Below are 288,358 nucleotides of genomic sequence, written 5' to 3' on the forward strand. Positions count from 1 at the left end.
GCACTTCAGCTCCATTTTGCATGTTAGTATTGAAGCTCTGGAGGTGCAGCCTGTGAACTTCCCAAGCCCTCTGGTGCATTGTCTGGTGTCTACCTTGATGGTGGGACAGGGCACTCATGGTACTTTTTCTGCTTCTCCATTGGAAGCAGTGCGCCAGGTGAACATTAGGAACTGAGTGCCTTGTCACAGTAAAAGAAAAATGCTGTAGGTGGGCAATCCAAAAAAATGCCTTGCAAGGCAGACTTACAAGAAAGTAGAAATCTTACCATCCTCCACCAGCTGCGGGCAGGGCTCTCCCACCTCTGGGGGAACATGTGTGCCTGGGAGCTGGGATGGCGGTCACCCAGCACACCAGGAGAGCCCTTCTAATGATCTGGACTACTTTGTGGTCTTTTTCTTTTAAAAAACTGCAGCAGAAGTGTTGCCTGTCACCATTTGGAGAAGAGTAAGTTTCTTTACCTTATCAACACCTTTCAATTCAACTAAAATGTATAGGGTGCCAGGAGGACCTGCCCCAGCCTTGTTCCCCTGACTTCTCACATTCGCAGATGAGAGCAGGGGAGAAAAGAAGCTGCATTCATTTATAGCAGCCCCTCTCTGCAAGATGAACAATGTTCTTTTTATTCTGCACATTGATTCAGGTCCTAAGGTCTTTTGGTGACAGTACTTATGGGCAGTGCAGAAAAATCCCAATCATTAATACAGGATTATATGAATAAAAATGAGATTTTCACAGACCCAAGAACATTTCTCTGCATTATCGCATCCCCCAAAGTCTTTGGCGTTCAGCCCCCAGAAGGACTGCTCCCATGCAGAACCTGCCTCGGAGACATGGAGGAACCTGGTCCTCTCCAGTTAATTTCATTGCTACAGAGTGGCTTTTCCCTTTAAGGATTTTCTTAACACTTTACAAACTATTCCTCATCCGCTAGATACATTCACTTGCTAATACTTCTACTACTTAATCAGTTACTCCTTTCAATGACCTGCCACTGTTACGACTCTGACCCTGAGGTCAGCCCTAATCTAAACCAGGGACTGCATGTTGGTTAAGAACTTAGGTGGCAGCCAGATCTCAGCTCCATCACTTAGGAGCTTAGTGGACTCACTTAGCCTCTCTGTGCCTCACTTTCCTCATCCGTAAAAAGGAATAGTAATGGTGATACCTATTTCATAGGGCTATGATGAGGATTACATTAATCCTGGGGTCTACAAGCCAGTGGATGGAGTTCTGGATGCCTGTGAACTTGAATGGGGAAACGAGTTACATCTAGGCTCATTAGTTTTTCAAATTTATGTTAACATTAAACAGGTCACTGGGTCTTATTATTTAATGTGTTAGAAGAAAATAGAAAATTGATCGCTATGTAATTTTGTATTGTTTTGGTGACTGTCTCAGTATTTTTTGTTTCTCTTGTGTCCTATCCCTAATAGGCTTGCCAGAGGGAACAGTGGCCAAAAAAAAAAAAAAAAAGTAAAGAATCCTTGAGTTAAAACAGGTGCCAAGTACTTACAATCATTCCTGGCACATAATAATCATAACATATGTGTTCACTATTATTATTATTATTATTATCTCATTTAATTCTTACATAACCTAGGAGGTAAATATGGCTACCAACATCCCACTGGAATGTATGCCAATGAGGGCAGGGATGGTTTTTCTGTTTTGTTCATTGTATATCCCTGGAGCCTAAAATGTGCATGGCACATAGACATTCAATAAATATCTCTTTAATGAGTGTCCAGATCCCAGTTTTGCAAATGAGGACACCAGGGCAGGGAGAGATGAAATAACATGTCCCCAGACAACCAGCACCTATGTCATCAGGCCTCACCGATGTGGCTCCAGGGCTGAGGCTGGACTTCCTCACCTGTTGCCTCCTGGTCATTTCATCATTCTTATAGCAGCATTCCTTCCCCAGCTTAGGACTTGTATTTGGGGAAAACAATGTCTAGTTTTGGCCAGGACTTTTTTTTTTTTTTAATTCAAATATAGTTGATTTACAATGTTGTGTTAGTTTCTGGTGTACAGCATAATTCTTCAGTTTTATATATACATATATATATGTATAAAACTATATACATATATATATATTCTTTTTCATATTCTTTTCCATTATAGGCTATTACATTTGAATATAGTTCTATGTACTATATAGTAGGACCTTTTTGTTTATCTACTTTATATATAGTAGTTTGTATCTGCAAACCCCAAACTTCTAATTTATCCCTCCCCTCCTTTGCCCTCTGGTAACCATAAGTTTGTTTTCTATGTCTGTGAATCTGTTTCTGTTTGGTAATCTGTTTCTGTTTGGTAAATAAATTCATTTGTGTCCTTTTTTAGATTCCACATATAAGTGATAGCATGATATTTGTCTTTCTCTGTCTGACTTACTTTACTTAGTACTATCATCTCTAGGTCCATCCACATTACTGCAAATGGCATTACTTCATTCTTTTTTATGTCTGAGTAATATTCCATTGTGTATATATATACCATTACTTTTTTACCCAATCATCTGTCAATGGACATTTAGCTGCTTCTATGTCTTGTTTATTGGAAGTAGAGTTGCTATGAACATTGGGGTGCATGTGTCTTTTTAAACTAGAGCTTTCTCTGGATATATGCCCAGGAGTGGGATTGCTGGGTCATATTGGCCAGGACTTCTTAATGGAGAGATATAAAGGCTGGAGGAGACTTTCAGATAATATGCAGAATTAGATAACCCAAATTTCACCTGGTTTTATCAATAAAATGCCAAAAATAAAGTCACATTAACGTCTGAGTATTCATAGCTTTTCCCATTTTACGTCTGGTAAAGGGTATTTTGTCTTTCTCAGTTTAGTTCCCAGGCTTTTACAGTACAGGGTTTGGGTTTAAAGAAAATGGAGAAGTGACAGCAGGGATGTACTCCAGCAGGGATGGAGTCTTACCCATGGAAGAGGACAATGAGTAGGAATTGGAGGAAAGAGACAGTGGCAAGGAGAGATGAGATCCACTATCACGGGGTGTCAGGGAGAGCTGAGTGGGACAGAGAGAGGTTTGGGGACTGGCCACCATGTGTGTGGAGAATGGGTGTTAAGAGACAGGATTTTTCAAAGTTTTCTTGTGCAAAACTTCTTGACTTCCTCTCTCTCTCTACTCCTGAGTGATAAGAATTTCTTTTAAACAAATAGTTAAAGTGTTAACTTCTAAGCCTCTGAACTAACGGTTAGCTTAATACCACTTCTTTAGGGATTACAAGACCTTTCCAATCTTACATATCTTATAATATCTCATCTGCTCAGTCACCACAAGGTCTCCACTGGCCCCTTCTCTCCTATCCCGTTTCCCCTTGCCAAGGTCGGTGCTGCTGTGCTCTCCCGAGTCCTGGAGTGCAGGGATCCTGACACAAGGCAGAAGACTGGTTCTTTCCCTGGCTCTGTGATTCATTTTGTCACGTGGCCCAGAAGTGGCACAAAATGCATCCAGTGTTTCTCTAAATTTCTCAGAAAAGCAGGGTTGTTTTTTTTTTTTAATCCTCTATGAGTATCTGCACAGCTAAACACACATATGTCGACAAACACAAGTGGTGGCCAGCAGTTTAAATAAATTCTTTAAAATCAGTTCTACAAAGAAAAGCTCATCTGGAGGGTTTAGAGTGACAGTTAAGGTTTTCGACTTCGACATGAGATGGACAGGTTTAATTCCCAGCTCTGTCAATTATTAATCCTATAAATTTGGGCAATTAACATAATCACACTAGCCTCAGTTTTCTTATCTGTAAAATAGAGATAATAATGTTCATCCTGTGGTGTTTATTGTGAGGACTGAATGACAGAATCTAGGTAAGATTCTTAACAGGTGACCACTATTACTGTTATTTAACGTGGGACAATTAGATGCATAGAGCAATAACATGAAAAGATCTTTCTCATTTGGCATCTATTTTTAATTAACCAGGAAAAGGTTAATTACAGATACCAAAAAGCCTGCCCCAAAGATATATCCTGGTCTCTCTCTTTCGCAGCCTAGAAAACTGCTACCTATTTGAAATGTCAGCTTTTCTTTCTGGTTTCTACCAGCATCATTAAGGTTTTAAACCTTCCAGATCCAAGTTTGGGCTAGGCTTCCTGGATCAGAGTGTTTCAAAATGGATGCTGGGCCCTGAGGGGGCCCCGGGGCAGGGTCTTCCTCCTCGGGTCTTAGCTCAGGGACCCATCTGTGCAAAGGAAAGGGGATGGTTACAGGGAGGAAGATGAACCACATGTGTGTCCATTCCCAGGGCTTTCCTTTGCAACAAAGCACCGTAACACACACACACACACACACACACACACACACACACACACAAATACATCAGAAACTGAACATGTGAAATTAGATGATTTGAAATAGAAATTAAATAATTATTTTAAATTAGTGGGAAAAAATACTCTATATCAGCAATTGTGAAACAGAGATTCGGCACCCACCCTGAATAATTGAGAGCACATCAGGCAAAATGAGTGTGAAAAGATTATGCAAAAACTTCAACGCGACCAGCTCCCACTCTCCGTGAGTAACTGGGAATTTCCATAGTTTAATTTTTTTCAAGGAGGCTTATTGGAAGGGTCCCCTTTCTCACTAGTATTGTGAAAAATAGAATAAGAAATAATACCAATGATTTTAGGAAGCGTGGCTGTAGCTCAGTGGTAGAGTGCATGTAGATGCATGAGGTCCTGGATTCAAACCTCAGCTCTTCCATTAAAAATAAATAAATAAATCTAATGATCCCCCCCCCACCAAATATAAATAAATTTTTTAAAAAAGAAATAATTTCAATGATTTTACTTTGAAATAGTCTTTTTTCCCCTACCAGATTAATTTTCTTAAAATACTATTTTCCTTACCAGCTAAAACGCTTTAGCAAATCCTATTGGCTTTAGGATCTGATCCAAATATCTCAGCCTGGCAATCTAGGTCATTCTACTGTTGTCCAACCCTTCCCTGCAGAAATCTTTCATTCCGGCTGGGATCCTCATTTTTCTCCAAGTAAATATAGCTTATTGCTTCCTCAAACATTTAAACCATATGGTACTCCAAAAAGAAGACCCTCCTCCAAGGTATTTCTCTCCCTCAGTTCATTTCTTTTCCTTCAGTTTGTGTTGACCTCTCACACTTCTCTACTCCAGTGACACTAAGTGACTCCTTTACTTAGCGATGTCCCACATGTGACTGGACGATGTAAACAAAGGACCTTCAACAGAGAGAGCAATGTCCCCTCCTGAGGCAATGAAGGGCACTCAGAGATGAATTTGGATGGAGAAAATGTGTTTTTTTGTGAATGGCATTTTCAATTTTCAATATTCAAATCCCTCCTCTGGATTAATGTCCTTCATTAACTGCACGGTAGCCACATGTCACTCAGGATTCAGCTACCTTAAGATGCACACCTTCAATCTGAGGAAATAAATAAAGCAAGCAAATCTTTTTTCAAGGAAGAAAAATGGATTTCTACAGCTTCATCATGTTCCATGTAGAAATTGGCTCTTTTGTTAACAAATAGAAGTCATAACCTGCCTCTTGCCACACAATTTGTGAAGAGAAAACACACATTGTCTCTGGATGGTGTTTATTTGGATTTGGCTTCACAGAAGCATGACAGGTAAAAAACTGTTGTGTGTCCCCACACACAGAGATGGAGGACTTGTCTGATGAGCCGTGTGATATTTTTAAGTAGGGAAGGAGGACCCGGCATTGAAGGAGCCCTGGTGGTCTGTGAGGTCCTGGGAACAGTGCTTTGATGTGTTTTCTCGCTTCATGGTTGTCACACTTCTGCACCGCAAGTGCTACTGTCCCCATTGTTATGGTTAAAGGTGCTGCAATTATAGGATCAGCCAAAGAATAAAGTCCTTATTCTTTATTTCAGTCCAAGGTAAACAAAATAATGATTACCCATGACAGCTGGAATGCCCACTCTGTTGGGGGAATTATATATAGGGAGTCTTTGAAAGTGAGCTCAAGCTTGCCAAGGCTCTAGAAAGAAGACACTTGCTCATAACAGAAAAAGGCACCCAGAGTGATAGCATATGGTTGTGCAGCTTGGGTAGGACACAGGTGATCATGGTCACATTGTAGGTGTCACACATTTGTAATTTTATTACGACAAACTCCTGGCAGGTGTCAGTGAAGTGTCTTGTTCTACCCAAAGCTGCATACTATGGCAAATTTCCAGCAAATGGAAATGAAGCATCTTGAGGAAGGGTGTCTTTTTCTAATTTCTGCCAAGGCACCAACCGCATGGACCAACAGAGGCGCAGGGAAGGCAGCCCTTTGGTCGCTGACTATCCCATGCATCTCTTAGCCGGTCTCCACTGCACTGCTCTCTCTGCCTCTGCACAGTTTCCATCACCATGAGCCCCTGTCAACTTTCCTTTAATATAGTTTTTAAGAAAGTAAAAGAAATTGTATTTAAAAGTCAGGAGAGTTGGCATGAGTACCTGGGGGCTAAGCCAATGTGTTTTCAGAAATTGGTTTTTATAAATATTAATTTCATAAAATCTTATAATCAACACAGGAGCTTTTCTTGCATGTGTAAATGGCAAATGCAAATGATAAGGATGTTGCTCCTATGTTTTGGAACATCTGAGCTTGAAGTTTCAGGATATTGATTTCATCAGCTAAGCCTCTTCTCTTACAGCATCACACTCAATATTTCCAGAAAGAGGCCTGTCTGGCTCAGTTTCCACTTTTATGAACATGGTCGCCTAGACACAGGCATGGGGACAGCAGCCATGATCCTGCCCCCAAACCCTGGGCAGAGCGAACAGATCCAGGCTTTGACTCTGTCCCCAGCCCATGCAATGGGCTTTTTTCTTTGGGGGTTTTGAAATGTGGGACCGAGAGACACAGTGCCTGAAGGGTGACAGAACTCAGTCACACTGAAGGCAGTGTCTTAGTCGAAAGATGCTGACTTGACTTTTTCTTCTCAACTTTGGGTCCACATCTTCCACTGAGCTCCTGAGCGACTTCTGTATCCTTCATACACACATATACACACATGCACATACAGATGTATAATCTCCTAAAAATAAACTTTTTTCCTTCCATGTAGTGGTGTGTATCTGTTAATCCCATACTCCCAATTTATCCCTCCCCCTTCCCTTCCCCTTTGATAACCATATATTTGCTTTCTATGTCTGTAAATCTGTTTCTGTTTTGTAAAGAAGTTCATTTGTATCATTTTTTAGATTCCACACGTAAGTGATAGCATATAATGTCTGTCTTTCTCTGTCTGACTTACTTCACTGAGTATGATATTTTCTAAGTCTATCCACATTGATGCAAATGGTATTATTTCATTCTTTTTTATGGCTGAGTAGTATTCCATTGATCGTGTGTGCGTGCGTGTGTGTGTGTGTGTGTGTACCGCATCTTCTTTATCTAGTCATCTGTCAGTGGACACTTAGGTTGCTTCCATGTCTTGGCTATTGTAAATAGTGCTGCTATGAACATTGGGGTGCATGTATCTTTTCAAGTTCAATAGAGTTTTCTCCAGAGATATGCCCAGGACTGGGATGGCTGGATCATATGGTAACTCTAGTATTTTAAGGAATCTCTATAGTGTTTTTTCATAGTAGCTACACCAAATTACATTCCCGCTAACAGTGTAGGAGGGTTCCCTTTTGCATCTTTTGTAGTTAGTTTTCATCTTTTCCAGATATATTCTCAGGAAAAAATAAACTTTATTTTAAAAATAATTTTGCCTTAAAATTTTTTTTCTTCCAATTTTATTGAGATACAATTGACTTAGAGCACTGTATCCTTTTTCAGGGGATATTAGGCTTTATTTATTTATTTTTAAATTTTTTATTGAAATGTAGTTGATTTACAATGTTAGTTTCAGGTGTACAGCAAAGTGATTCAGTTATACATATATGTACATATATATTTTTTCTTTTAAGATTCTTTTCCATTATATGTTATTATAAGATATTGAATATAGTTTCCTGTGCTATACAGTAGGACCTTGCTGTTTATCTATTTTATATACAGTAACGTGTATCTCTTAATTAATTAATCAATTATTTTAAATAGAGGTACTGGGGATTGAACTCTGGACCTTGTGCTTGCTAGGCACACGCTCTATCACTGAGCTCTACCCTCCCTACCAAACTTCATTTTTTTAAGTTTTAGCTTTATAGAAAAAGTGCAAAGATAAGTACAGAGAGTTCTCATATACCCTGCTCTTAATCTTCCCTACTGTGAACACAGTACATTTATTACACTTAATGAACCACAATTGATACGTTGTGATTCACCAAAGTCCACACTTTATTCAGATTTCCTTACTTTTTACATAGTGTCCTTTTTCTCTTCCAGGGTCCCACCTAAGCTGCCATATCACACTTACTTGTTATGTCTCCTCAGCCTCCTCTTGGCTGAGACTTGTCTTGTTTTTGATGACCTTAACAGTTTTGAGGAGTACTGGTCAACTATTTTGGAGAATGCTCCTCTGTTAGGCTGTGTCTGATGTTTTCCTCATGATGAGACTGGGGGTTCTGGGAAGGAAGACCACACACACTGTCAACATGACTCTCATCACTGTTGATGTTGGCCTTGGTCATCTGGCTGAGGTAACGTTCGTTGGGTCTCTTCACTCCCTCCCCTTTCCTCACTGTCATCTTTGGGAGGAAGTCACAGCGCACAGCCCACTTAAGAAGTGGGGAGTTATGCTTTGCCTCCTTGAGGGTGGAGCTTCGGCATAAATGACTTGGGATTCTGCTGCATAGGAGATTTGTCTCTTCTCCCTATGTCGTGTATTTTAAATTTACATTTTCTTGACACAGTTCCCGTAGCTTTCCACTGACACCAACCAAAAGCCCTTACAAACCATCCAGTTCAGGAGATGCGAATGCAAATAACTGCAGAGGCCAGATGGGTAGCAGAGAGGATGGTGAGCTAAGCGGGCTGGATGTGGCACGTCGCTGATTGCAAAGCTATGGCAGCTGGAAAGGGGGCACCACTCTCCGCTCCTGGTGATTGCTGCCACATGGAAATGGGTCAGCCTTGGCACAGCTTACTTTTTAAAAAAAAACAGAAAATGGTAAACTGATCTCTCATGTGAAATCTCCTGGTTTTGAAATGTTGGCAACAAATTCAAATTTCTGCAAACTTTGTGCTTACTCCAAATCACTTCTCGGGTAGATTAGTAACTACACATAGTATTAGTAAGGAAACAGCCTCAGAAAGGTAAACAAGATGTCCAAGTTCACACCATGCGTTTAGTCTCTAAACTGGGACTGACACTTAGGGCTCTAATATTGCTGTATATAACTCTCCTTTGGAGATTCTTCAACAGTTTGTTAAATTTCTCAGAATCATCTGGACTTTGTGCTAGATTTACAGCCTTTAGTGAAATACATAGAAGTTGGATCTCTGCAATACCACTCTTTCATCAAGCCTGCTCCAATGCAGTGGTGCCATTAATCCTATTTATGTACCATTTGCCATATTTTCCTCTGTGCCTTGCTAGATTCCATCTGTTACACCAGAGATGAACAAGGGCTCGGCCAAATGCCATATTGGCAATAATGTATGAATGCCAACGCACAACTCAGAATTCTGTGATTGTCAAAGGCCGTGAATTTTGCCTTAAACATGTTTGTATTCTTTTTCCCTCATCCATTACCCACCAAAATACCTGGCACATAGTAGGTGCTCAGTAAATGTTTGTTGAATGAATGACAGTCTTGAATGACTTAAGTAAGATGAAGTATCAATTCATACTAATATTGATGGCGCACAGGACAAATCTAATAGTGTGGAAATGAAAGTTTTTGGCATGTTTATAGGAACTAGCCATTCTAAACAGCACAGACGCTCTTAGCTTAAAGACGTTATTATTCAGTTGTTTACAGAGGATAATTAGAATCTTAAAATATGAGTATCATCAATCACTCTTCTCCGCAGGGACTTGAAACATTTTAGTCAATTCTTCAGCTATGTCATGTATATCTTGCGGTCTTTATTATTTTTTAGTGTGTCCCTATATATTCATTTGGTTACATGATTTCTTTTTTTAATCTTAGAATTTAAAGTCACATATCAGAGACTTATCTATTAAGTTCCTTTGTTGCCTGCTCATTTACTAGGGAGAGAGAATGTTTGGATGAAGGTATAATCATGGGAAAAAGATGTGAGTTAAGAAAATAGGCAATGAAGAAAGAGCCCTGTCTCCTAAAGCATCATCTTTGCTGGCAGTACGCCAGCGTCCCGGAACACCCTCTGTGTGTGCACAGCCTCGTGTGGTTTCTTCTGCTGCCACTTTCATGGTTTTTTATTTATGGCATTTCCTTACATGTTTCTCCATCCTCTACAGACTAGAAGGAGTTACTCAGTTTTCAAGTGGTTGGATGAGGAAGCTTCTGCTTTCCAGGTCAGCACTAATTAAGGAATGATGGTGGATTGTGGTTTCTGGGGGACCACAAGTAGAGCAAGAGTGATTCTGCTTGTGCCTTTCCCTCGTGAGTTCAACCAAGTGCATCCAAAGATGACTGAGGTTAATTACATGTGAGTTCTGAGTAACTCATTTCACTCTCGGTGTATTTTTTCTCAGCTTTGCTATCAATGCCTTTTTCCTCAATGTAAAATGCTTATTCCAACTGTAACTATTACAAAGTGAAGGTGTTCTTTGTTCCTGGGGGCCATTCTTGTGCAATGACAGTGGCCAAACAGCGATGACTCATTTTGGGTACTGTGATCATTATTCTCCCTTTATAATTATGGTAGAAAGACTTTTCTGTCTTTTTAAAAAATGCTAAATGAAATTAAAAATTTATTATCTTATCCTAACTTCAAATGCCACAGATATGAAGAGTGTTTTAAAACTACTCCAAACTCCTTCAAATTAACGGCTTTCCAGACTTGGGCAAGTGGGAGAAAGGAGGCGTATTTGGTTTAGTGTGAGAAACTTAAAATGTGTGTGTGTGTGTGTGTGTGTGTATCTGTGACAATTAGGGAGGCACCTATTATGGGTGCATCTGAGATCACACCAGGCTGAGCCTCCTCAGGGGAGCACACCAGCATTTAAGTAATTATCAGTCTCTTTGACGTGTCTCATCATCCCAGAGGTCCCTGACTGTCCTCCTGTGACACAAACGGTAACACACCATGCTGAAGCCCACAGCCAGGTGTGCAGAGAGCTGTGCATGGGGTCATTGGTAATCAAGGTTCAGATACCCACATATGATGCTATCATTCCTTACCCCTCTTCCTAAGAGTTATCAGATGGCTCTCAGTTTACACCTACAAGTCCGCGAGGAGAAAGTCAGTCGCCAAGTGCATCAGAAACCAATCTCAGAGAGTTGCCAAATAGGCTTAAATAAATAGAACATATCGCAGTCACTGCTACGATTTTAGATGGATGCTTCTTGCTCACAATTGGTGGATTAAACTCTCCCATCTTAGAATGAGTTTCAAATTAATTCATTTAGCAAATGTTCCCTGGGCGCTGACTATGTGCCAGACTTGGTGGTGCCACCGGGGAAACTCTGGTGTATAAGTCAAAGTCCCCCTCATCATGGGGACAGTTTCTTTCATTTATAAGCAACATCAGGCTGGTGTTCTTAGCTCAGAGAAGACGTAGTCCCCCAAACTTGTACTCAGAATCTTGACCAAGGGCCTGTCGGATTAGTGAGGGATGAAGCCGAGTTTCTTAACCTCCTCCCAAACATGCATGCAGGTGCTCTTCCCCCACTGACAGGAGCACTGCTGCAATGAGTCAAGTGTGCATATTTGGGGAGAGAATAGTGGGAAGAATCTAACCGGTAACTCAGGGCTTCTTTTTTTTTTTTTTTTTTTAAACTGAAGTATAGTTAATTTACAGTGTTGTGTCAGCTTCTGGTGTACAGCATAGTGATGCAGTTATATATATATATATATATATATATTCCTTTTCATATTCTTTTCATTACAGGTTATTAGAAGACATTGGATATAGTTCCCTGGCATACACAGTAGGACCTTGCTGTTTATCTATTTTGGATGTAGTAGTTTGTATCTGCTAATCCCAACTCCTCCCCCTCTTTCCCCTTGGTAACCATAAATTTGTTTTCTATGTCTGTGAGTCTGTTTCTGTTTTGTAAAGAAGTTCATTTGTATCATTTTTTAGATTCCACATATAAGTTATATCATATGATATTTGTCTTTCTCTGTCTGACTGACTTCATTTAGTATAATCATCTCTAGGTCCATCCTTGTTGCTACAAATGGCATTCCATTATTTTTTATGGCCAAGTAACATTTCCCTCTGTGTGTGTGTGTGTGTGTGTGTGTGTGTGTGTGTGTGTGTGTGTGTGTGTGTGTGTGTGTGTGTGTCTGGGGTGACTTGACTCTGACTCATGGACATCGCAGCCTAGAAAGCTGTTTTCTGGAGAATAGAGCACAGGTAGGTTTGAAGACAGCGAAAACTTCGGCTGAGTTCCTCATGGCTTTATAGTTTCTGGCTCCGGACCTTTCTGAAGACTGGCTTACTTTTTGCTTATATCTGGATTCTATGAGACACCCTCTATCTTAATAATTCATTTTTGAACTCTATTATTAGGGTATACAGATTACTTTTCAGTGGCTTCGCAGCACTGTGTCAGGCATTTCAAAGCCCGCATTTTTTCTTTATTAGTTGCTGTATCTTTTGATGCACTGTCAGCTGGATGTACTGAGATGCTATGACATTTCCCAGCACTGCCTCTGATTGGGCCTCCATGGCGGGGGCTGGCTCTCATCCCTTACGGATGTCTGCTAAGTGTAAGTTCAACTGATAAAGGAAACACGCCAACAAGCACTGGGAAAGGCTGAAACTGGGGACAGATTGCTACTCTGAGGGCTTCAGCTCTGCCCTAATTCTGGTCAAATAGGATTAACACTCTTAACCCCTTACTGTCCAAAAAAGAAAGTCAGAGTGAAAAGTGTACATCCACTATTTCTAACGACTTCTTTTTTTTGACTTTTTTTTTTAATTGAAGTACAGTCACTTTACAAGGTTGTATCATTTTCTGGTGTACAGCACAATGCTTCAGTCATACATGAATAAACATATATTAATTTTCATATTCTTTTTCACCGTAAGTCACTAACAGATACCAAATATAATTCCCTGTGCTATACAGTATAAACTTGTTTATCTATTTTATATAGACCAGTCAGTATCTGCAAACTCCTAATTTATCCCTTCCCACCCTTTTCCCCCCTGGTAACCATAAGTTTGTTTTCTATGTCCGTGAGTATGTTTCTGTTTTTTAAATAAGTTCATTCGTCATTCCACATGTGAGTGATATCATACGGTATTTTTCTTTCTATTTCTGGCTTACTTCACTTAGAATGACATTCTCCAGGGCCATCCATGTTGCTGCAAATGGCATTATTTTATTCTTTTTTATGGCTGAGTAGTATTCCATTGTATAAATATACCACAACTTCTTTATCCAGTCATCTGTTGATGGACGTTTAGGTTGTATCCATGTCTTGGCTACTGTAAATAGTGCTGCTATGAACATTGGGGTACAGGTGTCTTTTTGAATTAAGGTTCCCTTTGGATATATGCCCAGGAGTGGGATTGCTGGGTCATATGGTAAGTCTATTTTTAGTCTTTTGAGAAATCTCCATGCTGTTTTCCACCATGGCTGTACCAAACTGCATCCCCACCACCAGTGTAGGAGGGTTCCCTTTTCTCCACACCCTCTGCAGCATTCTAATGACTTTTGTTGAAGAAATGAAGCAGGTGATGCTGTGAAACTGTAAGCAGCCTAGTCTCATATTTGGTCAGCTCTCATGCCTTCGGGACGTTGTTACTGATTGGATTTTTATTTCCATCTCCTGGGCCGATCTGTGTTAGGCAAGCCAAAGTTGGTTTTTCATGCAGGGGTCTGTAAGGGTTTGCATTAGGTTCCTTTCTTTCTGCCTGCTGCCCAGTGTCCCACTGCTGTCATTCCTGAGTCTAGAATCTTGTCCCCTTTCACAGGGATGACTCCTGATTCGGTGATTCCTCATTCTTTCAGGACAACTTCCTTGGCCCCTTTGGGATTGTATTCCCATAGCATCCTTGATTTCCCTGCCACCTGTGCAGGACTAGTTTGCCTATGGGTCCACCAGGGTCTGTGCCCTACACCCAGCCTGTCCTTGGCAAATAGTATGTCCTTCATAGATCTATGCTGATAGACTGGCTTAGTGAGTGAATGCCCATCAAAAAAAATTAATGATTTGATTCCAACATTAGTAACTTAATAGAAAGAAGGCTCCTTTGCCCCTTTCTGGAAGAACACGGCCTGCCTGCATCAGACCCCAGCTGGGGAAGTAGAGAGAAGGCCTGCCTTTCAATGAAGCTTGAAGTATTGACCAGAATATAAGGAATCCACCCAATAGAATGTGCAGCTCTACCCACTGCCTGCCAGGCCCTGCAGCCCTCCCTGCCTGCCTGCCACCACTCTGCTTCTGCACCAGCCTAGTCACACTTGTTTTCTGTCTGTTCCTCCAACATATCATTTGCCTTCCTCCTTCAGGGCCTTCGCCCTGCTGTTTCCTCCAGCAGGAATGCCACCGACTTGGAGTTCTGCAGAGCTGGCGTTTCTCACTTAGGTGGCAACTCAAATCTGAGCATTTCTCATTGGGCATTTCTCCTTGGAGTATTTCTCTCTCCCTTCCCAAATGTGAGTGGCTCTCCCATCCCTCAGATGACTGTTTTCCTTTTTGCCCTTATGCCTTTCTGTAAGTTTATCTGTTCACTGGTTCATGATCTGTCTTTGACTGATAAACAGCTTCCAATCTGTCTCGTTCAAGACTATACTTTCTAGAGTGCCTGGTTCTTGGGAGGAACTAGCATTTGATTATTAATAATGATTACATGGTTGATGAGTAAGTGGATAAAAGAATAATCTTTGATACAAATTATTTAATCCCAAAGAAAGTTAGTGATGGAGTCTCAGGCATTACTGTGGAATAAACTTTTGGAGTGTTTTCTTCCCGATTTGTTCATACTAGGCAATGCTAAGCCCTTCCCCTCCCCCCTCTCCTCAACCCCTCCCTTCTTCCCCTTCCTCCTCCCTATCCCCTCTCCTCCTTCTTCTTTTCATATTTTAAACATAATTAGATCTCAGTACTGAGTTACTTGCTCAGAATACTCTGAACATATACTTTCAGACTACCATTTAGAATTCCATTTATTACAAGGGTTCCGAAAAAAAAACTTTGTTAGGTAATGAGGTTACTCTGTCCTTCAAAGAGCTTTACCTTAAAGATTTGAAAAAAATTTTTTTAAAAGATGTGTTGCCTTCTTCATGTCAGGTTTCTTGTCATTATGTCTCTCGAAGTTCACGTTTGCCTTAACATCCCATCCCTTCCTTACATTTGATTTTTGTTGAATTCTGTTTCTTCCCAAAACTATAAATCTCACGGAGTTGTTGGGTGAAGTGCTTTATTTCAAGCAGCCTATTTCAGAACCTCCAGGGAATGACAAAAAGGACAAATAAGAGTAAAGCACCTAGAGAGAGTTGAGCAAGTGTGGTCCTCAGGTGAGACGTGCTTCAGCCCCTTTCTAAACTGGCTGATGTGGTCTGAGAGCCCCAAGACTCTAATTTTGGGTGGTTGGTCATTATCCCTACTCCCTCCACCTCTCTCAGCTGTCACTCTTTAAAGTCTAAATCTCATCTCCAAGTGCCGTCACACTCCTTTCTTAAAATTCCCTCCATTAGCTGAGTTTTCCAATTTACTTTCCAAAGTTCCTTCTGTAGTCTACTCTTTTGTACTTTGGCTTCTAACTCTCGTTATGAATCTGTTTACAGGGTAGGTCATTGTGCAGTATGTGTTGGATAAATAATAGTTATATGGAAAGAGTATTAAGGTTCATCAAGACAGCTCAGGCATATTTATATACTTCTTTTAGACAACAGAAAGGGGCTGATACCAGAATGTACTTTTTTGATGGCCCTCCCTCAGATGTTGCATTTATTACTGTATTTTCTTCTTTTTTGGACGGATTAGTCCCTGAATACCCTCAAGGTTTGCCTTTACTATTCTCTGCACCTTATTCATTTCCTATTAAAATTTTTTTTCTAATTATGAAAGTAATAGACGTTCAATATGGAACACAGAAAGGTAATCAAAATACAGCATAATCTCTCCGGAGGTGAAAACATTTTACACCTTTTCTTTGCATTTCCAATTTCCCTCTGAATCTTATGCAGCATTTAAAAAAATACACAATAGACGGCTCTAAATCCAAACGAAGATCAGCTGTTATTCACCAAGTTCACAAGGAAATCAAAGACTCTCGGTGGAATAAGGAAGCTCGCCTCTAGCAAAGGAACCTGGGTATCTGGGGTGCCTTTAGGGAGGCGGCTTGTCTATGAAGCACAGCGGGTTCTGCAGCCACCTGGGAACCGAGTGGGTGGAGGCGGAGCTTCGATGATTGAGGGTTGGGGGAGAGGAGCTACAGGGCGGTCACCAATCAGGGTTCTGCTTTGTTTTCTCGTAACGACCAATGAGGGAGCGCTTCTGGGGAGGCTGTCTTCAAATCGGAGACGCCTACCTCTACCGCAGCCAATCAGCAGGCGGCTCTTACACAGCGTCCGCCTCACCCTCGCCCCGCAGGCGATGTGGCCCCGCCCCCGACCCGCCCCCCCGGCCGCGGCCCCGCCCCGCCTGAGGGAGGGGGCTGAGTTCGCGACTCGCGGCTCTGGAGGTGGGGGCCGGGTTGCAGCCGGGCTTGTGCGTTCTGCGTCCGCCGCGGCGGTGCAGATCCCGCTGGCTTCTAATTGTCCTTCGCGGCGGCCGCGGTCGCAGCCTCCTTGCCTCCGGGCCCGGGCTGCCGGCGCTGGAGCGAGCGCGCCTCCCGCGGGCCACGGCTGCCCCGAGAAGGTAAAGGGGCTCCGGGGCTGCAGCGCCGGTCCGAGCCCCAGGCGCGGTGTGGGCGGTGGGGCCGACTCCCTAGCTCTCCCGCCGCCGGGGGCCGGGCCGATCCGGGCCGCGTCTGCCGAAGCCTCCCGCCCGCCTCGAGGCACCTCCTCCCGGGAGCCCGCGGCGGCCTCAGGCGGGACCCCCAGGGACGCGGCGGGACTCCGGGTGCGGCGGCTGCCGGGCCCAGCGGAGGGCAGGAGGAGTGCAGGTGGAGGAAAGACGCGGAGTTGAGTCAGAGTCGAGCTCCCAAGGGAAAAGGATCTACTGATACGGAGCGATTAGCTGAGCGGCTTTTTTTTTTTTTTTTTTTTTTTTTTTTAAGACAGCTATCCGGACTTGGGTAGATGTTGATTACACATTTTCCAGAGACAGGCGCTTTGCAGTGCGTTTACACATGAGCATGATTTACTTATTATTTATTACAATTCAAAGCAGTCTTTAACATGAACTTATTTGGAGCTTTTTCTCAAGTGACAAGTTGACCGAGCAATGTGACTCACCTTTGTCTGGGCTCAAGTGGGGCCAGTGCGGTGGGGTGGGGGGCGGAATCTGGGTGAGGAATGCAGGTGCCAGTGTGAAAGGATTGTGGGGGTGGGACCTTGTTTCTGTCACTCTGTCATGGGCGGGTGTAGGATTGTGATTCTTTTTTCCTTTTCTAATTTTTTAAACATTAGCGTTCGAATAAAAAAAGCCGTTCTAAAAGCAATCGCTGAGCTTTAGGCTTTAGGGATGCACCTGCTTCCCACGCAGTTTGCAGGCAATTAACTGCATGATGTGATTTACCTGTAGAGAAGCACCTTGGATTGCTGTTACCTTTTCTTTGGCGTGCTTAATAACCTTTTTTCGTTCACCATTTGTTCACAAGTGAAACAGGTCACTAGTTTTATCAGTAATGGCTTAGTAAGGGCGCTGGGAGAAGCTTTCTCCCTTTCAGGTGCGCTGCATTAGGTCTTTTAATTGTGAAGCTCAATCTTTAGTCTCCTCCTCTCCAGAAGCCGGTAGTGTACCTCACGTCCGTTTTATAGGTACATAAACTGAAAGCCCTGGGGATGAAAGGAATTCTGCCCAGGTCACTGGACTCCTACTAATATACCTGCAATCCCGGATCGAGTAAGGTTCCCACCGTCAGGCGAGCTTCTGCATCCTGATTTGATTCACATGTTTACGAGTCAGCGGTGGAGATGGTTATTTCTAAGTAAAGAAATAGTCTCTCAGGCTTTGTTTGTTTTTCTCCTAGGCTGCTAAAATTGCTTGAATTTCGCCAGAAAGGTAGTTTTTCACATAGACAAGAACATCTTGTGGTGTTATGTGAAAAACGTCTATTTTAAGTTTTGGGAGGCTTTTCACATGAGAAAACCTTATCTCTGCGTCTCTGGCTGAGCATTGGACTTGAGTAGTTTTCTGAATTGAACTGAACTAATTAACATTCATAAAGCAGAGACAAATGAGGTGTAATACATTTGGGTTATGATTTTGTTTCAGGAAACTTTTACTGTAAATTTCGATGTTGAACATGTAAGAATCGTCTCTTCTTTGATTAGGATAACTCAAAGGAGTTTGGGAGTTAATGGGGAGAAGGTTTAGATGGATAGTTTGGAGGGAACCCCAGAGAGTTGTTATGTTAAATGTGTTAGTCATCAGGAACATGGAAATATCTTATGAATTACTGAATGGAACTGTCTGATGGTGAAGTAAGCCCTTGTCTTCATGGCAGATGCTCTGTTGCATGGAACGTGTACGTTTGACATAACTTGTTTGTTATGTAAGGCATCCCTTACACAAACCCTGTGTGTCCAGCTCTGATTCTGTTTAGTCATTTGTTTTTGCATTAATGCCTTTACTTAATTTCTACTCTCATTATCAAATTAAAATTTCTATCACCCAAGCAGAACATATCATAAACCTTTATCGTCTGCTAATTTGTACAGAAAATGAGACCTCTTCTGAAGAACATCTCTTAGACTGTGGATAGTTGGAAAGAGATTTAGGTTGTTTTTATTTATCTATAGTCTTACCTAGGGCAGTTAGCCACCCCCCTCCACCCCGCTCCCCACTGTGGTTTTCAGGGTTTCTACCCTTCAAAAAAATTTAATTACGACCTTACACAGCTTCCACTAGATGGTGCACTGGGTGCTGTTTACTGGAGATTTCAATCAGATTTAAAAAAGAAATTATAAGCATTTCACTGACAAGAATACAAATGTGCTACAGCCGTCATTGAAATTCAGACAGAACTGCAATGAGTAGTTTAAGTCAGTTTGATTAAATGAGATTATTTGGGAGGACACGGCAGTGAGGGAAGTTATTAGTCATTGTAGAAATAACTTCTACTGAAAAGCGCTCTGGTTCTCTCTGGTCAGGATCCTAGAACAGAGTGAATTTATTGGTCCTTATTTATGTACACTTGAACTGGTTTTTTTTAAGTGATTTGTGTTTTGTTTAAATCTTATATGAACTCTGATGAGCTGTTTGAACCTGGTTTTAAGCTTTGACTTCTTAGGTGACTGATTCTTCAAAAGAATGCGTAGAATAAAATGGGTATACACAGCATGATGGTTTTGATACGTACTATGAACAAGTACTTAAGTTATAAAATTTTTTTTCCCAAGCATGTAAAACAGTTTTTTTTTTTTTAAAGCACACTTAATAAATCTTTCTATTCTTTTAGGAGAGCATGATTATCAACTTGCTTCACTTAGGGAAAGAGAGGGAAGCTTTCTCTCTTGGATGGCAGGAGCTTGTTGGTTACTGGTTAAATTGTTTGTCACCAATTGTTAGAAAAGGGAGGTGAGAAAAAAATCACCGCTGCTTTGATAAAAAGCCATGCCTGTTTTAGGTATAGAAGTGGCAGTGTCAGTGGAGAATACAGACTTGTTAGGATGATTGCATTTTGTGAGATGTTTTGCAGAAACCACTGGACTTTTCAAAGGCAGGATGAAAACTGGTGTGGGAAGGTCGTTAGTTGGTTGGGGTTGGGTGTGTATTTCAGTTCCCCTGAGCTTTGTGTGGGCAGGAGAGCTTTGGTAATTTTTCTTGGAACCACCTCTGGTTCTCAGGGGATTTGATGGTGATTTTGGATGGGGTAAAAAGAAGGTGCCATTCCTTCGAGGAAGGTGCTTCCTGGCAGGGCTGCCAGCCATCAGGTGAGTGTGGGCATGGGCACGGACAAGTGGGTGGCTGTAAGCAGCCAGGCAGGTTAAAAAGCTGCCTGAGCCAGGGCTTCCCAGGGCGCTCTGCACCTTGGCCGGCATTCATCAAGTCAGTATTTTGAGTCAGGTTTATAGCTATCCCGTGGTTCAGGCTTGGGCCAGTTAATGCTGGTCTTCAGATTTATGTTTTTCACTTTTAAAATAAGTAGAATTCTGAACTTTGTGCAATTAATGACTTGAGTGTGCAAGCGAGTATCTTGAAAAAGTTGTTTGGCTTATGCTAGGTGCTTGAATATACTTACTTCTGATACTGTCTTCCAATCCCTTTGCAAGAAGGCTTCATTAGAAACAGGAAACCTCAAATACACGTGGACCCACATTGTTCAGATTGGTCACCTGATTTGGGGGACAGAAGAAGGCGTCTGGTCTAAATACTGCTCTGCAAAGAGAAGGGCCTGGTAGGATGCTGTAAAGGACTGGTCGAGCTAAGGGGAGGGGTAATTCTGGCACTTTTTGTTGTAGTGTTTACGGTAAAAGCCTCTGATTAGCTTTGCTCCTAATTAAAAACTTGCTCTTTGCGAAACAGTACTTCTATATTCATACTTGCACCAGTATGACTCTTGAGAATTGAATATTTCTGATGGTTGTAACTTCTTACTTTCTGGCAATGGCAAGTTTGTGGAAGTGATGATGTAAAAATCTGGAGTTGAGCCAAGGATGAAAAGGATCATGGAGCTATGGACCGAGATTTAGCAAGCTGCTACAGCTGATATTCAAAATACTTTTTTTCCCTCTTCCTAATATGGCTTGTGATTTAACTTGCGAAGATCCTGTTTGGACCTCTGTGCTCTTTTCATGCTTGAAATTTAGCTCAGTTCCCAGTAAAGCCCATCAGAGCTGACTTTTCTTAGATGGCCTAATCAGGGTTCAGAGTAGGTATTTTGTCAGGTGTAGGGGGAGAAGATGCTGTGGGCAATGAGGAAATGAATTAACGTCATTTTGATCTGTTTAGAGTCTTTTGAAATAGGGTTAATATTTTGCATTTTGGAATTTTCAAAATGGTAATCATTTTCACCTTTAATGTACATAAAGTTGAGTATGACAACTTCAGACTTGTTCTCAAGCGTCAGCATGCCTTGGAATCACCTGGGGGGCTTAGAATTCAGCCAGCTGGTTCATTCCTGCAGTTTCTGATTCATCAGGCCTGGGGATGGGCCCTGAGAATACACATTGCTAATCCAGTGATGATTGGTGATGCTTGCTGTCTAGGGACCACACTTTGAAAACCACTGCTGAGATTCTGGAGGGAGTATAAACGTAGTGGTTAAGAACCCAGGCTTTGAAGTTTGAAAGACCTGGATTTGAATCCCTTTTCTGCCACTTACTATTTCTTTGACATCAGGCAAGTTTCTTGCCTCTGAATTTTCATTTCTAAAGTGGAAATAATGTATTATGTTTGGAGTGTTACATAACCTGAAATGTGTGTAAAACCTCGTAGAACAGATCCTGGAGAACTGCAAGCATGCCATAAACGTTGGCTTTTCATCATAAAACTCAATTAGTGAATGAAAGAAATAGAATCCTGAATCTTGTAAAGTTGAGGTATGTTCCTTAAGGACAGAAACTTTCAGATTTCTCCTCACTGTGCTGTGGGAAAGGTACATGAGTCCTCAATTTCTCTTTAATGAATGAAGGAAAAGTTTGTGGATCCTAGTAATTTTCTAGAAACCTTTTCTCAAGACATAGGATATTCACATGGGTGGTGCCTCCCCCCAAACAAATTGAACTTTTTGGTCAAAATATACTAGATTCTACCTAATAATCATTGTGGTCCACACTTCATGGAACAGGAGTTTTAAAGGTTGTTTGTGGGAGTTCTGTAACGAGAAGGACCTGAAGGCATCTTTAGAACATCTTCAGTCTCACATGGTAAATGGTGACTGGATTTGATGCCCCTGCATGCAGTTGTCAGAGCTCTGTTTCCCCATCTTGCTGAATGCCTGGTTCCCTGTCTTTCTTTCTCTGAGAGCCCACGTCTCTCTGGGGCCCTCTGGAAAATCTCATCCTCCCTTCCCATCACTTCCTCTCACGATCACCCATTTGTTGACTCTTTATTTTTTCCTTCACCAGAATGTGAACTTTGAGGGCAGGGACCTGATCTTCGCGACTGTGTCCCCATTCTGGGGTGCAGTATCCGGTCCACAGGGACTTACTACATACCGGTCCAATGAAGGGATGTGGGCGGTACAGACTCCTTCCTACCCGCCTGCCCCCAAGTCAGGTGTGCAGATGTGAGTTAGTGGTTCTGTCATCATTGGTCCATGCAAAGCCTCTCATTTTATTACGTTTTCCCCCCTTCTTCCTCAAGGACACTCTCTTGTAATTTCAGTAAGTTTCGCCAGATTGTTATCTGGGATGCTGTTCTTGTTTACACTCTGCTCAGCTGTTGCTCCCGTGGTCTTGCCGGTACTTGATAATTTCTGACCTTATAATTTTTTCCAATCTGATGCAACAGATGGAGCAATGTGAGCACAAAGTGATCGTTACTGTTCTTCCTGGCAGTTCTGACTACTGCTGCAGTCTAGTAGCCTATCGTATGCTTACTAGCTGTGTGGGTTTCCCTTTTTGTGAACTGGCATTTACGTCGTGTTTGCCTCTTGTTCAGTTAGATTGCTTTATCTTCCTCCCTTTCTGCCATAATTCATAGGAGTTTTTTTTTTTGAATATTCTAGATGTTAATCTTTTGATAGCTTTTAAATGGTGTGTATTTTTCTTAGTGTTTTTTACCTGTCGAGTATTTTCTTTGAAATCCTTTCTTGAACAGAATCTTAAATTTGGTTATAATTAGATTCATCCATTTATTCTACCTTCCAGGTCTTGTTTAGGAAATAGTTTTCCATTTTTAGTTTAGGTGGGTTTCTACAGTTGGTCTGTTCTAATTTTTCTTCCACTGGTTTTTGTTTTTATTTTCACCGCAACAACTTGGTTACATGTTTTGGTCTCTGGAAGTATGAATCCCACCTGTGCTTCTTCCAAAATATTTAAGCTGGTGGTTTGCAGTCCTGGCTTTACATTAGAATTAACTACGTAGCTTAAAAAAAAAAAAAAAAAAAAGACACAGCCCCGCTCACCCCAGATCAACTGAACAGTAATCTCTAGGGAGTGGAGCCCAGCGTTTGTACTTTTTCAGACGGCCCGTGGTGGTACTGACACATAGCCAGTGTTCAAATCCTGTATCAAAGATATTTATGTTTTTTCAGTGCAGTTTAAAAATTTTTCTCCATCATGGTTTTATGTCTGCTCTGTTAGGTTAGTAACTAGGTATTTTCAGCTTTTGTTTCTATTGTGAATGACATTTTTTTTTCCCAATCTCTATTTTTTTCCTTGAGGAGGGAATACTATTGATATATACGTGTCTGTATGTGTCTGTATGTATTGATATCAATCAGCTAATCTTTAATTTTTTGAGGGGGAGCAGTTGCGCTGAACTCTTACTGTGTTTTAATGGCTAGTTTTTCTTTTGGGTGTTCTACTTAGTTCGTCTTTAAGTAATGGCTTTTTTTTTTTTTTTTTTTTTCCTTTTTAGTTCTTATTATCTTGTTCTTTGTGTTTGGTTGACTTACTGCATTTGTGTGGACTTGTGGTGGAAAATAAGTAGAGATAGTGGCTTCTTGATCACTTTAATATCCTAAAGGGAATTCATCCTTACTTTTACCTTTAATGGGAGATTTCATTTTTTAAAAATTGTTTTTTAAATTGTTGTGACTTCGTTGCTGTGGTTTTAAAAGCTTGAGAAGTAAGCACAGAATTCTCTTCTTGATTTTGGTAAGGAAAACTGTCGTGGATGGTATATAATTCTGAAACCTGGAAAGTTGCAGGTGTTTATTGAGTTTTTTAATTAAATATTTGAATTATTTTCGTCAGGCTTTTTCAAAGTAAGTTGTATATGACGGCTACTTTGTTTAGTTGAAAACCATTGTGGGTTTGGAAAAACAAAGTGGAAATGGTTACACATCTTAACCTGTGAATTTTAAAAAATGTATTCAAGTATAGCATAGACCTAGAAATATGCATGTAACATACATATATCTAGAAATATATAATGCATATGTCCTAGGCGTGCAGCTCACTGACTTTTCCCAAAGCAAACACACTTTTGTAACCAGCACTCAGGTGAAGAAACAGAACGTTCGAAGGACCCCAGAAGCCACCGTCCTGCTCATTTCCATGATCCTGACTTGTGACAGTGTGGAGCAGTAATGCGGGTGGTCTGGCGCCGGGCTCCCAGCTAGGTGATATCAGAGTCACATCTGAGACAGAGCTCCTTTTGAAGAAGCTCAGCCTTGACCTGGATTTCCGATCCTCCCAGCTGCAGTTTTCAAACTTGGGGTTGCAGTACCACTTCATACTCTTAAAATTATTAAAGACGTTTTATTTTTGTGGGTTATGCCTATGAATGTTCACTGTGTTAGAAATTTAAACGGGATATTTTATTTATTGATTCATTAAAAAAATAGTAACCTCGTATGTTTAGTTACTTATTTTTATTGATTCTAGTTGATTTACAATGTGTTAGTTTCTGGTGTCTTGCATAGTGATTCAGTTATACATGCCTATATTCCTTTTCATAGTCTTTTTATTATAGGCTGTTACAGGTATTGAATATAGCTCCCCCACTGTATGTTAACATAAATAACACTTCATGAAAAATAACTGTTAAAATATTTTAGTGAGAAGTGTAGCTTTTTTTTTTTTTTTTTTACATCTTTGCACCTCTCGATGATGTCTGGCTTAGTAGAAGAAGACTAGATCTTCGGATCTGTTTCTGTATTCAGTCTGTTGTGATTTGTTGTTTGGTTGAAATACACTGAATGAAATATACTGAAGGTAATCCTGCCTCAGACAGATGTGCAGTTGGAAAAGAGAGGAGGATCTTAATGATCTTTCTAGAAAATCATGGATATTCTTTGATACTACACTAAAACTCCATGAGTGATAGTTTCTTGGTTTGATTGTGGAGCAGAAGCAGAACCTGTATCAGTGAAGTTTTCTCACTCTTCATTTAACCCTATTTTTTTGTCTTGTACTTGGAATCTTTTTATCCAAGCAGCATTTAGAAAGTGTTCGCTCATAGAATTACATAAACCTACCACCAGTGAGCCCATCAGAAGACTCTGTAAGTACTGATAACTTTCATGAAAGCTCCTGGTGACAGGTAGAATTTTTCAAAAACTGAATTTTTGCTCAAAAACTTGAATTTTTTATCCTTGGCAACAGATAGGTGTTTTCCTTGAAGCATTCGGTCACCTTTGTTCAGTTTGGAGAAAATGTTGACCAAATGCCCAACTTTTAATACTTGTTTTTTCAGTTACTTATATAAGAATAATTTCAGGAATGAAAGAGCTGCTGGTTAAGCTTAAACAGCAAACAATGGGCACAATTTCTTTTCCTTGAGACAATCATCGTTCTTCAGTATGTAGCTCAAGTTCTTCTGTATTACTTCCTATTTTGTCACACAGACTATTAAAAAGACATGTATTCGAGGGTGAGGATGTCACCTTATTAATTTCCACCATTTCCTCAAGGACATTCTTAGGTGAAACAGGCATTTTTTCCTCCAAGTTCCTGTTGACCTGTGCAATTCGTGCCGCTGTCTTGCTTCATGCTAAGGTGCCCCCAGTTTTACACACCCTGGCTTGCGTATCATCAGTGCAAATGTCGGTGCAGTGGAATTCACAACCTCTGCATTGTTACACAGGTAGTTTTGATGTCATGGTTATCCTGAAAGGTTCTTGAGGGTTTCCTGGACCCTGAGAGCAAAGAGCTGGCCCCTCTCATCTTCTGTCAGGGCGGTTGAGGATCAGCCCCTCATACTGTCTTCCTGAGGTTGCTGACCAGATCCAGCTTCTTCGCTTACTGACTCCTAAAATGATATTCTTAGGAGCAGGGACCCGCTACTTCTTGGCTCAGCTGTGCTATAATTTTCCCAGTGAAAGAAAGTTCAGTAACACTAGGAAAGAAAATATTTCTGAGATCAGCAACTCCAGACCTGTACGAAGCTGTATTTTGCTGTCTTAACACAGTAGACACACCCATAAACATGCTAATACTTGGTTGATTTCCCTCATCTTGTAAGATGGAGATAATCGCAAACAGACCTGGAGGAAATGACCTGTGCTTGTATCAGATACTTGCTTGGTAACATCATCATAATGAAGCAGAATTATAACAGGTAGTAACCTGTTGCAATGCTTTTAACTTAATGTGTGTTTTAACATGTTCTTCTGTTCTTTTGTTTCCTGTAAATGATCTTGATTTGATTCAGTTTCTTTCTTTCTTTGGACAAAATTGCTTCACAGGTGGTGGCATGTACTTGGAGCTGGATTCAGGCAGTGTTGATGACCTCTCTGTGATGTTTGTGGCCATTGATAATCACTTCCTAGGCCCATTATTTTATTATTTTATTAGCCATTATTTTATTAGAGGTTTGCAAAATGGTGATATTTAAATTCTACCTAGAATATTTTAATAAAGAGAAGTTACAGTATTTGAGATATAGTTAGTATAGAAAAGGCAGCTTACATGTTCGATTTATTTAAAAAAAAGTTTTCAACATTATGAGATTATAGGACAAGTCTGTTCCAGATGAATAAATTAAATTGGTCCATCGTTTTTCTTTGAAACACCAATCTAAATTGCACTAGTTTTTAGAAACAAGTAAATCCAAAGGAAACTATTAATAGAAAAGTCCTTTTGGTATATTCTTACAGTAGCTGAACTCATTTGAAATTAAAATTTAATTGTAGACACATCTTGATGCTGTTAATGGAAGTGGAATTTTGTTGAGTTATACCAAGATTTTTCTTGCCTCTAGAATAACAGGTTTATTGCGTGTAATGATCCTTTTATGAATCTTACATTGTGCTCTGAGAGAGATTTGAAAGTGCACAAGGCATCCTTGCCTCGACGGTGCTGGTAGTGGAATAGAATAGGTGAAAAGTTGACCTTTAATATACATTTGTCACTGGCATTCTGTGGGTGGAATGAGAAACGAAAGACATTTATTGCAATATTTCCCCCTCTTTAAAATTTATAATGTTGAGCGTTGGATGATAGAAAATTATCTTTGGAAGGAAAGGAAAGCAGGAGGTGAAACTGATTATCAGCGGAACAAGTCAAATGGAACTAGATTATCTACTGGAAATGGGGTGAAGCAAATGGAGAGGGAAATGGCTTCTGTCTTAAACTGCAGACTTTCACCCTGATACCTGCCAGTGCTGATGGTGACTTGAAACAGGTCCTGCTGCTTCAGGTCAGGCTGGTTTTCAGCTGCTCCTCCCTTCCTGCATTCCTTCTTATAATTTGAGTGATTGCTGAATGCACAATCCTTAGTCCCTAGATGCAAAAGGTTATGTAAATACTTGTGTATGTTTGTGAAACCCCTCTTGGGAATTGGTTAACATCAGTTGATCAGCACAGGGAATCTTCACACGCAAGTTCTTCCTGTACCCTTCCTCTGCTGTAGTTCAGATCGGTGTCCTCAGTCAGGTGTTTTATTTCCTTATTCGTGCAAGTAAGTACTTTAAACACCAAGATTTTGTTACCTTGTTTTCAGTTCAGTGTCTTACCCTTCATTAATGATAACTAAAGTAATTTTTGAAATGGCTTCTTCTCTCAGGGTTTCTGATCGCCTGGTGGCTCTATAATTGGGTAATTAAGTTTACTCTTTCTGTATACGGAACCCAATATATCCCTAAGGGACAGACTGTGACTGTTATGGCAAGACTGCTGATCAAAATACATTTTTCTATCTGAGAATTATGGACTTTGTAAAAGCTTGGAAAGCTTGAACAGACAGGGACAGGCTTGGAGTTTATAGGAAATAGCTGCTGTTCGCTGATTTCTTGCTGTAAGCCAGGCACTGTGCCAAGCTAGTGCTCCTTAGATATTTATGCTTAATTCTTACAGCAGCTCTTGGAGAATTGTCATTTTCATTTTACAGCTTGTCTTGGAGAAATTACATAATTGGCCCTGAGTCATGTGTTTGGAAAGTGGTAAAGTTAGGGTTCAAACCCAGGTTGTCTGTTCTGAACATTAGAGACCAATGTGTGAGGCTATCATATGACCTGAATCATATGATTGGAAGTTTTCCCGTTTATACCCCTTCAATCTTCCTTTGGCTCCTTATCTTAATCCGGACAAGCACAAAGCTCACTGACTTTGGCCAGTGCTCTAAAAGTTGCCACCAGAGCACACCCTCTGGATGGAGGTTTACCTAGGAGAAGTCGGAGGGCTCTTCAAAGAATAGCCCACCACGAGCATAAAATTGTTCTTAAGTTTGTGTTTGATCTAACAGATTAAAAATCACTTTCTGTAGTGTAAAAATGACCCTCCAGAAAGATGTGTCATTTTTATGCAAGCATAAAGTTGTTCTGAAGTTCTGTGTTTGACCTAATAGATTAAAAATCACTTTCCATTGTGTAAAAAAACTGACCCTCCAGAAAGATGGGTTATTTTATGCCCACCCTTGCTTGGCCTTCTACAGTGTACCCCAGTTTGAGAAACAAGTCTTTAGGACTTCGAGTGATGTCCTGGTCAAATATGGGGTTTAGATAATTCACCCTGTTGGTGTGGTGGGGCCCAGGTGGGAAGGAGGTCCCTGACACCGTGCACGTGGATGGTGGGAAGGGGTTAAACTGAGGAGGAGGGAGTTGGGGGGCAGGGATGATTTAGTGCAGATTTGGGCAGAATGGTGGGGTAGATGTGATGCTTGCATTGGGGAGCTTAGTTTTCCTCCTTCTCAGACAGTTAAGTTTCTTCTTGGTTTTTGCCACTGGCTTTTCTTCTTGCTCCTGTCCCTCAACTGGGGGAGCGGCTTCAGTCCTTGACCCATATTCAAGCCCCCGCCCCCACAGCATGCCTTTGCTCATCATCTTGGTCTCTGCTACCTTTTCTGGGTGAGCGACTTCTAAACTGCCGGCAGTTCAAGCACGTGCCCGGCCAGCGAGCCCAGCTGAACCCTCGTTTCCTGGAGCCAGTTTGCAGCTCTGCTGTGACATCCCTGGATGTTTGAACATCTCAGAGTTCATGCTGATTTCAGCTGCTTTTCCCTCTAAAACCAGCTGTAACATTTTTTGGTGGTCCACAAATGGGCAGGAAGAAAACATTTGCACATCCACTGTGGATTAGACTCAGGTCCCTATTTAATTAGCCCCGGGGACTCAACTCACCGGCAGGTGGGCGGCCACACTGGCGGCAGCTGAGGCAGCAGGACATGGAATTCCTTTCTTTGGCCCCGTGGTTCCCAGAGAGGCTTGCCGTTGCCTGCGAGAGTGTCAGGGACTGCACCGTGTTTCCAGTAGCTCTGACAGCCACGACTGTGTACCTCCTTCTAAGGTAAACGGCAGGCTTGCCTAGTTTTTCAACTAAACTTAGCTTCCTCAAGGCCAGAAGCCTCATTGTTAGGAGGCCGGATTGATGTTCTTCTGAGCCATGACTCCACCTCCAGTCTCCTGGAAAGTCTGTTTCTCCCAACTCGCTTCCTCATTAAATCACTGGAAACCTTTAGGCTGCACATCTGATTGGTTAAAGATGTAGACTGTGAAACAATGTTTTTTTTTTCTTTTTTAAAACCACTTTATTGAGGTATGATTGATACACAAAAAGTTGAATGTATTTAATGTATACAGTCTAATGAGTTTCTAGAGACGTACACATCTGGGAACCGTCACTACCCTCAAGGCTGTAAACCCTTTTCACCACCTCCAAAAGTTTCCTCCTGGCCTCCTCATTGTTATTAGCAGTATTTATTTTTACTTCGTAGTAAGATCTACCCTCTGAGCAGATGTTTAAGTGCACAGCATGGTCCTGTTAACTGTAGGCCCCCTGCAGGGCGGTGGCTCTCTGGGACTGACTCATCTCGCCTAGCAAAAGATTTGTACCCTCTAGTACCTCCCTGTACCCCCCTCCTCTCAGCGCCTGGCAACCACCGTTCCACTCTTTGCCTCTGTGAGTTTGGCGACTTCAGATGCATCCTGTAAGTAGTGCCATGCAATAGTTGTCCGTCTGTGTCTGGCTTATTTCACGTACCACAGTATCCCCCGGGTTCATCCATGTCATCACTGATGACAAGTTGTCATGTTCAGGCTAAATAATACTCTTAACATTTTGGGATTCAGATTCCAGCTCTGCTCGTGGCTGGTCATAGGAATGAAGGCAAATTATTTAATCTCTCTAAGCCTCAAATTTCTTAGCTGAAATAGGCTGCCAGTAGTGCCTGCCTCAGGTGAGGGTCGTGAGAAACAGATCAGAAAATGCTATAAAGCACTTGGTATGGTGTCTGGCACCAATCAAGGGTCAGTCAACAGCAGTTGCTATTCATTATTTTTTTTTTAATTCTTATTTTTTATTGAAATGTATTTGATGTACACCGGAGGTCTGCACATGATAAAAGCTGGAAGCCCGAGGGGACTGTTAAGAAACTGAGAACTTACTAAGAGGTACATTGTAAAACTCATTTTAAAAATACATTTTATGGCAATTACTGAAATAAAACTGATTTTAAAAATTTTATGGCAATTACTGAAAAGCATTAGGAACAGCATATACATTATTGTGCCATTTAAAATACTGGCAACATCTGTTTACTTACTTTGCTGTTTTTATAAAACCAGATATTGACACAGTATGCCCTCCGAACCACTTATTACTGACACATACTGTGTTTTTTTAATCGAAGTACAATCGATTTACCATGTTGTTAGTTTCATGTGTACAGCAAAGTGATTCAGTTATACATATACATACATAGGTATATTGTTTTGGTTTCTTTCCCATTAGAGCTGATTGCAAGAAATTGAAGATAGTTCCCTGTGCTCTACAGTAGGGCCTTGTTGTTTTATCTGTTTTATATATAGTTGTGTGTATCTATTAATCCCAAGCTCCTGTCTCCTATTCATAATTAACACTGTTGTTAGAGACTCTGAAAAGCCGAGTTTTCCCATCTCTGCCATCTAGGCAGTGACCACATGCTGTCATTCCTTCCTTCCCCGTGTCTCATGGAGCCGTTCCTGTCTGTATCTCAGCTGTGACCACGTAGATCGGATACACCCTGTCTCTTGTCTGGGTGGCCGTGATCAGCTCTTAGCCGATGGTCACGTCCCATCTCCTTGAGTGTGTCAATGCAGGAGTGATCTTCCTTTTTAGAAACAACCACTGATTCATTGGCTCTCACACTGAGTCACATTACTCCACGTGACTTTCAGAGCTGAGTGGATTTAGGTCCATATGTGGTTTTTTCCTGTTATTCTTTCTTACATACCCTCTAGTCAGACATAGGAATGTGTTCTGAGACATGCGTTTTCCTTCTTGTCTGAACTGACGTCCTGGATTCATGGGACAATCTCACCGGACAGTTTTGACCTTGTTATGTGGGGGCCCTCTGTGTCCCCCATCTGCTCTGGGCTTCCGCGGTCATAGATGATCAGGGCCTCGGTCATCACACCCCCTCTGGGCTGGGCCCTGGCCTGCCTTTAGAGGTCTGGGGTCTAAGAAATGTCGTTACTCTGTTGCTGTTACTAGAGTCAAGAGTACCAGAAATCACGCCCAGCTCCTTCACACCTAAGCCCTGCTCACAGGAGTCTGGCTCCCGGAGACCTGAACTGCAAACACCTGTGCTGCTCTTCCTGAAACTCTCAAGTGTCGAGTGGGTGCACGCTGATGTTTCCTTCTTACGCATTTATTTTTGTCCTCTTCGTTTTGTTGCTAAAATGTATCTCTTGGTTTAAAAAAAAAAGGGAGGGAATACAAGATGAGCAAGCTTTTGTCTCCCTCGTTCCCTTGAATTCCCGCTGTCCTGTTGGCCTGCCTGTCGTGTTCTGGGCCCAGAGGGGGAGCACGGAGCTCCCTGGGCTTCTGTCCCCATCAAATGGCCCGACCTCACTTCCCCTGTTCTCCTTACCTTGGCTGCCTGGCTGCTTTTACGTAGTAATGATTCTGCGAGGCCGTTTAGCTACAGTTGAGATGTGAATTTCCCTGGGTTTGATGGTGGGGACACTTTAGGAAGTTGAGAGGAGGGAGGGGGAAGAGAGGTGTCTGAGGCTGGTCATTTCAGCTCCCTGCTGCCCATCTGGTATAAGTGATTGTTGAGTGAACGCAGGGCTTTCTTTCTGAACTTGCTGCACATATCTGTAGTGAGCAGAGGAGGAGCCAAAAAGGTTAGTTCACTGATTCACCTCTTGGAGCAGAGGAGCTTCAGTGCTGGGAAGGTGTTCATGGGCCGGCGGCTGGCCTTCAAGGAGGGACTTGGGGAGGGGATGGGGATGATGACTGGGAGGTGGGAGGTTAGACTATGGACTTACTCAGAGTAGTCTTTAGTGGGTTCTTTCTTCTGGCATCTTCCTCTTGGCCTCCCTACAAGACACGGAGACTGGTTGTCGCCACTGAGGACAAGCCCATAGTTAAGACCCACTCTGTAGATGAATTTCAGGAGATCAGACCAGAGTTCCAACCTGCCCATTAGGCCCTTCTATTTCAAGAAATATGTGCAAAATAGAAATGAGCTGCTTGGTGAAGAAGTGAACTTCCCCCCACGCCTCCCCCCTCCCCCCTCCCCCAGAGTTACTCAGGCGAGATCTGTCAGATGTGTTCCGTGTGATGTTTTCATCAGGTGAGAGATTTGGATTTTTTTAAATAATTTGGGTAAAATTTCAGAAATATTGAATGGCAAAGAGAACACATAAACACCATATGATTTTCACCCCCGACGAACAGATGTTAACATTTTGGCATATTTATTTCAGGTTTTTTTAAATAAAAGAAAGGAAGCATTGTAGATAAACTTGAAGCATAATTTGTTCCCCTTCCCATTTCTATTGCCTTTTCTTCCCTGCAAGCAATTGCTAATAGGAATTTGTGTGTATCCTTCCCTTTTTTGTTGTTTTGTTCCTAAATGTGCTTTTACATATGGACGTTTCTGTAATTTTAAGGGCATATGTGGTGTTAAAATGATCATCAACATAAATGATACGCTGTGTGTTTTGTTTCTGTCACTTTTTTTTTTTTTTAAAAAGTGTGTTAATATCTAGCTGTGGAGGTACAGAGGTCAGATGACATTTTCAATTCTAATTTTTTGTCTCGTCTGCAGATTTTTATTTTTATTTTTCGATACCCGGTTGCTAATGGTTCTAGGTTCCCTGACATTTAATAGAAATCCTTATTTGTTTGTCATGGCTTAATAACTTGATTAGAATTTTAAAAAATTGCTACCATTAGGAAATTGAAAGCCTAATGCGTGGCTGAAATTCCCATGTGGGCTTTTTAGCAGGACAGTCTCAATATTTTATGTTCCACAAAGATGCTGCGAAGATACTGCAGTGGGTGTGGACTCATTGGCAGGGGGTGAGTAGGTGGCAGGGAGGTTCTGGCTTGAGCTGACTTAATGCAGAAGTCCTGTTTCTTAGCGCGGCTTAGGGAAGGTGGTACTGTGTGGAAAGTACTGTGTTATTAAGTCTCCCCCCCCCTTTTTTGGTAACAGTTTTTTTTTTTTTTTACATTAAAACATCTCCTTTGGTTTAAAAAATACACAAATACAATGTTAGTACTTACAATACTATTTTTTTTTTTTTGGCAGGGTGGGAGGGAAGAGGTAATTAGGTATTGATTTATTTTTTTAATGGAGGTACTGGGGACTGAACCCAGGACCCCGTGCGTGCTAAGCACACATTCTACCACTGAGCTACACCCTCCCTCCCCTAAGCAAGCTTTAATATCACTGCTCTCACTCTCTGGCTGGTGGGCGGTTCACTGGGATATCTCATGTGGACCTCATGCAGAGATCTAGAGTGGAAAAACAGGTCCACTTTTAAATTTGCCCAATTCCTGTTTATGGTGTCACTCTCACTTTTCATGTCTAAGACCAGGAACTGTAGAGTCGTCTTTGAACTGCAACATCCTTTTATTTTTCATTTTTTGGACCTGCTCTTCTTCCTCTTAACACTGCACTAGTCTCCTGCATTCTCATTGCTCTGCTGTGCTTCTAGCCTAAGGATGCTCGCCTCTGACCCAGGTTCCTGTAGCTCCTGCCTTGCTGAATACACAGCCTTTGGTTTCCCCTGTACCCTGTTACTGGATTTAAGAGCATTACTTGAATTACACTATTTTCAAAGAGGACTTCTTCCCCGTGGACCCTTAAAGGCTCTGAAGTTGCTGTTATCAAACCCCAGTTCTGCGACTTCCCAACTATATAACCTTGGACGTGCTGTAAATATTTCCAAGACTCAAGTTTCCTCATGTGTGAACTCAGGCAGTAATACTGGTATTACTGTCACAGGCCTTAAATCAGAGAATACACTCACTGTCCTGCAGCTGGCACGGTGAAATGTGGGGGCTGTTCCCCTAATCGTATCGAGTCTTTATCCCTTTACCCGGATTTCACTGTTTTTCATATTGTGCTGCTCTCTGTATTCAGCTTTAACCTTTTCAAACTATAAACCTGTTTAATCAGATCAGTCTCTTTAATCTTTTCTCCCTTTCCTTTCAAATCAAACGTTTGCATGCGTGTAGACAGGTGCTCCTGCAAATACATACACCCACGTGATTGGGTACTTCATGGTTTTTCATTTGTAGTGTTTTTGTTTATATTCTACCCATCTGTTAATAATCTAACTCAAAGACCCTCTTTTAAATTTTTTTTCCTGCAGCACTTGACTTACAGCAATATGTTATTTTGTTTATCTTTATGTAATGCCACCTTGAAGAAGCTATTTCCTTATCTCAGTTGTAAGTCCCTTCTGGGCTGGGCCCTGATTTTGAGCAACTCTTGTAGCCTAAGCAATGCTGAGTGTTTAATAATGTCTTCATAAAGCTTGCTGCTTTGTAGTGTCGATGCTTGGGGTAAAAATTACATGACAGTCATATTGGTTAGAAATACTTAACACATGAATGGGTATTGATATTTGTGGACTTGCTGTGTGCTGGGTACTTTGGAGTATGGTGGTGCGTAAGATGGACAAGATCTCTGCCCTTGTTGGAAAGGGAAGACTGCCATTAAAAAGTGCTTGGAGTAAAGCGTGCTCAGTGGGTTGAGGGAGCACAGGGTCACATCTGGAGGAGGGCGAGCTGAACTGGTCCAGGGGTCATCCTGAGGAAGTGGTGTTTAGACAGAGCCTGAATGTGGCGGACAGGCTGGGGAGTGGAAGTTACCCACCGGGGTTCTTGGCCTCCTAATCCATAGAAATTGACAAGATGAGAAATTCAGGCAAGGCTTTACAGGACTCCTGCTGCAGCGCTAGGGAACAAAAACAAGTAACAGGTTCCCTTGCTCACTCCCTGAGTGAGGGGCCGGCTGGTCCATTACATGGGTTGAGGGTAGGGGCAGGTCGAGGGGTTGGGCTGGAGGGTGGCGTCGGTAGTCTGCCCACCCCCTCGGTGGTGCTGTGTGCAGGGATCATGCGCAGTAAGCCCCCTGCTTCTGCTTGGTACCCTGCTTTGGCTCCCGACACCTCAGAAGTGGCAGTTGGGTTTTTGGTCTTTTTGTATCTTATTGCTCTTACCTCGCCTCAGCTGCCTATGCACACAGTGTTCTAGTCTATTAAATGGCCATTAGAAAGTTGGCCAATTTTCTGACACTGTTATCTTATTTGTTTCCAAGGTGTTAATGTTCTGTGAAATAGTTGTGATTGTTGAAGAATTTGGGGCAGAGTTCAGGGAGCCTTAGTGACTAAAGATAGTACTTTCTCAATGTTCTGAGATCTGTATCTGTTTGTAGCTTTTTTTTTTTTTTTGCAGGGGGTAGATAATTAGGTCTATTTATTTGGTTTTTCAGTGGAGGTGCTGGGGATTGAACCCAGGACCTTTTGCATGCTTAGCACGCACTCTACCACTTGAACTATACCCTCTCCCCTCCACGTATGTAGATAGCTTTGATTATTTGTACAGAGATGGGAATAAAAACCAGGTTTCACAAATGCAGAACTTTAAACTGAGGCAAAGAATAGTTGTACTCCTGTGGAGAGGAATTTCTTTCATTGCGTTTGCATTTTGTCAGAGCCTCTTGATGCCGTCTGTCTTAGACAGAATGAAATTTGCTTTCATAGTCTCTTAATGCAGATCCCTTAAGCATTAAGGTAGGTGTGGGTGAATGAACTGGAATGTGAGGGTGGATGAGTCTGTGTATTTCATTGTGCTTAGTACCCTGATGTACTGTGCTGAGCAGTTGCTTACAGATGTTTCCAGCTACCTTGTAACTGTACCAATAAAGAGGTCCCCTAAATAAATAAATAATAAATAAATACATTAATAATAACAAATAGAAGTCACCTAAGAAATCTTGAGAAAATACATTGATGTGAAAGCTTTTAATCTTTCTTAGGCTATGATCTTTCTCTAGATAGAATTCTTTTGTAATTTTACCAGATAGTATGGAAAAGACTTCCTGGCTAATTAACTTTTTAAATTGTAATTAGAAAAAAATTTTTAATCTATTTTTATTGAAGTACAGTCAGTTTACCATGTTGTGTCAGTTTCTGGTGGGCAGCACAATACTTCAGTCACATAGGAACATACATACCTTTGTTCTCATATTCTTCTTCACCATAGGTTATGAGATACTGAATATGGTTCCCTGTGCTGTAGAGTAGAAACTTGTTGTTTATCATTCCTGGTTAATTTAGGTCACCTTGATTTACCAGTCTTTTTTTAGACTACTTCAGATAACTTTTAAACTGTTTATATGGGGTAGTTTTGTTCACGGTATAAAATGACATTTTGGATGGTTTCACTTGGTTGATGATAAAATCGTTACTTTCCACAGGAGATGGTAGTAGATAGTGAGATTTAATAAGTCATGTATTAAATGCATGAAACGACTCAAACATCTGCAGGCATCAGCATCCATGTGTACTTTAAAAACTTTTCAGTTCTCTTAAAAAAAAACTCTATCTTTTTTTTAGAATAGGTATTTATAATTTATTCCAGATAAACAAATAATTTGTAGTACAAATATTTCCTATACAATATTTTTATTTTACCCTAGTGTACCTAGGCAACGACTCTTTGCATGTTTTTAAAAGTAAAAGTGAATATAACATTAAAATCCAAGCCAATCTTTCTGAAGATCCAGTTAATGGAAAGATGAACTTTAGTTGAGGGGTCACTGAGCTATATTTGATGATGGTTTATCAACACTTACTGCTGGAAGTACATTATTTTCTAGATGTCTTCAGCCTTTTAGATGGTTGCAAATAACAAATCCATAAAACATCATCTTTCTTCATTATTTGAGTATCTATCAATACCTTACATTATCTCAGTTCATAATTTTATGTGTATATAAACATGTATATAGATTTACATACATGCATATTTAATATATGTATGGATAGAAATCAAACTTCCAGAAGTAAAATTCACAGAGAAAAATGCCCATGTAAGTGTATATAGCTTGATGAATTTTCGACAGATTGGACTCATGTGTGTAAATAGGTGTATTTGAGTCTATCTTAAGTATATTTTACAAGTAATTATGCTCGGACTGTGTATCCAGAAGAAGTGTTGCTCTAAGCCATGAATCTGGAGGTGCATTGTAGCTGGTTATTCCTGTCTCAGGTGTTTTTCTGACTTAACTCCTCAAGGTCAAGCCGCACGGGCTGGCTAGGATCTTGACTAGGATCTTGACCGTCTGTTGAGTTTCGGAGGCGAGTCTTCACCTGGCCTCCCCTGGAGCTGACATGAGCTGGCTGTTATTCACATGCGCCTTGTTGTTTCTCCTGAGCTTTATGGGAGAATCTCAGCCATGCCCTTAGATGGCCCCTCAGGCGGATGGATTTGTATGTGTCTCGCAAAAGTCTTGCTAAAGTCTCATTTGAAAGAAGCAATATTTAGGGAGGAGTCTTAAAGGATATATACATCATACATTATACTAGCTATTTTATTTTTTATTTACTTTATTTTAAAATTTTATTTATTTTTATTTTACTTACTTTATTATTATTATTGAGTGTGCTTTTCTTTTTTAATGGAGGTACTGCGGGTAGAACCCAGGACCTCATGAATGCTAAGCATGGGCTCTACCCTTCCCCGCTATATTAGCTATTTTAAAACGTACTCCTGGATGAAGCTGGATTAGCAAGGAACAGCATTGTCATATCATGTTTTACTGACATACCCAGTTTTACTTAATTGTTAGTAGGTGTGATGTTAGCAAGTGTTGCTGTCAGGAGGTCCCCTGGAGATGTTACACATTCTCTGGCTCCATCGCCTATTAGCTTTCCTTCTCAGATAAATCAGATGGGTTTCAGAGTCTGACTGTTGTCTGTCCTTGAGTGAAATAGTCCTCAGGTTTCTCTGTTCCTTCCAAAAAGACAGGCTGCACATCTGCAAAGAGGGAAAGGCACTTGGCAGATCTTGCTTAAATCCCTTTTGCTTAGAACCCGTATTTGTGAGCTCTTTTGTGTCTTTCAATTATGCACATGAAAATTTTTAAAATGAGACTTTTTTTTTAGGGTACTTTCAGATTCACAGTGAAATTGAGAAGATACAGAGATTTCCCATATATGCTCCCTGCCCAGATGCATACATCATAGCCTCCCCCATTATCAACATCCCCACCAGAGCAACACATTTGTTACAGTCGATGAACCTACATTGATGCATCAAAATCACCCAAATAGATTACATTACTGTTCACTCTGGGTATCGTGTATTCTGTGAGTTTGAACAAAAGTATCCATGATGATGAGTATTAAGAGTATCCTACAGAGTATATTCATTGCCTGAAAAATCCTCTGTACTCTTCCTGTTCATCCCCATCTGTGTCTCAACCCCTAGCAACCACTGATCTTTTTACTGTCGCTATGTTTTGTCTTTTCAAGAATGTCATAGTGGGAATCATATAGTATGTAGCCTCAGATTGGCTCCTTTCATTTAGTAAAATGCATTTAAGTTTCCTCCCTGTGTTTTCATGGCTTGATAGCTCACTTCTTTTTTAGTGCTGAATAATAGTCCATTATCTGGATAGACCAGAGTTCATTAATCTGCTCATCTATTGAAGGATATCTTGGTTACTTCCAGGTTTTGGCAGTTATGCGTAAAGCTGCTATAAACGCGTGTGCGGGTTTTTGCATGAACGTAAATTTTCACTTCCTTTGGATAGATACCAAGGAGTGTAATTGTTGGATTGTATTTGCAAGAAACTGCCAAACTGTCTTCCAAAGAGGCTGTCCCGTTTTGTACTCCCTCTAGCAGTGAATGAGAGTTCCTGTTGCTCCACATCCTTGCCAGCTTTTGGTGTTGTCAGTGTTCTGCTTTGGGCCATTCTAGTAAGTATGTAGTGGTATCTCATTTCCCTGATGACCTGGGATGTGGACATTTGATGTGTCTCCTCATTCTCTTGACACTGTCTTTTGTAGAAGAGAACTTTTTAATTTTGATGAAGTTCAGCCTATCCATTAGTTCTTTCTTGGATTTTGCCTTGGGGATTGCATCTGAAAGTCACTGCCACCCTCAAGATGAGCTAGATTTTCTTCCAGGTTATCTTTTAGGAGTTCTGTAGTTTTGCATTTTGCATTTAGGTCTGTGATCCATTTTGTGAAATATTTTGATTGATCTAATTCTTTAAAAGATGAAAGCACCCTAGTTGCAGTTCATGACAAGGTAGACAGTTCTGCCTTTAATGGATCTGGGTCTGCTGACCAGAATCTTTGGCCGCCTGGTGTACTACAACGTCCAAAAAGCAGACAGCTGCAGGCAGGCCCACAAAGAGATCCTCCGGGTCGCTTAATGTCATTGGAGGAAAAGTAATGCGTACTTATTTCAAAGAGCTTTCAGTTTTTTTGAAACGGTTCTTTCCTTCTCAAAAACAGCAGGCCAAGCGGTCCAGCTGGTGGTATTTGATAACTCCAAACCACCAGCTTCCTCAAAGACAGTTATAACTTGTGGTCATTTTTACACATCTTTTACAATAAATGTCTTCATTTCCTACTGAACATTTAAGGAGATAGGATGGGGGATATTCATAGTAAGTGGGGGCTCCATTAACATAATTGTAAAGTAGGCACCCCCGCCCCACCCCAACCCTAGAAGGAAGATGTAGGTTGCTACCATTTGTCTGTTTTCCTTCCCTCCCTTCCTTTCCTTTCTTACTAGAAAATGGCTTTGAAACATCATTTGAAGCCTCTGAACCGCCTGGGTATTGTGATTGCAGCCATGCAGGTGAATTTGGCATTTGAGGAGAGCAACAGACTTTGTGCTGAAAAGTGCAGGCCGTGATTCTCTTAGCTGAGATTTGCCTTCACTTCATCCTTACGTAGGATGGGGTCTGCACGTCCCTCAAAGGCAAGCTTGGACACCTCTTTATCCTCGAAGCATTTCACCCTGTTAACTGGCTTCTCCCACCCTCGAGTCGTGGAACGGAGAAGCTGTGGGGGACCTTGGGGGTCTTGGATTCATCTACTTAGCCCGGCAGATGGCGAAACCGGAGGCCTGGAGGGGTGTGGTTCTGGCTGTGGCCGGATCTGGATCACTGCTACTAGGAGAACGGGCAGGACTAGGACTGGAGCTGGATTCCCTGACTCCAGCCCAGGTCTCCCTCCATCCCAGTGTGGGAGCCCCCTGCCACCTTACTAAACAAAGGATGATGCCCCATCAAGCCACCAGCCACTGCGGCTGCCCCAGTGGTGCACCTGGGGGATCCAGGATGGAGAAAGCCGGATACCGGCCCTGGAAAGTGAAGGTGTGATTTCAGTGTGCCCAGACTCTTACATGTTCTCATACATAGAAAAGCGCTAAGTTCATTAACTTGATGTGTTTTTCTTTAATTAACAGTCATCTTTTGACGTTCTGGCTACCTGTTTTTTTTTCCCGCCCAAAAAAGTCCTGTGTATCCGGGCTCCTCCCTTACCTCTTAGAACAGTTCCCCAGAGCTGTCTGAGAGGCTGCCTCCCTGTCTTTAGTCCTCAGCAAGACTGTCAAATAAAACAATTCTCAACTTTCAGGTCATGCCTTTTTCTTCCATTTGACACTAGTATCTTGTCCTTTTTGAACACTCCAATCTTACACACAGAAAATTAATCAAAGTTCGAAGAAAAGTGATCTGATTTTATGTAATTTGAAGCACTACTTGCTGATTTCCTGTTTAAAATATTCCAACATTGAAGACATTGATTTTACATGGTGGTTAATCAAGAGTGGTGATGGACTGACGTCTTTGCCAAGTGATGGTGGTTCTGTGGTGTGGTTTACGAGGTGCCGTAGGCTCTTACTCCTGCCTGCATTTCTTTCCTCGTTTTATCAGAATTTCTCTCTGGCTCCTAATGTTCCAGCCCACCTTTTCCTTGGAACATCCTGGGTTCTTTCCTTCCTGGAACCTAAGCTCCTGCTGGAGCCGCGCTGGGATGCGCTCACCTGTCATCCCCATCCTCCCGTGATTCGGGTGCATTAAATTTCACCTTCTGAGAGGAACGCTCCTCCCCTTTGCCCATTGTGAAATGTCTCCGTCCCACACTCTTTCTTCTCTCAGATTATGTAACTGACTTTTCTTCCTAGTGCTTATCCCACTTGGTAGTTAATTTATTGGTTTTTTTTTTTTTTTGATGACTTGTATGTGTTTTATCCTTTTTGCTTGCTAGATGAGCAGCTCCGTGAAGACAAGGGCCGTGTCTGACTTGTTCCCCACCATATACCCAGCACCCAAAGGCAGGGCCTGCCTCACAGGGAATCTTCGAATATCTGTTGACTCACTGAGTGGATCCAACCTATGCAGAGCTAGACAAAGATTTCGTGCAAAGAGCCAAATAGTAATTAAGGTTTGCATGCTTTGTGACCTTTGTTGTAGTTTACTCAGCTCTACCGTTTTTAGTGGCCTTAGACGCTGCAAGTGAATGCAGCTGTGTATCAGTAAAACTTTATTAGAAACAGATGGTGGCCAGCTTGCTGTGGTTGGCTGGCTTCTGAATGGGTACACATAGCAGGACAGACAGCATGTTGTGATTCGGTTTTTTTTTTAGGATGCCTTCTGACTTAGGTTCTATGCAGTGGGCACTCTAAACAGATGGAACCCTGGAGCTGAGTGTTGACCAGAGTTAGCTGAAACCAGAATCATTTCTTGAACACTTACTACATGCCAGACACCCTAGAAACCAGGACTCCAAGCCAGTGATGGACAAAAGGCCCGGCCTCCTGAGGCAGACAAATAAACCAACAATGAACACTGAGTCCTCAGTGCTGTTAGAGGTACACACGTGGGGTCTCAAGATCAAGGTTTTAAGTGATTGCAAAATGAAGTAGACAAGGAAACCAACATCTGTTGAGGACTTTCTATGTGCTGAGAGCTAGCCACAGACTACCTTTCTTATTTCTTTATTGCAAAATTCCAGAGAAGGTGTTAGGAGGGCGTGAGGCCCAGGGAATCTGGGGCTGGGGGCGGGGACACTGAGATTGGCATGGTTTGGGTATGGTGAATGGATCGCCTTTGGAGTCAGACTCGAACTCAGATCCTGCCTCACCTCTTTTTCATGACTTGGGCCGGCTGTTGAACCTCTAAAACTCAGGGTTATTGTGACAATCAGATGAGAGAGTCCTGCAAATCACTTAACAGGAAAGTACTTGACGCTTGTGTGTTTTCAAGCAATGTTGTGCTTGTGTTGGTGTGTTAAAAATACCTTTGAAACATAGGTCTGAATAATTTAAAAACCACTTCTCTCCCTCCTCCTACGCTTTCTCTGCTCATTACCTACCTTTCATTACAAAAATAAGAAGCACAATTTGTGTGAAGGTTTATTAATTGCCTTGATAAAGCTAAGAAAGCTGTGCTGTCTGTTTCTTAGTGGTTGAACAGTAGAACAGACACATTAATGCACTGAGAAATTATAGAGGTTTTACACTGGGAAACAGCCCATAAGGGAAAGATTCAAAATGGGACGAATTCTTTTAGGTATAAAGGCGTTTTGACAGGAGCTGAGCTCGTAGTTCTGTCCCTTTCAGCTCTCCTTGTTTGGTCGCTTACCCAGTGCTATTTTTTGAGTCTCTAATCTCTTGGCTCAGGTCTACCTGGCTTTAAAAACACTACCAGCAGGGAACTCTCTCTCATCCTCTTCACGCCTGGCCTCCCGATGGGATATATGTGTTGAATTCTGCTGTTCATGGCGAGTGAAAACTACTAGTGTTCTTCCTTTCTGACAGCTTAATATTTGCAGATTCTCTACTGGATTCTGCCCTCAGCCTGCCTTCCCCAAACCTCCACTTTAATAAAACTGGTACAGGAGATGGCTTCTAAGCAAAATTCTTACATTTCTGAATGTTGCTAGCATATGGAGATGAAGGTTATGCCTCCTTCTGTAAACTCCCTCCCCCTTGGCATCTCCGCCGGTGCCAGTGAATTCATCTGTAAGACACAGTTCCGAGCACACACGTGCGTTCCTTCCTGCTCCCTCTCCCACCCGTAAACTCCTTAGGCTGCCGTTCAGCATCCTTTTCTAATCTCATCTCCATTTGCATCCTAACACTTACCTTATATTTTATCCCAACTGTAATAAACAGTTTGCTTAACGTGTCTCAGGCTTCCCACTCCCATATGTTTGTTCAAGCTGTTGGGAGGCTGTGTGGATGAGTTGCTGGAGCTCGGCAGACTGTGTCCTTTTCTTTAACCGTTAGAAATTATGTTCTGTTTCTAAAAAACTCCAAGGCCAAGATGGGTGTTTGTCACAGTTATCTTTGCTCTGATTTGGTGATCCAGGCAGACACTAGGAAGTTGGAATTTAAAGCTGAGCCCTGTCACCTGCTGTCGGGTCTGTCCTAAGGCTCTGGTGGTTTCAGGGCTGAGGAACAGGTGTCCTACATGTTCTTATTTTAATTATTGTCACCAACCAGACCAGGATCTGGTGCTCCCCTATGTCAGCTGCTGCTGTTAGTCCCAATCCTTGTGAGGATGGGCTGCCTCTGGTTCCTGCAGCCCTGTCTTCACTCAACCCTCCTTTTCTGGGGATGTAGATTCTGCCTCTGGAGTTGAGTCTGGGGCGCCATAGACCTGCCTTCCTCGATGGTGAGCCCCCTCCCTTCCTGCTGCTTTAGAACGTCTGCGTGGTTGGAGACCATTACCCAGTACAGGGAGAAAACCACTCCCCTATCGTCTGCCTCCACTCCTCGCAGTAACTCACCGCAACACTGCTTCACTTCTGACATCAAGTGGGTGGGGTTTGCGCACAGCAGGCTGTTCTGTGACACCAGCTAGGTGTCCATCCTGCATTTTAACTTGGTTCCGACACTGTCTACCTGAAGGTCACATCAGATCAGTCCCCTTCAGGTGCCATTTGCCAGTCCGGGTTGTCACTTGTGCTTCTGATCCACCAGCAGTGAACTGGAGGTTCCCACCACCCCCTCCTCGGGTTCGATTAATTTGCTAGGGCAGCTCACAGAATTCAGAGAAACATTTTACTTACTAGATGACCTGTTTATTATAAAAGGAGATAGAACCCTGAACATCCAGATGGAAGAGATGCGTAGGGCAAGGTGTGTGGGTGGAGCTTTCCTGCCCTCTTTTGGTGCCTCACTCTCCCTGCACCCACTCGTGTGTACCAGCCTGGACTCTGTCCTTTTGGGTTTTAATGGAGGCTTCATTACATAGGCATGCTTGATTAATTTCATTGGCCATTGTTTTTTGTTTTTTTTTTATTGAAGTATAATCAGTTAGTGTGTCAATTTCTGGTGTACAGTCATTGGCCATTGTTGACTGGACTCAATCTCCAGCCCTCCTCTCCTCCCTGGAGGTCAGGGGTGGGACAGAAAGTTCCAACCCTCTAAACACTGTTGGTTCCCCTGGTAACCAGCCCCCATCCTTAGGAACTTTCTAAAACTCACCTCTTTTCACATAAACTCAGGTATGGTTGAAAGGAGTGTGTTACCAGTAACAAAAGACACTTCTATTGCTCTAATCATGGAAATTTCAAGGGTTTTAGGAGTTCTGTGCCAGAAAAGGGAGGACGATCAAATACATATTTAAGTCACAGTATCACATACCTTCTGTTGAGAATTCTAGCACCCACCATCCCCGGAGTCAAGACAGTTTCCTACATTTGTGAGATGTTTTGCCTTGCTTTTGTTAAAGAAAAAATATTATTTGGACTGTTAAACTATTTATTACACTCATGAAAGTAAGGCTAACTTTATTCAAGGGAGGCCGCTGTGGTGATTGTAGACACCACTGCAATGGGGTCTCGGAGTAGGGGAGAGAGATTGGACTCAACTCCACATCCAGCCTGGACAAGTAGGAATTTGTAGCCAAGGATTGGGGTGGAGGTCCTTGTATAGAGATTTACTAAATGGAAATATGAGGGATAAGGGGGGGGATTTTGTCTAAACCAAACTAACAGCATTTTGAAGGCAGCCCAGGCTGATCTGACATCACCTGAGATGGTGGAGGATGAGGGAACCCTATGAGATACTGAGGCTGATCAGACACTGAGGGTGGGAGGTTCTGGTGAGACTGGCTTAGAAGGATTCTTGCTCAAATTGGGCAGTGCAGAGGGAAACACGGAAGTCCAGAAGTCAGGCCTCATTGAGAAAGAGTTCAGGGAATCCTAGGTAGAGTTCAGTCAATGAGAAAATCTTCAGGGGGGCAAGGTATAGCTCAAGTGGTAGAGCGCGTGCTTAGCATGCACAAGGTCCTGGGTTCAATTCCCCCATTTAAAAAAAAAAAAACCTAATTACCTAACCACCCTGCCGCCTCCCCACCCCCCAAAAAGAAAAGAAAATCTTTGTTACTGTCTCAGCTGCAGCTCCTAGAAGCCTGAGCTGGACCAGACTTCTCATGTCCACCCTCCGCTCCGCTCCTGTCCTGTCTGCAGGTGGGCCAGGCTCCAGGATCCCTCCCCTTCTCTCCTGGCTGCCCGGGTCCTGCTTCACAGCCAAGTCCTGAGGAGGGGAACACTCCAGTGCTGACGTTAAGCGTTTCTGTATGTGTCTCTCGGGCCAGTCTAATTTTTCATCGCAATAAACATTGATGGAAAAATACAGCTTTGTAGTCGTTTTAAGATCCTGCTGACAGTGGTGAACCAGGTAGGAGGGGTGTGCTGTAACCCCCCCCCCCCCATTATTTGATATGAACCCTCGCTGTTTCCTCAGTGTTAATTTGGAGAGCCAGGCAAGCACAGCCTCAGGACCTGCGACTCCCCTCCCCCACCCCATCACGGCACATTCCTGTTGACTTGACTCCAAGAGCCGCTGCTGCCAGCTGGTGGTGGCCTTTTCAGTGTATTTAGATATAAAGCGATATGAATACACTGCCACCGAAGAATTTCATTTTTCCTTGACCATATTTTATAATTGCATCTGACTTAGATGTGATCGGGGACTTAGACCTGCGGACCAGCAGCAGATGGAAGGCATCTCTTCTCCGATTGAGTTTGTGGCCCGGAGTTAGACTTCTCGAGCTTCTAGACCTGGGTACTAGAGTCTTCCGGCTCCTCCGTCTGCCCAGAATAGGTGCAGCTTTCTGTGTATCCTGTGAACGTTTCTGAGATCACAGGTGTTTTCATCTGATTCAAACATATCTGGCTGTGCAATGCCAGAGGCCACTGTACCAGAGTATATGTGTAACTGAAACAGTGACATAAAACACGGATGACAGTTGATAAAGGTGCCTGGCGCAGGACCTGGCACAGTGGCTGATGCGTTGTGTCTATTTTTGAGCTATGCTGTTTTACTCAGAGTTACTAGCTCAGTCAAAAATTATAAATGGAGAGAGAGAGAGAGAGAGAGAGAGAGAGATAAACTAGTCTGTCTCTGAGTCTGGTAACTTACTCAACCAGGTGGAGGGTGTTCTGTGTCGCCATCCTTGGAGTGCTCCTGACCACCCTCCGCACTCGGGGCCCCTGGTGGAGAAAGCTGTGCTGTTCAGGAGAAATATATTTGAACATACGAGGAAGAATGGAGGTGTTGACCTTGAACAAGTACTGTGGCTTTTCACTGGTGGTCCTGGTGTTACAGAACAAAATTCAAAATAAATTTTTTATTCGCAAGGAGATTCTATTTTTTAATTTCTTATGAAAGTATAATTGACTTACAATGTTTCAGGTGTACAGCAAAGTGATTCAGTTATACACATATATATTCTTTTTCAGATTCTTTTGTTATAGATTATTATAGGATATTGAATATAGTTCCCTGTGCTATCCAGTAGGGCTTTGTCATTGATCTATTTTATATATTCAACTGAGTAAATTTTAAAGCTCTCATTGACTTCATTCCACGATGCATGGATCAGGCATCGCATCCAGCTGAGAGGAAGGAGCTCTGAGAGCTGCATAGGGAGAGAGACTTCTGTTGACCAAAGTGAGTGGGGGGCAGGGAAGTTATTGAGGGCATTTGCTGGTTGGTTAAAGCAGGGTGACTTTTTTGAATGGAGCAGAGGGAAGGTTTGGAGCTGGGTCAGGTGACCAGTGCTCGGCAGGCAGGTGCTGACTGGTTGGCCCAGGCCTTCCTTTCCTGGGAGAGCTGAGCATAGAAACTTACGGTTTGGTTTGCTGACGTGGGACTTAGCATGAGTGACTCCATCCTGGGCCGAATCTGGTTACTTCCGTGCTAGTACGACCATTTTTAGGACCTAATGGTAGGGACAGGGATTTGTGTTACTGAAGTCCTTGTGGAAGTACAGTGGCTGCTCATGACCTGGCCTTTGACTTGTTCCAATATGGAAAGCACTGCCTGGTGGGGTGCAGAGCCACTGCGCTGACGGGCAGGTGCATTGGTGATAAGCACGTAGCGTCCCAACCCCAGTGAGTGACCTGTAGGAGCTTATATAAATTGTAGTTCAGTGTAACAGCTTTAATTAATTCCTTATTTTCTCACCTGTGTGTAAGATCCACTTTTGCTAACGAGCACACATCATCCTGACTGCTAAAATGGTCAAGTTTTGATTGGGAAATAGTGAGAAAGGAGGTAAGAACAATTTTTCTTTCTCAGTTGAAAGAGGAAAGACAATTGAACTGGGGATCCATCTGGCTTTGTGATTTGCTGAATTGACTTAAGATGAATTTGCTTTGGTAAGGAAGTAGGCTACTCACGGAATAATTTTACAGTATAATTTTTTAGGCAACTCTAGGTTCAAAAATTATTTAAATTCTTTCTTTAACAAGAATTGGGCATGAAATAAGTCTCAACACTGAGTTAAAATTTATCATACAGGAAAGTGTTTTCCTTTTAAGAGCATCAGAAGAAAGACACTATTTGGTTAAAACAGTTAAGTATGGTATCTGGTATTTTCACACTTTCTGTACCTGGAGAGGAGGCTGAAGGAAAGGACCATCTGTAGTTGTCTGTAGGTCTGAGGACGACTTACACAACTGCTTCAGATCATTAATAACTACATAGAGACAATATATTCACTGATAGCTAGGAAGACTAGAATAGAATGGGTTTCCAACCAGAAATAATTGAGCACTTTTTAGGTTAAATCGTGTATTAACAAGTACAAAAAGGAACTGCCACTGATACAATCACATAATAAAGCCATAAACGTTTACTGTATTTACCAGTAAAGAACTTGTAAATAGTTGCTAATTTTTTTTTTAAATTCATGTTTTCTAAGTTTTCTAAGGGATATATTAGGAATATTCTTTTAAAAAATTTTTTTTGGAGTATTGTTGGCTTACAATGCTGTCTCAGTTTCTGGTGTGAGGTATAATGTTTAAGTCATACATATACATGCATGTGTTTCTTTTCATATTCTTTTCCATTGTAGGTTACTACAAGGTATTGAGTAAAGTTCCCTCTGCTGTATAGTAGAAACTTGTTGTTCATCTAGTTTATATAGGATAGTATCTGCCAAACTTGAACTCCTAATTTAGCCCTTCCTGCCCCTTCTCCTTCCCACTCCTGGTAACTATAAATTTGTTTTCTATGTCTGTGAGTTTGTTTCTGTTTTGTAAGTTCATTTGTGTCATTTTTTTTAGATTCCACATGTAAGTAACAGCATACGGTATTTGTTTTTCTCTTTCTGGCTTACTTAGTATGACAATCTCCAGGTCCATCTGTGTTTTAGCAGTGTTCTAACGAACAGTTTTTGTTTTATGCATATGCCTTTATTTTCATGTATGTTAGAAAACATAACTAGCTCATCAAATTCATTTCACTGCTGTTTCTTTTAAGAGGGTCCCAAGTAGGTATTTAAGTTAAAGAGCTGATTGAAGAAAAATGTTATCGGTAGCTTTTTACGTCAAGTAAAAGCTGTGAGGGTGCCATATGAATGAGCGAAGTTCGGGACTGCTGATGTGAATTATTGCCGCGTAGCTGTTGCTACATGATATTGCTACATGTTGCTGTTTCTGTTTAACTTTGAGTTGATGTATTTTAAGGAGTAATGATAAACTGGGGAGTGGGGTGGGTGTCACATGAGCAATTTCCTCTGCAAGGTTGAGCCCCAAGCCTTTCCAGTGAGTAGCAGTTTTGTTAGGACGTTACTCCCAGGCTCATAATTTCTTCCTCTTAGCAGCTGTTCAATGTAGCAGTCACTCGGTATTTCCAGTGCTTCTGTTCCACTTTTCTGCTTTACGTGGAACTCTCTCTCCCAGTACAGCGTGCTCTTCGAGCAGGGATTATACCATCTTTACCTGTGATGATCCAGTGCCTGGTAGTTGCTCATTGAATGTCCTCTGGATACATGGAGCTATTACTTAGTAAAACTAATAGAGTAAAACCTCTATTTAATTAGTCTGAAGTTGAAACGACACCACCACCCCTCCCCCAACTTACCAGACAGTTGTGTGTGTAGACAAGCTGCAGACTTTTGGTACTAATAGCTCAAAAAATGCTCCCCCCTCCTTTGTTTGTTTGGTTTACTTTTCCATCTTCTTGGTGGTATCACCTTGGTCCTGCTTGGAAAGACAGCACACTCGGGAGAGAGTAGAGGGAACGCAGAGTCCCAGACCCAGGTCTGTCCCCATCCTGTTGTGTGTATGGAACTGGACAGGAAGGTATGAAGTGTAACATGCCTCAGAGGGTCGTGGATCAAATGAAATCATGGCTCTGTAAATACTGCCAAGATCTGCAGTGGGGCTGGGTGGCGGCTTGGGGAGATGTTTTTATCTACCTGCTTTGAGTGTCAGCACATGACTGTAAATACCTAAACTAGAAACTTGTGTATGCACCCCAACATAACCTGTCTGCCCTTTTCTCATGGAAAAACAAAAGCAAAGCCCCCATAGACAAACAAGCTTGCTTCCTTGTTTATGGGCATCTTTATAAGCTACCTCAGATCATTTTGGGGGGAGTCAGAGTATGACTTCATCAATCACTTTTTTTTTAACCGTTTATAAATTTTTTTTTTTTCTGAAGAACATTGATCGTTCCAGAACACAGTACTGGCGATTCGAAACAAAAATAAACATAATTGTTTTTGTCTTTGAAAGATATTTTTGTTAGGATTTGACAGTAGTGTGTTACTTTGTGACACTGAAAGTGTTCCAGGAACTTACTTGGTCCTGGGATAAGGTAATTCTGGTGTTACCATTTATTTTATTTTTTTAACACCTTTTTTTGTGGTATAATTCCTGTACAATAAACTACACATATTTCAGATGTACAATTTGATGAACTTTGATAGATAGATCTGATGTACCATTTACTGACCATCATACATGACTTAGTGTTTACTGACTGTCACATGTCAGGTACTGTGAAAGGCATTTAATGATCCCAGTTAACATCATGAGAAAGACATTGTTTCTGTTTGGGGAGAAAAGGAGGCTTGTGAGTGGCAGAGCTTGGATTTGAATCTAGGTGTGACGGAATGAAAAGCCCTGGCTGTGTGTCTGATTCATTGGGGAGCTTTACCAGTGTTGGTGAAATTCTCCTTCATGGTGTACATTTTCTTCAATATAAACTAACTGTGATTAATAATGTTCATGTCTGATGATTCCAAAATCTGGTTTACCAGGTGTTGTGACTTTGTTTCTGCTTTCTGTCTTTTTCTGTTGGCTCTGTCTCTTGATATGTCTGGTAATTTTTGATTGAATATTGGACACTATGTGTAGAAAATTGTAGTGGTGTGGTCTCTTTGGGGTCCCAACTGAAAGCTGGTGGGGTTTAGCAGTGCTTTTCTACCCTTGCGGGGCCCCAAACTCCAGTTTGTATTTTTCCAGGCGCAGCTAGATTCTCTCTCTGCTCAGTTTCTCTGCCTCTCTGTGGCTGTGTTCTGTTGTCTTCTCTACTCTGTGGTTTGGTTTGCTGATGAATCAGTGAGTACTTTGGGAAGAAAAGCAGCTCAGGCTGCTGGACTCACTTCTTTGTGCTTTTCTTCTCTCTGGTATCTTGGCCCCTCAATCCTATCTGCCTTGCTAGCCCTGAATTCCAGTTTTGGCCTTCTCACCCCTGCCAAACTGACCAAGGCTCCTTTAACTCCTCTTTTTAACAATTGTCTTCTCTTGATCTTCTTAACCTCTCCATCTCCAGTGCTTATAATTTAGGAAATGTGTTGGGGGGAGAGCAGTGTTGGATGCATTCTCAAAGTGTTTCCTTTTTTCTTCAGGATCTTGGCCATTCAAGTTCCACTTTGGGAGGTGGTGTTTTTGGGTTTTGTTTTGTTTTGTTTTTTTAGGATTTCAAACAGATTTAAACAGAATTTACCCATGTTTCTAGTTCTTTTTTTCATCATCATCTGAAACTAGGAGTTGTTTAATAGAGCATGGGTTTTGTTAATTTCCATAATGGCTGCATTTCTTTGTGCTTGGCTTTTGAAGTCGACAATTAGCCAAGATCTAATTTTGATGGAATTTTATGACTTTTTTTTAAAAGAGATGTTTATTTCTAAAAAACAAATAATTGAACCTAATTAAGTTTTCATTAAAGGGACCATTAGTTTTACAGCTTTATAAAAATGATTTTCTCAAAGTCTTTACATGTGAATGTAATTTTATGATTTACACTTCCAGAATTTTAAGTTAAATGAAAATGAACTTTTAATTTCCTCCTATTTTTCTCACTGCAAGACTATTTTAAACATTCTTAGATTGAAGGTTACCTGAAATACTTTGAAAAACTGCTTTTCTGAAACAGTAAATACCAAGAACCCTCTTAAGTACTTCATATTTTAAACAATTTAATTAAGATATTTATTTTCTCATTATAATGTAAAGCTTTTGAATGAAAGCTTGGAAGTAATAAATTAACAAGATAAATATAGAAACCTAAAATTAACAATTTGGCATGAATTAGGCTATGTAATAAAAGACGATGTCACATTTGAACTTGCATACATTGATAATTCTTCTCTTTCTCAACCTAAACTACCTCATTTGTGTGGAATGTTATTACATGAAGCAGTGGTACTATAAATAGACTATTCTGGTACCTTAAAACAAAATGTTCATCTTACGCTGGATAGATTGGTAATTTTTTCAGACCTGGAAAGGCAAAATAAACAATTGGTTTTTGAGTTCAGTATAACCCTTAGACTGAATCATGAAGCTAGTTACACAATTGGTTACCAAATCTCCAATACAATATTATTGTAGAATTCAGAATTGCTTTATTTGCCGGGCTCTCAAGGAGACTTTGAACACTGTCAGAAGCTAGTGAAGAAAAGAAAATTTAAAACATTTAACTTCTAATATTTTTAGTAGACCTACTGATGACAAGATTACATGGAGACAACATTTATCCAGAAGATTATTAAATCACAAGAAGCTTCATTTCAAGATGGATCAACACAAGGTATTAACTAAGACTTCAGTCACAGCGCTCTGTAGAACCCTTGGAGGCGCGCACTTGGAAGGACATTACCTGCCCTCCACTGCCGGCACGCTGCTGAGTTTTGAAATACTCTTAATCAATGAATGAGTCAAAGCAAATAGGGTGAACCAATAAACAAACTGGCGAATGTTTTTATTAAAGTTGGTTTGAAAAAAACCTAATCAAAAGTGGAACTACTCAAAAGTATAAAGTTGGCTTGAAAACACTTTGATTTGAATTATATTGTTTTATGCACAGAGAAGCTTTTATGTAAAAGCTTGCCGTACATCTGAATTCTTTATTAAGTGATGTTATAAAAACTAGTGAATCTAGCCCTGATGAAGTTTAATGCTGGCCCTGTGTCTCCTCCCACTCACCTTTTTTTTGACTTTATGCAAAGAAACGGCATCAGTATACCATATTCTGCTGTTTCATATTTCAGGTGTTAGTAGACCAAAAGAAGGGTTTTGACAAGAGTTTGAGTATGAGAGAAAATTATTTATTTATTTATTTATTTGTTGAGTGAATGGTTCTCACTTTGGGTTTGTAGGAAGATAGTTGTTAAGTTGAAAGATGGCTTAGATAAAAATGCATAATTAACCATCTTAATGAACTTAGTAAAAAAAAAAAATTGGGAGAACGGTGTGGATGTGTATTACTTTTTATTGACAATTCAAAGTAAAAATTCAGCTTAGGAAAAATAAGATTAAATTAATGGTGACCCTAATCATGTTCAGTGAATACAAAATTTTTTTTCCTGTTGGAAGGAAAAAAAATTGTTGGAAAAAATGGACTTCATTTTTCAGAGCAGTTTGAGAGCAGAATTGAGTGGAAGGTACGGAAGTTTCCCGTTTCCCACAGGTGCCTGGCTTCCAGGTGCATGGCCTCCTCCTCTTTCGGCACCCTCCACCAGAGGGGTACGTCTGTCACTATTGATAAACCTACATTCACACACATCATCACCCAGGGTCTATAGTCTATATTAGGGTTCACTCTTGTCCTTTATATGAATTTGGGCAAATGTATAATGACAAGGATCCAGTATTTCAGTATCATATGGCGTAGTTTCACTGCCCTTGAAAATCCTCTGGGCTCTGTTTATCCCTTCTCCTCCCATAACCCCTGAAAACCACTGATCTTTTTACTGTCTCCATAGTTTTTGCCTTTTAATTTTAAAACATTAAAAGTGATCTGATATGGCAAAGTGTGATTCGATTGAGTCTATTTGCAGGATAACAAAATGCATTTATTAATGAATAGGAAATGTGAAGTCCTACTGATTTTTGAATGATAGTAAAAATGGTTTTAAATGTATTGCCTGGTGTGAACCAAGTTTATTATTGATGGGGGGGTCCATTAGAAATTTGAAGAGATCATCTGTCTTGATCAGTATATAATCATTTAAAACTTTTTATTTAATTTACTTTTCAATTGAAATATAGTTGATTTACAATATTAGTTTCAGGTGTACAGCATAGTGATTCAGTATTTTTATAGATTATACTCAGTTTAAAAGTTATTGCAAGATAATGGCTGTATTTCCCTGTGCTACACAATCAATCTTTGTTGCTTATCTATTTTATACATAGTAGTTTGTATCTCTTAATCCCCTCCCCCTATCTTGCCCCTCCCCCTATCTTGCCCCTCCCCCTTCCCTTTCTCCTCTGGTAACCACTGATTTGTTTTCTAGATCTGTGAGTCTGTTTTACTTATACATTTATTTGTATTATTATTATTTAGATTCCAAGTGTAAGTAAGAATAAGTGCTTATTTCATAAGCATCATATTCAAGTCCATCCGTGTTTCTGCAAATGACAGTGTTTCATTCTTTTTTCTGGCTGAGTACACTGTAGTCATTACAAAAACAGAACCCAATGTGAAAAAGTTTGCTCATCGAAACAAGCTTATGTTTCTTATGAAAAAATTCAAGCTGATTTTCTTTGGGAGTTTTATATAAGTTCTGTATTTAATATCTTTCTTGATTCTTCGTGTTTCGGTTTCCTGATCATAACGATAGGGTGTAAGGGAAATAAAGTTGATTTGTTTCACTAAGCGCAGACTTCCCTTCCAGGCAATGGAAAAATACTATTTCCAGTCTGTGCCGTAGCATGAGATGCCCAGCTGTATTTGCTGCTTTGTAACACCAGGAGTTGACCCCCAGTGGATTCTTTTGGTTTTTTATCTCCTCTAGGTGGTCTTGGTGAGGAATGAATTCGATCTAGGGAACCTAGAACCTTCCAAGGGATTGGGGAACTTTGTGGAATGCATACAGTTTCTTGAAAGTCATCTTTATCCTTTCCGTTGGCCAGGGTAACATAGCTCAGAGAGTTTCCGGTCATCACTTTGGCCAGGTGTGGTTGCCCAGGTAACCTTAGGTCACATGGGCACTTGCTCATTTGTTCACTCAGCATGCATTTAATGAGCATCTCTGTGCCAGGCATTGCAGAAGATAATTTATATTCATCTTTGTTCTTAAGGAATTTACAGTTTCACGGAGGGGAGAGACTAACACGGTTACATAAATGTGTTAAGTACAATGATAGATAAAATAGGCCTTGCGACCCAGGATGGAATTGTGAGTGGTGGTCGCCCTTTGAGTTTTAAATATTACCATAGTGTATGTGATATTTGTTTTTAATTGTGTAAGAACTGAATAAGTATTTTTGAAGTTAAAAAAATACAAAAAACATAGTCTAAAAATTTATTCCCATTTTATATCCCACACTCCCTCCTGGTTCCACTGTGCATTCATTTTTTTAAACCATTGCATGATTGATGGACATTTTAGGGTTTTTGTTTTTGTTTTTGTTGTCATCAGTAATGCTTAGGAAGTTTCCTTGTACATATATATTTGCCCACACGTGTGAATTATGTCTGTAGCAAACATTCCTAGGAGTGGAATCCTGGCTAAAGAAGATTTCTCTGGTGTATTTGTAACTGGAATCAGAACTTGTAACTGGAATTAGAATTAGCAGGCTTTTCTTTTAAAGATAGCTGAAAACTCCGGAGGATGTGGGCGGTTTAGGTGGCAGAACTAGTCTGGAAGACAGCAGTCGCCATGGTTTCGCAGAGCATCTGCAGCCATGTGTCACACCGAAGGCGTTTTGGGGTACCCGCGCTGGTCCCTGAGTCAGCTTCTGCCCCCTCTTCCCTAAGGCGCTCACCTCCTCCTCCTGCCCTCGTGGTCCCCCGCCCACTCCTCCATATCCCAGCCCTCCTGTTCACAGTCCTTGTGCTCTGTGGACTTCATCGTAAGGCACAGTTCTGGTCGCCAGGGTCTTCTAGGATCGCCAAAGAATTGTGTTCTCAGAGTGACGTTTCTCTAGTCCTAAAAGGTGAAATTCCTGCTCTGGAATGTCATTTATCGCCTCCCCCACTCCTCCCTCATGCTTCTTCTGCAAACTTTTTCTGGTAGAGCTAACGACTCCATGGAAATACTTCTAGTTGTTGAAGCCACAGATAAGAGAGCCCCTTTGTATTTCTCTGGATTCAGGATGCTCTGTGATCATAATTTTGTGAGCTGGTCAAAATAGACCAGGAAAAAGTATTTCAATAATTAACTTGTAGAATTAAATAAATGAGTTCCTATCTCTTTTCTATATGTTTTTTTTTCCAAAGCACCTTTGCAGTGCATTCAAATGAGCACCAAAATTTGCAAACCAAAGGGGGAAGTGCTAAAAATGCAGTTCTCTCCAGTTTCCATTTTAAAGCAAGTTCATGATGTTAGTTGATTGCAGATTCCCACCGGCTGCAATTCCCAGTCTCCCACCATTAGTCAGTCGTTTTCAAATCCGTGATACAGAGCGATACTATGGGGGGGGGAGCAGGCTCAGGAGTGTTTCCCTTAATTCTGTACAGGTTTCCTTGCATAAAGTCAGAGATGCTCCCTGAAGTGCTCATTAAGCTGTTTGTGTGTTGAGACAGTCCCCCTTGGTCCACAGCCAGGACCCCACTGTTGATGAGCAAGTTTCACCCTGTTTTCCCTCAGCCATTTCTGTGCTTGTGGTTTTGAGACCGAGTGAGAGTATTAGGCAGCAGAATTACTCAGTGAAGTGTCATCTGCCCCACTTTTCATTTTGAGATAAATCTTTTTTTATGGTTCTTTGCATAATACTTATTATCTCCACTCGGGATAACTCGGGTAGGTTTTAAGTTACTAGTCTTTGTTTTTGTTTACTATTTCAGGGAATCGAGGAATCCTTGCTATGTAAAAAGATAAGATCAGGTATTAACTTGGGATGATTCAGTACTGATTTGTTAGTTGTATTTGCCATAGCCTTACGAAATTAGTGCTTACAAACGAAAGCCCAATGGTCTTAGGTCATACCTCCCTCGCTGAAACATCTGTTAGAGCAATGGTGTTGCTTCCCACTTGGGAACCTTTTATTTTATTGGCCTGTTCCTTCCCTCTTTCCTGTCAATAGCAATTTACTCTTCAGGGATTAGAGCAAGAAACAGCCCTTGAGCCACAAGACAAGCAAGAAACACAGCCCTTCAACCACAGGACACGTTTAGCAGGATTTTCAGAATTTGTGCAGCTCTGATTTTTCTGTTAGAAATCTTGGCTCCATTGTGAAGTTAATGTCTGTAGAAATGTCCTCAAGTGGTTGAAAGGAGAGTGAAAATAATCTCTCTGAGATGTTATCACATTTTCTTACTCCAAAGAGATTTTAATGCATTTGAAGGCAATTCACATAGGAGTGAGCATAGCAAAATTACCTCTTTTTGGTAACAGGGAGATGATGTCTTGAACAGTCAAGTGGACAGGATTGCTTTGTTAACTGTTGCAAAAATTAAGGAAGAATGGTTTTTAATGGTGTGAACAAAAATACTGCAACCATATCAGTAAACAAAGAATGCTGAAACCAAGTCTTCAGCGGCTGCCGCCACCCCCCAGTGGGGACAGGCCTGCAGCCAGCGTCTGCAGCCACTCACAGTGGTGCCCTCTGAGGGGACTCAGAATAAGAAAGGACAGGATACTGGCCCTAGAGAGCTAGGTGCTTGTCAGAGGAATGAATTCAATGAGCCCAAATGTTTGCTTCCTCCCATACATAGAAAAGCACTAAATTCTTTAACTTGAGATGCCTGGTTTTCTTTAGATAACAAGCAATCTTTTATTGTTCCAGCTACCTGGTCTCTGTTGTAAAGCTCCTATATATCCCAGCTCCTCCCCTGCCTCTTCGGAGCAGTCCCTCAGAGCGATCTGAGAGGCTGCTATCCCGGCTCAAGTCCTCCCGCCAAATAAAATGTAACTCTCAACTTTTAGGCTGTGCATTTATTTCAGTCGACAATGGTCAGTCTTAATATAGGCTTAGCAAGTGGTAAGGAAAAGTACTAATAACTAAAAAAAATATATAAATATATATAAAAAATATGTCTACTGATATATATGTGTGTGTGTGTGTGTGTGTGTGTGTGTGTGTGTGTGTGTGTGTGTGTATGTGTGTGTATGTATATTGGTGGGGGGAGGTAATTAGGTTTGTTTATTTGTGTTTAGAAGAGGTACTGGGGTTGAACCCAGGGCCTCGTGTGTGCTTAACTTGTGTTCTACCAATTGAGCTCTACCCAGCCCCCCAGAAATGTTTATTTCTACCTGATGACATTACAGGGTTCCTTGATGGTGAGATAGTGGTAGTGCAGATGTGTTACTCTTCCGCTTTATGATTACTCCATCCCTGGAGTCAGGCTGCAGAGAAGCGAGAGTCTTGGTCTTTTCATGTGTCTTTTACGTTTATCTGGCTGACCCCCTGAGCTGTCCCAGCAGCCTTTGAAACTGTAAAGTCCTATTCTTAGTCTCCCCTGTTCCTGTTGAGCTGCAGTCTGCTTGGCATTTCTGTATATTCTGTCCTCATCAGCTTATCTTTTACCCCAAATCAAACATCATTTTGCTCTCTCAAGAAATGCAAATTGAGAAGAGGCTTTTTTTAGGAAACACCGAAGAAACATGCAGCTGTGAGTCCAGCTGGAGTTCCTGCCAGACAGGTATGTCAGAAATGGAAACTTATTCTCAGGAAATGATTCATTTTTTAATGTGACCTAAATAAGTTCAAATTTCTAACAGTCCTAGCACCTATTGAGTTTCCAACTTGGAATAATCTTTATCTGATTCTCTTTTACTGCTTTTGTTTGAGATTAGAGACATTTTTCTGCATTTTTACCCATTGAAGAAAACAGGGTAGCAGATTATTTTGCAAATGGAGGCCCTTGATGGGAAGGGGCACGCATGAGAAGTGATGCTTGCTTCCTGGTGTTATGAACCAGGCTTGAGTAATACCTGATTTTTAATACCTCACTGAAAGCTTAATAAATTCCTTGGTACTCCAGTGGCTCCATTCTCCTCCAGTCCCGTCTCTCCCTCCTTTCAGTAAGAATGAGATCTGACCGTGATCCACTTTCTGCAGGAGGATACTTGCATCAGAACACACTTGAGGGTAACTTGCCCTTGTTTATTTGAGTCCCTGAAGTTACGAGTAAAACCACAGAAGAAAATCTAGCTCAGATTGCAAATTTTAGAAGTGAAATTGATTTTCAGATAATGAAATCTAAGTATGTTTATACTTAGGTATTCCCTGGTAACAGCCCAGTATACTGCTATGCAGATCATCAGAGTGTGCTAACTATTCATTTGGTAACTGTGAGCAATCTATGTTAACTCACAAAAGGTAGACATTCATTTTGAAAGTGCTGGAAAATTTGAGATCTCTTGTCCCTTTTTTTTTTTTGGTGTGTGTGTGTATATATATATATATTTTTTTTTAATTGAAATATAGTCAGTTTACAATGTCAACTTCTGGTGTACAACACAATGCTTTAGTCATACACATATTCATTTTCATTTTCTTCTTCAACATAAGTTACTACAAGATATTGAATATAGTTCCCTGTGCTATACAGTATAATCTTGTTGTTTATTTTAAATATATTAGTCAGTATCTGCAAATCTCAAATTCCTAATTTATCCCTTCCAACCCCCGTCCCCCTGGTAACCATAAGTTTGTTTTCTATGTCTGAGAGTCAGTTTCTGTAAGTAAGTTAGATTCCACATGTAAATGATATCATATGGTATTTTTCTTTCTCTTTCTGGCTTACTTCACTTTGAATAACAATCTTCAGGTACATCCATGTTGCTGCAAATGGCATTATTTTATCCTTTTTATGGCTGAGTAGTATTCTGTTGTATAAATACACCACAGCTTCTTTATCCAGTCATCTGACGATGGACATATAGGTTGTTATTGTCCTGTCTTAAAATGTGGTCCCTGTTCGTTGTCAGTATCTGTGGAGCTGCAAAGCCAAAACTAAAAATGGATTAGGAACTAGCATAGGAAACTATAGACCCAAAGACCGAACGTGAAGCGGACTGCCTTAGTTTGAATAAGGAAGTGAGGAGTGGAGGCTGCGTGAGTTGGTGCACGTGTACTGCCGTCAGGATACCTGGGCATTGGAGTCACTTCCCTGCTGATGCTGTGAGTGAAGCAGGAACTCTGCACTGTCGTTAGAAACATGAACATTTCCCTCATTCTGTTTCAGTGCAAATTGATCCATTGTTGCATGCTTGTTAATTTCTCCGGGTGAACTACTAACAAGTTGCTGGGTTAGAGTGTGTAAACATAGTTAGGATTTTGCTGTTTTATCATGTGGTTTCTTTGTTAAATGAGGAAAAAAGACGCTTGTCCAGATACATCAGTATTGGATGTTTATTTTCATTTTCAAATTCCTCATTTATTAGAAACAGAATTTTTAGAGCTCGCAGCAAGTCCAAGTTGTGAATGTTGCTTTTGTTAATATGGCCACAATTTTCCTTTTTAAAAATGAAATTACGGCACCCTCTGCTGATTTTGAAAGGAATTGCTGAAGAGTAGTAGGTTTGAATAAGAATGAATTCAGACCTTCTTATCCCTCACATGGTGGTCCATTTTGTATCGCACATCATTAGCTCTTGTGATAACAGATACACAGTTACACCCCTATTTAAAGCAGGCAGAGGGACCAGAGTGGGAAATGCACAGAGGCATGAAATAACATGGTGTTTCAGGATCATTCTATAGAAAATTGGAAAAGAGGATGTCCATGTGATTTTTGCAATGAAAGAAGGGCATTGTATCATTTTCAGGGAATTTAAACTTTATTACAAACGTGCCATCGAGTCATCAGATAGCTTTATTTAGAGTAGCAGTGCGATCATTTAAGTATCTTAGAAAGTCGATGCTGGCAGCTGCATCCCTGGGCAGGAGGGTTGGAGGTGAGGACAGAGCAGTTCGAGGATCAGCGCGTTTGCCCAGGGGCTGAGTAGGGTCCGAGAGAGACACAGAACTTCGCGGAACTGGGTTACATAGTTTTTTTTGTTTTTTTTTTTTTTGTCTTTGTTTTGTTTTGAAAAACTTCAAACACAAAGTAGAAAGAACGGTACTCTGATATGTCCACCTTCGCTCCAACAATCGATAACATAATGCACTGTCTCTCTCTCCTGAAACATTTTAGAGTAAGTTGCAAATATCATTACTCTACATCCTTCAGTTCATCAGGAAGCATCTCTCCAAAATGAGGACATGAAGAAGAGTCATTCAGGGAGATAAAATCTGAGAAGTGTAGGATTTAGGGGTAAAGATAACATTCTGTTCATCCAGGAAGAGGCACCACAAAAGCTTGGTTTACTATTAATTATTTGTGGCTCTCTGGTATTTTCCACCTCTCCTTTGAAGACTTTGGGAGATGGATATATGGTAAACGCTATTAATTTTTTTTTAATTGAAGTATAGTCAATTTACAATGTGTCAATTTCTGGTGTACAGCATAATAGTTCAGTCATACACATGTATATTTGTTTTCATATTCTTTTTCATTATAGGTTACTACAATATATTCAGTATAGTTCCCTGTGCTGTACAGTATAAAATTGTTTATCTATTTTGTTAGTCTATTAGTGAGTGTCTGCAGATCTCGAACTCCCAATTTATCCCTCCCCACCCTCTTCTCTCCCGGTCCCCATAACCATAAGTTTGTTTACCGTGTCTGTGAGTCTGTTTCTGTTTTGTTAACAAGTTCATTTGTCTTTTTTTTTTTTTTAGATTCCACATATAAGTGATATCATATGGTATTTTTCTTTCTCTTTCTGGCTTCACTTAGAAGCTTCTAAAAAAGTTTTCTAAGGTCTTTTTTTTTTTAATTTAATCAGCAAAATTTCAAACACATTCAGTAGTTGAAGAGGACAGTGTCCTTGGCCGACGCCATGGGCCAGGCCAGGCAAGTCCTTGGGAGGAGAGAAAGCTGGCCAGCCTTCCCCCACCAGCGGGGAGAAGGGCCAGGCCCTTGAAAGATGCCCAAGGCCCAGGTCAGTAGAAGTTTGAGGAAGCAGGTGTGCACCTAGTGCAGGTGCCATCCAACCCATGCGTGAGGGAGAGAGAGTACCCCCGGGAGCCCCCTGGTGGTCTTCTTGGCACAGTGGGGGTGTGGGGAGAGCGGGAAGCGGGAAGTGCCAAAGGGCACCAGCTGACCTTGTAATATGTTTGATTAGGAGGGACTTTGCCTTCTCTGGTTGAGTAAATTTCGTGATCAATGAGATGAGCAAGTCTTCCTCCTTTGGGCAGGAGAACTGGGAAGGGGGCGGGCAGAGGCATATAATGTCTTGAAGAATATCATCACAGCAGGAATTGGTAGGGGGTCCATTGTTGACTCATTCATTCAACAAATACTAGGGAGCCACCTAGGATTATATACAGCAAGCAGCATTCTGAGACACTAGGAATTTGGCAGGGAGCAACACGGGCAGAAGCCCCTGCCTCTTGTAGCTGATGTTCTAGTAGGAAAGACAGACAATAAGGTAAATGAAATACACGTAGTATACTAGATTGTGATAAGCACTGAGAAGAAACATTAAGTGAGGGTGGGGGTATGTGTGGAGATTCTAGGACAACCCGATTGAGAAATGGGCAGAGGACCTGAATAGGCATTTTTCCAAAGAAGACATACAGGTAGTCAACAGGCACATGAAAAGATGCTCAGCATCACTGATCACTAGGGAAATACAGACGAAAACCTCAGTGAGCTGTCACCTCCCACCTGTCGGGGGGCTGTGGTCCAAAAGACAAGAAGTAACGAGCATTGGCGAGGGTGTGGAGAAAAGGGATCCCTCGTGCTGTTGGTGGGAATGTAAATTGGCGCAGCCACTGTGGTAAGCAGTATGCAGGTTCGTCAAACAATTAAAAATAGAACTACTGCATGATTCTACTCCCTGGCATTTATCTGAAGAAAATGAAAATACGAATTCAAAAAGATACACACACCCCTGTGTTCATAGCAGTATTATTTACAGTAGCCAAGATACGGAAGCCACCAAAGTGTCCCATTAGCAGATGACTGGATAAAGATGTGATATGTCTATATCTGTATGAAATAGTACTCAGCTATAAAAAAGAATGAAGCTGTCATTTGCAACAGCATGAATGGACCTGGCAGGTATATTTAGTGAAGTAAGTTAGACTGAGAAAGACACATACTTTGTTCTCACTTTTTTTGTGGAGTCTAAAAAATAAAAGGAATGAATGAATGTCACAAACAGAATCACAGATAAAGAGAACTAGTGGTTATCGGTGGGGAGAGGTATGGGAGGAGGGGCACCCTGGGGGAGGGAATTAAAAGATACAAACTATTAAGTATAAGATAAGGTACAAGGATGTAATGGACAGCACAGGGAAGAAAACCAGTGTTTTATAATAACTTTATACAGAGTACAGTCTTTAAGAATGTCAAACCACTGTGTTGTACACCTGAAATGAATATAATATTGTACACCAACTATACTTCAATGAGAAAAATAAGATGAAAAAAAAGAAACATTAAGTGAGGGTGGGCGTGTGGAGATGGTAGAAAGGGAGGCCAAGGGAGTCCACTGAGATGCCCTTTGGGGAAAGGCCCGTGACACTCGAACCACATTAGCTGTGTCCATGTGCGCAGAGTTTGTGTTGCAGGCTGTTTCTTCACTGGGCCTGTCTCCCCTCAAGAACACTTAAATAGGAAGCACCTTAGAGCTGGCTTCGACATGGTCTTTACATTTTTACTTCTGTCCCTGCATGTGCTGGTTTTTTCATCAGGTTTCTCCTGTAATCCTAAGATATCTTGCCGTAAATGAATGATGCATGAGTTTCTCCTTATCGCACCGTGTCTTCTAGAGAGGGTTCGGATAAGACAGCACGTCTCCAGGTCCCCCAGGAGCCTTTGCAGAGTCCTGTGGAGTGTTCTGTGTAAACGTTTCCCATGGTTTTTGAACAATGACTGCCATGTCACTTAGCAACTTAATTTTTGTTCCATCTTCACATGGAACATTGAAATTGTGAGCTTTTTCCCTTTTCTGTTCATTCGTTTCACTCTGGAAATGAAAATCATCCTTTTCAGAGTGATGATAGGCACGTTAAAAATTTATGAAGTGTCGTTAGTAGATTCCAGCCACTAATATTAATGGTTTAGATATTGACGTAGTTGAAGAAAATAACATTAAAGGGTGTATGAATAGTGGAATACGCAAAGTTACCCTTGGGTATAACTGACTCCAAGTGTGGGATTCTCTACTATTTAGTACCTGAATGGCCAGTACAGAACAAACACCCTTTTTATTAATATAGGATTTGCTATTTTCCTATACAATATAACATTAGGGTTTTGAATTACTCTTAAGGGGACTGTTCCCTGTGGTTTCAGCTGTGGGTGTCATTAAAGTAGATGAGTATGGCTATCAATTGTAAATCTCAAAACTCCCAAATTTATTCCTTCCCACCCCCTTTCCCTAGTAACCATAAGATTGTTTACTATGTCTGCGAGTCTGTTTCTAATGTTAGCCATTATATATAAAAATAGATTTTAAAAACTTTCTGCTGTATAGCACAGGGAATTGTGTTCAATATCTTGAAATAAACTTTAATGAGAAAATATGAAAATGAATGTATGTATGTATATGCATGACTGGGACATTGTGCTGTACACAGAAATTGACACATTGTAACTGACTGTACTTCAATTAAAAACAATAGTTAAGAAAATTAGATGAGTGTGATAGAAGATAAGAACTTGAACAAAGTCTCACATGCTAGAAAGTAAGAATTTCCTTTAAGAAATATAAAGACAGATCACCCTGGAGGAAGATCCAAAATTGTATTATAAACGATCAGTGCTTTTGAATTACTTTCCTATTGCTCTCTGAGATGGCTTTAAAAAATACATATGTAAATGTGCATTCACCATTGTGTATTACATTGAGTTTTAACTTTTATTCCTGTCCTTAGAAAAATACAATTAATAGTGGGGCGGGTATAGCTCCTGGGTTCATTCTGCAGTCCTTCCTCCAAATATAAATAAATAAATAAACCCAGTTACCTCCCTCTCATAAATCTAAAGAAAAAAAAAAAAGAAAATACAATTAATATCGGTATTATGACATAATTAATATTTTACAGATAAGAACTGATTTTTGGAAAGCTTGTTTTTTTTATGAGGGGGAGGTAATTAAGTTTCTTCATTGATTTCCATGTGGAGGAGGTACTGGGGATTGAACCCTGGACCTTCTGGGAGCTGAGCATGCGGTCTACCACTAGAGCTATACCTTTACCCCCTTGGAAAGCTTATTTTTTGATAGCTATGTTGTAGGGCCTGAGAAACTGACAAAAGTAGACAATTTGCATGATATCTGTGAAGTTAGTAAACCTGTGAAGTCATGTTTATAAGTGTCCAGAATCATTTCAGATGTTTTTAGCCAGCAACATTTTAAGGAACTATTGTTTTGAACCACACAGTGTTAATTAGTACCAGGAAATAACAATGTAAATACATGATTTGTTACTGAAAAGTAACTGATGTTTGCAGTTGATGAGTTTATCAGGATGGGCTAGGTGGTGCTTCAGTCACAAACAACTCCAACAACAGCTGTTCACTGATAGCTCATGGGATCTGTACGCCACGTGTGGGTGGGGAGCTCTGACCCATGTCATCCCCCCATCAGGCACTCGAGTTGATGGAGGTGCTATTATCTGGAACATTGGTCAGCTTGAGAAAGGGGAGGTGCCGAACCTCACAGTGGCTCTTAAATGCATCTTCCTGGAGGTAACAAGCCTTCTGCTTTCACTTTACTGATCAAGGCTAGCTCTAGGACCTCATCTGAGGCCAAGGAGGCAGGGGAGTATGATTCTCTCCCCATGTACCTGGAAGGGGAGAAGTCACAGAAATACTGTTGAGTAGCACCATTGTCTAACCACAATTAGAAAAAAAATTCAAAATGAATGAGTGTTCACGATGTTACATGCTTTGGTATAGCAATTGGGTTGTTACTCATAGCTGGTAGTGATGGTTAAAACCATTGATTATAGAACAGATTTATAACATAACCCCCGGTGTTAGTCTCTCCCCTCTGATGGAGTGTGTCTGAGTTTCAGACTTGAGTTCCGAGACTGCTCTACAGACCCCACCATAAAGGCTGGCTTTTGTTGACAACTCTTGCTTAAATCAGTTTGCTTGTTGCTGGAATTAAGCTTTTTCGTCTCTGATGATGATCTCTAGATTATTGGGCAACGATTCTGGCTACTATTAGTTTGTAGTAATTTCATTTCTTCCTTAGTCTGTCTTCGATTGTTGCACTTTTTTTTTTTTTTTGGTAAATTGTGGTAAACAGAACATAACATAGAATTTATCATAGTAACCATTTTGAAGTATTGAGTTCAGTAGTGTTCAGTGTATTCACGCTGTTGTGTCACAGATCTCCAGAACTTTTTTATGTTGCAGAATTGAAACTCTACCCATTAAACAACTCATTTCTCCCGCCCCCCAGCCCCTGGCAACCACCATTCTATTTTCTATTTCTGTGAGTTTATACTTTAGATGCCTTATATAAGTGGAATTACACAGTAGTTTTCTTTCTATGACTGGCTTATTTCGCTTAGTGTAATGGCCTCACGTGTCATCCATGTTGCAGCATGTGACAGGATTTCCTGCATTTTTAAGGTGAGTGATATTCCATTGGGTGTGTATCACATTTTGTTCATCTGTGGATGGACATTTGATTTGCTTCGACTTCTTGGCTATTGTGAATGATGCTGCAGTGGTTGTGGATTTGCAGATATCTCTTCAGATCCTGCTTTCAGTTCTTTTGGTTATATACCCAGGAGTAGAATTGCTGGGTCGTATAGGAAGTCTATTTCTAATTTTTTGAAGAACTTCCATACTGTTCCCCATAGTAGCTGCACCATTGTATATTCCCACCAATGGTGCACAGGGTTTTAGTTTCTTCACATTCATAAATAACATTTGTTATTTTATTTTTAAAAAAAATAATAGCCATCATAATGATTGTTAAATGATACCACATTCTGATTTTGATTTTTCTCTAATTATTAATCATGTTGAGCATCTTTTCATATGCTTGTTGGCTTATGCTTGTTGGAGAAACGTCTAAGTCCTTTGCTCGTTTTTTATTCTTTTTTTTTGGTTGTTGAGTTGTGGGAGCTCTTTATATATTATGGATGTTAACCTCTTATCAGATATATGATTTGCAAATATTTTCTCCCATTTCTGTAGGTTCTTTTTACTCTGTGGATTATTTCCTTTGATTCATAGAAGTTTTTAAGTGTGATGTCATCCCATTGGTCTGTTTACTTTTGTTGCCTGTGCTTTTGGTGTCATATCCAGGAAACTGTTATCGAATTATATGTGTTCAATGACCTAAAACACAATACAAATAGATTCCTAAATGAAACCAGGAACACAATGCATGAACAAAGTAAGAATATCGGCAAAAGATAGAAACTTTAAAAAAGAAAAGAAAGAAAACATTTGGAGCTGAAAAATACAGCTATATTGAAATTATTGAGTTATGGTTAATACTCTGGTGACATGTTGCTATTAAGAAAGGTTCAGTAGCGTCTGAGCTACATTCTTGAGCTTCTGACATAATCTATTATTTGCTATAACCCTATAAAACATAGAAGGAACAGTGTCCTTGGCCACCTTGCAAGGTGTGACTGTAGGTTTTGGAAATACCTGAATTTCGTAGGGTTTGGGTTTTGTAGATGTGGGTCTAAGTGTTCAGAAATCAGTGGACCGAGGGCTGAGAATGTTGTGCTCTGAACCTACCTGGGTTTTGGGGTCTGTGAGAGCAAGCATGAAATCAGGTAACTGAAGAGCAAGCCAGACGATGTGGGTTTGAAATGGGCAGGTTTCTTATTTGTGAAGAAAGAAGAGAAAATACAACAAGGATCCCAAGGAAGAGTTGAGGGAATGGAGGGGCTAATAATTGAGCACCGCGTATGTTCCCAGTGCTTCAGGTAGGTTTCATCGAATCATCACAAGAGGTAAATGAATCATAGAAATGATTTCCATTTGACCCCTGAGAGAAGTGAATGGGAGGGATTAAGTCCCAGAATTAAGAGGCAGCATTGTGTAGTGTGGCAACAGTGTGGGCGTTGGGTTCAAACTTGCTGACGCTAGAATCCCTTCACACCATGGGCTTAGGGCAAGTTGCTGAAAATTCAGTTTCCTCGCCTCTAAGATGATGATAATAGTGCTTATGTTACAGGATTATTGGGAGAATTAAATGAGACAGTGCATGTTTGAGTTTTTAACCTCACGTCTGTGAAATTGTGAGCGCTCAGTGTTATCTGTCACTCACGTTTAAAAAAAATCCTTAGTTTTTATTGAAGTGTAATTGATTGACAATGTTAGTTTCAGATGTACAGCAAAGCAGTTCAGTGATGCATATACATACATACTTATACATATTTTCAGATTCTTTTCTATTACAGTTCATTGCAAGAAATTGAATATAGTTTCCCGTGCTATACAGTAGGTCCTTGTTTATCTATTTGATATATAATCATGTGTTATCTGTTAATCCCAATCACATTTATATATGTGTTTGTGTATGTGTGTATATACGCACAGACACATAAATGTATATGGGTATATTTTATTTGGTTTCCCAAGATCTTATACTTTGTAAGTTGTGCATGAAATAAGTGGTGGAATCAGGAGACGGGACTGTCTCCCACCAGAGCCTGTTTTCTTTTCATCACAGGGCCTTTAAGAGTTTTGTAGGTTAGAGGAAGTGAGAAATAGAGAGTGATGACAATGAGGTTGAAAAGTATTCAGAGAAGCTGCCGTCTGCTGATGGGTTAGGTGTTTTGCTTAGGTCATTGCGTTCAGTCTCATGTCATCCAGTAGACTGGCCAAGATCGTGGAGTCAGGAGGGTGGGGCTGGGCTCTGATCCGTGGTCTGTCTCGTGTCAAAATCTGTGTTCTCTTCATCAGAAGTAGAGTGATGAGGTCACTCTGACCTGTAAGGGCAAGAGAACTCTTGGAAGGCTGAAATCGGTCACATATGAAAGTACTTCTGAGTGGGGGCCACTGTGCAGTTTTTAGGAACATAAGATGATTTGGGTTCCATCTTTATGGAAATTCTAGTGGGGGACAGAAGCCCAAAAAAAATATAAAATTACGTTGATGTACCTTAAATTATCAAAAATGATCAGTTTCTTCAATAGGATTTAAAGGGATGCAGGTGCAGTGCTGGGGTGGAGAATTCGTCAAGAAAGATGTACTGAGGAAGCTGGCATCCACCCCTGCCCCCAGCAATTAGAGGAGAGAGTTCAGTGCAATGGAGATGTGGTCCGTCGCTGGTGAATGGTGTAATCGTGAAGACTGTGCAAGACTTTTTAGTAGTGGGTGGTAGAAAATAAATACCACGAGAAAAGGTGATCATCAGAAGAAATGTTTCCCCCAACGGGGAGGCGCCCAGCACTAGGAAGGCTGCTGGTTGTCCCTTGAGGACAGTCAGAGTGACCTCAGGGTCATGATGCACTGATGGCTGCAGGTGGCTTGGGGAGCCTGGAGTGAGGCCACTGCCTGTGAAGGCCAGTTCGTTACACCTGTATTTCCAGACAGGGGACAATTGAGGGAATGGGTGTGGCAGTGTGTGTGCACCTTCCCCCGCAAGCCCGGTGGCCTGTGGTCCGATGGCCTGTGGTTCGTGTCCCTGGTTGGCGCCCCTCCAGGGCAGGTGGTCCCGGGCTCCTGAAGACTTTCCTAGCAGCCTTGGAGCCTTGGCTCCCACCCTGGGGCGTCCAGAAGCAGCATTCCTCTCATTTCCTCTTTTCAGCCTCCAGAGGTTTATAGGATTCTTTCTCTGCCGGGAGTCTTCTTTTCTGTTGCGTTCGTAGTTTCCTTTCCACTTGTGATCCGTAAGTTCTGTATTGCATCATAATTGAGCCCCAGTGAGTTTGTCAACTGTGAGATGTTTTCATTTTTTGTGATTGTCCCCTCCCCGCTTTTTTTGTCTAGGACTTTCTGTGATTGGTTGTATAAAGCGTATTTTCTCACAGGTGGCATCCGCACTCATTGCCAGTTGTAAGCATGTTTTTCATTGTCAATGTATACAAAGTCTAAGATCCTTGGAATAGACAAAATTGAAATGTGACCTCGTGTGTGGTTAGGAATTGCACAGTTTAAAATTCCATTGCTAGATTTTGCCTCTACTTCTGCATAATACAAAACTAGAAAAATAATTTAAACTCTTTGAATATTTGATAAATAACCGATAAAAATGTTGCCGGAAAGCATGCTGCTCTTAGACCCTTAAGTCAGGGTGTGATGATACAGGATGGTGGTCGGCAAATCTGACCCTCTACTTTTCTGGAAATAAAATATAATGGGGACAGGGCCACACCCACTCATTTGCATATTGTCAAATGATGAGACCACATGGGCCACAAAGCTTAAAATGTTTACTTTGCCTTTTTCAGAAAAAATTTTGCCTGCCCTTGGCATAATGTAGCATTTCTCAACCTTTGGGGTCTCTGGACCTTTTTACAGTCTTAGGAAAAGTTCTACTTACGTGGGTTATGTTCATACTTACTGTATTGGAAATTAAAACTGAGAAATTTAAAAAAAATTTCAATTTTAAAAAGAACAATATTAAACTTGTTATAGGTTAACATAACATTTTTATGAAAAATAACCCTCCTCCCCCAAAAAAACCCATGAGTGATTTGGGACTAGCTGGCCTAATGGAAGACAGTCACAGCCTCTTCCCTGGGTAGACTGTGGACTTGTGGCTCTGTCTTTTGGTTGAAGGATATGAAGAGAAACCAGTCTTACACAGATCTGTAGTTGGAAAAGGGAAGAGTATTTTAATAACCTGTTCAGTTGTAAATTTTTTCTTCATTGCTACAGTTGAGCCTCAAACAATGTGGGGCTTAGGGGCGCCAACCATCCATGCAGTTGAAAATCTGCTTATAACTTACCGTCGGCGTTCTGCATCCGTGGAGTCTACCAGCCACAGATCACGTGGTACTGTTCAAAAAAAATCTGTGTAAGTGGACCTGCACAGATTAAACCTGTTTTTTGTTTGTTTGTTTATTTTTTTAAGGGGGAGGTAGTAATTGGGTTTATTGATTTATTTCTATTTGGAGGAGGTGCTGGGACTGAACCTGGGACCTCGTGCAGGTCAGGCAGACACACTACCACTTGAGCTATACCCTCCCCACTAAGCCTGTGTTTTTCAAGGGTAAGCTGTTCATCACAACGCTGCACGTGGTAGTTTTTTAAAAAATTTTTTTGGGGGTAATTAGGTTTTTAAAATTATGATGATTATGATTATTTTCTTAGTGGAAGTACTGGGGATTGAACCCTGGACCTTGTGCATGCTAAGCGCGCACTCTACCACTGAGCTATGCCCCCCCTTGAGTGACTGATTCACACGTGACTTTCTAATACAAATGCATTGATAATTTTAAAAATATTGGTTCGTTATCCAGAGGTTGACACAATATTAACAAAAATCACATTTGCTTATGTCACCACTGATCTTCTCAGAAGAGCCTTTGGGTGTTGGGAAGCTGATGGAACTGTGCAGGGTGGGAACAGAGTCCCAGAATGCGGGCATTTAAATTAACACGGTACCTTGCAAAGCCAGGGCAGCCTCTGGTGGATGCAAGTTTTACAAAATTCTGTTTTTTGCTTGAATTTTTATGTTTTATCATTAGCAACACCTCCAGAGTCAGTTATAAAGCTTATGACTTCATTAAGGGCATTCTAGAGTCAACATTTTTCTTCTCTTCCTTTTTTTTTTAAGTGAGAGAGTTTGGCAGTGAGGAATACTGTAACTAGGACGGGTAGTTTCTGTTTGGTACTGTTGTCCTGATTTGTGCTAAGGTACCAGTGGTTTTGTCCATCAGTGCTTGTCATCATTGGTGCAAATGTCCACACGGTGCAAAAGGCAAATAACATCTCGATATTTGTATGAAAATAGTTCAACATCATGAACGCCTTTGAAAGGATCTTGGAGACCCCTGGGGTCTGCAGACAACGCTTTGAGAACTGATGGTATAAAAGGTTTAAATACCATTTTCTGTGAGCAGATTGATGCCACCTACCTGCATTGCTTCTTTTATTTTCTAACAATTACGATTTATGAAGGTTTGCATAATGGTAACAGATACCACTTTGATGCTTGCATTGGCTAATAGAGCTCATGAATATTTCAGATAGAAGTTTTTTTGATTAGTTTTTTTAATCTGTCTCATTAGATTTGTTAAAAAAAAGTTTACTTTTGTGTTATTGCTGTTAGGTTTTGAAAGTACTTGAGAGTATTTATAACTCATGAAGAATCTACAGTTGGATTAGTGGGCCCAGTTCTTGTGTCTTGAAACAATGGGATGTTAATACAATTATTTATTTATGATGATGGTTAGTTAAAAGTTTTCCTGTTCTTGGATACTCCTCCAAATAGAGAGGACACGCATTGGGGAAATTAGGTCCAGTACTTGATTTTCTTCTTTGTCTGCATTAACTTTGTGTGTGAAGTATTGTAATTTATAATAAGAAATATATATTTGGTGTTCTGTGTAACCCTTTCTCTTTCTAAAACCCTTGGAATTTTTCCTAAGTGATAAGAGAGATTGATAAAGGTGGCTTCCATTATTCCTAACTACTCTGAGCCATACCTTTGTTTACCTTAATGAGGTGAGTGTTGGAAAGCCCTTAAGGATGGGGGTCTGGTTGCCGGGGGTGAGTGGAGGGTTGGAATTTTCAGTCCCACCCTGACCTCCTGGGAGGGACGAGGGCCTGGAGATTGAGTTCAGTTGCCAGTGGCCACTGATTTCATCAGTCATGCCTGTGTTATGAAGCCTCCATAACAAACCTCAAAGCATAGAGTTTAGAGAGCTTCCAGATTGGGAACACATGGATGTTGCCTCTGGCGAGGACGTGGTTGCTCTCTTCCCCTTCCTCACTCTGCATCGCTTCCATCTGGCGAGTCCTCATTATATCACTTTACAATTAACCAGTAATCTAATAAGTAAATGTTTTCCTGAGTTCTGTGAGCCACTCTGGCAAATTAATCGAACCTGAGGGAATTGTGGGAGCCGCCAAGTTATAGTCACTCCATCAGAGAAGCCCTGGTGACAGCCTGGATTTACAGTTGACATCAGAAGTCGGGGCAGTGTTGTAGGACTGAGCTCTTAACCTGTGGGCTCTGATGCTCCCCCCATGAGATAGGGTGAGAATTGAGTTAAATTGTAGGACTCTGAGCAGGTGTCACAGAATTGGTTGATTGGTGGAAAACCACATTTGGGGTCAGAAGTGAAGTAGTGTTGTAGTGAAGTATGGAGACTGGAGGAGACACACAGGAGGAATGTGTGTGTGTGTGTGTGTGTGTGTGTGTGTGTGTGTGTGTGTGTGTGTGTGTGCGCGCGCGCGCGCCCATTAATAAAAGTTTTTGCAGATGACTGTTTCACTGGGTGCAATTGAGGCATTTTTGCTTTATGGGAAGCTCAAAAATACTTTCTGCCACCAATACCCTCACTTCCGTGGTTGGCCACTAGGTGTCACGAGCGTCCTGGGAGCCCTGAGGGTTACCCAGGGTGTGTGGAAACTGAACATTGTAAGCTCGAGACCTTCACGTATTTCACTGTTTCCACATGATCGACGCCAGAAGAACCTGATACAGTGTGATATATAGAAGCAAGGTACAACTGGAATAATGAAATTTCAAAAATAAGCCCTTTTAGAGGACGGTTGTAATAATTCTGTTGGGTATTGTAAATGCTTCAGGTGCCCTTGATACTGCAGTTACGTTCCCGGCATTTGGGTCGCTCTCTTTTTTTTTTATGGAAAGATGGATTGAACTTCAATTTAAGAATATTCGGTAATCCCTCTCAGGACATACTGTAACAGCTGGTATTTTTGTGTTGTAGTAAATCGATTCCATACAACAGTCAGTAATAATCATGGCTGGGTTCTGACAAATTCCAAAGCATTTTCAATAAATTTAGCCAAAGAAAATAACATGATTACGACAGAAATTTAGCTCAGTTTGAAAGTTGAACCCAGCAACTCTGCTTTCGTTCCATAGAATATTAAGCACTTTTCTGGTTGGGATTTTATCAAATCACTTTATTATTATTATTTTTTTATTAATAGACTTGCATATGTTCAGAGAAGGAAATTACTTTGCAGCCTATATTTCTTAAATAATATAACTTTGGAAAAATGTAACCCTGAGTGTTTATTGTGAAATAAAAGATGAGAAATGCTACAGTAAAGTCTTCTGTATACGGCATATGTGGAAAGCTACAGACATCAACTCAGAGAGATATGCTGATTTAGAAGGTTGTTTTCGTATTAATAGGGTGTTCGTTATAAGCATAAATCGGCTGTTACGCGGGGTACATGGTTTATGAAAGTGAAACATTGTAAGTTCCTTAAGGCATGAAAAAAATTGTAGTTTGCATGGTATAGATTAGATAGTGTGTTTTCCTGTCATTAGATGATCAGTACCATACAAATGATGACTTACGGCATAAAAAGCTTACACACATGTAAAAAAAAACCTGCCTCCCTACTTATGTATATACATTTTGCCCTAATGGTAAAAATATGTGCATACACTTTACAGATTATGACCGTTTGTCTCTTTTTTCTCAGGAAAACAAAAGTTTACTGAGTGAATGCATTTTAAAAATCACATGTGGTCTGTTTTTTACTTTCTTTGTGTTTGAATGGAGGAACACTTTTATGTAGTTGAATATGAATCCCGATTGTTAGGATAACATACGGAAAACAAAGTAGAGTTGCCGATTAAAATTATTAGGAAAAACAGCTTCAGAGATGGGCATTCATGAAGCCTTGCTGTGTCTTTTTTGGTCTAATTTTTAGCTTAGTGATTTATATTTTCATTTGGTATTTAAAATAACTGCCCTCATATTTTTAAAGTAACACAGAGTGGATCTCTGTACGGATTTGTGTGCAGTTTCAAGTACCTCAACCTTTGTAATGTGAAGCAAAATTCAAGACATTGCACCGGATAGTCTGGTCCAAGATAGTCTATTTGATGGTGAATATTTTTATACTAACGTTTGCTTTGACAATTAAAAAGCTAATTTAGAATGCTTTAGTAGAATTTTATAGTTGGGGCTTTTTCACGTGGAACTTGCAGGGTCATTTTCTTTATTCTGAAATACGAATCAGCAATTTAAAGGCCTTCAGAACTTAAGTGAGCCAGTTTTCGAGTGTTTACAGGTTCTGTTTCTCTTGTTAATAGATGTTAAAATACGCTTTTAAATTACTGAACCTGCTTTACAGAGAACTGGGGAAAATGCATTTAAAAAGTGAACTGAAACACACTGTGTGGTTCTTCTGATTTCTGAAAAACGTAAATGCAGTGTATTTTCTGTTATTAGGCCGCAGTGGCCCAAATTTAAACCACATGGTCTCCTAGGTGTCAGGCCAATGTAAATTTTGATCTTGCTACTTTGATGTTTTCATTTTACAATCTCATTACCAGAATTAAAAAAAAAAAAAAAAAACCCAGTCGTAATAGCCAGCATTCATTGTTTGCAGAATGTGTTTTGTATCCCCTCGCAAACTGGATTCTCGGACAATTCTTATCTCCATTTGCATGAAAGGAAATGAATACCTGATCAGATTAAATAACTTATCCCAAATCACAGAGCTTGCAGGATTAGAGATGAAGCCAAACTCGAGGGCCCTTGCTTTTAGTTACTGTACAAGAGTGCGTTTACTGCTTATTGGGGGATAAATGTTAGTTAAAATAGTTACTGAAAAAAACTGATATCTTCCAAGATAACAGCAAAGCTTAGTTTTTCCTAAAACAATTTACTTTCATATTTTCGCTGGAATTGTTAGGCTCAGTTGAGTTTATCAACAGTTCTGTAAATCTATAATGTCTTCCTTTAATTCTAATATTCTTGTTAGGTTGTTTGCAATTTTCAGTTAGAGAGCTTGGCAGTTGTCATATCAGGATGATCTACTTAAAAAATGACAATTAGTTGTAAGTTGTTGCTAAATGACAATCTCTGCTCTACAGTTAGAAATAGGAATTTTAGAATGACACCGGCTTACAACAGCTCCCTTTTGTTCTCCATCTATTGCAGTCAGCGGTTCTCAAACCAACTGGAAAAATCTTCCAGGAAGCCTTGATCCAGGCACAAAGAACTTTCACGTTTTTAATTAGAAATCTCACATCAAAATCTCAGACTTCCCCACTTAGAAGAAATTCTGAAGAATCGTGATCTCCTCTAATGTGCTGGGATCAGAACTTTGACTTCATTACAGAATGTTGTTGCAAGTCAGCAGCCTTCCCTCTTCTCCTTTTGAAAGTATTCCTTTTCTTTGTAGACACGGCCTGCTCGGTGCGGAACCCGCGGCAGGGACGGCGTGGCTGCAGGCCGCGGAGTGGGGCCCCCGGCCGCGTCTGAGCGGAGCGTGTCTGCAGAGCCCGGCCGCAGCCGGCAGCCTGCATCATGCCAGCGCTGGCCACCGGCTCGGGGAGTGACACAGGTACGTGGGCCCGCCAGGGCGGCTTCCCTCCCATCCTTGCTTAAATCACATCCTTGCTTGTTCACAGTGAAATCCAGCATTGCTCTCAGCGAGCGCAGGCAGGTCGGCTGGTTTTCCTGTAACCAACACGAAGGGCATCCCATCAGCCTTCCAAGGTGAAAGTTACCGAAGGGCGTTGCCGGACCGCAGCTTTCTCCAGGTCGTGATGGCTTGTGCTGATGCTCTCGGACCGGCTTGGGGGCTTTTTTTTTTTTTTAATTTTTTAATTTTTTGCTTTTTGAGGAGGGTAATTACATTTATTTATTTATTTATTTGTTTGTTTATTTTAATGGAGGTACTGGGGATTGAACCCAGGACCTTGTGCATGCTAAGCATGCGCTCCACCACGGAGCTATATACCCCCCCCCCCATCTTGAGTTTTGGAATAATGCCATGTATTTCCTTTTATTTAAAAAAAAATTAAGCATATTAAAGATACAGAAAAGTGTGGGAAATACTGTGATACATTACACTTCACTCTGATTTAGTAATAGCTATGAAGTTTTTTTGCCATGCTTGCGTCAGACTTCTCATTTCCCCCCTTTTCTTCTCCATTTTTCCATTTTCTTTCTTCCCATCCAGAGGGAAGAACTATTCTGAAGTTGATACATGGCATTAAAGGATTCTTTGAAAACAGATGAACATCCTTCACCTTGTTATCAGCTGTAACGCTTAGTGATACTCAGAGTAAAGATTTCCAAGAAAGGGAACAGACTCTCAGGTGGATGTAGGTGTGAGATCCCTTCCTCCTGAGCTGATGGGGGTGCTCAGTGCCCCTTTGAAGCCTTATTCTGGGCTTCTCCAGAATCAGCACTTTTACAACGTGTAGATTCATGGACCCTTTCTCCCCTAGAATTTTTAAAATAGAAGGTGAGTGGGGTTGGAGCTGTACCTTCCATTTTTAAGAGTGCTCCCAAGAGGTGGTGGCATAGAATGTCACTAAAAGGAATGTTCTGTGTTGCACTGACCATACTGAATTTATTCCGTTTAATACTGTTCTGTAACCAGCTGAGACAGCTCTTTTCTTTAACTGGACGCTCACTGACGCCATAATTTTAAAAAAGCTGAATCACAGGTTTGCTTTTCCTTGTTATGTTGCGCTGCACGTCTAGTTCTTTGCTATTTCGAGTGTGGTCATACTTATGTTTTAGCAGGTTCTATCTTGTCTGTATCCGTCAAGAGTGATGTTTTTCTACCGTGATTTACACCGAGGGTTAGTTTTTCTTAGGAAGTGATTTTGATTTTTAAATTACATAAAAATCTTTTTTTTCCCCTCAAGATGTTAACTTGGAAGCCAGCTCCTCTGGAAAAAAAAAAGATTTTTTTTTCTTTTCAGTTTTTATATAGTCCCATGTTGTGTTCGACTATATAAAATGAATGGTTTGACTTTCCACAGTGGTTTAGGAAATTAATAGATACAATTTATTTGAACCGTAAATTTCCTACAGTTATGTAATGAGTAAGTGTTATGCCTTGCTGTTCACCAAAAAAAAAAAAATGCCTCAGTTTAGTTGAATGCAGAATAGTGTTGATTACATCTAACATGGGAAATGATTAAAATGGAGCACTGATAGTTTATGAGGCAGTTTAGATATCTCTGTTTTTGGTTTTTAGGGGGCTAGGTAATTAGGTTTATTTATTTACTTATTTATTTTAATGGAGGTACCGGGGATAGAACCCAGGACCTCATGCCTGCTAAGCACACACTCTACCACTGAGCTATCCTATCCCCAGTTTAGGTGTCAATTATGAAAGATGGCATTGGCTGTTTAGGATTAAGAAAGGACTTTTACACACAGAGTGAGCCCATGTGGTGCAAATCTAGAATGCCTGTGTGACTTACACCTGGCTTCGTGGGAGTTTTTCACCAGTGTGTCCCAGTGAGGTTTAGGTCAGGCAGAGGAGAGGTGACTGTTACAAGTCACTGCATTTGGGGAGCCCCAGAGTGTGGTGTAACACTCGAATGCTAATGGTTTCCTTGTGTTCCTTGTCGACCAGATGTAGTTGACCGGTCAGGGGTCATTTTTACCATCAGCGGCGTTGCTTAGCTGTGGCGTTGCCATTGCTCTGTTATCAGGTCCCCAGGGGAACAGCGTTAGCATAAGCGAAGGGCAGAGCTCATGGGGCAGGAGAAAGACACCCGGCCAGCGGTGGCCCCCATGCACGCAGTGCTCACGTGGGGAAGCACTTCCTATGTGCCTTTCGACCCCTTCCTCTCCCTCTCTCTGCTTATGTCACTTGAGAGCAAAAAATGTATAAACTACACAAGTAATGCATAAAAACATTCTTGTCATCAAAGAGACAGAGATAGGAAGGGAGGGTATAGCTCAGGGCTAGAGCATGTGCTTAGCATGCATGAGGTCCTGGGTTCCATTCCCCAGTACCACTGTTAAAAAAATAATAAAATAAAAAAAGAATAAAAATAAATAAACCTGATTACCTCCCCCACCCAAAGATACATAGATAAAGGAAGGAAACTCATTGCCCATTCTTCCCCTCCCCTCAGTCTCCTTTTCTTTCTCAATTTGATGAGGATCCTGCAAGAATTTTCTGTATGTTAAACACTTGGGTGCATATATCCATAAATGTGTATGTACATAAATATGTTTTATGTCTTTTTTCTTTATTTTTTAATCATAGATTCTGCCATACTCTCTGGATTATTCTATAACTTTCTTTCTTCACCAAGTGATACATCTTTCTTGGGGGGGAGGTAATTAGATTGATTGATTGATTGATTTTAATGAGGGTACTGGGGATTGAACCCAGGACCTTGTGCGTGGTAAGCACGCACTCTACCACTGAGCTCTACCCTCTCCCTCCAAGTAAGATGTCTTGAAGAGGTATTTCTATGATGTGTGTATCTCTGTCTCTGCATACATCTGTATATAATGATATAAATATATCCTCCTCATTATTTTAAACTAATACTTGGTCTTCCTTTGTGTCACAGTTCAGTGAATCAGACTCCTGCTAAGGAAAATTGTAGTTTTGCTCCTTTTGTAGGATTTTGAGATAAAAGATGTACTCATTTAATTGATGTTGTCAAGTTATCCTCCAGAGTGGTTAAACCACTTACTAATCCATGGACAGTGTGTTAAAAATCTTTAACCCTACATTCTTGCCAATATTCAGTATTCTATATCTTGATAATTTTTACCAATTGGATGGGGAAAACACGGTATCTTCAGTGTTAAGTGTGCTTTACTGACATAGAACATTTATTTCTGTTGATTTAATGGCCAGTTATTCCTCTGATTTGTCTGCTCGTACCCTTCCCCCATTATTTTATTGGTTTATTATTTTCTTATTTTTCATAGTATTTCTTTATTTGTATTTTGTATATCAACTCTTTGGGTCATTTTAGGTTGAACGCCATTCCTTCAGGTCAGTCATTTGTCCTTTCTTTTCTTACTTAAATGGTATCATTTTCAAAATAGAAGTTGAAGACTTTTATTTAGACTAATCAAAATTTTCTTTTCTTTTCCCTTCTGCCTAAGAAGGCCCGTCCCTACCTAAGGCAGGATCATGAAGATACTCTTTAAGATTTCTTTTAATAATTAAAAAATTTGTTCTTACACATTTGGTTTTTTAGTCCAACTAGTTTGTACGTGGAATGAGAGAGTAACCTAATCAAGTCTCATTTCTCACGTGAACAGCCAGTGGCCCCAGAGTCACTTGCTTGATAGCCCATCCTTTTGACATCGATCTGTAATAGCCTCTCTGTTGTACATCAACATTACACCCGTTCTGGGTTTTCTTTCTTCGTTTCTATACTCTGGTGATCTTATTAAAAAAATTTTTTTTCAGTGGAACTTTTAATTTTTTTAGAGCGATTTTAGATTTAGAGATTCTGAAGACAATACGGAGAGTTCCAATATACCTTATTCCTTGTTTCCCTGATTGTTAACATTTTACCTTGGTTTGGTACATTCATTTCAAGTAGGAAATCAATATTGATACATTATTATTATTAACTTAATTCTGCACTTCATTCAGATTTTCTTAGTTTCCCCTTAGTACCCTTTTTTGGGGTCCAGGACCTCACATTATGTTGAGTTGTCATTGTCTCATTAGGCTCCTCTTGGCTGTGAGGTTTTCTCAGCCTTTCCTTGTTTTTGATGAGATGTCTAGACAGTCTTCAGGAGTCCTGGTCAGGTCTGTGTGGTAGAATTTCCCCTCTGTTGGATGTAAAGTGTCACTGTCATATTTAATACTAAGGATACGTACTATCAACTTGGTTCACGACTGTGGGTGCTGACTAATGGGCTGAGTGGTGTTGGTCACGTCCCCCACGGTAAAGGCACTCTCTGCCCACCCTTCCCCACCGTCCTCTCTGGGCGGACATCCCTGTGTGCAGCCTGCGCTCAAAGAGTGGTGTCTTAGGCTCTTGCTCCTTGAGAGTTAAATATCCACATATGTTATTTGGAATACTTTGTCTCTTCTCTCCTGTTAATTTGTTCAATCATTGTTTCATGTCAGTGTGGATTGGTGGATATTTATTTATACTTTGGGATATAATCCAATACTACTTAATTTATTTTGTTGCCCAAATTGTTCCAGCTTTGAGCACCAGGAGCTTTTTCAGTTGGTTTCTTTTATGTATCCCTGTCAATGTGGGCTTGTGTTTTTTTTTTTTGATAGAGGTGCCGAGGATTGAACCCATGACCTTGTACGTGCTAGGCAGGCACTCTCCACTGAGCTGTACCCTCCCCCTGAGGGCATATCTTGCAGTGAGCTCTTCTAGAATCAGCCATTTCTCTTAAGGAGCCTCTATTCTTTTTACTGGGAAATGGGAATAGAAACCAAGATCTGGATGACAGGTTTGCACATGGCTGTCAGAATGTTGTTCCTTTTAAGCCCTGTCACTTGACAGAGCAAAGAAACACATGCATGTGTACTAACCTATGTATGTACGCACGTATATGAACATTTCTGTGTGCAACCATCTGTAACTATATTAAACTAAATACAAATTCTTACTGATGTCTCCAGCTCTGATCCGTTAGGAAATCGATCACTTAGCCTCTTTCCCTTGTCTGTAAATTCCCACTCCAACAGTTAGAAACCTGGCTCTCACCGCCCACCACCATCCATTCGCTTAACTGTTCAGTTCCAGTGCCCGTGTGTAGCAGTATCCGAATTGTTACCAATCCCTCCTTGGGAAATAGTTTTATCAACGAGCCAGTTGATCTGGATTTTTTTTCTGTGATAGTTACCATTCTGTTTTGAATCTTACGGCATCATTGTTTCCCTGCATAGTACCTATATTAGTTTTAATTTGATAAATTCATGAGGTCTGATTTTTACAAACATCGTATAATGTCAAATATAATATATATACAGAAATGCATGTAAAACTTTTATAATACAGTTTTAAAAGTAATTAGAATGCCAGCCTCCATGTGACCACCACCTGGGTAAAGAAATTGAATCCCCAGAAAGCAATCCGTGTTCTTCCTCCCGGCCACCACCTCCTCAACCTCCGTAGAGATGGACAGCAAAGGAGAAGACTTCTGTCTCGCACTGTACATAAAACAGATGTTTTAAAGCATCCCTAGGTACTTGGGTTTAACTTTGCCTGTCGTCGAACTTTATAAATGGAATTACACCATATGAGTTTTTTTCTAGGTTGGTGGTGACTATTTAGAATGAGAAAAAAATAACAAATTACAAATTTTTGAAAGTGGATACATAAGATAAATATTATAGGAAAAGCATCATATTTTAATTAACTGCCCGACACACCTCTACAGTGGTTTTTCTTCTTTATTGTTTGGCTATCTCCTTTTTGATTGCCTTTCCCTATGACAATGATTTTGTAATATTTAGGAGAAGAGAAGAGAAAGACTGTCCAGTCTGTAAGGGAGAAACACAAGATGTTGTGTAGACAATACTTCTCACGCAAAATAGCTCTGCCACTGGTTGTGTGGGGTGTCTTTCCCCACACCAAGTGGCTCTCGGCGACACCAGCTAGGTGTCCTGCGGTTGAATTCTGACACACGTTGGAGTGATTTAGCGCACACCCCACAGGTTAAGGGCTCAGTCCCATAAGACACTCCCCCTGCCCCACTTCAGATACAAGTTAAATCACAGGTCCTCAGGTTACTCACAACTTTGGTCTATCTCCACTACAAAACCAGAGGTTCCCACAGTCTTCTACTTGGATGCACGCGTTGGCTAGAACAGCCCACAGAACTAAGGAAACATTTAACTTCTGTTTACCGGGTTATATATAATAAAGGAACCTGGTGAAGGTTACGGATGAAGAGGTACATAGGACGAGGTCTGGAGGGTCCAGAGATGAAGAGGTTCTGTCCCTGTGGAGCTGGGGTCCATCACCCTCCTGGCCTACAGATGTGTTTACCAACCTGGAAGCTCGCTGAACCCCAGGCTCCTGGGATCTCGATGGTGGCTTCATCACACAGGCGCGACCCATCGTTAACTCTGCATTCAGCCCCTTTCCCCCTCCTGGACGCGGGAGAGGTCCTGTGGCCACACATCTCCTGCTCACCATGGTGGACGTGTAGGCATGGTTCACGGTAGCTTTAATTTGCATTTCTTGGCTTATGGTGTCAGACTTTCACGTTGGCCATTTAGATTTTGTCCTGTGGGAAGGACCGATTGAAGTCTCTGGCACATTTTTCGATTGCAGTGTCTTCTACGTAGCACGTTTTAATATTTTCTAAATTCGGTCCTTGGCCAGTTGTGTTAGTTCCTTGTGTTACAAGCGCCTTCTTGTTCTGTGGGTGTCTTCTCACCCTGTGCCGCCTTCGTGTTCTGTGTGCAGGGGTTACAAGCGTCAGTGGAGTTGAGCACCATGTTCCTGTTTATGGTTAGTGATTTCTGTATTTTATTCATGAAGTATTTCCGTAACCTGTGGTCAGGAAGTTACCCCTTCTTCCTTTTGCATTTTGACTCTGATACTTTAAATAGGTTTTGTGTAAGGTGTGAAGTAGGGCTCCAAATTCATTTCCTTCTCCCCGTGTCCCGCCATCCCCCCAAGACTGCCCTCTCTGGGGTCTTGACTACAAGGTTGACTGTGAGTGACCAGACGCAGCATCCTTATTTTCAGTTCTGGATCACAACAGGCATTACTTCAGCAGTTTTTCTTTCTCATATTTGCTCTAGGTTTTTTTGGTTGGTTGTTTGTTTTATATATGCCCTTTATTAGATTAAGGCAGATTCCTTTTATTCTTTCTTAGTTTACAGAAGACTTTTTTTAAGATTGGGAATCAATTGACTTTATTTTTTAAATTTTTGCTTACTTTTTAAAATTTATGTATTTGTTTTACAATATAGCTTTTAAATTGAAGTATAGTTGTTGTACAATATTATGTTAACAACTATACAGTACAGTGATTCACAATTTTTAAAGGTTATACTCCATTTATAGTTATTATAAAATGTTGGCCGTATTCCCCGTGTGGAACAGGACATCCTTGTAGCTTATTTTATACCTGGTAGCCTGTGCCTCTTCATCCTCCCCCTCCATCTTGTCCCTCCCCCTCCCTCTCCCCAGTGGCCACCACTAGTTCCTTCTCCACATCTGTGAGTCTGTTTCTCTTCCATTATATTTACAGAAGTCTTTTTAAAAATGACTAGCCACCGAACTTTGTCAAGTGCTTTTTATTTACTCATGGTAACGATCCCATGATTTGTTTCCTGTATGTCTCAATATAGTAAATCTCACTGATAATTTTTTTCTTTTTTTTTTTTAAATTGAAGTGCATCAGTTACGATGTGTCAACTTCTGGTGTCCAGCACAGTGTCCCCATCATGTGTGTATGTATATGTACTCGTTTTCATGTTCTTCTTCATTAAAGGTTATTACAAGATACTGAACATAGTTCCCTGTGCTCTACAGAAGAAACTTTTTTAAAAACTATTTTTATATATAATGGCTAACATTTGCAAATCTCAAACTCCCAAATTTATCCTTCCCACCCCCTTTCCCTGGTAACCGTAAGACTGTTTACTTTGTCTGCGAGACTGCTTCTGTTTTGTAGATGAGTTCATATAAATCTCACAGACTTTTGAATGTTAAACCATCTTGCATTTTAGAGATAAAACCCATTTGGTCATAATTTATCATCTTTTTTCATATCATCTGCTGGATTTGGTTTGCTCACATTTTGTCTACAGTTTTAGTATCTGTGTTTACGAGTGAGTTGAGCCTGGAATGTTACTTTCTCATCGACTCATCAGATCTTCAGTTACGTAGTGTGGTGGGATGGGTATTCTGCTCTGTTCTAGTCTATTCTTTTTGACTGGTTAGGATCTTTTTATTATTTTAGACTTTCCCTCTAATTATTTTGAAGTTAGACCTTCTCTTTCTTTTTTTTAGTGGCTACTTTAGAAATCGCACGAACCCTTCTTTGTAAAGTCCCCTCTTAATTGGTGCCTTTGTTGCCTCCCTGGACAACCCAGAGAGCTTAAAACCCTTATATGCTATTGTGTCATGTATTTTATTCTCTATTAAAAAAAAAAAACAAACCTGCCAAACCTTGAAGACGTCATCATTACAGCTTTATGGCATCTTACAACTTGGCATTTTCATCCAAGATGAATTTTCATTTGCTTAACATAAAAATCTTTAGAATTCCCACCTTTGAAGGCCTGCTGCTATCAAACCCTCTTTGTTACCAGGTCTGACATGCTTTTGCTCACCTTCACTTTGAAAGGTATTCTTCCTGAGCGTAGCATTGTTGGCTGGCGTTATTTTCCAGCTCACTGAGAACCGGAGATGAAGAAGTGATAGCTTTCAAGTTGCTGTTTAGAGATGAGCTGTTTTCTAGTAATCTGTCTTCTCTCTCTGGCTGTTTCTAAGATTTTCTTTTTGCTTTGGATATCTACAGTTCTACTCTTATGCGTCTAGGTAGAATTTCTTTTTCTGTGTCTTTCTTAGAATTCTTCTGGCTTTTTAAATGTGTATATTCACGTATTTCATGGATTTTGGAAAAATTTCAATTGTCATCGTAAAATATTACCTACACTTCATTCTCTCTCTCATTTCTCTTTCTAGCATGTCAGGTAAATATGTGTAAGACTGTCTCTGGGTCCCATATTTCTCATGTCACTCTTGGACTTACATCTTTTGGTCCTTCTTTTCTGAGTTAACTCTCACCTGTCTTCCATTTGTACTAATTCCTCCTGGAGCTGTATCTGATCCTCGTTATAGCCCTGCGTTAAGTTTTACAGTTTGGAATATATATATGTTTATCCATTAATGTGTTGATGGACACTTGGGATGTTTCCATCTCTTGCCTGTTGTGAGTGGTGCCTCAGTGTACATTACTGTACGAGTATCTGTTTGTATCTCAGACTTCAGTTCTTTAAGGTATGGGCCTAGGAGGAGACTTTCCTGGTCATGCTCTGTGCTTATATATTTGAGGAACCACCAGACTCTTTCCCACAGTCTGCAGCATTTTATATTTTATACTTATACCGGCAGTGTGTGAGAGTTCCATTTCTTTACATCCTTATCCTCATCCTTTCTTACATCCTTATCCATACTATGTATTTTTTTGAAATGATAGCTGTTCTAATAGGTGTGAAGTGACATCTCATTGGGGTTTTTGTTTGCATTTTCCTAATGACTAATGATGTCGAGCATCTTTTCGTGTGCTTGTCGGCCATTTGTACAGCTGAGCCTTGAACAACACAGGCCAGCTTTTCCACACGTTGCTTATGCTTTTGTGCACTACATCCACACTCTTATTCATTTTGTAACTGAAAGTTATTTTGCTCAACCCCTGCCCTCACTTCTGGAAGTTACCTGTCTGTCCTCTGCGTCTATGAGCTACTGGTGGTTGTTTTTTTCACATTTCCACGTATAAGTGGTGTCTGACTTACTTCAGTTTGTATAATACCCTCAAGTTCCATCCATATTGTCACAAATAGCAAGATTTCATTCTTTTGTTAATGGCTGAGTAACATGCCTGCGTGTGTGTGTGTGTGTATTTGCACGTGTGTGTGTGTGTATGGATCGCATATTCTCCATCTGTTCATCTGTCCATAGACATTTAGGTTGTTTCCATATCGTGGCTGTTGTAAATAATGCTGTAGTGAACATTGGGGTGCATGTATCTTTTTGAGTTAGTGTTTTTGTTTTGTTGGAATAAATGCCCAGACGTGGAAATGCTGGGTTGTGTGGTAGTTCTATTTGTAATTTTTTTGAGGAACCTCTGTGCTGTTTTCCACAGTGCCTGCCCCAGTTTACATGCCCACCGACAGTGCACGAGGGCTCCCTTTCTCCCATCCTCACCAGCACTTGTTATTTCTCATCTTTTTGGTAACAACCATCCTAACAGGTGTGAGGTGATTTCTCATTGTGGTTTTGATTTGTATTTCCCTGATAATTAGTGACATTGAACATCTTTTCATGTGCCTGTTGGTCCTCTGTATGTCTTTGGAAAAATGTCTATTCAGATAATCTTCCCTTTTTTTAAACCCTTAGGAGATACATGATTAGCAAATATTTTTATTTTGTAAGTTGCCTTTTGATTTTGTTGCTTATTTCCTTTGCTGTGTAGAAGTTTTTCAGTCTGATACAGTCCTGCTTGTTTATTTTTGCTTTTGTTGCCTTTGCTTCTGGTGTCAAATCCAAAGCATCATTGCCAAGACTGGTGTCAAAGGAGCTTCCTGCCAGTGTTTTCTTATAAGAATTTTATGGTTTCAATACATTCAAACATTCAAATCTTTAATCCATTTTGAGTTAATTTTTGTATATGGTGTAGGACCATGACCCAGTTTCATTTTTTTTTTTTTTTGCATATAACTGTCCAGTTTTTCCAGCATCAGTTGCTGAAGGGATTCTCCTTTCCCCATTGTATGCTCTTAGGATCCTTGTCATACGTTAATTGACCATCTGTGCATGTTTCTGTAATCTCTACTTTCTCCAGTTGACCTGTGTGTCTGTTCTTACACCCTTACAATACTGTTTTGCCTACTAAAGCTTTGTAATACAGTTTAAAACCAGGGAGCATTATGCCTCTAGCTTTTTCTCAGATTTGCTTGCTGTTTGCGGTTCCGTACAGATTTTAGGACTTGTTGTCCTGTTTCTGTGAAAAATGCCATTGGAATTTTCATAAGGATTGCCCTGAATCTGTGGATTGCTTTGGGTAGTATGTCTATTTTAACTGTATTAATTTTTCCAATCCATGAGTGTGAAGCATCTTTCTGTTAATTTGTGTTTTTCAGTTCCTTTCATCAGTGTCACAATTTTCAGTGAATGGGTCTTTGATTTCATTGGTTAAATTTATTTCTAGATATTTTATTCCTTTTGATGCAGTTGTAAATGGGATTATTTTCTTAATTTATCCGATACTTTAGTGTATGGAGACACAGTAGATTGCTGTACATGACTTTGTATCCTGCAACTTAATTTGTTAGTTCTGCCATTGATTTGATTGAGTCCTTAGGGTCTTCTGTATGTAACATCATGCCGTCTGCGAAGAGCAACAGTGTTACTTATTCCTTTTTCTTTCTTTTTTTTTTTTTTAATTCCTTTTATTTATTTTTCTTGTCTTACTGTCATACTGGCTACTACCTTTTCCAGTGAGATTCATACTTTGATATACTTTTGTGTTATTAAGGAGCATCATTTCTTTTCAGCTGAAGGAAGTCCCTATAACATTTCTTTTAAGGCCCATTTAGGGGTAATGAACTACTTTCCCTTTGGCTTGTCTGGAAAACTCTCTCTTCTTCAATTCTGAATAGTAACTTTGCCTAGTAGAATATTCATGGTTTTGAATATTTTGAATATTCATATTCAAAGTTTTCTTCTTTTAGCACTTTAAATATATCATGCCACTCCCTCTGGCCTGCAAAGTTTCTGCTGAAAAAAATCTGCTTGCAGTCTTTCAGGGATTCGCTTTCACGTAAGAAGTTGTTTTTCTCTTGCTGCTTTTAAGATTCTCTCATCTCTAACTTCTGACATTTTAACTGTAATGAGTCTTGGTGTGGTTGTCTTTTGGGTTCATCTTTTTTGAAATTCTCTGGGCTTCCTGGATCTGGGTGTTGTTTCCTTCCCCAAGTTAGAGAAGTTTTCAGTCATTATTTCTTCAAATAAATTTCCTGCCATTTTTCTCTCTCTTCTTCTGGGACTCCTGTAATGTGAATGTTAGTCTGTTTGATGACGTCCTATAAGTCCCTTAAGCTATCTTCACTTCTTTTTCTTCTTTCATGATTTTCTTCTTCTCTGAGTTCCTCTTCTCTGCCTTTCAGTTCACCGATCCTGTTTTCTGATTCGTGTAGTCTGCTGTTGAACCCTCTGTGTAGTTTTTAGTTCAGTTATTTTATTCTTCAGCTCTGTTACTTCTCCTTGGAACTTTTTATATTGTCTGTTTGTTGTAGTTCTCACTGTGTTCATTCTTCTCCTGAGTTAAGTGAGCATCTTTATAAGACAAATTTCCTCTTTATGAGACAAATTACATATCTGTTTCATTAAGTTTTTTTTTCCCCAAGGTTTTATCTTATTCTTTCATTTGGGACACATTCTTCTGTATCTTCATTTGCTTAACTCTGTGTTGGTTTCTGTGTATTAGACGAAAGAGTCACCTTTCCGAGTCTTGGAGAGTTATGAGGAGATGAACCCTAGTTTTCAACCCTGCCCAAGCTGTTGTCTCTCAAACCTTTGTGATTTTCCAGTCATCCTGTTTTATTTTTACTAGCTCCCAGTAGTTGAGGGTGTGCTAAGACAGTCATTGTCCCAAAGGGGAGGATCTCAGTCAGCACCTAGATTCAGACTAATTGGACTTCAGACCCTCAAGCAGCAGCTTTTAAAGACTGCAAATACAGATTCATCCTGTGGGATTGCAAATATAAGCCCTACTGTCCACAGAGCCCGATGATCCGAAGATGTCCTTTGGGTGACTGTCAGAAAAATCAGGGCCCCAGATGAACGTGTAAGCTCCTTTCCAGGAGTTACTGGTGAACTGTGGTGAGGCAGGGGGAGGACACATAGATGGCATCCTCCGACCAACACCTCTGTTGCCCTTGGATGTGTGACAAAGCTGAAGCCAAACCTGAAGAATGCATCCTGCTGGAATTTTCTGTGTTGGCATAGTATTGCTGACAACATTTGATAGTAACACTGCTTAACTTTTCCAGCAGGATAATAAAAAAAAAGCACTTCAACAAAAATACCTGGAGTGTTCAGTTCCTGCAGGTTTTAAGTTTGGCTTTCACACTGTCCCCTTTGAAGGGCAGTGCAGTGCCAGGCACGTTAGGGTCTTCTTCCTTGGTTGGTAACTGTTAGACCTCTTTCAGAAGCTCATTCATCAGCGTCATTTCTAGTGGTTGGAGCACTTTTCCACTTTCGCCTTTGTCAGCCCTGTGAAATCCAGGTGACCTGCAGTGATGTTGATGGCATCCAAGATAAAAACCAGGGACGTCAGTGTAGCAGGTGTGTTTGATAGGAAAAGGTGTTGCGTGAGAGCCAGTATAGTGTGTTGTCAGTTGATTAGTGAATATCTTTATGTTTACTTGGTTTTATAATCTTGTACACTTGGTGCTCAGATTATAAATACACAGGAGATTGGGAGCCTTTATGTTGGTGTTACTGTTTTCTATCGCTGTATTACGCTTCTGTGAGCGAGTTTTTAAGTCAGTTGAACATGTGACTTGATATAATTGTTGTGTGAAGCACTAACTTTCCAGACACAAATGACAGTAAGTGGGGTCTGTGGAGATTGATGAGGAGGGTTTTGACCAGCATAACCTCTGCAGCACAGTGATGGTGTAACAGTGATGGTGCTGGATTTCTGCAAACATCATTACCTTGTTGCAAATTTGAACATGAGTGGACAAGATTTTACTGAACTTTTCCCCCCTTGGACAGTGCTAAATACCCAGTGGAAACAATGTGCCTGTGGACCACAAGAGGGACCATTGGACCCTGCAATGATCAGCAGGCAGCACCGTAAGAAACGAGAATTAATCTGCTCTTTCATTATGTTGTGCACCTAAAACTAATATGTTACATCTGTTGTATGTCAATTATATCTCAATAATAATAATAAAAAGACTCTGCTCTCCTGCACTGTGTCCTCAGATTGAAGCCCAGTTCCAAATTTGGAAAACATCCTTCCTTGCTCCCCAATACTCTTGATTGGTAGAACATGCTGTGCTAAGTGATATTTAAATTAAAAAGGGTATTTTTTGGTGTTCTTCCTATGTAAGAAATGAGAATAGTTATATCAAGAGTCTGTTTCCATAGCCCAAATTCCCATATATGTTTGTGCATATACAGTGCTGACTAAAATTAGCCAAATTAGTAAGCTTTATTTTGCAATAGTCTTCACTGTCACAAAAGAAATTTTGGCTTATTAAAAAAAATTCTTAACACAATCTTTGAGTTGAATTCTAAAAGGGGGTTCTTGGCAGTTTGAGTGACCTTGGTAAATTTCAAATCCTTGTTGCTGTGGAATTGTTCGTTAGAAAATACTCTTTTCTCTTTGGTATTGGAACTTGGTTTAGTGGGTTTATATTGCTTTTGGAACTTGGCATTCAAAAGATGTGACTCTTTTTTCCTTTTAGAAGAGAACTTGAGGGATACATGGTGAGCAGTTGCAGTAAAAATGGAGACCAGACTGTTACTGAATTGGTCGACTGGACCAGTGCCGGGGTTCTAGCCTGGGCCAGGCCCCTTCCTTGTCTTGGCCAGGAAGGTTCTTCTTCCAGTTGGATTCGCACAACCAGTAATGAAACCCATACTGGGACTGGAACAGTACAAGCTTTATTCAATGGCCAAAGAACGGAGAAACAGGAACCTAGTTTGCAAATCAACTTCTCAACCCAATTTGGGTGGAGACACCAAATGTATAGGAAGGTCCTGGTAAAAGGGAGGAATTGGAAAGAGTGAAAGGAATATTCACGAGTTACCTTAAAATAGGGGTGTGGTTTGGACCCCAAACTGAGGCAGCTCTCCTTCTCAGTCCTTGTGTGGGCTTTTTTGGTGGTTGTCATGTCAGTCATCAACTGTCATGGCACCTGTGTTACACATGGCGGCTAATGTGTTACAGTGAGCGTACTGTGAGGCTCAAGGTCCACTGGACGTCAAGTCCTCCGTCATCTTGGGCCTATTTGGCTCTAACCTGTTTTTTTCTCTGGCCGTTTGCTCCTGAAACTTAGATAAGAGCTATTGGTTTCCATCTGAGGGAAGGGTAGGGGTATGATTCTGGAGCAACAGCCTTGGTAACAAAACCAAGAAGATGGTTTCATGCCATTAAGATGTAATCGAACAGCTATTATAAAGCTATTGAAATCAATAAAATTTAAGAAATCCTTGATTTGCCAGCACTCAAATTAACTGTTAAACTTCTCCTTCTGATGTAGTGCTATTGTACCTCCGAAAATTTTAAATATTCTTTAAGAAGCTCACGTGAACATGGGACAGAGCAACTAAAGTCTTGTCTGTTTTGTTTTGCTGCTTCTTGACAAGTGAGGACCATGAAAAAAAATCACTCTCACCCAAGGGCCAGGTCCAGCTGGTACCAGGGTAGAGTCTCGCCTGTGTTTGTGGGTTCCTTCCACAGGCTTTGGGATTGTTGTTTTCTTATGTCTGGTGTCTTCCCCCACTGGTGGAGGAAGCTTGGACTAGAGGCTTATGCAGGGCTCCTGGCAGGAGGAGCCGGTGCCTGCCCACTACGGGGTGAAGCTTGGTCCTGGACCTCTGGTGGGTAGGGCTGTGTCCAGAGGCCTTTGTGACCTAGGAAGGCTAATGGGCGGGGCTGTGCTCCCACCCAGTCTGTTTGGCCTGAGGCTTCCCTACAGGCTGTTGGGTGGGGCTCGGTCTTGGTGCTAATGATCCAATCAAGGTGCCAGCCTCTAGGAAAGCTCAGGTAGATGAAGATTGCCGGAATGTCTGCCACCAGCTTTTATGTCCCCTGGGTGAGCCACAGCCATCCCCTACCTCCCCAGGAGACCCTCCAAAACCAGCAGGCAGATCTGGCCCAGGTCCCCGTGAAATAAATCACTGCCTCTGCCCTAGGACCTAGTGCACATGAGATTCTGTTTGTGCTTCCCAGGAGAGTGAAGTCTCTGTTTGCCCCAGTCCTGTGTGTCTTCTAGAGTTAAGCCCCGCTGGCCTTCAAAACCAGATGTCCTGGGGTCTCCTCCTCTTCCCAATGCTGGCACCTTGGGCTGGGGACCCTTAGAGCTCTCACTCCTGTGGGAGGACCTCTGTGACATATCATTTCCTTCAGCTTGCTGGTCATCCACCCAGGGGTATGGGCCCCAATTACATGGCGAGCACGCTCCTGCCGTCCTGCTGTGGTTCTCTCTTTATGTCTCCAGTTGGAGAAGAACTTTCTTGCTAGATTCCAGTCTCCCCCCCCCCCATGGTTGTTTAGCAGTCAGTTGTGGTTTTTTTGTAGTCACGAGGAGAAGCGAGCTCATGATCCTACTGCTCCGCTATCTTGACTGGGAAAAAAAAATCATTCATAAATATTGTGAGAGGGCTTTTTTTGATAGCAGGTATTTCTTAGACTGAGTTTTTAGGACACGATTTGAAGGTAAAGATGTTATTCAGGATTGACTTCATCATATAAGGATTTAGGTTAGTATTTGGTTTCTTTTTTTTTTTTTCCTGAAACGGTAAAGCAGGTATTTAGCACTTTTAGGGGAACAGCTTCTCACTGCTTACCTGATCTGAAATGCTACCTTTGTCTTACGCTCAGCTCTTCACCTTGCACTACTAGGTCTCTTTCTGGATATTCTGTTAAATTTCAGCAGATTCAACGGGTGATTCTTCTGGAGTTGAGGGCGGGGTTTACCCCCTGATGATTATGATTTCTGTTACAAACAAAATTTCAAGCATTTGAAAGAAGCTTTGTGTAGGGTTGGAAAGGCAGGAAGCATTTAGTTTGGTGGTTATCAGTTTTGAACAGCCGATTTGTTATTTTTATTAAAATGAAATGTAAGTACACCATAGGTTACTCCATTTATTACTAAAACGCATGCATGGAAGTACCATTGTCATCATTCATTGGAAACTGGCTCACCTCCCGTATCTTTTCCCTGTTGAAACGAGGGTTTTGAAAATGTTTTTGATACCGTGAGTTTTCTGAGGAGTGGGGCTCCTGCGCTGTTTTGTAGCAAATTGTTCTTGGGGATTCCGTGCAGGATGTTTCAGGAGAATCCTTGAAAAGAAAGCCATTGAAGATGATTCTGTCTCTTGAACTCTGCTAGGGGCTTTTCTCTCACTTCATTGCTTATGCATTCAACTCACAAGCCTCCGAGAGGAAATGGTCCAGAAGATGATAGCGGCCACCATGTGGCTGCTGGGGGTGGTCCAGGTGCGACGTGTTTTTGAATTCATTCCACTGTAAAACAGGGCGGTGTAAGTTAGGTTCTAAGCGCTCATTTTTTAAAATCTCTTATTGCAGTAGTCCTGTGAGGAACACCTGTCTGTCTTTCTACATCATTCCGTACAACCAGTGAGCCACCTTCTGCTTCCTTGGTTTCTCTCGCAATTAATTAACCTTCCTGATGAAGGTTGGTACCTGGTGGTCTGTCCATTATTTACCATTTAATACGCTGAGTGGTAGCCACCGTTGTGTGATTAGAGTTAAGATTTAGGTTGCCACTCTGCAGTGTAAGTTAAAATCCAGATAGACTGTGTGGCTTGGTCTAGCTGCATGTTATACTAACTTTTAAATGTAAATACTGAAATAAACGGAGATAAATCCAATTGTACCGTTAACTATGATAAAACAAATACAATGCTTTAACTTTTATAGCCAACTATTCCAGGCTAGGGGGCCCTGGAACTGGTTTGATGCAGTGTCAATGGAATCCTTTGTTCTAGAAGACAACCATAAGCCATAATTTGTAAGAGTTTTACATGTAATTTTGGCTTGGCCATAGCTTTATCTTCAGGATGGACACTGCTAAGAATCAGAGCATTGTCGTATTGACTGGTGGTGTGGAAGGATGCCTGGTTGCAAGACTGCAGATTGCCATTGTGAAGTTACCTATACACTGGAACCCACAGAAGCTTAGAGATGGCGTCTAAAAATGAAAGTTACCTACAGGCGTATACACTTACCTCTGTTAACTCGCCTGGATTTTATAGACTGTAAGGTACGGGATAACTCTTTTTACTTGCACTTCACAGACACCATTTTTACAAATTAATGGTTTGTGGCAACCTTGCACTGTCAGATGATGGTTAGCGTTTTTTTAGCAATGATTTTTTTTTTTAAATTAAGATACGTACATTGCTTTTTTAGACATAATGCTGTCTCACACTTAATAGGCCACAGTATAGTGTAAACACCATTTTTATATGCAGCGAGAAACCGAAGAATTTGTGTGACTCACTTTATTGCGAGCTTTGCTGTATTATGGTGGTCTGGAACTGAAACCCCAGTATCTCCCAGGTCTGCTTGTAATGGTGTAAGACGTTACTAAGCGAATTGCCGTACTGTAATTATTTAAATTGTTTTGCATATTTAAAAACTTAGCTTGCCAAATGCTTTAGTAAGTTATTTGGAGTTGAAGGGGGAGTATAAAACATAGAATGCCTCTGTTGGGGTTATATTAAAGTATTTTAGTGGTATAGGTACTTTTGGAAATAAAACATACTTTAAATGAGAAAAATTGAGTCCTGTTATGAATGGCACCGAATAGTGCTGATTATTTTACCTTTGACAAAGTGGAAAATTTAAAGCTTGGTGTATCCCATTTTATTAATATAATAAAATTTTATAGTGTTGTTCTGGGCGCCGATATATGTTCTTTAGTGTTTATTAGCCCTTGGTTATAGTAAAACGTTTTAGTCCTATGCCTGGCTATACTGTACAGAATGCAAATATCAAAACAAAGGGAAAAAACCAAATAGACACTTTTGTCCTTCTCAAGTCTTTTTCTATATGATTTCTAAATACTTTGGTTACTTGTGGTACCTAATGTGACTGGACACGGGGAACATCTTTTTTATCATTTAACGTAGGTTTATAGCTTCCCCAGACTTGTTCTAATAATGAAGCTATGAGGGAAATGACAAGAATGGTGATATTAAATTTCTCTAGACTAACAGTAAATTTTTCCATTCTGATGTCAGGAATGTTGAGCATCTGGAATCTGCAAGAGGAGCGAACCATTCGCTGCGGGAAGACCTTCATCAAATTCTGGGCCTTTTATTCTCTTAGGAACTACTACTGTCTTGTACAGAATATTATATTTTTTACAGAAGCTGTTTTCTGGAACTGGAAAAACGTCTTCACTTCTTGATGCTTCTCTGTTTTTGAGATGTTACTGTTTTGAGAATTAACGTCACATTTTAGCATTAATTTAATTTCCCTTGATTTAATAATAATTGTTTCTATTTGTTCAAGCACAGTAAAAAAAAAAAAGTAATAGGAAATAAATTGTCCTGAACAAAGCTTTCTTTATGGTTTATATAGGTAGAGCTATGATTTATACTTTGTCATCTTTTTCCTTGAATTTTCAGAGTATCTACAGTATCTACAATATACATAGCGACACCTTATACCTAGACTATGGTGTAGATGTAATTATACAGACATGCGGTGGAGGGGGAGGGAAGGAATGTGTGAAATTCACTGTTAGTTAAACCAATTCTCAAATCAGGGGTTAAGATTCTAATGTCCTGGATCATACTGGGTATTTATAGTAAGTTTAAGTTGGTATAAGTTTGTCATTCTTTTAATTTTTTTTTAAAACATTCTAGTGTGTGTGTGTGTGTGTGTGTGTGTGTGTGTGTTTTAAGAGAGCAAAACCTTCTTCTCTGGTAGTAAATTTTCACTCTGTGTCAGACTCTCCTGGGTCTTGATATGGTATCATTCTTGTGTTTGGATATAGCGTTGCTGGTGCCGGATTTGATTATGGTGGTGGTAGGCATCACCCCTCAAGACGGGCCAGAATCTTTGATGCGAATGCTTCATATTGGGTCTTACTGGTGTCTTAATGTTCTGTGAATACCTACTCTGGGTTCAGTAGTTTATTTACTTAAGTGAGATCTTTTTCTTCCTCTCAGTTCAGTGATATTTAGTCAGTCAGTACGTTTCCGCCTTGCCTGATGCTCCGTCCTCAGCTCAGACCGAACATGGAACCAATGAAGCTGAGTATCTTCCTTCCACATGCAATTTGGTTGCTCAGGTATCCAAATAGTCCTAGTGTCATACTGATCCTTGAATCTGGAGACTTAATCGTCTACCACTAAATCACAATTCTTCCTATGGTACCCCCGCCCCCACCCTTCCCACCGCCCAGCATCCCCTTCCTTTCCACCAGTCTCAGGTGGCCCATGGGGACCTCGTCTTCAGTCCGTGGGAGTCCCCTCCCTACCGATGTGAATGAAGGCGGTCATCATGGCTCCTCTGAATGGTTGTCTGCTTGCTTTGATCAGGCCCTCCAGGAACTTGAAGTTGCGTTGGGCATAGTTATTTTCATTTTGTCTTCAAGTCTGCACGGCAGGTAGGATTCATCTTTCATCTCATGAGTGAGGGAAATCACAGCCCCATCCTTTGCCTATTTCTCTTTAGACTCTCTGAACCACAGCACTTGGGTAGGTTAGAGGCTTCTGTGTTTTGTTTTGCCCTTGGGTTTCTTCTGATGGAGTCCAGGCCGTGTGTCTACACTACAATCTTCTTGTTGAAAAGATACTTCTCCTTTGTTTGACAAGTGTGACAAGTCTGGTCATTTTCCTCTGTTAGAAGGCATCATGACCTTTTCTCATCTGTGCAGGAAATGAATATATTGCCCGATTTCTTTCTTTCTTTTATTTTCTTAGTCCTTTATTCCTACTCCCCTCCACTGCCCCATTTTCATGATTCAGAAGAAAATTTTTGACGATCAGTTTTGTGAAGTGGTCTGTACCAAGTGGTAAGGTCTCTTTGTGACTCCTGGGGGTAGGTTCTTGAAGGATGCCATTTTTCTAACTTCCGAGAATGTTGTGTCCTGTGCAAAGGATATCCTTGCTAAGTTTCAAATCTCAGAATCTTTTGTGTTTTGATAAAACTCTGTAACTTTGACATGGAAGATGCATGTCTCTCAGAAATGTTCAAAACACTTAAAGTGTAAACAGGGATCTGTAAGCAGAAATTCTGAATGTTTTTCTTACAGATATATTAATTATATCAAGAACTCTTGGGGAAATTGCTGGGAGACCGATGTTAAAAAGTTTAAAAGCAACATCTCTTTTGTGGTGGTGGTTTCATTGGTATATACATCTATCAAAATTCATCAGATTGTACATTTGAAATATGTGCAGTTTACTGTACAGGAACCAGACCACAATAAAGCTGTTAAAAAAACCTCAGCTGCCATATATAGTTGTAATATATGTATTTTGAAATTTATTTTCATGCAATGTTCTTTATATGCATAATTTGACCAAAATATGTTATTCTACATTATAATTTCTTCATATGATATTAAATTATAAACACTGACCCACCATTAATAGAATATTGAATAGAATATTCCATTGAATAAATATTCTATACTTTAATCAATCTGGTTTTGGACATTTAGATAATTTTCACATTTATCTTCCTGTATTACTGTTACCTGTTTGCCTGATCTTTAAGAGACGTCATGCCTTTTACATATTAAAAGTTTTCTTAATGATTATGAAAATAAGCTTACGGAAGACTCTGCTAGCCAAAAAAAAAAAAAAAAAAAAAGCAGTATCTCTTTAAAAAAAACAAAATGCAAAAAATGACTCCGTCCTGAGATGAGTCACACTTGCTGGCTGGTTCTGCCACCATCTCTGCACATGGCCTTTCCTGAGGCCTAGATCTGCCGAAAGATAACGGTGCTTATTATGACAAAGTTGATCTGTATCTAATGAGCCCTTTCCATGGTTGCTTCAAGAGGCAGGGTTCCAGAGATCCAGAATGAGTGATCAGGTGAGCATGGGATGTCTGCTCTATTCCGAGTCACTTGTTTTCATCTAGCACGGAGTGGCTGATCGCTGTCAGTGTGTCTCCTTTTTATGTCTACACTGGCAGTCTGGGAGAAGTGAGAAGAAGGTAGAATTACCTCAGTAATGGGATTACTCTTATTTTTCTGTAATTGCTTGAAGCATTTGAGGATGAATTGCAGTTATTCAGCACGTTTGGTGTGAATGGCATATGATTGGCTTCCGGGAACCTCACTTTGGATTTTGAATTTACGACAGTGCATTGACATATAGGTTACAGAGGTCAGTATTGTGCGGACTTTCAATGAATCTATGACACAGAGAGCACCAAAATTAAGATTATTGCTGTTTCTTGCAAGTGTTTGTTGCATTATGTTTATCTTGAAGGTTTTTAAGCTGTTTTAGAGCCGAGACCATTTTGTCCCTTTTCTTCCCCACTTGTCTTACTGTGGAGACGTCTGGACTGACCCGAGTCAGGGGCGAGTCATCGCTTTCATCATTTGTCTTCTCTCTAGTCCGCCCTTGACCCGATATGTGAGGTCCACCCTTGCCTGTCTTTCTTGCCTTTTTCCAGCAACATAAACTTACCTTTAGTATTCTGTCTCCTTGGTGCTTGGGTGTACTTTTATGTTTTAGCATTTAATTTGGAATTTATTTTTATTTTAGAAAATGCTATGTAAAGTTGTATAGCTGTGTGAAGCAGCATTCTGAGCTTTACAAATCCATTTAATCGTCATTACAATCCTGTAAGCTTAGAACTATGATGCCTATTTTATGGATTAAAAACTGGATGCACCAAAATGTTAACTCACTAGCAGTTACTGAGTTGGTATCTCTATCGACGTCATTTGGCTGCATCTGCCCCAGGACCTTTGCGTGTGCATTGTTTTTCCTACGTGACTTTTCTACTCCCCGCTTCATCACCCCCCAGTTATCACCTATACTTTGACCCTCTCAGCACAATCGTACTTCACCAGGGAAGCTTTCCCTGAAATTGCTGACGTCCACTGTTAGTCTTTCATGGTCCGCGACCCCCTCCCTCGCAGTGCTTTTCACAGTTACAGCTTTACATTTATTTTCACCAGGTCTAATACCCGTCTCCTGCACTACACCGGGGGGTGACTTTCTTTGCTAACCCCCCTCCCCCCATCTCATTCCCAGCCTTAACAGTCTGGCACATGGTTAAGTAGTCAGTATTTGTGCAGTGAGGTCAGGAAAGGATCCGGAGGAATTCTGAAATGCCGAGGGACTCGGGGCAGTTTCCCTCTTTCTCCACACACTTGAGATGTTGTCAAGTGTGTTGTGTTAAACCAGTTTGTGAAACTTTGAGGTCAGACTGTTAACATGTTTGCTTTGTCTTCCAAATAATCTCAGGGGCCCTGAGGGAGGGGCCTGTGACAGCAGTAGCAGTCCCCAGGACGTTAATGATCTGGCGGATTGGGGTAAGAGTGCATGGAAACGGCTACACTTTCAGGGGCTAGCAAGTGGCGGTCCACTCTGGCAGGAACAGAACTGGGGGGAGGTTGTGAGCTGTAGTGCTGGAGAAAGGTTGCTGTCCAATGACTACCAGAAGTGAAATTTTTTAAATTATAAAAGTAACGTCTGTCTGTAAAAAGTCAAGCAATGCTGAAACACACGGAGCAGAAATGAAAGTGATTTTTTCCTGTTCCTTCTGGTTTCTCTTCCTAAACGCTGGAGACAGCGGGGTCTGGGCCCTGCAGATGGCCCTCCAGGTGGCCTAGAAGTGGAATGAATGAATGAGTGAATGAGTGAATTACTGGATCAAAGGAAATGCAGGCTTTAAATTTTCATATTGCCAGTGAAATACCCGTTGATGATGACCCTGCTCTGTCCATTTTTCCATCCTCCAGGATGACTCTTCCCAGCCTTTGCGAATGCATACCCTTGACGTGCTGTTCTCACCCCTGACAGATGACCGTGTTTCAGAGTTACTGAGAATACAGCCGTGATTGTAAAGGAATTACCCCAGATTCCCTCTGTCAACTGCGTTTCCCTGCCCTCCCCCTTCCTTGTTGGAACCACAGGTGACCTGTCCGCACTGGGATCTGAAGCCATCCCTGCACTTGTGTGTTGGGGAAGTCCTGGGACCAGTCCCCCATGGGGACCGAGGGACGACTGTAGCTTTTTTCTCCTAAAGGGAAAGGACAGGTATGTTTCCCCTTCAGCGTAGCCAGCCTAACCAGTTTAGAGATCTTAAAAGCATCTTGGCGTCTTGCTGCAGTCAGCCCCTATTACCATGAACACCTTCCTTAGCCCCTAAAATTTTTACTTGCTGTGTGCTTTGTGTGGTTTTTCCACTTTCAGACATGATTACTACTTTTTTTAATGTTGGAAAACATGACTCTCTGTTTCTATCCTCTTTTATAAATACCAAACATTTGTGAGGTGGGGGGAGGGTACAGCTCAGTGGTAGAGCGTGTGCTTAGCAAGCATGAGGCCCTGGGTTCAACCCCCAGTACCTTCATTTAAAAAAACAAAATCTAATTACCACACCTAATTAAAAAAAAAATTGGTGAGGAGGCTGAAGTTGAAAGTGCCCGCTGAATAGGCAAGAGTGGTCTTCATTAGTTGAGATTAGAATTTTGGCTTAATCGTCGCCTGGGCTGTTGGGTCCCGGCTCAGCACACTCTTCAGATGGCCTTCCTGGTCCTGGCTGGTTTCATGTCCCCAGCGCTCCACCCTCCTGCACCTTGAGAAGCAGGGTCCCACCACTGGCTTTCTGCCCACGTGCGTCCTGGAGGAGTGGGTCCTGCTTGTCTGGTGACAGTGGACAAGCTCGTGCCCAGAGCGCCAGCCTTCCAGTGGGCTGGGACCACACCTCCTCCAACGAGCTCTGGTCCTAGTCTTGGGGTAGGGGGTCCCTCTCCAAGGCTGTTTTCTTCTGGGTCCTCTCCTTCAGCCCGAGAGATTTTTCTTTACTGCTTTGTAGAATATCCTGTCATAGTGAGTAACTATTCACATTGAACTTTCCTTGTTCAAATTACTGCACAGCTCTAGTCTCCGAATTGGACTATGACTAATGCAAACACATAAAGTGAAAATTTGAGTTGGAGTGCTTACTACTGTTCTCTTCTGCATGGCGGAAATTGAGTGCATTGGAAAGTCTGTGGGTTTACGTGATGATTGCTGATTTTCATCTTGGATGTTCTCCGGTCTAGAAAGCATCCTTCTAGGTCGCATTCCCCTTCCTTCAGATCCTGGCTCGTGTCCTGCCAGCTTCACTGTAGCCTTCTCTGACCTCTATTGATTGCTCTCTTCTTAAAATCTGCTATAGTAATTATTGTATATATTAATCAAGTGAACCTTGACATAGTTTTGCTCTTAATGGCTTTTCTCTCACTATGTAAAATAGACTAATTTTAAAATGCTGCTTTTTTTCTGCTGGAACCTTTTTAGGAAATAATTTTATTGCAGCCCGTCCTGTGCATCCTCAACAGTGTCTTGTATCTCTTGTGTCATATGTGCCCAAATACATGGTGAATTTTTTCCCTCTGTAAATTATTCTTTCAGAGAAGAGAGAGCTGGCTTATACTCAAGTCCTTCCCAAATCTCTTACAGAACACTTTCTCTGTTACTCACATGCACAAAAATGTATTAAATAGAGAAGCCATAATTATTCTTACAGAACCTAAATTCGTAATTTTGGGCATTATTGAGAGCTCACTTGACAGAATTATTTTAAAAAGAGGAGACAAAGAAACTTAAACCAGGTTTAATTATTCCTTGGAGAAGCATTAAAAACCTCACATTTGCGATTGATGAAGAATTTTTAAAGAGTGGGTAAGTGGTTTGGTTGATCAAAAACATACAACTACAGCAAATGAAAAAGCTGGTCAGCTTTACCCAGATTCTCAGTGAAGGCGTCTCTCCCATATTCAGAAATGTGCTGTATCTCAACTTACCCAGAACTGAAAATGATCTGTTCTCACTCTGCAAATGACACTAGCGGTGAGGAGGAATTTCACTATGAAGAATTTAAATAGAACGGTTGCATGAAATTTTCCAGTTGGGCAAAAACCAAGTATCTAAATTAATGTGTTTTTACTTAATAGGTAATTCAAAGTAAGTATTTCTAACCAAATTACAATTTGAATATTAGAGGCGGTCACAAGCATCTTATCAACATCCCTGAAAATTAATAGCGTCTGAATATTTCATCAGCGGCTGAAACGATTTTGCTTGGAAGAGAAAATGTTTTGGATCCTGACTTGGGCAAATAGGAGATCATTATACTGAGGATTGCTTGATGTTTGGCCATATGTGAGAAGTATGTTGTGTCATCCAAGATTGTAAGATCTCGGGAGAAGAGGTAGTGGAATATTCTGTGCTTAGCTTTGTCCCCAGTGACTGACGTCGTGCTCTGAATATGAGAGCTCATAAACGTTGATTCTGAGGAATGTAGCCTTCCCGGACCTAGATCAGGTGTGATTCCTTGCTGAAGGCTTGCCCAGTGTCCTCTTCTTTCCCTGGAGGGACTGACGTCAGGAATGACACCTTGTTTTTGCCCCAGCAGTCTCCCCTGTCCTGCACTCACTTTGCTAACAGACCTGTCTTTGCTGGGTCATCTGCACTGTGGACTCTTGCAGATGGGGATCATGTCTGATTGGTCCTAGACCATTAGAGCCATAGACAACGTTGGTTCATAAGTACCCTAGATGTTTATTGGAATGAGCTTGAATGACCACAGAGGAGGTAACTTTCCTGGCTCTGTTCTTTTTCAGGGACCAGATAGATTTAGGTAACATTTTTTGTTTTTATATGTGAATTTTTTTTTTATTGCAGTACAGTCAGTTTACAGTGTTGTGTCAATTTCTGCACAAAGCCTCAGTCATACATGAATATACATATATTCATTTTCATACTCTTTCCCACTGTAAGCTACTACAAGATATTGAATATAGTTCCCTGTGCTCTACAGTATGAACTTGCTTATCTATTCTGTATATACCAGTCAGTATCTGCAAATCTCAAACTCCCAATTTATCCCTTTCTACCCCTTTCCCCCCTGATAACTGTAAGTTTGTTTTCCATGTCTGTGAGTCTGTTTCTGTTTTATATATAAGTTCATTTGTCATCTTTTTTAGATTCCACATATGAGTGATATCATACGGTATTTTTCTTTCTCTGTCTGGCTTAACTCACTTCGAATGACAGTCTCCAGGTCCATCCATGTTTCTGAAGATGGCATTTTATCATTTTTTATGGCTGAGTAGTATTCCATTGCATAAATTACCACAGCTTCTTTATAGATTTAGGTAACATTTTTAAAGATGCACCTTGCTCTCTCCACTCTCCTTACTTGCTCTCTTGAGTCTCAAGGACCAAAGCCATTTAGATTTCATAGTATTCTTCATGATTGGAACCCCAGGAACTGAATATAGGAATGTTTTAATGCACATGTTAAGCACAGACTCAGTTTCAGACGTGGACTGAAGCGGTTTCTAGGGCCTGGATAATTGATTTGAGTGTAAGTGTTGTCTGTGTTACCTACATTGAGACTCTGTACAGCTCTGATGTAGTGGCTCTTTTAACCATCTTTTAAGTTTCTGACTGACCCTGTTGCCTTTCTTCTGTGGTTCCCACATGTGGGAGGTGAAGAGAAGTGACTGCTGTCACTGGTGTACGCAGCTAGGGTGGCATGCAAATTAGGATTGCATAAAGCTAGAAAAAACCCAGAAAACTCAGGTTTATGAGTGTTGGCTAACAGAGAAATGATCACTACTTATGAATTAAACCTAATTTCTGCTCAGTTTTAAACTGAGACTGCTCTAAAAGAAGAAAGTCTATTAAAAAAAAAAAGAATTAAACCTAGTATTGTTTATTCCCATGAAAAGCTAAGCTGTGCTTGGGTAAAGTGAACACTCTGCGTATATAAAAGGCTGGAGTGGTTTCATTTCTGAATGTGGTTATGTGTCCAGTTGGCAGGTGCCACTGAGCTGTCGTGTTCACTTTGAACCACGTGATGGTGCAGTCGTTGGAAGAGATATATTAAGGAAGGAAGAATATCTTTTTTTTTTTTTTTAATTTTATCAAATGCCTGCCCTGAGCCAGCTGCAGTACTGAGTGCTGTCATGTTCCATGTTCCACTGAATTCTTACAGCAACTCTTATTTACCAGAATTTCTTCCTTTGTCTCAGCTTTATTTTGAGATAATTGTAGAGTCACATGTTGTAAGAAATAGTACAGAGAGATCCTGTGTCCCTTTGCCCAGTTTCCCCTGTGGTGACATCTTGTGTAACTGTAGTAACGTGTGTGTCACAGCTAGGAAGTCATGGTCCATCCCATCTGTTGACCTTTTTCAAATTTCATCAGTTTTTATATGTGCTTGTGTGTGTGTGTTTAGTTCTATGTACTTGTATCCCTTGTGTAGGTTACCATCTTTTTCAACATGTGAGGAAAATCGGGCTCAGATAAGTTACGTGGAATGCTTACAGTGTAGACCTGGGATCTGAACCTTGGACTGCTTGAATCAGACTTCTGCTTTTTTAGTAATAATACGGATGAACAATAGTAGTAATCAATAATACAATGGCTGAAACTCAAGTTACATGTGAAACATTGAGTACTTACCACATCCCAAGACTGTTCAGGAGTATTAACTCGTCTAATTCCCCCAACAACGTACCACATAAATTACATTGCAGCATCATTCAGCTCTAATCATATTCCCAAGGAATAGGGAATTGCTTTTTTTTTTTTTTTTTTTTACTACTTTTGAAATCAGTAATAAAACAGTGAAATCCTACCTTTTTACGTAATTTCACATTTTGAACCTCTGACCTTTACCGCTGATCTTGGCGGCTGAGATTACTTTATATGAGTGTGTGTATGTATGCATGTATTGATATAAACTGAGACCTGTGTTATGATACATTGAGTTAGATTGAGATAAGTTAGAAATATTTTCACTGAATTGTAAATAAGAGCTAGTTTAGGCAGAATGCCAGATTGTTAGGGGAATAAATATAACCCACCAAGGATACTTAAGAATGTAATTCGGAGAAAATTTTTGTTTTTCTAGAATATGTAGATCTTTCTGGCCAAGTGCAGCCCCGGGAATGTTTGAGTTTAATTGAATCTCTCAGATTACATACCTAACTTTCCAAGTGGCACCAATGCATTTGGTTGCGATGATCCAGGATATCGTAATGCTCTAGGAAAGTGGTAGACACACTGATCAGAAGTCTGTAACTTACGAGCCTTTGCTGGTTCAGTATTTTGTAAAGCTGCCCCTGCAATGAACAGCAGCGTTTATTCAGACCAGGAGTAACAACAGGCCCGTGTGTTGTAAGTCCCAGGAGGTCTTGGTGTTTTTGTAGACAGCAGGCAGAAATAAAAGGAATTTTGTCCTTTTTACCTCATGTAATCCCACTGGAAAAGGAAACATGTGCTCTGAGCTGATACCGACCTCTGCCAGGTCACCTCCCTGAAGAGTCCCGGGCAAGCACTGTTGCAACATTTCTTGGACAGGAGTCTGACGGCCCCCGAACGAGATGGATGGTTTGTGCCGTCTGCTCCCGGGAACACGGTGCTACTGTCTGCTCCGAGGGACTTTCTAGTAGTAAACGCGTTACCTGCATCTGTCGCCTTGACTCTTTCCAAGAGTGTCACGTACCCCAAGTGAGAGTGACATTTAAACTGAATTCTGCATAGTTTGTTGTTGTTTATAAACAAAACAGAAATGGGTGGCTCCAGATAATGCTGCACCGAGGATGGTTTATTCTGGCTTGTTTGCGAGAACTTGATTTTGGACATTGGATAACCCAAACGTTTTTAAAGCTATATATTATTAGGAACTGTTTGCAAACCGTAAAACCTTTTTAATGGACCATGCTATCAATTTTCTGCTCTTCTTAAGAAGTTTTTCCTATTCATGACTCACTTCACTCTTTGGCTAACATTGAGGGAAATGTAATAACAATTAAGGAAAGGAATGTATGCGTTTTCTTCTTTTTATTTTTTATTTGAAAGCTTGTACACATTTCCTGTCTCAGGTCATGTACACTTGGAGGACTGTAGAATGTTGACCATTACAAAAAGTTTAAAAAACAAGCCTGTCAATGCATCTGTCTTTGGAATTTAAAAATCCAAAAGCTTCCTTGGCTACTTTGTAGAGAAGTGTTTTGCTTGATGGCCCAGAATACAGATCCAGTGGAAAAAAAAAAAAAAAAAAAAGACACGTTCCAGCTGTCATTTACACACACCTTAAGTGAAATTAATGAGATCACGCTAAGATTATGCTTTGTGTTTTATTTTCATTTTATAGGTCTGTATGAGCTGTTGGCGGCTCTGCCAGCCCAGCTGCAGCCACATGTGGATAGCCAGGAAGACCTGACCTTCCTCTGGGATATGTTTGGTGCAAAAAGCCTGCATTCACTAGTGAAGGTAAACCACGCTGATGTCAGAGTCTCTTTGCAGAAAGGCATATGGAAAAATATTTTGAGCGCCATCTAGTAAACCCGAGATCAAATTGTTGCTCTCCGAAAACAAAACAGCCTTGTTCCATTTCACTGACGGGCGTGGAAGTTGTTAAAAAAAGACCCTACCGAAAATACGGGGATGATTTCCCTTGATGGTGGGGAGCTGGCTGTGCATACTGATGGGGCACGCATGTGCCCTGGTTTAGAAAAAGACTATGAAATAGTAGCAGGAAGGTTTAGATTCCTGATGGTCAATGTTCACGAGCTGGCGTTTAACTTAAATAAACAAATGTTCGCAGGAAAAAATGAGAAGGAGTAGGTTTTCTGAGGTTAAGGACAGCAACAGTTCGGTAGCCACGTTATTTAAAATAATTTCCTTTAACAAAGTCAACTGAAATCCGAGCACGCTTTTTCTTTCCTTGGCACAGCACCACTGAAATGGTATTTTGTGTCTAGATACACTGACGCTATAAATGCGAATGAAAAACAGTTTTTGGAGACTGTTTCAGTGAAGTGTCATGCCATGGAAATGATCAGCCACCAGAAATCAGATCTTGCCACACATCAACCCTGGGAGTGATCCGAACTCTTAAAATAGTCAAACGAGAACAAGAAACTTCACTGGAAAATATGCTGCTCTCACTTCTGGAAATACGAATTGCGTTTTTTCTTGTTTAACTGAAGCTGACAGAAATTGAGGCTTTCACTTGAGTCTGTGGGAGATAGAAACTTACGATGTCTTAGAAGGATCTGGACCAATGCTTCATTCAGCTGAGTTTGTTACGGTTGTCTCTTGTGATCAGAGGCTTCTTGATGATGGATAGTATTTAGAAATGAGCAACTTCGGAGGTACAGTTGCTCCACCGGATAGGAGAATTCCTAATGCATTTTTTTCCTTGTTGCCATTTTGCCTGAGATTTGCATGCCTCAAGTAATGGCGATTCTCAAGGAGTGAAGGTGTTGATCGGTGGCATTTTCGTAGCAATACAGCCAAAGATGACAGCGTTTATTGGTTTATTTAGTTTTTCTGTAATTGCCGAGACACCTTTGTGTTCTGAATAATTTTAGGTAGTTTAGTCTCTCTCTCTCAGGATGTGTTATAAATTGTCTTGGGATGTTAACTGATGAAGTTTATGTCTTACTGAGGCAGTCATGAAAATATTCCTGTATTGAATGTTTGGGATTAGATAGCTATGGATTTGTTTAGATTGATTTGATCCCTTGATAGAAGAAATCAAATACACTTCAACTGGCGTCATCACTCCTTAACTGTTAAGTAAACATGGTACCCAAACAATGGATGCATGTGTGTTTTTATTTAGAAGGTGGCTACTATCTCGGTTTCCTTTCCTATAAAATGGAAATTACAGCTCCTGTTCACAAGGTTGCTGTGAGCTTCAAATAAAATAGTGAGGATGTTCTTTGATACTCACGTAAGTTAGGCAAATATAAGTAGGCATTACTACATAATAAGAAAAAAGGTTAATTATCATAGCATGTGAAGGACAAAAAAGTATGGTCAGAGATGGTTATTTTTATTAAAGAATAAAACTAGTGTGTGAAAAAATTCTTAGCTACCCTAGCTGTTTTCAACATTGGTTGTTATTCAAAGTATGTGTCAATACATAGGAAACAAATTTATGGTTATCAAAGGGGAAAGGAGGGGAGGGGTAAATTGGAGTTGGGATCAGCAGATATAGACTTCTCTATATAAAAGAGATTAACAACAAGGTCCTGCTGTAGAGCACAGGGCACAACATTCAATAGCTTGGAATAACCTGTAATGAAAAAGAATATATGTATGTGTAACTGAATCACTATGCTGTACGCCAGAAACTAACACAACACTGTAAATCAGCTGTACTTCAATTAAAAACCAAAGACAAAGTATTTGTCAATAATAAGTGGTTAGGAGAGCATACCGTTATTGACACTCGGTTTTATAAAAACAGTGAAGCAAATAAAGAGATGTTGCCAGTGTTTTAAACAGCACAATAATGTGTGTGCTGTTTCAAATGTTTGTCAGTAGTTGCCATAAAATATATTTTTTAAATCAGTTTTATTTCAGTAATTGCCATAAAACGTATTTTTGAAATTATTTTTATGATGTACCTCTTAGTACGTTCTCAGTTTCTTAACAGTCCCTCCCCCCCCCCCCCCCCGGCTCCCAGCCTCTATCACGCGCAGACCTCCGGTGTGTCCTCTGACTGACCCGTTCTGCTCGTTTTCAAGTAGGAAAACCGAGCATCCCTCCAGGAGGCGGGTCTCAGGGGATCGCAGTTGCAACAGCTGGAGCAGCCCGCTTCACTGTCTTCCAAGTGCCTCTCCTGGAGGCTGGAGGGGAGGAGGCTCCGGCTTCTGTACATAAATCTTGGGAGAGCAAGAGGAATTTGTTTGCGAAGACCTGTTTTAGAGTGAATCAGAATGTGTTTCGATGTTACGCTCTTTGGCCAACAGTTGACGCTGTTGGTCTGTGGTTTTAGAACTGGGTGAACGCAAAACTTGGTTTTATTCCAGCACAGAGTTTTCACAGTGGTCACCTTCTTTTAGGTGAAAAAGGAAGTGGTGGTTAAATCACCACACAGTTGTACAGACAACAGGCTGCAATGATGGAAAAGACACTCAGAAGAGGCAGTCTGGGTCTGTGACAGGCACGGCACGCCACCTGAGGGCTTTGAGCCCCACTCTGGCGGAAGGACTGGAGGTTATGAGCTTGTCGTTGGAAAGGAACTAAGATGATCCCATAGGGTATTAGCTACGGATTTTTTTTTTTTAAGAAAAATTTCTAAATAGGAAAGTTGAATAATAAAACCTGTAAGCACGAGGTCTTAGAGTATCAGAAGAAAGACGGTGCTGCTCAGAGATCTGGGAAATATCACATGTAAGATGGGAAATACAACACATGACGTGTAGCAAGACAAGAATATGTTTTCACATGATCTAACAAATGGGATGCAGCCACACTTGGACCCATGTTTTGCAAAAATATACAGAATATAGTTTGTGTCTGAACATCATTTCTCGGTTTATCTCCTATCCTTGTGTTTTCTCCTATTGAGTTTCGTTTATTTAAATTTTATTCAGTTGTGTGTATTTTTGTAATCTGGTTAAATTCATTTCAGAACAAGGTGTAGCCTAAAGACTTGCTTAACTCTTTTATTTATTTTCAAGGAGATTGGTAGTTCTCTTTCCTCAAGAGAAATTTTTGCTTTTATTTCACAACTGTGCTGGATTTCGAGGATAGGAATATCAGATTTTTTAGTGCCTTTGAAATAGTTGCCTGTGTTTTTTTCTGCCCTTTGAAATAGTTGTATCTGTATATGGGGTCGGGGGGCAGGAGAAAAAAAGGTAGTAATCTGAGTTTTAGCCTTGCTGGGATTCTGAAGTATCTCAACAAAACACAAACTGATTATTTTCAAGAAAATTCTCCCATTATGATTGAATTACTGTATTTCTGTGATTTCAGTATTAAAGGAGTCATGATGAAACTCAGCTGGATCCTTAAGACATTTAGTTACGTAGTTTTGACTTTGGATGCTTGACTGCTTTATTCATACGGTCTTTGTTGAGTTCTTGCTATGTGCCAGACACCGTGTAGGACACCAGGGCTCACCTTTCCAGCAGAGCAGGCACAGTCCCTTGTCTCACAGTCTCCAGTCTCCCAGAGGGGTTGTAGATGAGGGGGTGGGCAGGTACAGTAGTCCATGACTGGTCACTTTTTATGAGAGGCACAAGGTGGCTCCCCAGCGCTGGCCTCAGAGAAGGGGCTCACGGGGGATTTGGTCTTTTAAGCTGAAATGTGCATGTTGACTCAAAGTTGCTCAGGTAAGAATTTATGGAGGAGGTGGGGGAGGTCAGGCCGAAGGAATAACACACACCAACACCTGGAGGCAAGTGTGAACCTTGTGTCTTCAGGATGGAGGCTGACAGATGCTCTTGGCTGAGTCAGTAAGTGAGGAGGTGTGGGCAGTGAGGCAAAGTGTGGCGAGAAAGATCAGCAGAGGCCAATTCTTGGATGGTTTTGAGTCTATCCTGACCATGGGAGCCACGGCATTGAAAGTTTTAGAGAAGATTTGCTTTTTAGAAGTAAATTAGCTTAACATGGAGCTCGGCCAGGACGTGCGATTTCCAAGTCAGAGATGACGGTGGCACGCTGCAGAGAGGGAGGCTGACGTCCAGCCTGTCCTCACTAGCACATGTGGTTTGTTAAAATATTGAAACTCCTCCCCATAAATCATTGTCAAATAACTGTTGGCCTCAGTTCCTGGACACCCGCCTCTTCCCCACTCACCCCCTAATCCAACCACTAAATGGTTTAGGCCAGACCAGTAGGGGTCAGCAGGGGGCTTCAGGAGACCCATATAAGCCCTAAGGTACCAGTCTTCCTTACATGTTTTGACTGTCTCCTCAGTATAAAGGTGATTTTAGTTTTCTCTATGTTCACTTGATATTTGGGGGATAAACAAATAAAGCTGCCTCTTACATAGCTGGATACTGAAGTGAAGATCTTGAACTGAAGATAATTAAGTTCTAGATTGCAGATAATGGATTTGGGAGTAGGGTTGCCAGATAAAATACAGGCTATTCAGTTTAATTTAAATTTAAGATAACAATGAATAATTTTTTTTTTTTAGCAGGAATATGAACCGAACAGGATTTGTATTTTGATTTGTGAAATCTGGCAACTCTCTTTGAAAGTCATAAATATTTAGATGGTAACTTTTTTTTTTGATAACAGCTTTATTGGGATGTAATTCACCTACCATACAATTTACCCTTGTGAAGTATGCATGCAGTGGTTTTTAGTATATTTACAGGACTGTGCAACCATCACCACAGGCAACTGTGGAGTGTTTTCATCATCTTAGAAAACCTGTGCTATGAAGCTACCATCCCCCAGCCTCTGCATGCTCCCTGCCCTCCCCACCCAAGCCCTGACCAACCCCTAATCTGCTCTCTGCCTCCATATATTTGCCCATTCTGGACATTTTGTATAAATAGAATCCTATAATATGTGGGTTTTTTGGGGTGACTGGCTTCTGTAACTTAGTTTAATGTTTTCAGGGTTCATCCACATCATAGCACATATCAGTACTTTGTTCCTTTTTTACAGCTGAATAGTATTCCATTGTGTGTCTCTATTGCATTTTGATTATCTGTTCATCTTTCCTTGGATATTTGGGTTGTTTGCATCTAGTGGCTGTTACAAACCATGCTGCTAAGAACGTTCCTGTGTAAGTTTCTTTGTGGATATGCTTTCAGTTCTTGGCGTAGATACCGAGGAGGGGAGTTGCTGAGTCAAATGGTAACTCCATGTTTAACTTTTTGGAGAACTGCCAGACAGTTTTCCCAAGTGGCGGCACCATTTTACATTCCCGCCAGCAGCCTATGAGTGTTCTGACTTCTGGACATCCTCACCAACGCTTGTTTTTGTCTGCCTGTTTGACCCTTCCCACTGGGTGTGAGGTGGTTGTGATTGTGGCCGTCCCACCCACAGTGCGTGAGACTTCCTGTTCCAGCCCAGCACCCCCGCCAGCATTTGGTGTGGTTAGGTTTTTGGATGATAGCCATCCTAATAGAGACGTGATGGTATCTCATTACTATCTTAATTTGCTGTTCTCTTACGTGGTGTGACGCTAAGCGTCTTTCTATATACTTATTTGTCATCCGCATATTTTCTCTGTTGAGGTGTCTAGTCAGATCTTTTGCCTATTTCTAACTGAGTTTTTCCCCTTATTGTTGAGTGTTTTAAAAAAATATGTATTTTTATTGGAATATAGTCAGTTTACAATGTGTCAGTTTCTGGTGTACAGCACAGTGCATCAGTCATATAGGAACATACATATATTCATTTTCATATTCTTTTTCACCATAAGTTACTACAAGATACTGAATATAGTTCCCTGTGCTGTACAGGATGAACTTGTTTATCTATTTTGTATATATTAGTATCTGAAAATCTCGAACTCCCAATTTATCCCTCCCCATCCTATTCCCCCTGGTAACCATAAGTTTGTTTTCTGTATCTGTTTCTTATTGTTGAGTTTTAACAGTTCTTTGTCTTTCTCTTCCTGACATACACCTTCAATGCTATAATTTCCCTCTGATCACTACTTGTGAAGCATCCCACAAATTTTGATCACTTATATTATCATTTAGTTTAAAGACTTTTAAAATTTTCTCTTGAGACTTAATTGACCCACGTGTAATTTAGAATTGTTGCTTAATTCCCAAATATATGGAGATTTTCCTGCTGTCTTTCTGTTACTGATTTCTGTTTTAACTCCATCTGATCTGAGAGCAAATGCTGTATGATTTCCACTCTTTTAAATTTGTTCAAACGTGTTACAGCTCAGGATGTGCTCTGTCTAGTTCTGTGTGAGACTAAAAGAATGCGTGTACTTCTATCATTAGATGAAGTCTTAGATCCAGTTGGTTGATGGTACTGGTTGGTGCAGCTATATCCTTACTGATTTTCTGGCTGCTGGTTCTATCAGTTACCAATAGAAGAGTGTTTAAGTTTCTGAGTATAATAGTGGTTTTGTTCATTTCTCCTTGTAGTTTTATCAGTTTTGCATCATGTATTTTGACACTCTGTTGTTAGGCTCTTAACACATTAAAGATTGTTTTCTTGGAGAATTGGCCCCTTTTTCATCATGGCATGCCCTCCTTGATCGCTGGTAATTTTCCTATTTGCTCCTCTGCTTTGTCTGAAATTGGTGTCCACTTTCTCCATTAGAGCCATTAACCTATTAGTCCTACGTACTTTAAATCCCCTATTTCACAGTTCCAAACTCTGTGTCAGAGCTGAGTCTGGTTCTGATGTTTGCTTTATCTCTCCAGCTTTCTCTTGGTTGGTGTTAGCATGGTTTATCTTTCTCCATTCCTTTACTTTTAACCAATCTGTGTCTTTCTATTTAAAGTGAGTTTCTTGTAGACAGTAGATTCTTCCTTTTTTATCTACTGTCATGATCTTTGTCTTTTAGTGGATAGATTTAGACCATTCACAATTAGTGATTGTTGATATAGTTGGGTTAATATTTACCATTACCACTAATTTTTATTCATTACACTTGTACTTTTTATGTTTTTATCACCCTCTTCTCTTCCTTTTCGGCTTTTAGTTGAACGTTTTATTTGATTCCATTTATTCTTTTCTAACATATCAAAGTTTTTCAGTGCTTGCCCTAGAGTTTGCTACATACATTTACAACTAATCTAGGTCTGTTTTGAAATAACATTATACGATTTCACAGGTAGTTGGAGGTACTTTATAACAGAATGTTCTTAACTCCTTTTTCCCCATCCCTTATAACATTGCTGTCATTCATTTCACTTATCCATATACTATAATCACCCAAAACATTGCTGCTATTATTACTTTGAACAAAGAGTTATCAGATCAATTAAGAATAAGAAAAATAAAAATTTTGTCCTACCTTTATTTATTCCTTGTCTCTTGCTCTTCATTTCTTGTGTTTCTGAATGCCTGACCTATGTCACTTTCCTTGACTCTTGAACTCCTTTTAACACTTGTTGCAAGGTACTGGATGCAAATTTCTTAAATTTGTTTGTTTTACTTTTTTTGTTTGTTTTTGTTTTTTGGGGGGTAATTAGGTTTGTTTATTTATGTATTTATGTATCTATCTATCTATCTATCTATCTATCTATCTATTAATGGAGGTACTGGGGATTGAACCCAGGACCTCATGCATGCTAAGCCTGTACTCTAACCACAGAGCTATCCCCCCCTCCTTTACTTTCAAAGTACAGTTTCATTGGATACAGAATGCTATGATGGTATTTTTTTTTCTTTCAACACTTTAAATATTTCACTCCATTTTCTTCTTGCTTGCATCATTTCTGATGAGGTGTGTGATATAATGTCCTTGTCTTCTATAGATAAGGTGCTGTTGTCACTTGGACTACCTTCAAGATACTGCCTATTTTGGGATGTTGCAGTTTGAATGTGGTATACCAAGATGTAGATTTGGGGGCATTTATTCTGTTTGGTGTTTTCTGAGCTTCCTGGATCTATGGTTTGGTGTTCTGTCATTAGTTTTGAAGAATTCTCACCCTTTATATCCTTGAATATTTCTTCTTTCTCTCTTTGTTCTCCTTCTGGAGTTCCAATTTTGTGTATCTTACATCTTGAATTGTCCCATAGTTCTTGGATATTCTGTTCCTTTTTTTCCTTTCTTTCTTTTAAATTTATTCTGTTTCTCTTTGCATTTCAGTTTGGGGAACTTCCATGAACATATTTTCAACCTCACTGATTCTTTCCTTGGCTGTGTTCGATCTCCTGATTAGCAGATCAAAAGCATTCTTCATTTCTGTTACAGTGTTCTTCTTTTCTAGCATTTCACTTTGATTCTCTCTCAGAGTTTCCATCTCTCTGCTTACGTTATCCATCTGTTCTTGCATGTTGTCCACTTTTTCCATTAGAGCCATTAACCTATTAATCACACGTATTTTAAATTCCCTATTTCATAGTTCCAAAATCTGTGTCAGAGCTGAGTCTGGTTCTGATGCTTGCTTTATCTCTTCAGACCATGTTTTATTGCCTTTTATCATGCTTTGTGATTTTCTGTTGAAAGTTGGACATGATGTATTGGGTAATAGGTACTGAGGTAATTAGGCTTTTCATGTGAGTTTTTATGTTGACCTGGCTAGGAGCTGGGCTGTGTTTAATGTTTGCTGTAAGTATCAGTGCCAGAAACTACAGTTTCCTTAATGTCTCCGCTCTCCCTTGTCCCCTTTGTCTTTCTTTAAGAGTTCTGAGAGTCTGTGTCTTGGTGGCTCTCTGTTACAATCCACTGTTATTTTGCCGGAGCCCTGTTGATGGGGGTGTGTTGCTGGGGAGAGGAATTATTCTGTAATCTTTTGATTAAATGTCAGTTCCTGGGCTCTGATGACCTTCAGAAGCATTTCTTAGCCTTAATTTTTTTTTTCTTTCTCTCCATTTTGAGCCAGGAAAGCTAGAGTAGGCTGGAGTCATCTTACTGCCCTTTCAACAGGTCAAGTAAAGCTCTGGTAGATAAAGCAGCCTCCCTTAAGTGGGGAGGGATGTCTTTGTTATGGAGAAATCTTTTGGCCTGTGTATTTCAAAATGCATATTTTCCTTCTTCCCCTGCTTGAAACACCCTCCTGTCTTCACCAGGAGAACGAGGTGAGGCTCCTGGGAGAAATGGAAGGGCCTCCTTCAAGACTGGGTTGGGTCCCCAGAGTTTTTAACCCTCAAACTCATCCACATTTGCCCACTATCAGTTTGTCAAAATTACCACTTCAGGGTTCCTCCAAGCTTCTGGCTCCAGCAGATTCTGCTCCTGCTAAGCTGATCTCGGCTGTGATGCCCTGTGTCTCCATCTCTCCTGATTTCAGGGTGGCGATTTGTCCTGTGACTTCCACTCTCTATACATGTCTGAGCTGAAACCCAGTCTCCCTTTGCCCACTATTTGATTTGGCTGTCATTTTTTTCCTGATTTGTAAGAATTCTCTATGTACTTTGGATAATAGCTCCTTACCAAGTTACATTTGTGATTGGAAATATTCAGTTTCTCTTCTTAAAGGTGTCCTGAAGTTTTGTTTTTAATGAGACACATGACGTCGTGGGCAGGTTAGCTGACGATTAGGAAGCAAGGTGTGAGGGGGGACTTAGCAGGCGTTTATTTCCAATCTCCATATTAATATGCATTCATGAAGTTTTTAATGCTCACGAATTTAGGCAGAATTTAAAAAGTGAAAATCTTAATCCTGAGTCGGAAAAGTGAGCCTTGAGTGGGATGCTCAGAAAGCAACCTGTGAATGAGAATATACTTTAAAAATGTTATATTTCCAACCTGGAAACTTCAGGAAATGAAAAAACAGTTCAAAGGTAAGCTTGATCTTAATCTTTCAATAATTCCAGTTTTCTTAATCATTAGCACCCTGAGACTTGCTTGGAAAGTAGTTATTTCCTGGATAATCGATGCAGTCAAGCCATAAAGAGAGGGAGAGATAATTTTATTGAGCTGTGACTTTATAATCACACAGGCACTCCAGATTCTTCTTTCAATCTAGAAGCAACGAAAAGCATCATTTTGGGGGAAAAGGTGATATTTACACAGTAGTAAATCAGATTCAAGGCTGCAAGGCTATTTTACAAGACACTTGCTGGTCCAGGGCTCTTTAGAAACAAATTGTGCTGTTTGGGGAGCAGAGAGGTGGTGTTAGGTTCAGAGAGGAGACCCACTGGGGAGGTTCTGTTACCTGCGTCTGCAGTACCATTTGCCTTGGGTGGGAGGAAAAGGAAAAGACAGCCAGACACTGTGAATGATGCATGGCCACCTGGTCTGACAGAGTGAGCTGGATGTCAGCAGCTGGTAACGCTCCTTGGCCAATCAAAAGTAATTGTTCGCCAGCTCCGTTGGAGGAGCCAGACGAACTTATTTCTTAACGTTACATTTTACATTTTTTTCAGGCACGGAAACATGTAAAGTCTGCCGAAGATACGAATTCCTGAGACCCTGAGTAAATCGTTGCCTTTGTAATTCACACTCTCAAAACAGAGGCCATATGTAGCCCTTCTTAGAGATCTGCTTGGGACTGGGGATGGGGGAGTAGGAGCCGGGATTGTGGGACCTTGAGGGGGCCGTGTCCCATCGCTGGGGTCTGTGTTTAATATAACGGAACAGTGTCTTTTGAACGTTACTGTGAGATTTAGATATTTACTTGAATATTAGCTTCAGAAAAGCCATCTTAAATCTGCATTCATTCATAATGTACTAACAGAGATAGAACATTTACTCTACCAGAATGGTTCATTTACTCTACCAAAATGGACGTGGTGAGGACCCTACCTGACAGGAAACACCTGAATTAAGAACAATTCGTTTATTAGAGTGGGTGGAGTCAGGAAGTCAAATTACCCTCTCACTTCTCTTGTGGAGGTGATTTCCTGTTACTCTCCAGCTCCAGAGAATAGGAATTCCAGTAGGAAACACCAGCTTCTCTCGATCTGATACCTGACAGTGCGGTTGCTGGGCCACAGAGATGTGCATGTCCCTGGTAGTTAGGTTTTTCAAAATTCTTCTACAGGTGATGGGACATGTCCAGTTGGGGATGGTGGGCTTAGTGCTTTGTGTGTTTGCAGTTGTAGGTCCCTGGACCTTCTCTCTTTAGCACCCCAGCTTCTGGACTGTGCTATCTGGGGGTCCCTTAAGGCTAAGGCAGACATTAGTTCCCATCCCATTGCCGGGATGGTGTTGGACCATGAGCGTGGTCCTGACGTTTTGAACTGGCTCTCTAAGTACACTGACCACAGAGAGCTGTGGACCCAGAGAGAGAAAGGGAGTGGCCTGTTGCCCAGGGACTTGATGGACTGTGACGTGGCAGGGTCATGTAGAGGCTGGGCCCGCACATCTCTGGGTTGTGTCAAGACGTGTATGGGAACGTACGTTCTGCTCACAGAAGGCTCAAGGTTGTCGTGGAATTTTACATAATAGATTTTAACATGCTTCGGTGGGCTAGCTTGGAGGCCTTGCTGCCATTTAAAATAGTTTTTCTAGAGTGTGTGTCCCCAAATCTAAAAAGATGAGAATCACATAAACCTTTGGTGTAAACTCCATGATTTGGGGGGAGGGACTGCATAACAGCCCCTGCAGTTCAGTCTGGCACATTAGGCACTTGGCTGGTAGTCATGAAATGAATGAGTGATTTCCATAAAGGGAGGGAGGAGGTAGAGGTACTTCTAGAGGGAGGAATCTTGTAACCTCTGGGGCAACTTTGATAATTCAGATCACGTCGGGACCTTTTGCTGCTTCCCTTTCTTTTCCCTTTTCTCTCACTCTTGTGATCATGTCATTCTCATTGTGTCTGTCTAGTCCCCTGGTGGGTAGCTCGCTAATGATGGATAGTTGGGCGTGTTGAGGCATGTTCTCTGTGTCCTGGTCCCCATGCCCACCCTTCTTGCGAGCACACACCTGCAGGGGTGGTTCAGAGCTGGGAGTGTGGAGCCTCATTGCTGGGACTCAGATTTGGCTGTGCCAAGAATATTGTGCCAACAGTAAGATGAAGATAAGACTCATATTATTTTAGTTCACAGTGCTCCTTTTCCTTACATATTAAATGGAAGCAATAGGAGTACCTACCTTGTATGCTTCTTATGGGAGTGAATGAATTAACATACGGAACATGCTTTGCATGGTCTGGCACACAAAAAAGTCATTGTTACCATTATCACCTGCCACCTCCATTTCTTTCTCTTTGTTAGCTGTGTTCAGTGCTTCATCCTAGGGTTTGCGCTATTCTTTTTATTATCCCTTTGGCTATATTTCTGGGGTTTTTTTCAGGATGATTTCTTGCCTTAAACTTTTATTCTTGCATTTTTATTTCCTTGCTCTCACTCTGTAAAATTGCAATGGAAATTAATACCGTCTATGATTTGAAATTCTTGAAAACATTCTTGAGTTAGCTAAATGTGTTTTCTAACGTTGCCTTCACTTTAAAAACTCTGTGGAGTGTTTGAGGCATTAAAAAGATGGAACACCCATGTATTCACCACACAACTTGAGAGAGAAGATACTGCAGATTTAGTTGAAGCCTGAGTATCCCTTCTCATTTACATTGCTTCCCCTCTTCTGCCCCAGGGAGTCACGTTACCTTGAATTTCTATCCGTAAAAAATAGGAGATAGATATTTCATAAGTTTGAAAACTTTTTATAATTAGAATCATACTTAACACATTCAGCTTTCTGGCTTTTTTTTTCCTTAACATTTTTGACATAATTTGAGGTGTATTTATGGTGATACAAACAGCTCTGATTCAGTCATTTCTGTTGCTCTGTGGTGCTGTAGGACTTGATTGCAAGTTATTTATTCTCCTGTGATGGCTGCTTATGTTGAGCGTGTCCTGAAGGTATGAGATTCCTTCATCTGGAAACCTCCGTTGTCTACATGTCACTATGAGAAACGAAGCAGTGAACAGCTTTCGAGCAGGTGCCTTTGTGTGCGTGCGGGATGTTGCTCTGGCTGTTACACCTGACGTGAGGTTGCTGGGCCGCAGACACGTGCCTCTCGCTTTCGACCAGATCACCAGGTTCCTCTTCTAAGATTGCTCCCTGTTACACTCCGAAGGCGAGTCCCAGTTGCTTTACATCTTTGTCAACACTTGGAATTAATTTTTGCCAGCAGGGGCCATTTGAAAGACTATCTCCTTGTTTTAGTTTCTGTTTGAATATTAGAGGTTGAAGTGTTCCAGTTTCCCTTCGAATGCCTTTTTATGTCCTTGGCCTGTTTTCTCTCTTGTGTTGATCTGTAGGGATTACTTCACATATTCTGGTACTGGATCTTTACTTCAATGCATTGTAAGTATCTTTTGGTCTGTGCTCCATCTGCTTTTTCTGATGGTCTGTTGTGTTGAAGCCTGGATGTACACTGGTTCTTTGTCTCAGATGCAGAAGACGGAAGCATCTTGGACAGACCCACTCTCCAGTACAAAATCCTCAGCTCGTGGACCTTAAGCGAGCATGTATCAGAGTGTGGGGCGTAGGTGGCCCCTGCTCAAGTCTGAGGTCTGATTTGTTTTTTAAGCTGGCTCTAGGGGGGTCATCTGGGGCTGTTTGCTCTGATCCCGTATTCCCATTTGGTTGTAACCGTCTATATAACGTGTTTTTGGCCCCCACTATAAGTATGGGTATGATTGTTCATTGAAGCCAGTCCTTTCTGGGCAGGAGCTGTGTATAACTTATCCCCGCGCAGTCCACTCTTCCTGCCAGTGATTCAGGTGTTCCGAGGGGAGGGAGGGTTGCTGCTGTGAGAGACTGGACACTTCCCTTCCCTTCTCTTCCAGGCTCTGTCTTGCCTAGTTTGTTTTCCATTTATTTCACAAATACTTGAGTGTGTGCTGGGGGCAGAGTAATAGGTGCTCACATCCTGTCGGATTTGTTGAAATATCATGGTCCCTTATAAATAGTGGATAACGTAGCTTGTCTTTTAATCACTTTCAGTTCACTCATGTTGTTGCAGAAGTTGTGTCACCTTTGTTACAGATGGATGACAGTAAAGAAAGATCTTTCATCCACCTGTTTTAAAATGAAAGTTCCTACTAATGCTTTTTAAAACGTCATTAAGGACGGTAGGAACGAGGGCTGCTCTTTGGTGGTCATGCCTCGGACACTTGTGCAGTTGACTTTTATGCTTCTTTCCATTTTCACATCAAATACTTATAAAATCTTTAACATTTTCAAATAAAGTGCTTTGAAGAGTTTCAAAATGTTATTCATAATGCTTTATTGTAACGAAAAATAAGTATCTGTATGTATGTGCATGGCTGGGACATTGTGCTGTATGCCAGAAATCGACACTTTGTAACTGTATTTCAATTAAAAAAAATTGCTTTATTGTAATTTTATAAACCAAGACTGGAATGCAAATTGATTATAAAAAATCCTGAAAGTGGAATCGTAGGCTTTTGTGTATATAAAAGGAAATTAATAAAGTGATTTCACTCCGAATCATAAAAGCATATAATGTTTTATCCATCCGTCCATCCATCCACCCTCCCGTCTATGGTGGTACTGCTCACAGGCACATGTAAGGTGACGTCAGTTGGGCCGCTTGATGTCGGTCGTAGCCACATGACTTGTTGAGTCAATAAAACGTGAGTGGAAGTGAAGTGTGTCCCCACAAGGCAGAAGCCCTGAAGAGCCTGCAGTTTTGCCTCATGTTCCCGCCCCAGGCCCTGCCTCCCAGCCACTGGTAACTGGTGATGTCCAGATGTTGGACCCTGTCTCCACCTGGGTCCCCGCACGTGGAGACGTGAATAGAGTGCAGAAGCCACGAACTGTGAGTGAGAAAATAAACCATCACGGTTAGGAGCCACCCAGATGGGGGGGGGGGGGTGGCGCATTACCAGAGTTTAACCTCCTTAATCCCAACAATACCTTCACGATGTTCTCTTTCAGTTCTGTTTTTCAAAAATAGCTTAGGGATGGAGAAGCTAAGACAGTACAGTTACCGACGTTCCGTGCAGTCAGTTCTTTTTAAGTGGGTGCTGCTGATCTGATGGTTGCACTGTGAAAAGTTAGTGCTTTTTTTCTTGTCAAAACTCAGCAATATTTGCTCTCAGTAGGCCTGTACCTCCCTCCAGCTGCTGGGGCAAGGCCTGAGGAAAGCTGACATGGACTGTAAGGTCTCACTGTTTCATGTGATTGTTTTTTTCCCCAGTGCAGTAGAAGAGCAGGAGGGTGTGCCAGCCTGGATCACACCCTCTGTAATTTCAGCTTCTTTCTCATCATGACAACTATTTATTACTCTCATATTCCCTTATTTTCTTACTAAACATCATGAGGTTATTTTGGCCTAACAAGCAAGGGCTTTCGAGATCACAGTAGAAAACATACATACCTTCTGATAAAGAGCCTTCCTAATTTAAAAAAGAAAAAGTGGCATTTAACACATCAAACCCTGTATTTCTTGTGCAGCCAGGGTTTCAGTTGTAACTTCATTTTCTTTTGCACCTGGGGAGTAGAGCAGCTCTAATGGCTTTTTTCCTCGTTTTAACTTCTGTGGTTCTGTTAAAAGCTAAATTAAATTGTGTTAACTGGCAACTTAAAAAATATGTACTATTTCTAAATTTTGTTTATTTAAGTTGGTATGTTTTACATTATGTAGATGATGAAGATGTGGTCTTTATTACTTGGCAGAGTTGATATGCATCTTTTGTGTCTAATTTGAGTCCGGCTTTGGTCGTTCACTCTTCAGTGCCTGGTACGTTTTATTAGATAATCGCATCGCGTTGGTTTTTCCTCTTAGGTCCTTCCAGTAGGTGGCGCTCCTTCCTCTAGGAAATCTGAGATTTAGTTCAAGGAACTTGTCAGTTATGTCACTGACGGGTTAAAATAAAAAGAAGCAAATGCAGGCCAAAGCAGTATGCAGATCTTGGGAGATTTCCTTACATCCATGTAAAGAGCCGAGGAACTTTGTAGCAGGGGTATTTTTGATTAATATCGTGTACTTCCAAGGAGTCAGTGATTTTAGTGTGTGGCTCATTCACATAAAAGGCACTGAAGTGCCCACTGTACCTTGTGTTAGGTGATGGGGTTCGATGGCAAAAAATAGACATGGTGGTCTCAGCTGCTGGACTCTTGAAATCAATACTCAATCAGTTAAATAAGCCTATAATTATAACCAAGAAACAGACGGGGTTTTGGTTTTTAGAGCATATAATGGGGGTAGTGGGAGCGTTTGCTCACATTTTGGGAAAGTTTAAGCAGTGACTATTGAACTAGGGAAATGAGATATGAGGATTGCTTAAGAATTCACTGGGTAAGAGTGTTTTGGGGGCTGGAATTTCACAGGAAGGGTTATGATGTCGTGGGTTCTCTGTCTGCACCCCAGTCTTTGTAGTGAGTGGTTGTATCCTAGGGGCCTTTTCTGTTTGGAGACTTGTGTTTCTCAGCCCCTACGTCTTCGGTAATTTCCTTCCCTCATCTCCTTTCTTTTCCAGCTGTCTGGGAGTTATTTTAGGTGTGTATTGGTCTTTCTGGATTGTAGTCTATTTTTTTTCTTCTGCTCTTGCTTTCTGAGAGATATCCTCAACTCTTACTTTCTGTTTTTCTACTTAGTTTTTAAAGAATGTGCTATCAAAATTGTAATTCCAGTAAGTTTGTGTTTGTGTGTGTGTGTGTGTGTGTGTGTTCCTGTTCCTTTTTCATAACATCCTGGTCTTATTCTGTGGATACACTGTAGAATCCAAGAATAATTAAAACAAACCAAACCAAAAAAAAACCCCAAAAGACCTGATGTATTGATTCCTTACTATATGCCATGTGCTTTTCAGTGTTCTAAATACCTTGTTCAGTTCTTCCCATCACCCTGAGAGATATATATGAATCTTTATCCCCATTACGAAGAGTAGAAGAACAAGGCACTGCTTTGACTAAGGTCACACAACCAGTTAAGTGGTGGAGCTGGCCTGTAACCCAGGTTGGTTCTGTGAACTTAACATCAAGCTCTTCTGAAGATCTGAATAGACATTTCTCCAAAGGAGACATACAAATGCCCAACAGGCACATGAAGAGATGTTCAGCATCACTAATTATCAGCGAGAAATGCAAATCAAAATCGCACTCAGGTACCATCTTACACCAGTCAGAATGGCCATCATCAAAATATCTACAAATTATAAATGCTGGAGAGGGTGTAGGGAAAAGGGAACCCTCCTACACTGTTGGTAGTAATGTAATTTGGTGCAACCATTATGGAAAACAGTATAGAGGTTCCCTAAAAAACTAAAAGTAAACTTAAAATATGATCCAGCAATCTCAGTCTTGGACACATATTTGGAGAAAACTCTAGTTCTAATAGATACACGCACCCCAGGGTTGACAGCCACACTATTTACAGTAGCCAGGACATGGAAGCAACATAAATGTCTATCAAAAGACAAATGGATAAAGAAGATGTGGTATATTTTATACAATGGAATACTACTCAGCCATAAGAAAGAATAAAATAAAGCCATTTGCAGCAACATGGATGGACTTAGAGATTATCATACCAAGTGAAGTGATAGCATACGGTATCACTTATATATGGAATCTATAAAAAGATACAAATGAACTTAATTACTAAACAGAAACAGACTCACAGACATAAAAAACAAACATGATTACCAAAGGGGAAAGGTAGGGAGGCATAAATTAGGAGTCTGGGGTTAACAGATACACACTACTGTATATGAAATAGACAAGCAACAGAAATTCACTGTGTAGCACAAGGAACTATATTCAGTATCTTGTAATAACCTGTAATAGAAAAGAATTCTAGAAAAGAATATATAAATATATCTATGAATCTATACACCTGAAACTAGCACAGCATTGTAAATCAACTGTAGTTCAATGATACAACCAACCAAACAAACCAAGCTACTCTGCTGGTTGATGGGTACTCAGCAGGATGGTTTGGGTTTTATTTTCAATTCTTTGTGTTTCGTTCTCAGTCCTCATTTACTGTGGGACTGTCTTTCTCCTGGCCTGCTTGGTGTTGATCCTGTTGAAGGCTTCTGCCAGATGTCTGAATTGCTGGTTACCTGCCCATGTTCGATAGTGAGGTGTTAAGACGCTGATCCTCGTGCCGAGCAGGACCTGGCGACTGGTGGACTCTTCTCTTTACAACAGTGGTTTTCAAATTGGGAGGGGAGTTGAGGGGAACTGGGAAGAAGAGGGAGGCAGTTTTGCAATATTTGAAGACATGCTTGATTGTCACGATTTGAAGGGAGGGGAGTGGGTTACAGGCCAGGAATACTGCTAATGTCCTGCAGTGCCCAGGACAGCCTCCCACAGCAGAGAATTGTCCAGCCTAAAATATTAGTAGTGTCAAGATGGAGAAACCCAGCCTAGGAGTGAAGGGCTGAAAACTTAGCTGCAGGAATTCGTTTCAGGAGGTTGTAGATTCCAGGATATAGAGACTGTCTGGCTTTTCCATCATGGAAAGCTGAGGTCTGCTGCCTGGGACTTAGGTGGCTGGCTGCATGGCCTTGGGGGTGGGTGAAGGAAGACACCTCCCTCCTGCCCCACCCCAGGATCTGGGTGCTCTGCACCCCTCAGGCTTGGCGTCTCTGAGCGCTGAGCATCCCACTGTTCTCTGGGCCAAATGGGTCCTTTCCTGCACAGTCTCCGACTTTGTTCTGATTCTCTGCTGTGGCTTCCCCTTTCTAGAATTTCATTTTCCAGTCTTCTGATTGCCACATAGCCACTATTTTTAATTTTAAAATCATCCTAGTGCATCTGTTGTTAATCACTCAACTTGTTAGCCATAAATTTTAAAGGCATTATTGTAATCCATCAGCTGCTTATACCAAAATTTATCTCATCATTTTCTTAGAGTTAGAATTTTTCCTTATCATTTCTTAGGTTACAGTTTATATTGGGGCCATAGGATAAATGCCTGAGTCTTTCCTTTAACTTACTAATTTTCAGAATATGGTTTCGGTACCCTTGCATTTTCCGAAGTTAGTCTGTAATTTCTGTTTTGTTTTGTTTTGTTTTTAAGTGTGTCTTATTATGAACTCAGGGATTTTTATGTATTTGGTGGGTGTCAGTCTGTTGTTGTCATTCTCTGTGAAGCTCTGATCACCCTGTCTTTGGCCCGTGGGAGCCCCTTCAAGTTGGCTCATGTGGACTTGGATCGCTTCCTTGTTTTTTGGCCTGACAAGGTGTCTCAGGCTTACTTTGCACATTTCCTGCCCCTGTGTATTTTAAGGCAGATTCCCAGAAATGAGGCTGTCTCTTTTTCAGCTACTATCTCTTGGTTCCTAACAGTGAGCAACACGCACTCGTTTACTCTGCTTTTCCCAACTTCTGAGTTGATGTACGTACTATCTTTTTACTGCCAATTAATGCCTGTTGGGTGATCAGTGACCTAATTTTATTTTCCACATACGCTCTCCCTTTCTGTTTTTTGGTCCCTGTTTCCAGATCTGTTTTTTACCTTTCGCCTCACCAGTTGGCCTTAGTTAAACAGATTGTTTGGTAACCATTAACCTTTATCCAGAAGCTTCTATAATTGTTTCAGAAATTCATTCTCCAGTAGCTTTCTCCTGGGTGGGGCTCATGGGAACAATTTTCCTAAAAGTTCTAAAAGTTTTTCTTGTGGTCATTGTCTTAATATTTGAGGGTCAGTTTGTCTGAAATTGGAATCCTGGGTTTCAGTTTTCTTCTTTGAATATCTTAAGTATGTTACCCCTTCAACTCCTGGCACAAAGTTTTCTTGCCTAAGTCCGATGCCAATAGAACTTTTTTCCTTTGTATGTGTTTTTGTCTTGATGATTAAAAGATATTTTTCTTTTATTTTCAGATCCTTAAAGAATCTTTCTCACTGTTGACAGTACTGTGTTGGTTTCCCCAGGTATTTAGTGAGCCCTTTTCATCATGTGTTCACATACTTTTTTTCATGGGAGTCTTTTTTAATTCCCCTAAAATGCCCATTCACAACCATCTCTCCTTCCTGAGGGTAAATCACTATTCTGACTTTAACCTTCACAGATCATTTTGCCTCTTCTTGGAAGTTTTAATGGAACTTCACAGTGTGTAAATGCATGTCTGTATCTGTCTTCTTTTACTCAGATGATGTTTATATGTGGTTCACTTATGTTGGAATGAGATGAGTTCATTTATTTTTGTTGCTGAAGGCTATTGCATTCAGTAAGTATATCATTGTTTATCTGTTCAGCTGTTGATGGACATTTGGACTGTTTTTGGTTTTTGACCATTGTGGCCAATGCTTCTGCCATAAACGTGGCTGTCCAGGTCTTTGGTTTACACATGCATGTTTCTGTTGGATACGTACTAAGGAATGGACCTGTTGGGACATGGGGTTTTCATTGAACAATTTATATACGTGTTTCTGTAATGTCTGTACTTAATAATGGCGGTAATAGGTAATAGGGTCTTGTTCAAAGTATCTGTTCCTGTTTATAATCCCACCACACTGTGGCATTGGCCACTGTTCTGCCTCCATCCTTACTGGGCCTCGGTGTAGTAAGGGGTTTTGTTTTGTTTTGTTTTAACCTCACTTTGGTGGGTTGTAGTGGTATTTCAGTGGGTTTTAAATCTGGATTCCAGGATGACTAACAAGATTGAGCACATTTTCATAGGTTTGTTGACCATTTGGCCAACTAATGAAGTGCTTGTTCAGGTCTTCTGCCCATTTTCTTTGAGACTGTCTTTTTCTTAACTGATTTGCAGGAATTCCTTATAGGCCCTTAGAGTTTTTCCTAGGTATTTAAAATACAGTGTCATTGTTCGCTGTTGGTACATAGACATATACTGATGCAGTATAGCACCAGCAGCAGTGTGCTACGCTCACTTAGAAATGTGATTAGTTTACTGTAGATTTTTTGAAAATAATGGCAGTTTTATTTTTTCCATTGTAATCCTTATACTGTCATCCACCTGTTCATCATTTATCTATTTATACAGTCATGTCTTATTGTTCAGTCTAGGACCTCTAGTGCATTGTTAAATGGGCATTACAAGAATGAGTCTTCTTATCTCTTTCCCCATGAATTCCTTTTTTCCATCTTTTTTCTTTACTATTTGATTTAAATTTTATTTCTTCTTTCAGTCATTTATTTCCCTTAACGGTAACTTCCCTTGTCTCTTGTGCTGCTTCTGGTTTAGTCTGCACCACTGATCAAGCGTTTCCCACGTGTGCTGGTTCTCTTCATCTGGTCCTGTTTCCTCATCACTTTTCTGAGCCTTTTCTAATTCTGATCATGCTATTTTTTAAAAGCGCCCAATGTTTTCTTGATTTCCATTTGCTCAGTTTAACATATTAAGCTACAGTTTGCATCTGTTTTCTGGTCCAGTTTTTCTGGTGTATCTTCTTTGTTTTTTCCGTATGTTATTCTTTTTGTTGTGCTAATCTCTCTCTCCCCGTTTGAGTGAAGTGAGTCTCCTTGTACCTTAAGGAGGATGGAAGGAAGTTGGCTGTGTAAGGATTGGTGATGTTCGAGGGTAACTTTTCTAGATTTGTGCCTCCTCTTGCTTCCTTGTCTACTATTGTGATATATATATATATATATATATATATATATATATATATATATATATAAATTTTAATTTTAATTTCAATTTCAATTTTAATTTTAATTTTTTCCTTAAGGTGCTCTCAGTGCAGGGACCATTTTATGATTTTGTGAAATTTGCCCTCTCCAGTCCCCTCCTGCACTGACTCTGAGCCCTCTCTCTCCTGTGCCTCCAGTGTTCCTGACCTGTTCACATTGGTTCTACCTCCAACAGTTTCTCTGTCCGATGGTCCTCTCTTTTTGGAAAGGAGCTTCTGCCACCATCTTGCCTCCCTCCCCTTGGCTTATATTTTTTTTAAAAAAATTATTCAAAGCCATTGTTTCCACTAAACCAAACCTAATGATAAACAGACAGTCCATAATGTGGAAAGTCATAATGCTTATAGGATTATTATTTTTTAAATTTTATTTTATTGAGTTATAGTCAGTTTACAATGTTGTATCAATTTCCAGTGTAGAGCACAATTTTCAGTTATACATGAACATACATATATTCATTGTCGCATTCTTTTTCACCATGAGCTACTACAAGATCTTGTATGTGTTTCCCTGTGCTATACAGTTTAATCTTACTTATCTATTCTGTATATACTTGTCAGTATCTACAAATTTTGAACTCCTAGTCTGTTCCTTCCCACCCCCCTCCCCCCCGGCAACCACAAGTTTGTATTCTACATCTGTGAGTCTGTTTCTGTTTTGTATTTATGTTCATTTGTCCTTTTTTTTCTTTTCATAATGCTTATAGGATTATTGAAAACATTAAAGAACATTAATCCACATGAAATACCTTGAGCAGTATCAGGCAGTAATAAGCACTCAATGTTGGGGGCGTGATTACAATTATTAGTAATGATTAGAAAATGCCATGTTCATAATTCAACAAAATAAGTAACTTTGAATACAGAGTCAAAGTTGGTAGTGATTAAAAGAAAAATGTAGGAATAAGACAAATTTATTGCTAGTCTGACTCATTTTTTTGGCAAATGTGTGTAGTTAGATATACAAGGAGCAGTCAGTGTAATTGGTATAATTTCTATAACTCAGAAAGCCCTTTTGGGGGGGATATTGCATTCCTTAATATTTTATTAGATTTATTTTTCTTCTTTGGAACTTGATGAAAAGCATTATTTCATCTCAGCTGGAAAAGCAATTTTCTGCCACCTCTCACTGGCAAATATTTATTCTACCCACATTATCTGAGTTGGTATCGTATCTTGATACCTGAACAGTAGCTGCTTTGGCAGAAGCAGAAATAAAATACAAGTATGTCTAGGGCAGAGCAGGAGTCTAGAATGAAATAAGGTTTGTGCATGTGCTATACAGAGCTTTTTAATCTTCCTCTATAAATCAGAAGTGGGGGAGGACTGAATCATGTCTAGCTTTTTTTTTTTTTTTTAAAGCTTTCTCATACAGTTCCAACAGTATCTATTTCTAAATCACAAATTTTACCTGGTGATATATTTATTTCTACTATATAAAAAAAATTATCCATGGTGTGTTGAGGTCCTAACTTCCATTTTGGTAAAATATGCTCTTGAAATTCATTAGGACAGTTTGATTTGGTATCTTGCAACTTCATGAAACTGTACGGCCAAGGTCTGTGACATCATCCTCTCTGTAGGCCAATGAAAGTACATTGCATCATCTGAGTGCTGGCAGTCTGTGAAATGTGCAAAGATGTTAGCACACGCTCTCCTGTGCTGCTGGGATAGTGATGACTGCTGCCTTGGCAAAATTACCGAGCGTGTCCAGGGAAGGACTGTAAGGATCTAGGGGATAGTGGAGCCACTGGGATGGAAAGACGTTTGGTTCTTGAATAACTGCATGAGACAGAGAGGCGAGCCACTCATCCCTCTTTCCTCTTTCTCACGAGACCCAGTCTGGAACAGGACATCAGCAAAACGTAAGATGAGCCAGAAAGGAAAGGCATTATAAAACTAGAGACAGTCTGCTATATAGAAAGACTGAACAGAGCGAGAGAAATTCAGTGCAGGCATGGGGTATCGTAATCGAGATTTACATAGAACATGTGCAGGCATCACCAGTGGTTTGTCTGTCTGAGGATTCCATAAAATTCTTGCTTCACCTGCCAAGTTTAAAATACGGTATACTTAATAGGTTTGGTCCCAGACGTGCTCTTTTAACAACATACCTGTTAAAAAGCTTTATTATATGTGGAGAGAAGACCAGCTAAGTTTTGGTTGCTCTTTCCATTGAGGGGACATACTTTTACTTTAAAAGAGCTCTGGCCTCATTTGAAGTGCCCTTGACTCCACAGTTTGGCCTCCTTCACTTACTGCCACCGAGCCTAATCAGAATTTTTTTTTTCTTCAGCTCTTAAAAAAAAAAAAAAAAAAAACCAAAACGTAAGGAAAATAGACTTTTCCAACAGCATGGGATTCTGAGGGTATGAATAAAAATAACCAAGTAAGAGGTAGCGTATCCAGAACGTCCCCTACTTTCCTGCTCTGGTTTTCATTAACTTCGTTAATTTTTATTTTCTTTTGCTCACATCTGTTTATTTTCTTTTTGGGGAGAAAATTGGTTAAAAAGCAATTTAAAACAACTATGATTAATTGTAGTTAGTTGCTTGTCGATTCAGCCAACCGGTACACTATAAACTTCAAGAAAGTAGTATTTGTCCTAAATCCCTTCAGTATCTCCTTGATGTGTCACCTTACTTGACATCCAGTAGACTTTTTTTTTTGTATATAATGTGGCATTCTCAGAATTTTTGTTAACAATTTATCTTGTGCAACCATGCTGGAATGCTGACGTTGTTTCAATCAGCTCGGAGTGATCAGGCTTTATTACATAACAGTTATGTAATGATGTCAGAGAACACCTTTCTAAGCCTGTTACCTGAATTAGAAACTAAAAGGGAGGAAGCAAAGATAGGAACAATGCTGTCGCAAAGAGGAGCTGCAGTGAGAGAGTATTGGGAATTAACAGGCACAACTAAGTGGAAAATGGAACTTCTAAAAATGTAATTGTTGAAATAAAAACCTCAGTAGATTTAGTGGCTTATATTCAGCGTATATAGAGATGAAGAGAATTACTAAGCTTTAAAATATATCTAAAGAAACAGGAGCTAGAAAGGCTACAAATTTTCCAGGACTGAAGGAAAGCCAGGACTTCACAGATTCAGGAAGCATAGTGTATCCCCCCAAATACATACGTTTCAAAAATTAATAAAAAATACATCTGTATCTCCATGTTGAGGTGCATGGTTATGAAACCACAGAGCAGCACTAAAGGGAAAGAGAAGATCATAAAAGGATCAGGAGAGAAAGGACGAAGAATGACAATTTGACCATTAGTGGACTTCTTGAAAAAAAAAAAAAATAAGCCAGAAGGTAGGAAAAATCTTCAATAAGTGCTAGAAGTACTATCAGTCTAGACAGATCTAGAAAATTATTTTCAAGAACTAAAGTGAAATAAAAGTGGTACACAGTTGACCCTTGAAAATTGCATTTGAACTGCCCGGGGCCACTTATACCCAGATACTTTCAGTAGTGGATACTCCAGTACTACACGGTCTGTGGTTGGTTGGATCCAAGGATGCTGACGAACCATGGATACTGAGGGCTCAGTGTAAGTTATATGTGGATTAGCCTCTTCGTTGTTCAAGAGTCAGCTGTATAAGGGAAACAGAAAGGGCTGGTCAACGTAAGGCTGAGGAAACTTCTAAAGGATGAATTGAGGGAGGAAGGGAATCCTGAATGGAGATAGATGACCTGAGATGCTGGAAGGATTGATGATCAAAGAAAAATATTATCAGTCTAACCAACCTGAACCAAACCAGTTGTCAGTCTAAACCAACATTGTTGATGATAACTTCTAAAATGTCAGATTTGGCCGTTTAAAATAAAAGTAGAGCTGGGATATCATGCGTGAGCACCGCATTTGGACACAATAGCGTTTGAGTTGGGAGGGAAAGGGTGTGTTCTAAAGTCCACGTAGTGCTTTTTGGTGGAGGTTAAGATGGTGTTTCACTTACTCACATTAAATGTGCATGGAAAAATGAAAGGTGACCCTTTAAAAGCATAATAGAGATGGTAAGTTTCAAACCAGTAGGAGAGGGGGGAAAAAGAAGAAAAAAGAAAAAAAAGAACAACAAAAAAATGAGGCGGTCGGTACAAAAGTAAAAGCAAGATAAAAGAAAAAGTAGTACAAGTAGAAACACAGTGAGATGTAAAAATAAAGTCCAAACATATCAGTTGTCACAGTACATATAAAAGTGACTAAGCTTTTAAGTTAATAAAAGCTCAGAGATAGACTGTTTAAAAATATAATTTAATTATATGCTATGTATAAGAAACATGCCTGAAATATAAGATCATGAAAAGCGTTAATTTGAAAAGATAGAAACTGATTTCTAGAGCAAACATTAAACCAAAAGAAAGTGAAGAGGCTTTGAAATAAATACCATTATAGCATTAGAGATGGAAAAGGTCATTGTAAAATAAACTGAAAACCATTTGCTTCTGAATTTGCATATATGCAACAACATAGCCTCAAAATAAATAAGCGAAATTTTATTAAGGAGAGCTGATTCAACTTCTTCATCACAGTAGGATTTCAACACATGGAACACATATAAAAATTGATCATGTAGAAGTCCTTAAAGCAAGACTCAACAAATGTCAAATACTAGGTTTCCTAAAGACTATTCTCTGGCCCTTCGCCAGAGTCTTTTTAGGAAAAAAAATCACGATAAGTAATTCAGACAGAGGTGATTTCGAGGAGGGAATGGTTACAGACATGTTAGAAGGTTGAAAGAATTAAAAGGGCGAACTCAAATTTATTACTGTAGAAGTTGGCTTCTCAGGGCAACAGCACGCAAGGGAGTCTGGGAAATGTAGTCCACTGGCTCCAGTACCCCCGCCAAAGACCTCAGAAAAAATAGATAAATAACGAACACCAGCTCTGGTGCATTTAAGGTGGCAGTTAGTTAACAACAAGAAAAACAAACTCCCATATATTTAAAACTTAAAAATGCGTAGAATGAGGTTCTATAACTCATAGGCCACACAAGAAATCATACTGAGAGTTAAAAAGGACTTAGAACTGAATGCTGATGTTTATATATCAAGACTTGGGGATTCCCAAAAGGTGGACTGTTTTTAAGGAGTCACTCATAAAATGCCTGAAATGCATTTGTTAGAAGAGAAGAAAGATAAAAAATAGTGAATGAAGCAGTCAGCTTAAGAAATTTTAATACAAACTTGCAGTTTCCAAGGGGGCAGGGAGTGGGAAGGGACAGACTGGGATTTCAAAATGTAGAATAGATTATACTGTATAGCACAGGGAAATACATACAAGATCTTATGGTAGCTCATAGCCAAAAAAAAAAAAACCCAACAATAAATATATCTATGTTCATGTATAACTGAAAAATTGTGTTCTACACTGGAATTTGACACAACATTGTAAACTGACTAACTCAATAAAAAAAGTTTAAAAAAAAAAAGCTAAAGAAATTTTAAAAGAACAACAGAACACTCACTCACTCCCCTCAAGTAGAAGGGAGGACATAGTGAGGATAAGCGTGGTAAGGAGTGAAATGGAAAATAAAGATGACCGGTCGGGGCAAAAGTTGCTGTTGTTTTAAGGACTAATGAAATAGACAGTCTTATAGCCAGATGGAGGGAAAAGGGAAAAAGGTACAAATAAAAACGAATGAAAGGAGGAATACCACAGATCCAGCAGAGATTAAAACAGTAGAGAATAAGGGGGGAGGGGATAATTCAGTGGTAGAGTGTGTGCTTAGCGTGCCCGAGGTCCTGGGTTCAATCCCCAGTACCTCCTCTAAAAATAAATAAACCTAATTGCTTCCCCTGACTTCCACCAAAATAAAATAAATAATACAATAACAAATAAATAAAATACTTTAAAAACAGTAGAGAATATTATGAATAATGTTAGAGAAATTAATTTGAGAACTTAGGTGAAACGTAAGAATTTCTAGGAATGTAATGTAAGAATTGTTAGGAAAAATCAGGAAGTTCAAAATTAAAGAGGCCACCAGGCTCGGAAGGCTTGACTGATGGATTCTACCGAAGTGTCAAGGAACAGGTCATTCCAGTCTTCGCCATATTCTTCCAGAAAATAGAGTAAAGAGAGGATGCCTCTCTCTTTCCATGGGACTTGATACAACCTTTATAGGACCAGGCAGTACCACTACAATGAGGGAAAGTTACAGGTCAACCTCAGCTCATGAGACAGAAGTAAGAATGTTAGTAAAAGGAAACCAGTAGTTAATGTAAAAGATAATATACTATGACCGAATTGGATATATTTGAAAAATTTATAAATGTAATTATTACATACAATTATTTTGATTGATGGGGAAAAGGCGAAATTGGTAACAGTTTTAACCTTCATTTATGAACTAAAGAAAGATCTGTTGGCTCCCTGTACCCGTGGGCTTCACACCCACGGTTCAGCCAGTTGCAGTGGCACGGAAAGATCTGAGTGAGGAAATGACAACTAATTTATGACCGCTGGGTGTTTCCGCTGCGAGTGAAGTCTGCTTCCTGGCTGGCACTCATTTCCACCCGGTCACGTTGGAGTGGACTCTGCACGTTCCCTACCAGACACCAGCTCATCTCAAAATGTTGCATTTTCCTTGTCAGCTTTGACAGAACTTGGGATGGTGGGCAAAAGGTCTTTAAATCCCCACAGGGAGATGGTCGCTGACTCTGGTAGCTAGCTCTGAATGGTCTTTGCAGTAATTCTGATGATTACTCTTTTCCCCGAGAACCCTTCCATCTGGCTGTTCAACTTTTTTTTCTGTGTGAGGATTTCATCCTTTATTCTCCCCAAAGAACTTTCTCCTTTAGGAACAGGGTAACTAGAGTAATGGTTGCTTTAAGACAGGTCCTTTTTAGCACAAGTTAAATGGACGGATCCACATTTTTCATCACAAACCACATCCTGCCTGGAAATCGCACTGATCTTTCACTCTGTCCATCACTTGATGCTTGCTGTGGTCAAACTTACCTTCTGCCTTTCCCGTGTCCACTCAGGCTCTCTTAACCCCATGGTCACTGCCTTCGTCGAGGTCCTTTTCTTTTACTTCGTTTTGGAAGAAATGGTAAGGGGATGTCGTGTAGTTCAGTGTCCCTCAGAAATGCATCTTCTCCACTTGAGCAGAGGTAGTAATTCTGCCTTGATTTTATCTTTAGGCATCCGTCGTATCTTACACGTGTGTGATGTGATGTATCAAGGGGAAACTAACGTGTCCTCTCCCTGGGAATGTCAGAGGAGGGTCTGAGGGAGAATCAGGACATACACTGGCAAGTATGGGGTATTTTCTATTTTCTAGAGACACCATGAAGCTCTTTTAATGGTTATTTTAATTTTTGCAATAACCCTATGTAGTTGGTACTATTATTATCCTATTCGGAATATGAAGAAACTGAGGTTTAGAAAGTTACTTAGTTCCTTTGGACTACTTTAACAGAATATGTAGATTGGGGGGCTTATAAACAACAGAAATGTATTTCTTATTGTTCTGGAGGCTGGGGAGTCCAAGGTCAAGGTGCCAGCAGATCTGAGGTCTGGCGAGGGCCTGATTCATAGACATTGCTCTTTTGTTGCATGTCCTCATGGAGTGGAAAGGAGGTGAGGGGTTCTGGGGTCTCTTTTATAAGAGCACCATTCTCATTCAGGAGGTCTCTGCCCTTGTGACCTAATCTCCTCCCAGAGGACCCACCCCCTAATAACATCACATGGGGAATCAGTTTCAGTATACGAATTTGGGGAGAAACATAAACATTCCATCCAAAGATCAAGTAAATTGTCTAACCAGCATGTAAGGGGCAGAACTGGAGATTTAAACCTAGATATATTTGAACTCAAGGCTCTTAATAAATTAAATTGACACTTTATTTTTAACAGCTGAAAATGTTATACAGTCTTCATTTTTTTTTTCTTTGCCCTTGTCCTTTTTCCCCATGTGAGTAGCAATAAAATCCCTAAAACATAATGAACCTATATGCTTATCTTTGGGGGCAGCAAGAAAAACAGCAGCTGGGAATTTGGGGTGGAATCTGCAGATGGGGAACCCGCGGGTGGGGAGCCCGAGGATGGAGAAGGCCAGCTGTACTCCCAGTACCACCCCGTCTTACATAAGGGGTTTGCACATCTGAGGATGCTGGTGTCCGCGGGGGCTCCTGGAACCAATCCCTTGCAGATACTGTGGGGGAGTGTCTGTCCCACTTCACAGCAGACTGGGGATGGAGGTAGTTGTGGTGGCTGCTGGGAGGTGATGGAGTCCATTGAGCTGCTGCATGGAAGGAAGGAAAGGCCAAGGAACCTTAAAAGTAACCTGTGTGGAGCAGTGACAAGCCCCTTGGAATTTCTTAACTGGTTTCCTGTTTCCATCCCCCTCCCCCGATTTCTACAAGGGAAACGGAAGGAAGCACAGATCAGGTACTGTCTCTCCTCTCTAACAGCATTTTGTTGTTGTTGTTGTTTTTTGTCTGTTTGTTTTTTTTGATAAGGTCTAAACCTCTTGGCATGAGTCATCCATCTGTATTTGGGACCCTAAAATAATAGTTTTTAACCTTCTTGGGATCCTAGACCCCTTTGAGTTTTTGGTGGAAGTTTTGGATTTAATATTTTCCTAGAAAAATACATGCAAACAATTTGCATATAGCTTCCAGGAGGCTGTGATCTGCGGAGGACCACCCATCCCCCAGCGTGCACCCTAGGTATGCAGTTTGCCACTTTTTAAGACCACTTACTCCATCTTTTGTTCCTAAAAGACTGTCTTTTAAGTCTGTAATTATAGTGCTTGCTCGTTTAAATGTAAACTACAAACAAGCCCATGACAGCGTTGATTGCTGCTTGCGTACTGAAACTTGTCCAAGTTCATGATCTCACACCACCCCATTTGCCATTTGTAATAATATCCACCAACCCCTGATAAATATTTAGCAGTTTCCAGTTCTTCAATTATTACTGAAAAACAGGTTTTTAAAAGGGCACATCTGTTCACTGTGCTGTGACAGGAGAAATCAAAGTGGTATGTACAAACATTGGACCATTTATATACTTCCTGAATGGATAATTCAAGTTCAGTTTTTGTTGAATCGCTGAAACATTCCAAAGGAACATTTAATGCCCTGGCTACTGTCTGTAGAATATTGTTCTGGGAACTCAAGGAATCTGATCTACGGAGAAGGTTCTGGGAAGTGATTTCAAATAAAATCACTATGTAGTTAACCAAAATCAAAAGGTTGATGGTTTGTTGCTTTTTATAATTTAAGCCTAAAAACCGTCTTTGGTGTTTGTAACCATTTTATACCATGTCCCTTATGAGTGTTATTCATCTTTGCAGCAGTGTTATAGATGCTCTGGCTTGAATTGCAGGCAGAGTACCAGGAGGTCCTAGGGGTTTCCTATGGGAAGGCATTTTTGTTTTTGTTTTTGCCCTTTTCTGGCTGTGCCCCTTGAGTAAAGTCACAGCCTCAAAATTCTGTTTGTTAACTGTGCTTTAAGCAAAAGTATGCTCATAAACTCTACCTCATACAGAGGAGGGTCTAAAGACAAAAGCATTTGAAGGATCTCCTTTAACCCCGCAAAAGTAATTTTCATTCAAAAGTTTGTGCAACTTAGATGAACTATTATTTGCATCTTAAAACAAAACAAAACAAAACAAAACAAAACATTGAGATCATGTAGAAACCAGGATGGATCTTGCAAGTCAAATGACCATAACAGCTCATGATAGCTTAAGTATAAAGGTACCTAGAATCTCCTCCTGGAAGTAAAAAGTGATTTTTTTTCCTTTTGTAATAGTTTTGCACAAGGAAACTGGGTGCTATCTTGTTAGATGCCAGAATTAATTAACATTACATAAACAACCCAGCCTTCTAGTTCCTACAGTAAGTACTTAGAAATTCTGGAGGAGTAATTGCGAACATTCTTTAATTGCATTACTAGCTTGTAAGAAAGTAAGGGAAATCCACTTTTTCTTGAAACAAAGAGGAAACTGAATGCTCTACAGGTAATTGCTTGAGTTTAGGTTGCGGCTGTGTTGGAGAGATTGGCCAGCAGTGGGGGAGGGGTCACTCTCCTGACATTTGGGCGTGGCCAACGTGGGGAATGGGTACTGAGACGCTCATAGAATGGCTGCTTTTCTAGGGTTAGTTACTCTGTTAGTGAATGAGAAGCTGAGAAAAATTCCAGGTACCTCTCTTGGGAGATGGTCAAGAATCTGGCCTAGCTTTTCCCGGGATTAGGTAGGAGCAGACGCAAGTCTAGTTGAAGAATTTGTAACCATGCACCAGTTGGCCCGTGACTTGGGGTTGGAGGGTTTTTTTTCTCTACAAAACCCAAGAGTCCTGAACTGTGAAATTAGCAAAGGGGCCAGCGATAGTCCAAGGTCACCCATCGGAAGCAAATAAAAAATATTTCTGAAAAGATCTACTTTTCACCCAGGAATTCCCTCATATAATGCCCCACTGAAGACTCACTAACAACCCCAAATTACAGAACATTTGAGAAAACAGTTTATCTTCAGCCTCCTGTCAGCAGGCGTCACAGATAGCAAGATTAACAGCTAAGCACTCTATATAATAAAAGTCTTACAGCCTATAAAATAAGTGCATTTAAACTGATATATAGCCATAAAAGAAGGCCTCAATTATAAAACACTAGGTGCTGGGAAAAGAGAACAGAAAGATGTCAGAAGAGATGTCAGAACTACAGGATTAAAAAGTATAGTCATTTAAAAAAAACAAAAATAAAACCCCAAAAACTTGGTGGGTGGGTTCCTCAGGGATGAGACACAGCCTAAGACAGCCAAGTGAATTAGGAGATAGATTTCAGGAAAATGCCCAGAATGCAGAGAGTTAAGGAGGTTAAGCCGCCATGCCAGTTTGGTTTTTTGTGAAGTGTGGGATCTAGAAAGCTTTGCGGGAGAATAAAGGGCCAAGAAGTTTTGCCTTATTAAATGTCAGGAGTGTATAGATAAAAATACAGGAATGGTATAGGTTTAGAGAGACAAACCAAGGAACAGAAGAGAGAGCCCAGATACAGACCCTCGTATGTGGGAGTTTGGTAAGTAGCCAGTCATATTACCCATCAGTGTGGAAGGATCAGATCTTTTTGGAAAAAGATAAACGTCAAGAGCTCCTTGTAGGTTGTGAGTAAAGACTTCAGTGTACCAAGTAAAACTGTCAAACTTGAAAGAAGTCACAGGGGAAGCTCTTTATTACATTAGGAAAGGGGATGTTCCCTTAAGAAATGAAATGCATATCCATGAAGAAAAAGCTTGATCTATTTGGCTGCATTAAAATGGCTTTGGTTTGCCAAGGGCCGCTGTCTTATTTAAGGCCAGTTGAACAGTTGACTATTAGTCCCAAATCTCTTAATAGTTCAGGGACCATAGAGGGTTATTTCTCACTCAGTCACCGTTAAGAGGGATTTGCGAGACTGAGACTGATGCATTCCTTTCGTCCCTAAGGTATTTGGGGGACTCAGATTCCTTCCGTCTGGTGACTTTGCTGTCTCTCAAGGTCCTGGTCATAGTCCACATCCAGCTGGAGGAAAGGAGGAGTATGGAGGAAGCAAGACTGGTTTCTTCAAGGCCTCTGCCTAGAAGTGACACTTAGAACTTACACTTAGGTCTCCCGTTTGTCAACCAATCATGGGTGTTAATCTCACTGCAGGGTGAGGGGAGAAGGTGGATGTCTTAAGAAAGTAGCCCTGGACTTGGCCTCCACTTTCTAGCTCCAGTTGAGTTCCTGTGAAGGGAGAGAATTGATACTGGAGAGCACTTGCCTCTTCCTTGGGAACTGTTAAAAAGACAAATCACAGATAGGAGACAATACACATTAAAACCTTAGGGACATTTTCCATTTCATATCCATTTCATTAGCAAGGGGACGGGGACACAGGAAACACTGAAACACTTTTAGGCATCCACCCCAGTGAAGGAAGGAGTCATGTGGAAGGATATTTAATAGCAAAAAAGTGGAAACAACCAGAGTATTCCTCAATTTAAAAATGGATAAACTACTGTTCATTAATATGATGGAATATTATATAGCTGTCAAAATGAGTGAACTGGATGTACATGTATCAACCCAGATATCTCAATATAGTAATGAATGAAAAATCCAGTTGTAAAGGAAACAGTGCCATTTATGTACATTTAAAACAGTAATAGCATGTATTGTCTTTTTAGTTAGAATTGATTTACAGTTTCAAGGGTACAGCAGAGTGCTTCAGTTACATATATATCTATTCTTTTTCAGATTGTTTTCCATTATAAGTTATTATAAGACATTAGATATATAGTTCCCTACAGTAGGCCCTTATTGTTCATCTATTTTATATATAGTAGTATGTATCTGTTAATCCCAAATTCCCAGTTTACCCCTCCCCCTTTCCCCTTTGGAAACCATAAGTTTGTTTTCCATGTCTGTGGGTCTATTTCTGTTTCATAAATAAGTTCATTTGTATCACTTTTTTAGGTTCCACGTATAAGTGATATCAAATATTTGTCTTTCTCTGTCTGACTTACTTCATTTAGAATGATAATCACTAGGTCTATCCACGTTGCTGCAAATGGTATTACTTCATTCTTTTTTATGGCTGAGTAATATTCTGTTTTGTGTGTGTGTCTATATAGACACACACATAATGCATCTTCTTTATCTGTCCATCTGTCAGTAGACATTTAGGTTGTTTTCCTTGCTATTGTGAATAGAATAGCATGTATTGTTTATAGATGTATATATGTTTAAAAACATGTATGGGAGTGCATCCAGCACTTTCAGCATAACGTTTCCCTGCCAGGAGAGGGAGGAGAAGGGGATGGGAGGATGGGTCTTTAGTCGTTTAATGTCATTCAATAACCTTGATTGTGTTTTTCAGTTTATTCATCATTGGGAGATTTAAAACATGACTGTGCTGAGACTAGCCAAGCTTTATTTATACTTTTGTTATTGAAGCTTTATTTAAAGCAGTTTCTGCTGTACATGTACTAAAATTAGATTATTGGCACCAGATTCCCTGGCAAAAATTGGACATTTATTTTCAAGATGTGACTTATAGATGAAGGTACTTACAGCTTTCTGATAAGACTTGGTTACTTACAGAAACGATTTTTATTTGAACTGACTTCTTCTGATTATAAATGTAGTAGAAATCAATCAGTATAAATATAGAAAAAGCAAACCCTTATGGAAACTATTGAATAGAGCAAGTGTATATGTTTTGAATTGTCCTTTTTTTCTTTTCTTTTTTTTTTTTTTTAACTGGGGATTGAACCAAGGACCTTATGCATGCTGAGCATGCGTTCTACCCTCCCTACCAGTCCTTTTTTCTTAATAGTGTATTTTAAACATTGTAGTACATGCCATTCTATTTTAGGGTCTTAATTTTGAATAACTGCATATTTTTGTATCATTTGAAATTAATGTAACCAGAGCCTTTGCTTCTCTCCAGACTTTTTTACCCTAAATCTTTTCTCTCCTCAGCTCTTGTTGATCAAGGGAGAAAAATGAAGTCCACTTTTATTACTTAAATCTGCAGAGGAAACGGTTTAGTTAAAGTAAATGAAATTTCGCAGATTTGGCTCTGCACGGTATTTAGTAAGAGATGTTAATTTGCCTTATTGATAATTAAGCCATGTCTGGTTATATATTCATTTACTGGCTTCCACAGTGTTACAACTCAAGGAAATTTGCCAAACTGTATCAGAGTGAACTTTTCTGTAGTATAAGGGGAAACGACAGACTGGATAATATAAAGCGACGCCCTGTTATCCAGTGTGGAAGCCACTAGCCGCATGTGGGTATTTACCTTTAAATTAATTAAAATAAAAATCTGATTCCTCAGGTACACTAGCCCCAGTCCAAGTACTCAAAAGCCACATGTGGCTAGTGACAAACCACACTGGACAAGCAGAGGACATTTGCAACATCACAGAAAGTTCTGTTGGACAACCTTGGGGTAAAGTCTGTACATGTTACCTGTTTATTATATTAGAATTTAAAAATCAGTTTGGTTTTAATTTTTTGTTCCTAGTATTATAAATCCTAGTACAAAGCAGAATTTCAATATTTTTGGTAACAGTGAACAGTTCAGAATTATTTAGAGTAAGTTTTACTTTGCTATTGACTTAATTTTTAAAATTATGTACTGAAGTGACACACAGCTGGACAGAGGATTTGCCAGCATTTGGAAATTCTCGAAAAACATTTCAATTTTTCTTGATACAATACAAAGTCCAGGGATGGGCAAGGGAGAGGTGGGCTCTTATATTACTTGGGTGAAGATCTAGAGAAGATGATGTCAAAAGAGGAAGCTACCTGTTTCTAAAAGCCACTCAGAAGAAGCAGATCAAATGGAGAAAAAATGTATTGATTTGGGGCATGTAATTTGAGGTTATTATTACAGTAGTTTGATATCTCTGGAAAAATCAGAAGCCGTAGGAAAGGAAAAATAAGAGGGAGGGGGTGGACAGGACCTGCCAACCATCCTGCAGTCATTGGAAACAGCCATCAGGATTTGTCGCCGAACTAGCCAGCCGCCTTGCCGTCACCTTCATTCATCAGTGAGTGAGGTCAGTGGGGAGAGCGCAGGAGATGTTGGTCTGAGAGGCAGGAGAGCAATGTGATGAAGAGCCCTGACGCGGAGCCAGATGGCCTGAGTTTTAAATCCCAGCTCTGCCATTGACTATTTGTAGGAGCATAGCGAGGTATTCAACTCCTGTGCATCCGTTTACCTAAAAAAAAAAGGAATGACAGCGCTATATCTCCCTTTCAGTGTTCTTGTGGCGGGTTACAGAACTAAAATAATAAACGCATTGCAGACTGCAGTAGCAGTGCTGATGACTGTCACGCAGGTAGTGCAGGCACGTGGTAAGTGCCTTGTGATGCCTACGCAACCTTGGTGTTTATTATTGCAAGAAAGCAGACCTTTAAACAGGTCGTTGCAATAAAATGAGATGAGTTTCCTGAGAGGGTAATTTCAGTTTTCTATGATAGTATATGTTCCGGTGACCTAATTCTTGATAATTGTTTAAGCAGAATTGATTTAGCTTTTAGGGTGCTTGGTTTTATTTTAACTTATACTTGAATAGTGTTTCTCAAGTCCACTGTTCCTTATTCCATAGCATGTATTCTTTAACATTTGTTTATTACCTGACTATGATAAATGTTGAAAGCTTCCAAGATATTACGTAAAGATGCTGCCCTAATCATTCTGGTAAGATCATAAGTGTCAAAATTCTTTCCCTGATGCTCTGCATTATGGACCAGGTTGCCAGAAAGGTAATAGAATCCTCTCTTAGCAATGACATCTGGCTAATCAAAGTAAAATCGATCTTCCAGGCTTTTTACAAGAGAGTTTGATCCGCTTTGAGTATAATTTAAAGAATGTATTACTTGAAACCTATTAAAAACAGGAAATCGTGAGGTACACCTGTTTTTCATATATAGGGGGGTCAGTTCCCTCAACTGTAAATAAGAAGAGGATAAAGTACATTTTCAAGCATAAAATTTTCAGGGCACCTGTATAAAGGCTGAAATAGATGAAACTTAGGCACCGACAGTCAACGAATTTGTCAAAGCACCTTTCATCTCCTAATTGTAATTCTAGGTTTTTTAAAGGGACTCAGTTTGTCTTGTGATGCCTTGAAATTTATCTTTCGCCTTTGTGTTTCTTGGGCATTGGTGATGGGAAATGAAGGACGAAATCATCTTGTGTTAATAGCATTTCACTGTTTCACAGTATGTACAATATTGAAGCTCAGTAGTTATGAGAAATGCCTCTAGTTAGGAGAAATCCCTTTGTTCTGGAGAAATCTGAATTTAGGGGGAAAGCTGACAATTTGAAGAAAGAAGAAAGGAATAATAAGTGAAGGGACCAGCGCCTGGTAAGGTGTTCCTGGAGTGCTGGCACTCAGGTCCGCACAGCACCTGTTTCTTTGCTCTTGGCCGTTATTACAAACCAAACGGTCAGAATGTGACTGCCAGTTTCTTGCTTTGCTTTAATCATCATTTATGTTTTTAGCAGGAATATAACCTACAACCACTGCTTGAAGTATTGAAGCAATTATGTTTTAGAAATTAAAGATTTTATAAAGCTAGTATTTATTTGGCGGTGGTGGGGCGGGGGACAAAGTTTGAATTTTTACGTGGGTTCAGTGTAATGATGACTTCTCTCCCATTGGACTTCACATTACAAACGCCAAACCACAGCAATAGATGAATTAGCACACCTGTTTGTCATCTGTCAATTTATAGAAGTAGGTAATGTTTGTTTAGAATGTTCAGGACATCAATTTCTCTGAAAATGATTGCAGGGTTTAAATGTCTCGGATTGTTCGCCAGTGGGTGAACTTAGATGCATTTGCTTTTTCTCCCAGATTCATGAGAAGCTTCACTACTACGAGAAGCAGAACCCCATGCCCATCCTCCACGGCGCGGCAGCCTTGGCTGATGACGTAAGTGTGCCTTTCTGAGCTCATTGGGTCTCTTCCCCCACCAGCCCGGCTGAGGCAGAGCCCCTCCCAGTGCAGACGGATGCATGTGATCCTAGGAGTGAAAACCAAGAGAAGGTGGAAATATTTCCCAAAGCCCTGTCATCGCTGAGTTTACACTGAGACTCTGCCGATTTTCATTCACTCTCCTGTCCTAGAAGTTGTGCATGGAGATACCCTGTTGTCCTGCCTTGGTGACTACATGATAGAAATTTTAGGCTGTGTCTCTATGGGTAGAGAAACGCTGTCAGTGGTTAATGTTTGGAGAAAGTCACAGACAAGAGAAATGCTTTGGAGAAATAGAGACAAATGATTGGACTCTGTCACTGACAGTACTAAAAATGACAGACCCTAGTGTAAGAACGAGACATATGAAGTACATAGAAAGACAGGATTGTTTTTAAAATGGATTATAATGCACAGTATAAAGCCTGATTTATGGATATTAGACCTTTCTAAATTACCTTCATAACCAAAGACTCAATCTGAGCAGCGGTTGGCATTGATGGAGTAGTTAATTTCCTGTAGCTGTAATTTTATTTTAAATCTGGGGGAGGGAACTAACTTGCTGTTTCTTACTGTTAACTTACGGACTCGGATGAACTGAGCCCACACCTGGATAAACTATAAAGGACACAAAGCTAGACAAGAAATGCATGCAGTGTGAAGGCTGCTTTTAGTGATACCCTGTAGCCTGTCTGTTGCTTACTCATTTTTTACGTGATTATGATAAAACAAACTAAAGTTGTTTCGTTATTAGGGCTGTAAGTGTAATGAAAAAAAATTGACCATCTTCAGAGGCCGATTTTCTGTGATAATACCGTGTGTTCCAATTCAGAAAGCAAAACATGCATAATAAATCTCTGAGTTGTATGTTAATCTCTTTAGTCCTCAAACATGTTTTCTTCCATTTGTAGCGACAGAGATTACGTATTACAAGGATGTTGTAATATACATGGTTTATGAAGAAACGTGCCTTTGCCTTGCACAGCCAAGACATTTGACACCCGAGAAAGCCTTACAAACCAGTTTTAAAACATTTACTGTTGAGGGTTTGGGGAAATACTTATTTTTAGACCAGTGTAATTGAGGCCCGATCATGTTATGACAGTATTGCATTTTTATAGACTTTATGTAAATATAAGCTTAACATTTTGTAATTCTTCAGAGCAATAGAGTCGGATGTTTTATTCAAGAGTGCAGAGAGCCCTTTGTGTCTTTTTGTAAATTAGAAATTCTGTTAAAAAAAAAAAGTTATCTTGTAAAAGAAAAAACACTTTTTGAAGTGTAATCAGGAAATATATCTATTTTATCTGATTTTATTTTGTGTGTGTAATTTACATTATACCCCTCGTTTAGAGAAAAGTCCTTTGCAGAGATAAGAACAATTTTTTTTAGCTTGTTAGAAACAATAGGGACAAATGGAAATTTTTGTGCAAGTTTTTAAGAAGGGTTTTTAAATGACAATATAGGTAGGTATTTTGAATTGTGTGCTGCATTTTTCATAATCCTGAATTTTTTCTATTTGAATCTTGCTTTTCTTACAAAAATGATATGATCCTTCCTATAACCTAAAAATCGAATAGACATTTTGATGGGGAGACCTCTTAATAAAGAACATGAGGCAGGTTCAAAGTTCTGCTTTTTTCTTTGGCCAGAACCAGCAAATGGCAGTTTATGATCACGAAGGTAGAGGGCAGTCAGCATTTTTGGTACCAGCATATCGTTGTCAACCTGTTATAAGTCACTTTATGATTAACCTGGTTTATACTTAACAGACTGTGTAGGTAAACATAATAAAAGTTTCAGATCATTTGCTCTTTTAGTGGCATTCTCATTTCTTTTCTACCCTAGCTCTAAACAGCACGCTACTGTGGGTTTTTGGAAGCCCTGTGGACTTCACCACCTCATTGAGAAGTTCTTTTTTCTGTTTTTTTTTTCCTTCTTTTTTCTTTTTTCCAGCGTCAAAGCTCGATCCAGTCCTTTTTACAAGTGGTCCTTTGTCTACATGCAAAAGACCATTTTGTAGATGAAGTGCCAGGATTTGCCCTCCTTGTAATAAATCAGACCATGATCTGGCTGTAGCAGGGTTTCTTGAGTTGTACTCAGCTGAGAGCCTGGGCTGAGATCAGGGCTGCTAAGAGCCTCAGAAGACCAGCAGTGATGGATTGTCTGTTTTCTTCCATGCTGACTTCTCCTTAATCACTGGAAAGTAGCGAGGGAGAGTCTCAGTCATCACACGTGGAGCGCCTCTGCGCTCTCACTAACCGTTCTGTGTGTCCATGTGCTTTCCTTGCAGCTGGCGGAGGAACTTCAGAACAAGCCATTAAACGGTGAGATCAGAGAGCTGTTGCGACTCCTGTCAAAGCCCAATGTGAAGGTGAGGATGTGCGACACCTGTAATAAATAGCTCCAGAAAGGGCCACCTTCTGGGACTTGAGATGAATTTTGTGTCGAGCATCAGTTTTCAAGGAAATGTATTTTCAAGGAGGGCACAGTATTTTAATTCCCTAAATCCCATTAAGGAAAAAGAGTTGAGCTTTTTGATGATAATATTGGGAGAATCTATAAAAATACTTAAATTGGGAAGCTCAATATTGAAGTTGGCCAATACGATGGAGCTTCAAGGTCATTTTTCTCTTAAATGAAGTTAAGAATACAGGATACAGAACCTATTAGTGATTTTGTGTAGGTTCGTTTTACTCGGCTGGTTAATGGTGCACCAGTATATTTGACAACAGTATCTATTTTTTCTGTAGGATCCTTTCAGCATTCTCCTTCCTCTCCCCCACCAATTTGTGTTTAAATACATTTCCCATTTTACAGAGCAAAATAGTTTTCCTGTGTAAATATCAGTAAAATATTGGTAGAGCCATTTCAATTCTCCCTGCTGTTTCCCTCCCAAGTCTGTCCCTTCTTTTTCCTCCAAATGTGAGTAGTCAATAGGAAATGTTCCTGTTAATCCTGAGGTCATTAATGCTCCAGATCCTATAACCTATATATTTTAGATTTGATACTACTGTAGTTGTGTGTAAAAAACTATTCCAGGAGTCAGCATTACACTGGGGTTAGTAGTTATGTAATGAAAATGATCAGTAATCTTATGATGATTTCTGTTAAGCACATGTAGACAGTTGAATGAATGTGTCCACCTAGATGTGAAAACTGTTTCTACATCCTTAAAAAATCTCCTTTGGAACTTTGCTCAATGAAGTCTTAAATTACTCAAAAAAAAAAAAAAGTATTAAGCAAAAGATGAAGGGAAAACATGTACTGACTATGATGCCTGTGAGTAAATATGAAATACATGAGTGGACTGCTGTAAAGGGTAAATGAACTGTGATTAGTAACACGAGAGGAATTGACTGGTGCAGGGGGGAGGGAGTGAATTTTAGTTCTAGAAGAATAAGGATGAGATGAGGGCAGAACGGTTGCTTGGTACTAAAGACAGAGTGCGAGGGGAGGGAAGGGCTCCGAGAAGGAGGTTCATGAATGCTCTGCAGAGTTCTCCCTCTGGTCTTAAACTGCACCTGGACGTTAATATTAATCCGAGCATGGTGACGGTAGCTAGGAGGCGCTTGGTCAGCCCCTTTTTGGGGATGTTGTCTCAGTGTGAATGTTAGAAATTAAAGAGGAATGTTTCTGACCCCCCCCCCCAAAGCAAAACAAAATGTGATTTTGGTATTCTGTTCAAGAGTGTTTGAATAGCTAATAATGAAGTGATTATACTAGATAGAAACTGGCCGTTAGCGCGAGAGGGAGGTGTGATCTCGGTCGCTTATGACATAGTGGAAGACGTAGCTATAGGCATCTCTGCCCCAGGCTCCCGGCGCAGCACTCCTAAAGCCCCAGGTAATTTCCTAAGTGATGGCAACACCAGGAGCACCTGCTGGACCAGCGTTTGTCGTTAACACCGTCCCCGACGCAGGTCTCCTAAAGCCTTTGTACGTTTTTAAGTGATAAGAGCTTCCAGAGCATCTTTTGTTCTAATCAGTTGATTGCAGGTGGGCTCCTGATTGGGGGCAGGACACCAGGAAGACCAAACCAGGATGAGAAGCTTGGAATTTTCAGCCTCACCCCCTATCTTCCAGCGAGGGGAGAGGGGCTGGAGATGGAGTTAAGGAGATGAGTTAAGGATCGCTGATGCCTATATGAGGAAGCCTCCAGAAAATCCCAGTAGCGTGGTGTTCAGAGAACTTCCAGGCGGCAGACACGTCCATGGGCCTGGAGGGTGATGTACACCAAGTCCATGTGGACAGAAGCTCCTGCCCCCAGGCCTCACCTGACGTATCTCTTCCTCCAGCTCTTCATTTGGTTCCTGTATCATACCCTTTAATAAACGGAAATGTAAGGACATGTTCCCCTGAGTTCTGTGAGCTGCTCGAGCAAATGTATTTAAGCCAAGGAGGGGGTTGTTGGAACTTCCGATCTGAAGCTTGTTGGTCAGAAGCGCAGGTGACAGCCTGGCCCTGTGGCTGCTGTCTGCAGTGCGTCCGGGTGGCGGGAGGGGCAGTCTTGTAGGACTGAGCCCTTAACCTGTGGGATCTGATGCTGTCTCCAGGGAGACAACATCAGAATTGCGTGGAACGGTAGGACACCCACGTGGTGTCCCAGAGGATCGCTTGGTGTGGAGAAAGACCCCACACGTTTGGCGACCAGAATTTTGTTCTGTGTGAGCAATAAAGGAGACTCATGGGAAAGAAACACAGTCGGGAAGGGAAAAACTCCTACACGGAAGGAGGGAAAATATGGGTTTCATTCCCTTTATGGTGGTATGAAACTTTCTAATTGAATACTTAAACTTTCTTACAGCAGAAATACTTTAGATGAATAATTTTGTCAACTTTTCATATTTGTGTAAGCAGTCAGCACGGGAGGTGTGTATTCGGGGAATAATGTGTAGAAAGCGGGTAAGACTGCAGACACATGGTGCTGCCATGGACAGTGGCAATTTCTAGTTCTCCAGTCTTGGGGAGAAAATATCATTCTTCCCTGTTTGATCTAACATTTAACATTGCTTTCCTTGAAATCGTTTTTATGAACCAGCATCCCTTTGAGCCTCACTTTTGCAGGTAATTACTTTTAAGAAGTGCAGTCCCCAAATAAGATTTAAGCTGTTTCAGAATATGATCCGCCACTTTTTTTTGTCCTGGGAGTAAATGAAAATATTTCCTTCCTTCCTTCCTTCCTTCCTTCTTTTCTCAGAAGCAAAGTACAGTAGAACGTAGCATGTATACATGAATTGTTAGTTGAACTGACAGTTAAAATATGAAAAGTGTTCTGAGGTGTTAACTACAGTATTGTCTTTGAACTTTACTGGCTAAGGAAACTAATTATTTACTGTTTAAAGTTTGCTGTTCCACTTCCAATATTTAATTCACAGTACTGAAAGGTAACCTGAGGTGTACCTCCAGAGTAATAATGACTTTGTTTTTAAACACACAGCTATCCACAACCAAGTGCATAGCCAACTATGAAAAGATAATGCACACTTTCTATAGATCTGCCAACTCGTTTTGAAAAGTGTTAAAACTTGTAGTTTGTAAATGTTACCAGAGTTGGATCTTCATTCATTCTTTTTTTTGTATGTGTATATTTTTTATTGAAGTACAGTCAGTTTACAGTGTGTCAATTTCTGGTGTACAGCACAGTGCTTCAGTCATACATGAACATACATATATTCATTTTCATATTCTTTTTCACTGTAAGTTACTACAAGATATAGAATATAGTTCCCTGTGCCCTACAGTATGAACTTGTTTATCTATCTTGTATATATTAGTATCTACAAATCTCAAACTCCCAGTTTATCCCTTCGCACCTCTATGCTGGTCCCTCCAGATAGAGCTTGTGGATGACACACGAGGATTAATGGAGGTGATGGGGGAAATAAGGGGTAAGAAGAGGGAACACCCAGCAGTCGTGTGGAGCACGTGGTGGGGCCAGCTCTCAGGTCGGGTGGGAGGGGGCGGTTGAGGAAGACTTCCCAGAGGAAGTGGTCTGTTCAGGGTGACACCTGAGGCTGAGTCTGAGGTTAACCCGAGCGAGCAGAGGAGTGAGGCAGGAGTGGGATGTGCAAAAATAAAGGTTTCAGGTAAGGGGAAGAGTCTGGGAAGTCCCACAAAGAAGATAACTTGTCAAGTTTGAAGATGTAAACTGAGCTTTGTATGGCTGGGCGATAGTTTATGAAAGAGGAGGAGGGGGCAAGAGTTTAGACCTAGACAGTAGGGCCTTTGGGTAGGGGCTGGACGTCCTGGTTTGCCCAGGACAGTCTGGCTTTTGCCTGTAGTTCCAGCATTATAAATAGCCTCCTTTTTAATTTTAGTTGTTTCCTTATTTAGGTGATAAATTATATGGCCACTCTAATTGTGAGCATATTAAAAAGTTTGAATTTCATCCGAAGAGCAGTAGAAAGTCATTGGAAGGATTTAAATAAGCAAATGACACCATCACTCTGCATGCTGTATACAGAACCGTTTCTTAGGGTTGAGGGTGGTGGCAGGGTGGGAGGGATGGGACACTGAATGGAGGAAGGTCACTCGGGAGCCCGTAGAAATAATTCAGGTGAAACATGATTGTGGTCCTCGTGAAGGACGGGAGGGGTGGATGGAAGGAAGGGATGGGTGGAACTCGATGTATGTTCAATATGAGGTGTTGCAACAACTGGTTCATTATTTGGAGAAAAATAAGACAGACCCCTACTGGAATGAATTCCAGCCAGAAGATTTAAGTGTAAAAAATTGAATCATAATCGTAGGATAGAGACAAAGGATTTACAACCTCAGGGACAGATGGACAGACACACAGAGACGGAGGAAAAACTGGACAAAAATTCATACATGAGGTTGGAAGGAATAACTTATCTTTATAAATGATTTATGATACTAGCTTTCGTAAGATGTGTGATAGTTTACTACTTTGACTTTGATTTTATCTTTTACAAAGTAACTTGATGAAAACTTAAAAATAAACAAAGTTTTGGATAACGCATGATTGTAATTTGAATTCAAACTGTAGGGAAAGTGGAAGTCCCTGTCCTTGTTGCTTTATTAGTGAAGATGAGCATCGTTTCATTTGCTTAATGACTTTTTAGTCTGTGATTTGTATGTTCATATACCTTTAAAGATAGCTACTCTTAATTGGCTGCATTATGAATGTGGAAATACTGCATACACTTTTTTTTCCCCTATTATAAACAGGGGTAATAGAATGCACTTCTTACTGTATTGTATTGTACCCTTTTGATTGGTCAGTTGCCATACACACACAAAAAAATTATTACTCTGTAATGTCTACAAAACCCAGTCTTACTGTCCAAGTCTTAAAGTCCAGAAAAAATAGTAAAGTATAACAGAAACCACATGGTGAGAAAGGGGAACGGTAGTGTCACAAAAGGTGTACGTAGATATAATAGATTATAAAACTTGCTGCGGTGGTGGAATGGGCAAAAGCAATAATACTGGTGGTATTTCAGGGCACTGATGGAGGGATGTTGATTTCTATAGAGGCGTTGTTTCAGGGAAAGCAAAGAAGGTCCCTAATACATAAAAACCACTTCCAGGCGTCACATTGCCACATGAAAGGCGCATCAGCCTCTCTGAGTTGTCGTTCAGGGGCTCATTTTTGATAAAAGTGAAGTGACATCTCTAGAACATGGTATTATAATTTAGGAAGTCAATGAAAATTTGGTAGATTTTTTAAAAGGCCATAAAATAAAAAGATTTGTTGTAATTTTTCTGCTTTCCGAAACATTCACTTACGAGAAATTACTCATTGCCTGGGCATGCAGCAGGGATGAGACTTCATTAAAGCATGCTAAAGGGAAAAGTTAAGCTTCCTTCTGGAGGAATAAATCAATGTTACTCATCCTTATGGGTTAGGCACTTAATTCTATGGCCCTGACAGATATTTAGAACATGGAATTAACTCCAGGGGGTCCAAGACAGCGAGAGCTTGTGAGCCTGATGAGTTACAAAGCTCAGTGTTCAATTTCCTGCAGATTCTTCTAAGCGACAGGTAAACCCATCAGTTGTGATTGGTGGTTATGGCATATGGAAACACAATTTTCATTTAGGTATTGCGTTTTGAAAGGAAAATCTGTAGTGTGAAAAATAAAGTCACCAGGGTTAAAATAGGAAAATGGAATACAAGGTTACTTCTAGTTGTCTAAAATAACAATGTTGCTAACCAAAAATATTTATAAAACAAAGCCATTAACAATGATGAACTTGGTATCTGTATCCTAAAAGTATGTTTTTGGAATCCAGACATAGAAATGAATACAAAGCTAAGGAAGAAAAAAAATATACAGCTGATGTCTTAATATTGCCTAAAACTATAATAATCACTTTATTTTAAAATATGCTCATTGGCAATCCCTGTTATTGTTACTGTGTGCAAGCTGGTTACCACTGATGCCCAGATAATGCACATTTCTGGTGCTCTTCCTCCTCTTTATATTTGTGTTCCCCTCTGCAGTCCTCCCTCCTGAGACTTCTTGTAACATTTTTGGTAATGCAAGTCTGCTGGTGATGAACTCCTTCAGCTTTTATGTGTCTTTAAAAAGGCTGAAGTAGCCCTTTTTTCCCTAAAAGATATTTTTGCTGGGTATAGAATTTTACGTTGCCTGTAGTTTTCTTTAGGTATTTTAAAGATTGTGGCTCCATTGTCTTGTGGCTCACATTGTTTCTGATGGGAAGTGTGTTGTCATTTCCATCTCTTTGTTTTGTTCTGTCTTGTATATAATGTGTTTTTTTCCTTTGGCTGATTTTAAGATTCTCTCTTTCTCAGTGGTTTTAAGCAACTTGGTGTCATTTGTTTGTTTCTTATGCCTGGGTACATTGAGATTTGTGAACATACAGGGCTTTTTTTTTTTTTTTTCATGAAATTTGGAATATTTCCTGCTATATTCAGAATTTTTTGAGCACATCTCCTGTCTTTGGAGAGGCCAATTAGCTGTATCTGTTAGACCACTGAAGTTGTCCCACAGCTTAGTAATGTTCTGTTCATAATTTTCACTGTATTTTCTCTGTGTTTTGTTTTAGATAGTTTATTGCTCTGTCTACATGTTAACCTCATTCAGTGTACTTTTTTCATTTTATCCGTTGTAACTTTTGTCTCTGGAAACTTGACTTGAATCTTTTTTGTATATTGAAAATCCTTTTAGCTTTTTGAACATTTGGAATACAGTTAATAGTAAATTACTTTGTCTGTGATTATCTAATTTCAAGATTTGGTTCTATATAATTCTGTCATCTGGGTAATTTTTCAGAGTTTACTTTCATGGCTTTACCTTTTTCTTCATTATGAGCAGTAGTTTCTACTTTCTTTCCATGCCTGGTAATTTTTGATTGACTGCCATTCATTGTCAGTTTTATTTTCATGTTGGATATTTTTGCATTTTTCTAGATAATATTCTTGAGTTCATGTCACACAATTAAATTACTTGGAAACACTTTGACCCTTCAGAGGCTTGCTTTTAAGCCTTGTCAGGTGAGATCTTAGCAGCATTTAATCTTGGACTAATTATTTCCCACTATTAAGACAGTACCCCTCTGTTAACTCTCCTTAATGCCCTGTGAATTTCCAGGTATTTCCTTTTAATTTGTAGGAACAGGAGCTGTTCCTGTCCTTTGTAAGCATTGGGGCTTGTTCCCTGTAATGCAGGGTTTCTCAGCCTTGGAACTGTTTACATGTGAAGACTGGATACTTGTGTGAGGGTGGGGCGGTGGGGCAGGGACTGATCTGTAGCTATCAGGTGTTTAGGAGCATCTCTGGCCTCTGTGTGCTAGATGTCAGTAGCATCCCTTGAACTGTGACAGACCAAGCATGGGTCTAGACAGCCAGCGGGCCTCAGTTAGGAACCACTGCTCTCATCCTTCCTGGCAGTTTTCTGCATGCATGCCTTGGCTGAGGACTCAGAGAGCCCTGTGTCTGTGCAGCTCTCTCCATTCTCGTCCCTTCCCTGAGAACTTCCGCCCCTTGACCTTCCTGGATTCCCAGCTCTGGTGTCTCAACTCAGGGAGACCACTGGATTCTGCCTGGGTTCCCTCTCCCTCTGACACACAGGAAACACCCTCTCGCAGTAAGCGGGGCCACTTGGAGGGCTCCTGTGTGTTTCCTGCCTCTCAGTGATCAGTATCCATTGGCTGACGTCTGGTGTCCTTAAAAACCATTGTTTCTTTTCTTTTCTTTTTTTTTTTTTTTAAGTTTTTTCCAGTGGGTTCCTGTTCATGTCACCTTGGTTCTCATCCTTATTCTTGGCTCATACTTTTGCTGGGTACACAAGTCTGGGCTGGCTGCTATTTTTCCTAAGCACTTGTAAGGTGTTTTACCTGTCTTCCAGTTTCATGGCTGCTGATTGGCCGGTTCTCAGTTTTCTTTCTTTCTTTTCTGAGGATCTTTGTTTCTCTCTCTGGTATTTTTAAGAACTTCTTTCTGCCTCTGGCGTTCTGTGGACACACTGTGATGTGTCCAAGCATGGGTTTATTTTGGGTACATTGGGCTTCCAGAATCTCCAGACTCTAATCAGTGTAAAAAATTTGCAGCTATTATCTCTTCAGATGTTTTATCATCCTGATGCTGTTCATTCTTTCCCTTTGAAACTTCTATTGGATACCAAACAAACAAACAAACAAACAAAGCAACGCAGCTGTAAAGGAAAAAACATTACTGGGCTCATTAATTGAGATACTTTTTTGATTAAAAGACACTAATAAGAAAGTGAAAGGTAGGCTACCAAATGGGGAGTATATTTGTGGTCCCTGTAACCAGCAAAGGCTGGGCTCCAGTGTATTGTAAAGCATTCTTACAAATCAAGAACAAGACAGGTGGCATAGAAAAATGTGCAAGAATCTTGAACAGGCGTTTCACAAAAGAAGGTATCATGCGTTAAAAGAAATGAAATGTCAGCCACAAGAAGCTATCACTACACACTCAGAATGGCCAGATTTAAACTGATAATGTGAACTGCTGGGGGTCATGTGACACACCTGGCACTCACATCCGCAGCTGTTGAGGATGGAAGTTGGGCAGCCACTTAGAAAATGTTTTTGTCTCTGCCTCCCTGGGTTGAATGACCCAGACTTCCACTCTTCAGTATCCTGAGCCCAAATTATATGTATATGTGCAACAGCAAAGATCTATAGCAGCACTGTTTATGGTCGCCAAGAGCTTGGGAAAACACCGTAAATGTCCCTCAAAGGCATAGCGGGTCAAGAACCTATGAAATTTGTGCATGTCGGAGGGCCACACGACAGTGAGAATAAGTGACGGCTGCTGCCAGTAGCAGCACGGGCGACTCACTAGCTCAAAACCAGGGAAAACGTGGACGTGCACTTACAATTCTGTGTACGCAATACTTAACTAGAGGCCAAAGCACCACCCCCAGGGGCCATGACGCCCGGGAAGGGCATGCGTAGGGGCTTCTGGAGTGCAGTTGACGGTGTACTTCTTGTTGGGGTGATGTTTACCTGGGCATATTCTTTTCTTATTTGAAGTGTAGTCAGTTTACAATGTGTTAATTTCTGGTGTACAGCATCGAGATTCATTTATACACATATATTCCTTTTCATATCCTTTTTCATTATAGGCCATCAAAAGGTATTGAATATAGTTAGTTCCCTGTGCTATACAGCAAGACCTTGTTGTTTATTTATTTTATATATAGTAGTTAGTACCTGCAAATCCCAAACTCCCAATGGCATATTCATTTTTGAAGATTCATCGTGCTGTGTGCTTACAAATTGTGTACTTTTCCATATGTATGTTATAGTCAATTAAAAAAAGCTTAATTACAAAATCAGCATCATTTCTTTGCCGTGTTAGAGCTTCCATTTCAGTAGATAGCAGATACTAAATATATGCACATAACAATGTAAATATGGTTAAGAATCGTGAGCATGTATGAAGGCAAAGAAGATGGGGCTGTGAGATCGAGTAACCAAGGGGTTTGCTTTTCTATGGGGTGTTTTGGCCAGGCTTCTAGGAGAAAGCGTTGTTTCACCTCATTGAAGAGGAGAGTGGGTGTAAGATGACATTGGAGACGAGCACAAGACTAGGACGTGCTCAGGAGTTTGATCTTCATCCTGAAACAGTGGGGAGCTGTGGAATTTTGGGAGGCCAGTTATGTCATTTGCTCTAAGTTTCAAAATACTCACTCTGGTTACACTGTGAATCATGGGTTTGAAAATAAGCCAAAGGTGAATGCAGTTGGGCCATTTAGAGGCTCCAGGTAAACATGCTCCAGGTTAAAAATGATGGCATCAATGGTCCAGACCAGTGGTCTGCCAACTTTTTATGTAAAAAATGCCTGATGCTTCTACTCAGTTTTGCTGTGGGGCGTGACAACGGCCATAAGCAATGCAGAGTGGACGAGCGAGGCTGTGTTCCTGTAAGGCTCCATTTACAAAAGCAGGTGGCACAGCTGGCCGACCTCTGCTCTGGACTGGAGGGACGATAACAAATGGTCACGTCCGTCTTGGAAGGAGGTTTAACAGGATAGGGATTGGATATGGGGAGCGCAAATGAGAGGACGGATTTCAAGGAGGATTTCTAGGCTTCTGCCCTGCGTAACTTACGGACCGTGCTGTTGCTGATTCAGAAACAAGTTCGTCAAGAGTCCAGACCCAGTCGCCCCCGAGAGCAGTGGCATGTCAGGGTTCCAGTGTTTTTCTCACCTTTGCTCTCTAACGACCATATGTTTTGTGGAGTTCTAGCACCATAACAATCATCACTTAAAAAAAATTTTTTTACTTTATTCTTTCATAAGCATATTAATCACAAAACAGCAGAGGAATGAAAGCTTGTCGGTTGTATAGATCAATTCCTTTGGTGTTTTCTGCTAACGGAAGTAAAGAAAAAATACCTCATTTTCTCAGACTCCTGGCTGCTTAACAATGTATCTGTAGCCTCCTTTTCTCCCTCCTTTCAGAAGTCACAGCCACCTCACTAAATCTCCCGCAACGACCACCTTTATCAGGGTGAACCAGAGGACACGCAGGGTAGAAGCGGTCTCGGGCCCGTTCTTGCTGCGCGCTGGTATCCACACTGTTCCACACACACCCCCGCTTGTGAGAGGCACCTCTTCACGTAGTTGCCTTGTTACTGCCACTGCGTCAGAATTGCAGCATCACTTAGATTTCCCTTATGGTTGGACGTGCTCGGGGTTTTCTCTGTGATGACTTTTTTACCTTTGACTTTGATAGGCTTTGCTCTCTGTCCACGATACTGTGGCTCAGAAGAGTTACGATCCTGTGTTGCCTCCAATGCCTGATGACATTGATGATGAGGAAGACTCAGTAAAAATCATCCGTCTGGTCAAGAACAGAGAACCGCTGGTGAGTTTGGGTCTACATTTTATGCTCAGATGTGAGTAGATATCAAAAGAAAGCCAGAACTGATGGGCACACACCATTTATTCCTCTCTTTATTTTAAATAAATTTTATACTTCCTCTCTGTCCTCCAGCTTTGAAATAAATGGAGCACTCACATCTGGAGAGTATGATTTAGAAAAATTAAAATGGAGCCAAATAAAATGGCAGGCATTCTCTTGGTTATAAATAGTAATAATCTGTAAAACGGAGCTTGGTGACATTTATAAAAGAAAGCATAACATGCACCAGTTACAGCTGATTTAAGATTAAAAAGTGCAACTAAAAATGATTGCTTATGGCTTCTCTCGAAAGCTGTTGGATTTTAAAGTGATAAATTAATCAAGGGTCTGATACTTCAAAATGTAGGTGTAACCATTTATGTTAGCACCAGGGTTTACGCAGTGCTGAGTCATGTCAGAGGTCTGTGGTCGGCAGGATAATGCCTCCCACTTGTCCCCCGTGATGTCATGTCCTAACCTTCAGAACCTGTGAATGTGTTACCTTAAGCAGCAAATAGAACTTTTCACGATGAGTGAAGGATCTGGAGATGGGGAGTCTCCTGGATTAGCAGGTGGGACCAAGGTAATCACAAATGTTCTTATTAAAGTGAGAGAGGCCGGGGACGGTATAGCTCAAGTGGTAGACCGCGTGCTTAGCATGCACAAGGTCCTGAGTTCAATTCCCAGTGCCACCATTAAAAATAAATAAACCTAATTACCCCTCCCCTCAGAAAAAAAGCGAAACTAAAAACAACTTTAAAAAAATACATAGAGTGAAAGAGGGAGGCAGGAGAGTCAGAGTCACAGAAGGAGATGTGAGGATGAAAGCAAGGGTTGGAGTGATGTGGCTGAGAGCCAAGGAACGCCAGAAGTTTCTAGAAACTAGTAAAGGAAAGGACCGATTCCTCCCTCAGATCCTCCAGGAAGAATGCAGCCCTGCTGACACCTGGATTTTGGCCCATAACACCCGCCTTGGCCTTCCCACCTCCAGAACTGCCTTGCGTTAAGCCACTCAATTTGTTCGGCATTTGTTAACAGCAGCAATGGGGAAGGAGTACAGGGTGTAGCCACGTGTTTATGAAACTACATTCCGGAGAAAAATAAACAAACTTCCTGATCTAGCACTTGACTTTAAATGAGTTGTGGCTCGTTTATTGTAATAAACCCATTGTTGTGTTCTTAGAGCAGACAGCAGTTGATAACGTAATGGTTGCTGGGCGCTATGTTAAGGTACTTTATATCCTAATGATGTGTGATCTTCATATTTGGCATCATTGTTCTCTTTTTACAGACTAAGAAACTGATACTCAGTGAAGTGAAGCAACTTACCCAAAGTATCACAGCGATCGAGAGATAGAACTAGGGTCTAAACTTGACTCTTCATCTTCAAATAATAGTTTTTTCTTCTACACCACATTCTGTCTTGATACTTCTGGGTAGTCTTCATCATCTTGTTTTGTTTTAACACAACTTTGGTATATTGGTAAACACACTGGACACTCTTACCCAGAAAAATACACAGATGAGTGTGCATATTTGCATATTATAGAAGGAGATTCATTGAGCCCCTGAAGCTTATCCGTGGCCATCCCAGGGCTCCCTGTGTTCCTGTTTAAGACTTTAATTTAGATTATGCATTCATGCTTTTCATCTGTGTTTATAACTCTTTACTGGTAACTTAAATATCCCCTGATCGTTATTGTGGATGTGATATGCTTAGTAAGGATACATGGTACTCAGGTTGGCTGTAGAAAGAGCTATCTTGGGACTTATCACCGTAAAGTGACTAATTCTTGGTGGAGTCCAGTAAGAAATACATTTCTGTTTTGACAAATTCAGTCTCTTAGATAATTGAAAGACTGACCATCTCAAGGAATTCAGGAATTCATTACTAACAATTCCTTTGATCCATCATAGTTTTCCCAAAGGCAGTTGTTTTTGGTATCTTGGTTTAGTGAGCTAACATTTAAACAGTCCTCAGTGACTTTTAAATCCAAGGCTTCTTCTGATCAAGTAACATCTTCACATGTTTAGCAGAGAAATCAGACGTGTTCTGTATTGAGATTTTTCCAAAGTGTTAACTGGGCCTGCTGTAAAGTAGTTTCAGTTTATTAAATTCAGTGAAGTATGTACAATAATTTCAAGCTATGTCAGTTTGTGACTGAATATATTACATCCTTTAGCTTATCATAAACATGTAACAACTGAAATAATTAGACCTGGCTTTAAGGTGGCAATTCTTTGTCTATTAGCTCTCTTTTGTTGCAGTTTATATAATACATTCAATTTATAGTTTAAAATGAGAAACTGTGTTAGGATAATGGCAAACGCCACATATGTCAGACTTGATAAGACCAGGCAAATCTTTAGACGTAGAGGGCAAGAGGAGACAGGGGGTAGAAGATGCCATGGGAGGTTTTCATTTAGGGGCGGGAGGTACTGGCTGCTCAGCTAGCAGGAATAGAAGGAAATGTGTGGGAATAAAAAGGACAGATTTCTCTATGGTTATATTGAGCCTCTGGGACTAGGAAGAGAGATGAGAAATTTAGGAACGGGAACCAGGTAAATTTAAAACTTGGTTGAATTGTCAGGTTGCTTTAAAAAGGAATATTTCACTTAAGCATGAAGATGTTTTCCAGGTTTGTAATTGTATATTCAGGGGATGTTCCAAGCATTTCTCAGAATTGTTCAGTTTCTTCTTAGTGTATTGCGGTGTAACTTGACAACTTTGTTATATGTACTTAATAGCATTTCTCTCTCCATTTCCCATTAAATTTGGGGTGTTTAAAAATTTTAGTTCCATTTCTCTTTATCCATAATCCCCATTCTGTTTATTGGCCTATTTTCACACGAGTTAAAATTGTTTTCTCTGCTTCTCAGTTATTTAAAAGTAAATTAGTAAAAGTTTTTTTTTCCCTAAACATATGCAATTAACTTTTTTGAACTAGAAAGAGTTTTTATATTTAGGTTTCTATATTAAATGTGATTTAAAATCATTTTGAATGACTTTAAGTTACTTTGTTTAAAAAATGCACTACTCAGACAGAAGACCTAAACAAGGAATTCTCCAAGGAAGACATACAAATGATCAATAGGCACATGAAAAAATGCTCAATATGATTAATTATCAGAGAAATACAGATCAAAACTACAGTGAGGTATCACCTCACACCAGTCAGAATGGCCATCATTCAAAAGTCCACAAATGACAAATGCTGGAGAGGCTGTGGAGAAAAGGGAACCCTCCTACACTGCTGGTGGGGATGCAGACTGGTGCAGTCACTGTGGAAAACAGTATGGAGATTCCTCAAAAGACTAGGAATAGACTTACCGTATGACCCAGGAATCCCGCTCCTGGGCATATATCCAGAAGGAACCCTACTTCAAAAAGACACCTGCACCCCAGTGTTCACAGCAGCAGTATTTACAATAGCCAAGACATGGAAACAGCCTAAATGTCTATCAACAGATGACTGGATAAAGAAGATGTGGTATATTTATACAATGGAATACTACTCAGCCATAAAAACCGACAACATAATGCCATTTGCAGCAACATGGATGCTCCTGGAGAACGTCATTCTAAGTGAAGTAAGCCAGAAAGAGAAAGAAAAATACCATATGAGATTGCTCATGTGGAATCTAAAAACAAAGCATAAATACAAAACAGAAATAGACTCACATAGAATACAAACTTGTGGTTGCCAAGGGGGCGGAGAGTGGGAAGAGATAAGACTGGGATTTCAAAATTGTAGAATAGATAAACAAGATTATACTGTATAGCACAGGGAAATATATACAAGATCTTATGGTAGCTCACAGAGAAAAACATGACAGTGAATATACGTATGTTCATGTATAACTGAAAAAGTGTGCTCTACACTGGAATTTGACACAACATTGTAGAATGATTATAAATCAATAAAAAAAGTTAAAAAATAAAAATAATTTTGTGACATTTGAAAAAAAATGCACTACCCAGAGAAGTAGAAAATATTTATTTTCAGCATACGTGTCATTTTACATCTGTCAATCATCCTTTGTCGTTTAGGGGAAGTTGGTGGAAAAGCCACAGCTGTCAAAGGCAGGTAAAAAGCAAAGGCCAAGTGAAAATTAAGAGTCTAAGAATCAGAAATAGCCAAGATGAGGGAAGCCCAGCTGAGATAAAATTCTAGCAATTAGACACTCAGGAGATGTTTGGCAGATGATTCTGGAGGAAAGGCCGTAAGATTTAGCAACCAACGGGTTAGGTTATCAGTGTTTTCTAAGAGTGTAATTTTGCTGTGAGAGTGAAGTATACCGTGCTGAAGTCAACCCCAGCTGGTGTTGGGTGACCTCAGTGGGAGGGTTTCTGGCGTCACTTACTTCTCTGTGTCCTTATAGGAGAGAGTCACTTAACGTCTCAGCCTCAAGCTCCTTATCAGAGAATCAGGAGATAAGCCCCTTAGAGGGTGTTGTGAATATCAGCTGACATGCGGTGTATTGGAAATGCTTTGTAAATGCCGTGGGAGCCTTGTGTAAACATCACGGGGGATGGTAAGATAGACACTAGGTGATGGGTGTTTAGGGAAAGAATGGTTTCCTGGGGGAAGAGGCCCTGAACACAGATTGCGGAGGTATTTGGGAATGGAAAGAAAAAAGGGTGATAGTTTGGGGGGGGGGCGGATAGAAGAATTGAGAGAAGTGGAGAACACTGGTCAGGAGACAGTTAACAGTCATTCCGTCTCTCTTGTGAGCTTGGAGCAGTTTGTATGTGTTTTATCCAGAAGATTAATTTTTAGGCAAGCTTAATAAAATGAAATTCTGTTAGTGAGTGAGAGGATTATGGTCTTAATCCTCAGTGTTTCTTGCATAGGTTGGCCTCCTGCTTCTTTGAGAACAGTGGTCCTCCTACTTTGGCATTCCTGGAGCACCTGGGGTGCTCACTTAAGACGCAGACATCTGGGCCCCTATGCCGAAGAGCCTGCCTCACAGGCCCAGGTGGGGCTGAGGATCTAGAGGTTAGAGACGTCTCCGGGGGTCTCGGTGCCAGTGTTTGGTAGACCGTCCTTGAAAACACTTAATTCAAAAGTTCAACCTGAAACCAGCTGCACTCCCACTCTTACGATATTGGCTGTGTTGCGGGGGAGACAGTTTTTATTCACGGAGACACGATAGCCCAGTCTTAGCAGATCTCTTTTATAAACCGTTTTACAGAAGTAACAAGAAAGGGCTAACCAGAATTTTAACTTCTCTGTCTTCCCTGAGGTTCTCTGTACTCTCTTTTTTGTCAAAACCACATAAAATAAATGTAAAATAATTGTATAAGGAAATAGGTTAAAAACATGAGATCCGATTTCAGTTCACACCGCATTTTTAGACTGTGCCGTCGGGATGTCGACTTGTGTGCAATATCACACGTGATTCTCCTGTTTTATTGGGTTGTGATCTTAGTTTCATGCAAGTGGAACACAGCAGGAATTGTGATTCTGAGGGTTTGGGAAGCAATCTGGAAACAAAAAGTCTTCAGGAATGAAGGGATCAAAAAGAAGACTGAGTCAAGGGGCTAGCGTCATGTAGAAAGTGGGAGGCTGTTTCTCAGGTCCATCGTTTACCCTCCCAGGGTAGGTGGAATCAGCAGATGGCGTGCATTTCTATCTCAGGGTCCGTATCTTACTATAAGTCTGTAGCAAATCCCGTAAGTGTTGGAGTGGTTTTCTTCATCTACACATTCTGGAGGTGACGTCTTCCAGCCCGTGGCTTTAAACCCATTTGTGCGCCTGTGACTCCCAGGTCAGTTTCTCTTCTGGACCTTTCTTCTGATCTTTAAATTTGTATGTCCGCCTGTCTACCCAGCATCTCCGTTTGGATGTCTCAAAGACATCTCGGTCTTCACACGTCCAAAAGTAAACTGATCTTTGTCTTGGATCTCTTCCACCCCTCGGGACCCCCCCCCCCCATTGATTGATAACCCGTCTTTCCAGTTACTCTGCCCAAAGCCGTAGAGTCTCTCTTGGAACCCCCTCTTTCTTTCACATCCCATCTCCAGTCCGTTGGGAAGTCCCTTCAGCTCTACTAGTGCTACCCTTGGACCACTTGTCATCAGTCCTCTTCCTGCCAGTCAGAGCCAAGCCTCCATCGTCCCTGCCGTGGGTTGCTGGAAAACCTCCTGCTGCTTGCCTTGCTTCAGCCCCTGAGTTCCTTCACTCTTTTCTGGTTAGCAGGTAGAGGGGTGCTTCTAGATTAGGTCATTCCCCCTGCTCAGGTTCTCCCAGTTTCTTTGAGAGTGAAATCCAGAGACCCCACAGTGACCTACAAAGCTCTGGCTCCCCGTTCCTTCCGACCTCACCTCCTGCTGCTGCTCCTCGTTTACATGACCCCAGACACAGCAGCTCCTTTGTTCTTCCTTGATGGGTCCGTTCATGGCCCTACCCCAGCACCTTTGCACTGGCTGTTTCTTCTGTCCTGTCCCTTCGGCTCACCCCTTCATCTCCTTCCAGCCTTCCTTTACTCGGATGCCATCTTCTCACTGACACGTGTCTTCACACACTGTCTCTCCTCTCCCTGCCCTGACTCTCATCCTGATCTTTCTTCCTGCCCTGCCTCCTCCAAGTCCCCATAGCATTTAGCACCTTCTAACTTCCTGTATAATAGAGCTCATTGTTTTATGTTCTGTTTATCGTCTGTCTGTGGGAGTGTAAGCTCCAGGAGCAGACAGAAATATTTGCGTTTTTTTTCCCACCAGTGCTATTATTACAAGCCCTTAGAACAGAACCTGGCATGTAGTAGATTCTCAGTAAACATTTGTCAACTTCGTTGAATCACAGACTAAGTCAAAGGGACGAGCATGAAGCACAGCAGACTGGATGGTTCCATCCTGAGAAACAGTACAGTCCACAGTGGCACCAGATTTGTTCCAATGACCTAATTCTATGTTACCCCCCCCCCAATTTTGTGGCTAAAACAATAATATACTATGATCTCTCCCAGTTTTGGAGGTTGACAGGCTCTGTTGGGTGGGTGGTTCTTCCTCAGTCCCCCGTTTGTGGGCAGACGGTGGCTGAGAGGAGGCATCTGAGGGTTTCCTCATCGCCCTGACTGATGCCTGGGCTGCGGGTGCTGGAAAGTCAGGGGCTGGCCAGGCATCTCTTTTAACAATCATGTCTCCACGTGACTGGCTTGGGCTTCCTCGCAGCATGGCAGTAGACTCATGATTTCTTACGTGGTGGCTGCTCCCTCAAGAGCAGGTGTTTAAGGGGCACAGGAGGCAACTTAGATGCCTCAGAACCATTTTCACCACCTGATGTGGCAAGATGATGGGCAAGAACTGATGATCTCCGTCATGGAGACAAGCTGCTGCAGAAGTAATTCATTTATACACTTGTGAATAAGAGGTTACAGAAGGATATTAGGGTAGGCAGCGCTGAATGATAATTAAGGTTAAGAACAGCAATTCTGGCAGGGTGCAGGTCCTGCGGCCCCTCCCGCCCACTCCTGCTGCGCCCGCGGCGCCCTCTGCCCTGCGCGGCCGAGGGGGGCTCCGGCTGGGGGGCTCCGAGGGGGCCGCCGGGGCTGCGTGACCGGTTTGTTAACAAACGCTGCCGGGCCCTGGCAGCGGCCGCTACGGGAGGGCAGCCGGGAGGGGAGCCGAGGCGGCACGGGTTCCCGGGTGGGGGCCTGGGACCTGCGCGAGGAGCTGGGCGAGTCTGGGGCGCGCCGTTCGGCAGGGGGGACCTGGAGATCCGGTCGCTGCTTCTCCCTCAGCATAGTTCCCGCAGCTCGGCCTCCGTGGGGCCCAGGATGGGGGCTTCGGGCGTTTTCGGTCCCCGGTGACCCTGGGTCTCCGCTGAAGACACTGGGTCTGGGGGCGGGCCCTGGGCTGAGGTGACCGCAGCTGAGTTCCTGCCAGGCTGCTTCCTGGAGCCTCCCCAGTGCCCTTGCCAAGGGGGTAGGCGCGAGTTCTCTCCTGCCCGACGGATGTAGGGGCCTCTCCAGCGAGTACCTCTCAGGAACTGGCCTGAAGGGCAGCCCCGATCTCTCACTGCTTCACTGCTTCACTCTTTCAAGTTCACCCTCCTTGGCTGCTGACCTCCTCTGTGTGTCTTTACCCAAGTCGTGGCTTTTCCCACGTTGGCGGATGGGGGAAACCACCTGTTCTTTTGGACCCAGTCCAGGAGACTGCCACCTCTGACTTCACTCTCAGCTTACAAGAGCTTATAAACCAAGTGAGCTGCTGAGAACCAGCCCTCGACCTCTGCCTGAGGGTCCTTCCGCTGAAGACATCACCAGTGTATAGAGCCTGCCGTACACCCACCGCTTACCAAACCAAGGCCTTTACCTGTGTCTCCCAGTGTTTCCTGTGCGACCCATCCTGTGGGAGTGCCTCATGGGCCACCCCGGAGTTCAGCCCACGTTCAGCAGTGCCAAGGGTGAAGAGGACAAGATCCAAGACTTTCCAGGCATATCTGCCCTCATGCCATTGGACCTACAGCTGCATTCACTGCAGAGCCCACTTGGCCAATCATGATGAACTCACTTCCAAGTCGTTCCAAGGATGTCAAGGACGAGCATACCTCTTGAACTCAGTAGTTAACGTGGGCTGTGGGCCTGCGGAAGAGCATGTGTTGCTAACAGGACTGCACGCCATCGCAGACATCTACTATGAAAACTGCAAAACCACTCTGGGCTGGAAATAGGAACATGCCTTTGAAAGCAGCCAGAAATATAAAGAAGGCAAATACATCATTGACCTAGCACACATGGTCAAGGACAATGGCTGGGACTGATCAGAGAGCATCTCCCCAATGCAGTGTCCGCATGAACGCCATCCAGCCGAACAATCTACCCAAGCGTGAGAGAGCGACTGAACACTTGGTTCCATCCATTTAGGGTTCTTGCCATCTGGGGCATTCTGTCACCCTGATGCCATCTTTCTGGTGACCAGCCTCTAAATCGCTCTCTGTCTCTTTGCTTTGTATCTGTTTGTGAGTTGATCTTGGCTTCTCTCTCTGTTTGAATGTTGGCTGAAAACGAAACAACAAAAGGAACAGATATCTGTCCGCATGGTGGCAGCCCACTTCGAGAAGGGCCCTGAGGCCCAGGAAGAGCTGCCTTATGGCCTCTTGTCAGGAGAACAATGGCACAGCACGGGGGTGTGAGGACGAGGGGAACCGCGAGGGTCCCAGGGTGGGGAGGGGATGGGAAGGTAGAGGTAGGAACAAAATTGTGCTGCTCCTGGAGACCTGGTAACTCAGGTTTGAAATAGTCAGCTTGTCTAAATGGACAAAGAGAAAAAAAACAACTCATGGCTGCATTCTCTCTGATCAGAAGCTTCTGTTCCTGACACCAAATGTGCAGGTTAGCGAATGAGCACAAGAAGTAACCCTCATTCCGGCTGGTGGGGCAGGCGCCTGGTTCTCTTGGGCCGAGCCGGGGAGTGTCCAGGCAGCAGTGAGAGACTCGGCAAAAGCCCAGGTGGTTCTGAGGACCCTGATGCCTCACTGCTCCTCTGGGTAGTTTTTGCCTCTTCAGCCGCTGTACAGGGGAGGGGACTGCCATTTGCAATGGGTACAAGTTCCAAACATCCCAAAGGCTTTGACCAGCAACCAAGTAAAATCAGTAACTGAGGAGAACAGGGAACAAAGCAGGGCGAGGTGCCGCTTGGGAGTTCCTGCAGAAGTGGCTCAGATACTGGGCCACAGAAAATCTAAGTAGAACCAGTTAGCAATTCTGACTGACCTTTTTTCTGAACCTTAATAAGAGAAGAGCACTGTGGCAAGGGAGTGGGGTTGGGTAGGGCATTGCCGGGAATAGTTTAGGTTTGAACCATTACAAGTTAGGTGCATCTTTCTTCTTTGGTTTGCAATGGCTTCACTGACATCAGCAATTCTTTGTACATAGAGTTTGGGGGTGTTTTTCTCCAGTTCTGTCGTGGTAGATTGTGGAAAGCAAAGTCCCAAGTCTTTGAGCTTAGTGATAACCTGGCTGGAAGATTCTTCATGCTCCTACCCGTCCTCCTTGTTCTTGTGTGGGGAGAAGTCTGTCAGTATGTTCCAGCAATGAGGATGGCTTAGATTTGATGTCAAGCATCCAGTATTACCGCCCACCCCCACCTTCCCAATCCAAAGTTGTATCAGGGAAGTGGAGAACAAATCCCTGTAAGGCTCATGAGAGAGAGAGACAGAGACAGAGACAGAGACAGAGACAGAGACAGAGACAGAGACAGAGACAGAGACAGGAGTTCGTTACATTTAATCAACACTGTGAAGTCTGTTCTACAGCAGTTTAGCCAGTACGCCTTGAATGACCGAAAACCCATTGAACTGAGTTAATTTCATCACTTAGGCCGAAAATATTATTATTGCTAAGATGTGTGTAGGTTATGTTAGGTAATTCTCAGCATTTCATTCCCCAAGTAGGCTGAGCCCGTAAGGAAAGTTCACCTGAAAAGTCACAAAGGCGTGAGTTCGCGGAGACAAGAATCTGTAAAATTCTTACCAAGATTAAAGCAGCAACCCAGGACATTGTCAGAGTTGCACCACATTTCCAGAGGCAGTGAGTCTCTTGCGGAAATGCCCTTTTTTGTGTCTCTGTGCTGAATACCGAAGGAGGGCCCCGAGGTGGGGGTGGTCCTGCCCTGCAAGCAGGGTGCCCCAGGTTTAGCAGTAGCCTCCCTCTTTAGACAGAAAGGATTCTTTAAAAATCTGATTTTGTTCCCGAAGTCTTCTTGCCCACATCTTTTGGAGCTTTAGTAGCCCTGGGAGATTAAGCTGTTCTCCCCACGTTATTAAGAAACAGAATGAGGTTCAGAAGAAGTCCTTCATTTCTGATCCCAGAGAAACAGTTCCTCTGGCTCCCAGGCCCAAGATGTCAATTAAAAAAAAAACAAAAGAAACAGCAATTCTGATCATTTTAGACAAGTCTTTACTGCACATTTGTTGTCTGATCTCAGACAAGTTATACACTTGGGATTCAATTTCTTATCTATAAAGTAGGGGTAAGTAACTGTCAATTACATTACTGGACCCTCCTGCCATTAGGCATACTTGGGTGTGAAAGTTCGAGACACCCTGTCAAAGACAGCGAAAGTTGATCTAATCACACTAACCAGTCGTATTACGAATGGTACATTTCCAGTCATCTTGGCTACAAGTTACTTGGTTAAAGGCAGAAAAATACCAGCAACTGGTGAGTCTAAGGTTTATGACCACGCAGAAGGACTCACTCAAGTCTTTGGCCTTGAATAGCATGCGTAGGTGATGAAAAATGCCACAAAACCATCTTACCACTTAATTATCTTTTTTTTCTTGGCTGTTACTAGTGTGTATCTGATAGCTGTCATGTATAAAACAAAATGTCATACATAAAACACTTACTACAAATGGATTCCTAATTTTGTTTCCATACCTCTATTTTAATGCTGTAAATGTGTTTATTGACAAACATGAGAGAAATTCCACCACCTTCTTGGAGGTGAATTCTGCTATCAGCTGATTTGTGTCTCTTTAAGCATCTGATGGAACATGGAATGGCTTTTCTAAACCACTGCCAGTTTCTTGGAAGGAAAGTCATGAGAAGGTGTTCAAAGTCACCATTTGTGCCTGATGTTCTGACAAAGGGCGTTCACTTAATTTGCTTCTGAGCACCCATCAGTGAAGAATTTCTGGATTCTTTTCGAAATTGTTTGATAATCTCATGCCAACATGTTCTATTTGTACTGAATGCAATCCTAGTGCATCAGACCCTTGGAGTGGCAGGTCTTCCTTTTTCCTCCACTTTCTTTCTTTTCATTGCTGAGTTCCTTTACAATAATGTAAGGGAAGGATCACTGAAGTTAAAGTCAGGTGATCTGGGCTTTGGTTTTCTAGTTTATACGATCTGCTTTCTATTCACTTAACCTTCTCTAGATAGTCTGCCTCCTTCCTGGGGCATTTTAAAGATAAAATGAAATGAGGAAGTGCTGTCAAAGGGTCACATGAAGCTGTATTCAAATCCACAGTGTTACCATGGACAGGAGAAAAGATACTGGTATACTTTCCATATTATCCGAGAGATGAAAGGTATGAGAAATCTTTGCCTTGTGCTGACAACCTTAGATAAGGTCAAAAATCATGTACCTAGTAACACGTGGTTGTGATGTCTCTGCCTCCTTTCATTTTTTGTAGCTCTTTTTACTTTTTCCAGATGATTGTCCTAATTTCTGCTCTCTTTCTTAGTATCCAGTACACACAGTTACCCACAAATACTATTTTTTTTCTTTCCTTCAAAGGGAGCTACCATTAAGAAAGATGAACAGACTGGGGCCATCATCGTGGCCAGAATCATGAGAGGAGGAGCTGCAGACAGAAGTGGTAAGAGTTTAAATAAATAGTTAAGTGGTACAGATGAGTCATGTTGTGTGTTACGTGGAACGTTGCCAATATATAAAAGGATGATGGTCTTTCAAAATAATATTTTATTTATTTATTTCTATTATTGTATTTTTTTTTGGTGAGGGGGAGGTAACTAGGTTTATTTATTGCCAATACATAAGAGGATAATTATCTTTTAAAAACGTTTTATTTATTTTTATTTATTATTATTATTATTTTTGATGGGGTTGGGGAAGGTAATTAGGTTTATTTATTCTAAGTGGAGGCACTGGGGATTGAACCCAGGACCTTGTGCGTGCTAAAGCACGTGCTCTACCACTTGAGCTGTACCCTCCCCCCAATGACGGCCTTTAACATAACACAGCAAAACAAGTATATTTTTCTCTGTGTTAAAAGATGAGGACCTGTTTAAATAAACGATCTCATTTTGCTTGATGGTCTTTGCTTACGTGGGCTTCCAGGTTCGCATTAAGACTTGGTTCAGTGTTCCTAATTTGAGGAGTAAAAGCATGCAGCCTTTTAAAAAAGTATTTATCAGAAGAAAGTAATGTGCATTTCTGGACAAAGACCGAAAGGCTGCTGCTGTTCCACGGCCAGCGTTGTGATGTCTTTGATTCATGGTCCTGCAGAGGCACAGCGTCTGAAACCGGAGGAGCGGGAAGGTCTCCTTTCCATCCTCAGATGCACTAAGGGAGCCAGACGGAGCCTCAAGCATAGACACAGTTGCAAACACAGTTTCTTTTGTAGGTAACGTGGCTCATTTTCCGAATGTGCTATTTCTCAGGTCTTATTCACGTGGGCGATGAACTTAGGGAAGTGAATGGGATACCCGTTGAGGATAAAAAACCTGAGGAAATCATTCAGATTTTGGTAAGCTGAAAATTTATTTTAAAATGGCAGTGAAAATGAAATTGAATCGCTGTATTTCAGACTGGATTATGAACACAGGGTTTGGATTTAGGAGTCCAGGGTTTGGATTCCAGCTCCATTAATTAATCCCTGTAGGTCCTTGGAAAATACCTTAATCTTTTTATTGCTGCTGTGTTTTCATTTACAAAATGAGAGTAAGAAGTGGTACATCTCTCACTGGAGTGTTTTGGGGATTAAATGAGCTAACGTAGGCAAGCAGTTTGACAGGGCTCATGTCAAATAAGGCACTTGGCATCTCCTCTGCTGTTGGTGATGCATTTATCTCTAGAGACCATGCTCTCTGGGTATATAAAATAGTGAAACTAATTTAAATGTCTTATGAAATATAAAATGGAATGAAATTATTATAGACCTTGACAGGATTAATCCTCAAGTCCATTTGTAACAATAAAATAAAAGGAGACTATCCCTGTTACCTATGAAAACATATTACTAACCTATAGAGAGTGCGGTATCTCAAAACAGACCCCAGTATATACAAAAATTCGGTATATGATTAAGATGGCATTTTAAATAAATGTGAAACAAGGAGATCATTTCACAAATGGTGTTGGATTAATTGATTATTTAGTTAGAAGAAATAGTCCTTATTTTACAACTCACACAAAAATAATCCCCTGAACTGAGTTTTTAAAAAATCATAAAAATAAAGATTTTTTTTTTTAAATGTTGGTGTGAAATTCAAATAGGAAGATAAAACTGATCCAGCTACTAGAATTGAAAACTTTTTCTGCAGAAAAAGATGCTTACATAAAATTTGAAAGACAAATGAGATTGTAGGCAAAGTAATTTATATGATAGAAGGCTAATAATTTAATGTATAGAGAATTGAGGAAAATTATTAAGAAAAAATATTTACAGAAAAATTGGGAAAGCATATGCACAGGCAATTACAAAAGAAAACATGGTGTCTGAAAAATACTGGATTGGTGGTCATTTAAAAGTTTGGTAGTGCCTGGAGTTAGCCAGATTATAAGGAAATAGATAACATTTATGTGCTTTCGTTAGTAGAATAAACTAATAGGACCTTTTGACATGGCTGTTTGAAACTATCCGTTTTTCAATCTGCATCCCCTTAATCAAGAAATTCAACTGTTGCAAATTAACCCTAAGGAAATAATTGGGCCATGTGAATAAGAAGGATATGTTTTTAAATATTGGAGATATTTAGTTTATTTAAATCAAGTGTAGTTTATCTAAATCAAGTCTCTCTTGATTTATAAAAATTAGTTTATCTAAATTTAGTTTAACTAAATCAAAGTTGCATTGATGGAATAATCGTTAACTACCCGTGAGAGATTACTGAAGCCATTCACAGTGGCTGATAGACCTAAATGACTTAATAATAGTAATCCTACTAATTGCTTACGTTGTTTGAGTCCTTAATGATACTGTTCTCAGGGCTTTCCATATAGCAGCGTGCGCGCGCGCGCACACACACACACACACACACACACACACACACACACAAGAACGGGAAGGGATTACAAAGATTTTTGCTTTCTTTCTACATAGGTAATTCAGTATCATAGGAATTCTTGGTAAGATTTGGGACTTACTTTTATGATAAGCAATAACAGTGATATTTTGAAATCACTCCTTGATAAAATTCTGATAGTTATAACATGAAACCCTCATTAAAATTTTATTTATTTAAAAATTTTTTTGGTTTTTTGGGGGGGCAGGTAACTAGGTTTATTTATCTTTTAATAGAGGTACTGGGGAGTGAACCCAGGACCTCGTGCATGCTAAGCATGTGCTCTACCACTGAGCTATACCCTCCCCTCAAAACCCCCATTTTATGGCATCTCTGTGCCCTACTCGACCTGCTTTCTGATGCCTGCAAGAACTGATACTATGCAACTTTTCCCATCTTGGTTTTTAGTGACTTCATGGTGATGAATTGAAATTGGCTATGGTGGAAGTATTCAGACCATGGAAATTGGAAAACAGTACCAATCAGGGCCTTTTTTTTTTTTTTTTGCCAAACTGAGTCCTCGTTTACAGCACACACTGCTAGTGAGCCTTGGAGAGCTCCCCCAACTCTCCCAGCCTTTCCTTCCTTCCCTGCATCCTTCCCTCCCTCCCTCCCTGTCTCCCCGCCTGTCTCCCCATCTTCCTCTCTTCCTCTCTTCCTCTCCATCCCTCATTCCTCCTACATATGTACCAGATACTTAGTGCTTTCAAGGAGCTCACAATGTAGTTCGGGAAGTGGGGGGTAACAGACATTCAGAAATAATTGAATAAATAATTATATAGATAGGATTATGACAGATGCTAAAAAGAGAATTATGTAAGAGTGTGTTAAAGGAACAACTACTTAAACTTTTTTTTTAATAGAAGTATAATTGATTTACAATATCCTGTTAAGTTTCAGGTGTACAGCAGAGCGATTCAGTTATACATACATATATCGGTTCTTTTCCAGATTCTTTTGCATAATAGGTTATTACAAAATACTGAATGTCGCTCCCTGTGCTCTACACTAGGTCCCTGCTAGGAAGAATACTCAATCTGAGATAGCAGAGAACTGTGGGTGTCTTTGCTTGTTTTAATTAAATTAGAACAGACAGTCTTTTCATTTTATAGTTAATCTACTGCATTTGGCATTTTACTCACTAACTGGAATAGAATAGAGATGAGTGTTCTTCGTTATTTTTTCTGATGAGCCTTGCAGCTAATTGACTCATATATTTATAACCTTGTTACTGACAGTTGCAGGTGTTTTGTCCCTAAAAACATAGTTGCTGATCCTTAAACGTAACAGTGTGAACCTTGCACATGATCTGTTCTTGCCATTTCATACTGTGTTTCTATTTTGAAGAAACTCAACAGGGATGGTAGTACGTTCATCGGCATTTTTAAAGTGCGCAGGAGGTAAGAGCGGGTTTAGTGGTTAATGTTTTTCAACTTTTTTGACAAACTTTAGCGCTTTCTCACGTTACAGGAATTTCTACAAAAATAGTTTCCTCAGTTTGGTCTATCTAAGAGCAGAAACCCCAAGCTTGTAAATTTTCAGAATCATTTCATTTTCGACCTATTTTACCTTCTTTCTCGTTGGCTCTAGAAATTTTCTTCTGTTTTTTTTCCCTCTGATACCAGGCTCAGTCTCAGGGAGCAATTACCTTTAAGATTATACCCAGCATCAAAGAGGAAACACCATCTAAGGAAGGCAAGGTAGGTCATCGTTCCTTAAAAACCTTTTTTTTCTTTTTTTTTTGCCGAGAGAACTCATGTTTTTCCATTTAATGCATATCCTCTTTGTCACAACAAGTTTACTTGAATATTCAACTTAAAAATTTGTTCTTAAATCAGAATTAGGAGACTGTTGGCCATTTCACATCTGTTTATTTCTTTTCTTTGTATTGATTCATCTTCGACGGACCTGGCTTACAGATGTTTATCAAAGCCCTCTTTGACTATGACCCTAACGAGGATAAAGCGATTCCATGTAAGGAAGCCGGGCTTGCATTCAAAAAGGGAGATATTCTTCAGATTATGAGCCAAGATGACGCAACGTGGTGGCAAGCGAAGCGTGAAGGGGATGCCAATCCCAGAGCAGGCTTGATTCCCTCGAAGCATTTCCAGGAAAGGTGAGCGACGGCACAGAATCATGGCCTTTCTTCTGCTGACGTTTTGTTCTCTGCAAAATATCATTCCAGCGGAGCTGAGATAAAACAAGCACTAAACCCTTGCCCGAGAATCCTTTATCCCTCAGGCTTGGATTTCTGTTTTGTCTAACTAAGGATGAATAATGACCAAAAATAATATGACAGTACCAGGTCATAGTCGGTTTTTGTTATGAAGCAGATGGAAAATAGCACATTAATATCTGAAACTCTATTGATGCGAAGGATGGGAAAAAAAGAAGGAGTGATTTCAGAGTGGGGAGGATATAAAAATTGGAAAGTAGAGGATTTATTTCTTACTTTGAGTAGATGGCGTTGTGTTCATTTTTTCTTCCAAAGTTCCATTTTTTTTTTCCTTAAGACTGGTAATATTTTGGTGTGATATTCACCGTGGATCTGGACTGGAAATTGATAGCATATTGCCCTTCTCTCCCCAGGAGATTGGCTCTAAGACGGCCAGAAGTGTTAGTCCAGCCCCTGAACGTTTCCAACAGGAAATCATGTGAGTTTGTTCATAAGAATGCAGGGTGACCAAATCTTGCTGTTTATTTTTGCCTGCGAGAGCGGGTGTTTGGGGTGGTACGAGAGGTCCTATTACCTTGTGATGACTTTTAGATCATCGCTTCATGAGAACGAACAAATAAATTTATGGTGGGAATGTCAAGTGTACCTCTGGAAGAAAGGTGTGTTTGGGGCTGTTGATACTATACCCAGGCCTCACTCTTAAAGAAGAAATCCCGATCGCTACTACTGTCTTTGATTTCTGAATTTAGGTATTTTATAATATAACCTACAATGCAACTCTAAAGCCAAGACGTTTGGGTAAGAGATTTCTTGGTAAAGATCAGGGGGAAACACCTGTCACTTTCTTGGGCACAAAAGTATTTGTGCCAAAAAAAGAGTTGTTCTTGTTCTGCTTTGTTCCTTGCTTATCCAGGTGTTGTAGTAACTTTGACCATCCACCTGTCTGTTGGGAGTTATGACCAGGCTAGACTGAGAGAAAAATAAGAGGAAGGAGGATGTAGGATTAATGGGGAAGATGGTGCGGTTTTTCCTTCAGCCGACCCTCCTCTCAGCTTCTCTTTACTTCTCACCTCCCACTACTTTCAAGTCCCCATCCCATAAAATTCCTACTTCATCTTCTCTGGTTCACGGTTCTAGGTATTTTAAGAGTTTTTTTTTTTTAAAGCCCTTTCTTTTCAGCATGGAAATTGTGCATTCAAAGGTGAAATGAGCAAATAAATGGTCCTGGAGTTTTACGCCAACATCTGTTTTTAGTATCATTGCATTTTTCACATCTCCTGTTATTTCTGTGACTTTGTAGAAGTGAATATAGCCCAGGAATTACGTTATAAGGGAGCCAGACTGCAGTTGAGTATAAATCCCACACTCAAGGCGATACGTCACATGGAACACTGATGCAAACACCGGCTTGTTCTTCGCTCTGTTAAGTCTGGGAAGAAGGACAAAACACTTGTCACAGAAGGCCACATGTCTTGTGACATCAGAAAGCTTCCAGTTGAACAGACTGTTGGATTATGTTTAAGTGCGGTGAATTTTCACTGGCAACTCATCCAGCCAAAAGTTTTGAGGCATCTACCTGAGTTCCACCTTGAGGAATTTTAAAATTTAGGGCCTGCACATTTCTTATATATTTGGTGCACATGGGATAAAATGTAACTTGAAAATGAAGTAGGTGCGATTTTATTTGAATCTGAATCCATACTCAGATTTGCTTGAGTCTTAGGCAACTTGGAAATGTACTGTTGTTTATAATTTTGAATTTTCATTGATTTAAAATTTTGGATAGATGTATGTGTGGTTTTGTTTGTTTGTTTTGTAAAGAACTATATAAAGTAGAGAGATTGTGTTTTTAATAGCTGTCCCGAATACTGGTTTCAGTATAAATTTGTGTCAGTGTGAGAGAGAGAGAGTGTGTGTGTGTGTGTGTGTGTGTGTGTGTGTGTGTAGAAGCATTAATTGTAATGAAGGCCTTTTGTCTTTTACTTTACATACTTTCTTTTATATTTTAATACTTCAGTAACTGAACCTTAGAAATATTTATTCCAGGATTTGTCTTTATGAAATGTGCTTCTCTGGATGTTTTATTTATTTATTTATTTATTTATTTATTTATTTATTTATTTATTTATTTATTTATTTACTTCTTCTGTCTCTTGAATATCATTTAGAGATGTTTACTGATCCTCCTTTCACTCTCTCCCTTTTCTTTTAACCTAGATTTTGATTCACTGAGAGACGCATTATTTGTTCTCATGTGTTGAGGTTCTTTATTTTTAAATAAAAATAAATCTGGTCACTAGTATCCAAATTAAATCACGAGTGTATAGTAAAGACAGCCTTGTTCAGATAGTATATTTCTGTGAAAACTAAATAGGAAGCCAGTGCCTTCATTCTCAGAGAATTGAAATTCCATTTGAAATTTCTCTGAGTGTTGTCTCGTAAACCCCTGAACTCACAAGTTATGCAGAAATCATCACCCTGGTTCTGAACGTTTTTAAAAGCATTTAAAAGCACTTTGTTTTGTAACCTGTGTATTTGAAAGTGATTTTTTATGTAACTAAATCTTGTAAAGGCCGTCTGACTCAATACTTCCTGGACTTCAACCTTTGGTACTTAGATTTTTGGATAGGACATTTGTGTTATCATGCCATTTGCTCAATAATACTATGAAGAAAAGCAGAAAGTTGATATAAAATCTTTTATTTTTTTATTTTATTTTATTAAATAAAATCTCTTATGTAGATTTTAGAATCTATTAACCTATTTAATTACATTGAATACTTTATAGAATAGGTTTTAAGAAAAGTTTCTGATTTAATATAAAATTTCCAAAAGAAGAATAATTCTGTCACGTTGGTGTTTATCAATTTATGAAAAATACTCAATGTTGGTAAAAGCTTCCTGCAGTTAAGTTTTGCAGGCGCACTTAAAACCTCGGGAGATACTGGTTAAGCACGGAGTTTAGAATGATGACTTTAAAGCGGCGCCGCCGCGTGTCCGGTTAGGTGGTTGCCTTGGACAGCTTTGCATTGCCGGGATTTCACTCTGTTTGATTCACAGTGTATCATCATAACCGAAGTCTGCACAGAGGAGGAGTTCAGGGGAGACAGCTCTGGCACAATAGGGGTTCAATCAGTGTCAACGTTAGAAGTCAGAAAGCATTGGCAGGAAGGGTACGGCTCAGCGAGGGAGGAGGGGATAGCTCAGTGGTAGAGCGTGTGCTTAGCATGCATGGGGTCCTGGGTTCAACCCCCGGTCCCTCCATTTAAACAAACAAACAAACAAACAAACCAGCCAACCAGCCAACCTACCTAATTAGCCCCCTCCCTCCACCAAAATTTAAAAAAAAAGAAAAAGGATTGAAGAATCCCAACTCTTTACTTTGCCTTTATGCTTGTGCGAGAACTCTGGGTCCTGGCTCCATGGTGAATAAAATCAGAAGCCACGATAATGCCAACTTCTTCAGGCTTCACCACTAGCGTCCTTCCGCAGAACTCTTTGAGTGTGGCTGGTACTCATCCCTGATGCTTGGTGTTCCCCTTTCCTGCAGAGTCGGGGCACGTTGAATACATCCAGAGAACAGGCTCCTCAGACAAAATAATCTGCCTCTTACATATTCCTAAGAACTAAACCATGAACTCTTAGAACTAAAACGCTCCTAAGTCTTGGAAGCTTGACCAGCAACTCATCTTCTCCTCATCCTGTTCCTCTTCCTCCTATTCTTTGGAAGAATAGCTTATTCAACAGAGAAATCTGTAGTAGAATTTTGTCTTCCCTCCCTCCTTCATCGCATGATAGGTTCTCACGTGATGGATTAATGCTAGTGGTACAGACAGAAGAGCAGACCTGGAAGTCTCATAGGGTTTCTTAGATATGACCAACTTTTCAGTTGCTACCAGGAAGACACAGGGTGTGTGTTCTGGGAATGAGTGAGGGCACCTTAGGCCTCAAGTGGCCCGCAGGGGCAGGTTCATGGCGGACACTTGGCAGCTTGCAATTCTGGTATCGATATACTTTAAAGTGCTCTATGCTTTTCTGCCAGAAGCTTATTTTTATAGTTCAGTCCATGAAGCCATTTGATATCACTTAACCTTTAAAGAGAAACAGGAATTTCTTTGATTATTTGAAATATTGTTTGTTCCCTTTCTATTGAAACGTAAGTATATATGAGTTAGGAATTGGCTCCCTAATAGCATAAGCATTAACTTCAGTAGGGTATAATTTATATTTAAATCGAGTCTGTGTGGTATTCATGAAAGGCTCTTATTCATGTAGTGTATTTTACAGCAGAATATTCAATTATGATGTTTATTTATGGTACGTAGTTTCCTTTTTTAGTTATCAAAGTATAAATACCTGAACATTTCTAATACTGCTGATTGAATAATATTAATGAACATATTTTCTTTTACAAAATAGCTCTTACAGAATTCTAGTAATAAAAAAACCCATAATGTATAATTTATTGACCTTTTAAAGATTAGAAGGTAAAGACACAGCATATTTTTGAATTTGTTTTTAACCAATTTTGATTGTTATCATGTGGACAAAAAAGAAAATATTTAACTGCAGCCAGGGGGTATCCATTCAAACAGGGTGTCACCAAGTTCATTCAAAGGCAAGTATTTTGTGGATTCAAGTTCACAGTCCACCAACAACAGAATTTAAACCTTGAGGAAAGGGGCGGATTCGTTCTACATGGTACCAATATTCTGGAAGGCCAGATATTTGAGAATAATATATATAGTTACTCTGCAGGTGACTGGAATTCTACTTTCCAAGTTGAGAAAGCCTTTCCTCCTGGCATCTTAAATAATGTTTATCTACTGTGTTCACATAAATTTAATTCAGAAATTAATGAATTGATTGCTTATGTTCTTAAATTAATTTTGTCTATTTAAAACCTTGTCGGGTATTTTCTTAACATTGGCGGGATGGTGTGTAACAGAAACATACAGGGTTTTTAAAATACCGTCAGTGTTTTTCCTCATACTTACCGGTGCTCTTTGGGAGATGCCGAAGGTCGGAGTCGGTGTAGAAAGAGGGGTAGATCAATTAGGTTGTAAACTGCACATCTGATGACTCACAACAGGAGCTGGTTGAGGTGGAGGCTTTTCTTACTATGGTTGCTTATTTTTGATCCCCAGTCAACTGTGTTCTCCTCACGAGATAATACGATCAAGGTGTGTGCTTTTAGCTTTTCCACATGAGAGATTCTCAGCCACACCATCTTTTGCCTGTCGCCCTGGGGACCCAGTGCCATGCAAGTGAGAAAGTGTTGATTCGCCGTTAGGGGTCTGGTCTGTGGTCATGGATCATTGCTGTCTTTTGGGGGAGATGTCAGTGGGGGTGAAGGGGGCTAAGAAAACTCTTTCCCGAGTGGGGATCTGACTTTGCCCCTGAGGAGATCACACCAGTGTAGACACAGTTTCTCCACTTGCCAGGAGCCTCAGACGTGTCCCATCAGGGTGACTTTCAGCAACATGGGACGGGTCCTCCTGCCCTGCTGTGCCGAGCTCATCAAATGCTTTTTACAAGAGCTTTCACATTCCGTTCTCTGAGGACAGCAGATCTCTCTGTCTGTGGCCTTGGCCTCTCCTCTGGGCTTTTTATAATTGTCGCATCCTGCACGTCCATCAGTGCTTGAAGGCGGAGAGTGGACTCTTGTTCTGGTGGAGAGAGGAGGTGGTCCTCCCCCAGCTCTCCTGTCAGAGAAATGCCCCTGGGAGATCGAACTTTTGGGGCCAGGCAAGAGGCTGGAGCAGCAGAAGGTGGAAGGAAGTGGACAGGAAGCTTGGAAGAGACATGTTCGTTCCCATGATTTTTCCCCTGACTCGAGTTTTCTAGCTTGAACATCCAGGTATTCAAAAGGGATTTTGGAGGGGAGGGTATAGCTCAGTGGTAGAGTGCATGCTTAGCATGCATGAGGTCATGAGTTCGAGTCCCACTACCTCCGTTAGATAAAAAATAATAAATTAATAAACCTAATTATCTCCCCCCCCAAAATAAACAAAAAAATGAAAAGAAATAAAACCCTAAAAGGGATTTGGGGTATGATAGCATAGCACAGTAGTTCAGAATTCGGAGTCTGGAGCCAGACCGCATGGGTCCAAATCCCAGCTCTCACACACACAGTGCTCCGTTTCTCTGTACCTCTGATTTCCCATCTGGAAAATGGGGGTAATACTCTTGGCCTCATGGAATTGTTGGAGAATTACGTACATTTATGCATTTTAATGTGCATGAAATGGTGCCTTACCAAAGTCAGTATCATGCAGCCTGTCACACTTTATTTATTTTTCCTCCTCGTTCAAACTTGCTAAGTCCAAGGAAACCTGTTCTCTTCCTTTGCCTCCTGGATGTCTGTCACCCACGGTACCTGCTCTCGGACGCTAACATGGATGCTGTGTCGTGCTAAAAATTCCATTCTCTTCCTACTTAAGAATTGCATGGAGGAAATATTCTTTTGAGAATTTATGCAGCATATTCAGGACCTTGCATTAGAATGTGAAATATACATGTACTGTATGTAATTTAAGTTATAGATTTTATTTTTATTGTGGATTGGCTTTGGTGTTTTAATGTGTGTGTGTGAGAGGGACATGGCTTTTATCATCTGACTTATGTGTCACGGAGTCTTTAATCAAGAGTGCAGTACTCAATCTATCCTATTGTTTCTATCAGAAAATACACTGTCTGTTGAACAGTCCACTTCATGGCAGAAACGTCAGAGATGGCAGGTTGATCAGTCTTACATACTTGCTTGTATTATTTCTACCCAGATGCTTGGCTTGGCTATCCCATGTCACATTGTTGATGGTTTGTTTTCTAATAATTTGTTATTTTGATACACATGGCATTTCAGATCTACTAAGAAATGAGGATAAATAGACCTACAACTTAAATGACTCCTCCTATGAGCCTGAATAATCATGATTTGCTTGTCATTTTGGCTAATACTGTCCAAATTAGAACTAGCGCAGTTTGATAGACCCCTAGGTATTTGAAAATTAAAAATAGGGTGCTGTACACACTTCATCTTAAGTGTATTCTTGGACTGCCATTCTGTAGTTGGAAGAGATAGGTGAGCAGAGAACTATCCCAGCGGGTCCTGTTCACTCTATCAGATTGTGGAGCAAAGTGTCCTCTGTCGTGACTTGTGGATACATTGCACTTCGGGTAAACTTCCAGCTCTTTTTCCTCCCTTAATGGAAGGCGAGTTGCCTAGGTCAAACCTAACTCTTAAATTGCTGTCCTATTAGTAACTTAAGAATTATTTCAGATTTATTTTTTAAAATACTTTTCATCAAGTAATAGGCACAGATTAGAAATAAAGGGTCATATGTATAATAAGTTGGTAATTGTTAGAATATTCTTAAATTTACAGGATATGTAGACATTTTAAGGGCAAAATTTGTTTCTAAAATACTTTCTTCCTTTCACTGTCTTCATCATGAAATATCTTCAATTTTAAACAGAGTATAAACAGAAGTGTTCTATGAAAATAAATGGTTATATTTAAGTTCCGTTTATTGAAGATATTATTTTGAAAAAATACTGATTTTTTTTCCCTCTTTGGATATCTAATAAGTCATATAAAGATTTTGTATTTTTACTGAAGTGTGTATGTTGTTTTTAGACTGTAACTACAGTGTAGTCTAAAATGTAGTTCTTCATAAATTCTGTTTATTCTTTGACTAATTATTTTGAAATATTTAAAATACATTTTTTTTTTCCTTTGGCTTTTCTAAGGTGAGGAAACAGTTGAGTGTGGTAGGTAGAATTTTTTTTTTTTTTTTTTTGGTCCCTCGGATGCAACATCTTCCTAGTTTAATTGCATTTTCTGTACATTTAATCATTTCCTCTTTTTTTTTTTCTGCTTCTCAGAGGAAATTAAAGGTACATGTATAAAAGTTACCTTACGTAGTTTAGTAATTTTATTTAGTGCACATACCTAGAGGGTTAAATTGAACATAGCAAGCAGTTTGTAAAAGATTATCATACATTCAAACTTCCATCTTGACATTACAGTGTCTCCCAGTCACAGTTGGGCTTTGTTTAAGAAAGAAATGTACATTTTTTTGCTTCATACAGCAGAAATACAGAAAGTAATCTGATATAGTCCATCATTTTTATCTGTCAGTCTTGAATAAAAGTGAATGAAACAAACAATGCGATTCAGATACACTGACAGACTTGTTTTAACATGAGGATGTGAGTTTTCTCAACTACTTGATTTCTGCACTGTTCATTTTAAATACATATATACATAAAAACTAGAAACCTAAAATAACAAGGACTACACCATTTAAATTAAAATTCTAAGATATGCATAACCCAGTGTTTCAAATTCCCAAAAATAATTAATAGCACATTGTTTAAAAAATGATTGTAGCTGTTTATTTTTTTTAAAAAAAGAATAAAAATTAAAATATTATGCCTTTATTCCTTCCCCACACAGACTCTTATTAGCAAAAGAAAGGCTGTAGCTTAACTTTAACCTTTCTGTCTAATCCAGTGAGCCAAAATCAGTGCTACGTTTTACATATTATCAAAGAGCCTGATTTACAAAAATAAACTCACTTTGGGGATCGAGTGGTGTCATTTTCTTCACTGCCAGAGTGTAAACGTATCAGGCAGGTCCGTTACCATTTTCTTGGAACGGCCTCAAGGCACTTCTGAAGAAGCTTGAAAAACACAATTGCATGATGTCTCAAAATGTGACTTTCAACTTAAACATAAAACGCTGCGTTTTATGTTTAAGTGTGGCGTTGTGAGGGCCGTTCTGTTGCTGTGCTTCGTAATTGTTTGAAGTGATTTATTTTTTGCATCTGTGGCTGGGCTTCTAACCGTTCTGCTCTGTTTCTTGGCTTTTGTTCTGTGTGCTTTTACACTCCATCCAGAAGATGCTGAATGTGGTGGTATCAGCAGAGGAACCGATCTAGGTGAGCAATTGATCATGGAAGAGGACGTCTTTCTTTGTTGCTTTCTTCAAAGCTGTTAGAATGTTTTATCTAAAACTAGCCTATTTGCCTTAGCATGCTCTGGTATGGGGGGGGTAGCATGAACCTTTATATTAAACTGGCTCAGTCGGTTGGACACAAAAGAATTCACAGTGTGCTTTGGTTTATTATTCAGGAAGCTTGCCAGATGCTCTGTTTTTGTAAACCGCCATATATTTTTTGATAGAGGATGAAAAAGCCTCTGTTTGTGCTAATAAGTAAGTTTACTCAGTTAACTGTGTCTGGACTTTAATGAACTATCTGGTGAGCTGTGGATCATTCAAAGCTTCTAAATAACTTTCTTCTTACTAACTTTTTGGTTCTGTTTTCTAATGATTTATGAGTCCCATAGCGGCCCCCACGTAACCACTGACTGACCAGCCCCCGGTACAACTAAGCCTTATGATTAACTTGCTCATCTGTCCTGGAAGAAAAACTTCCCACTTTGGAGCTGCCAAGGGATGTGATAAACAAAAGCCAGGATATCCAGAGATTTTTGTTTGTTCTGTTTTGTTTTTGTTTTTGTTTTGGGGGGGCAATTAGGTGTTTATTTATTTAAATGGAGGTGCTGGGGATTGAACCCAGGACCTCATGCATGCTAAGCATGCACTCTACCACTGAGCTCTCTCCCCTTTCCCCGCTCTGCCATGAGCACTGACAAATTCTCCGCTTGTAGTAGTGAGTGGCGGTGGTGTAGAAACTCAATTTGAGAGAGAAATGCTTCAGCCTCCTTATTTTCAGATAAATATTCATGTCTAAGGTGATGTAATCTCTTGGTTATTGAAGAAATGTGCCAGATACTGTATTTGGCACTTAATGTGTCTTCTCTCCAACACGGTGAGACGAGTGGTGTTTTATCCACTTTGTAAGAAGGAGACCGAGGCACAGAAAGCTTACGGGCTTTACATGTACAGACAGTCCATCGTGCATCCTGGCTTCAAATGTACATCTTTGCAGGTATAACACCCACTGTGTCCTTCACGGTACGCTGCCCTCTAGTTTTTCATTCTACAAAACAAACAAACAAACAGATAAACCCTTGCAGAAACAGAGGATATTCTCATTTCTAGGCTAGAAAATCTATAATTTACAGGGAGAATTGGATGATCAGGGCGAGGTTAAAATTGCACTAATGCTTTACTCGTTTCAGAACACTGCAGTGTGCCAGATACTCTGTGTATCCATTGATACCTTCCCATACAATCTTGGAAATTTTAGTGGCTTCAAACAGTGAGCATTTCTCATTCTCCTGCTTCTCCGGTCAGCTGGGCGGCTCCAGTCCGTGCTGGCCTGTGAATCACCGCTGCCCCGTTGTCTGGTGGGGGCCTGGTCGGTCTGGGGGCAGGAGTGCTCAGCTGGGGGAAGTTGTTTGCATTTCATGTAGCTTCCACTCCTTCGTAAGCTAGCCCACGTAGTGGTCTCACAGTTCCAGAGGCCAGCAGAGAACACGATCTCCAGTTTTTTTAAGTGCTTTTGAGCTCACATCACACCTGCTCCTGGCCCGTGGGCCAAAGACAGTCTCATGGCCAAGCCAGAGTCGCTGTGGGAGGAGGCTGTCTGGGAGTTTGGAGACCTGGAGAGGTGAAGAGATGGGCACCCGTAACTGCCAGCTTTTCCCTCTCTCCAAAGTAGAAGGATGGGTACCCATTCTCCCTGATTTAAGGGCTTATACTTGATCTGTTAGATGGTAAGTGTAGATCCATCTAGTGAGTACCTGTAGCATAAAGCATTTTGTGATGTGTGTCACATAAAATGTTGTAATTCAGAGGGAGTGATGGTCATCTCAGTCCAAGGAGGCAAGGGACTTCATCCCACAAGGGATGACATTAGAGCTGGGTACCATGGGTTGGGTGGAATTACAGTTAGCACCGGAGGATGAGGGTAGAGGCAATAGCTTGGAGGGAGGTGACTGTTGCAGAGCACAAGGCATATTTAAGTTTGATGACTTGTAGGTGACAGGCATGGAAATTTATCGTGGCCCTTGATAATATGTGACCTTCAGTGACAGGCTAAGTAATTTACACATTTGATAAATGTTCTGCCTGACGTTTGCACTCACATTATTCTTTGTATAAACTTTTTATGCAAAGAACAAAATACTGGTTTTAATCTACATCTCTCTTAGAGAATGTGGAGTTTTATAAAATCAATGTATAATCAGTAGATATTAATGGAAGCACAAAGGCAAAGGTGATGAGCACAATGGGTTTCTTTCAAGACCTCTAAGATGATGAGATCTGATAAAATGCCACTGATCTAGCAACTTGGAGTCACTGATGACACCCGAGAAACGACTTTCCCGGAAGCCGAAGTCCTGCAGGTACGAGTGGACAGTGAGGGAGACGAGTTGTGCTCAAGGGGATTTTTATAGGTGAGGGTATTATGAAGATCGTTTACTGCCGGTGAAGGATTGAGACTCTGAGATGGGAAGTAATTCATTGAACAAAGCCCCAAAGCAGGTGAGGCTGGATGGAATTAAGACTGGGGGAGCTTTAGGTAAAGGAATTTGGCATTAGTGGGTGAAGTTAAGCATGCAGATCTCCCCATTTTCTCTGACCCAGTAAAAAAAAAAAAGGGTTTTTTTTTTTTTGAAAAGGCAGAGGACTTTGTCCTTCCAGGAAACCGTTCGGCACCACCCAATTACGGATGAAAATACCATTTTGCCATCCAGGTAAAATGGGAGTATCACGTATCATGTAATAATTCGTCACAAACTGGGGGCTCACAGTCTTCAGGCTGTGGTTAGACAAAAAGACCTATTTTTGTCAGACCCACAAAGAGGAGAAATTTTCATATAAAAATTCCTGGCTCCTTTGACAAAACAAAAGATTTGACCAAACAGGGCCTTTGTTTCTCAATGTTCATAGTTTACTGGAGTCTCTTTTTGTTTTGTAAATAAGTTCATTTGTATCCTTTTTTTTTTTTTTAGATTCTACATATAAGTGAGCAGATACAAACTACTATATATGAAATAGATAAATGGCAAGGTCCTAATATATAGCACAAGAAACTATATTTAATATCTTGTAATAACTTAAAATGAAAAAGAATGTATGTATTTATGTAAATAACTGAATCACTATGCTGTATATCAGAAAATAACACAACATTGTAATCAACTACTTCAGTTTAAAAAAAGAAAAGAATTAGCTGGAACTGAGTTACGCACGTGACCCCTTAAATGGAAGCCAAGCTCTCCAGTTCAGCATGGTCCCCACCGCTCCTCTGGCCTCGCCAGTGCTGAGACCGTGTCTCTGTTGGCACTCTCTTAACAATTGTGTTGGTGTTTGTGTTATAATAGTAAAGTATTGCCCTGTATCCACGTTTCCAAATGTGAGGAAGTAAAAGTAACCAAAGAGCATTTAAGGAAAAATGGGACAACCTAGTTCTTGGAGGAGTGACTAACTGTGCAAAATGTGTCAGTGTTGACAGAATGCAGTTTGAGATTTACCTGCCCATCTACTTCTAACGGCTTTGGGATTTTGCAAGCCCTGCTTATAGGGTAGAGCTATCAACTCCTTTCCATTCCTGGGCTTGAAATGAGTTTCCCTTTCTGAACCTCACTGTGGCAAAGCGGAAAACGTGGCCAACAGATCTTAATATATATGCAGCCAAAAACAGAAGCCTCTTTCCGTGTCCTTCCTGCAAAGACAACTGTGTTGGCTCTGGTTAGCAGTTTCTTCTAGTCTTTACAGAATATAACTTTCTTCTAATGCTATTTCTGGATTTTTTCCTAATATTTATTGAGCACCTGTTAGCTTCTAGGCACTGGAGTTTCAACAGAGATCAAAACAGACCCACTTTCATAGAGCTGCCACATGGGGGTGGAGCTGGAGACAGATAAGTAAATAAATTATGTAAAACGTTAGATGGTGATCCACGCTATGAGAAAAAATAAAGCAAGAATGAGGCAGTGGGCCAGGTGAGGAAATGGGGCTTCAGGTTTCATTAGGGTGGTCAAGAAAGGCCTCCCTGAGGCCATGTTTGAGCTCAACACTGAAGGGAGTTTGCGGGGAATGAGCCTGCCAAGCAGTGGGACAGGCATGCGCAAAGGTCCTGAGGCAGGGCCCCAATGCATCAGAGGAGCAGTGAGGAGATCAGCGTGGCCAGAGCAGAACATGGAAGACAATTGGGGTTGGCACAGTAACAGTGCTTGTGTGAGGGGGGCTGGGCGGGGTTCCTCGGCTCGTACTCTCTGTGAGATGGGAAATCACTGAAGAGTTCTGAGCAGGGCATTGACGTGTGCTGTTGTACATTTAAGGATCCTTTTGGCTGACCTGTTGAGAAAGGATCCTGAGGGAGCTGTGTAGTGATCCAGGCAAGAAATGACTGCAGCTTGAACCAAGATATTTCAGTGGAGGCAGTGAGAAGACAGGAGATTCTGGATATATTTTGAAGGTAGAACCTCACAAGATTTTCAGACAAATTGGAGAATCAAGGGTGAGCTTAGTAAATTCAAGGAGGGAGTTACCATTTACTGAGATGGTAAAGACGGTGGAGGAGGGCTTTGGGCTTGGGGGAATTTCAGGTGTTTCATTGGGATTCATTCAGTTTAAGACATCAAATAGAGACACCAGACAGGGTAGCACTCTTGAGTTTAGACTGTTGATTTTGGAGCTGTCAATATTAGATCAGATTTAAACCTCTGAAGCTGGATGAGATCTCCCAGGAGCGAGTGATGATACAGGCAAGAAAAGGACCCAGAGTGAAATGGAAGGAAAACCAGGAGCGTGACTCTCTAGGAGCAAAGTAAAAGTAACGTGTTTCAGGGAGGAAGGCGTGATCATCGCTGACGAGCGCAGCTGTTCAGTCAAGTAAGATGAGGAAAGAGAACTGACCACTGAGTGTGCAGAGCGTGGGGGAGTTATCGGCCACCCAGGTGAACAGTTTCGGTAGCTTGGTTGGGTTGAGAACCATTTGACAAAATCCAGCACCCTTTTGTGATTAAAACCTTAAACAAAGAATAGAAGGGAATTTCCCCAACTGATGAAGGGCATCTACGAAAATCCCACAGCTAACAGCACACTCAATGGTGAAGGCTGAGTGCTCCTCCCTGAAGATCAGAAACTAGACAGGGATGCCCATTCTTGCCCCTTTACTGAACGTGGTACCGGGAGTTCTAGGGCAGATACACGAGAGAAAGAAACAAAAGGACCCCAGATTGGAAAGGAAGTTGTAAAACTGTCTCGATCAGAAGATTACCTCCTCTTGTGTATAGAAAATCCTTCTTCTGCACCAGTTGGGATGATAATGTAGCTTTTTCCCTTCCATCTACTAATGTCGTGTGTAACATTGATCACCTTCCTTTGTTGACCTGGCATTCCTAGGGTAAATCCCACTTGCTTATGGTGCATAATCCTTTTTAATATGTTGTTGAACTTGACTTGCTAGTATTTTGAGGATTTTTTGTGTGAGTGTTCATAAGGGATATTGGTCTGTACATTTTTTTTTCCACAGTGATGTCTTTGATTTTGGTATCAGGATGATACTGACCTCATACATTGAGGTAGGAAGTGTTATCTACTCTCACATATTTTTAAAGCATTTGTAAAGGATTGTGTTAATTATTCTCTGAACATTTGATCAGATTTACCAGTGAAGCCATCTGGTCCTGGGCTTTTCTTTGTGGGAAGTTTTTCAATTACTGACTTAATCTCTTTGCTTGTAAAAATCTGTTCAGATTGTGTTTGTTTTTTCAGTTTCAGTAGTTTGTGTCTCTCTAGTAATTTATCCATTTCATCCAGATTATCTAATTTGTTGGCATCCAGTTAGTTCATAGTATTCCCTTATGTCTTTTATTTCTTCGAGGTCAATGGTAATTTTAATAACTTTGATCTCTCCCCCAACACACTTTTTTAGCCTGTGTAGATAACAGTTTGTCAATTTTATTAATATTTCAAAGAACCAAATTTTGGTTTTATTGCTTTTCTCTATTATAAGGGATACTGAACTGTTGAAATTGATTTTGCTACTAATTAAGGAAATATTAGTGTATTCTAAAATTTTAATATTTCCCTCCTAATCTTTTGTATTAGTCAGGCAACAGAATGTGTATACATGTAAACACACACACACACAGATTTTAAGGAATTAGATCATGTGAATGTGGAGATTTGGTAAGTCAAAATCTGCAGGGCAGGTAGCAGACTGGAGACCCAGGGAACAGTTGCAGTTTTAGCCTAAAGACAAGAATTCCTTCTTGCTCAGGGAGAGGTTAGTCTTTTTTCTATTAAGGCCTTCAACTGATTGGATGAGGCCCACCCACATTATGGAAAGTGGTCTGCTTTATTCAGAGCCTGCTGTTTTAAATGTTAACCTTCTCCAAAAAACACCTGCACCAGAAACACCTTCACCAAAATAATGTTTGACTAAATATCTGGGCACTGTGGCCCAGCCAAGTTGACATGTAAGTTTAACCATCGCATTCTCCATTTTCTTATTCTACTTTAAATATATCTATGGTAGTTATTGTATTGAGGAAAAATTTACCCTTTGGTGATTTGATATGACTTCCACATCAAATGTTTCTCTCACTAAAAGAAGTAATTTAAACAAGACAAATCAACAGAATAGAGTGGATTTGTAACATTTCAGTCACTTACTGCTTGCAAAACAATCACAGTATTCTGGTGGACATCCAATCCCAACGTATACCACCATGCGTCTGTGACAGACGCGTCACAGGGCCGCAGGTTTTGAAGGACATCCTCATACACAGGGTGTGTCTGCATCCATCCTTAGCACATGGCATCTTCATCCAGCTTTCAGACCACTCTGGAATATAGTCCAGATTTCCTAGGAATTTCACCATCTCATGAGGTCTTTTCCAAGTACTATTTATATTTAAGTAGAAGCATTTCTGAGACCCTGGCTTATTTTACAACATTACCCTTGTCCCTCACCTGCTTCCACACTCTGTATCTCCTGAGCCTACAGAAGGAGAGGAAAAGCAGAAGTCACAACCCTGCAGACAGAATTCCCTGGGACCCACACTGGGCCTGCCCAGGGTCACCTTGTAGACCTATGACAGCTGTTGATTTAAATCAGGCTGACCACCCAGTGAATACATTTTAATGATTTTCACTTTCTCTGATGTGCAAAACCAAGCACAAAACAACCTATGTATGTAGCCCTTTCCCTGATGACTGGTTACATTTTTGAAAAGTACATCCCATGTCAAAATGATCTATGTTGACTCTTTTGAGAAAAGTAACATCATAACACTCTAAGAAGTGAATGTCTGTTTGTATAAGAATTGTATTTTAAAACCATGTTTAGTGAGCCATCCCTGATAACACTGTGCCCTGGGCTGTAGGATTCTTACTAATGTGTATGGAACATGCTAGATTTCTTGAAGGTCATTGTATTTATCAATAAAAAGAGGCTTGGCTGTTGTTATTGGAAGGAAAGAAAAAGCTCACTGATTAAGTGGTGTAAGTTGTGTATTGTTTGCCTGAAATTAATCAAGCGAAGGTAAACTGATAGTATGCTGTAAGTATGAATTGCAGGAAATTGCACCTTTTAAAGTGTGTGTATATATGTTCATACTTAAAGTATATACACACATATGTACACACATACGAATTATTAGGAGTAATTCATTTCCTCCTATAAGCTCTTGAAAATTTCCTTTAGCTTTGGTGGGTGGCGTGAAAGCGTGTTTTCGGTTTGTATGTGGGTGTGTGTATGTTGGCTTCCAAAGGCTGATTGCTTCTCCATGGCAGAAGAATAACCTTTAAAGATTGTCTGTAATTTTCTCCTGCAACAATACAAAATAGTCCATATGAAGAGTGATTTCTTTTTTTTTTAACATTGGTGAGAATTACAGTGTTCTTTTGCTCTGGTTAATTCATTATGGAAATTGTGTAACGAACAATTCACAAAAGCACTGCTTATCATGCGCCTGTCTACAGACATAATTTCTTGCAAATGATCTCCTGAAAAATCATCAGTTTTCCTCGCCCTCTGCCCTTGCTGGAGTACTTCATGCATTCTTTGAAAACAAAATCAGTTTGAGGACTTAACGTGAGTTAAGACTGTTCTTTCTATTTAAAGTGTTTACCATAAAGTTCGATAAAAACAAAACTGCCCATTTGCTGTTATTTCTTTTAAGAGTTGTTATTTACCCGTCTTTAGTTCTGTGTTTCTTTCTAATCCTGTTTCTTATTTTTCTGATGTTTAAGCACCAGTGATCCTCAAGTTACAGTGCCTATTTTATAAATCTAGCAAAATTCTCATTTGTTCTAATATTCAGTCATATTAAAGATGTTATGTAAGTGGGGAGGGTATAGCTCAGTGGTAGAGTCTGTGCTTAGCATGCACAAGGTCCTGGGTTCAATCCCCAGTACCTCCATTAAACAAATAAATAAATAAGCCTAATTACCTCCTCCCTCCAAAATAAATTAAAAATAAAATAAGATTTTAAAAAAGTAAAAATACAAGTTAAACAAAAAGAATATTATATAGGTAAGTATAGCTGTGTAAAAATATACTATCTTAGTATTTTTCCTAAAAAATAAAAATTGCACAAAGAGAACATTTAGAAGCATTCTTTCCAAAGTGGTGCAGGTTGTTTCTTGAACAAGAAAGTACTCTGCATAATCTCAACATGTCTGGAATACTACTTGGAAATATTTTCTCTGAACAGAAAAAAAAAAAAAAAAAACATTCCTGCTTGGAGAATTTTAGATTGCACAGACTCAACTTAAAAAAATACATTAAAATTTCAAATCCAATTTTCCCCTTTTCAGAATTATATTTTTATATTCACTTTTATGTGTGCATGCTGTATTTTCTCATAATTTAGAAAGAGTAAGTAAGAACCCATTTCTTTATTAGCTGGCTGGAAGAAGATTAAATTCTCATATGGTTTTTCTTTTTTCTTTTAATAGTAATGCTGTGCTGTGCTTTAAAAATAAATTGGTGGTGGTATCAGGAAAACTTTTTAAGACAAGGTGGTTTTTTTCTTGGAAATTGCAAATTGATATTTTATATTAGCTTTCATGATTTCATGAGGTACTTTGAGTTTCTATTTTTGTTTTTAGCTGGAGATGAGCTGAAAGATTCCAGGGTATTTATGGCATTTGAACGTTTCTGTATACTGAGAGTAGCTTTGTACCTGTGACATTCCAGAGGTGAATTTTCCATTAGTTTGTTCAAAAGCCTTTTCCCCCTTTATATACAAAATCATCACATGTCTGGCTGGTCAGTATAATCCATGGTAACATTCACGTTTCTTTGATTTTTTTTCCTGACACTGTTTTATAAGATGGATATAGAAGATGACAGATCTCAGTAACTTTTATAGTTTTGTGCTGGCATTTATTTTCAGTTTCAACCTCCTCCCGAGATTTTTACTTGTATGTTGTTGTAAGATGTTCTTAATCACTGTCCTTTGTCTTTGGGATAATTTTATGGTTGGCATACTACGGGACCATCATTTCAAAAATAATTTTGTCTTAGGATCACATTACGTAGTTTTTACATGTCTATTATGATCTATATCATTATAACAGGATTGGCATTATATTAAAAATGTTTATTTTAATAAGGAGTTTTCAGCATTTTGTTGTCAGGAGCCTAACATTGTATAATAATTTCCAGATGCTTAATTTTTATTAATATCTACATGAGTTTTTTAAAATTATCTTAAAGAGTTCATTTGTATTTATATTTTCTCTTCCTTGTAATTAAGGTACCTACTGAACTCATTAAATATTTGCTTGGTCAAATTAATCCATTGTTTTAAGATGCAGAAAAATAACTCACACAGTGTTTTTGGCAGTTCACCCAATTAAAAAAAATGCATATTTTAGTATATTTAAGGTGAGAAAAAAGAATTAAAATATTTTTACCTTTTTTTAAGAAACAAAGTCGTTTTCTTGACTGTGTTTGCTTCAAATAAATGTATTTCTTCAAAAAATTAGGAACTTTAGAGTGGATCTTTCCATAAATCTCTGATTTTTGAGGTGCCTAAGACCAATATTGCTGTTATGATTTCAAGCAGATTTCACTGAAATACTTCTTTTCCCAGTATACAAACATCTGTCAAATTTAACATATTAAAAGCTTCTTATTCTTAAAAACACTGGGGATGCATAATATCTGATGTTGTTTTACAAGATTAGTTACAGAAAAGAAATGTAACCAAAGATGGAAACTGGCCCATTTGAAAAGTGCAAGTAGTAACACAATAGTATTTATTTTCCTGTAATTAACAGGAAGGCAGGTCCTCCTTTCATTCACATGGGTGATTAAATGAGGCTGGTCGTGTTGGTGGTGAGTTACCTTGACTCTGTTGGAGGCGAGGGCCTTTTGTGTTAGTGGAGATGTCTGTTCATGAAATGATCTCTTTTTTTTAATGTCATTGTCAATTTCAAAATTTCATCAAAAAGATCATTAAAATTATTTTTACCTCATAAAAATTCACACTGAAGTTACTTATATGTGGGAGGCAAAAAATATACCAATTTGTGTTTTTTTTTTTTAATTTCATATCAATTTTATTAGTTTGGTTGTAAGTTTTCAAAACTCTAACTGCTTTTCTTTCACCATCTTCACTGCTTAGGTGAGACTGCTGGTTCTCTCTTTCTTGATCTTTGCTCTTTAGTTCTCATACCATATTCTCCTTAAAATTTTTTTCCACTGTTTTTACTTGCATTGCTTTTCTAAAGTATTTTCATTTATTGGCTATTTCTAACTATTGAGAATATAAAAACTAGATCTATTACTGTGATCATTTCAAAATATGGAACACTGGAACCTGCCTCTGAGACACAGTCAAAATGTAATTTCTGTTATATGCATATATATGACCGCATAAATACATTTGCCAATACTGGATTTCATTTGCTTGGTAGTTTTTGTGGTTTTTTTAAAATTATAAAATTACATAACATTATGGAAAATTAAAAAAATAGGACAAAACAATTGCCTACTGCCCTGTCTCCCTAATACAGTCATCTGTTTCTATACTTTTGAAATATATACTTTTTAAATATATTTCTGTATAAGTACCAATTTTTATATCATTAAATGTAAAATTCATGGTGTAAATATGACTATAGTATATGTCCATTTTTTCCCAATTTTTATTATATCAAATGCATTTTTATGGTGCTGTATAGTTTTATAATTTTAATGGCTTCAACCTCATTTCTTTGAAAAGGTGTTTCATAATTAATCCTTCTCATACTTCTGTATATTTTGGATGCTTCAAGTTTTTTTTTACTGCTGAAAGCATCACTAACATTTGAAATTATAGGATAGATAGGCATAATACTTACCTATAATTTGAAACTAATTTTAATACCAAATGATTCTTAATTTACTTTTTTAATGCTTAATATAAGCATTAAATTTAATACTCTTTTGGTGGTGGTTTATCAATAAAATATAGTGAGGTGACTTTGAAAATAACCAAATCATAAGTGCCTAAGTTTAATTTACTTAATTTCAGAGATATGTCAAAGGTCAAATCAGATTAGAAGTACTTGCTAAAAATCTTAGTTTCTGCTCATGAGCCCATGTTGTGAAAACCGTTAAATTACGAGTATTTGGAATAATTTCTGTGTCCCCTAGTAGATCAGGAACTCTTTGAGGATAGTGACACTGTTTTATATATTTTTGTATTTTACACATCATCTGAAATACAGGAGTATCAGAAATGTATTTAATTAGATTTGAAAAAAGTCTTCTAACAGAAAAAGAGCTTGTAATTTTAGTCCCTTTAATTAATTAAACTTAATTAGATTAAACAATTAAACCTTAATTAAATTGCTGATTCTCTTTGGTAATTTTTTCTTATTAAATTACTTCATAGAGTAACAGAAGTCCCATCAGTTTCTCTGTCATACACCCATACGCCTGTATATGCAGAGTGACATTTCAAACTTTCTTCTTGATATTCTTTCATCATTTAATATTTGAACCAAAGCCTTGGTTTTGTTTTTTGTTTTTTTCTCTTATGCTAAAAGAAGAGTTACTTAAACCTGTAGATTGTTATGCCTACCTCATTGGTTGCTGTGAGAATTAAATGAACTAAATCCACATAAGCAGTTCAAATGGTGTCATCTAGTGATTTCTCAACAAATATCCACCATTCCCACCACTGCTTCTGTTGTTTTGGTATTGACGTTATGAAGAGAATGCTCTAAACTCAGACCAAGAATCACTTTTTTTTTTTTTGTCATGACATGGCAGTGAACTTCCTGCAGCACAAAGTATGTATTGACATAAAGTAGTAAAAGGAATGTTCAGTAAGTATTTCTGGGACCACTGGTTAATAATTTAGAAAACTGTAAGGTTACAGCATCACCTCACAAGCTTGATCTTGTGATCACAGCTGAGTAATTCCAGGTGGGATTTAAAAAATTAAGTGTAAAGCCATGTAACCCATTTTTTTTTTAACTTGAGAAAATTTAGGTATTTATCAGACTCAAGGGTGGGAAAGTCACAAAAACAATGAGGGAAATGACAAAAGAAAGCAATTCACAGACTCAAGCACATAAACCTTTAAAATCTCTCCAAAAAGGAAAACTGAAAAATCTTGCAAAGTCTTTGCAAGAAACAGGGCCAAGCAAGGGCTTTGACCTTAAAGGACAGATGTATGTGTTTGTATTTATGAAGACCCCAATCAAAAAGGGAGTGAAATATTTTAACCAACAATTTATAGAAGGCATAAATGCAAATAAGTCACGTGAAAAAATCAACTTTACTAACAGTTTAAATGAAATTGATAGGCAATTTTTCACGTGTCAAATCACTAAAGATTTTAAAGTGATTAGAAGTCCTTTGATGGGAGACTGGTAATGTGGGCGTTTGTACTGGCTGCCATGGGGAATGTACATTGTTATTAACCAGCCCGAGGGGCATTTGGACAAGATCAAGCTTCTCGCTCTTTGCCCTAATAAAATCATCAGTGATACACCGTAGAAGGAATGTTCATTGCTGTCTGATTGCGATAAGGAGCCAATAATGAGCAACTTAAATGTCATCCTTTATAATAAAAAAAATTTCTTTTAGCAGAGCGACCCAACTAAATAAGTTAACAAGTCACTGTAAATTATTCCTGCTGGAAAATATTGGGTAAAAAGTGTCTCTTTGTAATTAAGGGGCCGACCCGCAGCTGCAGTCTTACCATAAAGTCACTTTCCTATTGTAATAAAGTAAACGTGCTGTTCCCTCAAAAAACGCTAATCTCCAGCAGCTGTGGGTAAGAGCCCTGGAAAAAGCCTGTCCATAAAAACGTTGAGCCAATTACAAATTACAAAAATGTGAAATATAAGGAAAAGTGTATTTCGTATGAAACTGTTCCCTTACCCCCAAATTCCTGGGACTGCTGCCTTCCCGCTCCTTCTTTTCAAAGCCAGCTCTTGCTCAGACTTGTGCACTGAAAACGAGCTGGACTTAAGCAGGGTCTCGGTTACTTACTCACGTGTGTTGGAAAGAACCCTCTGCTTGCTTTCAGCTTAAGTACACAGCCTTGACCTTCCTTTTAAAAAGAGAACCCCCAAAGACCTGAAGGCCAGAAAGTGTTAACCCCTCTCCCTGACGTCAGAGTCACTCTCCTTAGAGCTCAGACCATGAAGGTGTGCTGGCATGTCACTCATGTCACTGAAGGCTGTGTGCTGCCAAGCATGTCACTGCCTCTGGCCGCCCAGTTTGGTTTGGTTTGGTTTGGTTTGGTTTCGTCTGAGAAGCAAGTGCTCTGGATTTCGTATCTTGTCATGGCCTCTGTTCTGATTGTCTTACTGGTTTTCCTGGGTTGGGGGCTGTTCTTGATGTCCGACTCTGTGTCTATGTATGTGTGTATCTGTATGTACCTGCCTGTGCGGGCACGCACGCACGTGAGCCTGTGTGTACGCGCTGTGTGGTGTAAGTACGGAACACACACAGGTGTGCGCACCAAGCGGGTAAAGGACCATAAGGAGGGAGGGGTGCTGTCTAAATTGAAATGCAGGAACAGCAATGACAAACCCCTAGGAAGAGTGTCTAGAAAACCAAGGCTCGTTAACGCACGCTTAAGCTTTCTGCTTTCTTTAAAAATGCCTTACCACTTTAATGAGGTACTTTCAATATTTAATATATTTAAATCTGACTGTAATTTCAATATGTTGTGTCTTTTATAACATTATCCAGTTAAAAACTTTTTAAGCCCCTTCATGTGTGTTTCCTAAATTTGCTAGGTGTGTGGTGGGAACACAGGAGGGTACAGCATGTTCCTGCCTTCAGGGTCCTTTCAGTGCTGGGGACATGATCCAGTCTGATCTGTATCTAATGTGTAGGGCTGTTTACCGGGCGCCAGGTGCTGGGCGGAATGCTCTACGTGAACTGTGTAATCCTTCATAACCCTGTGACATGGCGGTAGTATGATCCTCATTGTGAAGCTGAGAAATGAGCCGTAGAGAAGCTTCGCCACAGCCGGCCAGTCACAGGTCGTTCAGTTAAGTTAACCCAGGCCTGCCCGCCTCTGGTCTCTGCTCCCACCCCGGGAAGGGAGCGCTGCCCTCCTGGGATGGGGGTGACTTGGGGGAGCGCGCTGGGCCAAGGCACTTGAGCCTCAGAGCCTGTGGGAACTCCACTCGCGTGGTCGTCGCCGCCTGCAAAACTGAGGAGTGCGGTCAGGGCCGTGCCGTGGGCGAGGGCAGCGACATCCCAGACTGTGCGGGCGCGGGCGCGGGGGCGAGCCGCCGCCATGGTCCCCAGGGCTGCTTCCCGCGCTGAGCCCTCAGGTGGGCGGGGTTCGTCCTTCCTCCCGCCTGCCTCTTAACTTGTGAAAGTACCAAATGTGTCCCGCTCTCCTGGGTGAAATTGATGTTAAAAAAATGAAACAGGGCTGAGAGTAGGGTCTTCGGTGTTGCCTTTAAAAAATTATGTTTAGAAAAGTTCCCTGTGACTTTATCAAGCACCGACCCTGCACCAGACCATCCTGGAGACCAGGGTCCCCACCCCCGATGTCCATCAAACTCTCAGGGTAGAAGTCCGATCACCCTCTCCCCTTCCCCCTCTGTCTTACTATCCTTTCTGTTGAAAGGGAAACTTCAGTTAATTGTGAAGATGCCCCTAGGGAAGCACCTGCACTGAAATGCAGGATTTAGCTGGGATCCGTGGGTCGGGAATTTGTCAGGTCTTCACTGTGGATGAGGCGTTGATGTCCCAGGTCCGTTTCTGCACCAAGTACTTGCAGTGACTTGAGGAAGGCCCTCCCTCCGCACGAGGAGTGCTTGTGAAGAACTTTCTCGTTCTATCTGCTCACCCTGCAAGATCTGTGGGAACTCAAAATTAGAACACAGAAATGCCAGCAGAGCAAAGTTAGAAGAGCTAATGTGTGACTTCTGTGTCAAACCGGAAGCCAGCGTGTACTGGATTCCAGTTCGGGCCAGTGGTCGCAGGTGTTTGTTGTGGGGGGTGAGGGGCAGGAGCTGGGATGGCGTCCTTCATTTCTGCAAATCAGGAAGAGATGATGGTCTGAGAAGCACTTAAGCATCGGGAGTGGTTGTGAGACTCCGCAGCCTCTGGTGTGGTGTTGGGAGGTCTCAGAGGTATGATGGGTCCTTTTCCAGGTTCCCCTGAGTCTGTCCCAATATCCTAGGAAACAGAAACAAAAAATAATTACACCTTGTCCTCTGACCCTTGACGTAGACGTTGGACTTTTCTCAGCAGGTGAGGTTTTAGAATTTATGTATGTTTCTTTCATCCTAGGACCAAGTGGGCACACTTCCCCTTTTTCTTCCCTCGAATCTCATCCTTTTGTGTAACATAATGATGTTTCATCGTTTATCTTGTTCCCTTTTGCCTTTGATAAGAGAGCTTTAGAGCAATTGTTTCAAATTCTTTGTAAATCTTTTCCCTCAAATAACCTGAGTGTCTCCTCAAAACCATAACGACTCTTGCTGGGCCACAGGGTATGTTACAGATGAACTTTTATCACTCCATTCTTAATTTCTTGATTGATTTTTATCACACTGTGAATCTGTAAGGTAAGTGCTGTAACTACATAGTTAATGATAATTATTTTGTAATATTGCCTTTATTTTGAATATTACTCATTTTTTAAATCCAATAGTAATAATTATTTTCCTTTGTTTCCTAAAATGCACACAGATCAGTTATTACATTGCTGCATTTTATCATAAAATATCTTTATTAAAATGTTTTACTCTTCTCAAATTTGATCCATATTCTTTTAAAAGAGAATATTTTTATAGCTTTCAAAATGTGCTTGCATTTTGTTCTGCGCTGTGGAGCTGATATAGAATATATATTATGTTTGGATAAGCAGGCAGTTTCCTTTCCCTTCAAGTCTGGGTTATGAGAGCATATAAAGGTTGGCTAGGTCGAGACTTCTTGAATGGTGTGGTGTATACGGCGAACATCAGTATTCTAGAAAAGAAAAAACCAGAATGATGCAGCAGTATGAACAGCAAGCAGAATGAAACAGTTGTCTGAGGAAAGGAACTTCCGCCTTCGCTTTTCTAAGCCAGCATTGTAACTGATGGCGCTAAGCCAGAGGGAGCTCCTTAAGCAGACAGGAAATTTATTTAATTACTTGAAAAGCTATTTTAGTAAAAGATCATATGACCTATTGAAAAACATATGCAATTGAGGCTCTGGAACTTATTTCCAGTTTTTAGTCGGCTTCAAGTTACAAAAGCATACAGTTTCCATAGGAGAAAAAGGACCTCAGGACCTCACTGACTTCACACGCCAGAGACGTGTAACGGCTGAGCGCCTTGCTCTCAGTGACAGGCTGGCTCTGGCAGCCTCGTCCATGCACAGGCCACTCTCCCTAACTTTAGTTTTCTTTTTAACGAAAGATGATGTCTTTGCCACAGGTATGTTGTTAGGCTGTGCTTAGAATATAGTATAAAACATTCTAGTATTTATGAATGGAAGAATTCATCATTTATATTTAAAATGTACCTTTAACAGTGCTTTTAACTTTTGCTTATCAAATATGTTCATCAATCAGTCCTTAATTTTTCTTTATGATTTCTGGCCTCTTATTTTTTATTGTTTTTTTGTTTGTTTGTTTTATAACATCGTTGCTTTACTGACTGATTTCTGAAAACTGTAATTAAATGTTAGACAATTCTCTTACTAGTTGTTTTAATGAAAATGTGGAGTATCTGTTTTCCTTTTATTATTAAGTGTACTTGTAATGATAATTATGGTGAATAAAATCCAGCCCAACTTTGAGGGTATTTGCATTTTGGGGGATTTCTTGTTTTAGTTGTTAGTGCTAAAAATAATCTGTTTTTGTTTTTTGCAGTTGGTTTTAGGAGAAGTTTCCGTCTTAGTCGAAAAGATAAGAAAACGAATAAATCCATGTATGAATGCAAGAAGAGTGACCAGTATGATACAGCTGACGTGCCCACTTACGAGGAAGTGACCCCCTATCGGCGACAGACGCATGAGAAATACAGACTTGTTGTCTTGGTTGGTAAGTGATCGTCCTGTGTGCGACGCTGAGGAAGTGGGACAGGAAGAATTTAACTTTAGAGAGCATGACGCTGGAAGTCTTCAAGCTAAAAAAAAAGTTGCATCTTGAATACCTTTGGCCTCTGAAATGAAATCTTTAGTCTTTTTTTGTACTCAGGTGACGCTGAGGAGACTTTTAAGATACCTGTGCCGATGGTATCAGCATTCTAGTGGACCCTGTGTAGGAGAGGGGATAGCAGACACTGTCCCAGTGTATTAAGCATATCAGGGCAACCAAGTAGAAACGAATATTTTGTAATATCACGCAAGTGTCTTTCAATTCATTTTGAGGCAGCAGCCATGATATGAGCTTCCTGTAGCATTTAGACCCTCAGTGAAGTTCAAGGACATTTAACTTAGAGTCCTAGGATATTTAAAGCTGGAGAGTCAGCAAAACTGCTTAAAGTAAATATACGTGGGGGTTTCCATAAACCTTGGTTTGATTTGCATTAACGTTCTCGTAGATACCTTGTCCGACCCTGAAGACAGGAGCAGTCACAACCTCCGTGTTCTCCCACCCCACTTTTGTTTGTGTTTCTTTAAAAATAGCGTGACAGGCATATAAGCTCTAAGGATCAAAACCAGTGATTTGGGGGAAACACTGGAACCAAGGAGCCTAGTCTGTATCACTTGTTGGCTGTTCCTTTATGAACTGAAATGATAGTTATGGGGTTGGGAGTAGATGGGAAAGCTGAAGAATCACCCCTCCCACAAAGATGGAGTCCTTTGCAAGGTTACAGCCCTTGTTCTTAACAGATGGTAGGTGACCAACAGGAAGTGATGCCGTTTCTCTGGTGGCCCCGGAGGTCATCATTAACATCGTCAGATAGTCCCACTGTTGGCAGTATTTAGAAATACATATTCACGTTTCCTTTATGGACAGTGTCCACTTCTTCTAATCTGTGTATACTGAGCCCCACCTGGAAGGATATTCTCCGCGGGTTCTTACATTTACTGTAGAGCTTATAAATGCCCCAGCGTCCACTCCCTGTAGAGCTGGGCACTGAGAGTTCAAACACTCTCCAGTTCTAAATCCTCTTGTCTCGCCCTCGGGCTCCTTGGACCGCCTGCTCCTCCCCGACGTCCAGTGTCCCTCAGCAACAGCTGTCCCTGCAGAATCTCTCCCATCCCTGTTGCAGCCTCTGCTCTTCACGCAGAGGCTGCTCCTGACCCGAGGAGAGAGACGCTTTGTGATGAAGGAGCAAAGTCAGTGGGGTTTTCTGTGTCCCCGTAAATCTAGATGACTCTGTATAGTCCGGGAGTTACTATTCCGACTGTGTACCTTTTGGTTTTTCCTAGGGGATCTAATTGAAAGAGGAAGGTAGGGTAAATGTTGCCTTTTTCCTTTCATGTAGGTGCTAACAATAAAAACCTTTTTGTTTGGGATGAGGAAGGGGAGATAGATGGGGATAAGCTGTGAGTCTGAATGGTAATCCAGGGAAGAATAAAAATAAATCATAGGAGCAACTAAAGATAGTTTGTGGTTATGGGAAAGCAGCAGCCACTCCCTAAAATCTCCCAGAGGAGAAGAGGTTGGGGGAAAGCTTGGCTCCCTGCAGTTAGAGTTAATCATGGAATTGTGTTCAATGGTGCTGTATCCAGGTGTCCTTCTTTATCCCTGAAGGGAATTCCTAGTATCTTTTTTGTAGATTCCTTGAAGTTTTTCAGGAGTAGATAATCCTGTTTTCTGTGAAAAGAGACAATTTTGTTCCTTCTTTCTAGGAGTTTTTTTTTTTTCTTATTATATTCTCTCCTTACTGTAGGCTCCCCAGGATGTGGTGAATGGGGCTGGTGAGAACAGACATCTTTGCTCAGTCCTCCATCATGGGGAGAAGGCATTCAGTTTTCACCAGGAAGTACGATATTCGCTATAGGGTTTTTTTTTTTAATAGATGCACTTTACCAGGTTAAGAAAAGTCCCTTCTATTATTAATTTGCTAAGAGTATTTATCAGGAATTGAAGTTAAATTTTGTCAAATGGTTTTTTCTGCATCAATTGAGATGATTTTATGGTTTTTGTTACTTGATGTATTGAATTGCTGACCTGCATTGATTTTATTGAAGGTTGAATGAGTTTTGCTGTCCGCAGCAGAAAATCCACTAAGTCATGGTGCCTTTTGCGTGGTACTAGGTTCAGTTTGCTGGCCTGCAGTTTTCTCAAGATGTTACTTGTCTGCTTTCATATCAGCGTAGTGCTGTGTTCATAAAACATGTTGGGAACTGTTTCTTCCTTTCATTTTTCTGGAGAGTTTGTGTAGAATTAGTGTGACTTTTCTTTTTGAATGTTTGGTAACATTCCCCAGTGAAAACATACCTGGACTTGGAGCCATTGTTTGGGAGAGATTTTTAGCTACAAATTTAATTTATTTTAAAAAAGAGAGAGTGGAGATAGGGAGGAGGGAAGAAAGGTGAGCAGACATGCAAGAGAGAGTGCACCTCTGTCTTTACACGCACACACAGACTGTTGAGGGGATCTTCTTGAGTGAAGTTTGGAAAGTTTATGTCTGAAAGAATCTGTCCATTTCACCTGAGGTGCCAATTATATAAGCATAAAGTTGTTCATAATATTCTCTTAGTACCGCGTAACTCTCAGTAATGACCTATGGTAACTTCCTCACGTTTATTCATAATATTGGTAATTTTTTCTTAATTTTACATCAATTATCTATCACCCCATAATAAGTTATGACACACGTAGTGACTTTAAAACAGCAAAAAGTGTATTATAGAAAAGTTTCTGTGGGTCAGAACTGGGGAGCTTGGGCATGACTTAGCCAGTCCTCGGCTTCAGGGTCTCTCCCAAGGCTGCAGTCGTTTTGGCCAGAGGTGAGTGTCACAGCTGAATGTTAGACTGATGATGGGTCTACTCCTAAAACCACGTGTTGGCAGAATTCATCGGCCACCTTCAATTCCTTGTCGTGTGAGCATCTGCGGCGTGGTAGCTGCTTTGTCCAAGTGTGTAAACTGAGAAGGTTAACGGAGAGTCTGCTAATAAGATGGAAGTCACAGTCTATGTAACGTGTCACAGAAGTGACAACCCATCACCTGTGACAAAGCATCACAGGTTTTGCTCACGATCAAGGAGAGGGAATTACACAAGGGTGTTAAAAACAGGAGGTGGGGGGGTCATTCTTAGAATCTTTCTGTCTTAGTGCTTTGTCCAATTTATTGATCTTTCATAACACTAACTTTACATTTAAATTTTTTTAAATTTTTCTTTTCACAATTTCATTGATTTCTTATCTAGTATTTCCTTATTCTAGTTTCAAGTTGAATCTTAGATCATTGAGCTGAAACCCTTTTTAACAAAGTATTAATAGCATAAGTTAAAATTTCCCTCGAAGCACTGTATCTTGTGAATTTTGATCTATTGTGTTTTTATAATGTATTCAGAATATTTTCAAATTTCCTTCGTGACTTTTTTGATCAAAGAGTTGTTTAGAAACCTGTTATTTAATTTAAAAATATTTGGAGATTATCCAGATTATCTTTTGGTTGTTGATCTCTTATTTAATTGCATTATTGTCAGAGAATATGCTTTGTATGATTTCAGTTATTTTAAATCTGTCAATTTTTTTTTTGGCCCAGAATATGGTCTGTGTTGCATGTTTTGCGTGCGCTTAAAAAGAACGTGTCCTGTTGTTGGACAGAGTGTTTTGTACACATTATTTAAGTTGGTTGATCATTTATTCAGATCTCCTGTGGTCTCCTGTTTGTCTGCTTGTGCTAATTGTTGGGAGAGGAGTGTTCGTTCTCCATAACTATGGATTTGTCTGTTTCTCCCTCCACATCAGTCCACTTTTGCTGAGTGTATTTAGAAGGTCTGTTGCTAGGTGGATGTGTAGTTAGGAGTATTATGTTTTCTTAATGAATTCACCCTTCTAAAGTGGGACAGGCTGCTGTGTTCCAGTCCAGTTCTGCATTCAGTAGCTGGGTGACACCTGCTTCAGTTTTTCCAATTTCCCCTGGCTTCAGGCTTCAGTTTCTTCATCTAAAAAGCAAGGCTAATGAGATCACCTGCCTTCTAGGTTTGTTCGAGGGTTGAGTGAGATATTTGCAGAGACTTAGCTTGACTCCTGGTCCTACTAAGCTTTTCATAAAATGTAATTCTTATGTTTTAACTAAAAATACGAACAAGAGAAAGATGAAATGTTCAAATGTGAGGCGGCCTCTGCTGATTGCGAAGCACAGTGTTCAAAACTCTTATTAAGTTAAATTAGATTATTCTGCAGTTTATCATCTAAATGAGGTCATCGAGCAGTGGACTCAGAGTTTGGAAATTCCCATTGCTTCTGCACTGGCCGTTGACTTCATGATTACAAAAATGAGATATTTAGAAAACAGTTCTTGGCTGCAGTACCATGGGCAGAAGACGGGGAGAGTGTAAGCACTGTGGTCCTCCTCTCGCCTCATCTGTTTCTCAGAGCCATTAGGAATCATGGTTTTGCCTTGAAACTGTTAGATAACATGTCGTTAAGGAGCTACTGAGGATTATTTTCCCTACTTTTTACCGTAATATTGGGTGATTTTAATTCTCGGAGTTAATGTTCAAGAAGTTAAAATTAGCCAGTTTTGTTAACATGATAAAAACATGACAGTGGAGGAGTTTGTTTAAAAAAAGAAAAAGGAAAACATACCAAATGTCAGGCATTCAGTACATTTTTCTACATAAGTTTCATCTTTAGCAAAACATGACTTTTTAAAACTTAAAGTAATAAAGCCAGATACTGTGTGTGTGTGTGTCGGGTAAGGAGCAGGAAGAAACCCTTGGTGTTAAAAAGCTACTAGCACACTTTTCACAGCTTAAGCCAATAAAAGGCAGAAATCCATCTTGTGGATAGTCAGACAGTTTGGGACGTGTCCTGTCGGGTTAGGAGGCGCAAGAGGAAACAGACAGTAAATCTTGTATATTTCACGCTCCCAGCTTGAACATTAACTCCTGTTCTGCCCGCCTTTGTGCTGAGCCTTAAAGGTTGCCTGAAGACTGCTTTGTGGAAGGAGTTCGAATCAGTCGGCATTTATAAGACTGTCGCCATTTCTCCATAAAACTATGACAGAACAAAAAGTGTCCCCCATAAAGCAGAGAGGAAAGTAAGCACTCAAAGCTAAACATGAATGTTTGATGTCGATCAGGATTCCCATAGCATTTGTTGAACTTGGATCGAAGGTTTGGAGGAGTCAGTCTGCTCTGGAAGATTTTGTGTAGACAACTGTCAACCCAGAAGTCATAATTGAATCTGTGATTGTGTGATGGATTTCACATGACAATCCTGTACTGAAGAGGTAAATACGATCTGCATTAGAATCACCGTTGCCTCTTTATGCTGTTGGTCTATCTCGAATGTTTGCACTCTGGCTTAACTTCTGGGCACAAATCATAGTTATGTTCGTGCAGTGGATTTGTACGGTGCCCTGACTGCACCAGGCACTGTTGTAGGCACGTGAGCTTGTTATTGAACATCACCAACATTTTTTCCCCCTCATTCTAGTGGAAGGACACAGACAATAAATATATATTCATAATAAATTAGTAGTAAATAATAGAGTCAATTGAATTGCTTTTAGAGGGTGATAAATGGCACAGAAGGAAGTAAAAGTAGAGCAGCATCAGCAGACTTGGGTGTTTTGAATCGGAGATCATGGTAGCCCGTAGCCTCATGGAAAAAGTTGCAATTTTTTTCTGGGGGGGCGGTGCAGGGGGAGGTAATCAGGTTTACTGACTGATTTATCAGAGGTACTGGAGATTGAACCCAGGACCTTGTGCATGCTAAGCATGTGCTCTACCACTGACCTATACCCTCCCCTCAAGTTCCATTTTGAACAGACTGTGAAGTTAAGGAAGTTATCCGTGCTCTCTTCTGCTTAGCTACGGAAGACTCAAGGATGGTTTTTATTTTGCCTTTTTTTTTTTAAGTATAGTCAGTTTACAATGTTGTATCAACTTCTGGTGTATAGCATTATGCTTCAGTCATCCACATACATACATACATTCGTTTTCATGTTCTTCTTCATTATAGGTTACTATATTATTTTGCCTTTTAATTTTCTTGCATCCTTGTCATACCCTGAGTTAGGGCTGAGATAAGTACTTAAATCACTCTCAAGTCTGCTGTAGGTGGACGCTTCGGGGAAAACGGTGCTCTTTCAACAAGCTCCCCACTTCCTTTTTCTTTTCTTCCTCTCCCCCCTCTGCTGACATCAGCATAAAGATTGATGCTTCATTAATTGCATTTTTTTCTTCCATTATGAAAGCAACAGGGGAAGGAAATCATAAGCTCTGTCAGGGCTTGTTATGAACTGCTAAGTTGCTATAGTTTCTATGTAGTTTGATTCCAAGGGGACTTGAAATTGAGTTTTATTAACCGATTTGTCACTCTACAACGCAGAAATCCAGCCACCCACTAATGCGATCATTATAAGATCACGAGTCAAATATAATAGCATAATTATTTTTATTTTATGCTGCAGTATGATAAATAGACTTTTTATAACGTGTCTGATCCAAGGGATACCTAGAGATTCTGTTTGATTTGTCTTGCAGTAAATCAAGTGAGTAAGTGGGGTCTTTTTCAGGTCACAAAAGCAGGTTAGATACATTTGTAGTCTCCAGCGATTCTGGTACTTTTCACTGGAGAGTAAGAGGAGCGAGTCTGGCCAATACCATAAAATGTCTGGTTGTGGGGAGGAAATGAGGAAGAATTGTCATGTTAAGCAGTGCAGGTACACTGAGGGTAAACACATATTAAAAGCTGCTTCTAAAAAAAGAAGAAAGAGGAGAGTAATGAACTCATCTACAAAACAGAAACAGTTGCAGACATAGTAAACAACCTTATGGTTACCCGGGAAAGGGAGTGGGAAGGGATACATTTGGGAGTTTGAGATTTGCAAATGTTAGCTACTATATATAAAAATAGATTAAAAAAAAAAAACAAATTTCTTCTGTATAGCACAGGGAACTATATACAATATCTTGTAATAACCTTTAATGAAAAAGAATATAAAAATGAATATATGGATATACATGCATGACTGGGACATTATGCTGCACACCAGAAATTGACACATTGTAACTGACTATATACTTCAATTTAAAAATTTAATGGAAGTGTTCATTAGTTATGAGGGAGAAGGAGTAAATATAATGAATCTGTCTTAAGGGAAAACTGGCAAATATAATAAAACATTATCAGGAAAAAAGAAATACATAATAATTTCTATAAAAACTAAAAAACAAAAAAAAGCTGCTTCTGTGACAAGAGCTTTTCACATAATGTGCCATTTTTATGTTTGTGCCAACATGTTCAAAGATCAATAGCAGTGGAGAATAGTACTTGGTCAGAACAGCAGATTTCTTCCCAATATATAATTTAATATTAGACATAAATAAAAATCGATTTTCTCATTAAGACACTGTGACTGTTACTGGAATATATAGTGTGTTAAAACTAGTTGGGCTAATCCCCACCAATCTGTATCTCTTTCTGAGAAGTTTATTTCCTAATAGATTGACACTATAATCTTTATTGACCTTTTCTGTGGAAGGTACCACCCACCGATACTTATATTCTGAAATTAAATTTGATGCTCATCAGCCTCAAGAAAAACTACAACTAAATTCTGTGCTGGACATTTACAAGTGGATATTACTTTATGCTCATTCTTTGTAGGGCTACATGAGTGTCATTTTTTAAAAAAATTCACATTTCATCGATTTCAACATTACTTTCATAATAGTAATACATTATTGTTCTAGCAAATAATTATCCATTAACTCCAGATCTGTGCTAACACATAAATAAGTTCATGTTTGATGCTTTAAAGTACAATGTTGTAGAACATGGCTGGTTCTTGTTTGTTTGTCTGTTTAGTGTAAGAATACCATACCAATATTTTAAAGCATTTGTTTGGTGTACTTAACAGTTTCAGAATGCTACTGGAGGCACTGGTTTTATTGCCTCAATGCTTCAGTTGCACTTGTCTGTTTAGATTCAGAAAGTAGATCTTTTAGGGGCCATGTTTACAGAATGAAAAACTTTTATGCGTCAACTAACTATGAATTGACTTTGAAAAGATATTGTGCTTGCATTCTAATGCAAATTCCTTGTTCTCTACACATAAACATTTGTTGCAATCATAAACGCTTACACATATTTGTGGCATAAAAAAAGAAAATCTGAAAAGAGAACAATGAAAAAAACTCAACCTCTCGTGATTACATGGATGAGTCAGTAATTTCAACAGACTTTGGGGTCATTTGGGTCAAAGTTGTCATGTATGTCTTAATTCTCCTATGTAAATAAGGGCTGAGAATTTACATATAGAGCTTTTAAAAATCTTACAATTATAAATTAATCTTTTGGTTCCATATTTTTCATTTGAAAATGATCACCAAGATAAGTCCACTTACCATCTATCACTTAAAAGTTATTATGATATTATTGACTATATTTCCCATGCTGTACATTATACCTCCATGACTTATTTATTTTATAACTGAAATTTTTTTTTTACCTCAGTCTCCCTCACCTACTTCACTTACCCATGCAGCCCTCTTCCCTCTGGCAACCACCAGTTTGTACTCTGTGTCTTTGAGTCTGTTTCTGTTTTGCTGGGTTTGTTCACTTGTTTCGAGTTTTAGACTCCACATGAAGTGAAATAATACACAGGATGTCTTTGTCCATCTGACTTATTTCACTTTCTCACAAAACCCTCTAGGTCCATGTATGTAGCCAATGGCAAGGTTTCATTCTTTATTATGGCTGAGTACTACTCCGTTGTACGTAAGTACCACATCTTTGTTACCTGTTCATCTGTTAGTGGACACAGGTTGCTTCCATATCTTGGCTATTGGAAATAAGGCTGCAGTGAACTTAGGTGTGCATATATCTTCTTCAATCAGTATTTTATTATCTTTGGGAAAATATCCAGAACTGGAATTGCTGGATCGTATGTTAGTTCTATTTTTAATTTTTTAAGGAAACTCCACACCGTTTTCCGTAGTAGCTGTGCCAATTTACAATTCCATCAACATTGTACAAGGATTCCCTTTTCTCCACATCCTCCCCAACAATTGTTATTTGCTATCTCTTTGGTCTCTTTGCTGACAGCCATTCTGACTGGTGTGACATGGTATCTTGTGGTTTTGATTTGTAGTTGCTTGATGATTAGTGATGTTAATCATCTTTTCATGTATCTGTTGGCCATCTGTATGTCTTCTTTGGAAAAAATGTCTATTCAGGTCCTCTGCGCATTTTTAATCAGGTTGTTTTTTAGATGTTGTATAAGTTCTTTGTATATTTGGGATATTAACTTCTTATTAGATATATCATTTGCACATATCTTTTCCCATTCAGTGTCTTTTCATCTTGTTGATACTTTCCTTCACTGTGTAAAAGCTTTTTAGTTGCTGTAGTTCCCTTTGTTTATTTTTGCTTTTGTTTCTGTTGCCTGAGGAGACATATCCAAAAAAGAAATACGTTGTGAAGACCAGTGTCAAAGAGCATACTGTTTGTGTTTCTTCTAGAAGTTGTATGGTTTCAGGTCTTACATTTAAGTCTTTAATCCATTTTGAATTTATTATTGTGCATGATGTGAGAAAGTAATCCAGCTTGAGTCTTTGGCATGTAGTGGTCCCATTTTCCCAACACCATTCATTGAAGAGGCTGTCTCTTTCCCATTGTATATTCTTGCCTCCTTTGTTACAGATTAATTGACCATATCTGCAGGGGCTTACTCTGGGGCTTTCTGTCTGTTCACTGATGTGTGTGTCTGTTTTTGTGCTAGTACCGTCCTGTTTTGATTTCTGAAAGTCTGTAGTATAGTTTGAAATCAGGGAGCGTGATACTTCCAGCTTTGCTTTTTCTCAAGGTTAATCTGGCTACACGGGGTCCTCTGTGTTTCCATGCACATTTTAGAATTCTTTGTTCTACCTCTGTGAAAAATGCCAGTAGTATAATTGTGACAGAGATTGCATTGAATCTGTAGATTGCCTTGGGTAATATGGTCATTTTAACAATACAAACTTTACCGATCCATGAATACAGTTAATTTTTCTGTTTGTGTTGTCTCTAATTCTTTAATCATTGCCTTATAGTTTTGTAAGAACTAATCTTTTACCTCCTTAGGTAGGTTTATTCCTGGGTGTTTTATTCTTTTTGATGTGATGGTAAATGGGACAGTTTTCTTAATTTCTCTTTCTGGTAGGTTTTCATTAGTGTATAGAAATGCAACAGATTTCTTTTTAACATTTTTTTAATTGAGTTATAGTCATTTTACAATGTTGTTTCAAATTCCAGTGTGTAGAGCACGGTTTTTCAGTTATACATGAATATAGATACATTCATTCATTGTCAGATATTTTTCTCTGTGAGCTACCAAAAGATCTTATATATATATTTCCCTGTGCTATACAGTACAATCTTGTTTTTCTGTTCTACATTTTGAAATCCCAGTCTGTCCCCCAGCAACCACAAGTTTGTATTCTATGTCTATGAGTCTGTTTCTGTTTTGTATTTTATGGTTTTTTTTTTTTTTTTGGTTTATTTGTTTTTTAAGATTCCACATATGAATGATCTCATACGGTATTTTTTTTTTTTTCTGTCTTACTTCACTTAGAATGACATTCTCCAGGAACATCCATGTTGCTGCAAATGGTGTTATGTTGTCGTTTTTTATGGCTGAGTAGTATTCCATTGTATAAATATACCACTTCTTCTTTATCCAGTCATCTGTTGATGGACATTTAGGCTGTTTCCATGTCTTGGCTATTGTAAATAGTGCTGCTGTGAACATTGGGGTGCAGGTGTCATTTTGAAGTAGGGTTCCTCCTGGATATAAGCCCAGGAGCAGGATGACTTGGTCATATGGTAAGTCTATTCCTAGTCTTTTGAGGAATCTCCACACTGTTTTCCACAGTGGCTGCACCAAACTGCATTCCCACCAGCAGTGAAGGAGGATTCCGTTTTCTCCACAGCCTCTCCAGCATTTGTCATTTGTGGATTTTTGAATGATGGCCATTCTGACTGGTGTGAGGTGATACCTCATTGTAGTTTTGATTTGCATTTCTCTGATAATTAGTGATATTGAGCATTTTTTCATGTGCCTATTGATCATTTGTATTTCTTCCTTGGAGAATTGCTTGTTTAGGTCTTCTGCCCATTTTTGGATTGGGTTGTTTGTTTTTTTCTTAGTAAGTCATATGAGCTGCTTATACATTCTGGAGATCAAGCCTTTGTTGGTTTCATTTGCAAAAATTTTCTCCCATTCCATAGGTGTCATTTTGTTTTACTTATGGTTTCCTTTGCTGTGCAGAAGCTTGTAAATTTAATTAGGTCCCATTAGTTTATTCTTGCTTTTATTTCTATTGCTTGGGTAGACTACCCTAGGAGAATATTTTTGAGATGTATGTCAGATAATGTTTTGCCTATATTTTCTTCTACAAGGTTTATTGTGAAATGCAACAGATTTTTTGTATGTTGATTTTATATTCTACAACTTTACCAAATTCAGTGATGGATTCTAGTAGGTTTTTGGTGGTATCTTTAGGATTTCCTATGAATAGGGTCATGTCATCTGCAAATAGCGACAGTCTGACTTCTTCCTTTCCAATTTGGATTCATTTTATTTCTTGTCTGATTGCTATGGACTATTGGTTAGGACTTCCAATACTATGTTGAATAAAAGTGACAAAAGTTTTTCTTTGTAGTTGATTTCTAGTCTAGTGTTTGGAAAATATACTTGACATAATTTCAGTCTTCTTACATTTACTGACACTTGTTTTGTGGCCTAGTATATGATCTGTCCTGGAGGATGTTCCATTTGCACTTGAAAGGAATGTTCTGCTTTTGGATGGAATGTTTTCTGTGTATCTGTTAAATCCATCTGGTCTTAGGTGTCATTTAAGGCCACTGTTTCTTTATTGATTTTCGGCCTGAGTAATCTGTCCATTAATGTTAGATGGGTGTTAAGGTCCCTTATTATTATTCTGTTACTGTCAGTTTCTCCCTTACGTCTGTTAATATTTTATGTATTTAAGTGCTCCTATGTTGGGTGCATATATATTTTCAATTGTTATACCTTCTTGTTGGAGTGACCCCTTAATCATTATGTAACACCTTTCTTTGTTTCTTGTTACAGTGCTTGTTTAAAAGCATTTTTTTCTTCTTTTGTTCTCTTCCCTTTTGATTTGATGACTATCTTTAGTGTATGTTTGGATTTTTCTCTTTTTTGTGTGTATCTATTATACATTTTTGACTTGTGGTTACCATGAGGTTCATTTATAATCATATATACATATATACATACACACACACACATACATATATATATATGCACACACATGATTATTTTAAATTGCTGATCTTGAGTCTGAATGCATCATAACAACTCTGCATTTTATTCCCCCTCCCACGTTTAATGTTTTTGACATCATATTTCACATCTTTTGTGTGTCCCCTAACTACTTACTGTGCATAAAGATGATTTTACTGCTTTGTCTTTTAATCTTTCTGCTAGCTTCATAAGTGGTTGATCTATACCACCTTTACTGTTCGCTTGCCTTTACCAATAAAGTTTTCCTTTTTCCTTTTTTTTTTTTCCTGCTTAGAGAAGCCTTTCTAACATTCCTCGTAAAGCTGGCACAGCAGTGCTGAACTCTTTTGGCCTTTGCTTCTCTGTAAATCTCCTTACTGTGCCTTCAAATCTGAAGACAGAGATCCTTGATTATAGATTTTTTCCTTTCATCACTTTGAATATATCATGCCGCTCCATTCTGGCCTGCAAAGTTTCTGCTGAAAAGTCAGCTCATAGTCTTATGGGAGTTCCCTTGTACATAATGAATTTCTTCTCTCTTGCTGCTTTTAGGATTTTCTCTTTATCTTTAACTTTTTGCCATTTTAATTATCATGTGTTGATGTGGGACCTCTCTGGGTCCATCTTGTTTGGGACTCTCTGTGTTTCCTGGACCTGAATGTCTGTTTCTTTCCCCAGGTTAGGGACGTTCTCAGCTATTATTTCTTCAAATATGTGCTTAGCAGCTTTCTCCCTTCTCTTTCTGAGACCCCTTTCGTGTGAATGTGAGTACTTGATGTTGTCCTAGAGGTCTTTTAAACCATTCTCATTTTTTAAAGTTCTTTTTTCTTTTTCTCTGTTCAGCTTGTGTGATTTCTACTACTCTGTCTTCTAGTTCACATACCTATTCCTCTGTATCATCTAATCTACTGTTGAGCCTTCTAGTGTATTTTTTATCTCAGTTATTGTATTCTTCAGCTGTTTCTTCCTTATATTTTATCTTTTTTTAACTTCTCACCATGTTCATCCATTCTTTCCCCACGTTTGCTGAGCCTCTTTATGATTGTGACCTTGAACTCCCTATCGGGTAGATTGCTTACCTCCACTTCCCTTAGTTCTTCTCAGGTTTTGTCTTTGTTCCTTCATTTGGAGCATATTCCTCTGTCTCCTCATTTTGCATTGCTCTCTGTTTATTCCTGTGTATTAGTAGGTGAGTTACATTTCCCAATCTTGGAGAAGCGGCCTTATGATGGGAACATCCCATGGGGCCCAGCAGCACACTCCTCTCTGGTCATCGGGGCTACCTGCTCTAGGGAAGTCCCTGTGTGGGCTGTGTGGGCCCATCTGTTGTGGTAGGGCTGACCACCATGAGCATGCTGGTCCACAGCCCAGTTGGCTGCCGGGCCCTGCCTCATGTGGTGGCTCCCAGCCCACCATTGTGCAGAGCCAGATGCCAGCATGGCTGGTTGCAGGCCCCAGGGTGCCCTAGGGCTGGTCCTGGCCTGCTGCTGGGCAGGAAAGCACCCAGTGCTGATGGGCTAGAGGAAGACTCCAAGGTGATGGCACTTGCCAGCACCTGTGTCATTGTGGTAGAATGAGCTCCCAGAAGTGTCTACTGCCTGCATCTGTGTCCCCAGGGACTGGGTGCCTCCTCCCTCTCCAGAAGGCCCTCTAAGATCAGCAAGTGAGTCTGACCCAGGCTCCTATCAGATTACTGCCCCCATGCCAGGACTCAGAGCATGTGGGATTTTGCGTGCGCCCTTAAGAGTGGGGTCTCTGTGTCCCACAGGCCTCTGGCTCTCGTAAAAGTAAGCCCTGCTGGCCTTCAGCGCCGAAGTTCTGGGGGCTCATCTTCCCGATGCAGGAACCCCAGGCCGGGGAGCCTGATAAGGGGCTGAGACCCCTCACTGAACAGGGAGGACCTCTGCTGTCATACTTACTCCCTGCTTGCGGGTCTCCCACCCAGCGGTGTGGTGTTTGCGGGTCTCCCACCCAGGGGTGTGGTGTTTGCGGGTCTCCCACCCAGCGGTATGGATGGGTCTGGACTATACCTTGTCTCCACCCCTCCTACCCGTCTTGTGGCTCCTTCTTCATATCTTCAGTTGTGAAAGGTTTTTTTTGCTAGCCTTCAGGTCGTTCTCATCCATACCTGCTCTGTAAATAGCTGTGATTCTGGTGTGCCCCTCGGGAGGAGGTGCGTTCAGGGTGTTCCTACTCTGCCATCTCAGCCCCAGCCTCCAAAATCTTTTTCTTTTTCTTTTTCTTTTTAAAAAGCATCTTTGCATTTAGTTAATATGAATAGTTTATTAAATGTAAAGCTTTAAATGAAACTTTTCCTAGCATCACTTCATTAACCCCTAAGTGGGCTGTATTCCTGTGGCTGAAATGAATGTGCTCTTAATCAAATCACACATGACACACTGGCCTACTCTCAGGAACGAATTAAATGCACAAAAGTAATTAAAAGTAATAGGCTTTTCTCATTATCTTAATTATCCAGCTGGCACTTTTTAAACACACGTTTAACAAGCGTTTCGACTAATGAGGATTGATGTGCGTGGCCTTTATTCTTTCTTCCCAGAATCTGCACACAAAGTGACTTCCTAAATTCTTATGAAATAATAATAAAAAAAAGTTACATTTCTGCTTTGAATAGGAACATTCTTTTACTTTCGAAGCTAGCAAGCACATTCACTTAAGTGCAGTGTCTGAATTCCCAATTTGCAAATTCCAAAATGATTTTTTAATGCACTTTTTTGGTTTTTCCTCGGATATCATCATCCAGTTTGATCTTCCTTAGCCCTGAGTCAAGAGTCCTAACAGACCTGCCGCGTGCGTGCTGCACGGGCTCAGTGCGCTTCTCATCTTCATTAAGCTGAGCTTCAACTTCTCAGGGTTTTTGAGATCAGAATGCATTTTGAAATCAGCGGATTTGACTTCTGCCACTTACTGTAGCCAGAGTCTCTTGCCTTCCACATACACCGCTTTTCATCACTGTTTGAAGTGTGGGACAGCTTGGAACAGGGTGAGAGGCTTGGTGACGTAACGGATCACGGCCACAGACAGACAGCAGAGCAGCAGGCTACCTGCGCTCGTGTTCTGTCTGCTTTGATAAGATGCTAGATCGAAGGGAGAGAACACAGACTCTTGAAGCAGACGGACAGGCTTCTGAATCACAGTTAAGCTGCGCTCCATATGTGCGATCTTAGGAGAATTCCTCACCCTCTCATTGTCTCAGTTTTCTCATCTGTAAGACGAGGATAATCATACCTTTCTCGTAGGGATGTTTTGAGGATTAGTAACGGGGTGTGGAACGCAAGCCTGCCGCACAGGAGGACGTGCTTGTGTCACTGCCATCCCCTCCCAAAGCCTGTTGTCTGTGATTATAAACATGTGCCATTTAGACGGTCTTCCTGCTTCTCTTCAGCTTTAACAGGCACAACTGAAAACAAACCAGCGTAGCCTATTTGTATACATCCGTATAAATGTATTTCACCAGTTGTGATGAAAATTCACGTACTGGAGACGAAATGAATCTGTCCCATGCCAGAGGCGGGTGAACCAACCTGACTCGTGTGCGCCCCTAAACTGACTGGTGGAAATAGGTCTCGTATTCTAAATACAAACCAGCCAACTGAAAAGGTGAACGTAGGCCTCCCCACAGAAGGGGACAGGAGTGTGGATGTCAGTTGGGACCTTGAGGTCAAGATCCAAAGAGGAAAAACTCTAGAACTTGGTCTGCGTGGAGGGCAGAGTTGATCCAAGGGCCTGGCAGGGAAAATGCTGTTTACTGGCCGGCCGCACAGTTTCGTAGTGAGCACGATTGAAAGTATATCGCTAGTTTAACCTTTTTGGAACAGTGTCCTACCTTTGAAGATGATGACTTCAGAGAACCTAATCTAGGGGAAGATTTTAGATAAAATCGTTTGCCACCACGCATTCTTGGCATAGCGCGCGAGTGTGCGGTGAAGCCAGCTCGCGAGTAAGGGGGCGTGACGGTGGACACTGCAAACAGTCCAAACTGAAGGGTGACACATTAGAGACAGCATACTTTTCCCCACTAATTCAAACATACCTAGTTTTTCCCTCCAGAGTTAAAATAAAGTACTGTGGTTTTTTGGCAGGGGTAGAAGAAGAAAGGAAAAAAGAAAAAAAAAAGAAAAAAAGGCTAGACTTTCGCTCAGCAAATTAGCTCACACCCTGGGAAGCACTCCAGAGCTGAGACCCGCCGAAGGAACCGTAAATTCACATTCTCCTTTCAGGCCTCAGTGGAGAGGGGGCATCGCAGACCGCGGCCCACTCTTTAGAGTTTTGGTGTCGTGTTTTGTTTGCTGCGGTTCAGAGCTTCTGTAACTGAGTTTGCATCATGTGTGCAGAAAGGGTAAGTTTTAGCTCTTACTCAACATGTTGCTTGTCCCATCGGGGTAGACAAAACACACGAGCCCTGCGCAGGGCCTGGCACTTCACAGACCGCCAGTGAAAGCTGATCGCTGCCCCCACCTCGTCTCACAGTCTCCAGTTTTACCTCCATGTGATTCCACCTGCAAGAAGACCCCAGCCCTGGCCTCTGAGTTTAGGAGATGGACTTCCTCTCCTTAAACTCACTGTTCCACAGCCAAATTCATCACCTTCCCCTCTGCTTCTCTTTATCTTAAGATCAGGAGAGCCAAGTTCAAATGTGAGCTCTGCCAGTTTCTCTCAGTGACTTTGAGCACTTCACCTAACCATCAGACCCAGGCATTCTGGCTGCAGGTGCTTTTCACTGGAACTCCCACTCCTTTGGTTCATTCGGCAAATAGTTTTACCTCCATAACGGCATGATGACTGAGTCTAATTTAAATTGACAGCTAGGAAAACAGATGATGACCAAGCCAATGACATCTGTGTTCACAGAGCTCAAGTCTGTTAGAGGATAAAGACAAGTAAACGGACAATGATGACAGAGTATGACTGGTCCTTTGCGGTGGGAGGACAGGGAACATGTGAGCTCGGTCCCCAACCCAAATGTAAAATGTCAGGAGAGAATCTCTACGGCGTATCCAGGATGAATTCCGAACAACAAGCGTGAATTTGCAGGCGAGGAAAGGGCGGGAGTGTTTCTGCAAAAGCAAGCGGCGTGTGGTGAGGACCCGCCCGCACAAAAAAGAACCTGCCACATCCCAGGAAGCGGGGGTCCCGTGTAGCCAGAGTGTGCGGTGCCTGGTGGGAGCAGGAAGGATGGAGAGGAGAGAGGAGGGATGCAGAGCTCACAGCACGCCCTCTGGGCAGACCTGGCAGAGGGTCATGTTTGATTCTGTTCTCAGTGGAGGAAGAACAAGAGGTGCCAGTGACCCCAACCCGTGACCCCAACCCGCTCGGTGGAGACGGGAGGGAGCAGTCGCTGGAGGAGAGCATAGGGCTATGGCAAGTGTTCTCGAGTGTTTTTGGTTTTCCTGTTGTTTTGAGGTAGGAGACAACGTTCATTTTAAGTAATGGTGGGAAGGAGCTAAGAAAGCGAGAGAGGTTAAGATTCAGGAAGCGAAACCTCTAAGAGGACGTGGGAGCACCTGCCTGGAGAGAGGATGGGGTGGTGCCGATGGGCCCCGAAGCGTTCCTGGAAGGGACTCTGCAGAACTGCCTGTGTGGCACTTTGTTCTCTGAAGTCGCCGAGGTCTTCTGCTGAGCCTGCGGTGGCGGCGGTGGCCCCGAGCCGTCAGTTCACGCAGCGGTAACATTGAGGGCAACACGCGACCCAGCTGTTTACTTAGGGTTTTTGAGTATCAGGAGGGAGAGGTCCAGGATGCTCTGATAACGTGAAAATGAGAAACAGGGTCAGGAGAGATGCTCTTGAGGAAGAGTTCCTCAAGCTGAGCCCTGAAGGAGGTGTCGGAATTACCTGGGGCTTCGGGTGAAGGGGAGCTTGAGGCAGGAGGAAAGTTGGGATCAGATGCCACAGAGCTTTCTAAGCCACGTCACGATTTGAGTCCTGTTCAAAAGAGCCACTAGAAACTACGTTTCCAAGAGCGTTAGGCAAGGGAGCACAGGTCAGAGCAGCTCTGAGAAGCCCACGCTGGCGGCTGAGCAGGCGGGGAGGCTGACCCAGCAGAGGAGGCACAAAAGGTCATCTCTTGAACTCATGGGCAGCTGTGGTGAGGCGCAGATCTGAGGATGCTTCCGAGGGAAAAGGGACAGCCTCCGGCAACTGTCTCATTACATGGATGTGCGAGAGTAGCGGAAACTCCAGGTGTGAGGAGAGAGCAGTTGGAGGACCGAGATGACCATCTGGAGATCCGGGGAATGCAACTGGTAAGGAAAACGGAGTAACAGCTGGGGGCACGGCGGTGTGTGCTGCTGCTCCGGGCTTGGGTGGCTTTTCCGCAGTCCCGCGTGGATGTGGGGAAGAGCCATGAGCCCCATCTTAGGGAAGTTTCCTCCACAAGTGTGATCAAAGGCCAGCGTGCAAGAGCCTTCAGGGAGAGATTATGGCCCATGGATGTGAAGACACGAAGGACTGTCAGATTGAAAGGGAAGGAGAAAAAACACAGGAGGTCCTCTGGATAATAGGCATGGGAGAGGTGCCTGCGTGAGAGATCGGAAAGGATCAGAGATTGAAATCACACTGGAAAGTCTGAGTTTAATACTTTAGTAACAAAATAGCTCCCAGTGAGGGCAGAGGCAGGGTTTGCCTAAGTGGCTGAAGTGAAGGTAGCAGGGAAGGTTGCCAGTGCTCAGGCATCAGGGAAGTAAGAGGGTGGGTACATTCTGAAGGGTATCCCCAGGGGTGTTGAAGCCACCCAAGATGGTGGCAGGATTGGGGTGCAGAGAGTGGCGAGCGGTGGTCCCATGCGGGGCGGGACTGACCACTGGGGAGCACTGTGGACATCTGCAAAGGCACTTTTTTTCTTTCTTTTTTGTTAATGTCGAATGGCTGAGGCCCCCAGGGACATAGACTTGACATTTCTACAGAACAAAAATCTGACCCGCATCCCACGTGACGTCCAAATGTGCTGGACGCTCAGGGACTGAAGAGATGACTCAGCTGCCCCGTCCCACAGAGATGCTTATGCTGTATCTGCACATACATCGCAGCTCCTTTGTAAAATTTATATTTTCTCTACTTTGATAGTCTTGACATGTTGCGTCCCTGTTTCCCTATTAAGGCTGGTTTTTTTCTTTCTTTTTTCCCCTCTTCCCCTATCACATGCCAGTAGGACGCCTCTGTGGTTTCTCTCTAGTTGCTGGTCTCTGTTCTGATGTCTGCCTGTGCCTCTGGGCTGTTGTCTTCCTGTGCTTTCTTGTACAGAACGGTTCCAGATCTTACGACTTCAGAGTCCAAACTTATTTATTACAAGTAGGTGCAGACATCTGACTTCATTTTCTTCAGTCACACCCAAGTATTTACATACTGATAAATGCCCACTGTTTTATTATAAATTACTTTTTCTTTTATCTTTTCTGTATCACAATCAGGGTATTATATGAATTTGGAGGGAGAAGTTGATATGCCCTCATGAGTTACATTAGCTGGGAATGCCATTTCAGGATCCAACTGGGGTAATACAGAGTATTTTAAAAAGAGAGAGTTGAGAAGTGCTGTCTCAGGGAATTGGTGCGTGATAGCAGTGTGTGGGAAGGTGGACGGCGGTTGTGAATGACCAGCTGGGGGACAGGTCTGGTTACACAGGGCAGCACAGTCCCCAACTCGGGCATCTTCATCTTCCCTCAGACTGTGCCCTCTGCCCGGGATGCCCACCCAACTCTGTTCTGTCCACCTGTATGTTCTTTATTGTCCGGAATAAAACCTCAGTCTTCTCAAAGCTTGGGAGAGTGAGCACGCAAAGGAACGAACACGTGACCACCTGGACGCTGTGCTGGTTACTAGCCATAAAGCGAGCATAATTCCTTTTAGAATTAGAATGAAGTACACCCAAGGCTCAAAGCCTTTAACTTGTCTGGTGTCTTGTCCTTTCAGGAATACCACAACAAATGTCACAGCCCGGGTGGCTTATGAACAACAGAAGTCAATTTCTAACGGTTCTGGAGGCTGGAAATGGGGGTCACGGTGCCAGCAGGGTGGGGTGGGGTGAGGCCTGTCCTCTCTCTTCATGTCTGCACGTGGCCAGAGAGCTCTGTGAAATCTTATGTCAGAGCACAGATCATACTGATGGTGGCTCCACCCTTGTGGCCTGAGACTCTCCCAAAGGCCCCAGCTGCCCACAGCATGACATTGGGGCACCAGGGTTCAACCTGTGAATTTGGGGGGACACAGACACTCTGACCACAGCATCCAGCATCACCTGGTGAGGGAGGAACAAAGATGGGGGTCTGACAGCCTAGCCCTGCAGCTTGTGTTCTGCTCAGCACGTGACCCGCCGTCACTAAGTAGACCCCGATGGCAGGGCTGTGAGAAGCCAGCCGTCTGGGGCTTCCAACTTCTGATTTTGGGCACATACTTGAAACCACTCTTTGTTCTCTGGCCCATCTCTAACTTTGACTCTCCCAACCCAGTTACTTTCTTTGAAGGCAGACTTCACTTACCATCTTTTATTCTCCAAGCGTTTACTGTACGCCTTGCTCATTAGAGGCACTTAGTGTGGACACGTTGGCGGATGTAAACACGTGTGGTCTTTGCAAGTTTTCTAATGCTTAAGGACCAACTGAGAACACGCTGTGTTGGAGAGGATCTTGATGGTGGAAATACACAGATGGTTCTACAAATTTAAAACGCATAATTAGGTCTGCATGTAAAATAAAGTCAAGTTTAAAGATTTTCTTTTATTGAGATCTAGAAACGTCTGAAATTGAAAAGATTCCTATCCAGACTGTGCAGTTCACTCTTTTTCAGGCTCACCTTGTTTTAAGCTCTTCTGGGTGCCATTACTTGTTACTTGTTAATGTGCCCAGATGCTCTTGAGTGTTTCACTTAAAACACACAGGTGTCTAGTCTTTTGAATGGAAAAGTGGGGATTTAAATTTAAAAAGCAAAGAAGCAATCAAAGAACGCCTGGCTTTCTCTTCTGTACAACTTAACCAGAGATAGTCTCTTTACTTGGGACGCAAGTGAAGTTGGACACATGCTTTCATGGCTTACTTATGGATTCATGTCAATTACAGCAGCATATGTACGGTGTTCGTTTAGGAATGAATTTCTGTTATTCTGTTTTTCAGGTCCTGTAGGGGTGGGTTTGAATGAGCTGAAACGGAAGCTGCTGATCAGTGACACACAGCACTATGGAGTGACGGTGCCCCGTAAGTCCCGTGCTGTTTGATGCTCCTGCGGTGACATTAATGACTGCCCAGCACTTGACAGTGTGCGTGGTGCCAAGCCCCGCTGTGCGCGGTCGCCACCCAGACCTCACAGCAGCCCTCAGCAGTATGGAGGGACGCTGTCCACGTGTTACACAGGAGGACACTGAGGCACCAGAATTAAGGGATTTGCCCCAGATTACACAGACCACTGGCGGGGTGTTTGCAGATGACACCTTCCCTAGTCTTAATTTTTACAGTGAGTTTTGATACGTGTATGACATCAAATCATGACATACAGCTTTTCTTCTCAACAGAAGTCTATTCTGTTTCTTAAATTTCCAGAGTTTTCCACGAGCTTCAAGATTTGAAGGACCAAACACAGAGAGTGGAAGGAAGCTTATACAAACGTTTCTTAATTACTCTTTATGCTGTAGTAATCAGCAGAGAGTAAAACGGCCCTTCTGTGGCCACAGAACCCCAGTGTGGCAGGCGTCTTCTCAGGATACAGAGTTAGACCTATTTTTATGAAAGTGGTTTTCATAGGCATTCTTACGTGTGAAATGCGACACAGGGAGCAGTTAGATATCCAGAGTAATTGCCACTTGGCTACTTCATTTGTTGATGTTCGAGAGCCATCTAAAAGACTACATTGAAATGTTGGCTTTTTAAGTGGTTTTAGTAATGTTTAAAAAAAAAAAAGCTCACTTGTATATTGCCCTTAGCAATGTTCTCTAGTTTTGGACGAGTTCAACTTTACTTTAAAATTACAGTTTTCTGTACCTCGTTACTCCTTGTTACTACATTTTTCCAAATTATTATTTGTAATCATTTTCAGCCATAAGTTATAGGGCTGCTGGCTTTCACCAACAGATGAAAGTAAAGGAAAATGTTTTTTTTTTTTCACTTTAATTACTCACTTCTCTTACAAAAGCTGTATCGCAATATATAAGTAATTAGAAAATTTTTACAAAACAGTTGCTAAGCTCACAGGTGAGCAATTACAGAAGAAACCAAGAGGGTGGAAAACAGCTTAAAAGGAACAAAACAAATGTATTAATTTCCTTCTGTGTCTTCATCTCCTTTATTTGTCCTAATTAATTTTGTCCTTCCAGCAACACGAGGAGATGGGCAGCTTCTCCGTTTCACAGAGGACGGGGGTAGAAAGCACACTTTAATTTACTCAGAGGGTCCAACAGGCGTAGTCACACCTGGATTTGGAACCAGGTTTTATACCCCTTTTCCTCTTCTTCCTCCTCCATGGTGCTATGCAGTCCTTTCCAACCACAGATTCTCTTTACTGTAGCCCAATTAGTAGTAAGAACTGATTGCTTTTGAAGAAGGTAGGTATTAATAAGGCTGTCCATCAACGTAACCATCCATGCTAATTTCCTTATTACTCGGGATTTAGGGCAAGGCCCTTTGGACTCAGTTTATCCTACTGTTAAAATAACATTGGCACCTAAAGTTGCTATAAAAATTAACAACATCCAAAAATGTTCTTGGGCTGAGACGCTCCAAAGAAATCCCTAGAGGAGTAACTTTCCTTTTTAAACAGGTGCTAACGTCTAAAGATCCTAAAGATTCAGACTGGCCTGACAATAAGAATCTCTTGAGGTGCAATGAATTCTCCTTTCGGAGATTGGCCAGAATGCCTGAAACCTGCATTTATAGCAAATATCCCTGATGATTCGCTTTATGAGACATGTATGGGAAATACAGCCACAGCATTGACTCAGGATGATTTAATTAATTAAAGATGACGGTATTTTAAGAGCAATTTTGGAATTTTAGATTGTTGTGCTTTGTAAAATACTTCAGGTAGAGTCGCGATTATTGGAGAAAAATGATCGCTTAGATTATACCACCAGTAAGTACTCTGTTTGACGTTTAACTCTGTAATTCTCCACTCCAAAACATGTGCCAGAGATCCACCAGAATGGGTAAATGGAAAAAGATGTGGAGCAGTGGAATTCTCACACCTTGCTGGTGGAAATGCAAATTCATTCCGCCACTTTGGAAAACGAAGTGGCAGTGTCTGCTCCGGCTGAGCAAACACCCTGCAACCCAGCAGTCCCACTCCTAGGTCACACCCGGCCGAAACATGCACTTGGACGTTCATAGAAACATTCAGAAGAGCTCAGAGCTGGAAACTTCCCAAGTGCCCGTCAGCAGTAGATTGGATAAGCAAATGATGGTCCATTGACACAGTGGGATGTTGTCATGCAGTGAGAACCTGCTACTACCTGCGACAGTAAAAAGGAGCCCCCCCCCCCCACATTATGTTGCAGGAAAGAAGCAGACACGCAAAAAAGAATGCGTTTGACTCTATCGTTTTGTAAATGCAATCGAGGCAGCGCTACTGCGTGCTGTTAGCGATCTTGAAGAGGTGGGTTTGAGGGGTGATTCTGATTGCTGGCAATTTTCTGCTTCTTTAGAGTGCTGGTTACACACAGGTGTCTGCTGTGTGAAAATTCATGAAGCTCACATGTGACCTTATCTGTAATATCCTACTTGAGGTTTTAAAGCATTAAAAAGAAATGCTTGGTGGTTTAGTTAATTGTTGATTTGGTAAATTTCCTGGTTTTGCTATGGTCTGTGGTTATGGAAGATGCTACTGGAGGAAACTGAGTGACAGCTACATGGGGCCTTTCTGTGTTCTTACTGCAACTTACTGCGAATCTATTTCAATTTTAAAAATTATTTAAAGGGAAGCTAAATTAGGTCAATGCGATTATTCGGGGCTCAAATGGATGAACAAACAATCTGATCTTTTAAAATGATCCATGTGGCCATATTAAACATTCCACGTTGCTTTTGCTTTTAAAGAAAGTGGCCAAAGCCCCTGTTTTCTGCTGAAAAATGCTTCTCTGGGAAATTTCGTCCCTGGTGGGCAGTGTCAGTGTTGTTTTAAGGCCTTACTTCATCGTCAGCAAATCTGTATGACTGTTAACATGAGTCTTTCAAAAGGCTCCTTCAGTAAGTTAGAGTGGTTTACAAAGTGTGTTACAGTAGATATCAAATCCTTAACGGATTCCACGGTCTTTCTAGTTTGGAATCTGGGCGTGCGCTCAGCCAGGCACACCTGTCCGTCACGTTCCGCGGTTTCTCACGAAGGCATACATTACAGTTCTGTGTTTTCATAGGTTTCAAAGTACTCACGCTGGAACACTCCTTTGTAGACAGGCTATCTCTGTTGAGATTTCTGAATATATAGCTAGCAAACTAGGGGACCAGTTAACATTTTTTTTTCCTTCTTATCTCACCGTGATGGTTACTCTGGGATGTTGGCGGGAGCACGGGAAGACGGCGGAGTTCATCTTACACCTGTTGGATGTTTGTCTTAAATGGAAAATAGGGCACTTAAACAGTGACGTATGGCAGGGGAGTGGCCTGCGTCGTGGTTCGTATGTCCATCTTCCCTTCTAATTCCTTCTCATAAGAGTTTTCTGATCGCTTATCTGGCTTCCTGTTAATGAGTTTATGAGATTTCTTACACTGTCTCATTACAGTGAGACAGTAAAATTCTTCATGAATAAAATTACATCAGACCTGGATAGTTCGGGTTGATCATGGTAAGTGATTTGCCCGTAGACCTGTCACTTTCTAAGTGTGGTTAGCAGTGTCATGAACGTCTTGTTCACTTGATGTGGTTCTAATAATATTTTTAACCCTCCCAAGGGCACTCCTTAAAATTGCGCAGTAATCCTTAAATTGTGTGTGTGCTCTAGGTTTTCAGTGTACTGCCATTAAAATTGGATAACTTTATTCAGCCTTTTCTCAGTTCATGAGCAACAAATTAATGCATATACAATTCTCAGTTTTGATTTTCAATAGTACATTTTAATTAAGCCTACTATTTGCTAAAGGAATACCAGCAAACCACAATAACAGAATTAAGTAATAAATGAATATGAACCCTACACTCCAAAGCCAGGCATCACACTAATTTTATTATCTTTCAAATTCTTGGATACATATTATGTTATATACACTTAATAAAGTCTATTTTGCTGCTGTGAAAGTCATACTTAGCTTTCATGATAGAATTAAATGTATCAGTTTTTCATGCTGTTTATATGCAAAGCAGTGGCGTTCCAAAAGAGCGGCACCACCTCCTGATACCAGCAGAAGCATGAAAAACTTTCAGGAGATCTGAGTGTTATAGTAAAACATGCTTGCTAACTAAATAGAAAGGAATTTAAATTTTGAATGTAATTTAAATTAATTGGGTTTTATAAACCTATTATTTTTTTGTATTCAGTTACTTTTTCCCCACATTTTTCCTCTTATAACATTGAGATATAATTTAAATTAATACACTGCACATGTTTTAAATGTACACTTAGATCACCTATATATACATACGTGAAATCATCACCACAGTTAATATAGTGAACATTTTCATCTCAGAAAATTTTCCTGTGCGCTTTGTAATCCATCCTCCATCCCTGTCCCCGGGCAACCACTGATCTGCATTGCATTCTGTCACTGTAAGATTAGTTTGAAGCATCTAGCATTTTATATGAGTAGAATTATACAGTGTGTTTCCCCCTTTTTTTTTTCTTTTTTGCTTGGCTCATTTCATTCACCATGGTGAGTTTGGGATGCATTTATGTTGTTTCAGAGATTAGTAATTCATCCCTTTTAATTGTCAAGTAGTGCATTGTATAGAAATGCCACAATTTGTATATCCAATTACCCGCTGATGGATACTTGGGGGCTTCCCCCATTTTTGGCTATTACAAATAAACCTACTATGAGGATTGTATTCAAGTCTTTTAATGGACCTTTTTTTTTTTCCTTCTCTTGGGTAAATAAGTGGAAGCAGAACAGCTAGGTCATATGGTTAAGTGTATGTTTAATTTTTAAAGAAACTACCACTGTTTTCCAAAGTGGTTAAACCCTTTTACTACCAACTAACAGTGTATATAAGATCCAGCCGCTCCACATCCTTGCCAACACTTGGTATAGTCGGTCTTTTAGATTTTTATCAGTGTAACATGTGTAGTAGTATCTCATTGTACTTTGATTTGCATTTAACTCATGACTAATGATGTTGAGCATAATTTCTTGGACTTGGACATTTACATATCTTCTTTGGTGAAGCATCTATTCAGATCTTTTGCCCATTAAAAAAAAATACATCATTATTGAGTTTTGAGAGTTCTTTATATATTCTGGCTATGTGTCCTTTACTGGATAAATGTGTTCTTTACTGGATAAATGTGTTACAAATATTTTCTTCCAGTCTGTATGGCTTACCTTTTCAGTTCTTAATGGTGTCATTGAAAAAGCAAAAGTTTTAAATTTTGACAAAGTCTAATTTTATCAATTTTTTTTCTTTTATGTTTTATGCTGTTTGTGTTCTATCTAAAAATTCTTTGCTATCTCAAGGTCACAAAGACATCCTCCTGTTTTTTCCTAGAAGTTTTATAGTTTGGGGTTTTACGTTTGGGCCTTGATCCATTTCAAGTTAATTTGTTGTGTTACTATTTAGCAGACTTTCCATGCTGGTGACCTCAGGAGGAAACTGTTCAGTCTTTTACCATTATGTATGATGCTGATGCATTGATACCCTTTATTTGTTTGAGGGTATTCCCTGTGATTCCTAGTTTGCTGAGACTTTATTGTGAATGGGTGTTGAATTTTTTTCTAATGCTTTCTCCACGTATATTGAAATGACCATGTGTTAGTCTACATTCTGTTAATACGGTGAAGTCCACTGATTTTCAGATGTTAAGCCAATCAATCTTTCTTATGATCTGGTATCTAAAAAAATATATGTGTTGGTGAACTTGACTTGCTGGTATTATTGTTAAGGACTTTGCACCTAAATTTATGATGGATATTTGTCTGTAATCTTCTTCTTTCCTGATGTGTTACATTTTGCTATTAAAATTGTACTAATATCATAAAATTAATTAAACCATGATCCCTCCTCCTAGTTGCAGAAAATGTTTATGTAAGATTAGTGTTATTTCATCCTTGAATGGTTGATAGACTTCACCAGCCATCTGGGCCTGGAGTTTTCTTTTGGGGAAGGTTTTAAAAAATAAATTTGACTTATTTAATAGATGCAGGGCTATTCAGATTTTTCTGTCTCCTCTTGTTTCAATTTTGATTCATTCTGTTTTTCAAGAAATCTGTCCATTTGTCTAAATTGTCAGATATGTTGGCATTAGATAGTGCATCATATTCTCATCCTTTTTTATCCATAGGATCTGTGCTAGTAACTCCTATTTCATTCTTTATATTGGTGATTTTCTTTTTTCATTGATCACTGTAACTAGATTTTTAAATGTTGTTTTCTTTATTGCCTATCATTTTTTTTTCCAATTTTGTTAACTTCTGTTCTTTACTATTTTCTCCTACTTCTCTGGCTTTATTTTGGTCTTCTCTTTCTAGCAATTTTCAAGATGAACCTTCAGTCATTGATTTTAGATCTTCTTTTTTAATATAAAGATTTACAGCTGTAAATTTCCCACTGAGCACTATATTACCCCATAGGTTTGATAGGTTGCATTGTCATTAACTTCACAGGACTTTCTCACTTCCTTTGTTATTTCATCTTTGAACCATCAATTATCCAGAAGTGTGTTATCTAACTTTCAGGCATTTGAGGCTTTTCCTGGATATCTTACTATTATTAGTTTTAATTATTTTGTGATTAAGGAGTATACTCTTAAGGATTTAGGTTCTTATAATTGTCCATTTCTCCATTTACCTCAGATAAATTTTGCTTTATGTATTTTGAAGCTTTGTTATTATGTATGTACAAACTTGTAATTGTTAAACATTCCCCTTTTATCATTATTAAATTTTCCTCTTTATCTTTTATACTTTTTCTTGGGATCTCTTTTATCTGGTATTAAAGTAACCACTTCAGCCTTCTCGTGCATACTGTTTATATGATATATCATCTTTATTTACTTTCAACTTATCTGTGTCTTGTAGACAGTATGTACTAGGGTCTTGCTTTCTTACCCATTCTATTGATCTCTGCCTTTCAATTGGAATATATAAACCATTAACATTTACTGAGTTAATGAAATGACTGAATTTAAGCTACAATTTTATTATTTGTTTTCTGTTTATCCCTCTGTTTTCTTTTCCTTCCTTGTCTACTTTTTTGGGGGAGGGAGTATTATTTGAATGTTCTTTAGGGTTCCATTTTAATTTACCTATTGGTTCTCTGCTTATATCTCTCTTCATTGTTTCCTGAGTGCTCTAGGGGTTACAGTATGCATATATCTGACTATTCACAGTCTCCTTGGAGTTAACTGTGGGCTATTTCCCATAAAATACAGAAATCTTGCAATCATGTAAGTCCCTTCACCTCCACTTCTCTTTGTGTAGTTGTCAAATGTATTATATCTGCATACATTGAAAACTCCACCAGATAATACTACGTTTACCTTAAATCAATCTTAGATATTCTAAGGAACTTAAGAAGAAAAAACTAGATCTCTATACTTAACTATTTATTCTGTTGTTCTTGCCTTCCTAACATTTCCTCTGAGCCTGAAAAACTTCCTTGAATATTTCTTTTCGAACAGATACGCTGGTGAATTCTGTTAGTTTCTCTTCATCTGAGGAAGTCTTTATTTTGCTTTTATTCCTGAAGGATATTTTGACTGAAGCACTTTTCTTTTAAGTACTCTAAAGATATTATTTCTTTGATTTCATGTTTGGATGGTATTTGGTAAAAAGTTTGTAGTTACTGGTCTGGTCATTATTCCCTTGTCTATATTGTTTGGGGTTTTCTTCCTAGATGCTGTCAGGAGTTTTTATTTATCTTTGGGTTTTAGTTGTTTGGTTATGATGTGCCCAGGCGTTATTTTCTTTGCATTTTTCCTATTTGGGATGTATTGAGCTTCTGAAATTTGTACAATGTATGTCTTTAACCAAATTTTAGCATTAAATACATAAAAATACATGTTTTCAGCTTCAGTCTTTTTCAGTCCCTCTCGCATCCCCATTACACATCTGTTAGATGTTTCGCTATTTTTATACAGGTCCCTAGGGCTTCATTTATATGTTTTCAATCTTTTTTGTCTTTGTTGCCCAGATTTTATGATTCCTACTGACCTGTCTTCAAGTTCACTGGCACTTTTCCCTGTCATTTCCATTCTGCTGCTGGGCTCATTCAGTGGTTTGTTTTTATTAAACATTGTGTATTTCAGTTCTAAAGTTGCCATTTTGTTCTTCTTTATAGTTGCTGTTTCTCTGCTAAGAATTCATATTTTCATTCTTTTCAGATGTGTTTTCCTTTACCTTACGAAGTGCAGTTATAACAGTGGCTTGCAAGTCTCATTTTAGTTGTAACCAGCAGGAGAGACAGACATGCAGTCAGGTTTTCACTTGCCATGTCAGCACTGCAGTTCCTTGGGGGGGTTGTTTCTGTTTTTAAAGTTAATCCTGTATTTTCTGCTCCTTTATAATTCAGTAGCAAATAATTAGGCAAACTTACTGAGAGTTTAGAAGTTCTTTTGTACTTCAAGAAGATGTTTATAATAGCACATAACTTTGCCTTCGGTTAGTAAAACAAGACTGATGGCTCACACTATGTGCCGTGTGTGGAATATAGTAAAATAATTTGAGTTTACCTTGCAACCTAGTGAGCAGTAGACTTGTTTCAATGAATAAAGAATAAATAATGATAATCAGAATATTATTTGCAAAAGAAAGGAGTTTTTCCTTAAGGGTCGAAATGCCCTTTTTATTTAATTAACACGTTAAAGCCCCCTCAAAGTAATTAAGAACACAGATGTAAGGCAATTAATTTTGAATCCATCTTCAATCAGTATAACTTTAATATCAGTGGAAAAGCTGAATTAATGACATTCCTGTATTTCATTAGCTAATTTGCTTTTTTATAAGTTTTAAAGTCTTGTTTAAGAAAAGTCCTTTCATCAAATACATAATTCCTTTTTAGTATTTTCCTTAAAATGCAGACTTCTCTGAACTCTTTTTAATTAAATCACAGATACCACCAGACCAAGAAGAAGCCAGGAGAGTGATGGTGTTGAATATATTTTCATTTCCAAGCATCTGTTTGAGACCGATGTACAAAATAACAAGTATGTGGGGTTTTTTGGGGTTTTTTTTAGAATTTTTGTGGGACTGTTTAAGCATGTGCCAATATATCCATTTGTAGACAACTGAGGGTCCCCTTCCATTTGAAATATATTTTCATTTTTATGAGAATATTTGAAACTGATAAAGAGAATTCAGTTGGTGGTTATTACCAGTCTTTGCCTGTAATGTTTTAATCACCTAGAGTTGTTGCATTTCTGTTAAATGTGGAGTGATTATTTTGAAGAATGAGGGAAGGTTGCATATTACTGTGACCCCTTTCCACCCCACTAGTTCAATCTTAACATACAACTTGGACAGAACTTTATGTTAAAAACTAACAACTGTGTAATAGGTCCCTCATTCCAGTCTTTTCCATACACCTCTTTCTCTCTCATTGGCTCTTCAAAAAATAACTGAAGTAATGTTAGTCATCTTGTTTGTACCATATCCTCCAGCTAACTCTAAGGCTCCTACCTCCAGGTTTTTCCATTTGCTTAAGGATGAATATTTTGTGGTATCAGGGAGCAATGGGTGTTTTAATACAGGAGTGTGGGATTTTATTGAAACATCAAAATGCTTTTTTCTTTTTTTTTTTTTTTTTTTTTTTTTTTTGCATTTGGCACAGTGGTTGTGTTTTTATAGCATGTAGCCAGCTGCCCTGGTTCCATTAGCCACCAACCAGCTCCTCCTCTAGTTCTGAGGCTGAGCTCGGTTATTTTTTTGTGTGCGGTGAAATTTCAGTAGTTTCTGTTGTTTGGCTTATTCACTGTTTTATTGCGCTGCATTAGTTCTGAAAAAGAGGTGATGGAAAACATTAGAGCGCTGCTGGGCTAAGGTGCTTTTTTCTGCTTACGCGTAATACAAGCCAGTGTCACTGATTTGAAAATGTAAAGTACTAGATTTTTTTCAGAAATTGACATTCTGGAGTGCTTGGACCTATTTATTTTATTGAAAACAGTTTAAGAATTACGTGTTCAGAAAAACATCTTTTATATGTATATGAATCATGTCTTGCCATATATGCATAAAATTCACGAATGATTCTAATTTTCTGCAGGTTTATTGAATACGGTGAATATAAAAACAACTACTACGGTACGAGTATAGACTCCGTTCGGTCGGTCCTAGCTAAGAACAAAGTTTGTTTGTTGGACGTTCAGCCTCATGTAAGTGAACACTGAACCATTCAACACCCTTCCGGCCCGTGTAATCTACCACATTTGAGCATTTCAATATGGGGTAAATCTGAAATCTACTCACTTTTGGCTTAGAGGCAGCTTTCCTAAGGTGACAAAGCATTTAAATATAATTCGAGGAGTCTGCTGGGTCGGGAGAGGGGGAGGCCCACGTTATTATTAGAAACGAGGAGTTGGGGAAGCCTCCAGATCTGTGTTTGTAACTCACATTTATACTTAGTGTTTGCCAAGTATAATGACTCTTAGATATTTCTTCCATTTTGTATTTTTTGAATACATTATGTATATAATGTATTCTTACATATTATTATAAGTGTTTATAGTTTTTGACCATGGAGATTTTGGTTCTCAGCCAGCTTTCATTGATTTTGGTTCTCTAAGTACCCTAGAAGTGTAACTCCCCCACCACGAAGAGCCACGGGCATCACTCAGGAATGGTCCGCGTGTGACCATTATAGCGGCTGTCAGGTAGAGCTTGCCTGGCACCCTGGGAACTCATGAACACTGTGGACCGAGTGCCAGGGGATGAAGCCATTCAGTTCCCTGTCCCACTGCATACCCTCCAGCAGAAATCCAACCCACAGCATTTTCCTCGTTACCCGGGGGGAATATTGACCAGCTTCCTGAAAAGCCCTCTGAAGGGCAGAATGAAAGGGAAGGGAGAGCTCAGCCTGAGATCAGGAAGAGGCTTAAATGGAATGGTTGGAAGACTTTCATGTAAATATAGTTAGTTAACTCATAGCATCTTTTTGGGTATTAGATCTAGAAACCAGTTTCTTGGCATTTTTAAATGTTTCTGTTCAGTACTAATTAGGACATATTTCAAAGCATTTTTAAAGACAGGTTATAGTCTCCATCTTTTCAGAGGCTTACTTCATTTCACACGTCGATACCTGCCGTGGGTCGGGTGCCCCCGAGGAAACACCACTGTCACTAGGTTTGGGTGACATGGCGATCAGTGTGTTAACTGTCAACAACTGATTGAGTTAACAATATACTGAAAGACGTACTGACCTTCAGTAGAAAATAATTTTAAGGAATTTTCTCCTTAGAAAGAAACTTCAATTTCACTGTTAAACTCGCTGCTGATGTTATGAAGAAATATAAGAAAACTTGTTTTCTTCCTTGCAGACAGTGAAGCATTTAAGGACACTAGAATTTAAGCCCTATGTGATATTTATAAAGCCTCCATCAATAGAGCGTTTGAGGGAGACAAGAAAAAATGCAAAGATTATTTCAAGCAGAGATGACCAGGGTGCTGCAAAGCCCTTTACAGTAAGTACGACAATGCTTTACTGAAGACACGTCAGCAGAACTTGAAATCCTGCATGCAGTAGTGACGACCTCAGGAAGACTGTTAGGGTCTACTAGATGATGCATTGTGGGAGGCTATAATAAATACAGTCTGTTATAGAGGAGGCTCTGATCCAAACACCCATGCAAGGCAGCATGGTATTTAGGTACATGTATTTTGAGTGACTGCTTTTTGTGCTTCTGGGAATGGACCCTCATATTATGTTGACCCAAAACTATTTTGTATGCTATCATGCATACTTAGGAAATTTTTATAGGCACATATAGAAAGTTAGACTGCTTAGTTTTTAACTAGCCTTATTTTTATTTTTAAAAGAAAAAATACCAAAATAAGTTACTATTACTCATTAATAGCCTAGATGAAAATTTTAATAATTTGCCTTTTTGTATCTTTGTATCGACATATTTAGCATAGGAAAAGAAAGAGCCTCATTTTGGGTATAGCACAAGTAGACACATATTATTCAATAATAAATAATATTGCACTTCCTTTGAGTGTTATTAGAAATGGCCACCATGGTGTGTTAATGGTGTGTGTTAATAGTGTAAAACTGTGATGTGTTAGACTAAAATGATTTCTGGCAAGGCCTTTCATTTTTTGTTTTGTTTTGTTTTGAACCTTAAAATAATGTATTCTACTTTAGGATCAAAAATAAAAAGCAAAGAAATTTAATGTCGAGTTTTTTCTCCCCACCCTATCTTAGTTAACTCATCTTTAACATTAGCTGTATTAATTTGTCAACTATTAATTGTGCTTACCAAGTACAGATTATGTTTTTGACTCCCAGTATTTGATTAGTATCTTTTTTCTAAAGTAGTGACAATATACAACCAATCTGAGTAGGTACCATTATATGATGTTAATTACTCAGGGCCCTTGATTAACACTAAAATGAAAATTTCTGTTGTGAAAATCTGTGACATTGAAATGTGGACTCTGAAATGACTCCAGGGTGTTGCAGTTACTGTGCTATTTATTGTAGCAGTATACCATTTAAAGGCTTCTCAGCGAAGATGATACAAGATAGCATAGCCATAAGATTTAGCTCATTTATAGTTATGGATACAGTTGGCATAGTCTTGTTATTATAATCAACTGAAATTCTTCCTGGTTTCAAAATGTGAGTACGACGGGTCCCTGACCCACTTCTACTGAGACACAGAAGGACACGGTATGAGTGTCCTTTTATAAACGTGTCTGGAACAGTAGTTCACGTTACACGTTCCTCTCATGGACAGCACAGTCAAGAGCATCAGGGTAAACAGCCGCCTCCCACAGCTGCTTTAATACTGCAGTATCCCTACAATGATAACGTGGTGACTAATTATCCTGACATTCAGGTGGAGGCGGAGTTTTGACTCTGGTCAGAGCAGTTTGGTTACAAGCAAATCAGAGAGACACTGTTAGACATTGTGGCTTCTGAAGAACTTACAGTTTAAGGGGATAATTTTCTTTCATGGCTGAGGTGAAATAGTGAACACAGGACAGCCTTAGGTAAAGCAGTTATGCAGTGTTTGCACTGATGTGAAGTGATGAAACTGCCTGGTTAACCAGTTTTTTTAAAAAACTTCTTTTGTAGGAAGAAGACTTCCAAGAAATGATTAAATCTGCACAGATAATGGAAAGTCAATATGGTCATCTTTTTGACAAAATTATAGTAAATGATGATCTCACTGTGGCATTCAATGAGCTAAAAACAACTTTCGACAAATTAGAGACAGACACCCATTGGGTCCCAGTGAGCTGGTTACATTCATAACTAAGGGAGATTTCCATCATCTTTTTTGTAGAGTGCATGATTAACTCAGTTACCATTTTGGTGTTGGGGTTTTTTAAAAACTGTATCACTGTTATAGATGTGCAATCTTCGTTAAAATTGAATGTTGGTTTTATTTGTGTCTTTTTACAATCTTATTTCAAACACAGTGTTTGAGTATAAGATCCAAAATCAAAATTGGCACAGTACTGTATTCTGAGCAAAACTTTGAACTTTCTGGATGTCTTTAACATATATCTCCAAGATGAGGTTGAACTTTTTAGAGAGACAGAGCTTGAGGATATAGGTGGGTGTTCAGTGTTTCGGTTGGTCTCAGACGTGGTCCCCTGCCATTGAGATTGCATGTTAGCTGTTGAAGGTATTAACTTAGCAGCCTTGACCAGCTCCAGACAAGACAGCTTTGTTGTCTTTGGGTGGCTCACCATAGATTCACCTGGGCTGGCAGCAACGCGCAGTCCTCTTAACAATTCTAAAAGGACATTTTTCTTATGTAGATACAGTATATTCACAGTGTGTGCATTTAAGAATCTTTATACTGAGAATTTGCCTTAGTGAATGGTCTTTGTGTCACAGTTTAAGAAGATCTTTTGAGTGCGTATCAGTAACTCAACAGATATTTTATAAGGGAAGATAGACTTTTAAAAATTACTACATATATAACTAAAAACCTCAAGAATTACTACATATGTAACTAAAAACCTTTCCTTATGGCATTAATCTTAGTAATATGTTGGAGCAAGTCATGATTATAAAGGACAGTTTTATTTGTAAGTCCTCAGACAATTCTGGAGTCACCAGAAATTCTGGAGCCAGGCATCTGGCTTTGGATTTTCCCCATAAATGGTAAGAACAGTTCCTAGTCTAAAAGTAGGTTTTTCATGCTACTGATACAGTTAAAGGAAATGTGCTCATTTTTCAAGTATGTGCAACTGATCACCATATATTTAAATTGCATTACACGATGTGTTTTAGGAAACTTTTCATGTACTGGTAACTTCTTTGTCATTAAACTATTTCTTAACACGGGCTTGATACCATACTAATCTTGCCATTTTCAAAGAAGTTTAAGACTGTGATCTTTAGATGGGATCTCATTTTTGATACTAGTGATCTTCAGCAGGTGAATTATATGGCTCAAAATACGAGAACTTTCCATAAGTTGTATCAGAGAACATGTCCTCCCACTCTCGTATGCAGTAAGACCCTGCCAGTCAAAAGTCATCGCGTGTATGACTTTCAAACAGAAAAGAAATTATTTTTTGTTGATTGTAAAGAGAGTTTAGATGTCATGTTTAAAGAAAAATAGTATGTAGTGAAATTTTATATATTTATGAAACATTTGAAAGCCATATTTTTTTAATTCCCAAATGGAGCTATTCATAAAGTAAATTGTATGTAAAGATGTCATAATTTAAAATAGTAGTTTTATAAGTCATGGTCAACATTCCATGTAAATACTTGACCTTTATTCGTACATGGAGTCACAAATGTGTTATTTGTGCCCTGCACACTGGGTAGCATGATTCAGTGGGTTTCCTTCAGGCACATCAAATTTCACCTCAGAAACAGACAGAAGTTACTGCAATGGCCTTGGTACACACTCAGAGCTAAACAGATAACCTGACAATGTTACTTAACTTAGAACTTGCTATTTGGACTATGTTCTTAAATAGCAAGCAGTTTAGTTTAAAAAGGGGTTGGAGGGGTTGCCAAATCTGAAACTGATGCCAGACTTTAAAGTTGTGTGGCTGGCCTAAGAAAATACAAGACTCTCTTACTGAGATGGTTTGATTAGAATATTCTCTTTGAACACTGATTTCCGATCAATCAAGGCTTCCTATAAAGAGTCATAGGAAATGAATTAGGATTTAGGCAGTCCAGATTCTCTGTTCTGAACTAATACATGGTGGGGTTTTTTTTGGTTGGTTCTTCGTCTTTTTCATTTGCAGATAATTACCTCAGTTCTTTACTGTGGAGTTTAGAGAGATACTGTAACGTGGTGGAAACAGAGTCCTTTTTGGTGGTGGTGATGGAGGTGTTAATACAAATATAATTGTCCAACCTTTCTCCCTTTTTACACTAGAGCTGAACAGTATTTTTTAAAATAATGAAAAGAAAAGGGGCACTTCAGCAAGCTGAGAAATCTTTTATCAGATGATAGACATACATGGTCTTGCAAGTGACATTTACATGGCCACCTTCATTCTTAGAAAGAGACTCAGTTAAAATTGACTAATACAGGGCCAACTCCAAGGGCTTGTTAGTAAGTGTAGCAAAGGGCCCTTGACTCTGCACCTGCAGCCCCCCGCCCCCTCTCTAGCAAGGAGGGACTAGTTCTGCAGGCAGCCTGCTCCCAAGACAATGTCAGCCACTATTTGAGAGAATAGTAACATTTATTTTTTTAAGTCCATATATTTAAAATCTAAGATCAAGAAAATAATTCTATATTCCCATTGTTAACAAATCAGAAGCTGTTTTTTTAAAGAAGAGTGAAATTGAAATATAATTTTTTACCATTGTTTCACTTACCAGTATAGATATCACTGATACCTTTAAGGCTGATGTTCTGGTATTATGTTACGATTGAATGTATCTAAATTGTAATAATTTAAAATTGACAAATATGTAAAACAAAGCTATGTTGTTAAGTTTCCTGATGATACAGATTTTTATTATTTATTTTCTTTCTGACTAGTAAGAGTTTATAAATAAATGTAATGGAAAACCCTTGATCTTAATAAACTATCTTCAAATTATGTATGTATGTTTGGTATCAACTACACTGTTTCCCATGGGAGAGCAAATTCTGTTTTTTACTGATACTGAGTGATTTTTTTTTCTTCCAATGACTTATTTGAACTCACCATATCTAAAATTAAAATTTCATATTTATTTCAGACATTCACTGGTTTCCTCAAGGTTGTTGGAGAGATGGAACTCACTAGCCTTGCTCCTTCCCACATAGGACAGCCATTTCACAATTCTGGAGAAGAGTAGGAGGGTTGATCCAGCCCGTCCACGGTGGGAACGCCCCTCCCCCACTCTCGTTAGGCAAGGCTTTATTTTTTCATTTGTACACATGAGGACACACCGCCAGCTGCTGATTCAGACGAGATAATGAGCACTGGCCTTGCTTCAGTGGTTGAGCTTACTAGCCCCACCTTTGCTTCCACCAAGAGACTAGGATGTAGCAGTTCGGAGCATGAGAGCTGGAGCCTGAATTCTCAAGTTCAGATTCTGGCTTTGCCCATGACTAGCTTTACAACCTTGAGAAAATCAGTAATCTCCCTGGTCACTCACTTTCTCTTCAGAAACATGGAGATGGTAAAAGTGCTTACCTCTTAGGATTGTTGTGGGCATGAAATGAAAGAACTGATCCATGTAAAGTGCTTGGAACAAAACCTGGGATAGAAGCCATCTGTAATCATGAGCTTCTGTTTTATCTTGATCATTCTCACATCACACAGTTTAAAGGCAGCTATATGAATATTCTTAATTATCCCACACAAACACTTCTATTAGTAAATTCACTGGGAGCTTCCTAACAACTTCTATTACCAGCTTTCTTATTTAAGAAAAAATTCCAAGGGAGGTGCCAAGATGGGAGTAGGGAGACTCACAGCTCGCCCTCTCCCACAAATACACCAAGAATTACATGTACAGACCCACTGAATCACACAGAACACCTACTGAATGATGCAAATAAAACTTTCCATTAGTGTCAGACTAAAAAACCCTGGCAGAGTGTCTCTCTCTTTGAAATACAGGAGGATTCTCCCAAAATCCAGTAAGAGAAAAAAGAAAAAATCAGTGCAGGACTGGTCCTGCAGGGAGTGAGTGGCACAAGAAGAAAGGCACCCTCACGCTGGGACGCCCCCTCTCCAGCCACGAGGTCAGCAGGGATGGAAGTGGAGCTTCCAAGGGTCCGAGGAGAAACTGCAGCCACTTGGCAGACAGAATGAACAGAAACTGGCACAGAGGATCCCTATGATCCCCAGCCCTAGACACGAGCCCTCAGGGAAAAGCCGGGACTGGCTGCTGGAGATCAGGGACAAGCCTGGGGAGAGGGCTGGAACCCACTGCACAGAGGCAGCCTCAGGACTGAAGGGTGGTGTGAGATCTGGCTGGGGGTGTGTGCAGAACAGAGCAGCCTGGGACCCCCATAAAAAAGCACCACTGCTGGTGTGGGGAGGGGGTGCGCAACACAGCAGCACCATAGCCACTTTGCCCACTTGGCTCCATTGTTGTGTTCTCAAGGGAAGGGATGTGGGGCTTGGTCTTAGCCATCACTGCAGTGTGGAGTGGGGCTGAAAGCTGAATCCACACCCAGCAGTCCTGCAACTTCACAGGCAGGACTGATTTATTTACAGCCCCAGGCAGAGAGGGTGGCTCTCTGGACCCTTTGTGGACCCATATCTCTGGGATGAGCAGGCAGTGAGGAGAGTTCTGGTGCAAGGCGGGGGCCAGCACAGGTATTTACAACAGGCCTGTGTACTAGACCATATACGTGGAGGTGGGGCTGGGGTCTGCCCTGCCCCTGAGGTGCACCACAGATTCAGGCGTGTAACGGCACGCTCGCTCCGGTGGGTCCTAGGGCCTACACTGGCAGGTCTGCACTGGTGATTCCTGGGGCTCAGAACCTGGAGGACACCAGGGCAGGTGGCCAACATCCCTGCAGCTAAGGCAGGGACAAAGGCAACATCAACAAACAGTACCTTGTAAGTTCACACAAGTTACAGACAACACCACAGAGGGCACTTCCCCTCAGACATCTGTGGAGGGACACTCAGCGACTTGTCTTCCCAGCTGAAGCGCTCCAACCCTGCTGACCACACACAGCTTAGAAAGTGATCTAGAAGCCTCTACTCCAGCAACAGAGGAGCAGACCTGACCCCTGTCAAGCTGTGACAACCACAAAACAAAAAATGAGGTCCTGCTCAACAAGAACAATCAGGGCAGGCTTTGATCACCACAACTCCAACCACACCCCCAATCAAAGGGATAACAGCCAACACACGGAAGAAAGAGGTGGCAACCATCCATACTAAAAATAACCCTCGCAACAAAACAGACGCACACAGTCTACACGGGAATGCTCCCACTTTAAACAAAAAGAAAATAAAACAGCCCTTCAAGACCACAGTAGATAACTGATACTCCTAAATCCACAGAGCCAGGAAAATATAAGCAAAATGAAGAATCAGAGGAATCACTCCCAATTAAAAGAACGAGAAGTCCCCTGAAAGAATGAACAATGGGATAGATCCTGACAGTCTACTAGATCATGACTTCAAAAAGGGGGTGATAAAAGCACTGAAGGAAATAAAAGAGACTATGAATAGAGACAGAGAATACTTTGAAAAAGAAACTGAAACTATAAAGAGGAGCCAATTAAAAACAAAACTCAGTGGCTGAGATAAGAGCCAAGCTAAAGGCAGTCAAAAGCAGACTAGATAATGCAGAGGAAAGAATAAGTGGCTTAGAGGATGCCCAATCAGAACAGCAGACAGAAGAGCAAGTAAAAACCAATGAAAGCAACATAAAGGACCTATGGGATAATATAAATAAAGTGTGCCAACTTACACATAATAGGGGTCCCAGAAGGAGAAGAAAGAGCAAAGGGGATTGAAAAGGTCTTTGAAGAAATCATAACTGAAAACTTTCCAAACCTAAAGAACAAAACAGATATCCAAGTACAGGAAGCACAGAGGGTCCCAAACAAGAACCCAAACAGACCTGCACTAAGACATATTACAATTAAGTTGGCCAAAGTTAAACAAATGGTTCTAAAGGTAGCAAGAGAAAAACAAAGAGTTAGTTACAAGGGAATCCCCATAAGGCTTTTAGCTGATTTCTCTACACAGACACTGCTGCCCAGAAGGGAGTGGCAAAATGCATTTGAAGTCCTGAAAGAAAAAGCTGCAACCTAGGATACTCTATCCAGCAAGACTATCCTTTAGAGCAGAAGAAGAGATAAAGAATTTCACAGACAAGTAAAAACTAAAAGAATTCAGCAATACTAAACCTATCCTAAAAGAAATATTGAAAGGCCTACTCTAAATAGAAAAGAAGCAGAAAGCTATAGAAATGAGAAAACCATAATTGGAAATGTGGTAACTACAATGAGTTACAAGAGAATAAACATGAAGCTGTTAAAAAGAAAAAAAAAAAGGAAAAGGAAAAGGGCATCAGAATCATAAAATGTGGAAGAGGGGAGCAAAAAAAATAGAGATTTCTCTCTCTCTCTTTTTTCTTCCTTCTTTTTTTCCCCCTCATTCTTCGCAGGATGTGTTTGAGCCTACATGACTACTGGTTTAAAGCAAACAGATATAGTAAGGAGTTAACATGCTTGAAAAACAGGGTAACCACAAATCAAAAACCAAAAAGTTTTTGGTCACAAAAACCAAAAAGAAACCAAGATAATACAAAAGAAAATTATCAAACCACAAAAAGAAAAACAAAAAGGAAAAGAAAGGAACAAAGAAGAAATACCAAATCAACTAGAAAAACAAAGTTCAAAATGGCAATAAACACAGATCTATCAATAATTACTATAAATGTCAATGGACCAAATGCTCCAATCAAAAGACACAGAGTGGCAGATTGGATAATAAAACAAAAGCCTACAATATGCTGCCTACAAGGGACCCAGCTTAGGGTTAGGGACACATGTAGACTGAAAGTGAGAGGATAGAAAAAGATATTTCATGCAAATGGAAATGACAAGAAAGCAGGAGTTGCAATAGTCATATCAGACAAAACAGACTTTAAAACAAAGGCCATAAAGATAAAGAAGGACACTATGTAATGATCAAAGGAGCTATACAAGATGAGGATATTACACTCTTTAACATATATGCACCCAAAATAGGAGCACCTAAATATATAAAGCAAATACTAACAGACATAAAGGGAGAAATTGATAGCAATGTTCTCCTAGGGCAGTCTACCCAGGCAATAGAAATAAAAGCAAAAGTAAACAAATGGGACCTAATTAAACTTATGTGTTTCTGCACAGCAAAGGAAACCATAAGCAAAACAGAAAGACAACCTACAGAATGGGAGAAAATATTTGTAAAAAATGGACTGACAAGGGCTTAATTTCCAGAATATATGAACAGCTCATACAACTTAATAAGAAAAAAACAAGCAACCCAATCCAAAAATGGGCAGAAGACCTAAACAGGCAATTCTCCAATTAAGACATACAAATGGCCAAAAGGCACATGAAAAAATGCTCAATATCACTAATTATCAAAGAAATGCAAACCAAAACTACAATGATCACACCAGTCAGAATGGCCATCATTCAAATTGCAAATGCTGGAGAGGGTGTGGAGAAAAGGGAACCTTCCTACACTGCTGGTGGGAATGTAGTTTGCTGCAGCCACAATGGAAAACAGTACGGTGATTCCTCAAAAAATTAAAATAGGCATACCATGTGATCCAGCAATCCCACTTATGGGCACATATCCAGAGGGAACCTTGATTCAAAAAGATACATGCACCCCAATGTTCAGGGCAGCACTATTTGCAATAGCCAAGATATTGGAATCAGCCTAAATGTCCATCAACAGATGACTAGATAAAGAAGTTGTGATGTATTTATACAACGGAATACTACTCAGCCATAAAAAATAACAAAATAATGCCATTTGCAGCAACATGGTTGGACCTGGAGATTGTCATTCTAAGTGAAGTAAGCCAGAAAAAGAAAGAAAAATACCACATGATACCACTTATATTGGAATCTTTAAAAAACAAAGACAAACGAACTTATTTACAAAACAGAAACAGACTCACAGACATAGAAAACAAACTTAAGCTTACCTGAAGTGGGGGAAGAGGGTGGGAAGGGATAAATTGGGAGTTTGAGATTTGCAGATACTAATATATATATATATAATATTATATATATATAATAGATAAACAACAAGTTTACACTGCATAGCACAGGGAACTATATTCAATATCTTGTAGTAAGTTATGATGAAAAAGAATATGAAAACAAATATATGTATGTTCATGTATGACTGAAACATTGAGCTGTACATCAGAAATTGACACAACATTGTAAACTGACTATACTTCAATAAAAGTATCACACACACACACAGAAAAAAAGGATAATTCAAGAAGTAAAAAAAAAAAATCCCATGACTTCCAAATGATACATGAATAATTATTAGGTACTTCTCAAGAGGAAAGTGAGCCAATTTCTGCGCCACTGGTTTGCAATCTAATTGATACCTACTGAGAGAAATGTCCCTTAACTGTTGCATTCACACCCTTTCTTCTGCTCCCACACTTCGTTTCCAAATGCTTGCTCACCCACACTTAAGCTTCTGCAGGGCAGGGAACATTTACTTTTGTAGCTGCTGTCTCCCACACATCCACCTACACGGGCCTGCTCCCTACAGACCACACTGTCTTTATTAATCATCAATCGCCCATATGTTTTGCCCACGATCTCATTTAATCCTCATAACTACCTTATGTGGAAGGAGGCTCTGCATATTTCACAGATGAGAACACTAAGGGGCGGGGCTTACACACCTTGCAGTAATGGGTGATGAGTAAGGAATCACGGTGGAATCAGTGTCTGGCTTCCTCCAGCTCCATGCTCTTTCCCCTGCATTGTGCTTCCTCATGCTGCTATAACCTGAGCCAAATCTGGAAACAGATGAAATGTGGCATTTAGGGGAGTGATTGCTCATCCTTATGCACAGGCAGTTTACAGATTTCTCAGAACATTGTGGTTTTAGTCAGATAGAACTTGATTTATCTATCCCTGCAGAATGGGTTAATCTGTGAACTGTGGCTATTGTCAAAGGCATACAAAAACTAAGATAGCATAATTGCCAATTTTTCTGTTTAGTTTGTTTGAGTCCCAGTCCTTAGTGATGAATCATGATTGGTCTAAAGTCAATCATGACAATCTCCTCTCTGCAAAGATTGATCTGAATTGGTCATGCCACCCAGTTCGAGGTAGTCTGTCAGAGGAGCTATGAGTAAGTGTTGTTTTCCTGATTCAAAGAAACCACTGCATGAGATGAAAATCTTTTATGCTCCCACTCCTACCCTTCCTGTTTGAGATGCTTCCATGATGTTGTGCTTGCCAAGATGACAGCCATAATCCTAACCCTAAACCAACAGATGATAAAGGCCAATCAACAGATGAATGAGGAGAAAAAGGAAAAGATCCTAAATCTATAATATCACTGAACTGCTGGAAAAAAATCCTGGGACCTCCTTCCTTGATTACTGAATAAACAGTGTTCTTCTTATGCTCTGTTGGTGGGAATGTAAACTGCTGCAGCCACTATGGAAAACAGTACGGTGATTCCTCAAAAAATTAAAATAGAATTCCTTATGATCCAGCAATTCCACTTGTGAGTATATATCTGAAAAAAAGAATGAAATCACTATTTTGAAGAGAGATCTGCCCTCCCACATTCACTGTGGCATTATTGACAATAGATAAGACCAGGAAACAAGTGCCCACCAACAGATGAATGGATGAAGAATGGAACATAAACACACACACACACACACACACACACACACACACACACACACACACACACAGAGAAACATTATGCAAGCATTAAAAATAAGAAAATTCTGACAACATGGATACACCTTGAGGGCATTATGCTAAGTGAAATAAGTCAGAGAAAGACAAATAACTGTATGGTCTCACTTACACGTGGAATCTAAAAAAGCTGAACTCACAGAAATAGAATGTAGAATGGAAGCTACCAGGGGCTGGGGGAAAATGAGGAGATGTTGGCAAAGGGTACAAACTTCCAGTTAAGAGATGAACAAGTTCTGGGGGGTTAACATACAGCACGGTGTCTACAGTTAACAATACTGTACTATATACCTGCAAGTTGCTAAAAGAGCAGATCTTCAATGCTAACACACACACAACGGTAATTAAGCGAGGTGATCAAGGTGTTAACTAACATTGTGGTCATCATTTCATCACCTACACAGGTATCAAGTCGTCACATTGTGCACCTTAAACTTACACAATATCATGTTAATTATATCTCGGTAAAACCAGGAGGAAAGTTCTGTTAAAAAAAAGTCAAGTCACTGTTAGGCTCTTGTTTACTTGCTGCTGAAAGCATTCCTAATGGAAAGCAGTATCCACACCAGCTCAGGCCACCCCCACTGCCTACATTCATTTACCAAAGTTTGTCTTTTTGTTCAGCTGTTAACATGTCCTGCATTGATACACTGAACTTTAAAACATTCTGAAGCCTACAGGGTAAAGCAAAAGACTCCATTTAAATTTGATTTTTCTTGGATTCCACTTTTCTTTCCTCCATAATATGGATAAAATTTAAGGGGGGAGGGTATAGCTCAGTGGTAGAGTGCATGCTTAGCATGCATGAGGTGCTGGGTTCAATCCCCAGTGTCTCCATTAAAAAAATATATATTTAGATATAGAGATAGATATAGATAAACCTGATTACCTCCTGCCTCCAACAAAAAGCTTAAAAAATAAATTTTTTAAAAATTATGGTAAAATTTAAGTTTGGAGAAAATTGTTCCTATGTTTTGGGATTTACTAATTTATCATGGTTCTGAGTCTACCATTTTGAACATAGTAATACCTGTTTAGTTGTTGAATTTGACCTGGATGAAAATAATACCTAAATTTTCCACTTGGTGAGCCCCTACTCTACGCCAGACACTCTGCTAATTAGTAGCAGGGCGACCTGTTTGCAGTCATTGGCTCCACTTAAACATAGAGAAGATCTAACCATATTTAAATAACAATGGTTACAAAATAATATAATTGCTATAAATGGTAATGAAGAGCTATGTAGCATGATGCAATAACTTAGGAAAACATACTGCTGTTGGGAATCTAGAAGGTACCAGAACAACTGAGGGTGTTGACAGAAGGCAGAAACACAAGTGTACTTCAATATTACTTAAATTACTATGCTTTAAGCACTTGAAGGCAGCCACCCATGGGATTAAAAGTAAATACAAAGAGGAGTCAAAAAGAGACTCCATTAAATGAGATGACAGAAACAAATCCAAATGGAGCTTATTACCGATTTAAGTGGCATAAAGTCATGGATTAAGAGACACCTTTTCAACTACATCAAAAATGGACACCAACCATGTGCTTCGAGAAGAGAAAGATTTAAAGTAAGAGAACTGTCAACAATATGCCAGCAGATGCAAACAGAAAGAAAGCAGAAGTCATGGTAATAATATCAAAACTGAGCTCAGTGTTTATTAGTTGTGTCAAAAGTCACTCTTTGGTAGTCAGTGGTGTAAGCCACAAAAGGAAGAGCAGCGAAGAAGACAAAGTGTAAAACCTTGAGAAGTGGAATCAATAAAACCACATTACTTAATAATCTTTCAGATACTCCTCTTAGACCTTGGAGAAAAATGGTTGTAGAAGGTCCAACTATCACAATTCAGGCTGATCTCATAGCCACGGAAAGAATGTTTCCTCCCACAAACTGAAATGACACTTTCTACTCCAGATCCACGTTGACTACAAAACCCATCCTGAAGCAGACCACAGGGAAAGACTCATTAAATTCCAAAACATTTAAATACTTCAAATTACATCTAATAACCACAGTCCAATAGAACGGAAGTGAAAAACAAACAGACACCCAAAAAAAGAACTCCTAGAAAAACAAACAAAAAAATTTTTAAATGTATTTTAAGCATGGAGGAAGTAAAAATAAAATTTCAGATTATTCAGAAAATTACAATGTAACTATCAGAATCTATGGGCTAGGACTAAAACTGAGCTCAGGAAAACTTGTTGCCTTAAAAGCTTTTCTAAGGGAAGAAAAATAAAAATAAACACTGGCTCAGGCAACTCGGGAAAGAATAACATGAGTGGTATTCTGGCTGGGTTATAATATACACTGACTTTTCCAGGAATGCGCTCGGTTATAATACACACCGACTTTTCCAGGAATGTGTTACCATGCAAATCAAAGGAAGATTGTACTTCATTTTTGCAGAACTTTACCAAGAGTTTTTCACTATTTTGGAACATCATGTCACTAATGGCAATACCGCTAGTGCAGCCTCGTCTCCAGCACCGCATGTCAGGGAACGCCCGTGCCGGGCTGTGGGCACCTACCCCCGCACTTGTGCTGTTGTCTTTGGGGAACTGCTGCTTGTGTATTTACGTATCAAAATGTGTATGATTTTACTTTCAACTGCTTTCCTTTTATTTCTCCCTTATATTACAATGGGGTTTCTTTTTCATTGTGCAGGTTACACTATATCTATGGATTTCATTTCAGGATATCAAAAGAGATGTTACAAAATCATTCTTATAGAAAGACACCACTGAGTGTCATGGGTGATCATTGCTGCTTCAGATGGATGGCCATTTAAATCCCATCTATTCTGTACCGTTTGAGCTGCACTGCTCATCCTGTTTTAATACTATGTTTTGATACTATTAATATGTAACTGAGCATCAAGGAGTATCCTTGAAAACTTTCCAAGCCTGAAGAAAGAAAGAGATCTCCAGATACAGAAAGTACAGAGGGTCTCAAACAAGGACCCAAACAGACCCACACCAAAACATATCATAACCAGAATAGCAAAAGTTAAAGATAGAGATTCTAAAATTAGCAAGAGTAAAATAAAGAGTCATATACAAGGGAACCCCCATAAGGCTATTAGCTTTTTCTGCAGAAACTTTGCAGGCCAGAAAGGAGCGGCATGGTATATTTAAGCACTGAAAGGGGAAAACCTGCAATCTAGGATACTCTGCCAAGCAAGACTATTCATTTAGAACAGCAGGAGAGATTAAGAACTTCTTAGACAAGCAAAAAGTAAAAGAGGTTATTGCTACTAAGCCTACCCTAAAAGAAATGTAAACAGTTTTCTCTAAGAGGGAAAGAAAAGGCTACTAGAAGAAAGGAGTGTCTATATAAAAGGAAAAATGCTACTAGTAAAGGCAAATATATAGTAAAGGTTGATGGTCAAATAAGCTAGTACTTAAATAAGCCAGCACAAAGATGAAAAGACAGAGAAGTATAAACACAACCATAACTACAGTAAATAGAAAGGGGTAAACATGATAATGTAAAATATAACATCAGAACCCTAAATGTGGGGGAGGGGAATAAAACTATAGATCTTTTGGAATTGTGTTTGAACTTAAGTGACTGTAGTTTAAAACAGGTAGACACAGTTGCAGTCAATATATATGAACCCCATGGCAACCACAAATCCAAAACCTGTAATAGATACATAACAACTAGGAAGAAAGAAACACAGCATACAGCTAAAAGAAAAAATCATCAAACCACAAGGAAAGAAACAAAAAGGAACAGAGGACTACAGAACAACCAGGAAACAAGTGACAAAATGGAAATTAGTACACACTTACTGAGAATCACTTCAAATGTCAACGTTCTAAATTGTCCAAAAAGAAGCCCCATCTCATTTTCCAGTCAAGATGGCAGAGTAATAGGACCATGAGCTCGCCTCTCCTGGTGACTACAGCAAACCCACAACTGACCGCTCAACAACCAGCAAAAAAAAGACTGGAACCTAGCAAAAAATACCTCCTTCAACTGGAAACATAAAGAGGGAACCATGGCAGGGTGGTAGGAGGGGTGTGCTCGCAATATAATTGGGCCCATACCTCCCAGGTGGGTGACCCACAAGCTGAAGGATAATTAAGTCACAGAGGCCTTCCCACAGGAGTGAGAGCTCTGAGCCCCACATCAGGCTCCCCAGCCTGGCGTTCTGGGACGGGGGGAAGAGACCCGAGGATATCTGGTTTTGAATGTGAGGGGAGCTTAACTCCAGAAGCCCGATGGGACAGCAGGAAACAGGGATTTCATTCTCTTGGGAAGCACACACAGAATCTCACATGAGCGAGGTCCAAGAGCAGAGGTAGTGATTTCATAGGAACCTGGGCCAGATCTGCCTGCTGGTTTTGGAAGGTCTCCTGGGGTGGCAAAGGATGGCTGTAGCTCACCCAGGGGACATAAAAGGTGGTGGCAGACATTCTGGGAGTGTTCCTACATGAGCTTTCCTGGAGGCTGGCATCTTGATTGGATCATTAGCACCAAGACCTAGCTCCACTCAATAACCTGTAGGCTTAACGGCTGGGAAGCCTGAGGCCAAACAACATACTGGGTGGGAACACAGCCCCACCCATCAGCAGACTTCCTGAGCTGCAAATGCCTCTAGACACAGCCCTACCCACCAGAGGTCCAGGACCAAGCTTCACCCAGCAGTGGGCAGGCACCGGCTCCTCCTGCCAGGAAACCTGCATAAGCTCTAGTCCAGCCTCATCCCCAGGGGAATATACCAGAAATGAGAAAACAACAGTCCCAAAGCCTGTGGAAGGAACCCGCAAACACAGGCCAGACTCTACACTGGGACCAGCTGGACCCTGGCCCTTGGGTGACAAGAGAGGAGTGTCCTGCTGGGATGCATAGGGCATCTCCCACAGGGGGCCACTTATCCAAGATCGAGAAATGTGATGAACCTACATAAAAATGCAAATAGAAGACAGACAATATGAAGCAGCAGAGGAACATCTCCCAGGCCAAGGCACACGATAAAATCCCAAAAGAAGAAACAAGTGATGAGGAGATAGGCAACTTATCTGAGAAAGAGTTTAAAGTAATGATGGCAAAGATGTTCAGAAAACTTGAGGAGTATAGATGCACAGAGTGAAGATTTTAACAGAGTTGGAAAATATAAAGAATACCCAAACAGAGCTGAAGAATAAAATCACTGAAATGAATAACACACTAGAAGGAACCAAGAATAGACTAAATGAGGCAGAAGAATGGATCGGTGAGCTAGGAGACAGATTAGTGGAAACAACTACTTCAGAACAGAAAAAAGAAAAAAGAATGAAAACAAATGAGGATAGTTTAAGAGAACTCTGGGACAACATGAAGTGCACTAATATTCACATTACAGGGGTCCCAGAGAGAAAAGAGAGAGAAAGGACCTGAGAAAATTTTTGGAGAGATAATAACTGAAAACTTCCCCAACTTGGGAAAGGAAATAGTCACCCAAGTCCAGGAAGCACAGAGAGTACCACACAGAATCAACCAAAAGAGGAACACACCAAGGCGCATAGTCATCAGATTGACAACAATTAACGGTAAGAGAAAATATTAAAATTAGCAAGAGAAAAGCAACAAATAACATACAGGGGAACTCCCATAAGGTTATCAACTGATTTTTCAGCAGAAACTCTACAGGCCAGAAGGGAGTGGCATGATATATTTAAAGTGATGCAAGGGGAAACTTACAACCAAGAATACTCTATCCAGCAAGGCTCTCGTTCAGAGTTAATGGAGAAATCAAAAGCTTCACAGATAAACAAAGGCTAAAAGATTTCAGCACCACCAAACCAGCTATACGATAAATGTTAAAGGACCTTCTCTAGTCATCAAACCATAAGAAAAGAACAAAAAGAAAGAAGAGAAAGAAAAAGAGAGAGAGACCTACAAAAGATTGCTTTGGCTGTTCGGGGTCTTTTGTGGTTCCTTATAAACTTTGGAATTATTTGTTCTAGTTCTGTGAGGAATGTCATGAGTATTTTGATCAGGGTTGCACTGGATCTGTGGGTTGCTTTGGGTAGTGTGGCCATTTTGATAGTGTTGATTCTTCCAACTCAAGAGCACAACAAATCTTTCCATTTCTTTGTGTCATTTCAGTTTTGAGAGGATAGGTAACCTCCTTGGTTAAGTTTATTTCTAGGTATTTTATTGTTTTATGCAATGGAAATGTTTATGCTGGTTATAAAATTCTGGTTTTTGAAGTGAAAAAAAAAAGTGAGTGAAGGGCCACAAATGCAAAATAGCCTTTTTTATGGGTGAGTTGTATTCCATTCCATATATATACTGCATCTTCATTATCTATTCAACTATTGATATGTACTTAGGATGCTTCCATATCTTGGCATGATATGTTGCTGCTAATAGCAGGGTGTATGTATCTTTTTAAATTAATTCTTATTTTGTGGTGGGCTTTATTCCTTTGATAACTATGTAAGTTTAATAAACAAAAGCTCTAAACGTTCTTAGAAGCAATAAATAGCACATATATGTAAATTAAAAAATACATGTGCGGTAAAAAAAAAAAAGAAGAAATGAGCTATCAAGTCATGAAAGACATGGAAGAAACTTAAAAGACATATTACAAAATGAAAGAAGCCAGTCTGAAAAGGCTACAAACTGCACGATTCCAACCAAATGACATTCTGGAAAAGCCACAGCTACAGAAACAATAAAAAGATCATGGTTTCCAGGGGTTTGGGGAGAGGGAGGGAGGGAGGAATGAATAGATGGAGCACAAGGGATTTTTAGGGCAATGAAATTACTCTGTATGATACTATAGTGGCGGTTACATGTCATCATGCATTTGTCAAAACCCATAGAATGTACAACATCAAGAGTGACCCCTAATGTAAACTATGGACTTTGGTTGATAATAATGTGTCCATGTTGGTTCATCGATTGTACCAAATATGCCACACTGATGAGGGGTGTTGAGGGTAGAGGAGTATGTATGTGTGGGTGGGGAGAGCTATGTGTGAACCCTCTGTATTTTCTGCTCAATTCTGCTGTGAACCTGAAACTGCTCTAAAGGAATAAAGTCTATTAATTAAAAAAAATGTAAAACGAATGAATATAGCAAAACAGAAATAAACTCATAGGTATAGAGAACAGACTGGTTGTTACTACTGGGGAGAGGGAGGAGGTGAGAAGCAGGATGGGGAGGGGACTGAGAGGTACAAACTACTACATATAAAATGTATACGCTACAGCACAGGGAAATACAGCCGTTATCTTGTGGTGACTTTAAGTGGAGTATAATCTATAAAAACATCAAGTCACTACGTGTACACCTGAAACCAACCTGATGTCATAAATCAATTATACTTTAATTAAAAAAAAAAAAGAAAGTAGATCCAAGAGACTCAGTGGCCACCTAACAGCATATCCCGTTAGGAGAAAATTAAACCAAAGACGTGAAACAAACAATGTGGCTCCCTAAATTGAAGATAGAGTCAATTTAAAGTTTTAAATAGTTCTTCCCTAAATTTTCAAACCTCAGCAAGAGAGAAGGAATCCCGTAACATGAGAGAGGGTGGGAAAAAAAGAGAGAGAGAGAGAGAGAGAGGTTCCCTAGAAGGAAAAGAAAAATCTGCTGGGCTTCCAATGTCATCTGCAACAGGATGTTCGATCGTGAAGCCACGTTATGTACCGTGGGGGAAAAGAGTATGAGTGTGGAGTTCTACAACCAGCTAGACCATCACTGAAGAGTAGCAATTAAACAGACTCACTTAGACATACAAGGACCTAAGACATTTTTGCTACCCTTACATTCTTCCTGGTAGAAAAGTCTCAAAGATTCACTCCAGCAATGAAAATGAATTTATGAAAGAGGGACTTATGAATAAAAACCAGTAGTGGTAAGTAAAAGAATCAGGAACATTTAATTTAATTTAATTTAACAGATAATATTAAATTGATAGGATTTTGACTGAAGACACTGCTATCCCCCGTCTTCTCAGTTATGTTACCTCATTCAAATTACCCATCGTCCCTGCACCTTCATTTCCTTGTCTATAAAGCAGAAGTAATAGTCATTGGATGACACAGTAGGATTCACTGACATGCTCTTCATAAAGCCCCCAGCAAGGTATTTGCATCTGGTTAAGGTTCAATAGATATTAGCTATTATTTTATTGAAGTGGTGAGCTTCAAATTGCTAAAACATTTTTGGACGGCAATTTTGTAGGTCCATCAAAACGTAAAAGACCCTGGGCCCTAGACCAACCAGTTTCACTGCACTCACGTTCGTACAGAAATGTCAACTGCAGCAGAATTTATTATGGAAAAATTATCATCAGTCTTACTGTTATCAGTAAGAGAATGAGAAACCATGGTAAAATATAGTTTTGACTACTACGCTACTGTTGTAAAATATGAGGTGGTGGTTCTTTGTGTATCATTTTATTATAATGTACATATAAATGATGTGTATACATTGACCTGGAAGGATGTTGCACTCCTGTATGTAATGGTGTCTGTAAAGTGGTATGAAGGGTCCAAACCAATGTTGGTGTGGTCCACCTGGAGGCAGCGGTGGTGCTGAGAAGGCTCCCTCTTTAGTACATACCCTTCTTACTATGTGAATTATTTTTTATTTAGCATGTTCTGCTTTTGTTGTTCAATTTTTTAAAAATGAATGAATTCCTCACACATATCACTCCTCAATTTTGGTCACAACATATTCTAGAAGTTCTTTATTTTATAGAAAGTGTGCCTTGATGCAGAATCTAATGTATGAGGCAAGACAGATTGCACACGTTTGCCCTCATTAGGGACGTGGGAGGTTAATGTGTGTCCCTCTGCGGAGTCCTGATGCATTATGAACATGTGTTCTCCCACTTCCCTCTCTTTTACTCCCCACACTGTGCCAACCAAGGTGGTGTTTCTTCAGTTTCCATCTTTCCCCTTCCTTGTTCTTTTCTAGAGGCCTTCCCTGGACAATCTCATGCCCAACTGTGGCTTCATCCACAACTAACATGTGAAAGTAAGACAAGCACTAACATGTGTTGGGCACATATTTTGTTCTAGGAATTTCTAACAAGTGTCCTCCTTCACTGCTCACAACAATGTTCACAGCAGCACTATATACAATAGCCAGGACATGGAAGCAACCTAAATGTCCATCAACAGATGATTACATAAAGAAGTCATGGTATATTTATACAATGGAACACTACCCAGCCATTAAAAAGAAGAAAATAATGTCATTCGCAGTGACATAGATGGACCTAGAGATCATCATTCTAAGTGAAGTAAGCCAGAAAGAGAAAGAAAAATACCATATGAGATCACTCATATGTGGAATCTAAAAAAAAGAAAAAGAAAAAGACACTAATGAACTCATCTACAAAACAGAAACAGACTCGCAGGCATAGGAAACAATCTTATGGTTACTGGGGAAAGGGAGTGAGAAGGGATAAATTTGGGAGTTTGATATTTGCAAATGTTAACCACTATATATAAAAGTAGATTAAAAAACAATTTCTTCTGTAAAGCACAGGGAACTGTATTCGATATCTTGTAATAACCTTTAATGAAAAAGAATGTGAAAATGAGTATGTGTATGTATATGCATGACTGGGACATTGGGCTGTGCACCAGAAATTGACACAGTATAACTGACTGTACTTCAATTAAAAAAAAATCTGAAAGAAAGTGACACCCTCACTTTACACATAAGGGAGATGTATATACAGTATAGTATAGAAGACTTGCCCAAGGTCACACAGCCAGGATACGGCAGATTTAAAGTCCGAGCTGCCTGGTACTAAAACCACATTTTACTAGCCTTTAAGCCATATTTAAAAAAATATACTTAACCTCTCAACTATATTGTCTTCTATACATGTAATCACACCACTTGTTTACATGGTCAGGCATAATACCTATTCAAGCTGTGCCTCGGTTTTCTCATCTGTGAAGTGTATAAATATAATAATAATGCCCATCCAACTAGGATTGCTATGAGGATCACCCCTGAGTTAATATTTGTGAAGATGCTCAGAACTGTGCCAGCCACACAGTGAGTGCTACATAGTTATGTTTTCCCCTTGAAATCTAGACCCTCATTTCCAACTGCATCCAATTTCCCTGATTAGCTCTCATGTGCAAAAATGGTCACCAGCCTCTCTTAGATCTATCTCAGAGATGTCTCTTCTTAGCCCACTGTCACTATCTTCTCACCTCTTGCTGGACCTATTCCAGTACCCTGCACTGGCCTCTCTTCTGCAGCCTGGCCCTGGAGTGATTCATTCTCAATACTTCCTGCTTGAGTGATTTTTTTTCTAAAACATAAATTTGATTATGGCAGTCTCTTGCTTAAATCCCTTCAGTGTCTTACAACTCAATAATAAAAAATGCGCAGAAGATTTGAACAAATACTTCACAAAAGAAATATATATATATATGATAAGTATGTAAAAAGACACTTAATGTCATTAATTAATAGGGAAATGCAAATTGTAACCACAGGGAGACATGGCTGTTCACCCATTAGGTTGGCTAAAATGAAAATGACTGACCATGCCGAATGACGGCAAGGATGTGGAGCAACTGGAACTCTCACACATTGCCGGAGGGAAGGGAAAATGGTGCAGCCACTTTGGGAAACCAGTTTGCAGTTTCATAAGTTAAACACACTTCTCTCACGTAGTGCAGCCATGCCACTCCCAGATATTCGCCAGAAGGAAACGAAAGCACATGTTCACATCAAGACTTGTACACAAATGTCCACATCAGCATGATTTGTAACAGCCCCAAACAGATACAACCTAAACATTTACCAATAGGCAAGAGGATAAACAAATTACGATCTGCTCATTCAGTGGAATAGAACTCCACAATAAAAATAAATAAATAAACTAATGAGACATGCAACCATATGGATGAACCTCAAAACTGTTATGCTAAATAAAGGAAGCTAGACAAGAGAGCATACTGTATGGTTTCAGTTACAGAAAATACTAGGAGATTCAAAGTAATACATAATGACAGAAAGCAGATCAGTGCCTGCCAGGGTCTGGGGAGGGAAGAGCGGGGTTGCCAAAGGGTACGAGGAAATTTAGGGGGGATAATGGCCATGTTTGTTATTTGCATTATGGTAATAACCTCAAAGATATATCCATTTGTCAAAACTAATCAAACTGCACACTGAAAACCTTACGCAGTTTCCTGCACTTAAATTTTACTCAACAAAATTGTAATAAAAGTAAAAGAAAAACAAATTCTGAAATTAAAAAAAAAAAACAACCACACAGACAGAGAACTGGCTGCTAGGCACCTACAACACAAACCAGGGTAACACTACCCAGTCATGCTATAAAAAGTCTTTCACGATCCATTCTCTGGGTGGCTTCTGACCCTCATTTCCATCCTTGGAGCTCTCCAGGACCTCACCATTAGCAATGGTCTATTAACAACGGTCAGCTTGCGTTGTAGTTACCTGCCCTTAAATCTGTCTGCCTCCTGCCTTCCTGTCTCTGCAGGATGAATGCAGAAATGGTTTAGCAGCACTGGGTTCCTCTCTCCTCTTGGCAATGCTGGGCATCTCAGCAATTTGCAGGAAGGTGGGAGAAATAATGAGAACGTATTTAACCAGACAGAGGAAGACCATTTGGTAGTCTCTGGAGGTGCTGCCCTGGGTAGATGGTATTTTTAGACATATGGACAGGTTTCTGAGGAAGAAGGAAAATTACCTGGCAGCTTTTCACACTGAGGGCTTCAGTGGGCAGAAACACACAAGGCCGTTATCCAGCAGACCGCCGTTTCCTGCCATGAAGTAGAAATACCAACCCCCCAAAGTAACGGTTTTATTAGGTGGGGCCCTTTGGAAGGTGATGACATTGTAAGCATAGATCTCATGAATGGTATTAGGGCTCTTATAAAAGAGATCCCACAGAATTCCCTAGCCTCTTCTATCATGTGCCAGTGACAATGAAAAGCCTGCCACCCAGAGGGGGGCCCTCATCTGATCATGTTGTCACTCTGATCTTGGACTTCCAGCCTCTAGAACTGTGAGCAAAAAATGTCTGCTGTTCATAAGGCACCAAATGTGTGCTATTTTGTTACAGCAGCCTGAACAAGCTAGGATGCCTTCATATTTTTGTTGTTTGTTTTTTGCCTGATTGTTCTGGCTAGAACTTCCAGGGCTATGTTTAATAGAAGTAAGAGTGGGAATCCTTATCTTGTTTCTGATCTTAATGGAAAAGCTTTCCATTTTCACCCACTGATTATGACATTAGCTGTGCGCTTTTCACATATGGCCTTTGCATATGCAACCACAAACGAGACAGCCGAGAAGAAATGGGTAAATTCCTAGAAACATGCCCTCTACCAAGACCGAACCATGGAGCCATAGAAGGCCTGAGCAGACCTGTAACTAGCAAGGAGGTTAAATCAATAATCAACAGCCTCCCAATAAAGAAATGCCCAGCATCAGAAGGTTTCACTGGCAAACTCTACCGAACATTTAAAGAATTAATGACAATCCTTCTCAAACTCTTCCAAAAAAAAAAAAAAAAAAAAAAAAAGAAGAGTGAACACTTCCCAACTCATTTGGCACCAGAATTACCCTAATACCAAAGCCAGAAAAGGACAGTACAAGAAAGGAAAATTATAGACCAATATCCCTAATGAACATAGATACAAAAATCCTCAGCAAAATATTAGCAAAACAAATTCAGCAGCAGACACCATGATCACATGGGATTTGCCCCTGGCTTGCAAGAATGATTCAGCGTATGAAAATCAATTAATGTGATATATCACATTAACAGAAAGAAGGCTAAAAATCACGTGAACATCTCAATAGACGCAGAAAAGCATTTGATCAAATTCAACACCCTTTCATAATAAAAACTCTCAACAAACTAGGAAAAGAGAGAAGTCAGCTCTACCCACCCTGCTGTTGTCTGTGTTGAGAAGCGCCCCCCCCACCATTATAATGGCCTTAATGGTCCTTTTTCCATGAGCATCTTCCCTTTCTGTTCATCCTTAACACTGTCACCATTAATCTCCCCTTCCACCTCTTCCCTGCTCTCTTACCATCTGCCCCTCTGCCTGTTCCTACTATTAACAATTCCCCATTCCTGTGGCAGAGAAACGGCTAACAGGGATAGAGAAAGCAATTATGCACACTTTGCTTATGGGAGAAACATCTGAGTGTCTGCTACCCAGCCAGCCTATGCTCGGGAGGAGAAGCGGGGAGCTGGAGTCACAGTGCCTGACTTCAAGGTGCTCACATTGGAGAGGGAGCTATGAGGCCAGCCATAAAGGCAATAACAGACATGCACAGGTGGAAGCTCAAAAGGGGGTCTGAACTGTTGAGCAGAGGGGGCAAGCTGTGGCAGAGAAGGGGGGGGGTGTGACATTACAGATGGATGCCAGAGAGGAGACATGAGCTGAATCTCAGTGGACACACAGGAGATAACCAGGCAAAGGGGATGGGCAGCGAGGGGCAGTTGCTGGGTATTTCAGCAGAGGCCTGGGCAAAATCACAGAGCGAGACACACTTAGTGTAGTAACATACAGGCGTTTAGGATTCTAAAAGCATGGAGCCAAAGTCAGGGGACAGTGAGAAAGAAGTAAGATGGGAGAGGCAAGGACCAGGATCAGGAGGGTCCTGGGTACAGCTGGGCCAAAGGTTCCAAAACTTTGATGTGTGTATCAGGCACATGTGGGGAAATTCAAGATTTCTAGGCACCAGCTAGAGATTATGATTTGGCAGGATTGTTACTCGGTTCTGAAATCAGCACTGTCGCAAGCACCTTAGGTGAGCGAGATGCAGAGATTCTCCAGCTGACAATTTGCGAAACACTGTTGTCGGCAATCAGGAGGAATGAAGGGACCTGAACATAATAGGAGGCAGTGGAGTCTTGCTTGGCTATGTTTCCATATTAGGCCTTCTTGAGGATTGTAAGAGGCTTAATTTGAAGAGAAAAAGGAAGACCTAATCCATAAGGAAAATGACAATAATCCAAACTATGGTTTAGATGAGGAGAGGGGGTGAAGACGGAGGAGAGAAACCATATTCTGGAAGTCTTTGGGAGGCAAAGGCTGCAGGATGCATGACTGATTAGAAGAGAGAGGTCAAGAAAAGGGAAGATTTGAGAGTCTAGCCTGAGTTACTGGGTGGTGGTGGTGTCAATCGGACTAGGAAATGTAGAAGGAAGATGTGATGGGGTTGGGGGAGTGTTACTGGGTCAGTCTTGGACCTGTTGAATGTGAGATGAGTAGGCAGTTGGATGTAAGAGTTGGAAGCTTAGGGCAAAATCTGGGATTGGGCATCCAGATCCTGGAATCCATGGAACACAGTGCTTGCTGAGGCAGGAGAGTGAATGAGATCATCCATGGAGAGGATGGAAGAGGAGAGGAACAATGTGCTAAGAAAAGAATCCCAGGTGATGCCAACTTTCACTAGGCGCGCAGAAAAGGTATAGAGGAGGTGGTAATGGAAGAGCTAGGAGTGTAACGAGAAGTAGAAGAGAGCGATACAGAAGCCAAGGACTAGAAAGCACCCAAAGAAAGGGATGGCCAGCGACGACAAATACAGCAGAGGGCTCAAGAAACATCCGCTGGATTCAGGATGGTGTGGGCACCCGTAATCCTCATGGAGACGTTTGCAGGCAAGCGGAAGGGAGAGGTCCAAGTGCAGTGCCTTGGGAGGTGAGGCAATGGAAACAGGAAACTGATGCTACTTACTTGCAAGGTCTGAAGGAGAGTGTTGGTTAAGCTGGATTGCCCGACTGAAGGCCAGGAGGCTGCAGAGAGGGGGAGGCGAGAACACAGCAGGGACAAGGGGCCAATGAAGAAGAGAGGTCCTGGGAGATGGCGGAAGGCAGACTGTCAAGGGCACAGGGGTGAGGAAGTTTCCCACAGGAGTCGCCCCCTCCTCTGAGAGCTCAGGAAGAGAAGGGCCACGTTGATAAGCGCGTCCAAGTGCCCTTAATTTTCTCACAGATCAGGAGGCAAGGTTCTCTGCTAAGAGTGACTTCTCATTAGTTTAGTGGTTTTTTTCAAAAACCCTCATCTTCGCTGACTGGCACAGAATAGTGTTTGCCTGCTCCATTTCTTAGGGTTCCCTTAGTCTTAAGTGTCAAGACACCTGGGCCAAATCAGCTTCAGTAAAAAGGGAACCCACGTTTGTACCTGGATAGCCCCGGGCGGAGCTGGTGTGGGACGGTGCTTGGTGTCTGGGTCCTCCCCGCCCGAGGCCCAGGGCTTGGTGGGCCCTCTTCCACGCACTGGCTCCACCCAGACTGGTTCTCCGCTGGGGGTGACAAGCCAGCTGTTCAAAGAACTGGCCGAAGGCGGCTGGAGGAACGGGAGTCTCCTGGGAGGTTCAGATAAAGTCCTGACACTTAAACTCTCACTGGACCAGCCCAGGTCCTGCGGTCCCCGATCTGGGTGCCTGAGATTAGGGAGGAGGTAGGTTCCCCATGGCAGCAGCATCGGAATTACCTGGAGAGCCAGTTAAAACACAGACTTCTGGGCCCTGCACTGGGATGTCTGGTTCAGGAGGGATCTGCATTTCTAACACGTGCCCAGGTGAGGCTGACGCTGCCGGTTTTGGGGCCACACTTGAAGAATCACTGATCCACATATGGGAGATTGGGGCTCAGCAACCCAAGAAGAGGAGATGCTTGCTACACCCATTCTCTGCCCTCCAGAGCCGCCTCTGATATGTGTCTGGCTTGTCCTGTGACATGAGGCTAGGGAAGCATCGTTCCTTCCACGCAGAACGCACAGGCAGTTAGAACCAGGCTGGTGAAAAGTGCCAAAGCACAATGCACAGTGGCAGGGTCGCAAATGACATGGCAGTGCCTTTCTTCACAGTCGGAGTTTCTGCAAAATTCTTTCAGGCTGCTGCCCGCAGCACATTGAAAAAAAATTTTTTTTTATTATATTCCTGATGCATGGGTTTCTACTCTTTAAGCCAAGTGAAAAAGTCTGTCTAGATAATGAATTTTGACACATCTATAAATGATATTCTCTATTCTTATTCTCTTATATTTTATCCAAGCTTGTATTTTCATCGTTAGTTTAATATTCTAAGATAAAATACCATGGTTGGTAGAATGACTTCCAGAAGCTGATGTCTCACTTGTGTGTATTTTCAAGCCCTCTCCCCTAAACACACACACACACTCCTAGGTTGAAATAATATAAATTTAAAATCCAGATTTCTTACTCATATTTGAATAGATTTTTCTTCCATCCTATAATAATTTTTAATCCCTATTCTCTAAAATAAGTGAAGCTAAGATTGTCTTTAACTGGTTTATCACCAGTGGATGATGAACGGATGACAAGCCAGCCCTCTAGTCCAGTGATGCGCAGAGTCCCTTCTCTGGAGTTGAGGTCAATTTCTCACTAAGGTGTGGTTCTCCAGTCAGGAAGGCATCAAAAGCGTGCCAGGTCTTGGTGGGGGGGAGAGAGCTGGGAGCTCAGGAATAACCATTCCATGCACGAGACCTGAGTTTGACTCATATCTGGGAAGGAAGACAAATCTGGGTACAGAACCCGTGGTTTGATTCTAATTATTGTCATTGTGGAGATCCAGCTCCCTGTGGACATCTCAGGGATTTGCCTGCCCTAGATTTTCAAATCAAGTCAGGTGCCTGGAACTTTATAAAGTTAGTTCGCGTACTGCCTCCTTCTGCCCCTTGACCTGAGGTCCCAGCCCCTTCACTAATCCTGCTAATTTTTCACTCTTGCATTGACCGCAAACCTGAGACCTCTTTTCCATTCTCTACCAGTGGGCCTTAGTCCACTCGAACAAATGCTGATAACATTTTATTTTAAGGAGCAGAGTCTGGATTCCTTCCACTGGGCACCTTATCACCTAAGCCCATCAGGTTTTCAGTTCTACATAACAATCACCTCCCTCTCTCGTCCCCTCTTTCTAATTAAGGCCTTCCTAACAGAGACTCCTGTACCACAGTATGGATCATAATACAGGTGCATCATCGAGATGTGGGGAGTCGGGGAAGGTTTCTCAGAGGAAGGCAATCTAGCCAACCCCCAGGAGAGTCAGCAGAGGTATCCAGGGGAGAGGGCAGCTGGCTGGAGGTGCAGGGGCGAGAAGACGGAAGAAGCTAGCATGGCTGGATCACAGACTTTGAGGATCATGGCTCAAGAAGAAAATGACGAGATAAGAGTCAGATCGTGCTGGGCTCCACAAACTCCACTAATGACATCAGTAAGTTCTTAAAAGCAATGGGAAGGAAAGGAACAGTGCTGATGAGAGATGATGGTGGCCCAAACCAAGATGGTGGCCATGGGAATGGAGTAAAGGAGACGAATCCTGGATAATTTGGGAGTTCAAATCAACAGACTGTGGTGCTGTTGGGGTGTAGGTGGTAAGGGAGAGGGCAGTTATGAGCAAAGATACCTGGGGGATGGTGGACCAAGCTGGGGCGGGTGGAGGAGATGAGTTCAACTTGGAATATGTTGAGTCTGACGTGTCTGTGCAAGGACCAGGTGACAGTGGCTATATGGATCTGAAGCTCTGGAGAAAGAACCAGGCTGGAGCTGTAGATCTTGGAGTCGTCACCATGCAGGTGGGAGGCTAAGGATGGAGTATCACCCAGAGGATGGAGAGCGGCAAGAAAGGTATGCCTGGGATAGAATTACAAGAGTTGCCTGCATTTAAGGGACAGACAGAAGAAAAGGAAGCACAAAGGAGACAGAGAGACCAGCAGCTGTGGTAGGAGAATCAGCGGAGTTTCAAGGTCACTCAGTCCCTTGAAGTGAGTATTTAAAGGAGAAAGCAGCCCTAGGTGCTAAACCCTGGCAAAAGGTCAGGCCAGGCCAGGTTGTGAAAACGTCCTTCACGTCTGGGAGCAAGAAGCTTGTCAGTGACCTGAGTGTCTGAGTGAGTTGCTGGGCCTGAGTGTAAGGTTGCGGAGGGTTAAGAAGTGAGTAGGAGGTAACAGAGTGGGAAACATAGCGTCTCTTAAGAAGTTGGTGTAAACTTCCCCCAAAGTTTCAAGCTTTGAAAAGCTTTGAAGTAGATGAGAGAGAAAGGGAACTAGAAGGGAAAGTGGGGAGAAAGAATGGGTTTAAGAACAGACACTTGAGCATTTAAAACTTTTAGCTGAAGGTATAGGAGAGAAAGGGGAGATATTTAATAAAAAGAGACCCTGATAAGATGAGAGATGATGGAGTCATTCTTGGAGAAGACTTCTCTAATAAGGAGCATGTCAGCAAACCCAAGAAGGAAGCGAAGGAGTGAACCACGTGGAGACTGAGGGCAAAGTGTATCAAACAGACAAAACCACAAGTGCAAAGGCCCTGAGGTAGGAGCATTCTTCACTGATCAAGAAGAGCAGCATCGGGGGCTCAGATCAGGATGGTGGAGTGAGAGGATATGGACTTACCTCCCCTCATGGACACATCATAAATACATCTACATAAGGGACAATTCTCACTGAAAACTAACTGGAAACAGGCAGAAAGACTCCTGTACAACCAAGGCTGTAAGAAAGATACACACATAATTGGGTAGGAAGGGAAGAAAAGCAATCAGGTTGGGACTTGTGCCCCTGGGAGGGGACTCAGAGGAAAAGCGAGATGACACAGGTGGACACACACCCTGAAGGGTGAGCATTTTGAGGCACAGACTGGACGCCCCAGTCCTGGGCTCCTACACAGGGAGACAAGCCCCTTGGCTGGTTGGAGGACTGATGGGACTAATAAAGGGCTGTGGGGAGCCTGGACCTTGCTGGTAAGCTGTGTACGCATACAGACTTGCCCCCAGGGCAGGGCAGAGAGGGGTCCGCTCTAGCAGTTGCTACATTTCCTGTCACATGCCTGAGCCCAAGCCAAGCAAAACCTCTCTGGCCGTGTTTACTTGACATCACTGCACGGCACTGGATCTGGGGTGGCCATGATGGGGAAAAGACATGACCATGAGATGCAGACATGACCCAGTCCCAGGGCAGAGCCTGGGTCGGGTGGTGGTGGCCATGGATGGCACAACGCAGAAGCAACCCGGATCTCTGGCAACAGCTGTTCCACCACAGCTGTCTGTCGATGCACGCTGAGAGCCACGAGGGCCCTGCTGCCCTGCGGAGCAATTACACACCAAGGACGGGGGGTAGGCAGAGGCTGGGGGCAGTGACTGGCTATAAGGAAGAGAAGAGACTTGCATGTGAGGCTGTGTCTGAGCAGAGCCACAGCGCCTGCACAGGTGGTGCACTGGACCTCTGTCTGTGACCAACACGAGCTGACAACCCACACCATGGACAAGGACAAGATCCTAGTGCCAGGAGAGACAGAAACAAACACTTGAAAGAAACACAGCCAGCTCAGGCCCAACCCTCACGGCTTCTGCTCCAGCAACTTGGGATCAGACCCCACTGCAATAGGGTGGTGATGGCCACTGAGCAGAGGAGAAGTCCTGCCTCACACCCAGCACCAGCTCTAGCCCCACCATCTCCAGCTCCACCCTCTACCAAGGTGAGAGCTGCCACACACCCGGAGGAAAGATGTGACTTGCATCCACGTCAAATCCAGCTGTCCTACCAAAAGCACTGGGCACATGCAGTCTGCGCAGGGGCACTCCCACATCAGATCAGCCCTTCAAGACTGCAATAGGTAACTGTTTCACCTAAATTCACACAAACAGAGACAGTCAGGCAAAATGGAAAGGCTACTCTCAATTGGAAGAGCAAGAGAAAAACTCTGGAAAAATAAACAATGAAAGAGAAAGAAACAACTTACCAGATGAAGAACTTTAATAATAGTTGGTAATAAAAATGTTAACTGAATTAGGGAAAAGAATTGACATACACAGTGACCACTTAAACAAGGAGCTAGAAAATATTAAAAAAGACCAAACAGAAAAGAAGAATTCAATAGATAAAATGAAAAAACACACTAGAAGGAATAGTCAGCAGACAAGTGATACAGAAGAATGTGTAAGTGATCTGGAAGATAGAATGACGGAACTCACCCAATCAGAGCAGCAAAAAGGAAACAATTTTTTAAAATGAAGCAATTGTAAAGATCTCTAGCATAACATTAAGTGTACCAACATTTACATTATATGCAAGGAGAGAGGCAAGGGAATTGAAAATGTACTTGAGGAAATTATGGCTGAAGTATTCCCAAATCTGACGAAAGAAAGAGATAGATATTCATGTATAGGAAGCACAGAGGGTCCCAAACAAAATGAACTCGAATAGACTCACACCAAGGAATATCGTAACTCAAATGGCAAAATTTAATTGCTGACTCAGTACAGATCCAGGGCATGGCATTTTGACGATCTGTTTGTAATAGCACCATATAAACAGAGGTTTCCTTAGGAATGGTTCCCCTCTTCTCAGAAAAAGAAATGGTGTTTCTTTTTGCTATGTCCTGTTTTGTGTTCCTTTCTGCAACTCCATCTAATGCAAAAAAATTTATGTTCAAACTATTTTGTCTCCATTTAGTAGTCCAATTATTTAGACTTTTTTAGAAATAAAATTTTAAAATGAATTTGCCCATTTACCCCAGTTGAACTTCCTAGGAAAGCTCTCTAAATTCAACCAAATTGTTGAAACGACTTTGGCAAATGGGACATCAATATTTCTAGTTGTTACTGATGCTTATAATCACAGCCCTCGCGTTGTAGGGAGACCCCAAGTGCTTTCCGATGAAACGTGTTTTGAATTCGGGCCTGTGGGACACAGAACACAGGCCTCACTAAGATGTGGACTCCATCCTTTCCTTTAGCATCAGTTGATTCGGAAAATTTTCCTGATGTCAGACTCTCAGCGAGGGGACAGCAGTGATACGAATTCAAAGGTCTTCCAAATATCGTGGTTCTCTCCCAGTGAGTGAGGACATTTGGATGAGGAAGAAATGCTGTGTATTTTGGCTTCACCCACACGGTATTTTGGCGACCTGCAGCCCGCCAGAAATGTCTCCTACACAGCAGGCGGAGGGCCATTCTTATCTCATGGCTGTTGATGAATGGGATTCTCCATGAAATGGAGAACTGGAGAGAAACTCTGTAATTCACAGCGTGGTGACAGAAATCGCTCGTTTCCACCTCCACTTCTCCTGAGCCGAGTCTTGCTCCCTTAGTTAAGGGGTAGCTTTTATCAATTTTTACTGGTGGGATACCCAGGTAGGCAGTTCTCCCTGATCCTGACATGAGAAGGATCCATTTTCTAGGAGTGGGAATCTGAATGAAAAGGGACCCTCTTTTTACACCTTCTTTTTGAGAATCTTTTTGGAGCTTCTCAACTGAAAGCTTATTGTTTTCTGCTGCTTGAGGAACAGCATGCCCCTGGCAGGTTGGTGTGTCCTGCTCCCTGTTCGCTGGGTGGCTTTCCACCTGAGAGATCATAATAGAATCAGCAAATGAAGGCTCTATATCTGTACTACAGTCGTTCGGAGCCCCATTTTCTAAAGTTTTGAGAGCACTGTCAGCTGGATCACTTCCTTCTTTAGTAGGAGAAGCCATCCTGGGTTCTGTTTACGAGAAAGAAGACAAAGGTCTATTAAACTGAGGAATTCTCTGCTTCATTAAAAAAACCAAAAACCAAAAGCAAAAGCAAAAGCAAAAACAAAAACCAACAAAAGAGTTTAGTCCTAGAAAACAAGCAAGTGGGTGTGTTATACCTGAGCCTTCTTACACCTTTAAGTAATATATATATAAAGTTTATAATATATATAGCTCACACCTTTAACATCAGAGTCAGAGACCCATAAAATAAATCAAATAAGGGAAAAAAATAAATCAAATAAGGAAAAAATCCAAACAGAGGACAAATATGGCCCCTATTAAATAGGCAGTCCCATTACTTAGTTCTGGAACTTGTATACATTTAGAATAACATAAACTTTCATCTGGCTGATGTAGGATTATACTCTATGCACTAAAGCACGTATAGTTCCTCCCAGTAGTAAGCCCAATTATTACCTTTTGGGTGGTAAATTAAATAGAATTTTTATTTAATAAAATTGATTCAAATTACTGACCTGGGATTTGAAAATGAGACCAAAGTAGAAGACAACTTTTTTTTTTGAGTATGTATGTTTAAGAGAGAATCGAGACCTATATGAAAATAAAATGGTTGAATTTATAAGGAGAACAAACTATTCTCCCCTTGGAATTTTTTTCTTTGCTTTGTTCTTTCAGCTGTTATTTTAAAACAAAATCTCTGCAAAAAGCAACAATTATGAATTATGTAGGAGGGCAAGGCAAAATAGATAAGAGAGTAGAAAGCTGAAAAGTGAAGTCCAAACTCTGAGTCATTTATTAAAATACCTTTCAAATTCACCATTTCCTTTTCATTCTCATTGCCTCAGCACTTATCAAACTGATAATCACATCATGCTTTTTTTTTTTTTTTTTTTTTTTTTACTGCTAATAGTAGCTGAATTCCCTGATTCCAAACTCTCAGCCCATTTCTCTACTCTTACCTATTTCTTCCCTTACATCACCCACTTGCTCAGATACCTTCAGTGGATCCTAATTTTCTGAGCCATGTATTTCCCATTCCTCTCTCTGAGGGGACTTGAGATAATCTGGCTTGGAAGATTTCTTTAGCATTAAATAGAGTGGACAAACAGTTTCTTACTTCAGTCATTGTGGAAAACAGTATGGAGATTCCTCAAAAGACTAAAAATAGACTTACCATATGACCCAGCAATCCCACTCCTGGGCAGATACCCAGAAGGAATCCTAATTCAAAAATATACCTGCACCCCAATATCCATAGCAGCACTATTTACAATAGCCAAGTCATGGAAACAACCTAAATGTCCATCGACAGATGATGGATAAACAAGATGTGGTATATTTATACAATGAGATACTACTCAGCCACAAAAAATGACAACATAATGCCATTTGCAGCAACATGGATGTCCCTGGAGAATGTCATTCTAAGTGAAGTAAGCCAGAAAGAGAAAGAAAAATACCATATGAGATCGCTCATATGTGGACTCTAAAAAAGAAGACAATGAACTTAAATATAAAACAGAAACAGATTCATAGACATAGAACACAAACTTGTGGTTGCCAGGGGCAGGTGGGTGGGAGGGACAGACTGGAGTCCAAGATTTGTAGATGCTGACAGGTATATATAGAATAGATAAACACATTTATACTGTACAGCATAGGGAAATATGTTCAAGATCTTGCAGTAGCTCATGGTGAAAAAGAATATGCAAATGAATATATGTATATTCATGTATGACTGAAAAATTGTGCTACACATCAGAAATTGACACAACATTGTAAACTGACTATAACTCAAAAATAAAAAGTTTCTTATTGAAGGCAATGGTGGGGAAAGGCAAATGCAAGTCGGCTGAAAACAAATCTGGAGGTATCTGAGACGTTAACAAACGTTACTTCCATTTTTTTTATGGCTAGCTTTTATGAGCTAACCTGGACAGAATTTATGGATAGGTCCACTGGATTGAAACATGTAAAGTGACATAGGCCTTTATCTCATCCTGCAGTCTTCAGAGACCCTCCATAATCTGATTCCACCTTTCCTATTCAACTTTCTTTCTTTTATTCACTCAACATGTTTTTTTTCTAACACTGCTGGTTTTTTGTTTTGTTTTGTTATTTTATGCTCAGATTTAACTTACAATTTAACTATTAAGTATTTTTTTCCAAAATTTGATATTAGGTCAAGTGTAACTTTTTCTCTCAAACAGATTATACATACAGAGAGAGCGCATTGATCACAATGAGATTTTATTCTCTGTGTTCCACTCTCTAGTGCCGTTCTCCTAAGTCATGGAATGGTACATTCTACACTCTATCTTTCCATTCTTTTAATCACACTATTCCTTAACTTCTGTTATCACGTGATAGTTGTCACCCTCCTGCTTCTTTTATCTTTATCTAATTCGATTTTTTAATGTTTTTTTTTAACTCTTTCTAACGTTTAAATGTAGGCATTCCTCAAGACTTATTTCTTGATCCTGTAGTCTGCTTTTTCTTACTCCCTTCTTCAGTGTCTTTACACACAGTCCTTGGCTGAGTCTGACTGAGTTTGATCTGTTTGGGATGTCAGTTGTAGAAGCTCTTTACCACAATATCTCAGCATCAGCAGAGTTACAATCAAGGTAATAAGCAGAGTCCGGGTTTTAGAGGATGCCTAAAATAACCAAACTGAACTCACTGAGTTTAAGGGTAACATGATTACCTGTTCTCAGTAAGGTTAAGATCCAGTAATTTGGTGGGAACAGAAGTCCCTGGTGGTCACCTAGATCTTGTCAGATGCACCCTGAAAACAAATCAAGACATTTTCATTAAACAGAAGGAGACTAGTCAGCTCCTGGACCTTTAACCTCCAAGTAAAGTACCTGTCCTGCCTTGCCCTTTGGTGGGGTCTTGTCCTCCACATCCCAGGCTAGCAGCGAGACTCATTGTTTCCTTCTGCATTCTGCACTGGCAATTTATGTGACAGAGGCAGTGTGCAGACTCACATCTATCACAGGTATTTATGCTATTAGACTATATTAAGATGGGTTTGTTAACAGAGTATAAGTTATATCTGAAGGCTTTTTTCCTCTATAACGATGTCACATTAGCAATCTAAGTACTTAGGGCCATTATTATTTTTTAAAGACCTTCTTTAAAAAAATTTTATTCATTTATTTATTTATTTATTGGGGGGAAGTAAATAGGTTTCTTTATTTATTTTAATGAAGGTACTGGGGATTGAACCCAGGACCTTGTGCATGCTAAGCAGGCACTCTACCACTGAGATATACCCTCCCTCTCAGGGCCATTATTGTTTATTTAAAATATAAGTCCTCACTAAGATTAAAAATCACATAGGGTATTCTATTCAACATCCTAGTCTTTATCTTTTAATGCTTGGATTTTATGTTTGGAAATAGCCGAGTCATATTTCTTCTTCTTATCATTTTCTAATTTTCTGCCAAATATGCATGTGTTTATTTAAATACAGTCTTCTATTCTCTTTTCCTGTTCTTTGTTCTTTATATTTGATGTTTATTCTCTGTCTGTCTGTTTGTCTGTCTGTCTCTCTCTATGTGTATATAGAGCAATATTTTACATAAGAAAGAAAACCAAAACTATTATATTTCACAAAGATAAATGTAAGTGTGCCTGGTAGCTTTTAAAACCATAATTTTTAAATGGGTTCTTGAAGAAGTGCATTATTATACTCATTATAAAGGCTACTTCAAAAACTATAACTAAATACCAGGGTTGGTGTCTTTAAATATTCTATCTTCTGATTCAGAGTTTTACATACAGGGCCTGCTGAAATTTAAAAGATACATATATGGAGCTTGAAATAAATCTGGCTATTTTGAGCCTTTTTAAATCAGATTCAGTTAGACCCAAATTGAGGGAAGTATGTATTCTTCTCAAACTGTGTCCTCCAATGCCCACATGATTTGGGCATTTGGGCCCACATGATTTAAGAATTTTTGCTCCTTCTACCACAAATTTTAAAAATTTACACCAATTTGCATTAATGATTCATCAGCTCAGTTAAAAACATCTGTACATGAATTGAATGTCCCATGTTTTTTCCTTCTGACAAACTTTGCAAGGTGCACTTTTACATTATCTCAGTTGAAAAGTCCTCAATTAACATATGTTTTCTGAGCCCCATAAACTTACGAGTGTCAGGAAACCCCTAACTATGCCCCAACCCTTTTATCTGAAGAAACTTAACACCTCTTGTACCCTCAAAGGTGTTAATTTACTTTTAAATATTTTTCTTACTCAAAAAAATTTAGTGACAGATAAAATGAGCTAATTTTCTCCATTTGAGGTATATTCACAGAATTATATTTAAACATATTGAAGGCCTGACAGAAAGAATCAAGCCTTGGGGTAGCATCTCTATCAAAGAATACTAAATCAAGCAATCAAAGCTCACTTCAGAATAATTTTGTAAACACTAGAAAAAGGACACATAGTGCTGAATAAGAAGTACTTATTAAGGTCTCCTGTATTTTCCTTCTCTTTTAACTTACCCTTTATCTTCATTCTCGGCAGTACAAATCCCTCCACAAGCTATGCTTCACTAAACCCAGCCTGCTCTCCTCCTCTCCTGCTCTCCCCCTCTTCATTTATACATTTTTCACAGTTATTTTTTCCTCTGTATCACAATGTTCACAGAACTTGGCAACCTAGCAACCAAACAGAACTCTGCAGAGGGCGGGAGGAGGGAATAACTGTAATGGCAAATCTTGAATTGCTTTTAGCTGGTAGGGAAAGGGTAAAGGTTGGAAATAGTCATAAAATAATAAAGTTTACCTCATCACAGATAAATTCCTAAGTTTGTGCTTTCCCCCAAATTGCTCTGAAAGAAGATAGGATTGCCAGATAATGAAAAAGACTTTCAGTAAAATTTGAATTTCTGATAAACAATGGATACTTTTTTAGTATAATTATGTTCCAAATACAGTCAAATATGTTTTGGGACATACTTCTACTGAAAAAAAGTCATTGTTTATCAGAAATTCAAATTTTACTGGTCATTCTGTTTACTAAATATGTCAATCTTACATGGAGATAATATATGATGGTTACATTTTAGAATGGTTTACAAACTTTCAATTGTCTTGACATGATTTTCCTTTTTGCTGCTTTAGGTGAGTATTTTACAGTTGACCCTTGAACATGGGTTCACTAAAGTGATAAACCTTTAGCGAGGCTCACCAAGAAGAATAAGGGAGATGACCCAAATAAATAAAAGAAGAAATGAAAAAGGAGAGAAATAAAAACCGATACCACAGAGATATAAAGAATCATAAAGAATACTATGAACAGTTACATGCTAACATATTGGAAACCTAGAATCAACAGACAAGTTTCTAGAAATGTACAGCCTGCCAGGACTGAATCAAGAATAAACAGACAATTTGAACAGACTGATATATAGTAGTAAAACTGAATTTGTAATAAAGAAAAAAACTTCCACGAAATAAAAGTCCATAACTGGACAGCTTCACAAAGAAATTCTACTAAAGATATAAAGAAGAACTAATACCTTTCTCAAACATTCCAAAAACCTAAAAACTGTGGAGCACTCCCAAATTCATTCAATGAGGCCTTCGTTATCCTGATACCAAAACCAGACAAAGATTCTACAGAAAGAAAAAAGTACAAGCCAGTATCTGTGATGAACACAGACACAAAAATCTTCAACAACATATTAGTAAATGGAATACAACAACGTATAAAAAAGGGTATACATCCCAATAAATTTTGGTTCCACATTTGCAAAGCAATGCCTTTTGTAAAGGAATTTAAACTTAGAAAAGGAGTCTCTACTTGTTAAGCATCTCTCCCTCTTTGTATCAGTAAGAGAAGGATGACTGAATCATAAGACACTCATAAAGAGAGAAGACAGTAACTTAAATCTGTGTAACACACTTTACTTTTTTTCTGTTACTATGCTTCTTGTGGTAACTCCTTAACTGGCGTCTCCCACACCTTACATCCTTTTGTATTTAGAAAATTAACATTTAACTCCGAATTCTAAGCCATCTCTGAGTTACTCAGTTTTCTCTGGGTATCTCCTGTATACATGTGAGTGATACATGTCAGTAAACTTCTGTTTTTCTCCTGTTAATCTTTGGTTACAGGGACATCATCCAAGAACTTAGAAGGGTAGAGAGAAAATTATTTTTTCCTTCCCTACAGAAGAATCTTTCCTTGCCTCTTCTAACTTCTGCTGGATTTAAGTATTCCTTGGCTTGTGGAAGCATAACTCCAATCTACTTCCATGTTAATAGGGATTGTCACAAGGCCTCTCTCTTAAATGTTGATGTCTTCTTCCCTTCTGTGACTTATAAGAACACTGGACATTGGATTTAGGGCCCATCCAGTTAACCTGGTGTGATCTCATCTTGAATTCATTAATTCTATCAATATAAGACCATTTTTTTCTAATCGCAGTCACTGTTAGAATACTTAGAACTAATAAAAAATCAGCAGAGATGCCATATACAAAATAAATGTGCACAAATCAGCTAAATATCTATATAGTAACAATGAACATATGCAAAGGAAATGAAGAAAACACCTCTATTTATAAATGCATGAAAAATAACAAAAATACTTTGGAATAAAGTTTACCAAGAAGGCAAAGATTGTACACTAACAACTAAAAATTAACTGCTGAAAGAAATTAAAGAAAACACAAATAAATAAAAAAACATGCTGTTTTCATGGATTGGAAGACTTAATATCACTATTATGTGAATACTTACCTAAAGTAACCTAGAGATTCAATACAATCCTTATCAAAATTGCAGTGATGCTTTTTGCAGAAAGTAAAAACAAAAAAGAATCCATCCTAAAATTTATATCAAATCCTAATGGACCTCAACTAGCCAAAACAATCCTGAAAAAGAACAAATTTGGAAGACTCACATTTCCTAATTTCAAAGATTACTACAAAGCTACAATAATCAAAACAGTATGGTACTACAACAAAGGCAGATATATAGATCAATGGAATAGAATAGAAAGCTCAGAAAAAACCCTCCCATTTATGGTCAAATGATTTGCATCAAGAGTGCCAAGTACTTTAATGGGGACAGTCTTTTCAACAAATGGTGCTGGGAAACTGGATATTTACATGCAAAAGAATGAAGTTGAACCCTCAATTTACACCTTACACAAAAATCAACTAAAATTGTATCAAAAACCTAAACACAAAGCTAAAATGGTAAAGCTCTTAGAATGAAACAAAGAGCAAAGTCTTTATTTAATTGGATTTGGGAATGATTCCTTGGATATGATGCCAAAATCACAGGTCACATACACACACATTGATAAATTGAACTTCATCAAAAAAAAAAGAACTTTTGTGCATCAACAGATTCTACTAACTGAGTGAAAGTCCGCCCATGAAATAGGAGAAATATTTGCAAATACTTTATCTGATTAGGGGTTAATAGCCAGAATATATAAAGAAGTGCTACAATTTAACCGTAAAAACAAAAACAAACAATCTGATTTAAAAACTGAGTCAAGGACTTGAATAGACATTTCTCTAAAGAAGATATGTGCATGGTCAGTAAGCACATAAGAATGATGTTCAGCTCACCAATCATCAGGGTAATGCAAATGAAAACCACAGTGAGGTACCACTTCACACTCATTGGGATGGCTACTATCAAAATAACAAAATAACAAGTGTTGGCAAGGAGGTAAAAAAAATTGGGATCCTTGTGCATCACTGGTGGGAATGGTAAGGGTGCAGCCACTGTGGAAAATGTTATGGAAGTTCCTCAAAAAAAGCAAGCAGAATTACCATATGATCCAGCAAATCCACTTCTGGATATGTAACCAAAAGAATTGAAAGTTAGAACTCAAACAGATATTTATATACACATGTTCATAGCAAGACTATTCACAATAGCCAAAAGGTGGAAGCAACCCAAGTATTCATCTATAAATGAATCAATAAAATGTGGTATTAGATACAATGGAGTATTATTCAGTCTTAACAATGAATGAAATTCTGATAAAATGCTACAAGACTGATGAACCTTGAAGATATTTTACTAAGTGAAATAAGCCAGTCACAAAAGGACAAATATTGTATGGTTCTACTTATAAGAGGTACTTAGAAAAGTCAAATTCATACTGGTATAAAGTAAAATGGTGATCCTTAGGGGCTTGACAAAGGGGTGAATATAGAATTATTATTCAATGGGTCCAGAGTTTCAATTTGGGAAGTTTTTTGAAAACGTTCTGGAGATGGATGGTGGTGATGGTTGCACAATGTGAATTTTTTTATGTTTTTTTAATGAGTTATAGTAATTCTACAATGTTGTGTCAAATTCCAGTGTAGAGCACAATTTTTCAGTTATACATGAACATACATATATTCATTGTTACCTTTTTTTTGCTGTGAGCTACCACAAGATCTTGTATATATTTCCCTGTGCTATACAGTATACTCTTGTTTATTCATTTTGCATATGCCTGTCAGTAACTACAAATTTTGAAATCCCAGTCTGTCCCTTCCCACTCCCCGCCCCCTTGGCAATCACAAGTTTGTATTCTATGTCTATGAGTCTGTTTCTGTTTGTATTTATGTTCATTTTTTCTTTTTAAGATTCCACATATGAGCGCTCTCATATGGTATTTTTCTTTCTCTTTCTGGCTTACTTCACTTAGAATGACATTCTCCAGGGACATCCATGTTGCTGCAAATGGCGTTATGTAGTCATTTTTATGGCTGAATAGTATTCCATTGTATAAATATACCACTTCTTCTTTATCCAGTCATCTGTTGATGGACATTTAGGCTGTTTCCATGTCTTGGCTATTGTAAATAGTGCTCCTATGAACATTGGGGTGCAGGTGTCTTTTTGAAGTAGGGTTCCTCCTGGATATATGCCCAGGAGCGGGATTCCTGGGTCATATGGTAAGTCTGTTCCTAGTCTTTTGAGGAATCTCCATACTGTTTTCCACAGTGGCTGCACCAAACTGCATTCCCACCAGCAGTGTAGGAGGGTTCCCTTTTCTCCACAGCCTCTCCAGCATTTGTCATTTGTGGGCTTTTGAATGACGGCCATTCTGACTGGTGTGAGGTGATACCTCATTGTAGTTTTGATTTGCATTTCTCTGATAATTAGTGATATTGAGCATTTTTTCATGTGCCTATTGATCATTTGTATGTCTTCCTTGGAGAATTGCTTGTTTAGGTCTTCTGCCCATTTTTGGATTGGGTTTTTTTTTTTTATTATATCATATGAACTGCTTATGCATTCTGGAGATCAAGCCTTTGTCAGTTTCATGTTTTGCAAAAATTTTCTCCCATTCCATAGGTTATCATTTTGTTTTACTTGTGGTTTCCTTTGCTGGGCAGAAGCTTGTAAGTTTCATTAGGTCCCATTTGTTTATTCTTGCTTTTATTTCTATTGCTTGGGTAGACTGCCCTAGGAGAACATTTTTGAGATGTATGTCAGATAATGTTTTGCCTATGTTTTCTCCTAAGAGGTTTATTGTATCTTGTCTTATGTTTAAGTCTTTGATCCATTTTGAGTTTATTTTTGTGTATGGGTAAGGGAGTGTTCTAGCTTCATTGCTTTACATGCTGCTGTCCAGTTTTCCCAACACCATTTGCTGAAGAGGCTGTCTTTATTCCATTGTATATTCTTGTCTCATTTGTCGAAGATTAGTTGACCAATGTGAATGTAAACTTAACATGATTAAACTGTAAACTTAACATGATTAAAATAGAAAAGTATATATTTTGTATATCCTATTAGAATTCAAAAAAGGATATTTTCACTTACTGTCATATTCAGAGTTGTATTTGTTTTTAGTATTTTAACAATTCTTGTGTACTTTCTTCTGGCTCCTTTTTTTTTTTCTGATGAGATATTAACAGTCATTCTTCTCAATTTTTCCTTATATGTAATGTGTTATTTTTCTCTTGGTGCCATCAAAAATTTGTCTTCATCTCTGGTTTGTTTATGGTATGCATAGGCATGGTTTCTTTTGAATCATTCTACTTTGCTGAATTTCATTAATCTGTACAATATGTCTTTTACAGAATTTGGAAAAATTTCAGCCATTCTTTCTTCAAGTATTTTTCTGCCCCATTTTTTCTCCTATCATTATGGTACTAAAAATAACATGTTAGACTTTTTGCTTTTCTGACATAGTTTCTTGAAATATGTTATTTGATGTTTTGAATTATTTTGCTGTATATTTTGCTGCTTTTTTCTTTATATTGCCTACTTTATATTGATTTGTTTTTCAGTTAACTAATTCCTTCTGTTATCTTTGGTACACTCCAGTGCCAATCAAGTGTTTTTTATTTCAGATATATTTTATAAAACTTCGGGAATTTTAAGAATGAATTTCAATTTTTGTTTCAGTCTATCTGATTGAAGATAGCAAACATTGAATAAAACTTTTTTTAATTCACAAAAATAAACATGTGGAAATGAAACAGGAAATATTAAAACATTCAAATGATGTTTTTGGTGCTTAACAGTATTTAAAGTCAGGGTTTAATTTTAAAAAGCATAAAACATTACAACCATTATAAGTGTAGACTAAAAAGAGGATTTAATAGAGAATAAAAGGTGCCTGATTTCAGTATTTATAGAATGTCTGTAAGAGTAAATTATAGGCTAGTCCTCTATTAACTCTTCCACAGCACTGGTCTGCAAAAATACTGCTATGTCTGCCATCAGCTGGGGAATGGGGAATCAATTAGCCTTACTTGTGAGAAACAACATTCAAAGCAGCTGGTATATGACCTATTCACTTCTCATTTTAAATTTCTAGTTAGTGGGACTTAATCTGCAGCTAGGCATTTAGTTGCAAAGGATATTGAGAAATATAGTTTTTAACTTAACCAAGCTAAACAGTATGGAAAGACACAGTAGAAGGATGCTAAAATTGAGGCTGTATTGTTATAAGCTTTCTTCTAGAACTGCTTTTGGTACATCCCATAGATTTTGGTATTTTGTGTTTAGGTTTTCATTTGTCTACAGGTTTGTTTTTTTTTTTTTAATTTCCCCTTTGATTTCTTTCCCTGATGACTCATTGGTTATTCAGTATCATGTTGTTTAAATTCTATGTTTTTGTATATTTTTTCAGTTTTTTCCTTGTGATTGACTGCTAGTTTCATATAATTGTAGTCAGAGAAGAAGCTTGATACGATTTGAATTTTCTTCAAATTATTGACTTGCTTTTTTCCCCTTCTTTTTCTCTCTTTTATTGAGATATAATTCACATGCTGTAATATTCATACTTTTAAAATATATAATTCATTGGTTTTTGGTATATTCACAAAGTCGTATGATCATCTGATCCTAGAACAATTTTATTACTCTTTATAAAAAACAATCTTGTAACCATTAGCAGTCACTCCCCATTATGCTTACTCCGGCCTGTGGCAACCACTATTTACTTTCTGTCTCTGTGAATTTGCCTGTTCTGGGCATTTCATATGAATAGTCTTTTGTGTTTGGCTTCTTTCACGTAGCAAAATGTTTTCAAGTTTCATCCATTATTGACTTGCTTTTTGATGTATCATAATCTATCCTGGAAAATGTCCTATATACACCTGAGCCTTTGTATTCTGCTACTTTTAGATGTAATGTTCTATGTATCTATTAAGTCCAATAGATCTAATGTGTCATTTAAGGCCAATGTCTTATTTGATTTTTCAGTCTGGATGATCTATCCATGTAAGTGGAATGTTAAAGTCCCTTACTATTATTGAATTCCTTTCAATTTTTTTCTTTAAGTCCATTAATGTTTGCTTTTTATATCTTGTTGCTTCTTGGGTGCATATACATTTATAAATATATCTCCTTGCTGGATTGACCCCTGTATCAATATATAATGCCCTTGTTTGTCTTTTATCACACTTTTTAAAATGCCTATTTCATCTGATATGAGTTTATCTACTCCAGCTATTTTTTCATTTGTTTGTGTGGAATATATTTTCCCATTCCTTCACCTTCAGACTGTGTGTATCCTTACTTTTGAACTGAGTTTCCTTTAGCAACTCATATAGACAGATCTTGTTTTTTTCATCCATTCAGTCACTCTCACTCTCTGTCTTTTGACTGATGAATTTAGGTCATTTATATTTAAAGTAAGTGTTAATAGATATGTATTAATTGCCATTTTGTTAACTGTTTTCTGGCTGTTTTTGTGGTTTTCTCTGTTTCTTCTCTTCCTTTGTGCTTTGGTGGTTTTCTTTAGTGTTATATTAGATTCCTCTATCATTTTCTTTTATTTATCTACTGTAAATTCTTTCCTTATGGCTGCCATAAGATTCACATATAACATCTTATGCAAATAGCAGTCTGTTTTAAGCTGGTAGCAACTTAAATTTGAACACGTTCCAAAGATTTGTGTTTTCACTCCCCCACCATTTTATAGTTTCGATAACATATTTTACATCTGTTTATGTATTCATTAACTAAGTATTGTAATGTTTCATCAATTTTATGACTTTTTGCCTTTTAACCTTAATGATTGCTTTGTAAGTAATTGATCAACATCTTTATATTTACCCATTCCAGTGAGATTTTACTTTTATATGTTTTCTTATTATTAATTAGTACCATTTCTTTTTAGCTTGAGGAAGTCCTTTTAATATTTCTTGTAGTGTCCATTTAGTCATGATAAACTTAACTTTTCTGGGAAACTCTTGATCTCTCCTTTAATTCTGAATAATAACCTTGCTGGGTAGATAATTCTTGGCTGGATTTTTTTTTTTTTCTTTCAGCATTTTGAGTATGTCATGCCTTTCCCTTCTGGCCTGTAAGAATTCTGCTGAACAATCTGCTGATGACATTAAAGGATGTTCTTTTCACTATTCAGCCATAAAAACCGACACCATAACACCATTTGCAGCAACATGGATGCTCCTGGAGAATGTCATTCTAAGTGAAGTAAGCCAGAAAGAGAAAGAAAAATACCATATGAGATCACTCATATGTGGAATCTAAAAAACAAAAACAAAAAAACAAAGCATAAATACAGAACAGAAATAGACTCATAGACATAGAATACAAACTTGTGATTGCCAAGGGGGCAAAGGGTAGAAAGGGATAGATGGGATTTCAAAATTGTAGAACAGATAAACAAGATTATACTGTATAGCACAGGGAAATATACACAAGTTCTTATGGTAGCTCACAGAGAAAAACATGTGACAATGAATATATGTATGTTCATATATAACTGAAAAATTGTGCTCTACACTGGAATTTGACACAACATTGTAAAATGATTATAAATCAATAAAAAATGTTAAAAAAATAAAAAATAAACATACAGATAAAACTAAAAAAAAAAGGATGTTCTTTTTATGTAATAAGTTGTTTTTCTCTTGCTTTTTTAAAAATTTTCTCTTTATCCTTAATTTTTATAATTTTATTTATGATATGTCTCAGTATGTGTATCTTTGTGTCCACTTTATTTGGAACTCTTTGGGCTTCCTGGACTTGAAAGTCTCTTTCCTCCCCCAGATTAGAAAAGTTTTCAGACATTATTCCTTATTTTTTCCCCCTGTATCTCATCTCTTCTGGGACCCCTAAAATGCAAATATATTTCACTTGATATTGTCCCAAAGGTCCCTTAAGACTTCTGCAGTTTTTAAAATTCTGTTTTCATTTTGCTGCTCTGTCTTGGTGAATTCCTTTTTTTCATCTTTCAACTCATTGATTCATTTTTCTACCTCAGCCAATCTGCTGTTGAACCTCTAGTGCATTTTCCAGTTCATTTATAACTTCTGTTTGGTACTTACATTTTCTATTGATTTCTTGAACCTCTCACTTTTTGTCCATCCTTTCTCCTCTAAAGTTTTGCAATCATCTTTATGACTATTACATTTAACTCTTTATCAGGTAGCTTACTTATTTTCATTTTATTTAGTTCTTTTTCTGAGGTTTTGTCTTGCTCTTGACTGAAACATTTTCATCTGTTTTCTCATTTTGTTTAATTGCCTGTATTTGTTTCTATGTATTAGGTAAATCAGCCACCTCTCCCAGTATTGAACAGTGGCCTTATGTAGGAGCTGCCTTGCAGGACTCAGAAGCACAATTGTGCCACTAAAGTCAAGTCCTTAAGTGGTGTCCCCACGTGGGCTAAATGCAACCTCCTGTTGTAGTGGGGATGCAGCTTCTGCTGCAGTGCTCTGGTGGGTGGAGCTGGCCCCCAGAATGACTGCAAGATCCAGTCCCAGTTATTGCCAAGTGCTGACAGGAAAGGATGGTCCTTAAAATCGCTATCTGTGATGGTGGCCAGGTGCTAATGGGTGGGGCTGACCCTGAAAACAACTGTGAAGCTTAGCTGTGGTGGCTGCCAGGTACTAGTGGGCAGAGTTATTGCCTGGCTGTCTATGAGACTTGGCTGAGGTGCAGGTGTAAGACACTCAGTAGGACTGAGATACTGATGGGGGCCATTTTTTAAAATCTCAGGCTATCTTGCTAATACCAGCAATGATGAGTACCATTTGGAAATCTTCTTATAACCTGTTAGTGCCAGTGGGTACACCCTGCCAAGACCCCTCTCTACCCCAGTTCTTTTCCCCGGTAGATGCTTCAAAATTAGTAAATGGGTCCCCTTCACCAATGATCCGCACTCGTCAGTCTAGTGTTATGCTTTGGTTGTTGAATTGAGTGTGCAAGTGAACCCTTTAAGAGTAGGGTTGTTATTCTCTGTAGTTCTAAAGTTTTCCTGGACATATTCTCTATTGGTTTTCAAAATAAAGAGTTCTGGGTGCTCATCTCTCCCGTTCAGGATCTAAAGTTTGGGGTAACTGATGAGAAGAAAAAAATCCCTCACCCCTCAGGGAAACCAACTGTAATCCTGCTTAATTGTGAATACAGCTGGAATGTGGAGGTTTTTGTGGCATGACCATATCTCTATTTCTCCTACTCATCTCAGTGCTATCCTTTTACCCTTTGTTGTGGAGACTCTGGTTTCCAAGTCCCTTTCTGAGGGAATTATTATGTATGTAGCTGTGGATTTGCTGTGTTCATGGGAGGAGCTGAGTTTCGGCTCTTCCCACATTGAAATCTTAAACTTTTGCCATTCTTCCTGATCTAGTTTATTTTAACTTCTTGGGCAAATTTTTGCCTAAATATGCATAAACACACTATGAGGAAAGCCCTCTATATTAAAGTAACAATAGAAATGTTAGATTTTTAAACTTACTGGGCATTTCACAATGTCATGTGATATTTGTTGTTGAAGAAAAATGTCTATACAGTAGTAAATTTATGGAACCATTACTGATTGCATAAAAGAACTATTAAGCAAGTCCAGTAGAGAATGTATATATTCTCTCTCACTCTCTTTCTCTCTTTCTGTCTCTCTCGGTCTATCTATCTATTTAACCCATAAAACCAATTAAAATTTAGAGAGTACATAATACTCTATAATTCAAGCACTTTTTGGCTTTATCTTAAGTAGATCATACTTACATTGCATTTATTTACCCGTTCCTACTCTAATTTCCTAGGAAAGTGTTTGCTATCATTGTATTAATCAGTGTGAAAAGTGCTGATACAATGCCAAGAAAAGAAGGAAAGTCAAATGTATGTTTTCAATGGAAAAACAAAGTGGGAGGTGACATTTCAGTCAGGAGTCTTTCTTAGGGCTCTGGAAAAAAATAGAACAAGACTATCAATGATTTCCAAAGGAAAACTCACAGCTGGAGCAAAGCCTCTAAACTTGTTTTCGACTTCTTCTACCCTGTAGATTTTAACATTCTCTTTTTATTTTATGTTTTTGCTGCTTACATGCTGACATAACATTAGTTATTTACAACATGATAAGAAAGTACATCCAAAAAAGAGGAAGTCAGTATCCTTTACCCTCTACAGAATTACAGGGAAAAATGCTTGATTTTGAATGCCTTTATCCAATATTTAGAGGTTTCACTCACCAACTACTTCAAGTTTTCTTGGGAGTTTATTTTAGAACATCAGTATAATTACATCAACAATCGCCTATCAAACCAACCACAAAATACAGTGCTAACTTCTTGTCATTCTCTTTCACTGCAGAGATGCTAATTCTGATTTCTTTTATCTAGGCCCATCTATTGTATTTTTAAAATGGATAAAATATTTTATTTATTATAGAATAGATTAATAGCTTTTATCTACAAATACACATACATAATTTATACTCATGAATGTCAAATTGCTCTTTTGACTCATTCTGTAAGATCTGATTGAGTTCATTTTACAAATATGATTTGTTTTGAATGCATTGCAGTTGGACTTCAGTATGCATTGTAATCGTCCTCAAAATAGTAGTTTTGAAACTAAATTTTGCCGGTGTTAAAAAGTAACATTTACAAAAATGCAGCATGAACTATTTAATGTAATGAAATCAAACAGAAGCACAAAAGTATGAATAGTTGGATTTTAGAGTTATCATATATATATCATCAATATATTTTGACACTAGATTCTATTTGATCTATGGATCTGTATGTACAGTTACTTGTTTCTGGTGCTATATGTGGGCAAGTGAAACCTGTATCCATATACTTTGCATCGAAGGTTACATTCTACCACAGACGGGTATAACCACTTAAGACAAGGACGACAGCTTTGCATCTTACTAATATTATTTGCATAATTGATGGTTTTACCCCCAAGTTGATGTCTCTATTATTGTAAAGAATGTATTTGTACCAAGCAACAGTTGTGGAACTGGATGGAGAGAAAAGCAGAATGATACAAAGAAATCACTAAAAATGTCTGAGAAAAAGGATTGGTTTCACTAGCAAGCTATGAGTCACTTTGGAATTAATTTCTTCCACTTGCTTTCAGAAACAACTTTAGCACTTCTTGAGGGGATTATTGTCAAGAGCTGATCATGATCCTGGCTGTGCCCACCTGAATCTGGTTTTGCTCAGAGACAAAAGTATAAGACACCTAGAAGTGGTCCTGGTCCCTTATCTTCTTTTTTTTTTTCCCCTGGATAATTTCTGCTTTATCCAAGAGCGATATCCTCTATGAATGTTCTTATTTGTTTCTATTTTTAAGATTTTCAGTTCATTTATTTTTTTGTTTGTTTGTTTGTTTTTAACTGAAGTACGGCCAATTACAATGCATCAATTTCTGGTATACAGCACAATGTCCCAGTCTTGCATATACATACATATGTTTGTTTTCATGTTTTTTTCCATTAAAGGTTATCACAAGATATTGAGCATAGTTCCCTGTGCTATACAAAATAAACTTAAAAAATCTATTTATATATAAGTGGCTAACATCTATAAATATCAAACTCCCAAATTTATCCCCTCCCACCCTCTTTCCCCAGTAACCATAAGATTATTTACCAAGCCTGACAGTCTGTTTCTGTTTTGTAAGTGAGTTCATAGTGTCTTTTTTTTTTTTTTTAAGATTCCACATATGAGTGATGTCATATGGTATTTTTCTTTCTGGCTTACTTCACTTAGAATGACAATCTCCAGATCCATCCATGTTGCTGAAAATGGCATTATTTCATTCTTTTTTTATTGCTGAGTAGTAGTCCATTGTATAAATAAACCACATCTTCTTTATCCAGTCATTTGTCGGTTGCTTATTGACAAATTTTGGTTGCTTTCATGTCTCAGCTATTGTATATAGTGCTGCCATGAACACTGGGGTGCATGTATATTTTTGCATTAGAGTTCTGCCTGAGTATATACACAGACTTGGGATTACTGGGTCATATGGCAAGTCTATTTCTAGTTTTTTGAGGAACCTCCATGCTGTTCTCCATAGTGGCTATGCCAAACTACATTCCCACCAGCAGTGTGGAGGGTTCCCTTTTCTCTACACCCTCTCCAGCATTTATTGTTTGTGGACTTTTGAATGATGGCCATTGTGACTGGTGTGAGGTGATATCTCATTGTAGCTTTGATTTGCACTTTTCTGGTAATTAGTGGTATTGAGCACTGAATGTTCTTCTTTGTAAGATATTGCAGCAGTTTGGGAGAGGGGAACAAAAGGATTACCTAGGAAAAAGTAGTAATTTAAGAGTGAATGTATAGTAGAATGCCTAATTCATTAGTGTACAAAAAGTGGAGGCACTTGCCTGAGATGTGGTATAACCTAATTCTCTGGTTAGAAGTTAAAAAAAAACACCCCTTCTTTTTATTCTATTATTGTCTATAAAACATACATTGAATCACTCAAATTTAACTAAGTTATCAAGGGACATATAACTGCTTATGTAATTATTGTCAGCACAGGATAATTATTGCCCCATCCTCCACAACACTCCATTGTTAGTATACTCAGGGAATATATGTGGTATACCTAAGATGATGACATTTGAAACTAGTACATTTGAATTTTAGAAATATTCAGTGTTTAGAAATTGCATAAATATTTTTAAAGGAGAAATTCAGAACAGTGTGAGATTATTAAAAAAAACTTGAAAAGAAATCAAGTTCAACAATACAAAGAAGAGGAAGTTTTGACTAAAAGTTCACATCAAACAATATTTTACTTTTACTTGTTCTCGATCCACAAAATGTTTTGTATTTCTTTTGCTCCTCAAATCTCTTCTGCCTAATTCAGGAAATTCCTAGGGGTTTTTTCACATCTGTTATCAAATGAGTTTCTCTTAGTTTCCAAGTACCAGGTTTCCTCTTTCTTTTTCCTGGGACCGTTTTTGTGACCCTCTAAGCTCTGATGCAGCAACATGATTCTGGTATCATGCCTATGTATCTCAATTAAGGTACATGGTTTGGCATCTTGGGGAGAGTGAAGGGGCAGGGGCTGCTTCTGATTTTGGCCTTGTGTGACTCTGTCTTATATGTTGTTAAACTTCATATTGTCTGGCTAGCTGCTTAAGATACTGTTCCTTTCAGATCAAAACTATCAGAGTGTAGCCATTTGTTATTCTAACCTATTACACATACTCTCACAGTCATCTCGGTGAAGTGGAGAAATCTCTTTGTTACACAAAGCAGATCACCTTTTCTTTATTTTTTGTTTCTTAACTTTCCAATACATATCCTTAGGAGGGCTATGCCAAAACAAAGATAGTTATATGGTTAAACTGACAGATACAAAAGTACAGATGTCTACTATATTATATTCAAAATAATTACTTAACTATTAGCTTTGTTCTAAACTTAGATACTTGACTCTGTCTTTGAGGTATATTGTTTCGCATGGAGCTCTTTATTGTTTCATGAAAATAAACCACATAAAGAACTTCCCCACCAGATTTCTAGGGATATCTCTGGGAATAACATGAAAACCACAAATCCTTAGAGATCTCACACTTTAGAGCCCTTAATCACAACTAAACGGCATAGCAACAGTAGACATGAGGAAAGAGGGAAAGCAAGAAATGTTTGATACAGAAATATCTAGTGAAATAAAATGGTGTCTTAGTCCACTTGGGTTCCTATAGAAAAATACCATACGCTTTGTGGCTTTTCAACAACAGAAATTTATTACAGTTCTAGAAACTGGGAAGTTCAAATTCAAAGTGAGCACCCTTGAAGCTTTTGTCTTCATGCCTGACTGACTGATCAGGAATTCACTGATGACTCTGACTCCTGAGCCAGTGCTTAATATGGTAATCTGTTGAAGCATGGTAAGGACAGATTTTAACTCTTAAGAGTCTCAGTGTACTCTATGAAGTTGGGTTAGAGTTCCAGGCTTAAAGTTACCTGTTAGAGCAAGAATCTCAAGAGTATTCCAAGGTACTCTGGGGCACAGGCTTCTGATGGCACTACTTAAATATCTTTGAGACCATACCGCTGGACTGAGCAAGGGTTTCCAGAACCCTAGCGGAGAAGCTGATGGGTTCATGAAACTGCTAATCCAAGATCAAACAGTAAAAAGTTAATTATATGGGACTAAATGGATACAGGATAATTATGGGTTTTTTGTTTGTTTGTTTGTACTATTTCTTTTGGATATGAGGAACCCCTTTCTCTTTTCTCTGAAGTTATATACAACATGTATTAACTCATAGATCATACTTTGGTAAATAAACGTGAAACATTTATCTTTTCTCCCTACCTCGTCTCTTCAGAGTTTGAACATTCTTATTAAATATTCTTACTGTCATGGCAATATAATTATTTGCATAAGTTCAATAAGAATCTGTCTTCTGTGTAAGAGAACTTAATTGGAAACATTGGTTCTATAACCAAGGCTTTGACTAGAATGTCATATTTGAGAAAAACATGTAAAATCAGATATGATCAGTTTTAAAGAACTACGGTTGACTTTAAGCTATCTTGGAAAAAGCAGCCTGATACCTGGCTTACAGGGTCCCCAGCCTTAGAGATGAATAAGCAAGATGACTTCATAGCAGAGTCAGAAAACTTAGTCCATTTGGAGGACCTTAAGAAGAAGAAATTTACCCAAATCTATAAATTTTGCAAGTGAAGTCTTGTGGCAAGTTTTTGGCTTGGGAGATTTTTAAAAGTCTAACCTGAGATTCCTCAGGAAAACTTCAGCAAAGCAAACTTAAAAGGTTTATGTGATCAATTACCATTCTTTTTTTTCACTTATATAAATGACCAGGCCAAACCTAAA

At 40.1% G+C, this 288,358-nt stretch overlaps 2 protein-coding genes, 1 non-coding gene and 1 pseudogene across 6 annotated transcripts; 2 read left to right on the forward strand and 2 right to left on the reverse strand.

The window, feature by feature from the left end:
• Positions 1 to 16,337: 16,337 nt before the first annotated feature.
• Positions 16,338 to 239,488, forward strand: MPP7 (MAGUK p55 scaffold protein 7). Of its 4 annotated transcripts, XM_074358453.1 has the most exons (17): positions 16,733 to 16,873; positions 76,447 to 76,608; positions 106,830 to 106,948; positions 144,948 to 145,025; positions 147,361 to 147,441; positions 158,267 to 158,398; positions 170,682 to 170,763; positions 171,569 to 171,654; positions 174,817 to 174,891; positions 175,111 to 175,307; positions 175,781 to 175,845; positions 201,642 to 201,812; positions 223,286 to 223,366; positions 232,353 to 232,446; positions 233,502 to 233,610; positions 234,772 to 234,915; positions 236,535 to 239,488. In XM_074358453.1, the coding sequence occupies exons 2-17, from the start codon at positions 76,572 to 76,574 to the stop codon at positions 236,712 to 236,714; spliced, it is 1,731 nt and encodes a 576-aa protein (XP_074214554.1). In that variant the 5' UTR covers positions 16,733 to 16,873; positions 76,447 to 76,571; the 3' UTR covers positions 236,715 to 239,488. The 4 variants fall into 4 exon arrangements, with proteins under 4 accessions (XP_074214553.1, XP_074214556.1, XP_074214552.1 ...); XM_074358451.1 differs by lacking the exon at positions 106,830 to 106,948 and having other exon boundaries at positions 16,406 to 16,873; XM_074358452.1 differs by lacking the exons at positions 106,830 to 106,948; positions 223,286 to 223,366 and having other exon boundaries at positions 16,338 to 16,873.
• On the reverse strand, positions 79,392 to 79,463 carry TRNAG-ACC (transfer RNA glycine (anticodon ACC)). The gene has a single exon. It is a non-coding gene; the product is annotated as a tRNA-Gly (tRNA).
• LOC105072471 (protein yippee-like 2 pseudogene) lies at positions 166,214 to 167,468 on the forward strand (annotated as a pseudogene).
• Positions 239,489 to 266,613: 27,125 nt separating the features above from the next.
• Positions 266,614 to 267,791, reverse strand: CPXCR1 (CPX chromosome region candidate 1). Its single transcript, XM_074358408.1, has one exon. It carries the CDS (start codon positions 267,789 to 267,791, stop codon positions 266,919 to 266,921), a length of 873 nt encoding a protein of 290 aa, XP_074214509.1. The 3' UTR covers positions 266,614 to 266,918.
• Positions 267,792 to 288,358: the final 20,567 nt, after the last annotated feature.

The sequence above is a fragment of the Camelus bactrianus genome, chromosome 35 (assembly GCF_048773025.1).
Source record: "Camelus bactrianus isolate YW-2024 breed Bactrian camel chromosome 35, ASM4877302v1, whole genome shotgun sequence".
Taxonomy (NCBI): domain Eukaryota; kingdom Metazoa; phylum Chordata; class Mammalia; order Artiodactyla; family Camelidae; genus Camelus; species Camelus bactrianus.

Bases quoted from the DNA above. Each gene is read 5' to 3' on its own strand.
- CPXCR1 (XM_074358408.1), bottom strand. From the start codon at position 267,791: ATGGCTTCTCCTACTAAAGAAGGAAGTGATCCAGCTGACAGTGCTCTC.
- MPP7 (XM_074358451.1), top strand. From the start codon at position 16,421: ATGATTGAGGGTTGGGGGAGAGGAGCTACAGGGCGGTCACCAATCAGG. The intron at 171,655-174,816 runs GTAAGCTGAAAA...CTCTGATACCAG, and splicing joins AGGAAATCATTCAGATTTTG to GCTCAGTCTCAGGGAGCAAT. The intron at 233,611-234,771 runs GTAAGTGAACAC...TCTTCCTTGCAG, and splicing joins TGTTGGACGTTCAGCCTCAT to ACAGTGAAGCATTTAAGGAC.